This window comes from Pituophis catenifer, unplaced genomic scaffold (assembly GCF_029215685.1).
Source record: "Pituophis catenifer annectens isolate HBS135680 unplaced genomic scaffold, rPitCat1.0.hap2 SCAF_2, whole genome shotgun sequence".
NCBI classification, from domain to species: Eukaryota; Metazoa; Chordata; class Lepidosauria; order Squamata; family Colubridae; genus Pituophis; species Pituophis catenifer.
The window spans coordinates 81,202,936-81,491,293 of NW_027256882.1; the positions used below are offsets into that span (position 1 = coordinate 81,202,936).

Consider the following 288,358-nt stretch of genomic DNA (forward strand, 5'->3'; position numbering starts at 1 on the left):
GATACATTCAGACATGGGGTCCGTTCTATCAAAGAATGGGCTTAACCCATCTCCACCAGTCAAGCAATACTATAACCTCCTCCATTTTGATGATTCAGGAGACAACATTAACAGTGATAGGACCACCAATTCCTAGGACAGTCCTATTTGTCCTTCCTAATGCTGGGAGGGGTGATCATGCTTTCACTGATGAAAAATTCAGTTTGTTCAGCTTTCATTTTGCATCAAAGTATGCCTTGACATGTATCATAACCCAGATGTTCATGCCATCAGCATTTGTGAGTCTAGGGAGCAGGGCAGAGAAATGCCATCACAATGAGCATAGAAACACAGGGGGCTGTCACAACTATACTTTGTTTCTTTTATCTTTAAAGATAGTGTTGGAAGAAATATCCATCTGGTTCAGTTCCCCAGCTGGAAGAAAGACACTGGAAACATGAAGGATGATTGGAAAGATTGTTTAATGATGAACAGAACCACCAAGCACATAGTTCTGGTGCAGCTGACCACATAGAGTTGATGGGGAGGGTTATACCTTCTCTTGGGCTTTGCATTTGAGCTTCCTGTTGCTGTGCAAGAACATGTATTCTATTGGCTGCTGTCAGACTCCCGTGGGGCCATGTAGAGGTTATGTAGGGGTCATAGCTGGCTCTATAGGCAAAGTACAAATCCTAGGAGTTTGTCTGAGCTCCCAGGTTTGGTTGAAGTTTGGACTGCTCTGAGATGTTGCAATGTAGTGAGCTTTGTGTCTTCTGCTAAATGGTAGTAAGTTAATCCAATTATGTCCTGAAGGATCATGTCCTCTTCTTCTTAATCCCATCATCCTGGAGCTGAAGGTCTTTTGTTTTATAGATAGGCTGGCCCAGTCTTTCTTAATGGGCACAAAATATCTGCTGGGGGGCGGCTGTTAAGAGTGAGTCTGCTTTCTGCCTCTAAAAAAAGATATTTCTCCATTTCCCATGTAGGGAAATATAATATTCTTTAATATTCCTCAAAATATTTCCTTCTTTGGCAGGGGTGGTGGCTTCCCACAATAGGTAAGGGGCATTTGTTTAAGCACACACACTAGGTGAAGAGAAGGTAAGGCTGGCTGGCAGCAGATGTTTGGTTAAGTGACAGAGTCCTGCATGTAAACCTCATAGCTTCCTGATTTCTGCAAAAGCTGAAGCAACCTAGAGTAATATTGCCTTTAAACTTGAAAGATTTGTATACATATTGCTTCCAAGTGCCCCCAAGTATGAACATCTCTTCTGCTGCTTCAGTTTCTTCAGCTTTCTCCATCCAAATTCGCAATCACTATCTGTTGTTTATTATGACTCATGAACACAAAGGAGACTCTTCTTGTGAAACAGAGCAATCATGCTTAACAATCTAACACTACAATTAATCACTTACTGGATCTTAGCTAATCTTGTTAATCCTGATTGACAAAGCAGAAAACAACTGGTCTTTCAACTGCATCTTGACAGAAGTCCTTAAGACTTATTCAATGTGTCCTGAAGGAAAGGTTGACAACAGTGTGAGGCAAAATATCAAAGTGGGCAAGTGCAGAATACAAAACATCATTGTTCATCAAACAAGACTCAACTCCACTTTATTCTCTCACTGAAAAAAAACCCTTAAGAATCTGGAAATTTGGGGAAAAAAGGAAAGAAAGAAAATCCTGCTGTTGTGATTGCTATTTGTCACAATTATTTTCTCAGTTTCCTGAAGGATAGCTGTGTTATTTGCAGCAATGTCAACAGTGTCAGGATCAAAATTCACAGATTTATGTATTATAACATAAGCTTTTAATAACACTTCAGTGCCCCTGTGCATTAGATTAAGTGGACTTTGATGCAGACAAGATTATATAATAACGTGTGAGTCTTTGATGTATCATAAGATATAGGCAATGCTTTTTTAATTTTCTCTAAAAGGCATATTCTGATAGCATTCCGAGGCTCCCTAGGACTGTTCAATTAGGGCTGAAATCTTTAATCTAAGATGTGGTTACAGTAAAAGGAGATTGATCTCTCATTTATTTCTTTAATAAATTTATTTTCATGTCTATTTCTTTAATGTATTTATTTTCATGTGTATTTATTTAATGTATTTATTTTCCTTGAACTTGGCAACTGAATGTCCTTCTCTGACTTGGTATGAAAGAGATGTAAAAGATCTACCCTGAACAAACCATTACGGTAAAATCTGGTCAGATAGTCTGTAGTTCAGTGGGATGCATGAACCCAGTCAGGGTAGATTTATGGATTGTTCAAAGTGAGGAAACTGGAGTAATTCAGAAACTGTCATTCAATTGTCAGGTTAATGCACTGTAGGAATTCAACATGTTGAAAGAAAGACAAAATTGACATTGAAAATGAAGAATGCAGTCCACAAACATAGAGAGCATTCAGTTCTTTTAAAGTATTTGTCAATAGTGCCTTTTCAGAGCAGTTAGGACCTTTTTTGAACTTGGTATAGGAAATAAGCCTATAAATAAATAACTTAAGCTTCTAGTTTAAGTGCACTTCCAGAATCCCTGCACATTATAAGACCTGCAAATTCTAGGATGGAGAATAAATGTGCACGGAGGAACATATTTAGGATTTTATAAAAATGAAAGGGTTGCGGCAAGCAATATTTGCAGATTACCTATACAGTAGTTATGTAATGAACAATAAGTTGTATCTCTATTCTGGTCTTTCTGTAAAAAGGGAAAACCAAGAAGGAGAAAAGTATTTTTCTCATGTCACTAATAAGAAAAGCCAGCTTGTGTTCATGATTATGACCTGTCAGATCAAGGGCTAATATATATTTATAATATTCTTTTTATCACTCATTATCTTTTCATTGTCTGGAAAATGTCATTGCTGTAACAGTTTTGTGATGAAAAATGGATAGACAATTAAACGTGAAAAAAAATCTATTCAGAAATTCTCTTTGCATGGAAAATAAATGCAGCTATAGATGTCAGAGATGAAAGGCAAGTTATTATTTCCAGTTGAGAACAGTATTACTTTCTCAGCCAAGACATCGAAACTGAGTAGGCTAACACTGACTATTAGTTCAATACCTTTCACCACAGGTGAGTACAGCAGGGTCAGAACAGTTGGGTGGCATGTAGAGCTCTCTCCTGATCAGGGGAGGTAGTTAAAGTAATACAAGTTCCATTTGGGAACTGCCACTGCTATCCTGTAGGTCAATGTTTGTCAACCTTGGCAACTTTATGATATGTGGACTCCAGCTCCCAGAATTCCCCAGCCAGCATGTGATAGCATCTGCTATTGAAACTGGTTGTATTGTTCTGCTTAATTGTTGAGTTACTATCATACTATCAATTTATCATACTATCAATGACTATTTCAGCTTCAACCGCAATAATACACAAGTACACAATAGATAAAAACTTAAGGTAAACTGCTCCAAACTCGATTGCAGAAAATACGACTTCAGCAACAGAGTGGTCAATGCCTGGAATTCACTACCTGACTCTGTGGTTACTTCCCCAAACCTCCATAACTTTAACCTTAGAGTGTCTACTGTTGACCTCACCCCATTCCTAAGAGGTCTGTCCTACCATCCTAGTCATACTGTCCCCATTTATTCTTATCCATTTCCTGTATTCATAATCATTTTATATTTGTATCTGTTAACTTATATATGTTTGACAAATAAAATGAATGAATGAATGAATGAATACTCTCAAATGCCTTCATCTGGAGTAATGTGCATCTAACAGAATTCCATATGATATACTCATTGTAAGTTACCTTTCAGCTATGCACATGATATGAATTGTGAGGGAGGAAAAAATATGTGAGAGTAGGAGTTGAGGATTTATGCTTTGATGAATACATCTGGACTTTTCACACTTGATTTGGATAACTGCAGGCATTTTATGATAATTAATTGGAAGAGCATTGCCTTCTTTGCTAACAATGGATAATAAAGTGTAATTGAAAAGTTAAATACAGTATTACATGTTTTATTTGTTTTGCTTTTTAATAATTTATACTGTACCTTCTTCCTTGTATATTTTTTTGGTTTTATTGTATAATAATTTATATCTGCTTCAATCAATCAGGTGGTTGATAGTTGTAGTAATTAAAAAGTACAACAAGGCATTCAGAAATTAAAACATTAATGATAAGACTAAGAAAAATAAAACTACAAATCCATAACCAAAAATAAAATCAAACAATCACAGTCATCCTGTCATTCAACAAAGCCTTCTGGCATAAGTCATTTTGAAAAGTTTCTAGAAAGCGAAAACTTTGAGGGCTAGCCTAATTTTGAAGGAGAAGCTATTCAATAGTGTAGAATTCCAACACCTATGAAGATCTACCCTACGTATTTCATGGAAACAGTTGCTCCTAGGGTAACACAAGTTTGATTGATTCAGGTTTGAGGAAGCAATTCTACAAGTATTTTTTTTAAAATTTGATTTATATGCCGCCCTTCTCCGGAGACTCAGGGCGGCTTACAATGCGTTAAGCAATAGCTTTCATACTTTTGTATTCTTATACAAAGTCAGCTTATTGCCCCCACAAACCTACCTTAGAAAGAAAGGATGGAAGGCTGAGTCAACCTTGATGCCAAGCCACTCAGAAGCTAATAGGAAGCCAGTGCAAGGTCTAGGGGACAGGTGTGATGTACTTACAGTGAGAAACACCACCAGTAACTGGACTGCTATACTATGGACTAAACTGAAACTTTCAAAATGCCTTAAAAAAGAATTGAGCAGTTGGTTTACACACTGTTTTTCTGCTGAATTTAAATACTCAAGATAATAAATCATTTACCACATCTGAGTCCTTTTTGTATAATTTTTAAAAAGATTTTTACAAAAGAAGATTAAAAACTAATATGAACTATATAAAGTGAAAGAAAGGAAGAAGAAAGAAAGAAATTAAAAGAATTAAACAAAAACTGAAAAGAGGAAAAGAAAAACAGAGAAAAGATACAGAGAAGTAGCTTCCAAACTTCTTCACAGAAGTTAAAACCATAAATTTACATTTTACTTTATGGTTACAACATAACTCCCTTCTTTCTATAATCTATCTAATCATCAAAAGCATAAATCACAAATTAATTTTTCTTGGTTTCTTATTTTCCAAGAAAGTCAATGATACATATATTTGTATCCCTTTTATATACATAACTTAAATACATCCAGTTTTGATCGCCATAATGTAAAAAGGATGTTGAGACTCTAGAAAGAATGCAGAGAAAAGCAACAAAGACGATTATTGGACTGGAGGCTAAAACACATAAAGAATGGTTGCTGGAATTGGGTATGTCTAGTTTAATGAAAAGAAGGACTAGGGAAGACATGATAGCAGTGTTGCAATATCTCAGGGGCTGCCAGAAAGAAGAGGGAATCAAGCTATTCTCCAAAGCACCTGAGGGCAGGACAAGAAACAATGGCTGGAAACTAATCAAGGAGAGAAGCAACTAAGAACTAAGGAGAAATTTCCTAACAGTTAGAACAATTAATCAGTGGAACAACTTGCGTGAATGCTTCAACACTGGACATTTTTAAGAAGAGATTTTTTAGCCATTTGTCTGAAATGGTATAGGGTTTCTTGTCTAAGCAGGGGGTTGGATTAGAAGACCTCCAAGATCCCTTCCAACTCTGTTATTCTATTCTATTCTATTCTATTCTATTCTATTCTATTCTATTCTATTCTATTCTATTCTATTCTATTCTATTCTATTCTATTCTATTTATAGCTTATAGTAAGAGAAGGCTTATATGATTATACACTCTTTGTTTTTATTGTTTATTATTACGGTATACTGAGTACATTATCCTTCTGAGGTTTGCTCAGAAGTATGCCTATTTGAGTTCAATGGAATTTACTCTCAGAAAAACTTGTAGAAGATGCACCAGTCACGCTGGCTCTCTCAGAGTGGATGACTGATGAAAACAGCAGGTCTTAACTGACATGCAACATCTTCATTTTTTAGCACAGTAGATTCTTAGAGATTAACATCAGCAAACAACAGTTTGCTTTCTGGATTTGACATATCATTAGGCATTCTAGAAGATAAAATTTCCTTTCATGGTACCTATAAGGAAATACAATGCAAAGGTGGACAGCTCAGTTATGAAAAATTAATTTTAACTGGCCATTTGATATTATGAAGCTAGTCTCAGTTTAAGGTGTATGTTTGTTCACAAATTGATTCCTTGATGTCTTGTGTTTAAAAAATAATGCTTTAGAAGTAGTACTATGAGAATCATACTGCAATATTCTGTGGCTTAAATCTGAGAAATGTTAATATACCTGAAAATAAAGATATGAACCATCAAACGAAAATGATAGATACAGCTATTGGACATGAAACGATGCATTTAAGCTAAAGAATCAAGGGCCTCCCAAAATTGACACTGTGGAGAGAACACAGTGAGAGAGAGCCTTGGTAGTACAGTGGTCTAAAGCACCCTGTTATTAAGACCAGCTGCCTGCAATTACTGCAGGTTCAAATCTTGCCAGGCTCAAGGTTGACTCAGCCTTCCATCCTTTCTAAGGTAGGTAAATTGAGGACCCAGTTTGTGGGGGCAATAAGCTGACTTTGTATAAATATACAAAAGGATGAAGACTATTGCTTAGCGCATTGTAAGCCACCCTGAGTCTCCGAAGAAGGGCGGCATATAAATCAAATAAAAAAAACCCAAAAAACAGAAGAACAAAAATAAAAACAAAAAGAAATAATAATTACAATGGAAGACAGCACACCTAAAAACAATGATACCACTTCCAAAATATTCTTGGTGAGTTAGATGAGAAAAGAAACATTGTGTAATAATTTCCCAGAGTCCAGTATAAAAGCATAAGGAAAAAATACATTATTTTGGTGAAAGTAGGCATCACAGCTGCTGAGACTTTAGTATTCACTTTAGAGACTTAAGCATCACATAAGGGGTTTCACAGTTCAAGTAATACAAAGATTGAAAGTAGACACATTCCTGCAAGGAAATTATGAATAATTTTATGAAACAGAGAAGGCTAATGCTAGGGTTTCCTCAAAGCTGTGGCTTTAACATAGGAATAAGATGGATATATTACACACGTCTACCAACATTATGTAAAACTTAAAAATTAAAGATCATCATATTATGAAAAATACAGTTTATTTACACTGTGGTTAGGAGTGTCCCTGGGGGAAGGAAGTTAATATCGGCAAGATGGTGGCCGTGGCATCACAACTGAAGCGCTATGCCTTTTGTACACATAGTAAAATCATTCACATGATCAAAGGGAGACATATTCAATCAATCATGATGTTTTGCCCACCATTTTGTAGATGTTTGTAGATGTAGATTGGCATCACTTACAGATGCCAATGAATAACAGCAAAGATGGTTAGATGGCAGTTATATTCAACACTGTCATCTGCATTGAATTTGGGGGACAATTGGTTCCAGCTTCAGACTTTAAAGTAAATATGATGTGATGTGGAGACACTGGATCTTTGGAAGTCAACTTCTTCATTGCCATTGCCCTGATTTACTAGGATTGTATAAACTGAGGTGCAAGCAGTGCACAGCCTCATCCTTCACATGCCTGTTCTAGATGGAATAATACCTGATAAGAATTTGATTTGGGGTTTTTCCTAGGCCTTATGTTGCTTTGGGGTCCAGGATTGTTTTGGACAGCTATGCTAATGGCTGGAGAAGATGAATCGGAACATGAAGATAGAGATCCTAATGAAGTTCTTAGTTTAGAACTGAACAGTTTTGTTTACAGCCACAAGCTCTGTAATGTGTAACACCATGTGGTGGTCCTAGAAGAGTGTTTAGAAATGGCAGCTGGTGCTAATTCCATAAACTTCATTGTTTACTGGCATATGTTTTAAGATCGTATTGCATCAACTGTATATTTATTGAGCTCTGATTTATTTCTAGGCCAATTTCAAGATATTGATATTACCTTTAAAGTCTAAATAGCTTCAGGCCGGATGGTTAATTTCATCCATACAACCTTACTGTCTTCTATGAAAGCCTGCTATATGTTCCATGACATGAAGCAGTTTAGTTGTTGGGAACAATAAAAGCATTTTTGTTTTACATCATTCAAGATAAATTGGTACCATTTCAGCTTAACTGCAGATGGATAGTAAAAGTATTTTTATTTTGCATGGCTATTACTATTTGTTTCTTAAGCCTGCATTCTGTCTTTCCTCTAGAAGCTGAAGATAAATATACCTTGCATTTCCTCTTTTACTTCAGCCCTCTGAGGAATATAGGCCGAGACTGTGACTCAGCCAGTGATTGCTGATGGCTGAAAGGGACTTGAAGCTGGCACAATGTTAGAACACTGAAGATTGGATCATTCTTAACTTGGAATGGACATTAGAAAAATTGCAGTGATATCTATGATTGCTTGTAGCATTTCCGTTTCATTACAGAGATAGAAAAGACTTGTTAAGGCGAGTTTCAGAGTGCTGTGCAGCTTGCAGAAGAAGAAAAATAAATGAAGAAATACCTGACCAAAAGAGTTCTCTTATGCTATCTTTGGGAAATCAGCACAAGCTTTGCAAGCAGACAGTTCAAAGATCAGGAAATAACATAGTGAAAATGCTTGGCCTGAAAATCTTTGGGGCAATGTAACTCTCCAACCCTGAGCTGAGCAAAATTTGAACTGATTTCTTCATAATGTAGCATCTATAATTTCAGATTGGCATCTTAAGATTCTAGGATGACCCTTAGACCAGAAAAAGGACTGTAAGTCATCCGAAACTGAATACTTCTCTAATTCTTATATATAGCAGATACTGAGCTTTGCTCCAAGAGTACAGGACTATCCCCAGGACAGCTATTGCACTTTGGAAAATTGCCACTGCCAGAATGACTTACAAACAAAAAGCCCTGCCTTTTCAACCTTTCCAAGGTAAACACAATAGTATCTTCTTTGTAGCATTCAAGATGGTGACCAAAGGTAAACCTCTTTTAATATTTTCCTGAAAATTTTCCAATCTTGCCTTTATACGTTCTCTGCCACCTGACTAGTAATAACATTTTCAAGTCTTTTGTGAGTATCGTAGATTGTGGTGTTAACCCAGTGGTGGGCTACAACCAGTTTAACAACTGGTTCTGCGAGCACGCACTTTGTGCGCGCGTGCGCTTAACCCACATGCGCACAGCGTTCAAAATATAGCAATTTGAAGCTCAGCTGTTTACCTTCTAAGGCAGCCCCAGTAAGTAGAACAGCGGAGGCGCAGAAATCAGCTGTGCCGTGGGAATCAGCTGAGGCAGAAAGAAGGAAATATAGGACAGGATAGGGCAGGGGCGGGTGAGCAGGGCCAGCTGGTCGTTGGAACTACCGGTTTGCCTGAACTGGTCCAAACTGGCAGCAGCCCACCACTGAGTTAACCTGATAATAATACAATCCAAACAGGCAGAACTGGGCAGCAAACTGAAATGCATTTGATAATGATGCTTATCTTTAACCAGCTCTGGTTATATTAATATGTTGTCAATCAGTCTGTTTGATGGTAGGAGAGTCAAGCAGGAGATGTAATCGTTCAGAGTAATTTCTTTCAGAGGAATTTCTCTTACATCTACCAAACATTTTCCCCCATACAGTAGATGAGAACAGATATGTAGATAAATAGATAAAAATAAGAGGCAGTTTGGTCTAGCGGTTAAGGCACCAGGCTGAAAACCAGGAGACTGTGAGTTCTAGTCCCATCTTAAATATGAAAGCTGGCTGCATAACTTTGAACCAGTCACTCACCTCACAGAGTTGCTGTTGTAGGAGGATGAGGAGGATGGTGTATTAGGTGTGTTTGCTGCCTTGAGTTATTTATAAAAATGATAAATGTGGGATAAAAAAAATCTAAACAAAATTAAGAACATTAAGGCTGCATTAAGGATTTTTCCAGGATTTATGCATTTTAAAATCAATTTTGCAAATCGATAATCTCATGGATTATATTTTTTTTCATTTAACTTAAATTAGATACTTGTGATAAAAATTCACAAATTTGTTCCCTCAGGCAAGTAACAATGAGATAAAGGCTACAATTTCATTTGGGAATGGACTCACATTTTTCAGAGCCTTGTTTTAGAACTATTCTTTAGGCAAGCTTTCTCCCTCTAGGTTGTTATTATGTTGTTGATATGGTATATCAAAAAGAATCGTATATCCTCTAGTTCTGAAGGAATACCCATTTCACAGTAGCCACCCAAATATATTCCAGGAAACTGTTGGATCTCTGCAGAATAGTTTTAAAAAATAAAATCTCGAGATGAGAAATAGATATTAAGAACTTAACCTTTATATGCACCAAGCAATATATTGTTCCCAGGCAGCCTTTTTCAGCATAACTATTTTGCTCATATTATTATTCAGATTGCATTTTGTTTCATAACTTCACGCTACATGACATAAAATAAAGCTGTGATCATGAGTGCTGCACCATTTTTATAAATACTATAGAAAGACTTCAACAAGTAAATTGGTGCTGCACCCTGCAGGAAAAAAAACCCGATCAAATAGAACAGTCAACATTTGCAAATGTTTATTGTATGATGCTTGACAGTACAATTAATAATAACAGGGTTTTGTTCACAAGAATATTTTAAATATGGCTGATCTTTCTCAGACAGGAAAGAATGTGTATAAGATAATTATTATCAATGGATAGACAATGATGAAAAATGCATTACTTGCTTGTGAAGAAGTGATATAAAACAGCTCCGATCACCAGTCATTGCCTATGACAAGGAAGGGAAGCAGCATGAGCTAAATTGATCAGGCCCTGTGGGCATCCTTGACATTCCTTGTCCAACTATTGTAAACCTTTTAATTATTTAACCAAAGTTGGTATTGCTCCACTTTCAGTAAAAGCAAGAATGCTGATGATTCATAAATTATGTGGCCTTTTCTACATTTGTCCCATCTAAATGCAGGGACTCTGAATTTCCAATATTATAGAAAAATATGTATTGAAACATCCTGCATTTCAGGATAAGGCAAAGACGTTTTCGACTTCTGAGGAAGAAATGGTAGACTGAAGACAGTTCTGTGAAAAGCAGAACTGACAATTGCAACAAAATGAAGAGCCAGAAAGTAGACCAACTTTTTGACAATTCCTCTCTGGAAAGAAAAGGATTTGAGATTGTCTCCAGGTGCTCCAGATGACTGCTCCTCATGAGAGATTTCAAGACAGCAATCTCCAGCAGGATTAGAACTCTAGGTCTAGGACAGTGACTAGAGTTCTAGGTCCTTTTCCAAACCAAGTGCCCAAAGCGTGTGCGTGCATGCGCAAATGTGAGCGCACCCAAATCCCCAAAATGCAATGCGTGAGCAGCCCTGTGCATGTGCCTCACCCCTGCACATGTGCATGTGGCCACCCACATGTGCCCCATCCCTGTGCATGCATGCACAGTTCCACTGTATGCGCCCTATGCTCTACGCATGTGCAGCAGAGGCCCGAAGACCAGCTGGCTGGCAGGAAGTGTGTGCACATATGTAGCAGAGCTGAACTGGGGCGACGGCTTGTGTGCCATCAGAGAGGGTACTGCGTGCCACCTCTGGCACGCATGCCATAGGTTTGCCATCACGGGTCTAGGAGATAAAGGAATAGCTGTCTTGCTCAAACAGCATTCAGCCCTTTTAGGAGGAGACTGGGTTTGCATACTTTTCTAATCACCTTTGGAAATTGCTTGTAACTGCATTTCAGCTATTATGAACCCTTGGTCAACATTTTTTTTCAGCACCAAGTGAGTTTCCTTCAATTCTTAGTGACAAAAGTTTTAAATACTAGTTTAAGGAATTGTTTTTTTTTTAAAAAAACAGCAAAATGGTGATTAAAACTTTAATTTTAGAAAGTTACAAACAGATTAAAGATCTACATGAATTTGAAATAAGATTTTGGAATTAATTATAAAGAATCCTTTCCATGGGGAAATCTTTTGTTTTGAATTCTTTTTAAAAAAATAATAAAATAAGATTTTAAAAATTAGACATTAGAGTGAACCAGAGGGAACTAAACATTATAATTAATGAGGAAGAATGATGAAAGTCAGTTTACAATTATAGAATGAAGCAAAATATTTTAACATTGGACGTTTTGAAGAGTATTTTTGAACAATGGATTCCAAAGTTAATTTTAATAGTGTCTGCCTCTATAGATAAACTAATCTGTGTTTAGAAGATGTTAATGGAAAAGCAACATGTTTTACCTAACAAGATTGAGACTGATTTGAAAGTGGAACGTAAAAGAATATAAAAGAATGATTTGGGGGGCAAAGTTATACCGGACCTGCAAAAGAAACTAGGTGATGTCTTAAAAATTAGAAAGGATATATACAAACAACAAACCAAGAATGACCTGAATAATTTTCTTATATTGTATTTACAAAAGATGCAAAAGATATCAAATTCTATGACATTATTTGAATGGATTAAAGATCAAGTTTGTTGGAAGTAAAAGGAAGGAATATAAAGTGTGCTTATTTGATCAAGGTTAATATAGATATGTTTTTATCTCTGGTAACCCTTAAAGGGTTGATATCAGATACTGTATATGATATCAGGACTTAAATATTGAGCCTTTATAGGTTTGTTTATAGCTACAAGATGGAATATGCAAAGAAGAGATCATTTGTTATAGTTTAAGAGGCAGTAAAAAGTTACTAAAATTATTTATACTTGCGATGAAGTATATTCTTATTTTTTCTTTCTTTTCTTTTCTGTTTCTGTCTTTTCTGCACCTTTATTCCTTTTTCTTTTATTTGTTTTATTAGCTTTTATTGCTGTAACTGTAATATTTAATAACATTGTTTTATATATGTGTATGTATATGTATATATACCACATAGTTCTATGCATGTGTAATGCTTTCTTCCTTAATAAAATTAATGAAAATCATAGTTTTATTGTGCAGTTTATTTTTAATTACAATAATTATATTATAAAGAAAGGAAAGTAGATCTCTACATGGGGCTCCCCCTGGGGTGCACCCGGAGGCTCCAGCTGGTCCAGAACGCGGCCGCGCGGGGGATTATGGGGGCGACGAGGCGCTCCCACGTAACACCTCTCCTGCGCGAGCTGCACTGGCTCCCGGTGGTCTTCCGGGTGCGCTTCAAGGTGTTGGTGACCACCTTTAAAGCGCTCCATGGCTTAGGGCCGGGGTACTTACGAGACCGCCTTCTGCCACCAATAGCCTCCCACCGGCCAGTACGCTCGCACAGAGTGGGCCTCCTCAGGGTGCCGTCCGCCAGACAATGTCGGCTGACGACCCCCAGGGGGAGAGCCTTCTCTGTGGCGGCACCCACCCTCTGGAACAACCTTCCCCCAGAGATACGTACAATAACAGACCTCCGGATTTTTCGTTGGGCCCTGAAAACCCATTTATTTCAACTAGCGGGGCTGGCCTGAGTTAATTTTAAATTGATTTTAAATTGGGTTATTTTAATTTACGGCCAATAATATTTAATTATTTTAAATTGTTTTTAAATTTTGTATGTATTGTTTTTTACTCTGGCTGTTCACCGCCCTGAGTCCTATTCTGGAGAAGGGCGGTATAGAAATTTAAATAAATAAATAAATAAATAAATAAATTTGTATTGCCCGCTACCTAGTAAAATTAAAGAATAAAGCAGATATTGTGTGTGTATCAGCACACATTCATATACTAATAAAAGACATGTTATTAAAATAGCTATGTATGTACCACTCTTTATTCTATTTAGACATGTATACTTTTTAAAAAAAGAATAGACATCAGCAACAACAGTTTGTTTAAAAGAACAGCGTACATCCTGAAGACTTGGGCCTGTCCCTATTGGCACCTAACCACATCACAAACTTGCCATGGCAAATTCTTTTCCTTCGGTGTCTGCATGGCTTACCTTTTCCTCACAGCCAGTCTGTGATTTAACTGTACCACTGTGAAATTGGTACTCTCTCCCTTAAACTTATAGTATCGAATGGCAGCTATAAGAAATATAAAATTTCTTATTCATCCCTTATATGGAAAGTGAAGGCAGGTAACAAGGAAATAGATGAGGACAGAGAGGCACTTCCTGGCCATTTCAGACTGAAGTGGACATATCCCATTGCCAGCATTTTGTTGTTTCCTCCATAAAGAGCTCTGTTGATCCATGCCAGCTGCCCTTCAAGACTGTATTAGACTTCTTGACTAGCAATAATCTATGTCTCTAACTAGTTTATTAGAAGACTAAAAGTCTGTAGAGATTCTCAGTCATCCAGGTCCTGGTTGTCCCAAAGGTGCTTTTTCAGGATGCAACTGGACTTTCTTGTTTTTCTTTGAAGACATTTCACTTCTCATCCAAGAAGCTTCTTCAGCTCTGACTGGATGGTGGGGAATGGAAATTACAGACTACAGGAACCAGGAGCACTACTCAGGTGACCCTGAGGACATAGATAAACCTTCAAGTGCTTCAAGGATTCTCTAAAAGGATGCAAATGACCAGCTGTCTGCAAGGAATATAAATCCTTCCATTCCTCACTATCCTATCAGAGCTGAAGGAGCTTCTTGGATGAGAAGCAAAACATCTTTAAAGAAAAACAAGAAAGTCCAGTTGCCTCCTGAAAAAGCACCTTTGGTACAAGGCTAAAATAGAAAAAAAAAGTGGAATATTGAAATCCCATTCCCTATTGTCTCCTAAACTAAGGTTGAAGGATTCTGGAGATTGGCATGCACTACCAATTTAAAGAAAGGAAAAGTCGAGGACAAGCTAAGATTCAGCTCACTTTGTGATTCAAAATGTTGCTGTAGATTCTCAGGTTTTGACAGCTGTAAAAGGAGAGTCATAGAAATGAACCTAGAGTGAATGTGCAGAATCCTGCAGTTAGACATATGCCCCATTCCTCCTATGCTGTGATTAGGGAGTGTTTTTCTACTCATTAGAACATTCAGAAAAAGAGCAAAACTTGAGGAATCAAGAAGCTATACCACAACCATATAAAATTAAGATCGTGGTGACAAATCAGAATGGAGATAATAGATGCAAGATAAAAACTGATAATGTCATTAGCAAATTTCACGTGAATATAATTTTTCACCAATGTAAGGATGGTTAGCTGACCCAGGAGTGGAGAATGGCCATACCTCAGTGGTGGAACACCAGTTCTACTTTATTTAAAAAAATCATACCCCAATCATCAAACATGTATTGATTCTGGCATAGAAGAAACATATATAAATTATGGTATAGGAATTTCCAATTTTTTTCATTCACTGGATATTATTCACTGGATGTCATTCAACAGATGTCATTCAAGAGCCGCAATCAAGCACCAAATATTATATTGCATTGTTAATATTGCATTGCAGGTAATTCCAGAAAGAATCCAAAGGGGAAGAATTTTGTTTAATCCTTCCATATTTTTTTTTAATTATTTATAAAATTTCTTTGCCGACCATCTAGCATCCAGCCTGGGTGTCTTACAACACAAAAACTCATATATCATGAGTTTCATCCATATCCCATCAAATTTAAGAGAGCCGTCTCCATTTCCTCCCAATTGAGCTGCAGGAAGACATCTAAGACGGTTTTCGGGAGTGACTGAAGATAATTTGCTACCACAAATGGTACCTCTATAGACACTTTCCTGACATACTAGGGTACATAGTACCCAAGGTCATCCATATCTTTTTTGTACCTTCCTGGTGGTAAAAACTCAATATCAACCAATTCTTGCTCTGCCATGGCCAACAGTTTGTCTAGGACTGGTAGATACCTGCAGTAGAGAAGCAGCAAGAATGGAAAGAATCAAGGTGCTCTTCTCCTCATTCTGGTTATCTTGAGAAATTCTGGTTGGAAATAAACTAGTTCTGCCTTAGATGCTTTTGGCCATATTCTAACTTTCCTAGGGCTAGCTTATTCCTTAGGGTCAGTCTTAAATAATAAAAAAGATGTTCTCAACTATTAAAGATGTTAAATGAGTTGGCATATACTGTCCCCTAGGGATCTCTGTGATTAGGTTTCTGCTGCTATTTAAAATTGCAACTTCTGCTGGAGAAATATTTGGTATTTAAGTACAGCAAGAATATGGAGTCTCACATAAAAAATGTAACACTAGCCAAAGGCTTTCTACAGCATGGTTAACCTGTATCATGGTGATGGCCTTAGCTACAGCCCACAACAAAGTATCTCCAAGAGTGTACAAATTGTTGCCCCCCCCCAAATATTAACCATTGACATCCTTAAACTTCAACAACTCTTTTCTTATTTTGCTTAAATGCAGAAGCTTCCAAAAACTACAGCTAGTCAAGATTTCCTGTTATCAGAAGTTCCTCCAAATATCTCTAGCAATATTGATATTATGCATTCAGTTATTTTTTTTTCTTAAAAAAATATGCTATTTGCACCAAAGTGCCTCAGGAAATTTTTATTATAATGGCTTATAGTGGAAGAAGCACGATACCAACTCTTATCAGGAAATGTTTCTGATAAGGGTTGATATCATGCTTCTTCGGCTGTAAGCTATTAGGCACACATAGACATATCGATCAGGTGGAATGGGAGAGTGTCTTAGATTTGCTGGGAATATGTTAATACAGGCAGATATGCTTTTCTACCTAATATTCCTTTTGGTGGAGACAGCATACAATTATTTTAAATTAAGTGTTGTTTTCTGCTGGGGTAAACACAATATATATTCTTTATTTAAGATACGGAATCTGGAAATATATTTATTTGGCTATTATTATAAAATAATAAAAAGTAGAAATGTTTTTTTCCCCATATTGAAATTGTGGCATATGATTGGGTTCTTTTCTCAAACTTTCTGTTAGTCTACCCAATAGAAAAAGAATGACTAATCCTTTCTCTGCTGCTAAAAGTTTATAGTGGACAGATTGGTGCGGAAGTAGGATTTTCAGAAGACAACAAGCAAATAAGCACATGACCAAATAGAAGAAGCTCCATGGACCAATCTGTCTTGTGAGTTATCGATTATTTTTAGGGAAAAAAATCTCTGCTGTGATGAAGTTAGAACTGATGTGAGTGGATAGATGCTAAATATTGTGTTCTGCATTATTTCGCAAGCAAGCAATGCAAAGGATTGTCTGTGTGCTTATACTGTGAATACTGTTGTACCATATATAAACATATACATGAAAAGACTACCAATACAATATTAGTTTGGTTGATTTATGAGCCACAGTGGCACAGTGGTTAGAGTGCAGTACTGTAGGCTATTTCTGCTGCCCGCTGGCTGCTGGCAATTTGGCAGTTCAAATCTCACCAGGCTCAAGGTTGACTCAGCCTTCCATCCTTCTGAGGTGGGTAAAATGAGGACCCAGATTGTTGGAGGCAATATGCTGACTCTGTAAATAGAGAGAGCTGTAAAGCACCGTGAAGCAGTATATAAGTCTAAATGCTATTGCTATTTATTGATCATTAGTGTGATTGTACTGTTGGTCATGCAGTTAAGAAGCACTGCAATCTTTTTTTTTTTTTTTGCATGCAGTAACCAATCCTATGTGCAAGCATAAACATAACTAAAAAACACAACCAGTTGTCTTCTAACTGGCAGACCAACAAAACTAAACAGAACAGAACAGTCCCCTCCAAAATCTTTACCTTGCTCTTGAAGAGATCGGGATTGATCAAGACACATTTCTGATTGTCTCCAGAAAAATTGACCAAAAGGATTAATTTCAAATCATTTTTAAGAACGTTAGAAACATCATGGGCATGCAAGAAAGAACAATTTCTATTTGCTTGCCTGACTTCTTTGGCTTCACTCTGGGAGAAATGTTAAATAGATCAGTTCTTTTAATCTACCAGTATGTCAACTCAGCTCCTCAGATTTGAAAAATCTGAAAAGACTTCCCCCTTGAAGTATGAAATGGGCCATACTTTCTTGATAACAGATTCAAAACTAACTTTTCCATGGGTGAAAACAGATCGGACATTTTCTAATGGAGATTTGTTTTCAGGTTGTCAAAGATGTTTTGAAAATAATTTAATTGATCGTATATTTTTCTTGCAAATTGCCTGCTGGTTGTGGAAGAATTCAGCTCTGGCTTTAAGAAGAAGGTAGAAGAGATAAAACAATTTGGGAAAACAGACAGTAACAGAAAGAGAATAGATCCATCTTAAACTTATGATCCTTAAAAAGGGATAGTAAATATTTTGGACAAGCTTTCAAGATTGTGTCAACATTTCCTACAATAAAAAAATAGCATTCCACAATCCATGTGATGTCAATTTCTTGACCTGCATTTTCAGTGCATGGCTACCTATGTTTTGCATGCTTCATACCAAAATGCCATCAGAAATGTAAAACATGGAACAAAACCAAATTGAAAGTACACATTCTTTAAAAAGTTTTTTAAAAACTAGCACATTTAAAATAAGTAAAACAAAATTTAAAATTCAACAAAGGAGAAGACAATCATCCCTAGTAGGCATGCAGCTAAAAGGTAATGACTGTTCTATATTCTTACTCTTGTTACAAGGATATGCTGAAGTTGCTGTAAAGCAAAAATTACCATCAGCAAATTGGTCATAGACTTTCACATATCTTGGTTACTATCATTTAATGTTTCTGAGAGAAGAAACAGCATCTTGAATTCTGGCCAGTAATATATTGTTGAGAGCCAGTTTAGTCCAGTGGCTAAGATACTGGATAAGGGCACCTGAGTTTTAATCCTATCTTAGACATGAAAGCCTGCTGGATGGCTTTGGGCCAATCATATTGTTTCAGCCTAAGGAAGAAGGCTGTGGCAAACCATTTCTAAAAATACTGTCTAGATAACTGTTTGGATTTGTTCATATGGTTATTTTTTATTGAAAAATAAATAAATAAAAGCCAGTGCATAAGATTGGTGAGATATGCTTATAAAGCAGATAGCTAAAATCAGTCTGATTGCCGTTTTCAAATATTATTTACTGGTGGTTTGTTGCAGGAATCTAAACTGGCATTAGCTTAAGCATGGAACATAGTTGCCAAACCAGCTTTCTTTAGCTTGGGACAGAAGATGGCACAGTAACTACCATAGGCAAATGTGTTCTTGTTGTGTTTTCAGAAGTAATAGTTTCTGGATCCAGAAACATCCCTAAACTATTCATATAATCCTTCAGAGGAAGACTATCTTATCCAGAGCTGATTATAAACCAATATTTGAATTTGTTTGCCTACTGACTGATTGAACCTTGTTCAGATTAACCTGTCCTTTCTTAACTAATATGCAATTATGGGAACTTTGCAGATGTCACTCACTTTGGCATGAGGTCAAGAGAAACTATTTCATCAGCACACTGATGACATCAGACCTCAATCTCTTTTACTGTTCATAAAAAAAACCATGCCAGCCCCAAGTGTCTTCATGATGGGTTGGGAAGACACATGTATGTGTGCACACTCACAAACACATGCAAGATCCAAACACTCTTTCCCTTTTAGTGTGCCCACTTCATTTCCCTGCCACCTTATTTATTTTTATTTATTTATTTTATTGAATTTCTATACCGCCCTACTCCTGAAGGACTCAGGGCGGTGAACAGCCATAAAATAAAACACATACATATGCAAAATTTAAAATCGAATAAAATGAATTAAATAAATTTGGCTGAATTAATACCCATAATTTAAAATACCCATATTTTAAAATACATTAAAATTTAAAATTTGCACTTAAAAGGGAGAAGATTTAGGCGAGGCCAGCTTGATGAAATAACAGAGTCTTCAGCTCGCGGCGGAAGGTGCGCAGATCCGGAATCCTCCGTATCTCTGGGGGGAGCTCGTTCCAGATCGTCGGTGCCCCCACAGAGAAGGCTCTCCCCCTAGGGGCCGACAGCCGACATTGTTTGGCCGATGGCACCTGGAGGAGCCCCTCTCTGTGGGAGCGTACTGGTCGGTGGGAGGCTATTGATGGTAGTAGGCGGTCCCGTAAGTAACCAGGTCCTAAGCCATGGAGCGCTTTAAAGGTGGTAACCAGAACCTTGAAGCACACCCGGAAGACCACCGGGAGCCAGTGCAGCTCGCGCAGGAGAGGTGTTACATGGGAGCTCCACGCCACTCCCATCACCACCCGCGCGGCCGCACTTATGATCTAAGTAGGGTTACAGCCATTGCTAATCTTCTGTAAGATACTGTAGAGAGAACAATCATAGATGTTTCTCAGTATAGCAGCCAGGCATGCAATTTTGTAAGTGATATAAAATAGAGAAGCTTTAATTTTTAAGTTATAAATCTACTATGTGGCTTTCTTCTTCCCTGTGAATATTAAGTATTTTGAGAGCAGGGATGTGGACTTTTTAGAAATTTCATTTCCATTTATTTAAGGGCAATGATACAAATCCCTAGATGGGAAATGGTGATAGATCTATGTGTGAAGTGCCTGCTTTAGCAGGTGTCTCTATTCAGCAAAGTCAGCTTCAAGTAATTGATCAGGTTTTTTGAATTTACAAAAGTCTGCTATGAAAATTAAGAGATCTAGCTGGCAACCAGCCATCCTGTCTTGAAAGCATAACATAACCACTCTCTCTATAAAAGCATGAGTCAGAACTCATTAGTATGGTAACATCGTATATCACTGGAGCCAGTTTTACGAACAGTGTAATGTGTAGGAGATGTATATAAATTGCTAGTTGTTTCACTTAACACTAGTTAACGTGTATGTATATTTCACTTATTAATGAGACACCATGCAGTATATTACCCACAATTGGTTCAGTTTGGTTACTGTTTAAATTGGATTCTCAAGAGCTTCTGGTGTACACACACTTACTGAGCATGTGTTGTGGTCTGCCAGCAGCCTGTGGAGCTGGCAGCAGAGTCGGACAGTGAGGAGGCTGGGGAGGAGCATGGCCCAGTCCTGGAGTCTGGGGAAGGCTTAGACCAGAGCTCAGAGTGTCAGAGTGTCAGAGGCAGAGATGGGGCCAGGGCCATCTGGGAGTTATGTGCGGACTCTGGAGCCTCCAAAGTCAGACATCAGAGAGGCAGAGGAACAGGGGGAGCCTAGTGCACGCATGCGCAGAGCTGCCAGAAGGCAAGAACAGTTAAAACAAAAAGGACAACTCGGGAGTAAGGCTTAGAGATGATTGGCCCCTTCCATAAGACATAAAGGAAGAGCAAAGGCATGTGGGCCTTTTCAGGAAGCAACGTTGTGGATGGTGTCGGTTTGTACTTTGAAGCTCCATTTTTGACTTTGTGTTTCCATGTGGTCTTGCCAAGATAATTGCCAATTAGGTCTTTGGCAGCGTGTCAAAGAAGATAAAGGTGGGTGTTTACCAACCTTATCCGAAGGACTGTGGCAGACTTCTGTTGGACTATTTATAAACTCTTGGTGATTCAGCATGTGCTGTGAATGAAAGGAATTCACAGCTGTTAAAATAAAAAAAGGGGGATTTTGGGACTAATTGTGTGCTGTTTACTATATCAGGAAGCCTAGGTCAGAAAAGCATGTGTTCTATTGAACCTGGTGAGAATCACCTGCAACTAAACATGGACATGATTCAATTGCACATCTCTAGACTAGCAGCATCTTCTGATTCATTGATATCAGAGGTGGGATCTACTTACCTTTACTACCAGTTCACAACGGGTCCATGTGCATGCTCTTCTATGCAATGCATGCACAGAAACATTTTCATGACATCAGGGTCAGTGGGTGGGGTCTCCTGCCGATTTTACTACTGGTTCTATAGGACCAGTGCGAACCGGAAGCAACCCACCACTGATTGATATCCTCAAAGCACAACTTTATAGAGTTAATGCTGTAGAAAAAAACCATCAGCTTCTTTGGGTGATCTCATCCCATGCCACTATCATCTGCCTTTTGAATCATGACAGGCTCCCAACAGGCTCCTGAAAGGAAGGCTTTGTCTCTCCTCAGCTACCAGATATTTTCTTTGATTAATTTAAGGATATCTAAGCATCTTTTTGGTTTTTGAAACTAATTACAGAAAGCCCATGGCATGCAGTCAGAAAAAAACTGTAGCGTCTACCATTCTTCCCATAAATTCTGTGGTATGGTTCGTTGCCTTGCAATAGTTCCAAACAGAAAATACAGTCATTTGAAATATATTAAACTACTTAATTATCCCCATGCCGGAACCCTTTATACATGTGCAACATTGCAATTCCCATGAAGCAGAATTCTAGTTAGTCCTGATTTTGTAATTATAACTTCTGTGGAAAGCATTATTTAACACTTATTATACAGAGCACCACCCCTTCCCCCTTTGTTGAGCAGCCATCTTCAAAATTCCTCTTGTAAGCCAATATGATACAGAAGACAGAACTGGCAAGAGTCAATTCTGCAGATTTCCACTCAGCCAGGAAACCCTCTAGAGGATTTAAGACAGCTGATGCCAGGGAAAGCTTCATAATGGAAGTTGTGAATAGGAGAGACCATGTCAGCATATAAAGGACCAAACTATGCAGATGTTCATTGGATAGCTAGCTGACAGCTTTGCTTATTTTCCTGCAATTAGAGAAGGAGAGCAATCTGTGTATTTGACCAAATGGGTGGGGCAGAGGCTTCCTTCACTCCTGCTCTACTCTACTACAGTCTACATATGACCAAGAGAGCTTCTTAGCAAGTAAACAACTCTCCTGTCCAGATGACTAGACTTTTCACACCTTGTTGCTGGAAAAGTATGTTGAGCAAAACTCTTGGAGGCCTGCCTTGCATATAGAACTATTCACTTTGATCATGCTGAGGAGAGAAGATCTAATTCACCCCACCATCTGTTGTACTTCCATTAAGATTGTGACCCATCTTGTCTGGCTCAAGCAACCAGAACTGCTTCATAAATTGGTCTAAGACAGGAGTGTCAAACTCGTGTCATCATGGCATCCTCACGTGACATATCGGGACTTTTCCCCCCTTTGCTAAACCAGTTGTGGGCATGGCCAGCATGTGAGGCATCCGGCAATTGGGCTGTGAGTTTGACAGCCCTGGTCTAATAGGTTTCTTTATAAGAAACCTATTTATAAGTTTATAAGAATCTTGCCAAACTTGCTGCCTTCCCTTGGGAAAAGTCAGCTATAGACCTAAGGGTTTGACTTCAAACATTTTCTCCCTTTAATAGACTTTTATGCTGGAATGCCTTTTAACCGCCACTACCATTACCACCCCACCCCCATTGGAACTTCCTCCCCTTCAGCTGGTAGTTCCACCACAGTTCTACCATATAGGATATGGATGAAATATTTATAGCAGATTTTATCTGTATAGACTTTGAGAAACCAAAAATATCACAAACTCTGGTGGTGCCATATTTCAGAATACTCCCCCCCCCGATAGCTCTTAACCCCCCCCCCAAATGTATATACTAAATGTATATATTTCTCTTTAACCAGGTTCTTCCTACGTAAACCAAGATTTTTATGCAGCCCTAGTTCAGTGAAATCCCAATCCACTAGTTTCTAGGCTTTTTTTTCTTCTGGCAGCCAGCAAACACTCTGCTGCCCATTGGGAGACTTTTCTGGCTGGCTGCCAGAAAAAAAAAAGCCTAGAAACTGGATTATGATTTCACTGAACTAGGGCTGCATAAAAATCTTGGTTTACGTAGGAAGAACCTGGCTAAAGAGAAATATACATAAAGGCCTACAAAAAGGAAAGAAAATAAATGTATATATTATATAGATCAAACAAAAAAAATAAATGCTTTTTTTTCCTGCTTAGGAATTGGTGGGAGGCCTGTTTTCCATTGATCAGATTATCACAGTTGAAACAATGGAATGAGCCAATAGTCAAAATGACTGCAGAAAAACAAACCAACCAACAGCTGCACAATATGGAACGTTTGTATCAATGAGATTCAGGCTTTCAAAGCAGTTCCTGATGTTATCCTTGAAAATGGTGAGTATATCCTGAAGATCATATTGTGGAAATTGGTCAGCTCTCTTCTTCTTTAGCTTAACTTGGAACTGGCTTAGGAGTAATTATCTAGTCATGTCATTGAGGCTATAACTGACTTTCTCCACCTCTCAACAATATTGTCAATTTGATTTCTATGAAAAAGCTTTGTACTGGAAAATACTTGCTTCTACAAGGGAAATAAAATGGATGAATTTTGTTGCCCGAGATTGGCAAATTCTGAAAAGCTAATTGAAAAAAATCCTAATAAATCTAAATTATTCATAATATATTGCTAGAGATACAGCCCATGGTGGAGCTGCAAAAATAAATAGGAATTACCAATAGAATTGAATATGTAGCCCAGGATTGAACTGTGGAGTCCTTGGCGTTCTCTTGTTGTTTGCTTGCAGATGTTTAATTACCTATGTAACATCATCAGTGCGATCATGTGAAATTAGATAAATTAGCAGACTTAGGTCCTAAGATTCTTTTAAAAAAGGAAACTAAAAAAAGAAGAAACTAAATATAAAAACATGGGCCAGATTTTATTGAGCTCCTGTGACACTTAACATAAATCTACTTCTTATAGTTGTTGGAAGCTTAATCTATCAAATGTAAATTTGGTGCTGATTTAGTGAAAATATAAATGTAAAGCCATTACTGAATAAAATTCATTCATATAGTTACAGAATGACTAAATTAGACTTACGGAAGGCTGAATTTTATACATTAGTTTACTGCATTTGATGAGAATGTGGTTCTGTTACAGACTGGATCCCTTTTGGAGATATATTGAAAGATATGTTAACATATCTTTGTAAACCAAGTTGATTATAATTAACTGTAAAATTAAAAATGAATATGTTGTAGAATTTTTAAAGGTAGGAGCTTCCAGAAGGATATGTTTTGGTAACATTTTCTGTGATAAATGGCTTTCACTTGTTAAATTTTGACATATTTATTGTAAGGACAATGTGATTAATCTTTTTACTTTTTTCCTTTTTTTTAGGAATAATGCATTGATAAAAGTCCTGTTTAATTTCTGTCCTATATTAATCAGTGGTTAGAATGTAGTATTGCAGGCTAATTCTACTGACTGCCAGAAGTTTGATTCTTACTGGCTTAAGGTTGACTCAACCTTGCATCCTTCCAAGGTCGGTAAAATGGGGATTGTTTGGGGGTAATAGGCTGATTCTGTAAACTGCTTAGAGAGGGCTGTAAAGCACTGTGAAGCGGTATATAAATCTAAGTACTATTGCTACTGCTATTCACAAGAAGAGGCAGCAGGGATTGAAATGCACTAAATCTGTTCTTTTGTACAATAATTGCTGGCACCTATATACGTATGGATGGCAGCTGTGTGCGGGGTTTTGTTTTTTGTGTTTGTTTTTGCTATATATGTTCTCATGATTTCAGAATCTTGACATTTCTTGTGGAATTTAAGCATAGGATTGAGATTCTCTATGGTTGATGAAAGCATTAGCTTAATAGTCTGTTCAAAATTTGAGTTAATATATTCATTAAGATTTATGAAGTGCTGGATTTTTGCATCCTTGTTTTGTTGGGAATAAGTATGATTAAGAATACAATGAGAAAGAGCATAAACAAACATGTTTAAAAATAGGAGATTTGATAACTTGTGATGGCACTTAGTCCTGATTTCTGTTTAGAAAGCAGAGACAAAATCTTTTCAAGGTTCCCATGAAAAGGATTAATTCAGTAAGTCAAAGTTAGTGGTGAAAGGCATTTCTAAATGTTATTGGTCTCTGGGTAGATTTCTGCCCAGAATGTCAAAGAAGGTGTCGTTCTGTAGACTATATATTCAAAGGAAAAGGCAAAAATAGAGATTTATTATAGCCCAGGTGGTTAGTTAATTAACTTTAATATCTATATTATGATTCCTTTTTTCTCCCACCTTTTATCATCATTATGTACTAGGTGGGGATCTTTCAATGAGAACAGGGCAGATGTTGCCAGTAATGCCTGAGTCTTAACACTAACTCTGAATAGAGGTTCACCTTCTGTGCTCTTCAGGAGCAGAAAACTATAGCTCTTTCCAGGCCTTGCATTAAGGCTGATTTGGAGGATTGGGTTTATCAATAATGCATTGATAAAAGTCCTGTTTAATTTCTGTCCTATATTAATCAGTGGTTAGAATGTAGTATTGCAGGCTAATTCTACTGACTGCCAGAAGTTTCATTCTCACTGGCTTAAGGTTGACTCAACCTTCTATCCTTCCAAGGTCAGTAAAATGGGGACCTAGATTGTTGGGGGCAATAGGTTGATTCTGATGGGGGGGGGGATTCTGTTTTGATCTCCAAGAGTAGGGGAGAGGGTTGGCTGTTGTTCCCTCCAGATGATAGTCTTGTTTGGAGGGTTCCTCCTTTCTTTCTTTCTTTCTTTTTTTTTTTTTTTACTGTTTTTATATGTTAAACTGTCTGGACTCAAAGGTACTTTTTCAAGAGGCAACTGGACTTTCTTGTATTTTCTTTGAAGATGTTTCACTTCACATCCAAGAGGTTGTTGAAGCACTTGGAGGATCATCTGTGTCCTCAGGGTCACCTGAGTAGTGCTCCTGGTTCCTATAGTCTGCAATTTTTTTCTCTAAAAATCCATTCCTACTCCCACACCTTTTAGCTAGTGTTGGGTTGCCCCCGGTTCACACTGGTTCTATAGAATCAGTAGTAAAACCGTTGGGAGGCTCCGCCCACCGACCCTAACATCATCAAACCTCTGTGATCCGGTAGTAAAGGTAAGTAGAACCCATCCCTGCTTTTAGCTATACAATTTGGGATGAACACTCTTTGAATAGTGTGAGAGTAGGAATGGACCCTGAGGACACAAATAAACCTCTAAGTGCTTCAACGACCCCCCTAAAAGGATGCAAATGACCAGCTGTCTGCAAGGAATATAAATCTTTCCATTCCCAATATCCTGTGAGAGCTGAAGAAACTTCTTGGATAAGAAGCGAAATGTCTTCAAAGAAAAACAAGAAACTCCAGCACCTTTGGGACAACCAGGACCTGGATGACTGAGAATCTCTACAGACTTTAAGCTGTCTAGAGTTATTGGAGTTGGGTGGCCTCAAATTTGGGAGAATCAATCAGTCAATATGGGTGACCAGTAGATGGCAGCAAAGAGATACAGAAACCTTTAGTTCTTCCTGCCAGATGGTGTTCATTTTTTTGCAGCCCATTTTAACCATTGGGATTGTAAACACATAAGGATTATGGGCTCCTGAGGGCTCTTTCAAATAGCCGAGTCTTATCCACCAGCCTTTGAGCCAGCAGGAAAGAATGCAAGCATAAATTATGGTGCTCCTATTGCCAACCTCTCTTCTGCTACAGTAGTACTGCTGTCTTTCATTATTTATTGTAGGCCAACTTAATGAAAGGGTTTGGGAAACTCCTCTGGCTTTATTTCTCCTTCCAACAAACAATGGTCTTTTTAACACAGGGATGGGTGCCTCTAGACAGATGTTTAGAATAGAGTGTTTAACCAACTATCAAATTATCCAACTAACAGGTGGCAATCAAGATGGAAACAGAGGGTGCTGTCCAGATCTCCTCCCAATCCATTTCCACACATCAGTTTAACACTTTTTAGAAAATGCACTATCATGTTAACATAGCCGGTTAACTTTTAGAAGGCACAAAGAACAAGTGAGCTCCATTCTTCAATATTAGTAGCAGCCCCAGATGAGTTATTGAGCAAAATGAGCAAATGCTTAGAGGACCAGAAGAAAAGGAGGTATTTTCCCTAGCTATCATGTCTTCAACTCTCACACATCTGGCTTTACTTATTCCCCCCCCCCCAATTGTCCTTATCTGTGATGTTAAACTTTAATCTGCATTGTTAGCAAAGCATTCTCTTCACTACGGTGACTGACTAAACTTTAAAAGTTTGGTTTCGAGGTGTTGTTAGATGTCACATTTGTTTTCGTCTCTGGCCTGACCGTTTAACTTCTGTCAAGGGCACAATTGTTGGCCTGTTTAGGGTACCTGTTGGCCTTAATCCAGCCCTGATTAGTAGCTAAAAGTAACCAAAAAATCCAGTTCTGACCCTCAGCCTGATAAAACCCAGAATAGTCATCAGTTGGCCATGGAGTCTTAAAATTGTGATTGCCCTATGCATAGTAATCATCATTGTACTCAGTACCAAATCCAGAATGGAATAAGCAAAATACCCATCCAGCCATAAGAATGGCATGTGTAACTATGGCACATAGCCTGAGCATCCACTGAAATGGTGACTGAATGTTGCTGGTCCTGGGAGCATTGACTGAAACCCTTATTGGAAGAAGTGCTGGGAAACTTCTAATGCATCCAACAGAGACAGAACTATCAACATACAATGGCAGAATTCATCTGTCTTTTCCAGGGTAAATTGACTTAAACAATTCCACCTAAGACTTGTTAAGCACTATGGAAGCTGCCAGTCAGTCATAACTCTGCCAGATGCCTCTGCGGATGCCAAGTGTCTAGTCTTTCCTGCAACCCAAGCCAAAATGGTCATGGAGGAGGTCCAGCACCTGGCAGATACGGTTGTTTTAGCAACAGCCTGAAGCAGCAGAATCCACCTCTGGCCACACCAGCAAACAAATGGACAGTGAAGTACATTAGATTAAATCCACCATGAAAATTGTGTTGGTAGTTTGCCCGTGGTTACACACTCCACTTCGAATACTGAATCAAATTCTAGTGTATAACTTTGAAGATTAGACAAACTAGAATGGGGTTAAGATGAATCGAAGGTAGTACAAGAAACAAGGATGTTTCAAGGTTTAAGAATGGTCTAAAAAACAAGGATGACCAGGAGTGTAGAAATTAAGTCCTGTGACTAGAGCTTGAAGCAATTAGACCAGGGGTCTCCAACCTTGGCAACTTTAAGACTTGTGGACTTCAACTCCCAGCAAAGCTGGCTGAGGAATTCTGGGAGTTGAAGTCCACAAGTCTTAAAGTTGCCAAGATTGGAGACCCCTGAATTAGGCAGTCTGGAAGAGAAGATGAAGAAGAATAAGAGCACATTCCTGAAAAAATGTCAGGCAGAAAAAGGTAAATATGTATCTGTACCGTAAATACTGCAAGACACTGAAGAATGATCTGAAGTTTCAGGAATGCATATTCTAATGGAATGTTCCTGGAAAGAACACTTCCTAATAAACAGCAGTTTGACACTGGCACCTGTTATCTGGACAAATTGTCTCCCTTCATTAGATGTGTTCACATAGAGGTTAGATGACGATCTGTTTGGGATGTTTTAATTCCTGCACTGAGAAGAATGTTGGATCCAAAGGTCACTTCCAGCTTTATGATTCTGTGATTCCATGTTGCAAATTAAAAAGCCCCTCCCCCCCAATGACCCCAAATGCAAGATGAGATGAAGCATGTGTTGATACATTTCCTGATTCCCCCTCGGCTATAGGGCTCTTCTGCAGTTGACTGACAAATGCAGGGCGATAAGGTGGCAGCAGGAGGGTGGGGAGGCAAGGCCAACCTATTTCTCCTCTATGTTCTGAATGAGAAAATATTCTGATACAGTAATGAATATTGAGTCTCAGCACTTTTTATTCTTATAGGCTGGATAAAAAAGTAGCTAAGTTTAATCTTCCATGTTTATAATATTAATATAAAATGTAGTATTGTATTCCAGCATAAACCAGTATTAGAGAGAACAGACATTAATTTTAGTAGGTCTCTTTCGCTTACTAGCTGACATATATGCACAATTTGATTGCGAAATATAAATGTGCTCTATAGGAGATAACACTGTAACTATGATCACCAATACTGATAGTATTTAAGTCTGTGTTGAGCTATATGAAATGTGTGGATTTAGGGTATTTAACCGAATGTTGAAGGAGAAGCAAATTATTAAAATCTTGCATTTAATATTTTCAGCATAGATGAACAATTGCACGCATATTTGTTTGTAATAGAATTTCTATAGCAAGTGTCTGTAGGACTGAGTCTCAATATAATCCACACCATTAAAATTAATGGCAGTTCACCATTGACATCTATATGAGTGTGGTTGATTATTCCAATCAGCCTCAAAAACTGCGGCGAAAGGGATTTTGTGAAAAACATATTTATCTCATTTAGCGTTTTTCCATTTGCAGACATTAGCACTCACTTGAGTAAACAGTGTCATTTTACATGCAACTCATGTAACATTTATTTCACTTCTCTTTAATAATTGTTTTTCATATAATCAAGTACAATAGAGCAGAGTGATGTCCTTTGTAAAAAAAAAAAAAAAAACACCACTGCATAGATGCACCAGTATTTGATAATTCTTGAAGCTTCTATCAAAATGTATTCCAGGTGAGTCTGTGCGCAAACCATTATAACCCATAATTCATTCTGGCAGGTGATTTGCCTGCAGCTGTACTCATGTCACAAAGGCGAAGCCTGAGACTTACACTCAGTTAATTAACTGGGAAGAGGACTGTAGGTCTGATCTTTCATGAAATGGAGTTAGCAGAACTCCTGTAAAATAATGCCTATTTCCCTGAAATGTTGTGATTGCATATAATTACTAAAAATAGCAGAGGGAGGAAAGCAGCAAAAGTTAGTTAATCATTATTTTATACTGTTTACTAATCCAAGGTTTTATCACTTCAGTTGTATTTGTATGATACAATGACATGTAAAGACTTCTCAGTATTTTAATTGTGCTAGAAAGGTATCTCAATGGTACCTAATAGGCTTAGTATGTTTGAATTACATTATTTAATGGGAGGAACCTGGCTCATATGTATAAAAATAATTTATTACAAAGTAGGCTGTGGAAAACAAGTCAGAGAAGCCATCTCCAACATTTGGCTATGCTGACTGGCAATGCCAGAGGTTACTTCTCTAACAAATTCAATTAGTAGGAAGGAATGTGTCACACCAACTCCTTTCTGCTTCACCCCACACCTATCCTCTGTACCCACCAATCCATCAGCTGGGCTAATTTTGGATACAGTTCTACCAATCTTCTGAAAGAGTGATAGACACAAGGCTTAGAAATTGTCAAATGACAGCCTACCAGTGTGAAGCAGTTTTGCACTGACAACCTGTCATCGGGGCAATTTAAGAAGTGATTAAGGCCTCCATGCCAGGCACCCACCCACATTTGTCCTGCTGGTTGTAACGAGAGTGATGATGTTGGAGGGGAGAGGAAATCAAGTCAGGGAAAATCCTCCTCTCATCAATCATTGGGGCAGATTAGAGCGTGGCCATGGAGGGAGTGCCAACTGGACTAGAAGGCTGTGCTCCAAGTTACTCATGCTGTTTGGATTGCTGCAATGCACTCTACATGGGGCTGTCCTTGAATGCCATCTGGAAGCTAACACTAATGCAGAATGCAGCAGCACAGACAGTTTTGGGTGCCTCGTGGTTCATCCAACTGCTGTGTGAGATCCATTACCAGTTGCTTTTTGGGGTAATGCTATGAGAGCTACACTACCAATTGCTTTCAAGGTGCTGATTATCACCTTTAAAACCAGGGGTGAAATCCAGCAGGTTCCGATAGGTTCTCGAGAACCGCTAGCGGAAATTTTGAGCAGTTCGGAGAACTGGCAAATACCACCTCTAGCTGGCCCTAGAGTGGGGTGGGAATGGAGATTTTGCAGTATCCTTCCCCTGCCACGCTCACCAAGCCACACCACACCCACCAAGCCACGCCCACAGAACCGGTAGTAAAAAAAATTGGATTTCACCACTGTTTAAAACCCATAGGACCAGGTTACTTGCAGGACCACCTCTTCCTGAGGGTAGCTACCCAATCTACTAGGTTTGATTGGGTGGGCACACTCCAAATTCCTTCCTTTATATGCTGCCATTTGATCGGACCTTGGAGCCTGCTGAGTCGCTGCCCCAATTTTTTGGAACAGCCTCCCATCTGAAATTTGAGGAAACCCTGTCCTTTTAGTTTTCCAGAGGGCTGCGAAAACGTCTTGCAGCTGGGAGGCTCTTGGGAGAGAGAGTGTTTTGTTTTTAATGGATTATTGTGAGCCTCCTAGAATCTTTATGAGATAGACAGCCATATAAGTCTTGTAAATAAATAAATAAATATTTATTAGATTTGCTTTTACCATTGCAGTGATTTGTTTAGCAACCATTGTAAAAAAAAAAGGTTTTAAAATTGGGCCCAACTCACAACTATTTTATTACTTAGCAACAGAAGTTCAGTCCTATTAGTGGTCTTAAACTGAGAACTATATTTGTGTGAATAGAATAGAATAGAATAGAATAGAATAGAATAGAATAGAATAGAATAGCATTCAATTCTTTATTGGCCAAGTGTGATTGGACACACAAGGAAATTGTCTTGGTGCATATGCTCACAGTGTACATAAAAGAAAAGATACGTTCATCAAGAATCATAAGGTACAACACTTAATGATAGTCAATAGGGTACAAATAAGCAATCAAATCGCATTAGGAAACAGTCATAATAAATTGTAAGGATACCAGCAACAAAGTTACAGTCATACAGTCATTAGTGGAAGGAGATGGGTGATAGGAACGATGAGAAGATTAATAGTAGTGCAGATTTAGTTTGACAGTGTTGTTTATTAATGTGTAAGTTTAAGGTGAATGCAATCTATACACATATTTGTGGGGGATGTCTGCATGGGTATTAGTGGTGGGTTGCTACCGGTTCGCCCTGGATTGGGCAAACTGGTAGCGGCAGCAGCAGGAGGCTCCGCCCACCCGCCCAGACATCTCTTTGCATGCACAAAAGCATCATGCACACCCACGAGGGAACCGGTAGCGATGGGATTTGTATCCCACTACTAATGAGTATGTATTACAAGTGAGATGCATTGCAAGTGGAGTCCTGGTGTTCCATCTGCTTGTTATAACATAGTAATATTGAAAGATATCTGCTCAGAACAACAAAAAATAATTGAAATATTCCTGTCTGGAAAAAAATGGAATAAATTAAGTACTATATTAAATGTAAAAGAATAAATGCACAGAAAGCTACCGTATTTTCCGGCGTATAAGACGACTGGGCGTATAAGACGACCCCTGACTTTTCCTGTTAAAATATAGGGTTTGGGCTATACTCGCCATATAAGACTGCCCCTCTTCCAACGCACACCAAATAAAAATTAAAAAACATCAACTGGCTCACCCACAATGTAAAAACAGCTGTGCTAGACCCAAAATGGCCCCTGAAACAAGCAGGAACCTCACACAGCCACAAAAAGCCCCCCAAAAAACTACTTTCACACTTTACACACACACAACACAACACAACACAACACAACACAACTGGCTCACCCACAATGTAAAAGCAGCTGTGCTAGACCCAAAATGGCCCCTGCAACAAGCAGGAACCTCACACAGCCACAAAAAGCCCAAAAAACCAACTTTCACACTTTACACACACAAAATTCCACATACAGCTTTGTGAGATTTTGTGTGTTTGTGTAGTTAGAGTGAAACACTACAGAAACACACTAAATCTCAGAAAGCTGCACAAATATTACTTTATTTTATTTTTATTTTTATATGAAAGCTAAATTTAAAACTTCCTAAGCTTTAAATGGCTAGGTCTAAAAAAGAAGAACTAAAAAAACCCCCAATTGACTATTTTTTTTAAAGCTCCCAAAGGGGAAAAAAACTTACCCAATAGAACAGGGATCTCCAACCTTGGCAACTTTAAGACTTGTAGACTTCAACTCCCAGAATTCCTCAGCCAGCTTTGTTTTGCTGGCTGAGGAATTCTGGGAGTTGAAGTCCACAACTCCTGCCTGCATGATTGCAGGCAGGGAGTGGCTTGCTGATGGAATGGATTCAGGCAAGCGAAGCAAGGCAAGCGTTGCGATTAGCAGCTAAGGTAAGCAAGCTGGAGGGGGAAAACTTTTCCTTTTACAGGGCTCTGGGCTCTGGCGATCCCAGCTGAGTTGCCTGATTAGCAGGCAACGCAGCTGGGATCGTCAGAGCTTGGATGGATGGCTCTGGCGATCCCAGCTGCGTTGCCTGATCGGCAGGCAACTCAGCTGGGATCGTCAGAGCTTGCAGAGCCACGTAAAAAGAAAAAAGTTTTTTCCTTTAACATGGCTCTGGCATCCCAGCTGAGTTGCCTGATTAGCAAGCAAAGCTGGGATCGTCAGAGCTTCGATCGCCAGAGCCATTTAAGGCTCGTCAGAGTCTTTTGGTTACAGGAGCCTGGTTACAGGAGAACGACACCCGGCGTATAAGACGACCCCCGACTTTTGAGAAGATTTTCATGTGTTAAAAAGTCGTCTTATACGCCGGAAAATACGGTAGGTATACTTAAAGAACATTAAAATGAATGACTTCTAAGAAAGACTCAGTACTTCGTGCCAAAAAAAATGGATCTAATTTTGTCGGTATGTGTGGATCCTATTTATTGGAAAGCCCTGCGAGCTGTGTCAGCATTATTGCTATAAAAAGCAAATGTGAGTGCCTGAACAGCAGAGTTTTGCAAATGACAACTGCTCATATTTCAAAAATTATTAAAATCTCTTTTGGGGAAGAAAAAGACCACTTTCACCAAATTAGGGGCAAATACCATATGAGGATGATAGGAACTGTAATCTAACACAAATGAAGGATAATAAATTGGTGAAAGCTGCCGTAAGGGATTTTTAGGTGTTATTATTTTGCTTGACGGCAGTCATATCCAAAAGATGGAACAGAATATGAATTATCAGATAGATTTGATTGAAATTTACCAAGGAAGGGGAAAAAAACCCCATAGACATGTCCAAATAGAAAGTTGTGATCCACACTCAGCATTAAAGTCCGGTTTGGGTCTCTGAGCTTCTTCACAGGGAACCTAACAGTCTAGATCAGTGTTTTTTTAATCTTGGCCATCTTAAAATGTATGGACTTCAACTCTTAGTATTCCCTAAGCAGCATGCTGTGAATTCTGGGAATTCAAGACTACTGTATATGTCTTAAAATGTCTAAGATTTTAAGAGAACTACGTGTACTTTGCACTGCAAGCTAAAGGATATTTAGGTCTAAATAGCTGCAAGGTTGGCAGATTTGAAACTTGGATAGAGAAGGCAGGACATCTTCTATCCTGTGGTTACTGAAAGACTAATGGCAGGAGAGCTCAGACTATGGTCTGGGAGTCCCCAGAGGATTACAAGTGATATAGAAGGGAGAGGATTCCTAAGAGAAAAAAACTTGATCAACTTTGCCTAGATAGGGTGAAAAGGCTTCCACATGTATTCTGGGATTTCCTTGCCATTTGCCTGCAGAAGTGCCAGAGGGAGCTATGACATTAAAAACTATTAAGGACTCACTCCAGTGATATATCAGTTAAAAATTGAGTTTTATGAGTAAGCAGTACTGCATATTTATTTCCTGCCCCAGGAACATCATTCCTTTTTTTCATGGAAGTCTCACAAATATATCTATCATTGTAGAGGATTGCAGTTTGGGAACCTCTGGCCTAATGACAGGGCTTGCTTTTCCTCCTGCAGGGTATTTCATAGACAAGCCTATGCCCTGCCTTACAGAGAGCACTACAAGGTATTTAGAGCAAATGCATTAATCTTTTTTTTTTTTTTATGTAGTGTGGGTTTTAACATTTGGGAGGGATTGAGTGTAAAGGAATCAATTGAGCAGTTGTGCATTGGTAGAATGTAGGCAAAAAAATGATGCCGTTCAATCTCTAAATTCAGTAGTACTAAAATTCAATAATAAAAAAATCAAACATTTAAGATATAAAGACTAATAATATGGGCGTGAGAAAAGAAGATCTACCGTGTTTCCCCGAAAATAAGACTGTCTTATATTTTTTTGAACCCCGAAATAAGCGCTTGGCCTTATTTTCAGGGAGGTCTTATTATTTTGGGGCATGTGGAGCAAGATAGGGCTCCTCTTGCCGTCCTACCTGATTTCCAGCTCTGCATTTAAATATTTTCGGGGAGGACTTATTTTTGGGGGGAGGCTTATTTTAGCACATATGCTCAAAAGCCTGATACTCCTTGATAAATACCACTGCATATTTACCCTATAGCTTGCTAGTTCTTTTAATCTCAAAATGGTGGATGGGAGTATTTTTATGGAGTAGTGATCCAAAGATAACAATTTGGAGCACAAAACTCCACCTCCTCCAGAGATTCTTTTTCCCGGAGCCATTGAGTAAAGGAAATGTGGCAGAAAGATGGCCTAACAACTCTTTACTAATGAAGAATCTTTATACAACATTAACTTACCATAAAATGCATATTTCTAATACTTCATTTTTGGCAGCAAATACCATATGCATCACAATCTAAGGAACTTGTTCAGCAAACTTTAAAAATGTGCCTCTCTGTGTGTGTATATATGTGTAACAGGGGTGGGTTCTACTTACCTTTACTACCAGTTCACAACGGGGCCGCGCACATGCGCAGAAGCATTTTCATGACGTCAGGGTCAGTGGGCGGAGCCTCCCGCTGGTTCTATAGAACCGGTGCGAACTGGGAGCAACCCACCACTGATGTGTAAACTTTTAGGCGTGAGTTTGTGCGTTGGTATATGAATGTTTGTGCACATATGTAAGTTTTCACAGATTTCTATGTATGAAAAGCAACCATTAGCTTCTGAATTAAGTTGTGAATTGTGAAAGCAACATAAACTAGGATTCTTGAAAGAAGATCATTACTTCTATTTTGAAAGAAGGTTTCTAAATTTAAAAGGCTGGTGGCTAAGATGGGAGAAAACCAAGTTGGTTGATCCTCCTGAATGAAAAGGTACAGAACAAAAATATTGCTCGCTTTTAATTGTACAGTCTAAGTAGGTCTATTTCAAACTAGAAGACTGAATGTATGGTAGGCTTTTTAAAATGTATTATGATATTCACCAGCTACTTGAAATATTATTTTCTGCAAGTTGCAGTGTACATGAATTATTATGAAGATTATGTTTTCTAATTTACCTGGCTCCCTTGTGGTGAATCAGACCGGTATGAGAACTTAAAACACATAATTAGGCAGCTCATTGTTTGCCGTCTGCCTTCCCAGCTGAGCAATGAAAGATATGCAGTTGTCCGATGCTTTAAGAGGGACTGCTTACCCCCTACATGGTAATGCTATCTTTCAAATGCTGTGGAAATCTTGTCTGAGCAATGGGTGGGGAAATACCTCTGTCCTACTGGGACAAGTTTGTGTTCAATATTGAATTATTTATCTGGTTATTCATACACACATTTATGGATTTTGTTCACTGTTGTCTAGGCATTTTCACACTAAGAGTCACTGGGAGTTGGTTGGCATATACATTTAATAAATTATTATAATCTGATCATAACAATGTGAAGTCGCAGCAGCCAGTTCTTTAGCTGGTGTTGGCCTTTATACACATTGAGTTCTTCCCAAGAATCTAGGATGTCATAATATATCAGTATAGTATATAAGCAGATCGAGGCAGTGTAGCCTTTTGTAACTGACATATGGAAATTTTATCAATGTGCAGATTTTCTAAATGCCATCCAAGATTTTTTGGTATGGTACCAAGTAGGCCAATCACCACTGGGACCACAATGGCTGGTTCATTTCTACTTTCAACTTTGATTTTCAGATCTTGATATTTTGTGATCTTCTCCAATTCCTTGTCTTCTGTTCAACTATCCCCTTATATTGCACCTCAGTTGTCCATCCTTTCTTTATACTCTCAACCAGAGTTGCATCTGGTGTGTTATGAGCCAAGATTTTATCAGTCTGTATTTAGAAATGCCACAATACTTTAACTGGTTCATTTTCAACTACTTTTTGAATTCTAAATTCCCACCAATTTTCATTACTGGTACATGATAATTTTTATAGATCTTCCAATGAATCATTTTGGTGACTCTGTTATGCTATTGTTTATAATCATCTTCTTGCAAACAAACTGAATATATAATCTACTGTTCTTTCTGCTTCTTCACACAATCTGCAAAAATCATGTGATGATTTTTCAATTGTGGCTTTGATTGCATTAGTTTGCATTAGGTTGAATAAATTATTGTAATTGTATGGCTAAAATATAATAAATTGTAATTGTAATAAATCATTATGATTTGTCATCCAGTCAAGACAGATGTTCATACTGGATTTAGCATTTTGATCCACCTATTGAGTCCTTCCCAAGAACCTAGAATAGGAAGATGTTAATGTTTGTTGGTGTTAAAGGCATTGTTGCTGGATGTAAGTTGTTCCAAATAAAGCTTCCTTTTACAATTGACTGATGGCGATTGTTGTCAATGCCAATGGTGCTCAAGTGGTGCTCTATTTATTTTGGGATAATAGGTTCTATTACTGTTGGTATTTTTGCTTCCTTTTGTCATGTCATTGAATAAATTATTAGTAGTAGCATTGGAGTAATTTTTCTGCTGTTGTTTTCATCAGTAATTGTTCTTGTTTTAGAAAGCAAAAGTTCTCATATTGAAAATATCTTTGTGGAAGGTAGAAAGAAATTCTCATGTTTTAATTCTTAATCAAAATGATTAATAGGATCAATTCCTAGTTTATAATGTAAACTTAAAGAAAGAAGAATAAGTAGTCTTATGTCAAAGTCATGACTTAGAGAACTAAAAAAAAATCAGAAGATCAGTAGTACTTAATATACAGTATGTCTATAATATTGTCTGACAATGTTGGACAGTAGGGAAAAAAAACTCTGCTTCACTTTCAGTTTGATTCGAAGTCCAAATTCAGCACAGAAACAGTTTATGTTTGTTGTACTGCTGAATATCTGAACCAAAAGTAGCATTTTAGAGTACCTTTTCTCAGTCTGATGGATCTCTAGCACTGTACAGTTATGATTCTCATCATACTGAGAATATTTATTATCATTGATTTTTTTATCATAGAGGTTAGAGTGGACTTCTGTTTCAAGAAACAAAATAAATAGATTCTTTCTGGGTACAGCATCATTTGCTATTCTGAATCGGGCAGCAAATCTACTCTGTTGTGGTTTTGTAATATCATCAAGCACCTATAGACTCTTCTGCATTAATTGTTGGTGCACCACATGACAGCAATTACTTTACTTCTTTACTGGACAATTACAGAAGATACTTCTGGCATAGTTCCATCTCTGTTATGGAACTCTGCAGAATGTTATCTTCTGATGACTCTTACTTCTTAATGTCTATCTGAAAGCAGTCAGTGACATCATCTGAAGATTTAGGATGAACTTCCATCATTTTGCTGATGACACTCAGTTCTATTCCTTCCTTTCAGGTAGGGCAATGGATTTGCTGAATTAATCCAATAATATTTTGGACAAGGGCCAAGAGGCTGAAAAGCTTCTTCCTGACAGGATAGATTCCCAACTCTATTTTTAGTTAGATTTAACAATACATGCATTTACAACTAGTGACATAATGTGGTTTTTAAATGGCAACTTCTACAACTGCAACAAAAATACACATAGATAGATACACCTGACCTAGTGAAATATGAGCTGGCAATTAAGTAAATTCGAGTTTGAAGAAGCTGGGTAGAAAGAATATTGACACTTACAAACTTATTGGAAGATCTCTGAGAATAGCAGAGAAAAAGAGAGAGAGAGAAAAGAGAAGATGAGGATGGCCAGCTGCCAGGTAGATGGATTCACTTTCAGTGGCAATATATGTACACCACTGGAAGACCTGAAAGATCAGTTACGGTTGGATCATCATTGAGAAAAATCTCTCTATCTCAACTCAAAATTAAGTTGGAGGAATGCAATCAATTAATCAATCAATCAGACAATTAATTGAGTAATCATAGGAGAGCTCATTCATTATCAATTACTATTGTGCTCTTCTGACCTTCTCAGAGGCCTCAAATTGGGGGCTTTGGGGAAAATGCAGTGGTGAAATCTGAACCAGTTTGTTACTGATTTGCTGGCTGCACAGGCATGCTACGCGCATGCATAATACACACCAAAAGGAAGCTTGGGAAGGTAAATAGAACAGTGGGGAGGGAGGAAATCAGCTGTGGTGCGCGATTGTCCAAGCCTTTTTTTTTTACTTTTTTAAAGCATTTTTTACTACTTATTTGCCCGAACCAGTAGTAAAAGAATGCTTTAAAAAAAAAAAAGTTCCGATGATCAGCTGAGCGACGCACGATCGTCAGAATTTTTTTTTTACTTTTTAAAGCATTTTTAACTACCAGTTAAACAGATAGTAAAAAAATGCTTTAAAAGTAAAAAAAAAAGTTCCGACGATCGAGTGTCACTCAGCTGATCGTTACAATTTTTTTTTTTACTTTTTAAGCATTTTTTTACTACAGGTTCGGCGAAACAGTAGCATTTTTTACTACCGGTTCGAGCAAATCAGCCTGAACCAGTAGCATTTCACCCTTGGAAAAATGGCATTAGTTTAGATATAGCAACTTTGGCCTGACCCAGCGAAACGTTTCTGCAGATAGTTCTCTTTAAATAAAGAAAGTTTAAGTAAATGGTCTAAGTAATAGTTAATTATTTCAGTGAATATGTTCTTGCTTTTCTTCTGTCCTTAAAAGATAGGGAAAGCACTGTAATGTTCAAATATTGAAAGCTATTCTGAATCTGTTCAAAGTTTACTCCTGTATCATGCAAGCCACTTTATGGTTTGAGAGCAAACTAAAAACATGACAAATATATAAATTAAATGAAAGCTATACTTACTCTGGCCAAGAAGAACTTTTAAAATGGATAAAAGTGCTCTTGAATTTATATCTAAATGATTGCAGTATACAGCATGCGTTAATTAAGTCATCAAATATGTATATCAAAGGGCATATTTTCCCCAGACCTTTGCAAACTCATTGGGAGACTTAGAATCTTGGTGCCAAAATTAATGTAAATGCCATTGTTATTTGACTAATCATGAACGTGTGGCATATAATTAATAAGTAGCAACAATGTTCCACTGAGCCACGTAGCAGATCTTTACTGTATTACAATTTGTGTTGAACTGACTGATCTTGATCAGGTTGAATAATTCAATAGAGTGATAAATATAGTCTTTGTTGTTTTCTGTTGTTTAAAAATTGCTCCTGATCTCATACAACTGCTGAGATTCTTGCTAGAAAAGTTGTAGCAATTTTATATATTACAGGTTATTTTGTATAATCAGTAATACACACCACTGCTTTTTAAACATTTGTTTTTAAAAAAAACAATGGGCGGGGCACATGCATTTCCAAACCGGTTGGGAAGGTAAGTAGATTTCACCCCTGGTCCAGTTGCTTGCAGTTATACCCACTGAAGTTAGTTTACTGTGAATAATAAGTTCTGTGCATCATGAGAAAGGCAGGAAGAGGGAAGAATTATTCTTGGAACATCCAAGAACAATAGAGAAGATGAGATCTTTACCTCCATTTTTCATACAAGAAATGGATGGAAACTAATCAAGAGAGAACTGACCTAGCAATAAAGAGAAATTTTCTGACAGTGAGAACAATTAATCAGAGAACAATTAAAAAACTTGTGGGTATTCCATCAGTGTAGGTTTTTAGAGAAGAGACTGGACAACCATTTGTCTAGAATAGTACAGGGTCTCTTGCTTGAGTAGGAGGTTGGACTACAGGACCTCCAAGGTCCCTTCCAACTCTGTTATTCTGTGATGTCTTTGCATACAGAGAACAATTGGTCACTATCTATGAGAGGACCAGAAACAGCTCCATAACTGCTTCTTCTTCTAATTCTCATTTGCAGAGGCTAGGCCCTATACAAATGAGGAAGTGTTTCAGTGGTGGAATTCAAATTTTTCTACTACTGGTTCTGTGGGTGTGGCTTGGTGGGCGTGGCAAGGGAAGGATACTGCAAAATCTCCATTCCCACCCCACTCCGGGGCCAGCCAGAAGTGGTATTTGCTGGTTCTCCGAACTACTCAAAATTTCTGCTACCGGTTCTCCAGAACCTGTCAGAACCTGCTGAATAGCACCCCTGAAGTGTTTATTGTATAGCTTTTGATAAAATTTTAAAAGAAGCATTAATAATTATTCCTCTAGCATTCTGTTTTACACTTGAGGTTAATGTCAGTTCTTACCCCTTTGTAGGTGATGAAGGATATGATATGAACTTGGTTCGCCCAACACATTGAGGCAAAATATGGCTTATTTAATTTTGGCTTAATGAGTTGTGTGATTCCAGATAATATAATTTGTAAACCAAGTTGTATGGCTTCGCATATTCTAGGAAGCTGCCCAGTTGGTTAAAGAAGTAGATTGGTTAGAAAAGGGCTATACAAACTGTCTAATAATTTGTACACAGAACTAATAATAGCAGCAATAATTACAATACATTTACATTTTTTCTGCTAAATTTTAGCACCATGAAAATATAACTGTCACTCTGTGAATATACAAAATAATTTAAATGATTTATGTTGAAATAAACTGTTAATTCAAAGCCTTTTTTGCTTTGTTTGAAAAATACAAAAGAGCCAAGCAAGCCACATTAGAATCTGGGTTTTCCGCACAACCACAGCATGTTGACCAAAAAACAAGCCTCACACTGAATTAAATGTACTTTCACCCTAGTTAGAATATTTGTTACAACTGCTATGAAAAAAGGGGGAACCTTGTGTTGAAAAATGTAAGCAGTAACTTACAAAAAAAATCTTAAAATGCTTCATACAAAAATAGATACTACCTTGTTCTTTCCTCCTTCTGTGTCTTTTTCCCTGATAAAGGTGCCCCCTTGTGGTCAAAACTGTGTTTCACATACATGTTTTAAAGTTAACTTTTTAATGCCATTCGTCTCTCATGTGAGGAATATGCCAGATTTTTGTGTGTTTGTCTGTGTGACAGAACTCATTGGGTGCATATTTTTTTCCTTAGAAGAGTAATTACAGAAAGTTGCATTAGTGCAATATTTGTCTGTGGTGCCACTGTTAAATTACAAAAATCCATGTGATACTTTTAGCCTGATGCAAGTTATGACTGAGATTCTGATGTTTTAAACCAGGGGTGTCCAATCTTGGCAATTTTAAGACCTGTGGACTTCAACTCCAAGAATTTCCCAGATGGCTGGAGAATTGTAGGAGCTGAAGTCCACAAGTCTTAAAGTTGCCAAGATTGGACACCTCTGATTTAAACTGTTTGTAGCTCAGAATAACAGAATTGGAAGGGACCTTGGAAGTTTTGTAGTCCAACCCACTGCTCATGCAGGTAACCCTATACCATTTCAGACTCAATCCTTTATCAATCCTTTATATCAATGTTAGATGACAGACAAGGTAAGGAGCACATTATGTCCCCTTTTTCAACAAGTGAAAATAACCAATTACTAGGTATCCGCAAGATGGGAGTCTATGTGATTTTGCAGCATCTAAGGTGTTTTAATAGCAAGTCTTGAGGTGGGAAACTAATTTAGATTGCAGGTAGAAGCTTGGATGATGGAATGATCTTCCACTAAAATATAGAAATATGAAATGTCAAGGAAAAACAGTTCAGAATGATTTTCTTGGTAGTCTAGCCTTTTTATTTACTAATACCCCTCTCCCACGAAGAAGTATTTAATGCAGGGCTTTCCTACTTTAATTTGGTGGCATAACCAAGGCTTAATAACAATGAAAGGCCATGGAATGTTTATTAAATTAATTATGTGGCAAGTCACTTATTGTTATTGGTCAAACAAGATGATACATAGAAGATTTGTGGTTGGTTCCCTTGTTATAATGTGGTTTTGAGTAAGAAAATTATACTTTAGTTTGCAAGTATAGACAATGGGCTATAGCAAAAATTGTGTAGAATTTATAGAGGGTTATTATGTCATTTCATTTCCCTAGTCCTTCACAGCCTCTCAGGCTTCCTTTGTTTCCTGATCTGAAAAAGTCTTATTGTTTCTTCATGGTGGACTTACTTAAATTCTGGAACCCAACTCTTTAACTCTAAAGACATAATTGTGCAAAGGAAGACCAAAGCTTTCCTGCACTAATAAGCATAAAATCTCTTCACCCATCCAAAAGAATGTCACCCCAATAATCTTATCCTTTGAAAACCAAAATCAAAAGCATTTCCTATTAAATCAAAAGCAGAGGGTTGAAAAATAGAGATTAATTGTGTGCCACAGCACTATCTATTCTGACATTAACAATATCTCAGAATTCAATTGATACTCTGAGACATGTCTACCATCAATAGTAGGAAGATATTCATTGTGTGAAAAGGGCAGAATGTAACGAAGTGCTGTTACAATAATAGTCAGGTGTCCTCCATGGTGATTGATATATGTACTGAAATATCTTTTCAAAAACCCTTTGGACTTTCTATAATATATTTTAAAATGTTTTGGAAATATTAAAGAACCCTTTCTTCCTTGCTATATTCACTACTCTACCTTCACCTTTCACTCGTAGCTAGCGAAATACATAAATTCACAGGCAAAGTTAGGACATCCAGATGGGAGTGTAATTGTTATCAATTGCTGTTCATTACTATACAGAACATAGGACATGGCCTTATATAAAACCAAGATATTAACTAGCTCAGTGATTATGAGGCCAAAGGCTGTACAAAGCATTGAGTTGGGAAAGTCAATGCCCTAAACCCGTGATGGCGAACCGGTGGCATGCATGCCACAGGTGGCATACGGAGCCATATTGGTGGGCACGCGAGCTCAGCTCCGCCAGCTGATTTTTCGGCCTTCTGGGCCCACCAGAAGTTGGCAAACGGGCAGTTTCTGGCTTCCGGGGGTGTGGGAAAGGCCGTTTTCGCCCTCCCCAGGCTCCTAGAAAGGCCTGGGGAGAGCAAAAAATGGGCCTACCAGGCCCACCGTGCCATTACATGCCAAAAGCAGGGAGAACATGGGGGGGGGGGTCGTGCGCACATGCACGGGGGAGGGTGCGTAGAATTATGGGTGTGGGCATGCACATGCATGCAAGACACACACACCCCGGCATTTCCCGCACTTTTGACACGCGATGGCAAAAAGGTTAGCCATCACTGCCCTAAACCATCTAGTTGTAGCTGTTCAAGAAAGGAAAAATTAAATTGTACATATTATTATTTAGTAGACAAATAGGTTTGTTCTCTTATTGCCTTTGATACTGAAAACAATGTCACAGTGAGGACAGGTATACAATACTTCTGCCTAAAATCACCATATTCTTTGCAAATTGTGAGAACTGTATCTGATGCATTCACCAAATAGTGTGTTTCTCTGATTCTAATCAAATCACTGGAGTGTGTTATTACAGATGAGTATGTCATTGTAGAGTGTGATTAAATATCTTCTTTTGCATTATTTTGTAAAAAAAAGGAAATGCTTATTTTTTAATATCATTTTACAGTATCTTGTCAAAAAGGGTTCATCGGTTTTTGGTGTTGTTGCTTTTTTTTTTTTTTTTTTTTTTTTTACAAAAGTCTATTAGTACTGTGCCAATTTAGTTAAGCATTGTAATTTTATAAAAAGTATGTGGAAAGCAACGAATAAAATATTCAAATAGATTAAAAAGACGAACAGGATGTTAAGAAGACTTAATAAGTTTTGGCTTAAGGAAAGAACATTTGTTCTTTTAAAATAGTGTGTACTGTACTTCCCCACCCCAAATGTCCAAGTAATTTTATTTTAGATTTTCAACATATTCCTGGAACATATACAAGAGCCCCATACTAATTTTGCTCTTTCCTCTGATACATCAGTATCTTTTCAGCTTATCATTAAGTGCCAGAAAAAAATATAGACTTTCCTCCTTAAGTACTATGCTTCCGAGTATTATGTTTATACAATACTAGCAGAAGGCCTGTCATTCAGATAAACTGTTCTGAAAGTCGGGTTGATTAAAAGGCATTAAGGGGCAATTACTCTGCATGATCTGAAGTACACACTGTAAATCAATTCCACTTTCACCCTACTATTATCACGGTATCCCTAATAATCCCACTGCAATAATCTTTTCACTTTCTTTCAGTTATTCATGTCTAAGTCCAACAAATAAACATTTATAGGAGTTTTGGCTTGCCCAATTAGCCACTGGTTCATTGGCAGTTATCAAAATGTAAATGAAGCTATCTCAAACTGCCTTGTAAAGGAAGTGGAACCTGCTTGTTTCACAAACCTTTTCAGTCAAAAGCATCCAAGGTATTTGTGCCCACTTGTGGGTCATTTGGATCCAACCTAAAAGCAAAATGGCTCAGGAAAGTAAGTACAACAAACGGAGCATGGATAAGATGCAAAATGGCTCAGGAAAGTAAGTACAACAAACAGAGCATGGATAAGAGCATTTACAAGATGTTCCCGCAATTTCTTTCGCAATATGAGAACTGCGAAAGAAAATATATTTTGCTCTGATACCCGTGCACCTGAAAGTAAAATTATCAAATAAGGTTAAATAAAATGGCGTAGTATCTATCTATTTTTTAACTTTTTTTAAAAAAAGATACTCTGCCATTTTCCTTCTTCGTTAAACCCGAAATTCAAGCCAGAAATGTCACACCACTCTACCAGTAAATTTAAGGTATCTTCTCTCAAGAATTACACACCAATGAATTTAATTTATTTATTAAATTTATATGCTGCCCTTATCACTCTGCAAAGTGACTCTGGGCAGCTTACAACTAAAATCATAAATATAAAAATATTTTTTTAAAAAAACATTTATTTTGACCTGACTTCTTCTTTAGAAATGTTCAAAGTCTCCCCTTTCATTCCCAGAAGGTATTTTTGCTGGTTTTGTAGCTCGGTGAAATTAAATTTTAAACTTTTCTTTAAATAAGCAGATGAACTATTGTAGTGATAGGATGACATTCCCCACTGAAACATTAACAATTTCAAAAAGCAACAGCCTTCTATTTCTGTACAAATGGAGGAGAGAAGCGGCCAGGTCATTCAGAACTATCTGACGAGCACTTTGTAGTACATTACTGTGCAGAAAATAGAGTTCGTAATTTACATTTGATTTACAGATTTTATTTTGGTACTAGCAATGCCCCATTCTTTTCCTTCCAAGGCCACAGATTCTCTGCATTAGCCAATTATCTCCTATTTAATTGGTTCTTGCTGTATCATTATGCTTATTTACTTTTCTGAGAACGAAAGTGGGAGGAATATATACATTAGCATACCAGCTACTATATTTTCCATTGATTGTATTAACATTTAACCAAATGTTCCTGCCGTTTTGGAACAATGGGCACATTTGAAATGTTATGAGCATATTTCGGACACCCCCACAAAATAGCTACCATGATGGATGTGGTCAGGCACAAAGCATCAATTTCATCAGCAGTACACTTCCAAACAAGATAGTGGACTCTCTAGACCTCTATTATTTATCATTTGCTCAAAAAAAAAAAAAAAAAGGTAGTTTCTTGGTATATGCCTGATGATTTAAAAAATGTATTTGAAGTTGCTGCTTTGCTTAGCAATGTGCTAGTTTCTAACTTAATTATTTTTCATTAAAATAATCTTTGAGGAAAAAAAAAGACGAGTGAAGCAAAAACTTGTAAGCAGCAAGAAAAGCATTAGTGGATGCCACATCTTGCTGACCAGAGGCACAGCCTTGGAGTTATCCTGGATACTTTTTCTTAGGCATATTACGTTGATAGTCAGTCTGCTTCTCCATTTTATGACCATAGAAATATAAACTTTTCTGTTGATTTCCTTCCCTCCCCCCTCCCAAACCTCCCATTCTCTCCTTCCTCTTTTCTTCTGCTATTTCTCTTATGTCAAAGTTTAGATTGTAACTTCCTTGCTTCCATTCTGAAAGGCATAACGCATACCAATAAAGCAGTATTTTGTTTTAAAATGGGAACATGGGAAAAACGACTACAATGATCCCAAACCATTTTAAAGTTAATTCTCATTTTCATCTCAGCAAACTGATACTTAGTGTCTTTTATTGTAGTGACACCATGCACATATGAAAAAAGGGATTAGACCAGGGGTGGGCTGCTGGGGGTTTGCAGGGGTTCGGGAGAATCTCTAGCTAAGATTCTGTGCAGTTCAGAGAACCCCCAAATCCCACTCCTGGCTGGCCCCACCCACCCTGCCCCTCCCCTCCCAGGAGTCTCCATGTGGTCCGTTTTGGATTCAGGTAAGTGCAGGGCACGTGCAGAGGCTCGGGGAGGCCAAAAAATGGGCCTACCGGAAGTTCAGGAAGGCTGGAAATGGGGCCATTTCCGGCCTCCAGAGGGCCTCTGGAGCTTGGGGAGGCCGTTTTCGTCCTCCTGGAGGCTCGAGGAAAACCTCCAGAGCCCAGGGAGGGCAAAAATGCCCCCCCCCACCGTGGTGCAGGAGGCCACACCCACCATGGCCACGCCCACCCAGCAGCCAGGCAGAAAACCCCTTGCTAAAATTTTTGAAGCCCACCCCTGGATAAGACTTGCAGAACTATGTTTTAACATTCTGCATCAACACTTTAAAATGTTAAAGTCACGAAACATACATGCAATGTTGACATTTATCTTCTGTCAGAATACATTGGTTCATTTAGGCTTATTAAAGCCTTACATTCCTGTTTCCTTTTCACTGGGGAAAGAAAGGTTAGAATGGACTGCCAGTTCTTTACCATTTGGCCAGCAGTTTAATGGGGTTTAGTCCAAATTAACAGATACAGAATTATGGTCAAAAAGGTTATGGATCCTTGAGGACAGTTACAGAGATGAAAGAAATTAATTTGTTATTCAAGTGAAACTAGAATGCTGTGGATTTGCTACTGATTTTGTAGGTCAAAGCTGAGCACTTTGTGTATTATAATTATTCAAGTACTTAATTACATATTATATTTTAGAGTCTTCCTCACAGAGAATACTAATAGAATGTTTTGGTCCATTGAGAAAGTTTCCAACCTGATTTATATATAAGCTTTTCAAACGCAAGAAACTGGTATTAGCCAAGAACATGTAGTCATGCTGCCAGAGAGAGCTACAGGTTTCCCTCCTGATTTAGAGTTAGGCTACTGTGCCATATAAAACACATGCAGTATGCAAAAGCTCTAAGGCACCTGCCACTAACTGTGGGAATGAAAAGGTGAAATGCTTTTAGCAGCTCATGATGCAAATCTTGTTTTTTTGATACTTGCCTCCCAACCTCAGATGGAGATACACAAGTCATATGGTTTGTTCTGTGGTATCACAACAAACATTTTGTTCTACCAATAGAAGAGAATTTTTGACATTTTGTTCCTTGTCCCAACCCTGTTGGCAGCCTGAATAATTTTAATTTTGATCAGCATCAGCAACCAAACTGATATATGTATATCAACCTTTCTCCTCTTCTTTCTTATAGTTAAAAACTCTTACACTTAGATATGACAATAATGTCATACGTAAGTAAAACCATAAGTAAAGGACTTTTATGAGTTTTCTTAAATAACATTTTTCAGGATTCAAGCAATTCTTAGTATATTTTATTGGGAGGTATGGTATTGTTTTATGCTGATTGAGTAAATTTGTGTATTTTTAACTACATTGATTCTGGATAAACATGCGGTGAGAATACTCTGTTAGTGGCAACAGAGATGGGAATAATAATAATAATAATAATAATAATAATAATAATAATAATAATTAAAAATAAAAATAAAAATAAAAATAAAAATAAAAATAAAAATAAAAATAAAATAATAGTGAACAGGTTTGAAAGTCTATAAAGATTCTCACTAGTCATCCAAATCATAGTTGTCTCAAAGGTGGTGGTTGTTGTTTTAAAGGCAATTGGACTGATTTTTTGAGCAAGAAGAAGAAAAAGATGTTTCTCTTCCAATCCAGGAAGCTTCATCAGTTGTATTGGATGGTGGGGGAGATGGAAGGACAGGTACTGACAGTTGAGATTAGATGGGAGGAGGAAGGGAAGGATAGGTTCTGACAGGATGTTTTATCCTTGGGGTGGACAAGCTTCTACTTTAGTGTATTCTTGGGTTTAAAGTGTACATGTATCTTGTGTTGGTTGAAAATCCTCCTGAGCTTTTCAGATATTTCTGCAAGGAATATTAAAATATTAATATTAAAATATTAATCTGTCTGAAAGGCAGATTTTAAAGAATTCCAAACTATATTTGTGTGCATGTGAGTGCACACAGAGATTGTGGGGGACGAGGTGATTTAATCTTTTCCTTTTTCACTGTGGTCCAAAATTATATATTTTCAGTGCTAGTATTTGATTTGGCTGAAAACCCCATATAGATCCCAATGGAAATGTCTTCCCTAAAACAAATGCTAGCTTCAAAAAACAGGAACTTTCTTCAGGGAGGAAAAAGGACCGAATTCCCTTCCATGTGTGCACTCAGTTCATATTAATGATCACCCTCTCTCTCCAAACTGCTGTTATTTGCATTTTTAAAAAGCCAGCACAATATGTATGGTTTGGTCTTTAAATCTGTAGAAGACATTGACCTCAACCTCTTTATAGTCCTATTTGGTCTGAAATAGGAGACTCCTATTTGCTTTGTGCCTCTTGCCTAACGTACGTATAATCCAGTTCATTCTGTTTGTTTACAACTCATTTTAATCCCTACAACTGAGCTGGCACAAAACCAGATATTTTGGATTAAAAAGATTGTAGATCAAGTCTACCCATGAGAAGTCAAGTGGAGAAGAATTACATTGCTCAAATCATGTTTCATTTTTTCATTTTCCTTTTTTTAGCCATCAGATTTTGTTTTTCAGCAGCTCAAATCACAATTCTACTCCCACTGCCAATTATTTGCTGGATACCTGTAGTCGAGAAGCATTATTGAAAGAGAGACTTCATTTGACCTTTGCTGGATCCCCGTTGCTTTCTGCTCCCTCTTGCAGTCAACCTTTCAGAGTTGATGACTAAATCCAATTACTTAACTTTAGCCCATTTTTCTTAAATACACTTTAAATGGCACAAACAAACCTTCATTTTCCACTTCTAATTAAAAAGAGCCTTGCTATAGCGAAGTATTCAGATGCCAGTTAAATAACACCCCTCATAAATAAATGAGGCATGAAGTCAATATGCAGTATATGTTTACTTTCTCTTTTGTTCCCATGCTTTAGCCATTTCAAATACATTTATTTAAAAGGCACAAGATGGAGGCATCGGTGGAGAAAATCAACATAATTTAAAGGTTAGAAGTTTTTTTTGGTTTTTTTTTTTTTAAAAAAAAAACAAGCTCCGGCTTATGTTGTTTTGAAGCATTTTTTTCCCCTGTAGATGAAAAATTGTAGAAGATTGGGACATGTCCCCTTTTTGATGATCCTGTTCCCTTTTCCTCTGCCCTTGTCCAAGGTCCCCTTTATGCTTTGCTTGCTTTTTTCACCTTTATATATTTCAAAAGGTGGGATAATCCATTCAAGAGAAAAAAAGGAGGGGAGAGAAGATTAAATAGCAGTGATGGGCAACTTGGCATTTCAGGGCTGTGCATGGGCTGAATCTTCCTTGGCGATGATTATTCCACCATCTTGTGGCAGGAAATACATGAAAACAATGAAAATAGGTTCAAAGAGTAAAATTCTTCAAGCTCAGATAAACTCATGTAGTTTCAGATAACTTCATGTAGTTCTCTGGCCATAAAGTGGAAATGGTACACTTCTGGAACTTTAAAAATCACCAGTCTGGCTGATAGCCCTGAATTTCTCTGGATGTCTTCCATTTAGGTACTAGTCAGGTTTGGGTTGGATTAATAACATATATAATTTGCCACTCACATGCACAATTTGAGATGTACCAGTATATAATTCCAGAGGACTGATGGCAATAGCCTATTGCAGCAAAAAATGAGAAAATGATCTTTCAGATATATTAAAAACAAATGTTACTGTGGTGTAAACTTTTGTGAGCTGGAGGAGAACTGAAGACTGGCCATTGGCCTGCACATATCAGTTCTGGGTTCTTTACAACTGTTGAGTGTGGTGTTCAACCACAAAAAGATTGTTCTCCCCTATGCGATAAGGAATTTCTTTAAACTCTACATGACTGAGCTCAGAAATTGTTTTAGATTTGGCCTCCCATATTTCCCCCTCTAATTCAAGATAGAACAAATGAAATGAACCAATTCCCCTCCACCACTTTCCCAGATTTCTGTTTCTTTGAAATCAGGACTCTATGCCCTTCCATACTGAAAGGGCTGACATTTTAACTATTTATCTAAATTGGATGAATGAATGAATGAATAAATAAATAAATAATAAATAAATAAATCTGACAAATTATGGAGGTATTTGACTTCACATAACTCTTCCTCCTCTAATATAGCAGCACAGCTTGGCCCAATAAGCTGGAGTAAGTGATCCCGAATGGAATCCAGAATGATGCTTTGTTTAAGGGCTTTTTTGACTCCTGGCTTGTGTTTTGCAATGCAGAATACTAATGCTTATATTATTTATGCCTAGTATAGAAAAAGGGCAGTGACATAGGATAGTAATATAAGGGTGCTACAATTTGGACACTCTGGATGGCTTACAGTTAACCCCCCCCCCCCAAAAAAAAAATTAAGAGTGATCCAAGAACATGTGTAAACAAAAAGCACTCATCCAGCATGGATTCAAGCATCACTTTGCTCCAAAACCTGGGAGAACGCTCCAAAGGGGTATACATAAGAGCACCAGTGTGCCTACCCTCCCTGTCCTAATGTTCCCTTTAATTGTATTCATTTTATGTATTCAATTCATGCTTATACTTATATATATTATCTTATATGTACTCGACAAATAAATAAATAAATAAAATAGAATAGAATAGCTAGGTCCTTAGTTCCTGAATGTCATTGGAGCAGGAGCTATGGGGTCTCTGAGGATGTACGTTCTAGAGGGCAGGCCAGTCGTGGGTTCCTCCCGGTTCGGTCCGGTTCGGCCGAGCCGGTAGCGGTGACGATATGTCACCAAACCGGTTCTCCCCCCCGCCCTCCCCCCCCCACCCACGTTATTCTTACCTTTTATTTGGTCCCACCCGCAATCTATTGTGCTGCCTCCTGAGTCCCAGCTGAGTCCCAATCTATTGTGCTGCTGAGTCCCAGCTGATGACTAGAGGGAAAAAAACTGTTTAAATTCTTGCCGCGGGGCTTCAAAGGGCCGTCCTACAGCTGATCAGTGTTAAATGCAAACAAATGAGTCGGTCGTAAGTGCGAGGACTGGTCGTAAGTGTGAGGACCTTCCAGAAATGACTCTGTCCAGCTAGCACACCCACCTAGTCACATGACCTCCAAGCCACACCCACAAAATAAGCCATGCCCACAGAACTGGTAGTAAAAAAATTTAGAACCCACCCCAGGGGCAGGCCCATACCAGAAGGCTCACCTCCCAGATCTCACATGGCCTAGGGTTTTGGTGATGCTGTAAATTACTAGTTAGGGAAAAACTTGTCATTACTAGCCATGGTATTGTGCAAGGAACAATTTTTTTAAAAAGAACCAAACATCCCAATAATTTTAATGTTAATTTATTATTAAGTGAAATATGTTGATTAAGAAAGTCACTTGCATGTGAAGTAGTTTAGCTTTTATTGGAACTGCACTTGTATAGAGCATCTCAATGAGCCCTCATTTTTTATCAGAACTTTTTAACAGTCAGCTACTTTGGTAAAATTATGATGATCCCATGTTCATACACCATATAAAATAGCTGCCACTTCCATTTTCAACTTTCATGTATGCACACAAGTAGAATTTGCCATATGTGAAAAGGTCCATATTTTAGATAGAATCAAGTTGTATAAAACTCAGAGTATGCAAGTTAGTCAAAATAGCTCAAAGAACCCAGATCTCTAGCAACTTTTTTGTTTGCTAGCAACAAAAAAGAAGCGGATGGGTGGGTGGGCGGGAGAGATTAATTGGATGGATGCGTGGGTGGATGGATGGATGGATGGATGGACGAACGAATGAACGAATAAATGAATGAAAGAAAAGAAATGAAATGAAATTTTCATCACTGTGCCAAAACTTGGGCTAGGTTTAAAACATATATAACTTGACTGTCATATACCTGTGCACAATTTGAGATTTTTATATATTCCAAGGTTAGCAGTATTGTAGCATAAGCTTTTGTGGACTGGAGGAGAATTCTTATTTGCCAAAATTTATACTATAATAAAACATATTCTTCTTAAAGTATCATAAGACTGAGATGTTTTTACAATGTTTAGAGTATTCAGACTTCTTACTGACTCTCTCGTTCTTGTAACATTTTAATGGCACATATATACTGTTCAGTAATATAATCTTCCAGATTAATGATAATAACATGCTAATTTTCTATTTGGGCTTGAGAAATTTGGAGTTCAATATCCAACCCGATGAGAAGTATATTTTTGTTTCACACTGAAAGACAAGAGTCGATAATGAGCATTTATCCTAAATCTGACACCAAGAGCAGATTCTTTTCTGAAGAATATAGAGGTTTTTTTAATGCTGATTCAGAAGTTGCCCATATTAATATTAGTGAGACTGACTTAGTTTCTGTTAGGAAGGAGAAATTTTATGTTAATTTTAATATAATATTATGAATTAATATGAAAAATGGAAAACAATTATCTTTCTGGGTCCACCATTCCCTAATTAAAAATATGTGCACAAAAATATTTTGTTTATTTATGTATTCATACATGCTGCTTTTTAAGTAACATTTCTCCAAGCAATGTTAAGAAGAACGTCATATAAAAAGGCATATATTATAGAAAATAGAATATAAAAAGTTATATTTTTGGGGGAAATGCTTGAAAATGTGCAAAGTGACTTTGAAACATACAGAAATGTGCACAAAATGTATACATGATTTTGCAAATGGGTGTGAAACCAGGACAAAATTATAATGTGTTGACAAAGAGAGAGACAGAAAGAGAGAGACAGAGAGCATTATTGTTTTATCCATCCCTATTCCCTAATAAACAAGAATAAGAAAATGTTTTCCTGTCTTCCACCAATATGATTCTTAATAATGCTGTGATAGTCTTTGTTTATAACAATGGGGACTGTAGCAGGGGTGAGTTCTACTTACCTTTACTACCGGTTCGCAATGGGATGGCGCCTGCGCGCTCGCTTCGCTCGCCTACACACCTTGTGCATGCTGTGCATGTTCAGATCGTTGATGATGACATCCGGGATGGTGGGCGGGGCCTCCAGCTGGTTTTACTACCGGTTCTTGCGAATCGGTCCGAACCGGGGGCAACCCACCACTGGACTATAGCAATATTTCAGGGTTCTTCTATCAGCTACAATCCTAAGACCATTTAATGGAAATAAGACTTGCTGATTTATTTTATAGCAAACATACTATTTCACTTTAACAACATTTTACAGAATAGAAATTCCTAAAAAATGTAATGGTCCAAGTTTTCATTGTTCTCTATGGCAGAGGACAAATGTTCTCTGTGTAGAACATTTGAAAGTTCTCAGGTTTTCTGTCCAGTTGTTTTCCATAAGAGATCGGTATACAAAATAGGTCAATTAACTGGCTTTAACAGTATTGACATATTTAATATTAGAGTACGATTGGGTAATTGAAATGAAATTTGACTACTTGGTATTACTTGACAAGTCTGTTGTGGGGATGGGGGTAATATAACTGGGAATATGTCTAAACCATTGAAACCTTGTCTCTGTTCTGTGCAGGAATGCAGATGCAAGCATCCTCAATAACTGTTTGTCCAGCCTCTAACTGAACATATCCCTGGAAGAGAAGCTCACAACCTCCATATGAAATTATGGAGCGAGCAAGCTGTCATTACTTTTAAGAGGTTTTTACAAACATTCCTGGAATATGTGGTCCTATAAAATTTGTATCCTGAGAATACAATAGGGGGAAAAAATCTTTAAAAGTCTGACATATTTGAAGAGCATTATCATATTCCACAAGTGTTTTCTTTTTAAACCTAAATTTACTCAGTTACCTCAATCTGTCTCTTCATGGGCTTTAGTTTCCAGCGCCCATCTCTATCCCCATTCTTTGCACCAGTTTCAATCCTTTAAGTCTCATTTCCAGAACTGGACTCAGTTCTCTAGATGAGTTTGACTAATGCAGGGGTGTCAAACTCGATTTCATAGAGGGCTGCATCAGGGTTGTGTTTGACCTTGGGGGGGCAGGGTGGGTGTGGCCAGGTGGGCATGGCCAGTTCGGCATCAGTCATGTCAGGGGCGCCTGTGGAGGCCCGAGAGCTCTGTCAGCGAAAACGGGCTCCTGAGCTCTGTTTTCAACTGCAATGGCCTCCTGCAACCCTCTGCCAGTGAAAATGGAGTTGGAAGTTCTGCCCACAGCCCTCGCGAGCTCTGTTTTTGCTGGCAGAGGCACTGCAGGCCAGTCCTTCCATGTTTCCAGGATAACCCTGTGGGCCAGATCTAAGCACATCACGGGCCAGATCCAATCCCTGGGCCTTGAGTTTGACACCCCTGGACTAATGACATCTCAGCCACCCCTCCCCCCCATTTCAAACACATTGGTTACATATGCAAAGCCGGTTTGAAAGTTTAATTCTGTGACTTTTAGGAATGATCGAGTAATCTGAACTATTATCCATAAACAAACTATCAAAAACACGATTATTTGATTTAAAAAAACCTTCCTTATAAAAATAATCATGAATGTTCTGCTACTCCAAGAAAGGAACACAAAAATATAAAAAGGGAGTTTAAACAATTGCTTCCCAGACCCTTTCCTTCATTACCCCAAACCACTTATCAGAAAATCATTATTAAATATCCCTGATCTGTTTGAGTAACAGGTTAACTCAAAGAAAAAACCACCTTTACCCAATTTTGGATACTTTAGCAAGATTTGGGAAGCACTGATTTAAACTCTACAGAATACATATCTTTTCAACTGACAGTCAACATAGAGGGTACTACTATTTTTTTAACCACGGCCTGACCTTTTATAGAGGGATTTTGAGTAAGCACAACATTTCAGTCAAGTCACTTGTTTGCCTTGTATTGATTTTGGCTGAAGCTATAGCTCTTTTTGTGTGTGATAAGAAATGATGATTTCCTATTGCTATATTTAAAAATTAAAATTTAATCAGAGCTTCCTTCTCTACATTAAACTATACTGCAGTTTCTCAGACTTTCTGCAATTGTAAACTACTAAATAATATTTCAAAAAATTGCAAGGTCCACCTCATTAAACAAACAGCTTCTCCCTGCATTTTCTTTTATATAAGAAAAGTGATTTTTTTTGGTAAATAAGATTATAGCTGCATTTCTGTATGCTACCACTCCATTTTAAAAGACCTTGTTCAAGTTAATTTGGTACACAAATTAAACTAAAATTAAGTTTACCAAGAGCCTTGGTAGTACAGTGGTCTAAGGCACTTATTAAGCTGGTTATTAAGACCAGCTGCCTGCAATTACTGCCAAGGCTCAAGGTTGACTCAGCCTTCCATCCTTTCTAAGGTAGGTAAATTGAGGACCCAGTTGTGGGGGCAATAAGCTGACTTTGTATAAATATACAGAAGGATGAAGGCTATTGCTGAGCACATTGTAAGCCGCCCTGAGTCTCGGGAGAAGGGCAGCATATAAATCATTTTTTTTTAAAAAAAAGTTTTTACTATTTGAATTACTTGATTTGCCTCCTGCCATAATAGTAACTCTTATTTCTCAGTACTAAGATCAGTGGTGAAATTTAAAATTTGGTACTACCGGTTCTGTGGGCGTGGCTTGGTGTGTGTGGGGGTAATGTGACTGGGTAGGTGTGGTCAACTCTTTTTTTTTTAACTTTTAAAACCACTTTTTCTACAACCTCTTCGGTCAAAGTGGTTGTAAAAAAATGCTTTTAAAAGCCTCTGATGATCCCAGCTGAGTTGCCTGATTGGCAGAGGCTTTTTTTTCTTTTAAAAACATTTTTTCTACAACCTCTTCAGCCGAAGAGTTTGTAAAAAAATGCTTTTAAAAGCCTCTGATGATCAGGCAACTCAGCAGGGATCGTCAGAGGCTTTTAAAAACATTTTTTCTACAACCTCTTCGGCCAAAGAGGTTGTAGAAAAAATGCTTTTAAAAGCCTCTGACGATCCCAGCTGAGCCGCACGATCATCAGAGGCTTTTTTGTTTACTTTTAAAAGCGTTTTTTCCACCGAAGAGGTTGTAGAAAAAATGCTTTTAAAAATAATAAAAAAGCCTCTGATGATTGCGTGGCTCAGCTGGGCATGGGGCGGGGCCGGGATTTTTGCTACTGGTTCTCCGAATCACCCGCTGCCATTGCTACCGGATCGGGTGATCTGGTCCGAACCGGGAGCATTTCACCCCTGACTAAGATGCTATGGGCAAGCGGATCTCTAGCCAATGAAATTCCATTTTAAAGTATTTTCTATTCACGATTTTCCTTTTTGGGTTGTTTGTGCAAGATCACAGTTCTACTTAGCACAATATATATGGATTTCCATTGATAATGACATTTGAAACCTGTTCAACATAATTAGCTTTCCATAAAAATTTTTTTCACCTGATGTCCTATATAGAGTCAGGTCCAAATGCACTAAGTGGCACAGAAGGGATACATCTTGTTAAAGCTATAATAATCAGAGTCAGGTTATATCAATGCATCAATGGAATCTGCTTAAAAACTCTATGTATGTCATGTTGAGTTCCATGTTAGGAAATATATAAATGCAGATATAAAAATACCTGGAGTTCTATCTGCTGTCAAATACATGTGCACCAGATAACACCTTTTCTACACATACAAATTGTAAATGTCCTTTTAATATCTGAAGGTGTGCATGCAATTGTAATTAATTTCATTTTTAATTAACTATTAAACTATATGAAATCCAGTGACTTCTCAAAGCTACAAACTAAAATATAGAACAAAGACAACATGTGGTGCCCTCCAGATATTTTAATCAATTCTCAGCAATGCTAATACACCATTTGTGGTTTTGGGGAGATAAAATCCAGTTCATAAGAATGGCACCATATTGGGGAAAACTATTATATAGACTGCTATTGAAACTCACAAGCAGTTCTTATTAGCTCCCCATTTAATTTAGCTATACAATTAATATTTTAGCCAACTTTTATTTTTGTATTGTTTTGAGGGTTTTCAGAAGGAAAAGTATGTATTTAAAGCCAATTTAGCCTTACAAAGAATATTCAAAAGAAAATAAAGTACGGTACCTCTGTCAAATCTGCCATTCTATATGAATAAAAGAAAAAAAAAATCCTGCCTAACTTGGTAAAATTAAAAAAAGCACTGGGGAGGCGTTATTTTTAAAAATGAAAATGCTATATATACCTACTGCATTCAATGGCTCTTAAGCATATGTAGGACTTCTTTGCATGTATATCTGTAAATTATTTTCATGTAAGACAATAATTATTGTATTAAACATATACTGTATACACATCTGTTGTGAAACACATTGCCATTTTTAATCATTTTTCTTGCATTTTGTCTCATTGATTGATTGAAATAATGCATTAATTATTTGACTGCCCGTCTCAGTTGCCTGAATTTGGACAGCTGACAATATTTTTTTAAAAAAGAATAAAAACAATATAACAAAATTATGGGATCATTTCCATTTAGATCTATACAATTTTAGTTTCTCATTCATAATTGATTGTGGATTGATGTTTGTTCACATACCAGACTATTATTTATTAATCAATATCTTTATTTTATTTTGAGTTCAGTTTATTCTTTACTTCTATTAAATCCATTTTATAATGACCTTTGACTTTAAAAAGTTGCAGCCCTTTACACATTTATTTTAAATAATTTGCACCGGATGCAATAATCTTCTGAGTGTGATTAAAATGGTTCTATTCTTGGCCTTTCTCATGTCTGTTCCATTGTGTATCTGTTTATTAGTATTTGTAATAACATTTTACGCTACTTCCTTTATATATGCAATAATGAAGAAATATTTTAAACAGGAAGAATTTTGGTGTACCCTCACTCTTTTTGTTTTCATTTTAAAATAAAAGAGGGAGGGGGTAGAGGGAGATTATTATTTAGCTGTGTAAGGCAACCGGAGAGAGAGATTTTGAGTACCATTACAAATCTAACTTTGCAGTCATGGTGGCAGAAATAAACTCAGGAGCATCAAATCTGAGTCCAACTTATTGCGTTAACACAAGTGAAAATGACCCATATGTTTCTTGATTCATGTCCAGCTGCTGCTTTAGCCAGCCTTCAAAGTGGGAACAATCATGCTTAGGTGTCTGCTGAAGGATCAAAATAATATGTGCTACTGAAGACAATGATTATGCTGTGCCAGTTGCTCCTCCCTTGGAGCTGCTTATTCTGCAGCACAAGCACTGCCTGTACTCTACTGCTCTCACACTGTACGTGCAACGGCAATTTAACAGCCTTCCTGTATCTCCAGTGCACACACACAGTCACCATTTTGAACCACTCTACATAGCATAAGTAACAACATGCTTGCATGCATGACCCCAGCTGCAACTTTCGGGTCATCAAAAATCCTGCTCGGCATGTTTCCAGAGACAAAATCCAAATTCAGACGAGAGCGAGGATTTCTCTCCTTTTAACTGCAGCCAAACCTCTTGTTGCTGTTCAGCATGCTGGCCTAGGACTAAATAAGTAGGCTATTAAAGCAAGATTCTTGGAGCTTGATGCTATCTATACCACATTACACTGTGCATGGCTTTGTTATATAATGCTGCCGCTCAAAGCAATAAACCAGCAAGCTTGCAGAATGTGTAAGCATCTTGAGCTACAGAGGAAGGAAGAAAAGAAAGAAAGAAATGTCAGTGGAGAAGGCATCTTCGATAGCAGAGTGTTCAGACTGAAATTCTTTTTAGCTATTAACTAGAAATATAATTGTGATTCATCTGGCTGGCTTTCCTAATCTTGAATGTGATAGGAATTGCCTACTATTTTAGCATTGGTCTGGTCCAGTGCCGGGTCAGGAACAGGCACTCATTCATAGTTTCCACATCCTAAACTTATTCCTGAATTTGCTATGTAGCGGTAACTACTCCCAGTTTATGGTATAATCCAACCAGAGCTCCAGTTTCAGACCATGATAATTTTACTACAGCTTTCTGGATTGGAATTCTTAGAATACACATCCATTTTGTCTTACAGATATTGGCTAGGAATTCTGTGGCTTATAGATCAATGTATCCGGAAAGTTCTTTTTAATGAAAGGCCAAGAATTCCTGAGAGGAGAATATGTACAGTCCCAAAGCTTCTTAGGAACAACATTTGGGTGACATTAATTTAGTGGGTGGATATTTCTTCAGAAGGTTTGAGCAAAGCCATGGGGGATCTTATTGGGATCCACAATCCCAAAAATATTCCGACTGAAGAAAGCTGTTCATTTCACAGCTGAAGAGAACTCACTCTTTTTAAGATAGGTTTCAAATAAAATATTAAACTAGAATACACATTTTCCCCAGATGGCAATTGCATTATGGTTACTTGCTCACTTCTTTCAAAAAGCCAAAACTACTCCCCCAAACTAGCATATGTAAAATCTGATCAAAAGTAATTAGTGCATACTTTCTTTCCTGATGGAAGTAGGATGCATATTTGGCTGCAGAAAATATGGTTTTATGTTTGCGGGAAGGATGATGAGCCGTGAGATGGGCGGCAAACAAATTTAATAAATGAAATAAATAACTAAATAAAGGATCAAGGCAAATTATAGTTCACACAGGGAAATGCATAGTTTAGAACGTAGTATACAGACATCATGCTAGTTTCAATCAATAGATGATACTTTCTGATTCTCCATCCTCTTTTCCTGACCATGCAAGAGTGAATTGAGCTCTTGACCAAAAAGAATTGCTTGTCTCTCTGATGAATTATCTCACTGTTTTCGGTCCTTGTAGAAAAGGTGAGACGGAAATCTAACAAAACAAGCAAATAAGGAAACGCTGTAGATTTCCACGTTTACACTACTCATTTCCCCCTTGGTGTGTATCAAGTCCAGCCATGTGAAAAATCGATATCTAGAATTTTCTATGCACCAGTACTCTTACTTAGATTACTTTAAATTAACTGTTGATTGCAGGTTTTTTGCAGAATCGATTTGAAAGTGGAAGTGATTTTGTACATGGGAAAATTGGTAGAGGTGCAGATAGGAAGATATTATGGGCTGGGAGGAGAAAAAAAAGACTTACTTTGTAAAGGAAAGACTATCTGTTTGTCTGTCTGTCTGTCTGTCTGTCTGTCTGTCTGTCTCTTATCTATCTATCTATCTATCTATCTATCTATCTATCTATCTATCTATCTATCTATCTATGAGTTCTAGTCCTGCCTGTGGCATGAAAACTGGCTGGGTGACTTTGGGCAAGTCAATTTCTCTCAGCCCAACCACCTGACAGGGATATTGTTGTGGGGAAAATAGGAGAAGGAAGGAGTATTAGGTAAATTGTGCCACCTTTAGTTATTTATATAAATAACAAATATGGGATTAAAAATAAAAAATCTATGCTTGTCCATCTTAAGCAACTCTGGGCAGCTCAGAGCAGCAATTGTAAGAGAGTAAAAACAGTAAAACAATTGTTTCCTTGCAATTCCTCACAGTAGGGCAGTTGGTATTTTTCCATACTATCTACCTATACAATTCTATTCCAGCACCTTCACAAAAAAACCCAGGTCTTAATGGACTTCCAAAAGGCTAGAAAGGTGGGGGCCTGTTAAATCGATAGTAGAAGCGTATTCCACATAATAGGGGCAGCCATGAAAAAGGCATCTTTCCAAGGTCTCACTAATAGTAAGACTTCAAGAAGGAAGCCTGAAAAGTACCTACAGTATCTGATCTAGGCGAATGAATAGATTTTCCTAAGGAGAGGCAGTCCTGCAAATATCCCAGTCTCATGCCATATTGGGCTTCAAATGTGATAACCAGTATCTGAATTGCACCTGGAAGAAAACAGGAATCAGTGCATCTCACACAATAAAGGTATAACATGGGTGAACCTATAGGCACTGTATGCTCTGCTGCTTTCTGGACCAGTTGTAACTTCCATAACTACCATAGTTATAGTATCAAAAGTCATGGAAAAATCTAGGAGAGCCAAGACAGTTGCATTTGTCTCATTCCAGGCCATCAACAAGCTATGCTATCTCAGTGCTATCCCAGCCTGAACCTAGACTGCAAAGGATACAAATAACCCACTTCACCCAGAGCTCGCTGAAGCTGCATGCCAATATTCTCGCAACAACTTTCCCCAGGCCTCAGGTAGAAACCAGGAGATTGTGAAACCTGCCTTAGGCACAAAACCAGCTATGTAACCACTTTAAAAATAAACCTTGCCCAAAAAACTGCAGGGACTAATCCAGGAGTCAACACTGACTTGAAGGCACACACACACACACAATTGGAAATGACTTGTATTATTTTTGTCTATCTCAAGCTCTTACTTTGATCTATATACAACTGTTACCGATTCTTCAACTTCAGTCTTGTGTTGTTGCTTTTGATTAATTCTGGAGATTAGATATAGATAAATCTGCATCTGTATCTATAAAAAGTCATAAGATGTAGAAGTATATAGAGATAAAGACAGATATGTAGGGATAGATAGATAGATATAGATATATAGATATTTTGGGAAGAGGCACCATTATAGCAACTTCCTGTATTAAAAAAAAACCCACAGGAAAAACACACATTCTATACACAAGGAACAAAGAACCAGGGTGGAAAAGTCCTCAATCACTTTGAAGCATTCTTCTGTGTTTAAATTAGTTGGAAGACACACTTATCTGCTAACTTCAAATAAACCGATGATTAAAGCAACATCTAACAATAGTCTTTCAAAAAACGAAACAAGATCTCGACTTTTAATAAAACACTGTGAAGCAGTAGATGCAAATTGTATATTAAAAGCCTTTAACAAGAAGTCTTAAAATGGAACATATCGAATAAATACATTTAAATGATGCATTAGATTTCTCCCAGTCACATACTGAATAAAAGCATATAATGTATTATATACAATAGTGTATGTATAGCTAGATTTATATATTTTATACAATCTAACTTTCATAAAATAAATAACTAATTTGCTGATTTTTTTTTGTGGGAAATTATTAGCATTAAAGGATTCCTTGGCTGGCAGGCACTATTTGCATGGTTGCAGGAATAGTTGTAATATCTTGCATCTGGAGTGAATTCAGAATTCCAGAATTCAGAATTCCAGAAATCCAGAATTCTCTGGATTTTAATATTTATTTATATCTCATATATATCACCTTTTTCCCAGGAGGTCCTCCTGCAGTTATTTTATTTTACAATAAGCTTGTAAGGTAAATTGAACTAAGAGTAGCAAATTCCCTAAATCACCCAGTTTCCTTGACTGAGGATCAACCTGACCCTGCACTTCTTAGTTTCAGTCCAATTCCCTAGTCACTTCTTTGATGATCTAATTCTGTCTCTCCACTTCAGCATTGCAGGTAGTGGCGTACCTCATGGTTAAAGCAATCTCCAGAAACTAGCAAGATAGTTCTAGCTTAGCAAATACAGTATAGCACCTCATAATAGAATAAAATGGAGCATGGAACCATACTAAGTCAGTCTTGTTCTTAGCATCTGCGAAACGTGAGGATCTCATATAATGAAGCTATCTTTGATTGCACATGCTTCCCATTCTCTGCAAAAGAAGTCTTTATCAGTCAAACATTTCAGTCAAACATCTCCTAGACACCTGGCCCTTAGATGTTCTAGTTGTTGTTGTTTTTCCCATCAATCATGTCTGACTCGTGGAGATGTTATAGAAAAGTACTCTCCATGCTACCTTGTCAAGCAGATTCAGTTGTTAGATGCACATCTTTGTATCAGTTTTGATGTTATCAAACCAGCATGTTGTTCCACTAACCAAATGTTCTAATAGACTAGCAGTTAAAATGATCACAAAGTTAGAAATCTTACGGCATTATTCTACATTAGAACAGCCTTCTCCAATCAGATCAGCTGCAATTTTAATTTCCATAATTGCAGAAAGGATGGTCACATTGACTATTAATTGCGATCTCCTAACACATCTTGAGCATGCTAGATTGGGGGATACTGTATCAAGATGTTAATTTGCAGTTAAATTGTATTGGCTGAATTCTTGACATACATGACTTTCATGCATTCGTCAGTCCCAGCTGACTTCTGTGGTACAACTAAGAAGCCAAGGTAATGCCGCATCCCTGGTTATGATGATTCTTGGGCTCAGTGTGCTCTGTTGTGCCCAGCATGATACAAGTTGAGAAGATTATTCCTTGAGATGGTAATCCTTTTGGAGTGCTGAAGAAATCACATTGGCTTCTCCTGAAAGAGACTAGCTTCTTCTAATAAATTCATGAACATGTGGGATAACTGCAGACTGTAATGGATCCTACTTGTTCAGCATTCATAGGCTTTCAAGCAGTGATAATGATGTAGGAAGAGTCATAAGGTGAGATTCTCCTGGGTACTGGTGGTGCTAGGGAAATATGTTCTCCCATTTCTCAAGTGTTGCACAAATAATGGTGTGAAGATCTCAGAATAGTATATATACAGTCCACTCACAAAGCAATCATGCTGTAAGCTTATTTTTAAGAAACATTATTTATATTTGAAAATAACTCCTGAAAAAAACTTCCTTGAAGAATACTAGAAGTATCATGCTGCTTTGCAATCTAAAATATTGACTATGCGTGGAAAAACAAATAAAAAGCTCTATTAAAGATCATAGTTGCTATGGGTATTCTATTATCTTGTGTATGTAAGACCTGAGAGTTAAGAGAAACAAGACACTTAAAATAATTACCTCTGCTGATCAGATGTTGCAAAATAAGCTCTATACAGCTCTGAAAAAAAAAAAAGAGTATTTGGTGCACTTCCAGCATCTTTGTGTTCATTTTTATTGAAGAGGCTGAAACTGGTCATTAATGAAGAGAAAAGAGAATGAAGAATCCAACTGGGCATCTGCAGTATAACGGGAAAAAAGTCTGCCCTACATCATATTTTTATAAATAAAGTTTAATGGCAAAGTGATTCAATATTCAATTTTCCTACTATTTTGCAAAACAGTTGCTGTCCAAGTCCATCCACATTATATTAGAAAGGAATTTACATAGTAAATCAATAGTATTCCAGTTATATTCCTTCTTCAGAACTAACTTTTGCTAAAAAAAAAGTGCAGTTTTATTTTCCATCATGTATAGACAAGGCCGATAGAAAATCCATTTTTAAATAGTTGGAAAGAGAGTGATATAATTTCAAGGAAGATCCAAGGATCATATACTTTTGAGAAATATTGAAGCTTGTTTACCATTTTATTACACAGAATGATTATAATTTTTTTCATTTAATTATTTTTGTTTCTTTAAAATATTTAAAGAAAAAGTAATGAAAATAGAGCTATGTTTTTATAAGATGTATGTGATAACTCCCATTTTTCATTGGGGGGGTTGTGGCTTTATCTAGGAAGGGAGTGTTTGTTGAATTTTGCAGGTTATGATTGCTCTAAAGATCTTAGATATTCAAGATTTTAAAAATAACTAGTTTTAAGGCATTTTGCATGTGCTGAATTTAATTCCCATCAGTTTATGGAGGGTTAGGGTGGATGTTGTTGTCCCAAGGAAATTTACTTCCAAGATTACGTTAACAAATCCCACATTCCAGGATGCTTCATTTAGTACTTCTATTTAGAAAGCCTATGGAGGGACCACCCCCTAGTGGTCGGACTAGATATTTTATTTTCTCACTAAAGTTGCTCATCTTTCCTCCCCTGCTGTTAGCAGAAAATGTCACTGTCTACACCCTGCAGCCGACTTTGGGGTTTTATTTATGCTAAGGAAAAACCCGACTCGGAAGAACCAATAAACTGTCGGTCTTGTAAAACAGAAGTGTATTCGGTCCAAATTGCTATTAAGATGGATTACTATTTTAATACCAAATACGCCCAGCGTAACCACCCCCATTAAAGTATCTTTGGCAAACAATCGAAGATGCTACATAAACAGCACAATTTGAAACCAGCAGTAAAACTGATCAGAGCATTTCTGCATTCAACCTAGAAACATATTTGTCCACACAACCATCAGACGAACGAGACAGCCTGGCCTGTCGCCCCTCCCCTCTTCGCACAGTCGCCGAAAGAAAACTAGAAAGTCCCCTTGCTGCATCTGCCACCAGCAGCTGAATCGGCCCAGCATTTTCAATGGAAGCGGAGGAATTCCTGGCTGCTCGACCTGATCCCCGCCTGTCTGGAAAAGCGCAGCTGAACCGCATGGCGACAGTTTCCTTCGCCTGGATTTTATTTTTATTCGCCTCCGTTCTCCCCGGGCATTCTTCCCGTCCGGGAGATCTCGCAGTGTTTGGTCTCTATATTTCTTGGCGCATCCCTTCGCTGCCGTCCGAAATCGACCATCTCGAGTTCCGTATGACTTTTCCGCACGCTGACCGGTTATTTCCGTGTGCTGTCAACTGGTGTCTGCAACGCGCGGAATAGGCGGCGTGCAGCCTGCAAGAATGAGTTCAAGGTTTAAAATAATCCCGATACCTTAAAGACAGGTGTTAACGTGTAACGAAGCAAGCCCTCTTTCAAAAAGAATGGCGGGAGGGAGGAGGGGGGTAATTCGACAGTGAACGCCAGCTGCAGAGATCATGCCTACGCGAAAGTCCAGCCGTGTGGATGGGCGATGGCTGATTCAGGAAAAAAAATAAAAATAAGAGAGAATGCAGAAAGAGAGAGAGAGAGAGAGAGAGAGAGTCCTCGAAATAAGATCCCATTCTCCACCCCTTTCTCCAAATTGGGGTTCTTGCAAGGCTCCAGTTCGCTGGCAGTAAAATCGCTGTCCCTCTTTCGCCTCCTGTCGCCTTTAAGCTGCGTGAAACTCGCTCGCTTTTATTACTCTTCTCTGATTGCACAGGCGCGTGGTCATGAGGTTCTCGATGTTGCACAATCCTTTCCTTTTTCCCCCATCTCATTTTGTTTCATTTTAATTTCGGCGCGGGGAGGGGGGGGCGGCGGCGGCGGCATTATTCATCTGGGTTTTCCAATGCCTTCGCAGCCGCAGCCGCCCTACCGTCTCCTTTGCCGCCATCCCCTTCCAATGCGAGCACGCACTTGGGCCGCGTTTCCGTCCTACATCTTTCGGGGGGGCGGACGAGAAGGGGGGGGGCTGCAAATGGCTCCAGGATCCGGAGCGGATTGCTTGCGAAAGTGGAAGCGAGATCAGAGGGGGAGGGGGAAGGAAAAAAAAAAAAAAGCAAAACTGAGCCTAGCTTGACATCGGCTGAGCCAAGAAGGTGTCAGTGCTGGGCCAACAAAACTGGGGGTGGGGCACGGGGTGATGGTGGGGAGAAGACGGGAAGGAAGTCAAGAGTACTCCGAGCAACATTTAACTTGGCAATCGAGGGAGACGGCCAGACCGCGCACTATACAACGTTTTCGGCCGGGTATTGGTCGTTCTTAAAGCGGCTCCGTACCGGAGTCAGCCGGTTTCAGTAGAAATAAACAGCCTTAAGTTGTTGGTGGCTCTGCAACCATGGATGGAGAGCCGAGCTGACTGAGCGTCTGCCTTACTTCTCCCTCAAACCCTCCGGTTGCCTTCATTCCAGCACGCCGAGGGATTGGAGGGGGGGGGGCTTTTCTTTTTTTTTTTTAAAGCTGCTTTTCATTCTTCCTCCCTTCTCCGCTTCGGGGCCGCAACCTTCACAATTGCGCGCCGAATAACTTGAGGCAGGTGCGCGCCCCGCGGGAAATCCTCGGGGACAGGGTGGCGCTGCGACGGGCGGAGGCTCGCGCCGCCTCACGGCGCACAAAGTCAAGGAGAGGCTCAAGTTTTATTTTTTGGCTCCGGGCCCCGGGTGGGCGGGAAGGGTGTGGAGAGGAGCCCAGAAACCGAAGGGGCCCCGTCCCCGGCCGGCGCCACGGTTCCGCGTGTCCGAGCGCGAGGGAGTGTGCAGCGAGCGCCCAAAAAGCCAGAAGCGAGGGGAGGGGATCGGGGAGAGAGACGGCGGGCGCATGCGCTTGGGCCGACCGTGCCATATTGGAATGAGGCGGTGAGCGGAGCGCCGGCGAGCCTTGCCCGAGCCCCGGCAGCGGCGCAGGGCTGGAAAAACTCCCCCTAGGTAAGACGGGCGCGGGATGCCTGCCTTCGTTGGAAGGGCGGCGTCCGGTGTAGATGCTGGGTACGTTTTGCCGCCTGCCCGACCGCCCGGAAGGTTTTTTTTCGGCTCTTGAAGTTTGATGCGGGAGACGGCGAGGGAGGGCGGTAGCAGCAGCGGCGGCGGCGGCGGCAGAAGCAGCCGCCGCCGCCAGGCAAGCAGGCGGAGCGCAGCGCCAGGGGAGGGGGAGCGAGCGAGCGAGCGGCGAGCGCTTCCCTCCGATGCCCGGGTTGGAGCCGCCGTCGCCACCACCACCGCCGCCGCGCCGCTGCAGTAGGAGCGCCAACTCTGCGCGCGGGCGGCGCTGGTGCCGCTCTCCGCGCAAGTTCCCGCGGCCCGGGGGAGGTGCGCGTTGCGTCGGGGAAGGTCTGGGCCCGGAAGGGGGCGCCAGGTTGACTCTTTCCCTTCTCGCCTTTGCCGCCCTGATGCGGTCGCGAAAAGTTGCGAGACGGTGGGCGCGGAAGCTCCCTCTCTCTCTGCCCCTTCGCCGACTGCGGGGTTGCTCCGAGCAAGAAGGGAATCTCTGCCTGGCCTCCCCCGGTTCCCTCGGAGTCTGAATGGGTCGACGGCCGAGCACTTGGGCGACACTTTCTTCTTTTTTTCCCCCTCTCCCCCACATTCAAGTAAGTCTACGGGTCGGGAGAATCTCATTTCAAGGTAACTTCCCATGAACTTTTTTTGTGGCCATGTGTATTCTTGGAGGGCCGGCTGGTTGAGAAGCCGTCCTCTTCGTCGTCGTCTCCCCCCCCACTTTTTTTTATAAAAAAAAAACCTTAAGTATGGCTTCATTCGAAGAGAAGAGGCCTCATGAACTATATGGCTGTTTTTCTGTCTTCTCACTACACCGCCCCCCCTCCTCTCCCCCCCCCCCCCATGGCGGCGTATGTGATCTTTAAACTCTCATTCCGGGACTCTTGTCGGGACTGCTGCGTGCTCTAAAAAGCGCTACGTTGTTCGGTGAGATGTTAATCCGACTACAACTTCACATCTTAACCCGGTGGTGCACACCTTATGCGTACTTTGGGGACTAAATCTCAAGGATGGTCGGATCCGCAGCTGCTGCGCACGTTGTTTTCATTAAGTACAGTGCCACAAACTTACACTAAGCCCAGCCCCCGTTTCCATCTTACAAGTGTTGCTAATGTCTTCTCCTGCGGGATTCTGCTTTCAGTTGAAAAACAACTGCTCGATATGCTCTGCTGTTTTCTTTCTATTTCCTGCCTCACCTCTTGTCACTCTTGTACTTGAAAATAAAGAGAGGTTGCTGACTTGGATATAAATCTGCCCATGAAGCTCAGGATGCACCTGAAGCCAAGTCCTGAATTTGGGATATAAACTGTAGTTGGCTGTAGAGGGAACTAAAACTTTAGCACAACACATTTGATTCGTATTGCAAAAATAATCTTACAATGGAAGGGGGAGTTATATAGTTATATAAGAAAAACAGGCACCCTGTAATCAGGCAATCTGTGACTCAAGAATGAAGTAGAAAGAACCCTCCTTTGCATATACAATTTCAGAAGCACTGAACATGGACATATTTCTATATCTCAAGTCAAAGTACAAACTACTGCAAAGGAAGTTGACATTTCTTAATGAATAGAAGGAAAAGACCAGGGCAGTTAAAAAAAAAAACACATTTGTTTTGCAGGAGTAAATGCTAGACAGTTTTATCAGTCCTTAAAAAGCAATACTGTTACTAGGCCTCTCTTAATCCATATAATGAGCCAGACTGATGTCTATTTATTAGACCCAGGTGGATTTTAGTAGAATGATTATATCTGCTTCTGAGAAATTTGTTGGCATTGTAGCAGTCTGAGCAATGATAATTCTGCCTCTACTTTATCCACTTGGAAAATAGAATAGAGAAATTTTCACTGATATATACCACAATAATAAATGTGGTTCTTTAGTCTCTTTCTGCTGTTACTTGTTTCATAGGATTGGTTACTGTCGGTAGTTTGGTACATTACTATAGCAAATACTTCAGTAATATACTGAATTATTACTGAATTATTTAATATTTCAAGCATGTGATTGTAGGCCACTGATGTTACTCAGAGTTATAGCTTAGCATAAACAGCTAAACAGTATAGCATATAATATGAATTTAGGTCCATATTATATGTTGTAAACATAAATCGACTCCATTTCCTCTACAGTAATGGATACCTTTATTTTGCTACATAATGAAATAAATGATATACGTGTAGACCTTAAAAGGGACCCCAGTTTGGTGTAATGATTAAGAAAGCAGGCTAGAAGCCAAAAGATGATGAGTTTTAGTCCTGCCTTAGGGCCAAAACCAGCTGGGTCATCTTGGGCCAGTCACTCTCTTTCACCCCCTAGGAAGAAGGCAATGATAAATCACTTTCAAAAATCTTGTCAAGAAAACTTCAGGGATTTGTCCAGGTAGATGTCAAGACTTATTTGAAGGCATATATTCATGCACAAAGATCTTAAAATCTAAATCACTTAACTTCCAGGTTCAGGTACATACATTGGAGTAGACACCTGTAATCCTTAATTTGTTATATATGAAGGAAGTATTTTGAAGATAAATGATTCTTAGATACTATGCTTAGATTAGGCTATAATAAATAAATATAACAAGAAAAGTTTAATTTGGTTCTTAAAAGCCTTGGATAGTATTGAGTCTAATTGCAGTTTATATTTTCAAGACTTGACTGCGTAGGAGGCTGTAATCAGACTAGGATGACAGCAGGATTGTTTTAAATTATATGATTATAGTGAAATCCCATTCAAGTAAAATGCAGCTCTTTGCTGGCATTGCTTCAGGCTTCATTCTTGACATGCAAGTATTTATCTATGCAAGCATTTGTGTCAATTTCCACGTAATAGTTGAGCTACTTATTTAAATACCTTATTTGTAAGTTTATAAAAACTTGAACGTTTAAATTTGTATATACTATATATATATTGAATTGGGTATAAAATAAAATGTAGGGCTTCCCTTGCTTTTGGTGAAGGATTATGTTGTGTAGGAAAGGCTGCTGTTTCTGCATGTTTGGATATAAATAAATGCACATGTAGACCTGAAGAATTGAGACAACAGTGTCCTTAGGTAAATTTGTTTTATGTGAATTCACTACTATGCAATTGATTATTTTCATCAAAGAATATTCTTTTATAAGAAAAAAAAGATACTATTATGTAGTTTGTGCCAGCATAGTCAATTGCACCAAAGGCCTGGAAACAAGACAAGACTTCTTTCTGCCAAAACTACTTGAACATTTTCCCACTAACCCCTTTCTTTCCTCATGCACTTGCCATTATGTTGTATGATTGTTCCAGATGTGGATCCTGCTTCCTATTTTTGTACCTGTAGTAGCTACTACTATTACTGTGGGGTCACCACAATCATAAAAAAAAAGACTTTTCGTATAATAGAATCAGAGTTGGAAATATTGCAGTAAAACTGCTAAAAGATAATCAGCCCAAGGATGAGCATTCAACTTGGCCAAATCTACATAGCAAACAATGCTAATAGCAGTTGTAGTGCTATCAGGGTGGATAAAAATCAATGATTTTTTTAAAAAAATAAAAAAAAATCAGATTTTTTTATTTAAATCGGATTTTTTTGATTTAAATCGGATTTTTTTAATTTTTATTGAATTTATTTTAATAAAAAACTTTTGGGGTAAAAATCTATTGTAAGATAGTTTTCTATTTAAGATACATAAATAATTTATTCAGCATGAAATGGATCTTAGTTATGTAGCACAAGACTATATTCTGCAACACTGGGACTATCGGTGAGTCAACAGTGGGTCAAAGGAGTAGCAGAGATGACAGTTGCTCTTTAAAAATTATGATTTAAATCGAATTGATTTAAATCAAGTCTTTTTACTAGTGATTTAAATCATGATTTAAATCATAATTTAAATCGACTCGATTTAAATCAAATCCACCCTGAGTGCTATGATGCATACTACCTCTTTATCTGCCATGAAAAGTATGTGCAGTAGAAAGCAAACTAGAAAAGATGGAGAAAATGCTTTCCCTGCACCAGAATATGAGAAAAAGAAGAAAATATGTTTGAATAACATAGTACTCAAGATTAAGGCTCTAAAAATTTATGAGCACATTTGTTGACACTGCCCTACAACCCATTTTCCCACTCATTCAATATCTCATTTACTGCAAGGTTTTCAAGGATTATAAACTTAACATAAAATGAAAGAAGACTTTACTAAATATTTGGACCTGAGCTTTCTGACCTGCGGGAAAATTTATACCAAGTATAGGATGTGCAGATTTGAACACCTTATTCCAGTATAGATATGTTTACAGTTATTCAATTAAGATAATAGGAAACTAAAGAAATAATACAGTATTACATCAAAAGATGAGCACATGTTGTTTCTAAGATCATATTTCCACATCTATAAAAATGGTTCAGTTTCTCAACAATACATCATTGGCTATGTTTGTCCAATCTCCGTCAATGTTTATATTTTACCTTGTATCTTTTGTAAGTCAAGCCAAGTGGTGAGCTTGATAACCTTCCCAATATTTAGCAACAGAATTATGTTCAATGAGATTCAGTGAGGCTTATGCGGCATAGATGTGTAACTGAGATGGTAGCTCGTGTCAATTCTATATTTATTTTGGGGGTTTATTATTTTTCCCATATCACTGAGCATGACTCTGGATGGCATATAACTATTAATTAAAGTATACTAAAATCAAAAGTTGGAGAATATAGAATTCATTCTAATTGATTTTTCTTTGTATGTTGGATGATTTTATTTTTTATATGCCAGAATAACTCCAGGAATAGAAGAAGTTCTAAAAGTGATAATAGATCCTTGGGGAGGGGGATTAGAGTGATAAATTAAATGGGCAAGGGCACCTAATTTTGTAATTTCTTTTTAACTTAGTCAGTTCTTTCTATTTGTAATTCAGTGGTATCTTATTTATTATTTTTGTAGGAAGGGTAATCTCTTAGCAAACAATTTCTCAAATAGCTTTATATGAGAGAAATAAGAGGTGTTAAAAAGAAATATGTGCCAAAACTGTTGCCTGTGACATGTTGATATTCCTATCACATTTTCATAACTTTAAATTTAAAGTCTCATGTAGCAAACTTTAATAATTGTTCCTTGTTTCATAGATACAGGACTGTTGCCAAGAATTATGTATCACTTATTTGGCAAGTCTGGGCATAAAAACCAAATTTCTGATTATAAATTTGAAATTAACCTTTTTAAAGCACCAGGACTCTTTCCCTTTAAAGTGACAGATGCAGCTATGATTTTTATTTACAAATATTTTTTTGATTATGTAGCTTAGTTGGTTTATTTTGTAGGATTGTGAAAAGGCAGATAAAAAAAAATCCAAGAACTATTTTTGCTGAAAGCTTTTGTGCACTATGACCTTGTTAGAAATATATTTAATAGATCTCTAGTTTGTATAAGAAACTGTTATCCCAGTTCTTGAGTACTGTCAATCTCAATATACTAGTATTTTCTAAGAGTTAAAATTAAAACAAATTCATGTGTTTTTCTGTTGGAAGCAAAAATATTAATGATAGTATAGAAGTCTACAGGGTCTTTGAATTATGTTTGCTACAGCATGTATTTATTCCCTGAGGTCTTGAAGGTAAATTATATTAACTTAGAGTCCTCTCTCTGAACGTTTCTGGTTTTGCCCTCGTTCTTTTTCTTCCTTTGCTTGCCTTCAGAGGACTTTGTGCCTGGAGTGGGAAGTCTGTGGAAGGGCAAGTCCAGAGAGCTTCAGTGAAAGTGGTTGTAGACAATAATTTTCCATGTTGATTTGTTGAATGGCATGTAGGTAACATTCAGCAAGAATCTCTGGCTTAAAGGCTTCCTTTGCTGACCTAACAGAGAATTGAAGATTGCAACGTCCATAAATGCAGAACGTTGACATGAATGGACTCCATATTCACAGAACAGTTTGTTTAGACCAAGCCCTCCTATTTCTCACAGAAATATCTTTCTGCTGCAGGATTCTTTTACTTTTTGACAGAGATCAATAGCTTCAGCTTACAATAGCATCCAAATCATGTTCCATGTTTTTGATTTGCAATATGGAAATAGCTTCATCTTTCTTCATAGATGAAGAATTATGGGGAATTTTAATGTTGTCTTCTATGACATTAAATTATAGAAACAATTAAGAATAATCTTTTGTGCCAATACTAAAAGAAAGGGAGGTGCTCAAGTATGCAGATGAAAAATATATAATAATGTGTGCAGCTAATTACTGGATTTTATTTCTGGTTCTGATATGAGAATGACTGTGGGCCTTAGTTCTCATAAAAACAGTATGTTGAACAAGCCAGATATGTGATTTGGACAAGTCACATCTTTTGCTTTCAGTTCTTTCAATATTTTGTTGTACTGCTTTTATTTTGTTGTTGGTATATATTATTTATATCCTTGTGTTATGAGTTGCCCAGAGTTTTGTTTAAGATAGGTGGCTATATAAATGTTATAAATAAATACCAAAATGTGAAAGATTGAGGCTGCAATCTCATTAAAAGGGAAGGAACTAAATAGGTTTAGTAGTAGGTTGCGAGTTTGTCATGATAAGTGCACTTAGTTGGAGACAGGTTTAGTTAAATTCAAAGATCATGTTCTACTTAAAAAAGTAATGCTGTGTTTGACTTAATGAAGAAAAAATCCCATTCAACTAAATAATAGGAGAGGTGGGCATATAATGTGGAACTCTGAGATACCTTTTGTTCTATTAACAAAACTATTTAGGATTATAAACCACAATAAGAGCAAATAATCCTTTGGGGAGATGTGCAGTTTTTTCTGTTTGAAAACCTGTACCTGCTTGCATTTTAGTGGATGTGTAGATCTGTGTTACTGTGCAGGTGTTTAACACAGAGGTTTTGGGTTTGCTTGCTAATGTAGGAATGAATAAAAATTCAGTCAGTATCTGGAGAAAAGAGTCCTTTACCTTAATTATTAATCATTTGTTCCTAAGTACAAGCATAGTGTCAATTTATTACTTTGAAATGGGTTATTAGATTTTTATATTTTGGGCCACTCTTATCAATGTCATGTTGGTTATTGATAATAATTTATTAAACTTCTACACTGCCTGATTCTGAAAAGAAAAATACTTGTTCCTGTTGACTTAACCTGTTTATATCTGTTTGCTGTTTTATTCTTTAGAATATTCCATGATTTCCTTTATAATGCTATATAAATCATTTTGCATTAGCAAAACCAATCATGAGGAATTTCTATTACAGTAAATAGCAGAAACTGATGGTGCCAAAAATGCCTAATAAAAATGCTTTGATATTCTCTTTTTGTTTAGGGGATGAAAGACTGAGGAGATGGATTCTTGAAGTTTTAATGAAATATTCCGCTGTGCTGGGGAAGCTGTAACTAGAATATGAGACAAAGATACATAGGTTCTTGTAGGATGTATTTTTCAGGAGCAGCAAAAATGTATACTGTAGCTTTTTCTAAACAGTAGGCTTTAGTAGGTCTTCTGTATCATAAGATTGTGTGAACTGTGTTGCTGGACTTAGAGTCAAGCTAAACATTTTGGTATATCCTATTTCTTTTAAGATGCTTATCAATTGATACATTTTTGTGATGCAAAAAACAACATGAAGGTATTGGAGAAATGGTCCAGATCAGAAGTATGATATAGGGCCATAACAACTTTTGGCAAGAATTTGATACTTAGTGCAAAACAGCATAGGTAGACACTACAGTCCTGATCCACATTGTTCCTCTTTCTTGTGGCTTGTTTTTTTTAAAAATCAAGAAATGGTAATAACACTGTGACAGAAAACACAAATGCTCCTGAAAATCCCTTTATGTTCTTTTCATATGTGCTCTGGTCTCTTCATTTCATGTTATTTATTAGGTATCTGTATTGAAATCTTTATTAAACTCTGTTGGTCTTTGTACCCAAATATTATCTTGGCAGCATAGAAAGGACATCAGGATGCAGAGCTTTCAAAAGATAATCAGCAACAAAGAGAAACTTCTCATACACCTAATAATTAAAGGCTAGCTTCAGGCCTCTTCATAATATCAAGCCGTGTCTCTTGTTATGGCATAGTAGGACCAGTTATTTAAGTTCAAGTAATGGGTTTTAGGGACTTTGCCTTGAAAAACTGTTATCTGTGTTCCAGACTAAGCACTTAATGAAAATTTCAGTGCATTGAACATTTCAGTGAACTTATTCAGAGACTTCAATGGTAATAATTTAATGTGGAAGTGGAAGAAAATAATGCTTTTAGTATCTTGAACTGGAGTAATGTTGTTGAATTAAGGAATGTAAGCTCTGTGAGTATATGTTTGCTTTGGGAATATGGTGTTGTATACAAATGACTTCAGAGGTCAGCAGCACTGTCCTTATAGACTAATGAACAAAGCAGTGTTGAATTTAGAGTTTAATCATTATGGTGAAGAGAGATTATGAGCCTAAGATCAAAGTATTCCAATTTAACTGATTTGTGGAGATATTTAGAATAGAAATATTATATAATATTGATAGGAACTTTGTGAGAGTATCTTGGATGGAATTTTGTCTTTAGACACTTGGCTGGTAACTGAAGGAGTGACTCTTCAATTAATGATTATTAAAATAGCATATATTGTATACTATAGTTAATATATATCAAATACTATATTTTAATAGATATGTACACAGGTTGTTTTTACTACCCAATTGTGTACCATAAACAATAGAAGCTTAATATAATCTCGAAGTACATAAAAAATGAAAGATTATGAAAAGTGCTTACTACAGTTTACTTCACTCAGCATCAGCTATTATTTACAAGGCAGCATTTTATAGATCTCAGTAGAAAAACATCATAATACCATAGAACCATTTCCTTTAAAGTTTTGGTAATATTTCAAAAATATTACCAAAAAGAAGTTCTTTTAAAATTTCTATTTGCTATATATTTTTCTCTATATTGTACTAATTTTATATAATTTTAAATAATGAGTTATTTGAACAGTATCAAGAAGATTACACATGGCTTCTGATATCCGTAATAGACCAGTATAATGTGTGCACCTAAGCACTAAACATGGAAGTTAATCGTAATAATTTATACACTGTAATGACAAAATTTGTAGGCTCTTTTTAAAATTACACATTCTTGCATAGTTCCCTTACATATTCTTGGACTTTTAGTGTGGAGTGGGTGGTGAAGAAAAATAAGAACTATGTTTTTATTTAAAGTTGTATAAAAATAGCATATCTTTTATTGGTTATAAATCAGAATTTAGCAGCCATTGGAACATAGTCCACTGCTGATTGCATCTCAGCCCATGTGCTAGGCCACAACTGATAAAAATGTGAAGATACGGTTCCCATCAATACCCATCCAGTGATCTTCCTGGAATTCTTCAGAAGACTGTCCATTTGTGAGCCAACCCTGTATTTACTTCCATTACAGATCTAATCCAATGACTGCAGCAACTACAAAAAATATTTCCCAAAACAAAAATAGAGACGTGTTTGCAGTTTAAAGTTCATAAATATTGTTATAAAGAAGAAAAGACAAGCAAGCAAAATAAATAAACAAATAATCCTTGGGTTCTCAACCCAACTGGTAATGCTGGTAGCCTTTCTTTATAGCTCAAAAATTAGTAACTAACTTTCAAGTAATTAACACAGAACAGCAATTAAAATAAAAGGATGGGGAATAGTCTAGTCCAGTGATGGCGAACCTTTTTCTCGTGGCGTGCCAGAAGTGTGTATGTGCGTGTGCAACAGCTTGCGTGCGTGCCAGCACTCATAATGCAATATGAATCCTCCTGCATGCGCACATGCCCCCCATGTTCCCCCCGCGCATGCATCCCACATTGCGTATGCGCGCCCCGCACATGCACTTCGCCTCCCGTGCCCCGTTTTGGGCCTGGAAAGTTGTTATTCTGAGGTCCAGGGCTTCCCTGTCTCCCCACCGGAGCGGGCTTCTGGCATAGCCCCAGGCCTCCAGGGAGAGGGAGGGAGGGAAGCCCCAGCCTACTGCTTCTGCCACCACCACCCCCTTGCCCCCAGCAAGAGCAGTTCTCGTGCTGCCACTTCTCCGGCAAACAAGGTCAACCACTTCTGAAATCTTGCCAATAAAACGGCAGTTGCCAGAAGTAATACTGATTCAAAGTCCCCAAGATGCTTTTCCAGAAGGCAGCTGGACTTTCTTGATTTTTTCTTTGAAAATGTTTTGCTTCTCATCCAAGAAGCTTCTTCAGTTCTAACTGAAATTGAATTAGATGGATGATTGAGAATCTCCATAAAAACTGAGTCAAAGGCACAAAACAAATAAAAAATGTACAAACCTTAGTAAGTACTACAAGATATTTGGAATTGCGCAAGAGTGGCATGCATCTCAGTCTTTCCTTGTCAGAATATATGTTCTCCATTGTGGGTGGAGACAGCAGCCAGGATGGGTGTGGTCATCTGTTAGGCCGATAGACTGAGCCCATCAAATTTGCTAAGTCCCGCCCTTGTTACCGGGCAAACCCAGCTTTTGGCTCAGTCTGTCAGCCTAGACAGGCGTGTGGGACTGATCCTCTTGATCATTTCTTTCCTTCCTGGCTGTTTTCTTGCCTTTCTGACAGATTTTCGATTACGATTATTGGTTTGACTCGGATTGTGATTTGGACTTCTTTGGACTACGATTTCAACATTTCAGTAAGCTGAGGGGCAGGTCGTTTCTCCCATTCCCCGGTTGCTGGCTTTGCCGGTTGCTTGTGGGGGGGAGGAATTTTCCTTGCCTTTTTGTTTAAATTAGGGGAATCCCTGGGACCTCCGTGGAGTGTCCGCGCTCCCTTTACACCCACGCCTGGCCGTTTCGGGTCTCCAGAGCCTTTCTAGACGTTTGTGGAGCTTCGCGCCCCCTCCCGATTCTCCTGGCGGCCATTTTGAATTTCAAAGTGCCCCGTTTTTTTTTTCTCTTTGCTGTTTGGACTTGGTCGGCAGCCTCTGTTGCTTTCTGGCGGAGTTAAACGCTCCCTACGGCATCGAGGGAAGCGGCAAGACCCTTCCCTTTGACCACCGGCCGCCCTTATTACTGGAGCTTGCCTTGGGGCTTCATTTCGCTGTGCAAGACAGCTGGTGGGGCCCATCGGCTTTGGCGCCATTCCCTCCTGAGTCGCTGGTGCGGCGGAGGCCTTTTCTGGCACGAAAAACCTAAACAGCAGTTCAAAGAGGCTGCGCGCCCTTTCTTATTACACTGTGTGTTTATTCTTAATTAAATTTATTTCGCCTGGCCTTACTTTGTGAGTGACAGTCTGGTGGAGCTTCACGCCCCCCCCTCACCTCCTCATCCTTGCTGGCCAATTATTGCCTGACCTAAGGTACGTTCTGAAGTGGGGCTTCGCGCCCCCCCCTCTCGCCCTTTGTCGCCTTTTACGAGCTATTATTGAGGCTTCCTGCACGCCCCTATTACAATCAGGGCATTTTAGCTCATTGCAGGTGGAGTTTGCTACGCTCCCAAGAGTTATATTCTGGAGATAATCCACATTTATTATCTGCGGTTCTCCTAATTGAGACATAAGACCAGGCGTGGGTCAATTTTTCCTGTGCACAGTCCTTGGCATTATCTGGCTGTTTGTGACATTTATTTCTGTCATCATGCCTAAAGCTTCCCACAAATCCAAGCATGGTCGCAAAGCGTGGAGTTCCGATTCTCACCACCATCGTGGGGACTCCCCTACGGCCAGGGGCTCCACCTCTGGATCTTCTTCCAGGCGGGACCCTCCTGACCCTCCTCGCCCTCGCAGCAAGGCGGCTACTCCTCTTCGACCTTCCCGGGTGGAAGCTCGCAGGGACAAGGTCCTTCAAAGGATTTGCGCCAAGGCCAGCGGTGTTCAGTCGGCAGACAAGGAGGTTTCATCCGTTTCGCCTCGCACTTCTACTGGACATGATTCTGGTGCACAAGGGGACCATCTCTCCCTTCAGGATTGCCCCGCGGTCATTGAGACAACCGATCTGTGGGGAGCTTCTGCGACACCGACTGCAGCCCCTTCAACGGAATCACCCCCAGTTCCATCTTCTGGGGAAGCTGTGCCTGCTGGGATGCAACATCATTCCTTTCCGTCCCCAGAACAGATACAGCAAATGATCGCTGCAGCGGTTCAACAGTCGTTGGCATTGCATTTTCAGCCCTCTAGTAGGGCGGGCTTGGTGTGCTCAGTCATCTTCCCTGCTAGGGAGGATAGGGAGCAGGATGACGCGTTGTCTATCAACACTCCGGACTCCCCTGTTTCTTCTATGGCAAGCGGGTCTCCTTCCCAGGTGACTGATGAGCCCCACGACCTGGAGCTCTCAGAGGATGAGGACCTTCCTCCTGAGCAGCCCGCCTTTACGGGCCTTTTTCCCCAGGCCTTGTTTAAATTGCTGTTACATAAGGCTATTGTTACGGCCCAGCTTGGTTCCCCTTCACCGCTGCCTACTTCCACTACGAACCCCAAGGGTGCCTTGAGTCCTCTCTTCACAGAACCATCGAGGACTGTAGATACCATCCCTACGCCTCCTTTGTTTCTCGATGTTATTAAGAAACAGTGGGCTGCGCCGAGCTCTGCGCTGACGCCTACGCCAACTGACCGTCGGAACTTTAGTATCGCTCCAGACCTAGAATCGCTCCTCCAGATTCCGTCTGTGGATGCTCCCGTGGCTGCCCTCCTCCCTCACTCGGCGGTTCCCGGTGACCCTGAGGAAGGACTTCGTCCGGAGGAGCGCCGTGCTGAACATGTGTTACAACGAGCTCACCAAAGTGCTTCCTGGGCCATCCGAGCAGCTTCTACGGCCTCCTTTTTTAATCGGACAACTCTTTTATGGCTTCGTCAGTTACAAGAGTCATTGTCCACGGAGGACGTCCGGGTGCGGCAAGATCTAAGCAAGATTATTGCCGCCACGCAGTTTTCAGCGGATGCGACCTTGAATACTGCTCGCTTTGCGGCCAAGTCCCTAGCTTCTGCGGTTACTGCGCGCCGATTGGTCTGGCTACGCTACTGGCAGGCCGACGCCAGGCATAAATGGCGTCTGGCGTCTGTCCCTTTTGCGGGCTCTAAACTATTCGGGGACTTCCTCGATCCTTTCCTCTCGGAGACAAAGGACAAGAAGAAATTCCTTCCGGTTGTTTTTCGCAGGGGGGATTCCAGGTTTCGCCCATACCTGTCTCGCCCCCAATCTCGTCCCTATGAGGGGCCTTCCACTTCCTCTTCCTTTCCTAGGTCACAGGGGAACTTTCAACCTAGACAACAGGGCATTCAGGACAGACCTTCCAGAGGTAGGACCTTTGTGCCCAAACGGCCCTTTCGAGGGGGAGGAGGTCGTTTCTCCGGCCGCCGTCGCTAAGTGCATCCCGGATCTTCCCATAGGGGGCAGATTGGCCCTTTTCGTCCCCGTTTGGGAAGGTTCCACATCAGACAAGTGGGTTCTGGCCACCCTTCGATCCGGGTTGGCCATTGAATTTATCTCCCCCCCCTCCGAGGTCCTTTGTCTGCTGCCCGCTTTCTAACGATATCCAGAAACGATCCCTTATGGATTCGGCGGTTCAGCACCTTCTTTTGATCAGGGCTATTCAACCAGTTCCTGTGTTGGAGCGGGGCAAGGGATTCTACTCCCGTGTCTTCCTTGTTCCCAAGTCCTCGGGGGGGGGGGTGGAGACCCATTCTGGACCTCAAACGACTCAATCGGTACGTCCGGTACCGAAAGTTTAAGATGCACTCCCTTAGATCTATTTTGGACGGTGTCAGGAGGGGTGATCTCCTCTCTTCCATAGACCTCACAGAGGCCTATCTCCACATACCCATCCTTCCTGCCCATAGGAAGTTCCTTAGATTCTGTTACGGGGGACACCATTATCAGTATCGGGCCATGCCTTTTGGCCTTTCTTCTGCCCCTCGTACCTTTACCAAGGTACTGGCTGCCCTGGCAGCTTCCCTTAGGGCTAGGTCTATTCGTCTACAATGTTATCTTGACGACATACTGATTTTGTCTCCTACTCCTCAACAAGCTGTTGCTGATTTACAATTCACTCTCCACTCCCTTTCCGCCCACGGGTTTTCGGTTAATTTGGAAAAAAGTCAGTTGGCCCCCTCCACTAGTTTGATTCACTTGGGGGCTCTGATAGATTCTGTGACAGGGAAGGTCTTCCTTTCGAACGAAAGGCAGGAGAGTTTGAGATCCCTGGTCGCCACTGTGGAACAGTCTTCTTCTTCCTCTCCCCTAATCCTGTCCCGACTCCTGGGTAAGATGATTTCTGCCATTTCATTAGTTCCTTGGGCCCAACTGCACTCTAGGGAACTTCAATGGTTGCTGTTACCCCTGCAAAAGGCGGGTAGGGGTACTTCTCCCGTGAGGGTTTCTATCCCTAAGAAGGTCATTAGGTCTCTAAGGTGGTGGCGGTCTCCAGCACTTTCCCGAGGTTGTTTTTTCTTTGATCCACAGAGAGTGGTGGTTACAACAGATGCCAGTCTCCAGGGCTGGGGTGCTCATTGTCGGGGTCATCTGACCCAGGGCGTCTGGACATCCGCCGAGTCCCATCGTTCAATCAACTGGCTGGAACTGCGGGCAATCTTCCTGGCACTTCGGGCCTTTCATCGTCTCGTCTCCAACTCACACGTCTTGGTCCTCACGGACAACATCACAGCGAAGGCCCATGTCAATCGCCAGGGAGGCATGCGGTCTCTCTCTCTGATGTCGGAGGCGTTACGGTTGGGACTCTGGTCGGAGATCCATCTGGCTTCGTTACGGGCAGAACACATCTCCGGTGTCACCAATCTACAAGCCGACTGGCTCAGCCATCGCCATCTAGATCATGCGGAGTGGCGTCTCAACCCTTGTCTCTTCCGACAGATCACGACTCGTTTCGGGATGCCGGTGCTCGACCTCTTTGCCACGTTGGACAATGCTCAGCTGCCACGTTTCATCTCACGATTCCCGTCGCCTCAGGCAGAGGCCGTCGATGCTCTCCGCTCCCCGTGGCCACCCGGGCTCCTATATGCCTTTCCTCCGGTTTCCCTGATTCCCCGGGTTATTCGCAAGTTGTTGATGGAACAGGCGGAGATCGTTCTTGTGGCCCCACATTGGCCGCGCAGACCTTGGTTTGCGGACCTAGTGTCCTTGTCGATAACCCAACCGTGGCAGTTACCTCAGCCGCAAGATGCTCTAACCCAAGGAACCTTGACACATCCAGACTCACAGTGGCTCCGTCTGACCGCTTGGCGCTTGAGTGGTATACACTTGGGGAGGTCAACATCCCTCCTGACGTGATCTCCGTGATTCAGGCGTCGAGACGGCCGTCAACGGACCGGATTTATTCGGCCACTTGGAAGTCCTTTTGTGCTTGGTGTGATAAAGCGGGGATTCCTCCCCTACAGGCCTCAATAGTCAATATTTTAGTTTTCTTACGGGAAGGCCTTCGCAAAGGATTGTCTCCCAACACGTTGCGAAGACAGGTGGCGGCGATTTCATCGGTCCTTACCTTTGGTTCCTTGTCCTCTTTGACACAGCACCCTTTAATCCATCGATTTCTGCGAGGGGCTACAAATCTCTGCCCTCCTGTGTTGCACAGGTACCCCACTTGGCATCTCTCCGTCGTCCTTAATTCTCTTACGTCAGCCCCGTACGAGCCTTTGCGTACGACTAGCCTTCGCCTTTTGACCTGCAAGGTTTCATTTTTGGTTGCTATCATCTCGGCCCGACGCATTTCCGAACTGGCTGCCCTCTCAATCCGGAAGGACCTCTGTGTGTTCCATACCGACCGTGTGGTTCTCCGTCTGGACCCAACCTTTGTACCTAAAGTTAATACCATCTTTCATTGTATGAAGGAACTTATCCTGCCCAACTTTTGTCCTCGTCCAGCCCACAGGTTGGAACGACGGTGGCACCTTCTGGATGTTCGTCGGGCTCTGCGAATCTACATTAAACGGACGGCGGATTTCCGCAAGACGGAATCCCTCTTTGTCTCTTTTCTACCGGTATCCTTGGGCAGCAAGGTCTCTTCATCGACTATTGGGCGTTGGATTCGCCAGACGATAGCCAAGGCGTACGAATTACGTTCTCTACCGAGACCTCCTCGACTGACGGCGCATTCTACCCGAAGTGCCGCTACTTCGGCTGCCTGGGCAACTCAGGCCTCATTGCTTGAAATATGCAGAGCGGCCACGTGGACTTCGCCTTCCCCATTCATTCAACACTACAAACTTGACAAATTTGCCTCGGCAGATGCCGCCTTTGGTCGTAGAGTATTACAGAGAGTTGTTTCCGGGGAGGGTCCCACCCGATTGTAGGGACGTGAATCTTTGGTATGTCCCATCCTGGCTGCTGTCTCCACCCACAATGGAGAAGGGGCGTTGGTCCTACCTGAGACGCACCTTCTCGTTGGGTGGAGACAGCAGCCAGACCCTTCCTCTCTTTCGCCAGTCTGGCCTTTTTGGGTTTCTTACCTGTCTCTCCTCTTTAACCTGTTCTGGGTGTCCCACACGCCGAGCCTGTCTTGTCCTCGCCAAAAGCTGGGTTTGCCCGGTAACAAGGGCGGGACTTAGCAAATTTGATGGGCTCAGTCTATCGGCCTAACAGATGACCACACCCATCCTGGCTGCTGTCTCCACCCAACGAGAAGGTGCGTCTCAGGTAGGACCAACGCCCCTTATCTGTGGCATTTGAACACATGGCGATTGGCTCACCATTCCAAACTATTCAGATGCCCCTTATATACATGATTACAAGTAGAGATCTTTTGTAAGGGTACAGTATAAGAATATATCAGTAGAGGAGAATATTTGTAGCTCAGGATTAAAATGATTCATAATAATACATTTATGGATTATTCTTTCCCTAATCCAGTGTATAAATATTTCCAACATACAGATCGGAAGTAATTTGCATAAATGGTACAATTCATTAGTTCATACTCAATTGCACTTGCACGCAGGAGGAATTTGCTCAAATCAGCATTAAAGTTTAAACTTTACAACCTTGTTTTCATTATATATTTGTAAACTCGCATAAAGAAAATGGGTTTTATGCCTAACCCTTAGCATATAAAGTGCACACATTTATGTATCATTTATATGGAAACAATAAACAATTACTGCATAGTTCAGAATTAGGTGATGTGTGGTGTTCCAGATGTCGCTAAATTGCTACTTCTATCATTTACATCTCTTTGTCACGTTGGTGTGGATTCGTGGGAAGCTCAGCAGTAACTGGAGGATGATACATGTCTATTCTAACCTAAAGCTAAAAAAAGAGTAAAACCGAATGATGCTAGGTTTACCAAAAGTATAAAGGAAGAAAATATTAGAGAAGTATTGGAGCTGGATCACTAAGCAGGGAACAGGAGATAAAATAGGTAAGACATAGAGTCATTTACAGTGATTTTTTTCTAGAGAAAACGGGCCCCGAGATTCCATCTTTGAATAGGTGCTTAGAAGGAAATTAGAAGTAAGACAAAAAATGTAATTGTATGCCATATACAGGCCAAGTTTTAGAATAGTTCTTTCTCCATAAAGGTGGGACCAGCAGCCAAGAATGGGTTAACTCTGTCTGATATCTGATAGGACTGAGTCTGCAAGCTGTTAAGCTCCTCCTCCTCTTGCTTCCCAGCTTTTAGACTGAGTCTGACTTGGACAGACATGTTTTTCTGAGCTGATTGATTTTGACTGCTTGATTTCTACCAACAGGCTAAGTTACCAGCTCCCAGTTTGCTGGTTGAACCTGCCTCTTTCCAGCATGAAGGGTGATCCAGCCTGGCCCCCTGAAGGCTGCTGGGCAGCAGGAACCATCAAGGAAGGCTCCCAGCTGTGCTGATTGAGCCTCTCCCTTGCCAGCATGAAGGGCGATCCAGCTCAACCCCGCTGAAAGCTGCCGGGTGGCGTGAGTATCGCGAGGGACCCCATCCCTGCTGGTTGGTCCCTCAGCGCTCCCAGCATGAATGGCAATCCAGGTGGAGCCCGCTGAAAGCCGCTTCGCAGCGAAGCTTCTGCTGTTGGCAAAATGTCAAGGCGGTGCTCCCGGGCTTTGTCCTGACCGCTGAGCCCTTAGAGTTGGGATTGGAGACTTTCACCCCACTTGACCGCAGGAGACCGGGAGCAGTTGGTGGCCGTGCTCACAAACGAGTCTCCGTGGCGCTAGCCAGCCAGGTGCAGTGCGGCTTCCTTTTCACATCAGCTGTACAGGATCCCTTCGGAGGAAGAAAGGAGCTCAGTAAGAACGTGCCATTGTAGTAGCGTCCGCCAATGGTCCTGGCAGGGCCAGCAGCCATGTGGACAGCCCTGTTGGCCAAGATTACTCCCCTTCCCCGGCTTTGACATGGGGAGTCGTGTGGCAGGGTAGTCACCGCTATTGAGCCACAGCCCCAGGTGGCTCTCAGACTTTCTATTCAGGCCTTTGGCCTATATCATCAGGCCGCTGGCTCCTGCCACACGCGGCTATAGAGGCCTAGTCAACCAGGCTTCTGTCGCTTATTCAAAATGGCCGCTGCCCCTTCCAAGCAGCCTTTCAAACGGGCCTTACAAATCCCTACTGCAGCCAGCCACAGTTCCCAGGAAGAGGCAGGGCCCTTGGGATCAAGGCCCCTCAAACGAGGGAAGACAATCCACCCCTTCTCTGTTCAGCCTCTCAGACAGGCCTCAAAGGCCTCGGAGAAGTAGGCCAGGAAGAGGCACAGGGCTATTGAAAGGGCCATTGAGAAGGCCATCAAAGAGGCTGACAGGAAAAATCGAGGCCTACAATAGGTGGAGCAGGCAGCCCAGACTGTCTTGCCTCCAGCACAGGTGGATCCACCTGTCCCTTCAATGCAATTGGCCACAGCAACCTGGTCTCCTGATGGGGAGGGGCCCAAGCCCCTCAGCTACCTGGCAACAGCGATTTGCTATTTGGCCCTATCCCAGCTCCTGGGAAAGATGGTTTCCTGCATCGGCATTGGGTCCTGGGCACGCCTCCACTGCAGTGGTTTCTTCTCTCGTATCAGAGGACGCGCCAGAGTACTTCCTGGTCCAAGTTCCCCCAGAAGTCCTCCTCTCCTTCAAGTGGTGGATCTCCCACGCCGTTGCCAGGGGTTGAGAGTTCAGGGAACTGCACTGCCTCGTCCTGACAATGGGCACCAGCCTTTATGGTTGGGGAGCTCACCTCGAATTGCATATGGCCCAGGATGACCCACAACATCAATTGGTTGAAGGTCCGGGCAATTCACCTGGCCCTCAGAGCATTTCAGGATGTGGTTGAGGATTGAGACATAATTTTGACAGACAATGTGGCTGCCAAGGCCCACATCAACCGCCTTGGAGGGACCCACTCTCGGCACCTCATGCAGGAAGCCGAACAGTTGGGCTTCTGGGTGGAGATGCATCTGTAGTCCATAAGGGCCGCACATATCTCAGGGGTGGCAAATGTGCAGGTGGACTGGCTCAGCAGAGCTTCAGTCGACCACGCAGAGTGGCGCCTGCATCCGGTCCTGTTCCAAGAACTGATGGACCTCTTCGGCATCCCGACAGTCGACCTGTTTGCCACCCCGGACAACCGTCAAATATCGAGGTTCTTTGCCAGATTCCCGACGCCGGGCAGAGGGAGTGGATGCCTTGTGCAGCCTGTGGCCTCCGGGATTGCCAGGAGGCGTTGGTCCACACGGACCCTCAGTGGTTCCACCTGGCGCTTGAGCGGAGCCTGCTGAGGAGTGACAAGTGGTCCTCCAGGGTCATTTACACTATTCTGGCTTCGTGACAGTCTTCCACGGGAGGACGAAGGTTAGTGGCCCCTCTAAGGAACTGTCTAATCAGTGGGAGCTGTGAGAGGGAGCCCCTGGACCCACACGACAAAATGAAGGAAAGAGCTGCTATCTGTCTCCGAAGAGTGTTCTGGCGCCAATCCTTCCTCGAAGCCATCTTGTAGGAATTCCAAGACGTGTGTTGTTGGCATCTCCGTGGGGATCAAGTCCTTCTTGGAGCAGCAGCCGCTGAAAGCCCGCCAGGTAGCATTGTAGATGTGGTTGGTGGAAGCCCGTCGCAAGGCCAGAGTAGTGAATTAAAACTCAGTTTAACGTAATTAATGAGTTTTATATTTATTTAATTAAATATATTTAATTGTGTAACAGGGAAAAATACAATTTTATGAAAAATGTTGGGGAAGCTGTAGAAGTCTCTGAACAGTCCCAGAGCCTCAGATTCTGCTCCTTTAATTCTAGTATCCATTTTATATCCAAATAAGAATGGTTTCCATTACTACAACCTGTTGAACAACCATTTAGAAGCATATTGTTCAAAAAGAGAAATATGGTATTTAAAAAGAGGGTGGGTGGGGCTTGGGCAGCAGATGATAAGCCTAATAGTTAAGGCAACAGCCTAGAAACTAGGAAACTCTTGAGTTCTAGTACCGCCTTAGTTATGAAAGCCAACTGGGTGACATTGGGCCAATCATTCAGTCAGCCCAACTCACCTCACAGGGTTTTTATGGAGAAAATAGGAGAGGAGGAGTATTGTATATGTTTGCCACCTTGAATTATTTATAAAAATAAATACTTTTATTAAAATCTTAAAAAAAGAAATAATATAGACATAGGTCTGTATTACATAGGAAATAATATAGACATGAGGCACAAATGTGGTTAAAACTGAAAAGGGAAAGTAAAATTTGCATAAGTTTATAGCTAAATCTTATGTAGCAGTTCCTTAACTAATTATTAGTTTTGCTGATCTTATGGACAAAATATATGATATACCTTTTATGAGATGCTAAAAGGAATGCTGAAAGGCAACACAGACAGGGTACTAATCTTCATGCCATATACTGAAACTGCCCTTGAATTCTGAAGACATATACCAGAAGGTAACATGTTCTTTATACAAACAGATCTCATTGGTGCAGTGAGACAACACCTGGAGGAGGTGTTAAGGAGAAGAGCACTGCCTGCAGAAATGGGAGTGGATGATGAAAGGTAAAGATCATGGAAACATGAGAATGGACTTGCTGGATCAGCCCTGGACCCATTCTGCCTCACATAATGGCTCATTGGAGACAACTTAGAAATCCACAAATATGAGATCAACGCAGTGCTTCTCTGCCATTTTTCTTTGTGCATCTAATATGTAGAGCTGGACTGCTCCCATGTCTGGGGGTGGCATCTATCAAAGTTAATCACTATTAATATACTTGTTTTCTGGGAATGTACCTAGTCCCCTTCCAAAATCAATTACGTTTTGTCTTAACGTGTATTTTTTACACACTGCAATCATAATTCCTAATAAGCACATTTCCTTTAGTTTAAACAGCCTGGCATCATATGGGACAAGATTCCTGATCATCTTGGCTTTTTTTGGTACTTTCTCCATTCCATTGTCATCCCTATTGAGATGTTGTGACCAGAACATGGCTGTACCATGCATTTATTTAGCAGCATCAACTTATCTATGACCTAACGCCCTAACCCCCTTTTTTTTTTATTACAGATAATCCTCAATTTACAACTATTCATTTAGTAACCATTCAAAGTTATAACAGTACTGAAAAAAGTGACTTATGACCATTTTTCACACTTATGACCATTGCAGCATCCCCATGGTCATGATCAAAATTTGGGGCCTTGATAACTGGCATATATTTTTTGACAGTTGCATTATCCCTGGGTCATGTGATCACCATTTGTAACCTTCCCAGCTAGTTTCTAACAAGCAAAGTCAATTGAAGAAACCAGATTCGCGTTACCAGCAAATGATTCACTTAACAACTATGACAAAAAAATCATAAAATGGGATGCAACTCATTTAACTGTCCTGCTGAACAATGGACGTGTTTGGATCAGTTGTGGTTGTAAGTGGAGAACTACGATACCTGCATCCTTGCATGGAATTTGTTTATTTGTAATTGCTGCATGCTTTGTGATTGATTTCATTGAACTATCTGCAATAACCCAAGATCTCACAAGATAGTGCCAACTCTTCCAATAGTTAATTTCCTGTTTTACTATAGGTGAGACATGAATTCCTATCTCCAGTGCGCTTCATTTTATACTTGCTAACGTTGTATTTGCTATTTAGTGGCCCAGTTACCAAGTTTGGAGAAATTTCTTAGGAGTGCTTTGTGTTTTTACCACTTTGATTTTATTACCTCATTGGATTTTCCTGACTCGAAATCATTTATGAAGAAGTTGAATAGCCCTGAGGCCCAAACAGATTCTTGTGTGACCTTGCTTCTTTCATCCATTGTGAAAATTGCCCATTTATTGTTAGTCTTTGTTTTCTGTTCAGCCAGGCCCCCAGTCCATCAGGGAACCATGCTTGCAATCCCATGATTTAAGAATGTTGGATGAAGAATTTGTCAAAAGCTTTTTAAAGTCCAAGTACACATTCCATGTCAGTATTCCATCCAGATGTTTGTTGTCCCCCTTCAAACAATTTAAGCAACTTAATGAGATAGATCTACCCCTATAGAAGTCGTAATGGCTTTTGCTTATTCTTCCAAATTTTATCTTTGATGATGTTTTCTGCTAGTTTCCCCAGAGAGTATGTCAAGCTAATTATCCTGTAGTTTCCAGGATCCTCTCTGGATCACTTTTTATAAATTGCAATTGTTTTGGCCACTTTCCAGTATTACGGTTACAATTGTGAGACTTTAAGGACAATTTTTGCCAAAAGTTCCAAAGCCATCCCAGCCTAATGATAGTTCAGCATTTTTCAATTTTTTTTTCAAGCCATGGAGTCGGTAAAAAAATAAAAATAAAAATCCTGGAATTCCTAATCAATAGGCAAAATGATGAATCATCATCACACACAAATACTCCCTATGTGGTGGATCTTCTGAAAATAACCTAACTAGGCCTGTAAGTTAGAAAAATTACTATGGATGCCTTTCATGGCTGAATAGTGAGGTTTGATTTTGTTTGTTGCCTTATACTGTCATGGAAACCTCTCAAATTCTCTTGGAAGTCAAGGGCTTTATGGAATACAGTTTGAAAAAGTTCTGTTCTAGAGCTTACTTTCTTGTTACATTTGTTTGCTTCAACTGGCCAGACTTGTTTCCTGAAAATACTGGTTTAGTACCAGTAATTTGCCTTGTATCAGCCATGGTGATGGCTCGGTTTCTCTGCCATATCTAAATGCTTCTTGAACTTCCCTTTATCTATTCATAGTCTAGTAATTGAACAACTTTGCTGACCAATTTCATGCTTTTTTTTTTTTGCCAATGCTTTTTGCCTGTAGCCTCTTGGGCTTCCTTGTTAATTTTCCCTGTTTTCTGCAGCAAGGTATACATTCTATGTTGTTATTTTAAACAGCTTCCAGATACTTTGAAGCAGTTGGACATTTTTTATTATTTATTTTACTCAAGTTAGGCACTGTCCAACTCTAATCAACTCTGGGCAGTTCACAGATAAAAACAGAACAACAATATATAATAAAAATTATATAACAGTAAAAACCGCTCACATCTCTTAGCTTCCTTTTTATCAGTTTCTGCTAGAGTGGTGTTATCTTTCAGTGTTACTTTTCTTCTGACTAGTTCCAATTTTCTCTCACTACTGGAATTGCAGTTTATTCATAGATGATTATAGTTCCCCATTGTATGTCATTCCTTTGTTTGCATGCATCTCTGATATTCTTAGTTAACTTAAGATCCCTAGCAGTTTTTGGCTCTCATTATTAAGTTTGATTTTAAGTCTACTAAAGCTATCAATAACGATTCTGTGAAGGCAAACTGTTCTTCCGCATCTTCTGATGGTTGGATTGTATCCTTTCCTTCTGTGCTTATCCCTGTCCTTCCTGAACAGCTTGCACTCAGGAATCACAGGGTCCCCTAGTTTTCTAATGCCTGTTATGTCTGTATTCTTCATTCCTACCAAATATTACAGTCCCATTATGAGAAAATATAAAACTAATAAGCAAGCCAAATCTCCCAAATTCTTGTTTTGAGGTTTCCATATTCATTACTCTGTTACTAGTTTTCAGTGGTGTAGCTATGAAATATCTGTACAGTTTTTTCCCATGCCACATAGCCCATCTATATTTATTTATTTATTTATTTATTTATTTATTAGATTTTTATACCGCCCCCTCTCCCGAAGGACTCGGGGCGGTGAACAGCCAAAGTTAAAAACATACAATATAAACAATTAAAATACGTTTAAAACAGAATTAAATCTAAAATGGCTCCCCAATTTAAAATGCCTTACCCATACCCCTATAAAAAGATGAATTTAAAATTTAAAAATCTAAAATTTCCACATTTAAAAAGGGGGAAGATTTAGGCCAGGCCTGATTGATAAAATAGAAAAGTCTTAAGCGCGCGGCGGAAGGTGCGCAGATCCGGGATCCTACGTATCTCCGGGGGTAGCTCGTTCCAAATCGTAGGTGCCCCCACAGAGAAGGCTCTCCCCCTAGGGGCCGACAGCCGACATTGTTTGGCCGATGGCACCCGGAGGAGCCCCTCTCTATGGGAGCGTACTGGCCGGTGGGAGGCTATTGGTGGTAGCAGGCGGTCCTGTAAATAACCAGGTCCTAAGCCATGGAGCGCTTTAAAGGTGATAACCAGAACCTTGAAGCGCACTCGGAAGACCACCGGGAGCCAGTGCAGCTCGCGCAGGAGAGGTGTCACATGGGAACTCCATGTCGCTCCCATCACCACCCGCGCGGCCGCACTCTGCGCCAGTTGGAGCCTCCGAGCGCACCTCAAGGGGAGCCCCATGTAGAGAGCGTTGCAGTAATCCAGACGAGAAGTAACGAGGGCATGAGTGACTGTGTGTAGGGAGTCCCGATCTAGATAGGGACGCAACTGGCGGATCAGGCGAACCTGATGAAAAATCCTCCCGGACACGGCCGTCACATGCTCTTCTAACGACAGCCGTGAATCCAGGAGGACGCCCAAGTTGCGAGCCCTCTCCGTGGGGGCCAATGATTCGCCCCCAATAGTCAGTGATGGCGTCAACTGACTATATCGGGACGTCGGAAACCACAGCCACTCAGTCTTGGATGGGTTGAGCTTGAGCCTGTTCCTCCCCATCCAGATCCGTACGGCCTCCAGGCACCGGGACATATATGATATGTTGGCTCCATAACTCTACTCACTATTCACCCTTTCCCCATAATAAAGCATGACCCCCAGTTATCAAAATGTTATATACCCTAATATAGTAGGCAGGGTGGATTTGATTTAAATCAAGTTGATTGATTTAAATCATGATTTAAATCAGTAGTAAAAAGACTTGATTTAAATCAAGTCGATTTAAATCTTAATTTTTAAAGAGCAACTGTCATCTCTGTCCCGCAGCGGCTCCTCCTCTGACCCACTGTTAACTCAACGACAGTCCCATTCACTTTAATGGGACGGCTGGTGATGCGGCAGTGACACAACAAGGTGAGGGACGTGGCAGGCAGCAGGTGAGTGGATGCCCACTAACAGGTGCTGCCATGATGGATCTGAAATGAGAGGTGCTCTTTAAATGTAAGGACTCATTCTTGCTGGTAGTTAGAATCTTTAATATTATTATTTGCAAACAAAATGACGGTTTCCTATTTAGCTTGCAGAGCTTGGATACATTGAATGAGTTTACCAAAAATGTAAATGTAAATATTGCAGAATATACAGCCTCATGCTACATAACTAAACTCCATTTCATGCTGAATAAACTAAATTATTAATGTATCTTAAATAGAAAACTATCTTTAGATAGATTTTTACTCCAAAAGCATTTTATTAAAATAAATTTGAAAAAATAAAAATCTAATTTAAATAAAAAAATCAATTTAATTTTTTTAAAAATCATTAAAAAAAAAAAAACTCATCGACCACCTTGATAGTAAGCCAAGGTCCTAGACTGTAGAATCTGTGTAACGTAGAGGATAAAGTAAGAAACACAACTAATGCATTGACTTGAAAATTAAGTTTTCAAACAAAATCTACAAAGTGGAAACTAAATGAGAACAAAGAAATCAGAAGATGCATTCTGAAAGAAACATCATGGAAGATATTTAATATAAAAAAAGGTTAAAGTCACACAAGGGCTGTTGAACGCTTGCTTGATAGATACTACTATGAATTTCATGAATTTATGGGCCTTGCTTCCCAACCAGAGTTTGGATTGCCCACTTTAAAATTTTCCTAACTGTTTTACCTATACTTTGATGGCTTTGGTTATAGTAGTATTGGCAGAATATCTCAGAAATTCCCTTTAGTTGAAATTTCTGAAGAAGACACACACCCTTTCTTAATTCAGGCAGTGGAGAGACATGAAATAGGATAGTACCACTTTTGTTCTGCCACTTTTTCTTCAATAAAAAAAGAACTTTTAAAATCAAGATGTTTGACCTGAATAAATCTTCAAATTTGACAATACTCAATGTGAACAAGTATAAAGGATACTTTAAGTTCTTTATCAGACAAATTGCGGGTTGGAATATAAATTGTGTTTATCCTGAAGAAAATAATTGAACTATAGTTGCCATAAGACTGCATTACCCTGTATATTTAATCTGGTTTAATTCCAGACTGAAAATGAATGTTCTATATACCAAGAGTGGTTTCTTGGCAGATGAATTGCAATCCTAGATTTTCTACTTGGAGACTCATTAAACCCAAACATTATAAATAGGTAGTGCTCATATTATTAGAGCTGATACATGGAAGGTCTTAATATTATTTTAAAAGTTTGTGTTATAAACAGAGAATATCATGCATATTAGCATTCACAGTTTCACTATCCTAAATCCTGTGTCTTAATTCACAAAGCCTTGATTAACCAAAACTATGATAAGTGGTAAAAGTCAGTATCTGTTGTCCCAGCTGAGAATAATGGTAATGTGTAGTGGTTATGACTTGAAATGTAAGGAGAGATGGTAAGAATCATAAATAAATCAATGAAATTAAAAAGAAAAATGGGTATGTTGTGTCTGTGAAATTAAGAGAAAGAGGAATTATGCAATATAGGTAATCCTCTGTTAATGACCACTGTTCAGTAACTGTTTGAAGTTATGGTGCTGAATAAGGAGACTAATGTCTTGTTCTCAAAGTTGTAATTGTCGCATTGTTCCTGTGGTCATCTGATCACGATTTGGGCACTTGGTAACTGGCTATCAATTATAATGGTCACAATGTCCCACAATCACAATAACATTACAGTTGTATAATGTTGTTCTTTACAACTGTGTAGCTTAGTGACAAGAGGTTCTGGTCTAAATTATTGCCATTAATCGAGGACTACCTGTACTTTGGAAGTAGCCTGATCTTGTGGAGTTGAATTTAATTATAGATATAGTTGCTGTACATTGAAAGATCTAAAATGTATCTCAGAAGGCATGGATTGATGTCCCTACGCTGTAGAAATTCATATGTTAATGATAATTGCATGTTGTATACCAATAAATTGTGGCAATAAAAGTATCAGAGATAGGATATGGGGAAAATTATGCAGTAGATGTGATCTGGTTTAAAAATTACTCAGGTGACATGAAAGTATGGATGGGATGAATGACTGCAAAAAAAGTGATTGGCTTGTCTGGAGATCCGAAAATAAATGGGCATGGTGACTTAGAAAAAGAACTGTTTGTTTTGAATAAGTTAAATCATGTTTATAATTAATCATAATTTTATTCATATACATACATGGCAAAGGAATGAGTCATGAATAATTTGATTTTTTATGATGAAAGGTTAAGAGAATTAGTGAAGGATACAAGGGTGATGAAAGATTCTGAATGTGGAACAGGCCATTTTTTGGTAAGGTTAGGTTTCACCCTGAGAAAAAAATGACTTAGAAGGAAAGGAAAGAAGTGAAAAAAAAGAGTAAAAATGACAGGAAGAGAAAGCAATATATGACAAAATATTACGATATGATTAATATTCCAGACGATTAATAGAACGTGAAAGTAAGGAAAGTTGATGAGGAAAATGCTTTAAACAGTGAAAAGAATTGTATTACAGAGTGACACAAAAATGTATGGAGTAACAGTAATGGAAGGATGAAAAAAGATGCTTGGAGCAATAATGAAATGAAAGGCTATGGATAAGAAACAATGTGTAAAAAAGGATGATTGCTACAAAAATGAGGTTGAGAGAAAGATTATCTATAATGCGCATAAAGAAATTGGGATGTAAAGAACACAGTCGAAATAGCAAGGAACAATTAAAATTAAGAGACGGAGAAAATGAGGAATAATTTGATAGAAATAAAACACTGCTTTGAGGAAGAATGAAGAGGACTACATAGGAATCTTCCAACAGATTGAATGAAATTAAAAATAAAAACAGTAAAATGATTCAGGGGAAATCACATTTTGTTGGGAAGGATTAATTGAATAATATAAATGATAATGATATATCAGAGAGTGAAATTAAAATGAATACTATCAATATTAGTATCTTGAAAAGGAAATTATAGATGCTTTTGAAATTGTTGAAGAAGTATAAGGTTGCAAGTGTGGATGGTGTCACCCAAAAAAATGTTAAAACATAGATGTGGTTTGCTTTGGAGAGACTCTGCAACTTGCCTATGAAGTGTAGTTTTTATTTTATTTATTTATTTCCTTACTAAATTTATATGATGTCTAGTTTTTATTAGACATCGGGGGCACCGTTTTGTGATGGTTCTCTTCCTTCCTCTCCGACCGCTCGCAGTTTGTGTTGGCAGGGGGACAGAGGTCGACCTCGAGGCACCTTGCATGGGGAGTGCCGCAAGGGTCGGTCCTCTCGCCCCTTCTGTTCAACATTTATGTGAAGCTGCTGGGTGAGATCATCCGTGGTTTTGGGGTGAAGTGTCATCTGTACGCTGATGATACTCAGCTGTACATCTCCACCCCAGACCACCCCAACGATGCCCTTGATGTGATGTCTCGCTGCCTGGAGGCCGTGCGGGTCTGGATGGGGAGGAATAGGCTCAGACTCAACCCTTTCAAGACCGAGTGGCTGTGGCTTCCGGCGTCCCGATATAGTCAGCAGGTGCCATCGCTGATTATTGGGGGTGAATCTTTGCCCCCCACAGAGAGGGCTCGCAATCTGGTTGTCCTCCTGGATGCATGGCTGTCTTTAGAAGAGCATATGACGGCCGTGGCCAGGGGGGCCTTTTATCAGGTTCTCCTGATTCACCAGTTGCAGCCCTTTCTGGACCAGGACGCCTTGCACACGGTCACTCACGCCCTTGTCACCTCCCAGCTGGACTATTGTAATGCTGTCTACATGGGGCTCCCCTTGAAGAGCACTCGGAGGCTCTAACTGGTCCAGAATGTGGCTGCGCGGGTGGTTATGGGCGCAACTCGTGCCCACGTGACACCCCTCCTGCGCGAGCTGCACTGGCTCCCAGTGGTCTTCCGGGTGCGATTCAAGGTGTTGGTCACCACCTTTAAAGCGCTCCATGGCATAGGACCCAGGTACCTTTGAGACCGACTTCTGCCACCAATAGCCTTCCACCGGCCAGTTCGCTCCCACAGAGAGGGTCTCCTCAGGGTGCCATCGGCCAAGTTATGTCGGCTGGCGACACCCGGGGGGAGGGCCTTCTCTGAGGGAGCCCCAGCCCTATGGAATGAACTGCCCCCGGAAATACGTAAGAACTCCGACCTCCAGGTATTTCGCTGTGCACTGAAGACCCTGTTGTTCCGCCAGGCCGGGCTATCAACATAATAATTTTAAATTGGGGTATTTTAAATTTCTGGGGTTTTAAATTGAGCCAAATTTATTTAATAATTTTAAATTTTTAATTGATGTTTGTCCTGTGTTTTCAAATAGGCTGTACACCGCCCTGAGTCCTTCGGGAGAAGGGCGGTATAGAAATAAAATTATACTTAATTATACTTATTTTACTTATTTATTTACAAAATTTGTGTGCCACCCACCTCACTGTCAAGCAACTAGTGCCTGACAATTGTAAGAAAGTCTTGGTTATTTCTTACAAAAGGAGTGAAACACTATAGGGTATTAGTCTTAAATTTAATAATTGGAATTAGCTTTAATCATGCCTGGCAATGTGCTTGGGAGAATTCTGGTGAAGTGAGAATGAGCAAAATTTAAGATGTGCAGTTCATGCTGGACAGAAGATGTGCAGAACGTATTTTTGCACTCAAGCCATAAAAACAGATGAATCGGAGTTTATTATATGTTTGTTTTAGGGTAAGAAATTGGGTTAATGTGGGGAATGCTTTGCACAAAAATGATGAAGAAAGTTGGTTGAGAAGGGAAGGATATGATTGAAGCAAAGGATATGTGAGAATAAAGTTAAATGCTTCAAAATTATTGAACATTGAGCAGGGATTAAACAAGGATGAATTGTATCCTCTTTTATTTGTTAGTATTTATATAGTCAAGTGAAAAAGTACATATAAAACTTTTAAACATGTGCACATATCTATATTTTAACTTTATTCAAGCAATATGGTTATACAGCATAAAAGTGATGTAATTGAACGAAAGAAAAAAAAAAAACCCCAACCCTGAAAAATTGACTTCAATTATTGAACAAGAAAAATTAACAGGTAGCCATTCCTTTCTGTAAAAAAAAACCCCAATATACTCTTGACTTTAACTATTTGGCAGAAAGAACCGCAAACAGGTCTTTCTTGTAACTGTTTATCGGTCTTTCCCATCCACTTGAGGGGGGAGTTTTTTCCTACTCCTTCATGCAGAATTTTTTCAGCTGTGCAATGTTTGAGGCAGGCAAAACTTGTTTTAAATTGCACCACAGAATCTCAGACTATATACAGCTTAAACTCTTGTGTCTGTCTGATACTTTGAAACCTTTAATTGGGTGATATATAGGGCAAAATTTTATCAAAAAAGATACTTCGAATAAGTTTACAGAATACTGGGATCCTTAGTGTTGAGAAAATGAAATTTTGGTGGGTTTTTTTTGTTTTTTTTCCCATTTCTGTGCTGCTGCTGGTCTGCCACTATCCTGTGATCATTTTCAGCATTTTCTGCTAGATTTTCACAAGTCTTTGGGGAACCGGAAAGAAACTGATATAACTGCTGATGCTCCTACGCTCCTTTACATTAGTAAAGTCTTTACTTGTGGAAACTTGTAGAGAAAAAGTCAACAGAGAAAATGGCTAAATTCCTTTGCCAGTTGTTCTCTTTCTCAATCTGTCCCCCACCCGGCAACAGCCACTTACCTGCCTGTTGGGGCAGAAAGGGGAGCAGAGGAAAGAAGAGGGGAAGATTTCTGCCAGCTTCACGGAGTGAAATTCAGTGAGGGAGCTGACAGGAAGTCAGAAGTTTCTCCCGCTCCCACTGCTGTTGTTGATCATTGATCATTCTGTTTAGGTAACTCTGAAATGACTCAATGAGTTGTGGGTTGTCTAATAGGATTTAGATCCATGCTTTGACATAGTCATTCCAGAACACATCCCATGTAGGTCTAATTTATGCAGCTTCTTTGTAACGGTAGACTCATGCCCTTCAACATCAATAGTAACAAGAACTACCTATAGGTAATATGATGTCATTCTGAGGTTCTTAGAGATTTCTTTCAGCATCTTGCATTCTACTCTTGGGCTGAATTTGCTGGAATGGCCTGGCCCGGGTAAGATTGCAGTTCTTTGAAATCTTCTGCATTGGTAGATGATCTTCTGGACAGTGGAATGATTGATCTCCAGTTGTATGGCAATCTTATTAAATCCCTTTCCAGAATCATAGACATCTGCAACATTTCTGAAGGCCTCAGAGAACTATCCCAGGCATAGAGATAGCAGACATTTCAACAATAAAGAGCAAATCAAACAAAATGCCAAGGTTTAAATAAGACAATCTGTAGTTCCTCCTACATCCTCTCCAATGGTGTTTTAATCATTTGCATCTGATCTGGTGTACCTGATTCTAATTTTAGATATTTGAGGTTGTGTTCAGTATAGAGGTGTATTTTTTCCACAGGCAAAATTTGCATTTTTCTTTTTTTTAAATTACAGAATGAACTACCAAATGTAAATGGTGCATGATATTTGATATATGATATTCCGTTTGTCAATATTGTTCGAATGAATATGAAATATCTGAGTGTTGAAATATGTCAAAGAAGTTAAAAATTTCAATGAAATGTGCTTACTTTTTCCCATGATTGTAGATTAATATATTGGGAAAACTTGAGATGATGTTAGAATTGTGTTGGTTTAGGATGTGAAATGTAGGTGTTACTGGACGTTGGTCTTACCTCATACGTCCCCTCTCGACATGAGGAAAAACGTCAGTCAGGATGGGTATACGTCCCGTCTAGCCAATGACCGAGCACTTTCCAAAGCCAAAGCTCCGCCCCCTCGAGGCTGCTCCAGTTCTTCATTGAGGCGAAGCAACGAACTCGTGCTCCGTGTCCTCCTGAAACGAGAGAATTAATATCACCCCCCCAACCACCACCGGAACGAATCCAAGGGCAGGGCTGACTGACGTTTTTCCTCATGTCGAGAAGGGACGTATCAGGTAAGACCAATGTCCATTCTCCATCGAAGAGGAAAAACGTCAGTCAGGATGGGGACATACCAAAGCCAGATGTCACCAGGGAGGGAAGAAACTGGTCCGGTAGCCCTCAGGAGATATGAACCGACTGCAGTACCCTTCTGCCGAATGCAGCATCAGCGGAAGCAAAGGAATCCACTTTGTAATGTCTGACGAAGGGACTGATAGTAGTCCATGTGGCCGCTCGGCAAATTTCTTCGAGGGAAGCCTGAGTCGCCCAGGCGGCCGATGTTGAGACGCTCCTCGTTGAATGAGCCGTGATGGGATGCGGCAGAGGGGAATCCGACTGTCTGTAAGCTAAGGCAATTGCGGCTCTAATCCAATGACCCAAAGTCACACTCGATACGCGCACTCCTAGAGAGGAAGGGTGAAAGGCAACAAACAGAGCCTCTGTCTTTCGGTGCAAGGCCGTACGGGCGATATAAATCTTCAACGCCCGGTGGACGTCCAATGTGTGCCAAGCCCTTTCCAGCCGATGGGAAGGGCGAGGGCAAAAATCTGGGAGAACGAGCTCCTGTGCCCTGTGAAAGGCCGAATTTACTTTGGGCACGAAGGCTGGGTCTAGCCGGAGAACCACTCTATTGGTATGGAAAATACAAAGGTCCACCCTGACAGATAATGCTGCCAGTTCCGAAATCCTGCGGGAGGAAGTGATAGCCACCAAGAATGCCCCTTTCAACGAAAGGAAACGCAGTGAGACCGAGCGAAGAGGCTCAAAGGGAGGTGCCATGAGAGCTTTCAGGACTTTATTTAAGTTCCAAGTTGGAAACCGATGCACGGTAGGAGAGCGTAAATTAGTAGCTCCCCGCAGGAAGGTCGTGATGATTGGATGGCGAGAGATTGAATCCTTCGAACCGCAGGACAAGACGGAAGCAATGGCGGCCACCTGACGTCGTAACGTATTAGGACGAAGCCCTTTGCGAAGACCCAATTGAAGAAACCTCAACACGTGGATAATGGAAGCTGAAGTAGGCAAAACTGGAACCGATGAACACCACGAAACAAAGGACCGCCAAGTGGCTTCATAAATTCTGACGGTAGAAGGTCTGCGGGCAGCTTGGATTGTGGAAACAACGTCAGGCGGAATCCTGGCCCCCATCAGGAGGAGCCGCTCAACCGCCAGACGGTTAAGCGAAGCCACCCTGGGTTCGGATGAATGAGAGGCCCTTGTGATAAGATGACCTTGGAGGCAGGGATCTGCCAAGGAGGAACCACCGAAAGATTCATCAAGTCCGCAAAGCAGGGGCGCATTTGCCAGAACGGGGCCACCAGGAGGAGCTGAGCCTGTTCCTCGAGCAATTTCCGAATGACCCTGGGGATCAATGGAAGGGGAGGGAAGGCGAATAAAAGTCCCGAAGGCCAAGGGCTGCGAAGGGCGTCCGTGGCTTCCGCCTGAAGGTCCAGAAACCTGGAAAAATAACGGGGAAGACGATGGTTCATACGAGAGGTGAATAAATCCACCACTGGACAGCCAAATCTTGAGACGATATCCCGGAAGAGTTCGTGAGAGATAGACCACTCGCCCTGGTCCATCTGCGAACGACTGAGGGAATCAGCTTGGACGTTGTCGGCTCCTGAAATGTAATCTGCCCGGATGGAAGCTAGATGTTCCTCGGCCCATAAGCCCAACAAACGGGCCTCGTCCATCAGAGAATGAGACCTAGTGCCTCCCAATCTATTTACATGGGCCTTAGCAGTAGTATTATCGGTCAGGACTAAAACATGTCTACCGACCACTAAATCACGGAACTGTAACAACGCGAGCTGAATGGCTCTTAATTCCAACAAGTTAATACTGAGAAGAGATTCTTGAGAAGTCCACCGACCTTGAGCCATGTGATGTTGCAGATGCGCCCCCCAGCCAGAGAGACTAGCATCCGTAGTAAACTGGAGTCTCTGTGGTTCCCTGAAGGAAGAACCCCGGGATAAAGCAGGAGAAATCCACCAGAGAAGAGATTGGAGGACCGGCTGAGGAATATTGATACGACGGGAAGAGGCCTCCAGGTTCGCACGTTGAAAGGGCAGTAGAAGCCATTGAAGCTCTCTACTATGCAAACGTGACCATGGTGTAATGCCAAAAGTGGAAACCATCATTCCCAAATGTTGGGAAAGGACGAGAACAGTTGCCGAGCCAGCCGCAAGACATTGACGCGCCAAGGCACAAAGATTGGACTGGCGTTCCGGCGAAAGGCAAACAGTGGAGGAGATGATATCAATGGAGGCCCCTAAGTGAAGGATAGTGGTAGAAGGAGACAGATGGCTCTTGGACCAGTTTATGGAAAAACCATGAGACTGAAGGGAGGACAGAACCAAGGACAAGTCCTGCTGGGCTGTTTGAAGGGACGGGGACATAACTAATATGTCATCCAAATAAAACTGAAGACGAATTGGCTGTGATCTGATGAAGCCAATTAAAGAGGCCATGATCTTAGTAAATACCCTGGGGGCTGAGGAAAGCCCGAAGGGTAAGGCCTTATATTGGTAATGAGACCCCTTGAAGGCAAAGCGGAGAAACTGGCGATAAGAAGGCAAAATGGGGACATGCAGGTAAGCATCTGTTAGGTCGATAGAAGAAAGAAAATCGGAGGGACGAATGGACTCAAGAATAGATGAAAGAGAGAGCATTTTGAACCGGCGGTATTTAATGTGCCGGTTCAAAGCCTTCAAGTCCAAAACCACCAGAAGCTTTCTGGACAACAAAAAGGCAGGAATAAAACCCATGGCCCTGTTGGGAAGAAGGGACCTTCTCGATGGCGGAAATCCGTAATAGATGTTCAATAGCCGCCGAAACGATCCCTGCCCTGACTGGGTCACGAGAAACGGGGCAAGGAATAAAACGGGAGGGTGGAAGGGAGGAAAACTCTAATGCCAAACCAAAGGAAATTGTGTTAAGTACCCAGGGATCGTTGATGGAGGATGCTCACTGGTCACGAAATAAGGAAAGGCGACCTCCAATAGGAGACTGGAAAAACTGCTCACCTGCCCCTTCGAGACCAACGACCCCCCCTGCCGCCCCGGAAAGATTTCCGAGGGGGAAACCTGGACCCTTGTCTGACCTGGGGATCCTGTTGAGGTCTGGAAGGAAAGGAACGTTGTCCCCGGGGCTGAAAGGAAGAGGAACCAGAGGTCCGAAAGGGCTGATATCGTGAAGAGGAGAAACGGGAATCAGGGCGACGATTAGCCGGGGGAAGAATCTTCTGGCGATCCCTGGTCTCGACAAGCAAGGGTTCCAGAGCCGAACCAAAGAGGGAGCCACTGGTGTAAGGAGCCGAAGCCAGCTGCCATTTACTGCGTATGTCGGCTTGCCAATTTCTCAGCCACAAGAGACGGCGAGATGTCACATTAGAACCTAAGGCTCTGGCCGAAAAACGAGTGGAATTCAAAGTGGCATCAGCTGAATATTCCAAAGCCGCAGCGATCTTATTTAGGTCTTGATGAGACTGTGCGTCTGAAAGAGGAAGCCTGGCTTGCAGCTGTTTCAGCCATAGTAAAGCTGCTCGATTAAAGAAGGAGGCAGAAGTTGGTGCCCGGATAGACCCGGCTGTGGCTTGGTGTCCTTTCAGGAGGGTCTTCTCCGCCCTCTTGTCCTCAGGCCTGAGAGAATCCTCAGGGGGGCCCGCGGGGTGAGATGTATCAGTCAAGGCCACGATAGGAGGATCAACAGTCGGGGCTTGTAAGATATCCGCTAACGGCGAGGCAGAGTTGTAAAGCCGCTTGTCCAGTCCGTTAGGGCTAGGGCCAGCCCCTGGTAAGGCCCACTGGTGATGCAAAACATCTGTAAATAGCTTTGGAGCCGGAATGGTGTCAGGTTCGCTGGTTGGTTCCGCAAACATAGCCGCTGCTGGGTCCTAAGTTGACGACGATGGAACAGCAGATGGAGGGGAACCCAAACGGGTAACAGCAATGGCTTTAAACAGCAGGGAGCGGAAGAGCTGTGGTTTAAAAAGACCAATAAAGGCCGGCTGGTCGGGCCCCAGGCCTTCATCATCCGACCAGGCTTGATCCGGATACTCCTCACCGTCCGACACTGAAGCTTGGTCGAGAGGAACCTGGGGAACAGAATGTTCCTGGTCCAGTAAAGAACCCTCCGGTGCCTCAGGAGGGGTTTGCGGAGATGCCCCTAAGGTGGTAGCTGCCGGAGCTTGGTTAAGACAATCCGCAATCGACTGTCGGATAGCCCTGGATATGAAGGCCTCCAAGGAATCAGTCATTGGAGAAGACAAGGCAGGAGGTGGAGGAGGAGGAGGAAGCAAGGCCGAAGGCTGATTAGAATCCTGAATGGTCTGAAATAATCTCTGAGGCTCTGAAGGAGAAACCGTCTGAGGAACATCCCTAATGTCTGGAGAGAGGTCCCTGATCGAACGAGGCGAGCAAGACCGTGAAGGTGGCAGAGATGAAGAGCGGCTAGGATGCTGGGCCTGAATCTGCGCCTTTAAAAATGCTTTTTCCATGGCCTTATGTCGGCGCTGTTCCTCCCAGGAAGATCCAGACTTGGAGGCTTGGGCCCTTGAGGGCTGGGCCTTATCCCTGTTGGAACGGGATTTTTTGCTTGGGGGAGGCAGCGAAGTTGAAGGCCCCTCGAGGGGATCGCTGGGATGGCGCCTACGTGAGGAGGAAGTAGGCCCATCAGAGCTCCGCATGGCGGACGCCATTTTGAAGAGTCAGAGTCACTGAAATGGCGTCCACAGAAGAAAAGGGGCCTTGGCGCTCAGGGAGACAATTTAGCAGAAAGAGCGATCCGCACTTCGCAGCACTTGACCACACACGATCTATCAAGCAAGGGGAGAGAGCGCTCTAGCCCGATCCTCCCAATTGAGCCCCTGCGCCAATTAACTGAGGGAGAGAGGGCGCGCTTCACCGCCGCTAGCACTCAGGCTCCGTTTGGGCTTGAAAGGCGAGCGTCCGCTCCAGCCTTATCTTTCCAATCGCCCCGTGCGCCGATCAGCTGGGAAAGGGGCGCTCTTCAGTCGCTAGCCGTCCGGCTTTAAACGCGACTCAGGGAATGGGCACGCAGCCTCTAGCGCCAGTAATCTGCTGCTAGGCAACGGCCTTTTCAATGCAGCAAGCAATATATAAGGAGAGAAAAACAAAACTCGCCCTGCAGCAAGGCACGAAGCCTGCAGGAGCGAGAAAAGGCACTTGCCGGTTAGAATGGAGATCGTGACAGCGATAGGAGACAATTGAAGCTGAGGAAAAAAACTGTCAGAGGAGGACATGTCCTGTCTAGCGAAGACCGAGACGAAGAACTGGAGCAGCCTTGAGGGGGCGGAGCTTTGGCTTTGGAAAGTGCTCGGTCATTGGCTAGACGGGATGTATACCCATCCTGACTGACGTTTTTCCTCTTCGATGGAGAATTTGTATACCTATGATGCTATATTATTCACTGAGAACCCAAATGTTTTCAGGAACATGTTCAGTAGATTTTATGATGTTAGAGAGAGTATTGATCTGAAAATGAATGGATCAGAAAACAAGGTATTTGTGTTTGGCAGAAAAAATGGAGTAAGTGATTTCAAATTATATATAAACAATGAAAAATTAGCTTGGGTGAATGAATGCTAGAGATAGGAAAAGAAATTGTGAAATTTTAAAATATGCCAGTGTTGATAGAAGGTCAGTAGATAGCATGTGATTTGTTACAAAGAATGAATGTATGTCAAAAAATAGTTATATATAAGAGATGTTGGTGCTGCTGGGGTTATTTATTTCATTTCTGTCATTTATATACTGCTATAATCTGGATAGATTTGTAGTGGTTTATGGAGTATAAATACTAATACGAAAATGAGATTCAAGTATGATAGAAGAAAAGACATTTGTATGTTAAAGTAAAAAGAGATAGGGTGCTGAATAAGTGAGTGATTTAATATAATAGTGAGTCATGGTATAAAAAAATAAAACTTTTGAGTTGGTTCGGTCATACTGTACAGAGAAAATGATGAAGACCAAAGTATAGAACATATATAAAAGAAGAACGAATGGAGCAAAAGGAAGAAGGCTAATAACACTTTGGTTGGATTGCATTGATAAAAAAGAAAGAGGTGGTAGTTAAAGGCAATGCATAAATCATTGAATAGATCAGTGATGGCTAACCTTTTTACCATCGCGTGGCAGGAGCGGGGGGGAGGTGTTGCACGCACGCATGCCCACACCCATAATTCTATGTATCCTGCCCCGGCGCATGTGCGTGCGACCCGCTCCCCCGCTCCTGGCATGTGATGGCATGGTAGGCCAGTTCTTTGCTCTCCCCAGCCTCCAGAGCCTTTCTAGGACTCTGGGGAGGGTGAAAATAGTCTTCCCCATCCCCCGGAGGGTCTCATCGGAAGTTGGCAAACGGGCTGTTTTTGGCCTCTGAAGGACCTCTGCGTCCTCTCCAGACTCCGAGAAAGGCTCTGGAGGTTGGGGAGAGAGAAAAAAGGGCCTCCCCCCACTCCCGAGGTCCTCTGGAGGCAAGAGACAGCCTGTTTCCCTACTTGTGGTGGGCCTAGAAGGCCCGAAAATCAGTTGATTGGCACGCGCATGTGCGCTGCAGCTGAGCTTGCATGCCCACCAATATGGCTACGCTTGCCACCTGTAGGTTTGCCATCACGGGAATAGATGTTTTAGAAGCATGGATGATTTCTATGATATGAAGGCCTGGAGATGTATGATGAATCGACTTGATGTTAATTATTTTTAGCTATGTGTTTTGTTCTGTTTTATTTTTGTATATTGTATACTGTATATACCATATTTTTAATTTCTTTGGCTTGCTCTTTCCTACTCTGTTTCTGTGGTCTGCATAAGGTTATCTAGTCTGAAAGGGAATATGGAGTATAGATATGTATATGGAGTATAGATATAGTAGAAGTATAGAATGAAAGAAGCAATCTAAATCAGTAATTCAAAGTGACCAAGCTCAACATTTGAAAGAATAAAAGTTGTTGATTGGTGCCAAGTAAATTGCACTAGGCAGACATTATTGTGGCAGGAGTTATCCAAACAGGCACCAATCTCTGTGCAAATCATGAAGTTCAAGAAGAAAAGCCTCTGGAGTTGTTCTCACTGTATTGCACAGTGAAGTTGCCAAATGTAATGGCTTTAAAAGGTCAAGTATTAGCACTTCAAATTGTTCAAAATTGAGTACAAATCTTTAAATATCAAATGAGTTTCCGATAGTGTTCTTATTTTTAAACAAAACTTTTGTTTTATTTTATTTTAGTTTGGTTTAGTGGCTAAGGCTCGAAGCTAGAAAGCAGAAGACTCTTAAGTTCTAGTCTTGCCATGAAATCCAGCTTGGGGCACCATGATGGACCATTCATTCTCTCTCAGCCCAATTCGCTTCACAGAATTGTTGTGGAGGTTAATAGGTAGAAGGAGTCTTAGATTTGTTTGTCGCATTGAGTTGTTTAAAAAAAATAATGATGGCTGGATAATGTGTAGTGTAGTGTAGTATAGTATTACAGTACAATAAATAATATAATACAATACAATATATAACATAATATTATAATATAATATAATTATAATTAATATAATATAATTAATATAATATAATAATATCCAATCCAATCATTTTCTTCTGTTGAGGTAGATCATATGGCATTTGGTACACCAACAACAAGCAATAAAAAGCACACCTATCACCAAAGTTGCTTTGTTTTTTAAAAACTTAGTTGAATAAAGAACCATTTCCAATCTACAATCCTGATCCAAAAAGACCAGGGTGCAACCTAGTGCATAACAGGTTCTCCAGTGCACTGCTTGGAGAATCCAAGCGTGGGTTGACTTCCGTCTATCTGCCCAGAGACTGAGTTGCTACGGTTTCTTGGCCATGCTTCCTCTACTCAACTGAGCCCTAGTTTTTCTACTAAGTCTAGCCTAGAGAGGCATGTACACACTTAGCTAATGCAGATCTGAGCAAGAAATTATCTTCGCTTGGATTCTCCTTTTTGTTAGTTTTTTGGGAAGATCTTAAGAGGAGCAGGCACAGCACAGGGAGTTTCCTGTTGCTTTGAAGCCTTTGGCTGCCGATCTCGGCCCGCAAGCTCCCGATGTGTGTGCTGGTCTACCCTGGCCTGTCTGGCATGACCGCCACCACCCCAGGACAAGAGATTGGGGGCAGTGCATCCGCAGTTCAACTGGGGCTCCTCCGAGAGTTGCGGGCGCCTGTTTCCTCCAACAGAATGCCACTGGTGAGTCCGCTGGTCCGCTGGCAAGACCGCCACCATCTGAATATCTAAATTTGATTTGTGGTGGTTCTGGAGTCATTGGCCGATCCGTTGTACCAAACTCCGAGGATTACAGGCTTGCATTAAGGGCGCTGAGAGAGTTGGCTTTGCTGCTTTCGAGCCATTTTTGAAATTGGGTGCTTGAAGGGTTGGCTTGCTGTTTTTGCGCCATTTTTGGCTCCAGGCTGCAGCAACAAGGATTCCAGCGCGCAGGCATTGCAGCCTTTTGTACCTATCCTTTCCGGGCCACAGCGAGTGCGCTGGCCTTCCCCAGCTTCTCCTGTGTGGCCGCCACTGCTTCCCCTCCCGAGGAGACCAGGCCCAGCTTGATCTCAGGACACGTTCCCAAGATGGCGGAGTGATCCCTCTCTGCGAATAACGGTGAGGTGGATCGTCCTCCCCAGGCCCCAACGGACTGAACAGCCTAGCTACAGGGGCACCAAAGCAACTACCCGGGTGCTGCTAAACAGAGCAGATCTAAAGCCCCTCTGTCCAAAAAGGCTTTTTTAGCCTTGGACAAGGACACAGAAAGACACCAAAGGGCACTGTAGAGGCAATTCTCCAAAGCCTTAAAACAGGCAGAGGCTGACAAGGCCCCAATTGGCTCACCAGCTGGGACAGTTTTTACAACATTTGACGCGAGGTCAAAAGTGGAGACTGGCCTCTGCCCCCTATACAGGGGGCATGCTATTTGATGAGGCTCTAGAGCCAGACTAGTAGAGAACAAGGGGAGGAGGAAGATTTTACCTTCCATACCCAGAGGAGCGGACCGTTGTCCCTCGTCTTACTATCATAAAACCCCTTCTTGGTCCAATGACTTTGAATTTACTCAACATCAGAAGTATTACTCACAAAGACCTGACTACCAACCAGGCACATCCGGGTTTTGTGACAGATCCAGACATCAGATTCAGGCCAAGCGGCCCTTTCATGGGTCAGGAAGTTGCCCTTTTCATAGATCAAAATGACTGCCAGTCCAAGCCTCCCATTGGCAGTTGCTTTGCTCTGGGAGGCAACCACGACAGACACTTGGGTCCTCAACATGATGAGGCTAGGCCTCACACTAGAGTTTCTTTCCACACCCCCGAATCACTTCATTCGTGGCCCTGTCTCCAAGAACAACGTAAAAAGAGGCCTTAGGAATTTTATTCGATGCTATTCGTTGTTCCGAAGAATTCAGGTGGAGTGAGGGGGCGGGAGAGCAATTCTAGATCTCAAAAAAATTAACGTCCATTTGGTCTACAAAAGATTTAAAATGAACTCCTCCCAATCTATCCTGGAAGGCATCTGGGACTTCCTCACGTCCATCTATTTGATGGAGGCATACCTCCATGTATTGATACTACCGTCCCATTGTCAGTTTCTGCGATTTTATTATGCAGGACATCACTACCAGTACAGGGCGTTGCCGTTCGGGATGGCCTTGGCACCCAGATCCTTTACCAAAGTACTGGCAGTACACCTCAGGTCCATACCTGTGTGGCTTCAGTGCTACCTCGACGACATTCTCATACAGGCTCCCTCTCCCGTGTGGGCGAAACAGGACCTGCAGACTACAATCCAGGCCCTGCAAGACCACAGCTTCTCGGTGAACTTCGAGAAAAGCCACCTGGTTCCCACCACTCGTCTGTTACACCTCAGAGTGGTGATCGATACCAGGTTGGCGAGATGTACCTGTCCCAGGAATGTCGGGACAGCTTAGTGGCCCTTGTCAACTGGATCCAACAGGAGTTCACAGTGCCCATAGCTCTCCTATCACAGCTCCTGGGAAAAATGGTATCTTGCATCTCGATTGTTCCCTGGGCACAACTGCATGCCAGAACCCTGCAGTGGTTCCTTCTCCCATACCAATGGTCTGGCAGCAGCAGCTCCAATGCCAGGGTTCAAGTCTCCCTACCGGTACTACAATCTTTCCGATGGTAGACATCTGCAGCGCTGACCAAGGGCTGTGTCTTCAGGGAGCCCAGCCACCTCACAACTACTTTGGATGCCAGCCTCTTTGGCTGAGGCACCCACCTACAGGCTCAAATGGCTCAAGAGCTTTGGACCCAGGTGGATCTCAACAACAATATAAATTGGCTGGAGCTCAGGGCACCACACTTGGTCCTTCAACCTTTCCAAGACATCATTCATGGACAACATGTTCTGCTTCTGACAGACAATGTGGCCACCAAGGCCCACATTAATTGACAAGGGGGTACCCACTCCAGGTCCCTCATGCACGAAGCAGAATGACTAGGGCTCTGGGCGGAGAGGCATCTCATTTCCATCCAAGCAGAACACATCTCGGGGTCAACCAATGTGCAGGCGGCCTAACTCAACAAGGCCACGATAAACCATTCCGAGTGGCAGCTGCACCCAGACCTCTTCAGAGAGCTGTCTGAGAGGTTCGGTCATCCGGTGGTGGACCTGTTCGCCTCCCCGATGAACGCCCAGTTGCCAAAATTATTCTCTAGATTTGCGACACCGGGAGTGGAAGGGATCAATGCTCTCTGCAGCCCATGGCCCAGTGGGCTGCTGCAGGCCTTCCCCCCTCTTCCTCTCATTCCGGGGGTCATAAGGAAGGTATTGATAGCTCCCCACTGGCCCAGACGCTCGTGGTATGTGGATCTGGTCAGCCTCTCAGTATCCTGACCCTGGAGGATTCCTCAGGAGAGAATCTCCCTCAGCCTGGGGGTCTTGATCCATCCGGAGCCACAATGGCTCCAACTGACCGTCTGGCATTTGAGAGGAGTCTCCTGACGATTCAGGCCTCCAGAAGGCGGTTGACCAATAGAATTTATAACTCCACCTGGACAACATTTGCCAAGTGATGTTCCATTGACCCCACTTCGACTTTGGTGCCACAAGTCCTGGAATTTCTCCAGGAAGGACTGGATAGAGGACTCTCCCATAACACCATTCGCAGACACATGTCGGCTCTCTCCACGGTGTTGACATGTGGGGAGTGGGAGTCCCTCGTTCAACACCCGGTTATCCGAAGGTTTATCAGAGGTGCAGCCAACCTGAGCCCTCCGGTAGTATACAGGTATCCCACTTGGGATTTACCTAAGGTACTGCAAGCCCTCACCTTGGCACCCTTCGAGCCACTTAAAACAGTCAGTCTGCGCTTCCTGACCTTCAAGATCACATTCCTCGTAGCCATCACTTCGGCCAGGCGTATCTCAGTATCTTGGTGGCTCTCCGTCAGGGAGGACCTTTGCATCTTTTACACAAACAGGGTGGTCCTCAGACTGGACCCCTCCTTCATCCCTGGTTCCATAGGGCCCAGGAAATCCTATTGCCAGACTTCTGTCCAGGGCCAAACCATGCCCTAGAGAAGAAATGGCATACCTTGGATGTTAGGAGGGTCCTCTGGATTTACATCAAGAGGACATCCCCTACCATAAAAACAGAGTCACTATTTGTGTCTTTTCAACCATCTTCAATAGGCACGAGAATAACACTATCAACCGTAGCCGATGGTTAAGAGCATGTATAGCCAAGACCTACGAAACCCAGGCCCTGCCACTACCCGGACGGGTAATGGCTCATTCAACTAGGAGTGCAGCCATGACGACGGCGTGGGCAACTCAGGCCTCCATCGAAGATATTTGTAGGGTGGTGTTCTGTCCCCGTCTCACACACGCACACCAGCACTCGACCAAGAGTTAAAATAAACCAGCAGACAAGAATTTCCTTTGATAACAGAATTGGCAGCAACCCAGTGGCTGCTTGCCAAAAGTTTTTACTTACAAAGGGAGGTTTATCTCCTCCGACCGAAACATCAGAGTAAGTCCACAAAAGCCAAAGAATAGTCAAGTCCAGTCCAAAAATCAATCCAAGCACAGCATATAACAAAGTTCCAGAAAAGCAGAATGACTTGCTAGCTTTCAGTTTTGTCCGTCACAAAGCCTGAATGGCCACCACACCCCCTTTTATCCCCTGTGGGGTGTGGTCCAGTGACTCAGCTTAATCTCTGGCACGCATCCTCTGCTGCGCACGCTTGTCTTTCCGGCGCTGTTGGGGATCCAGCCAAGGCTTATCTCCGTCGCTGTCTTAACTGTGGCTGCTCGGAAGTGCCTGGCTCCTGGCCTATCTCTTGGCCTTCAGAAGACACCTGAGGCATTGCCAGAGAGGAGGGTCCTGGAGAGGGAGGCCTTGCCAACTCCTCTCCTTCACTTTCGGAGTCTTCTCCCTCCGATAAGACGGGCTCGGGGGTCGGAGTCACAACAGGTGGTGACATGGGTCTCATCATCGCCCTTTATTAGACACTACAAACTGAACGCTTTCACATCAGCGGAACCATTCTTCGGAAGGAGGGCCCTACAAAAGGTTCATACAGCCTTGAGGACTCCAGACCAAACGCCTACCCATCCATAGGACAGCCGGCTTTGGTATGTCCCATTTTTGGACTCTCCCACAATCACACTGGTGAAGGGGTGTTGGTCTTACCTAATACGATCCTTATCTGTGTATTACGGGAGAGTCCAAACCCAACCTGGCGACTGTATGGCCCTGAGTCCAGGGGCAATCATTTTACATTGGGGAAGCATTTTATTCACAGCTACGCCTTCATCGAAAACTGGGCCAGAGAGAGAAGCGACGGGGCATGGCTACAAGTCTGACGACTCGGTCTCTGGGGCAGAAAGAACAAGTCAACCCATTCTTGGACTCTTCCGCAATACACAGAGAAGGAGCATATCAGGTAAGACCAACGCCCCTTTGGAGAATATCCTGACCAGGTAAATTGCTTGGAAGCATGTCAGCCCTTTGAGGCAGATCATACCATAGAACAGGCAATGTAAGGGCTATTGAGCCTGTCCTTTATTGTTATAGGGTATAATAACACAATCTTGAAAGCCAACTCCACGAGTCTTTATCTCCTTTTATACCAAAGTAAGTCAAGAAAGGGATATTTGGGGTCTTCTTCTCACTTCCTCATTTACTTGTCATAATAGTTCTAGCATTTTTTCATACAATAACCACACCCCTCCTTAAGTAAAAAATGAGGCAAGACTTTGATCATGTAGTCATGGCTAACATCTCTTCACCTGCCTAGATGTCTCTGTTCTGAGGCATGCAATTCTGCTGGAGAAATTTAGGGAATGGGAAAATTCTAGGGGATTGTTATTAAGATTCCTGCTTAAGAATGGGATTTTTTTTTTCATTTTGGGTAAGTGGAATCTTTTTCTTGCAAAATAATAACAGCCAGCATACTTCGGTGATTTGGAAAATAAAGCACTATACATTTTAAATGTTTGTATATACAAGGAAAAGGAAAGTTAGGTTTTAGGGGTCATTAAACCTAATAGATAAAGATTGAGGGAGGGAGTATTTCCAATATTAAAAAAATGAATTGTTTGGATATTGCTGTTTGGTTATGGTTATTTTAGGCATTTTCCATTTGCTTCACAACTCTAGTATCCATTTATGGTGGCAGACTTTTACAACATGTAGGTACCAGTTTTGATTGAACTTCTAGGTTGCTTGTATAGTATTAGAAAAATTAAGTCAGCCAGCGATTAACTGTTAAAAGGTTTGCAATTCCTTTACTTCCACTTTGTGAGTCTGCAGATCTTATGTTTTCTGCTGATAATTTTTACAGCCTGTAAGCTGTTAATATCTTCTAATTGCTGTGAAAATGTTTGCCAACTAGGTTTTGAATTAACTGGAAACAAAAAATGAGTAAGATTCACTATAGTTCCTACCACTATAGTAGGAAAAAGATAGCAAATTTACATTGGCTGAATGTTGCCATTAAGGCCCATTAGCTTAATGAAGAAAGCTATAGTGTAAGAATAAATTCTCATTTCCAGTATGGGTTATATAAATTTGACCAGTGTTTCTCATACTTTTGCTTTCTTTTTTGTAAACTTATTGGATCTTGCATAAACTTATAACTCATTATGTTTGGGTTTATGCCAGACAGCTTTTCATTCTGTAGTTTCTCATTCCTAGGCAGCTTTTACACACATCACTTCTATTCCAAATACTATTTTTATGCTGTAAACCTGTTTCCTATTTTCTTAAATCACACATGGACAACTTGTGAAGAAATAATAGAGGAGGGGAAATCAATCTGTTTAGGAGCTCCTCCATCCCTCAGCCTTCTTACTTGGATCTGTATTACTAGAGAAGTGAAATTAAAGCTTCCTTTCTATCCTCTGACACTACTGTGTTGATTTTTTCAAACACTGTGTCAGCTTATCATATATCTTTGGCATGGTGGCTTTATCTACAGCAGTGGGTCTCAACCTTCCTAATGCCGCGACCCTTTAATACAGTTCCTCATGTTGTGGTGACCCCCAACCATAAAATTATTCCTAAAACCATTGAAGATATGTGTTTTCCGATGGTCTTAGGCGACCCCTGTGAAAGGGTTGTTCGACCCCCCCCCAAAGGGGTCCCGACCCACAGGTTGAGAACCACTGATCTACAAGTACTGTGGCACTTGTTTGTCCATCAGTAACCCAAATCCTGAAAATATCTGTGAAGGCTCTTTGAATTGTTTCCAATTCCTTGTTAAGTGGTGAAAATAATTCTTTAGATGTTCTTACTTGACCTCCTGATTTATCAGTGAGTGCCTTTAGGATACCGGAAAAATGTGATAACTTTGTGGTCACTTTCTCAGATAAATAGAATTCAGGTAAGAGTATTACATCGCATTCTTGAAAGTGCTTTCATAGGAGCACTTTGTGATAAAAGAATGATGTCAGTGAAAAAAAGGGAAACAATTCAAATAGTTAAACATTTTTGGATAGATAGATGATAGATAGATAGATAGTACAGGTAGTCCTTGACTTATAGCTGTTCATTTAGTGATCATTCAAAGTTATAACACCGCTGAAAATAGTTATTTATGACCATTTTCACACGGCCATTGTCACATGATCAAAATTCAGACACTTGGCAACTGGTTCATATTTATGATGGCTGCAGTGTCCCAGGGTCATATAATCACCTTCGGTGACCTTCTGCTAAGCAAAGTCAGTGGGGAAGCCAGATTCACTTAACAGTTGTATTACTAAGTTAAGAACTTATGTGATTCACTTAAAAATTGTGGCAAGAAAGGTCATAAAATGGGACAAAACTCACTTAACAAATGTCTTGCTTACCAATAGAATTTTTGGCTCAATTGTTTATTTATTTATTTATTTGAATTTTTATACCGCCCTTCTCCCGAAGGACTCAGGATGGTGTACAGCCAGAATTGTGGTTGTAAGTCAAGGACTACCTGTAATTCTAAATTCCTGAGTGCCAAAAAGTAGTTGCTTGTAAATAAGAACATGTTTTGTAATAAATATAGCCATATATGATTGAAATTCAATCACTGATTAAATTTGATAAATGAGTTTTGTCTATTATTTTTCCATCATTAGTAGAGATATTTCTAAAACATCCGACTTTATTTATTTGCAGTGCAATACAAATTACCCTTCTGATTAGCATTTTTCAGTTTGCATTATTTACTGAGCAGCAATATATTAGTCATTTTATCTGCCAAGTGAATGGCAGATAAAATGGGTATAACGGAAGATTAAATTGTGGTTGAAGCTTGTTTTGGTGTTGGGGTGAGGTTTTGTTCTCCATTGTGGGTGGAGACAGCAGCCAGGATGGGTTGTGCCCGTCTGCTAAGCTGATAGACTGAGCCCGTCCAAGTTGTTAAGTCCCGCCCTTGTTACTGGGAAGACCCAGCTTTTGGCTCAGTCTGTCAGCCTAGACAGGCGTGTGGGACTGTTCCTCTTGCTAAAATTTCTCTCTTTCTTGGTATCTATTACTATCGATAAGTATTTAGTGTGGATTTACTGGTTTTTCGACTTGGACTGTTACCTGGACTGATTTGGATTCCCCTTATTTCCATAGGTGGTGAGTTCCTCTACCCCAGTGACTGGCTTTGCTAGTTATCTGGGGTGGAACTTTCTTCCTTCATTCCTTTTTCAGCAGTGAGAGGGTTTTTTTCTTGGTATTTGTGGAGCATTACGCCCCCGTTTGTGTTAATTTAGCCGTTAGATTCACCAACGCCTAAATCGGCTTCTGCGGAGTTTTCGCGCTCCCACCCTTTACCTCCCGATCGCCATTTGTATTGCTGCCGGCCGTTGCTAACTTCTCCTTTCACGAGTCGATTTACTTTTACTATTTGCGGCTTTCACATAGAATTGGCTAGCGGAGCCTCGCCCCTCAGCAGGAGCCTGCAGAGCGGAGCCTCTGTTTTTTTATGCGGATTGCAGACCGCGGAGCTATTTGAGCACTGACGTTTGGAATTTTGGCGCGAAGAGGCCTCTTTGAATATCGTCGGCTTGCCGCTTTCCCCTGTCATCATATCAGCGGTTTAGCGCCAAAGGGGAGTAGAGAAGGATTTGGTGGGGCTTCGCGCGCCCCCCCCCCCATCGCTATCTGCGTCAGTGCCTCCGGGGGGAGAACGGTTTAATTTGAACAGTTTTGCGCTCCTTTGGTGGGCCTCTCTGGCAACTTTTTAGCGGAGTTTTTTCGCGCTCCCCCTTTATTGGCCCGGTCATTTGCCTCTGTGTGGCCTTACTGGAAGGTGGAGCTTCGCGCCCCCCCCCATTTCTAACTGGGAGGCAATCTGTGACATTTCTAATAGTGGAGCTTCGCGCCCCCCCCCCCCCAGCTCTGAACTGTCATTATAGCTACTGTCTAATCAAGTCAGTAAGTCTAAGTGGAGTTTTTACGCTCCCTGTTCCAGCTGCTAGGTTAGGGGCCTCCTGATTTCGACCTGTGCTTCTTAACGACAGTTCATTGTTTTGCGACTCTCCCTTCCATAGGGGTGTATTTTCTCATTGTCACAGCTATCAGCTTCCCTTATTTGAATCATGCCCAAAGCTTCGCACAAGTCAAAGCATGGGCGCAGGGCAGGGCGCTCAGACAGCCCTCAGCATGAAAGGGCTTCCCCTCCCAGGCGGGACAGCGTGCATGTCTCCTCTAAACAAGTGGAGGCTGATCCATCAAGGCCCCGTCATAAGCCTTCTTCTCATTCACTACCATCTCGCGCAGAAGCCCGCAGGGATAAAGTTCTTCAAAAGCTCTGCGATAAGGCTAGTAGGCAGCATCCATCAGCCAAGGGGTCTTCTACGACCTCGCTTCACGCGACTACAGCCCAGGATTCTGGGGCGCAGGCTGACCAACTGTCTCTTCAGGACTGCCCTGCTGTTATTCAGACTGCCGATCTCTGGGGCGCTTCCACGACCTCTGCCTTGGAGGCTCCATTGGTGCCTCCTCCGCCGACTCCTTCATCGGATGTGGCTAACTCAGCATCTGCAAACTCCTCAGCACCCGCCCCTGAGGCGGGGGCAGCGCTACCCGTTAATTTCTGGTCTCCTGAGCGAATCCAGCAACTCATAACAACTACGGTGCAACAGTCATTGGCGACTCAATTGCGACCAACTAGCGGGGCCGCTTCAGTTCAATCTGACGCGACGCTGTCTCGGATGGATGTCGATCAGGACGATGTCCTTTCCATAGCCGCCCCGGATTCTCCGGTTTCATTGCTGGCTGATGAGGAATCTCAGGAGTTGGAGCTCTCGGAGGACGAGGATCTTCCCCCCGATCAACCGGCTTTTACGGGCTTGTTTCCCCAGTCCTTGTTCAAATCTCTACTGCACAAGGCTATTATTACAGCACAGCTCAGCTCTCCCTCCCCGTTGCCAGATACATCAGGTACGGCTAAAGGGGCTCTCAACCCTCTTTTTGCAGAACCACCCAGGCCGGTAGACTCCATTCCTACCCCTCCATTGTTCCTCGATGTGATTCGGAAGCAGTGGTCCTCGCCTAGTTCGACACCGGCTCCTACAGCGTCGGACCGACGCAACTTCAACGTTGCTCCGGATCTTACCTCCCTTCTTCAGGTCCCATCCGTGGACGCTCCAGTGGCCGCTCTCTTACCTCACACTGCGGTCCCGGGTGATCCAGATGAAGGACTGCGCCCGGAGGAGCGCCGGGCGGAGCAGGTGTTGCAGCGGGCCCATCAGGGCGCGGCGTGGGCCATTCGAGCGGCTTCTACAGCATCTTTCTTTAATCGTACAACTCTCCTATGGCTCCGTCATCTGCATGAATCTTTGTCTACGGAAGATGTCCGTGTACGACAGGAACTGAACAAGATTATCGCCGCAACGCAGTTCTCAGCGGATGCCACCCTCACTGCAGCTCGCTTTGCGGCCAAGTCCCTTGCTTCTTCCATTACGGCCCGCCGCTTGGTCTGGCTCCGCCATTGGCAGGCCGACGCCAGGCATAAATGGCGTCTGGCTTCGGTCCCTTTTGCCGGTTCCAAACTGTTTGGGGATCCCCTTGAGGCTTTTTCGACCGAGACCAAGGACAAACGAAAGATTCTCCCACCTGTTTTCCGTAGGGGGGAACCGAGATTCCATCCATATCCGTCTCGGCCCTTTCCTCGTTCGTATGAGGGTGCTAATCATCCCTCTTCTTCCTCGAGGCCTCAAGGGACTTATCAATCTAGACAGCGGGGCTTTCAGGACAGGGCGTCCAGAGGTAGGAATTTTGTTTCGAAGCGGCCCTTTCGAGGGGGAGGAGGTCGTTTCTCCAGACGCCGTCGTTAACAGCATTCCGGATCCTCCAATAGGGGGCAGATTGGCCCTCTTTGCCCCTGTTTGGGAGGGTTCCACTTCCGATAAATGGGTCTTGGCCACCGTTCGATCTGGCTTGGCCATTGAGTTTCTCTCCCCTCCTCCGAGGTCCTTTGTGCGCTGTCCGCTTTCCAACAACATCGAGAAACGATCCCTTATGGACTTGGCGGTTCAGCATCTCCTTTCAATCAGGGCTATCCAACCGGTTCCTGAGGTTGAACAGGGTACGGGATTCTATTCCCGAGTTTTTCTAGTGCCAAAGTCATCGGGGGGGTGGAGACCCATTCTGGACCTCAAGCGCTTGAACCGGTTCATCGCTTATCGGAAGTTTAAGATGCAGTCCTTGAAGTCCATCCTCGACGGTGTTCGGAGGGGCGATCTCCTCTCTTCCATAGACCTCACCGAGGCCTACCTCCATATCCCCATCTTACCATCCCATCGCAGGTTCCTGCGGTTCTGCTACGGGGGACGCCATTTCCAGTATCGGGCCTTGCCCTTTGGCCTTTCCTCTGCCCCTCGTACCTTTACGAAGGTGCTGGCTGCCTTAGCAGCATCCCTTAGGGCAAAATCAATCCGTCTTCACTGCTATTTGGACGATATTTTAATTCTATCGCCCACCCAGCAGCAGGCTTCGTCTGACCTGCAACTGGTTCTCCAGACCTTGGCGGCCCATGGCTTTTCTATTAACTTAGAGAAGAGCCATTTTGTCCCGTCCACTCGTTTACTCCATCTGGGGACTATAATCGATTCGGTGGAGGGGAGGGTCTATCTTTCACAGGACCGCCAGGACAGTTTGCGGGTCCTTATCCGTAAGGTTGTCCGGGCCAGAGCAGTGTCTCCCCTCGTCTTGTCCCAGCTATTGGGCAAGATGATTTCCGCCATCTCAATAGTTCCCTGGGCCCAAATGCACTCGAGGGAGCTGCAGTGGTTCCTTTTGCCGTTACAGAAGGCGGGCAGAGGCACCTCTTCCATTTCGGTTCCCATTCCCAGTAAGGTACTCAGGTCTCTTGGGTGGTGGCAGTCTCCAGCATTATCTAGAGGTTCTCTTTTCTTTGATCCACAGAGGGTAGTGGTAACAACGGACGCCAGCCTTCAGGGCTGGGGGGCCCATTGTCTGGGCCAAGTTGCGCAAGGCACCTGGAACAGCACGGATGCCCGGCACTCCATCAACTGGCTGGAACTTCGGGCGGTCTACCTAGCGCTTCGAGCCTTTCATCGCCTCATCTCAAGATCTCACGTCCTGGTCCTCACGGACAACATCACGGCGAAAGCCCATATCAACCGCCAGGGGGGCACGCGGTCGCTCTCTCTGATGTCGGAGGCTCTGAGGTTGGGACTCTGGTCGGAAATTCACCTTGCCTCCCTACGGGCAGAGCACATTTCCGGCGTTGCCAATATACAAGCAGACTGGCTCAGCCGCCGGCGCCTGGATCATGCGGAATGGCGTCTTCACCCGCACATTTTTCGTCAAGTCGCCTCTCACTTCGGCGCTCCTGTGGTAGACCTCTTTGCCACATCGGACAATACTCAGCTCCCGCGCTTCATCTCGCGGTACCCGTCGCCTCAGGCGGAGGCGATCGACGCCCTCCGTTCCCCTTGGCCCCCGGGACTCCTATACGCGTTCCCTCCAGTCCCGCTCCTATCCCGGGTGATTCGCAAGTTGTTATTGGAACGGGCGGAGATCATTCTGGTGGCTCCGCATTGGCCTCGCAGACCTTGGTTTGCGGACCTAGTGTCATTGTCAATAGCCCCTCCCTGGCAGCTACCTCAGCCAGCGGATGCACTGACTCAAGGGGCTATACGGCACCCCGACTTGCAGTGGCTGCGTCTGACCGCCTGGCGGTTGAGCGGTGCGCACTAGGTGAGGCCAATATCCCAGTAGACGTGATAAACATCATTCAAGCTTCCCGGAGACCTTCTACGGAGCGCATTTACTCGGCCACCTGGAGGGCCTTTTGTTCGTGGTGTGAGAGGAATGGGGTTCCTCCCCTCCAGGCCTCGATTGTCAATGTACTGGTCTTTCTACGAGAGGGTTTTTCTAACGGACTTTCTCCCAACACGTTGCGAAGGCAGGTAGCGGCTATCTCCTCGATTCTGACATTTGGTTCGTTGTCCTCTCTGGCCCAACACCCTTTAATTCACCGTTTTTTGCGGGGCGCTACCAATTTGCGTCCTCCAGTTCTGCATAGATATCCAACTTGGGACCTCTCCATTGTCCTTAATTCTCTCACAGCTGCCCCATACGAGCCTCTGCGGACAACCAGCCTTCGGCTTCTAACGTGCAAAGTTGCCTTTCTGGTAGCGATTACCTCGGCTCGCCGCATATCAGAGATGGCCGCCCTCTCCATCCGCACTGACCTTTGCGTATTCCACACGGACCGTGTGGTACTTCGTCTGGACCCTACGTTTCTGCCTAAGGTCAATACCACTTTCCACCGCATGCAGGAACTGGTCCTGCCCAATTTTTGTCCTCGTCCAGCTCATAGGCTCGAGCAGCGGTGGCATACCCTAGATGTCCGACGGGCACTGCGTATCTACATCAAGCGAACGGCGGGCCTCCGTAAAACAGAATCTCTCTTTGTTTCCTTCCTGCCGGTTTCCTTGGGTAGTAAGGTGTCATCATCGACGATTGGACGATGGATCCGGCAAACGATCGCTAAGGCCTACGAGTTACGCTCCCTTCCAAGGCCTCCCCGTCTGACGGCTCACTCTACCCGCAGCGCTGCGACTTCGGCGGCCTGGGCCACTCAAGCCTCTTTACTCGAAATTTGCAGGGCGGCTACATGGACTTCGCCTTCTCCGTTTATCCAACACTATAAACTGGACAAATTCGCGTCGGCAGATGCCGCCTTTGGTCGCCGCGTGCTGCAGCAGGTTCTTCAAGGGGAGGATGTTTCGGACCAGCCTGGTCCCTCCCAATTGTAGGGACAATGAACTTTGGTATGTCCCATCCTGGCTGCTGTCTCCACCCACAATGGAGAAGGGGCGTTGGTCCTACCTGAGACGCACCTTCTCGTTGGGTGGAGACAGCAGCCAGACCCCCCCTTTTTTTGTTTGTCTTTACCAGTCTGGTCTCTATCTCTGGTCCTTTTCTTTCTCACTTATTGGTGTCCCACACGCCGAGCCTGTCTTCTAGTCTTCGCCAAAAGCTGGGTCTTCCCAGTAACAAGGGCGGGACTTAACAACTTGGACGGGCTCAGTCTATCAGCTTAGCAGACGGGCACAACCCATCCTGGCTGCTGTCTCCACCCAACGAGAAGGTGCGTCTCAGGTAGGACCAACGCCCCTTTTGTTTAGGTCTTATGCATTTGTTTTACATATTACGTTATTTAGCTTTAATTACTACAAATCATCACAGAATTTCTTAATTTGGTCATTTTAGTATCCATTAAACATTTTTGAGATAAGAGCACCATCACTGAATCTCTATTTAATAATAATAATAATAATAATAATAATAATAATAATAATAATAATAATAATAATAATAATAATTATTATTATTATTATTATTATTATTATTATTATTAATCAAATTTCTATACCGCCCTACTTCCGAAGGACTCAGGGCGGTGAACAGCCAAGATAAAATACAGATAATACAAATATTAAAAAAATCCCTTAAAATTATTAAATATTTCGGCCGAAACACAGATTAAAACACCCAATTTATAAAATCACGAATTAAAAAATTTAAAAATTTAAAAGATGGGAGTTAGGCCAGGCCAGCTTGCTGAAATAGAAAAGTTTTGAGAGCATGGCGAAACGTGCGCAGGTCCGGGATCCTCCGTATCTCTGGGGGGAGCTCGTTCCAGATGGTAGGTGCCCCCACAGAGAAGGCTCTCCCCCTGGGGGCCGCCAGTCGACACTGTTTGGCCGATGGCACCCTGAGGAGCCCCTCTCTATGGGAGCGTACTGGTCGGTGAGAGGCTATTGGTAGCAGAAGGCGGTCTCATAGATACCCCGGTCCGATGCCATGGAGTGCTCTAAAGGTGGTAACCAAAACCTTGAAGCGCACCCGGAAGACCACCGGGAGCCAGTGCAGCTCGCGCAGGAGGGGGGTCACATGGGAGCGCCACGTCGCTCCCATAACCACCCGCGCGGCCGCATTCTGGACCAGCTGGAGCCTCCGGGTGCTCAAGGGGAGCCCCATGTAGAAAGCATTGCAGTAGTCCAAGCGGGAAGTAACGAGAGCATGAGTGACCGTATTTAACGAGTCCCGATCCAGAAAGGGACGCAACTTGCGAATCAGGCGGACCTGATAAAAAGTCCCCCTGGCCACGGCCGTCATGTGCTCTTCTAAAGACAGCCGTGAGTCCAGGAGGACACCCAAGTTGCGAACCCTCTCCGTGGGTTCCGTAGTATATTAGGGGAAATATTTTTTAGAATGCTTTCAGAAAAGAGTGTAGTGACATATAGCTAAATATTGTAGATATTACAGTAGCTAACTAATGATTTTAACATATTTTCTATAACTTTGTAACTTGCCTTTACACTTTAACTATTAAATTAATTTAATAGTTCAACTTCATTAAATTTTATTTATCTTTCCTTCGTATCATTTTTATTTTTTTTTCTACATGCATTAGGAAATGAATGGAAATTTCAATCCACCTGTAATTCAGTTTTTGATGAAAACTCCTCTCCAAGGACCTGAGATATAACTGGTGGTTTACTTATTGGCTGCTTTTGATTTTAAATAATCTAGAATTGTGATGGTGAACCTATGGCACGTGTGCTAGAGGTGACACACAAAGCCCTCTCTGTGGGCACGTGTGCCGTCGCCAGCTGCTCTTGTGGTTTCTGGCATGCCAGCTGATCTTCGCGCATGTCGGAGCCCCAGAAACCCAAAGACCAGCTGGCCGGCACGTGCATGCACACCGGCCAGCTGGTGTTCGAGTTTCTGGGGCTGCGGTGCGCACGCATGTTCCGGTTTGGGCACTTGGTGCCAAAAAAGTTCACCATCACTGGTCTAGAATATTAATAGTTGTGATTTCATCATTTGAACTGTATTTTTATTTCTTATCTCTTGTATATCTAAACTATTCTAATGTAAAAAAACTGTAGCAGCCTATGTAATTTTCAGATTAGAAGGTATATATTTTGCGTACAACGTTAAAAAAATCCAGAGTATATTAGTGAAAACTATTTATTCAGTTCTTCATGCTCCAATTATATTTTCCAGGCATAAAGAGTATGCCATATGAAATTTTGTCTTCACTTGCAAAGAAAACAGCATTTTGTTATTTTAAAGTTTTGTGATATTGTTAACAAACGGAAGTTTCTGAACCAAACCCATAATACAAAAAAAAAAAAAAAAAAAAACCTACCAAGATTCATTTTTAAAATAGTAAAGAAGTATTTCTGATATTTATTTTTGTCAGATGAATTTCATGGAATATACTAGCAACTGTCAAGATATTTAAGCTTGCAAATAGGAACAGAGTTTCAAAGTGTAACATTTCAGCCTTCACCAGGTATATCAAAAAGCAAGTAGTCATTTGAAATAAAATACAGATTCTGCATATAAGATAGCAGAGAAACGTGTATGTGAGAGTTCCTTGAGGCTCTCTGAGCTTGCTTGATTTCTTGAAGTCGCTTCATGACCCTAACCAGCGGTGAAATCCACTTACCTTCACTATCGGTTCGGGAACGGGAGCGCACCTCTTCTGCGCATGCGCAGAAAGTAAAAAACCAGGACGTAATGACCTCTCAGCGGATGGGCGTCCCCCCACCAGCACTACCGGTTCGGTGAGCCAGATAGAACCGGGCGGATTTCACTGTTGACCCTAACTAGGTTCATCACCAGTGCTAGTAAGAAGTGCTGTTTGCTGTCAGTTGATATTCTGGTGTCTTGCCTGACTCTGTGGGTTGGAGCGGTCTTAGGGATCCTTTCTTTGGGCTGTTTACTAATGACTCTGGCAGTTTTTGTTTTTGTTTGGAGTATTGCTTACTTGATTGTTGATTTGAAGTTGACCTTGGAGTTAATCTATGCTGATCTGAGTGCTGATACTAGTGGAGAGGTGCTGGAATCTCTTTTTGGGGCTGATTATCTCCTTTGCATAGTCTATAGATGTTGTTGATGTCTATGTGTGTATTGATGGCTGATTTGTCAGAGTGCCAGGCTTTTAGAAATTCCCTGGCATTTTTGCATTTGGCCTGGTCTAGGATTGTCACATTTTCCCAATTGAAAGTATGGTTAAATCTGTCTATATGTTGTGAAATTAAACATGTATGTAGCCCCTAACTCTGAGAATAAAGAAAATATAGTGCCATTTCATATGATTTGAAATTCCAGACAGCTCTTCTTTAATATATGTAAGAAAATTAAATGAACATTAAGTGATTAATAATTTAGGGTACAACAAGTAAGTTGCACCTCTTTTACGATAACATTTCCCTTCTAGGGAAGCGATTGTAACAGCGGTCAGGACAGGGTTAACTGCTCTAATCCGGCAGGATTGAGTCAGGAAGTTAAGCTCCTCCTCCTGCTTCTCCCTCCAGCTTTCTGACTCGATCTGTGCCGGATCGGACGCACTTAGCCATTTCTCTGTGATCGATTGTCTGTTTTCTAACGATTTAATTGAATTTGAGGTGCAGACAGCGAGAAGGGCTTCGGTCTGAGACCGCTGTGACCGCTCGCGGTCTTTTGGGATTGAGGCTCCTCAACTGAGTCTCTCCCATTACCGGTGCGAACGGCTCACGCCCAAAACCGCCAAAAGGAACCTCCTCGTGGAGTTGCAGGTTCCTGGCTGCTTGGCGGCTGAATTTCGAACGGCCGCCTCTTCCATTCGCAGCCACGTTTGCTTGCTTGCAGCAATTGCCGCCCTTGGAGACCCGTCCGGGCTTGGCGCTGGGGTGACTGACAGCTCCAGATCGGATAGATTACAGGAGCGAAGATAGCGGTATTGTACCTGGGCTCAGTGGCTCTGCTTGGGGGCCTTAACGTTGGGGGTTTTGCTGACTTTGGACGCTTTATCTGGTGAGACTTTAATAGCGGCCGCCATTTTGATTGCCCTTCCAATAGACCATTGTAGTTAGCGGCCGCCATTTTATTGCTGCCTTGTGGCCGTTAGAGGCCTACTCTCCCAAGATGGCCTCTTGCCCATCTAAGGCATCTAAAACTCCAGGCCTCTGAGGATCCTGCTCCCGGTCCTTCTTCAGCTGGACCTTCAAAAAAGGCCAAAAAGACTCATTCCTCTAGGGAGGACAAGAAAGCGACAGCTAAGGCCAAAGAGGAACTTCGCTTACATCAGGCGATAGAACGTTCTATTCAAAAGGCCATTAGGGAAGCCTCAATCAGGGAGGCCCCAGCTCAGCCTGGGCCTGTTCCTCCTCAACCACCGCTGGCTCCCCACTCCTCTACGGCTCCTCCATCTGAGCCACCTTGCAGCCCTTGCAGCCCTTGTCTCCAGATGGGGACCACTTGCCATCTCCATTGCAAGAGGATGTTTGTGAGGCCCTTTTCGGTCCCCAATCTGAGCCCCCTCCCCCCCCCAGGGACAGGCAGCTGCCTCATCTACCCCTAGGGGTGCTCCAACCCCTGCTGGAGGGAATGTTCCTACAAGCCTACCCGTGGCCCCAGAATTCCTAACTTTCATTCAAACAGCTATACAAAAGGGAGTTCAGGCTGAATTGCAACGTAGAACCTCCTCCTGGGTGGCAGACTCAGACTGTTCCAATGTTGATCTAGAAGGTTCTCTTTTGGAGGAAGGTCATGCTTCAGCGGGGGTCGCTGTTCCTTCTGTGGCGCCTTCTGAGCACCTATCTTTCGCTGATGAGGATGCCCGGGACAGGGAGCTTTCCGAGGATGAGGACTTAGCTCCTGATCAACCGTCCTTTATTGGACTGTTTAAGCCCCAGCTTTTCAGGTCATTACTACACAAAGCCAAATTAACCACCTGTCTGGGTAATCCTCCGGTCCTTTCCACTTCAGGGGGGGACACGGGGGCTCCTTTACCCCTCTTTGAGGTCCCAGAAATTGAGACTGAAGAGATCCCAGGGCCCAGGCTTTTTAAGGATGTCCTAAAGAAGCAATGGTCAGCTCCATCATCAGGGCCTAACCCTAACCAGCTGGACCGGTGTTTCTACAATCTGGCCCCGGAATTGGCATCTCTCCTTCAGATCGCCATAGTCGACCCTCCGGTAGCTGCCCTTACGGCTCAAGCTAACGTAACTGGTCCTCCCGAGGACAACCTCCGCCCGGAGGATAAACGACTGGAGCAATCTTTGGTGAAGTCTCATCTAGCTTCGGCCTGGGCATCTAAATTTGCCATGGCTTCATCCTTTTTTATTAGGGCCTCTATCCTATGGATCCGACAATTGCAAGATAGACTCCCAGTGTCGGATACCAGGTCCCATCAGGATCTTAACAAGATCTTAGCCGCTCTGGAGTTCTCCGCTGACGCGATGCTTAATGCGTCCCGCTTTGCGGCAAAGGCAATTGGTTCCTCAGTTACTTCCCGAGGCCTTTTATGGCTCCGCAATTGGCAGGCGGACGCCAAATCAAAGTGGCGTCTTGCCTCTTCGCCCTTTGATGGTCCCTCCCTCTTGGGAACCCCTATTGATAGAAACAAAGGACAAGTAACGTATCCTTCCCAGTGTCTCCAGACGTTCAGAGCAGCGGCGTTCCTTTCGTCCCTTTGATTCTCCCTTCTCAGGAGGTTGGTCACCAAGGGCCTTTCCTCCTCGATCCAGGCCCCCTGATCGCCAGGGATTCCAGGCCCAGAGGGGATTCTCCAGGCACCCTTCCTGAGGCGGCCGCGGACATCCCTTCCGCAGGTCCTGTTAGCTGCACGTCCAATCCTCCCATTGGGGGCTGCCTGGCTCTCTCTGCCAGCCAATGGGAGGCTTCTTCTTCGGACACTTGGGTCCGGGAGACGGTTAGGTGGGGCTTCTCCCTGGAATTTCTCTCCACTCCTCCCGACAGGTTTCTCCGATGCCCCTTTTCCCGGGATCAGCAGAAACGGCTCCTGCTGGCCTCGGCCATCAAACACCTCCTTGATATCCGGGCCATTGAGCCGGTGCCACAGGAGCAGCATGGAAAAGGTTTTTTACTCACGCTTGTTCGTCGTTCAGAAATCCTCGGGGGGCTGGAGGGCCATTCTAGACCTCAAGTCTTTGAACCGCTGGGTTCCCTACTGGCGGTTCAAGATGCAGTCCCTCTCTTCCATTTTGGAAACTATCAGGGTTGGGGACTTCCTCTCATCAGTCGACCTGACGGAGGCTTACCTGCATGTCCCCATTCATCCAGCATATGTCAAATTTCTCCAGTTTTGCCATGCGGGCCGTCACTACCAGTACCGTGCCCTCCCATTTGGCCTTTCCTCGGCTCCCCGAGTTTTTACTAAATTAATGGCTGCACTTGCGGCGCACCTTCGAGTTCGGATCCAATGCTATTTAGACAATCTTCTCATTCTTTTGAGCTCGGAGGCTTGGGCACACCAGGACCTGAACGCCACCCTCCAGGTCCTAGAGGCTCACGGTTTCTCCATCAATCGTGCCAAGAGCCACCTGGTACCTATGACCCGCATTCAACACCTTGGGACTGTCATCAATACGGTCGAGAGCACGGTCTATCTTTCCGAGGAAAGACTGTCCAGTCTGCGGTCTCTGGTCGATTCCATCAGGGGAACCTGGTCTCCCTGGCGACCCTTTCTCAACTCCTCGGTAAGATGGTTTCATGCATTGGCATCGTGCCATGGGCCCGTCTCCACTGCAGGCCCCTGCAGTGGTTTCTTCTCCCGTACCAGAAGTCCCGGATTTCGGCTTCCAACCAAATTGTTCACCTTAACTCATCTGTCATTCAGTCCCTCCGTTGGTGGTCTTCCGAGGCCCTTTACAAGGGAAGGGAGTTCAGGGAGCCCAACCCAGTTATTCTAACAACAGATGCCAGCCTCCTCGGTTGGGGGCCCCACATTCATTCTCGCAAGGTCTTTGGACTTCGGAAGACAAAACCTACAACATAAACTGGCTGGAGCTCCGGGCCATCCACCTGGCCCTCCGGGTTTTCAAGAATGTGATCAGGGACCGGCACGTAATTGCCCAGACGGACAACGTGGCTGCCAAGGCCAATGTCAACCTCCTAGGGGGGACTCGGTCTTGATCCCTCATGGAGGAGGCAGATCGATTGGGGGCCTGGGCGGAGGCCAATCTGAGGTCTCTACGGGCGTCTCACATTTCCGGCCTGAGCAACACCCAGGCCGATTGGCTGAGCCACTCCACAGTAGACCACGGTGAATGGCAGCTCGACCCAGGCCTGTTCCTACGGATCACGCAACAGTTCGGGGATCCAGTGGTGGACTTATTCGCGATGAGGGACAACCGCCAGACAGACCGTTTCTTTTCCAGGTTTCCGGATCCGATGGCGGACTCCACAGACGCACTACTGAGCAGGTGGCCCAAGGGCCTCCTATATGCCTTTCCCCCCCTTCCTCTCCTATCCAGGGTGGTCTGGAAACTTCTGGAAGAGCGGGCGGACCTGATCCTCATCGCTCCCCATTGGCCCCGTCGGCCCTGGTTTGCCGATCTTCAGGCTCTGTCAGTTCATCCTCCTTGGCATCTACCTCCCGACGACGTCATCCTCCGGCAGGGCTCGCTTCACCATCCAGATGCTGCCTGGCTTCAACTAACTGCCTGGCGGTTGAGCGCCAGCTCCTGACGGAATTCCATCTGTCCGACAGTGTGTCCATCTGTGGACACCATTTTGGCGGCTTGTCCCCCAGCCACGTTGTGAATCTATGGGGCTACATGGCGTTCCTTCGCTGGATGGTGCGAATCAAAAGGGCTGGATCCGAGATTGGCCTCTACAGACCAGGTACTCATTTTTCTCCAGAGAGGGTTGGACGCAGGGCTTGCCCCCAATACCTTACGCAGGCAAGTAGCTGCCTTATTCTCTATACTTTGTTTGGGGTCCCGGAACTCCTTGGCCCATCGTCCCTTAATACGGTTGTTCCTCAAGGGGGCTTCGAATATCCGACCCCCTCCTGTACTTTGTTACCCCACCTGGGACCTTCCGAAGGTGTTAGACGCTCTTACATGAGTACCCTTCGAACCTCTCTGCACCGTGGGCTTGCGGTTTCTCTCCTATAAGGTGTCCTTTTTAGTTGCAATCACCTCCGCTAGGCAGATCTCGGAGTTGGCAGCCCTATCTACAAAGGCTGACCTTTGCGTATACCACCCTAACAGGGTGGTCCTCTGTTTAGACCCCACCTTTCTACCCAAGGTTAATTCCCCATTTCACCAATCCCAGGAACTGATCCTTCCGGATTTTTGCCCTCGCCCATCGCACCCAAGGGAACGGGTTTGGCATTCCCTGGATGTTCGCCGAGCCCTCCACATTTACATCCAGCGAACATCCTCTTTTCACAGGTCGGAGGCCCTTTTCGTCTCCTTCCAACCTTCCACACTGGGTCTAAAAGTGTCCTCACACACCGTGTGTCGTTGGCTTCGGGCCACTATTGCTTCCTCTTACGAGGCTCTGTCTATTCCGCCTCCTGGCCGCATCACTGCTCATTCCACACGCAGTGCGGCTACTTCAGCGGTGTGGGCCACCCAGGCCTCCCTGCTGGATATTTGCCGAGCTGCAACTTGGGCGTCTCCCACGCCTTTCATCCGCCATTATCGGATCGATACTTTTGCATCAGCCATCGGGTTCTTCAACAAGTCTGTGCGGATCAGGCCTCCACATCCCGGGCGGGTCCCACCCTGTAGGTCATGGGCTTTGGCATGTCCCTGTCCTGACCGCTGTCACAATTGCTTCCCTAGAAAGGGCGTTGTCTTATCTGAACGCCGGTTCTGGGGACCGATGTGACAGCGGTCAGCCCCGCCCTTCCTTTCCCCGGTCCGTCTCGGCCGGGGGCACTCCTGTTTTTTTGTTTCTTTCAGGGTGGCTGGTGCGTCGTCAGGACATCACATCACATTCCTTATCCGAAAGCTGGAGGGAGCAGCAGGAGGAGGATCTTAACTTCCTGACTTGATCCTGCCGGATTAGGGCAGTTAACCCTGTCCTGACCGCTGTCACATCGGTCCCCAGAACCGGCGTTCAGGTAAGACAACGCCCTTTCACACAAGATACAAAATTTGTTAAAGGATGTTCTGAGTTTAAAGACATTATATGCTGTTATTTATTATCCCATAAATAATGTCAGAAAATCCATTAATAAAAAACAGAAGGCAATTTATCTTGATCATGGTTATTTGATTGGACAGCCATTTGTCTGGGACAGTAGAAAGACACTTCTGCCTTGGGTAGGGATTTGTACAAGAAGACCTGCAAAGTCCCTTACAGCCTTATGATCTAAGATTCTAGGACTGTGATGGCGAGCCTATGGCACACATATCTGAAGTGGCACGCAGAGCCATGTCACCTGGCACGCCAGCCATTGCCCCAGCCTCGCTCCACCATGCATGTGCACGTGCCTCCCACCGGCCAGCTGGTATTCAGGTCTCAGGGAGATCCGCACACGCATGCGAGGGGGACATATGCATGGGCGCTCTCGCATTGTATTTTGGGGGTTTGTGTGTTAACCATCACTGTTCTAGGAGGTCTTCAGTAGAATATTTAAAAATCTGTTTCAAATACATATTCAATATTTTTTTCTTATAAGTACAAATTAATTTATCTCTAACTAGCTTTCATGTTTATTTGAATTTCATTTTCAGTTTTGATGTATCCACTATAGGTTATTTTCAACAGTCTTTCCTCCACTCTATTGAAAGAACATTCAAAATTCTCCTTCTGATACAGCAAAATGCCCCAAACACTGCTGTAGATACAAGGCTCATCATACAAATGAATAATGAATACTTTTAAAACTTGTGGACTATTACATTGAAAATGTTTCAAATTGAATGCAGCCTTTCTTATCCAGATAGCATAATTTTTGGTCAACCCATCTGTTGTCAGAAGACGTATAGTGGCTGGGTTTCTTGCTCTCTCAAGATGGATCATGCAAAAACAATTAATGCAAATTGTATAAGAGGCATATTGTAGCCTCTAGAACTTTCTTTGCCATTCTCTGATTTTTTTGGGGAATTATTTTCCTTAAAAGTTTTGCTTTTGTTATGAAAATGTTTTCTTTTAGAGTCCCTCTTTTTCACAGCTACAGACACATACATGCACAAATACACAAGTCCATATTCTTTAATGCATTGTTATTGACATTTTATTATTTTTAACTTACCTCTTAATTACAGGAAATCATTAAATGCCTGACAGACATAAAACATGTATTTTTAGAAACATCAGCAAGTGAAATTATCTGTTAACACATTAAGGTTTGAAGGCATGTAGAGATGGCTGTGGAAATGGGGAAGAAATAAAAAACATTAACTGATTTTGTTTGATATAAGATGGGACAGTGGATACAGAGAAGAAAATGTACCGGAATATTGCCATGATAAGGTTAGGAAAGCAATTTGGGAAAAGCTTGCATTATCTGAGAGATCCCACAAGTTGTTGCAATTTTTCCAGAAGATTACAAGAAACATTTGAGCGGACTCGAGATCAATTCCTGAGGGTTTTTTTTAGACATTTTAAGAAAGCCAAATCAAAAATTCAACTCTACCTGAAGACTAAAATTACTTTTAAGATGGGATATACTACAGAATCTGGTAATACTGATTTTTTTTCTAACTTTACAGGTGCCCCCTCTTATATTCATGTCAGTTAGGAAGGTGTTTGTTTGAGACATGGTTTGGGCTTAAAATATATTCTTTTTCTCACTTTTTGATGGAGATAGGATCTCTCCTATCTCCATCAAAATCATCATCTTTATTGACAGTGTGAATTGTTTATAGTGGACTGACCAGCAATATTTGCTACATAAGAAATCTTTTTTTTTTTTTTGGACTTTTGAAAAAAGGAGCAGTTGTCTTTCCTCTTGATTGGATTGTGTCATTAATTTAAAATCTGGAACCCAGATTCCAGCTAAAAAGATATAACATTTACTCAACGGTTAGCTACATTTCTGGAAAACAGTTTGAAGAAATGATTGATTTGCCCTTCTACATCTGTAGTATTCATATAATTTATAAATACAAAGATAATTATTTCAAAGTTGTGCATGATTATAGATTTCTAAATTTGGTAATCATTAGTGACCCTTTCTCAGTTACATATCAAATAAATACAGTGTCTTTCAGTCAACAATTATTATTAATAATAGTTATTGAATTTGACTTATTGACTAGTTATTGACTCAAGCAGCCTTGGGTGCTTTACAAAGCAAAAACACGGAAAAAAATTGACATGGAGCAGTATAACACATGAGCAAATAGATAACAATGGGAAATGCATACATTCTACTCAGAAACAGCTTCACCACCTAGCCAAAAGCTTAGATAAAAAACGAGGTCCCCTGAAAACACTATGTCAGACCTCCAAGATAGAGCAGATTGGGAAACCAAAAGCTAATAATACTTTTATTTTAAGACTAAAGTAACAGAATCTTACAAGTGTGAATGCACTTCCTCTGTCCCTTGAGGAGAGGTAGAAATCATCCCTTCATCTTCATGAGATGAAGGTCTTAAGGGACACGGTGGCTCAGTGGCTAAGACGCTGAGCTTGTTGACCGAATGGTTGGTAGTTCAGCGGTTAGAATCCCTAGTGCCGTGTAACGGGGTGAGCTCCTGTTACTTGTCCCAAACTGGGACAAACTAGCAGTTCGAAAGCACACAAAAAATGCAAGTAGAAAAAGAGGGACCACCTTTGGTGGGATGGCGTTCTGTTCGCCTTTGGCATTTAGTCAGGCCGGCCACATGACCACAGAGACGTCTTCGGACTCTTTGGCTTTGAAACGGAGATGAGCACCACCCTCTAGAGTTGGGAATGACTAGCACATATGTGTGAGGGGAACCTTTACCTTTTGTCTAAAACACTCAAGTTACAGGTCTGGGCCAGACTCAGACTTCTTTTATCTGACTGTTGAGTTGGTTGCCGTTCTTTTTTCTGTTTCTCAAAGTTATTTGTTCTGTCCATTACCCTCCAGTAGTTTGGCAGCCCCACAGATATCTGGGGGGATCTTATTTTCCTGAGCGCTGCTCCCACTATCCAGGAACGGGTTAATGCTTCAGCCTTTGGCAAACAACTGAGTGTTAAAAGTATTAAAAACAAAGGACTTCCCCTTTCCCCTCTGCCTAGCCACACCCCCACTCCCATGATACCCCGTCTTCGCTCAGTTGTTTGGCAAACGCTGAAGTGTTTCTCAGGAGCTCCTGGTTCTAAGGTATTTTGTTCTCCTGATTCCTTGGTTTTTTCTGTCTTTTCTTCCTTTTCCCTGCTCAGGGACGCCTAGGACTTTATTTTATTTTTGAATATTTCCCTTTCCCGGGGTTTTCTTTAAGTCTCTGCCTTTCTTTTTTTACCGCCGCTAGCAGCGGCAGCGCTGATCAGCTGGGCGTCGGATTCGGAAAGCCGAGCTGCCCACGCAGCGCTTTGTTTTTTCGTCCCCAGCAGCGGCGCCAATTTCAAACCTGCTCCAAGCCCCAGGAAGAAGCAGCAGCTGCAGCGTGGGGCGAAGAGGAGAGCGATCGGCCCGGAATTGCGCCGATCGCGCCGGGAAGCAGCGTGCAGCCGCGGTTCGCCCGGCTAGCCCTGCCAACAGCCGCTGCACTACAGAAAACGATCCCCCCAAGCAGCGACGAGGCACGGCAGCTGGCTGGACCCTCGGGCCTCCAGCATAAGACCGTAGCCAACAAAAGGCACCCGGCCCAGCACCACGTGGCGCCCACCATCTTGCCGACCACGTGGGCCGCCATCTTGGGCCAGAATTTGCTACCAGCTCCCAGACGCTCAGCGGAGCCATCTCTGGAGCGGTGCCTTTTGTGATAGGGGTTACCTGGTGAGACCTTCGGGCTCCCAGCGGCTCTTATCTCATCCTGCGGAGCGGATTGGGCAAATCTCCGCAGAAGCATTCAAGAGGAGAGGGGCGGCCTGACTCACACAACCACCATGTCTGACTCTCCCTTCTCATCAGACCCTGAACTAGAGTTGAGCCCACCTCGCAAGGGGGCTAAAGCGTCCAAAAAGAGTACCAGGAAGAGGTCTGATACATCTAGCCACAGGTCCAAACCGGGGACGGGGCTGATCTTTCAAGACAAGGACGCGCAAAGACGCCATCAGGCGCTAGAGAGGCAGTGCGCCAAGGCCCAAATGGCGCTGGCTATGTCACCCACCAGGGGGCTAAGGCCAGAAGGAGCTGCTCCGCCCACGCCTAGGGGGTCAGTCTCAGCAATGGCTAGCCCGACAGAGTTAACGCAGACCCCGGCGACTCCAGTCCTTTCAGAGAGGGGCCCTCAGAGGGACGGAACTCCCGCCCCGGCCCAGAGTGAGACGGCACCCCTCCCACCTGCGGGCTCATCACACAGCCCAGGCCCAGCCGCAGGAGCGCAGGGGGGCCCCCTACCATCATCACAATTGGATTTTCAAGCCATGTTCTCAACGGCTCTATCATCCTTCTTGCACGCCAGCTGGCAGCAGGCACTACCACCTCAGCCAGCACAGGTCCAGGGGTCTCACCAACAAGTCCGGAACAAGACAACGGCCCCCTTAGCACAAGAATCCTCCTCCGAGGAGTCAGACCAAGCAGAGGACGCCCCAGAAGACATTGAATTCTCAGAGGATGAAGGGCTAAACCCGGACACACCTGCCTTTACTGGACTTTTCCGACCAGCGCTCTTTAGGTCGCTCCTTCACAAGGCGCGACTCACGACTAACCTGGGTGTTCCGGGGGACGTAAACCCAGCCCCACCTTCCACAGCGGGGCCACACGATGCCCTCTTCAAATCGACTAAACAGGAAAAGGACAGCATCCCCTGTCCACAACTGTTCTCCGATGTCATTCAAAACGCCTGGGGGCAACCAGCATCACAAACCACACCGAGCAGCCTGGACAAGAAACTCTACTGTTCGGCTCAGGAACTGGAGGACCTGCTACTCCTCCCGACTGTGGACCAGCCGGTCGCAGCGCTCTCATCTCCATCGTTAGTCTCCACAGAGGCTCTGGATGGCCTCAAAGCCGAGGAGAAGAGAACGGAGCTGGCCTTTCGTAAAACACACCAAGCAGTAGCCTGGGCGATCAGGACATCCACAGCTACATCATTTTTCAATAGAGCGGCCCTCATTTGGCTACGCCAGATGCAAGAGAGACTCCCTCCAGAGGACACCAGGCTGCAACAAGATATCAACAAGATCATTGCAGCCACCGAGTACGCCTCTGATGCCTCCTTGAACTCGGCAAAGTTCGCGTCAAGGGCCCTAGCCTCCACGGTCACGACTAGGAGGCTGTTCTGGCTCCGTCCCTGGAAAGCGGACCTAAAGGCTAAATGGAAGCTGGCCGCAGCTCCCTACAAAGCACCGAATCTGTTCGGAGCAGCCCTGGACCCAGTCCTTGTGGAGGACAAGGATAAGAGGAAGGTGCTGCCATCGGCCTACCGCCGCCAAGAACGGAGGTATTCCCCATACCCAGCTCAACAGCCCTTTCGGCCGGGCCCAGGGCCCAGGGGGTCCTTCCCACACCGCTCCAATTACATGGGAGGCGACAGACCACACGACCGACATCAGTTTCGAGACCGGGGCAGAAACCAACAATCCAGAAGGCCCTTCCGGGGGGCAGGCGCCAAACACGCCAGAAGAGGGAAGTGACTCCAAGACCGAGGGGCCCATAGGGGGAAGACTGCGCCTCTTTCACCAGCAATGGGCCCGGTCGACATCGGACTCGTGGGTAAGGCGCACCATCTCATTTGGACTATCAATAGAATTTGCAGGGCAGCCACCTCAGCGCTTCGTGAGGTGCCCGGTCCCACAGTCCTCCGAACTACAGGCCCTAATGACCCAGGTACTGATCCACCTTCGAGAGATCAGAGCCATAGAGACAGTACCACCAGGCCAACAGGGCTCAGGGTTCTACTCAAGCCTGTTCCTAGTCCCCAAGAACTCGGGGGGCTGGAGGGCCATTCTGAACCTAAAGAAGCTGAACCTATCTGTGCGTTATCGCAGGTTCAAAATGCACTCGCTTCAATCGATTCTAGCGGGAGTGAGAAAGGGGGACTTTCTCCAGTCAGTTGACCTTCGGGAGGCTTACCTCCACGTCCCCATTCACCAGGACCACAGACAGTTCCTGAGGTTCGAATATGGGGGCCAGCATCTCCAGTACCGAGCCATGCCCTTCGGTCTGTCGTCAGCACCCCGCACCTTCACCAAACTGGTGGCGGTGGTGGCAGCCAAGCTTCGAGCCACTCCGGTTCGAATCCTCTGCTATTTAGACGACATCTTGATTCTCTCATCGACGCACGACCAAGCGGCCAGAGACGCTCACCTAGTCCTCGATGCCTTTCGAAACCACGGTTTTACAATCAACCTCGAGAAAAGTCACCTTCAACCGTCCACACGGATTCTCCACCTAGGCGCAGTGATAGACTCTGCCAGGGGTCAGGTCTTCCTATCCCCGGACAGGGTCCAGAGCCTCCAGCACCTGGCCCTCCAGATTCTGTCAGGAAGGAAGGCCTCCCTTCTGCAACTATCGTGCCTACTGGGGAAGATGGTCTCCTGCTTCGGCATCGTTCCATGGGCACGCAAACACTCGAGGCCCCTCCAATGGTTTCTCCTCCCCTTCCAACGCTCGGGGAGGTCCAACTCCAAAGGCAGGGTTCGCCTCTCCCCCAAGGTGCGCCTCTCCCTCAGATGGTGGACATCCACCGCACTCCTCAAGGGCTCAGAGTTCCTGGAACCGGACAGACTGGTCCTCACCACGGACGCAAGCCTTCGGGGGTGGGGAGCCCACCTGCTCAATGGGGTGGCACAAGGTCAGTGGTCCATGGGCGAGCAACACAGCAGCATCAACCTGCTGGAGCTACGGGCGATCAGATTAGCCCTGCGCCACTTCCAGACCACGGTTCAGGACCAGCACGTACTGGTCCTGACAGACAACATCTCAGCCAAGGCCCACATAAACAGAGAGGGAGGCACGAGATCTCGCAGCCTGATGCTAGAATCCGAGGCGCTTTTCCACTGGGCGGAAAGGCATCTACGCTCGATCAAGGCAGACCACATTTCAGGGTCAGCCAATGTGAGAGCAGATTGGCTAAGCCGAACAACGATAGACCAGGCGGAATGGCAGCTCCACCCCCGCCTCTTCAGGAAACTCACCTCCAGGTTCGGGAGACCAGTAGTGGACCTGTTTGCGTCTCCAATCAACGCCCAACTCCCTCGGTTCATGACGCGTTACCCGACACCACAAGCAGAGGATCACGATGCCCTCCACTGCAAGTGGCCGGCAGGCCTCCTGTATGCCTTCCCACCAGTCCCGTTGATCCCTCGCCTGGTTCGAAAGTTACTGGCGGAAAAGGCCGACCTGCTCCTGGTGGCTCCAAACTGGCCTCGAAGGCCGTGGTTCGCCGACCTGGTGGCCCTGTCGGTAGAACAACCATGGGTGATCCCACCACATCAGCTTGTACTACGCCAGGGCGAGGTCAACCACCCAGAGCCTCAGTGGCTCCAATTAGCCGTCTGGCACTTGAGCGGGTCATCTTAAAGAAGGACAATCTGCCGGATAGCGTCGTCAGCACGATCCAGGCGGCCAGACGCCCATCAACAACTCGTATCTACGAGGCTTCCTGGAGGGCCTTCTGCACTTGGAGTGCCGGGCACCATGTGGATCCCACCACGGCTACGATCCAAGACATCTTATTGTTCCTGCAGTCAGGGTTAGACAAGGGGCTGGCCCCAGCGACCCTAAGGCGTCAGACCGCAGCCCTATCGACGGTCGTTTCCTGCGCACCATACCGGACCCTATCACATCACCCGCGTATCAGAGAGTTCCTTCACGGGGCAACAAACTTACATCCACCAACAGTGCACCGCTACCCATCTTGGGATCTGCCGCTAGTCTTACAGGCCCTGACAGGCCCCCCTTTCGAACCACTAGACCTAGCCAGTCTCAAGCACCTGATTCTCAAGGTGACTTTCCTCCTAGCGATCACCTCAGCAAGGCGAGTTTCAGAATTAGCAGCTCTTTCCGTACGTAAAGACCTCTGCATCTTCAAAGCTTCCTCGGTGGTCCTCCGACTGGACCCGACCTTCATCCCAAAAGTGAACTCCTGGTTCCACCGAGCCCAGGAACTCATTCTGCCGGACTTCTGCCCGTCACCAAAGGACCACAGGGAAAAACGCTGGCACACCCTGGATGTCCGTCGGGCGATTCAGACGTACATACACAGAACAGCGTCCATCCGTCGCACAGAAGCCCTCCTGGTCTCTTTCAACCCGGCATCCATGGGCCTGAAGATCTCGGCTCCCACGGTCAGCAGATGGATCAGAGCCTGCATTGAGTTAGCTTATGACCTGAACTCCAGACCGCTACCGGGCAACATCCTCCCTCACTCCACTAGGAGCGCGGCCACGTCGGCAGCCTGGGCTACCCAGGCCTCTGTTGCCGATATCTGCAGAGCAGCGACCTGGTCCTCCGTGTCGCCCTTCATCCGGCACTACAAGATTGACACTTATGAGTCAGCCGAAGCGGCGTTCGGTCGCCGGGTGCTCCAGCAGGTCGCGACGGGAGTGGACCAAACGGGCAGTCAGCCCCCCGCCCAGGAGATTTAAGCTTGGGTATATCCCATTCCTGGATAGTGGGAGCAGCGCTCAGGAAAATGGACGTTGTCTTACCTGAACGTCCCTTTTCTGGGCGCTGCGTACACTATCCAGTCCCGCCCGTATTTGTTGGGCTTCCTGCCCGGTGGGAATTTTTACTGTTTCTCAGTTTGAATACGTTGAATCTTGTTATTAATAAAGTTATGGTTATTTTTTCATGATGATCTTGTCACGGATGGTTCCTTCTGCCACACCTTCGCTCAGACTGGGGTATCATGGGAGTGGGGGTGTGGCTAGGCAGAGGGGAAAGGGGAAGTCCTTTGTTTTTAATACTTTTAACACTCAGTTGTTTACCAAAGGCTGAAGCATTAACCCGTTCCTGGATAGTGTACGCAGCGCCCAGAAAAGGGACGTTCAGGTAAGACAACGTCCATTCCAGAGGCCACATGTAACGATTGAAGGTATGCTTCCAGCTGGTGGCATTTTTATGTTTGTTTTTTTTAATTTTGGTGTTTATTTGGTTTTAAGGGTTTTTTTTTCCACATTTTGAACTGCCCATCTTCCTCAGAAAGGGGGTTTATTGTGTTTTTATTATTCTCCTGTATTATGTTGTGTTATTTTGTTGTTTTAAAGTATGTGAGATACCCAGAGTCACAAGTACGGAATGCGTAGCTATACAGATGGAATAATTAAATAAAATAGTTTAATCAAAAGAACCTGGTGCTTTTAAAGTTAAGGTGCTTAACTTTATCAGATTGAAATAGGTAGTCCTACAAGTTGGACTTAGAAAAAGAGACTAGTTTTACCTCCTACAACCTCTTACAACTTCTATCCTCTATTTTATTTTAGTCCATATATCCCATCTCCTGTATAATAATTTGTGTTATCCTTCTGTATAGCATTTTCATGGAATGAAATGGAAACTTGTATATGAAACCTACTGTTAAATGTTACACTTGCAGGTTTTTTCTTTTCAACTAAGCTTGCTGCTGAAAGCAAAGCAGGGTTAAGTGAAACACAAATCAAACAGAATACTGTGAGTGAAATTTGTTTTAGATGTCAAAAAAGACTTCCACAAGGTAGAGTTCAGGAATAACTTCCCTTTAAAGCTATGAACTATTTTTTTTATTATTACTTATGATGTGTGGATTAAAGTTGTGATTGACTCTACAGGTCTTGGCTCTCCCCCCTCCCCCCCCATTACTTGATTACAGTCTGCTACTGTAATCTTGCTTACACAGATATTAATATCAAATAAGTTTTATTTTTTTTCCTCCAATGTTCTTCAACTTCTTATTGCCTTCTGCTGGGTCCAGAGATTAAATCAGAAAGACTGTAGATCAGTTATTTTTTGTTCCTGAGATTTCATATTTCTTCCGGTACTCTATCCCAGACTGGATATATGGATAACTTTTGATATTGTCAGGTATTTAAGCCTATTGCATGAATGACAGTTGAAAGGCTGTAACTTAGAAATAGTTATGTGAAAATTGTGCTTTTCCTAACATTTATCTGACAATTCCATGACAATATCTTTGAAAGTGTTACCATGAAACTCTTAGCATGTCTTGGAAATATCTGGATATATGGTACCAAAGTGAGAGTGTTAGATTAACATGCTTTTAGCAGCATTTGTAAAAAAATAATAATTTCAAATATCTAGAGCTTTTATCCCTGTTTTCAATGAATTTTGTACACACAAATGCTCAGGAAGTTTTACAAGTTGAGTCTTAATTGGATGGAAGTTGCATCCATAATTTGGGCTAATGTAGTAGTGAATGTCCCAAAGGTGTTTTTTCATGAGACAACTGGTTTTTCTGGTTTTTCTTTGAAAAACATCTCACTTCTCATCCAAGAAGCTTCTTCAGCTTTGACTGGATGGTGGGGAATGGAAAGATTTATACTTCTTGCGGACATCTGGTCATTTATATTCTTTTAGCAAGTCATTGAGGCCACCTGAAGGTTTATGTCATCAGGGTGCAAACGGGTGTGCAGCTTTCTTGGAACTGTTGAAAGGACTGTGTTGTAGACTGGAGATAAATAATGTTGTATCCCTCTCCCTCTGTTGAGAGGGGGCTGTTTAATTTTGACATAGATGGCCTCTTTGACCCTTCTTTCAAACCAGCAGTCCTCTCTGTCCAAAATGTGGACTTTGCTGTTAAATGCAGATGGAATGCTGAATCTTGTCCTGATAGGTTTGTTTTCCTATATGGTGCCATGTTTTTATGCCTCTTGAAAAAGCATCTTTGGGACAACCATGATCTGGATGACTGAGAATCTTCATAAACATGTTTTTGTGAATGTTGATATCTATTGATACAATTGAGAATTGTTTTCATATAAACTGCATCTTCTATCTCACTCATGGGAAATGGAAATAAAATTGTGTACTGTTTCTGCATTATTTAAATTGAGAAGTTTATCAGTCGTATTTCCTTAAATGATGATTATAAAATCAAAATGATTAATGGTCTGTTATTCTATAATCTGTATGTGTAAGTGGATACCATGAGGAAGTTGATCTGAGTAGGGAGGCTGATTATTTTTCTTTTCTTTTCTTTCTTTTTCAGTTAAAGCATAGGGTACCAATGTGTTAGCCTCAGCATATCTGTAGCAAGTAAGCAAAACAAACCTATCTCACAAGAATATTGACAGAATCAGTGTGAAGCGCTTTGTCATGCTTAAATTCTGTAAAATGTTAATATCCTTTCTTTAGGTGAGAGTGCTTTTCACTTCGGTGTAATATTGTATGTGGACAAAGAATTCACATTTCTTCCCAGAGCAAGACATGAATTCTACAAATACTTGAAATATTGCCATGCATTTTATATATTTCCATGAGTATCATGCTGGTGAATATGCATTGGCATAGAACATTTTTTCCCAATCTGAGACCTTTCTGATACGTTGGAATACAGAATAATATCCCAGATATTATTAGCAGACTGATTTTAGATTATGAGTTGTGTAGTCCTTTTCAGTACTGTTGCAAACACTTCCTTGCTGTTAACAAATTCTAGAATATACTAGTCAAGAAACTAAAGAAGATAACTCTTTGCACACCTCCATAGCAGCTTCTTCTCAAGCATCTTTACCTCAGTGGAACACAGCAATAGCCTTCTTCGCTCTTTTGAAGGAATTAAATGAAACAGGAGGAAAAAGAGGAAATATGTCACATGAAAAAAAGGTTAAAGTTGTAAAGAAAGGAAGGAACAGGACCACAGAAATGTTTGTGGATCACAGAAATGTCTAGAAAAAAGGTGGAGCTTTAAAAGTAGAGATAAATATTTTTCCCAGAAAGAGTAACAAGTGAAGAAAAGCAAAAAATTGAAAATTGTATAAGTCAGAGGTGTCAAACTGGATTTCTTCGAGGGCCGGATCAGCATTGTAGTTTTCCAGTGTGGTATCAATAGACTTCAGGCTGGGATGACTCTTGTTTTGTAGCTCTTTAGACTGAGTTCAAACTGAAGACATGCCTTCTTTGGCCCACGGTCCCCAGTATCGACTCAGTCTAAAGTTCAACTAGACGTATCAGGGAGAGCTCTGAGACTAATTGAGTTTAGGATATTTTTACCTAGGAGGGGTTTTTTTTTTTTTTGGATAGCAGCTACGAACATTCCAAATTCACAGCGTGAAGAGCCATCGGCTCGAGCCTGCTGTCGGCTGCGCAGATTGGAGCACAGGAAAGTAGCAGTCAGTAAAAAACACCCCACTGACTGCCAGTGCCATTTTGGGGGATAGCGTGAAAGGCCGTTGGCTCGAATCTGCTACCCCGAAATGACAGGAAGGCTTAAAAGGAGCTGCTGGCTGGTCTGCCGAAGATCGCAGCCTCACAGGAGAGAGGTTTGGCTTTCAGAGCGTATAAAAGGCTCCTTTCACAGCTGGCACCATTTTGAGGCGCTTATCGGCTTCGGTGGTTAGTTTTGGCATAAAATCAGCGGCGGTCAGAAAGAACGCTGAGAGTCGCCATATTACCTTTGAGTAAGGTGAAGGGCCGTGGGCTTGAGCCTGCTACTCAGGAGGAGTGCTCCAGGGGCAGAACTGTAGTATCGGGCCACGGAACTTAGGGCCGGCTGAAAGCGCACACAGGACAAAGGGCTCTCTAGGCTGCCTGCCCAGAAGGGAGTGCATACCCTGAGCAGCGGCTGGAACAAGGGGCATGGAGAGGCTTCTTAGGATGCCTGCCCTATTGGGAGGTAGACCAGGACCTCCGACTTTTATCACTATCTGTAGACCTGCTGGGAGCAATGATCGACTGGAGTGGTGAGATAACTGAGCCTGCTGTGGCCATTGATCTTTAGGGGCTGTTTTTGGCTGGAAGTCTTCAAGCCTTTGACTGTGAAAGAAAGAAGGAAGGAAGGAAGGAAAAGAAAGAAAAAAGAAAGAAAGACTTACTTGCAAGGACTGCTGTGGGGAGACAAACTGGTAGACCAAGTCATTCGATAGTGTCTACAACATCTATTAGTGCCCACAAAGAGATGGCTGAGAAAGTTCAGTCGCACAGGGCTACCAGTCGAGGGTCCAGATATGTATCCTCTAGATCTAAGAGTGGGATCAGGGCAGCTGTAGCCAAGATAAAGGCCAAGGCTGTTGCTAACAAGAAACCATCTAAGGCTCAGGAGAAGGCGGAACAAACGCTTCAGAGGGCCTTAGAGAAGCAGGGGGGGAAAGCAGCTGAGAAGATAACACAGCTAAGCCCCCTAGCGGACAAAGGCATTATTGCAGGTCCTTCTGCCGGCCAGATATCAGAGCCAGACAATGTCAGCGCAACAGGGGTATCAGATTTCCAGAAGGAGCCGGGCTCAGTGCTGATGGCAGATCTTGGCCCTTCAACGAGTGGCACGTGGCCTCCACAGTCCCTGTCACCTTTGCCACAAGATAGGCGGTTGCCAGTCATAGAGGGCATCCGCCAGAGGCCACTTTCACTCCTACTGCGGCAGGGCTTCGCCAGGTGGGGGAGAGTGACACAGGAATGCTACTAATAGTCCAGCAGTGGATTTCTGAGGCAGTTAGGCAAGGCTTTGAGGCTGGCAGGCAGCATTATCAGCAACCTGCATCAGTGGTGCCCGAGTTGCCGGTGCAGGGAAGATCATTTCAGGACCCAAGGGACATTGCTGATTATCAGGGTCCCTGTTCTCCGAACTCTTCCACAAGGAGTGATAATTCTATCTCCGAGGAAGAGGGCCTGATTGATCGAGAGTTATCAGAAAATGAAGGGATGGCGCCGGAACAACCTACTTTCAAAGGTTTGTTCTGGCCATATTTGTTTAAGACATAACTTTTTAAGGCAAAGAGTTCGACCCAGCTGCATACGGACTCGACAAAGCCTGAGATTTCTCAAGAGGCAGCAGATCCCACTGCCTATGGCAGAAACAGAAGCCATTCCAGCGCCTCAACTATTTATAGACGTAATTCAACCTTAGTGGGCTTCTCCTGGGGCTTCTCCCAATCCCACATCATTTGACAAGAAATTTTACAATGTCACCCCGGACCTCTCAGATGCTAAGGATGTCTTAAAATCAGTCGAGAGAAAGGTGGAACTAATTCTTCACAAGGCCCACCAAGCAGCTGCCATGGCTGCTTCCTTTTTTACCTGAGCATCACTGCTTTGGTTAAAGCAAATGCAGGAGAGAGTACCACCCAACAACCTCCGGACACACCAAGATTTCAATAAAGTGGTGGCTGCCGTGGAATTCACGGCAGATGCCACGCTGAATTCTGCAAAATTTGGAGCAAGAGCCATTGCCTCTTCTGTCATGGCAAGACACCTTCTTTGGCTCGAGCACCAGCAAGCAGACACTATGAGGAAGTGGAAGCTGGCATCTGTGCCATTTAAAGGGGCGAAGTTACTTGGAGTATTCTTAGAATTCCACCAATTTTGGTAGAATCTAGAGACAAGAGGAGAGTTTTGCCATTGCTCTCCAGGCGGTTTGACCACCTCCCCCCTTCTTTCTGTAAGTCTTATTTTCAACCATATGCAGGGTCAGGCTTTCAGCAACAGCAGAGGAGTTTTGCACCTAGGTGGTATAACCAACCAGGGCAGGGGTTCACAGATAAGAATAAGTCACAACCCCAAAACAAGCAGCCCTTTTGAAGGGGGGGTAACCACCCTTTTCGACGCTCATGATGACTCCAGAGCCATGGCTCCCATTGGTGGCCAGCTAGGTCTATTCTCCATTGAGAGTGGAGACAGCAGCCAGTGTGGGTACTACTCATCCAATCAGATTGAAGGACTGAGTCAGCCAACAACTTTAAGTCCCGCCTCTGTTGCCGGGCAGACCCAGCTTTGGCTCAGTCCTTCAGTTGGACTGGCGTGTGGGTCTGTAGCTCTGACTGTTTTTCTCCAAACTATCTCTCCTTTTTGGAATTATTGGTATTTTTGAACCTGGACTGTTTCTGACTTTTCTTCTGCCTCTCCCTATGGACTTGGTTGCCTTTGGACTTTGTAAGTTTTTTTGCCCTGTGTTTTCCCCCTTAAGAACTGTTAAGCCTCTGTTGTGAGGGCTTTTTGTTTTCTCCCTTTGGGGACCCCTGGGGGGGCTTCCTGGGGCTCCCTGCCAGGCTTAGCAGCTACCTCCTCAGGACCTGACTCTCCTTGCTGACCGCTTCCCCCAGGGCCTCCTAATTGTCTTATCGGCCGTTTTTTCGCGCCGTTTCTGTGGCGGCGGCCATTTTGAAACCCTCCGCTCCAAAACGCAGCTTCTGAACTTTAAAAGAACTTGCTGCCTGCTGCTTTGGACTTGAATCCACCTCCCTGGAAGCTAGATTGCCTGCCCTTCGTGATTCCTGGTGGCTTCTTCTTGGTGCTTGCCCACGCTGCTGCTAGCGCTTATTTAAAGCCGCTCCACCACCTGCTGAGTTAATTAGCGCAGCGCTGATAGCCGACCAACAGCTGAGCCGGGGCTGCAGGCTCCCTCTGAAGAAGCTGTGGCTTCCAACGGAGCTATTTAGTGGGGATTTTTTTAGCTGCTGCTGTGCCTCCCTAGTTGTCTTCCCTGCTGCAGCTCCTGGGGGGCTTCCTGCCTGTTTACCAATTAAGTTGGAGAGTGGGGTTTTCGCGCCCCCCCCCCCACCAACTTCCCAGCGACTGCCTCTGAGCTGTTTTTCTCCTTCTGGAAACTGTGGGCAGATTTAAAGGGCTACTGTCTGGACTGTTCTTGACTGGGCTGGCTGTGCGGGTGTTTGTGGAGCTTCGCGCCCCCTTCCTTTGGCTGTTGAACTTACTGTATCCCCGCTGCCCTTGCCAGCCTCTATTGCTGCTTTCTTCTTGCAGCGACCATTTTGTGGAGTGGCTGCGCTCCCCCTGCTGTTCGCCTGCTGCTTTCTTCTTGCAGCGGCCATTTTGTGGAGTGGCTGCGCTCCCCCTGCTGTTCGCCCTCTGGATCGTGTGCTCAGGGCTGGAAATTAGTGGAGTTGCCGCGCTCCCCACCGGGTCCTCACTTTGTGACTGCTGCCTTTGTCTTCGGATCTGTCATTATGCCAAAGTCATTGGCCAAATCCAAACATGGCCGTAAGCACAGCTCTGCTGCTCAGAGGCAGTCTGAGGATGAATCTGCCTCGTTTCAAGATCCAGCGCAGTCACTTGTTGCCCCTTCTTCTCACGCCCATCACAAGAGCAGAAAGCATGGCAGTGCGCTGGAAAGAGTGGAAAAACGGAGGGACAGAGTCCTCACCCAACTTTGCGCCAAGGCGAGCTCTGATCTTCAGTCTTCAACAACTTCTGCTCCGCTGCAGTATTCTCGGCCGGCAACTCCGGACCAGTTGTCTCTCAGGGACTGCCCGGTCTCCATCTCCACTTCAAATTTGTGGGGCTCTGTTCCTGCGGACTTTGTCACTGCACCGCCTGCGGATGAGGAGATTCCTGATATTCCACCTCCTCTTGACACCTCTGCGGTTCCTTTGGTTCCTGTCTTGCCTCAGGAGGCGGTGAGTTGTTCCCTGTCTTCCGACCAACTGCAAAAGATGATTGAGGCTGCAGTGCAAAAGACTTTGGCAGCGGGTCGTCGTCCCTCCAGTGTTGCTGGGTCTGTTCGGTCGGCCTCACCAGAGCAGCCTCGTTCTTCTGGTCATGCACCTCCCAGGCCATCTCGCTCTCCTTCTTGCTCCCATGCTGGTCAACTCTCCCCCCTGTTGGATGCGGACATCAGTGACAGCAGTGACTCTGGGTTGTCGGATGACGAGAACCTTCCACCTGATCAGCCGGTGTCTACGGCCCTTTTTCCACAGGCCTTGTTTAGGTCTCTTCTGTTCAAAGCCGTCAATACGGCTCGGCTTTCCTCCCCTGATTCCCATCCTTCTGTTTCTGGGCCGTCTGGGACTTTGGACCCGATGTTCGCTGAGCCACCCAAACCGATTACAACCATTCCTACACCTCCACTTTTCCTGGACGTCGTGAAACGGCAGTGGACTTCCCCAGCGTCAGGTCCTATCCCTTCTTCATCTGACCGTACTAATTTCCAGGTCGCATCTGACCTGGACACTCTTCTGCAGCTCCCGTCAATAGATGCTCCCGTTGCTGCTCTTCTCTCTTCTGCCGCTGTGCCGGGCGATCCTGCTGAGAACTTACGACCTGATGAACGCCGTGCTGATATGGTTCTCCAAAGGGCCCATCTGGGGGCAGCATGGGCCATTAAGGCGGCCTCTACAGCGTCTTTCTTTAACCGCTCCACGTTGTTGTGGCTCCGCCAGTTACAAGAGACATTGTCACCGGAGGATGCTCGTATTAAGCATGACCTCAATAAGATTGTAGCTGCGGTTCAGTTTTCAGCGGACTCCACTCTCAGCGCTGCTCGTTTTGCGGCCAAATCGCTGGCATCTGCTGTGACAGCTCGCCGTTTGACCTGGCTCCGACATTGGCAGGCGGACGCCAGGCATAAATGGAAGCTCGCCTCGGTCCCATTTGGGGGGTCCCGTTTGTTTGGGGACGCCTTAGATCCCTTTTTGACCGAAACCAGAGACAAACGGAAGGTTTTGGCGGCGGTTTTCCGCAGGGGGGATTCCCGCTTCTCTCCATATCCCCCTCGACCCCACCTTCGAGGTAACTCTGTTGGTGGGCCTTCTTCCTCCTCCTTCCCCTCGCCCCGGCCGTACTCAAATTTTGGCAGACAGCGGGGCTCGCAAGATAGGGGATTCCGGGGTAGGTCGTCAGGGTCTAAGCGGCCCTTTCGAGGGGGAGGAGGTCGTTTCATCCGTCGCCGGCGCTAATTACATTTCTAATCCTCCCATTGGCGGCAGATTGGCCATTTTCGTAGCCGCCTGGGAACGGTCCACCTCTGATCAGTGGGTCTTAGCCACTCTTCGTTCGGGTCTAGCTATCGAATTTGTCTCCACCCCCCCTGACTCCTTTGTCTGTTGTCCGATTTCTCGTAATTTGGAGAGAAGGTCCCTTATGGACACAGCAATTCACCATCTCCTGACCATTAGAGCTATTCAACCCGTCCCTGTGGGCCAGGAGCATCAGGGTTTCTATTCCAGGGTTTTCCTGGTTCCCAAATCTTCAGGGGGGTGGCGCCCTATTTTGGACCTGAAACGCTTAAATAGGTACGTGGTGTACCGTAAATTCAAAATGCAATCCTTACAAACTATTCTAGCCGGTGTTCGGAGGGGCGATCTCCTCTCTTCCATAGACCTTACAGAGGCTTATTTGCACATCCCTATCCTCCCCTCCCATAGACGTTTTTTGAGATTTTGTTACGGGGGGGTCCATTATCAATATAGGGCGTTACCTTTTGGTCTCTCCTCTGCCCCCCGTACCTTTACGAAGGTGCTGGCTGCTTTAGCGGCATTTCTTCGTGTCCGTTCTGTTAGACTTTTATGCTACCTCGATGATATTCTCTTGCTGTCCCCTTCTGTTGCTCAGGCAGTGTCGGACGTTCGTCTCACGGTAGAGACGTTGGCGGCCCATGGTTTTTCGGTTAATTTAGATAAGAGTCACCTCTCTCCTTCCACCAGTTTGGTCCATTTGGGAGCCCTGATCGACACGGTTCAGGGTAGGGTGTTTTTGTCCCCTGATAGACAGGCGGGTATCCGTCAGTTAGTTTCCAAGGTGGAAGCCTGCAGGGCCGTTTCCCCTCTTGTCCTCTCCCAACTGTTAGGGAAAATGATTTCTGCCATCTCCATAGTTCCCTGGGCGCAACTGCACGCTCGGGAACTTCAATGGTTTCTCTTGCCGTTGCAGAAGGCGGGCAGAGGCACTTCATTCAGGCCGGTTCCGGTCCCTCCGGCGGTTCGTCGGTCCCTGCGGTGGTGGCGTTCCCCGGCCCTAGCTGCGGGGTCGTTTTTCCTGGAGCCTCAGAGGGTGATAGTAACCACAGATGCCAGCCTCCTCGGTTGGGGGGCCCATTGCCAAGGTCAGTTGGCTCAGGGCACTTGGAGCCCGGCAGAGTCCCGTCGCCCGATCAACTGGCTGGAACTACAGGCGATCTTCCTGGCTCTCAGAGCATTCCGAAGCCTGGTCTCCCACTCACACGTCCTCGTTCTGACGGACAATGTTGCAGCAAAAGCGCACCTGAACAAGCTGGGGGGGACCAGGTCGAGGTCACTTCTTCTGCTGGCCCTGCGACTGGGATTCTGGGCAGAGCGGCACCTTTGCTCCCTTCGGGCAGAGCATATTTCCGGAGCGGACAACTCCCAAGCGGACTGGCTGAGTCGTCGTCAAGTGGACAACGCGGAGTGGCGCCTCCATCCCCGAATCTTCCAGGAGCTGTCTCGGAGGTTCGGCATGCCGCTTATCGACCTCTTTGCAACGCACACGAATGCTCAGCTGCCTCAGTTCTTCGCCAGGTTCCCAGATCCTCAGGCAGCAGGCGTCGACGCTCTTCGAATTCCATGGCCGGCGGGTCTTCTCTACGCCTTTCCCCCGACCTCACTCCTGCCCAGAGTGGTTCGCAAGATCTTGTACGAGCGGGCGGAGGTGGTTCTTGTAGCACCTCATTGGCCCCGGAGACCCTGGTATGCGGACCTTGTGTCCCTCTCGGTGGCCCCATCGTGGCGCATCCCCCTCGAGGACGACATTCTGTCCCAGGGCGCTCTATTACACCCGGACCCCGCCTGGCTCAACCTGACCGTTTGGCGGTTGAGCGGAGCACTTTGACAGCGGTGCATATCCCGCCGGACGTTATTCAGACATTGCAAGCCTCGCGCCGCGCTTCTACGGATCGCATTTACTCTGCCACCTGGCGTGCCTTCTGTTCCTGGTGTTCCAAGTCCGGTGTTTCCGCTCTTCAGCCATCCATTGTGGACATTTTATGTTTTCTGCAGCAGGGCCTGGCACAAGGCCTCTCTTCCAACACGTTACGCAGGCATGTGGCCGCGTTGTCCTCGGTCCTGGTCTGCGGGTCTTTGCCATCCTTATCGCATCATCGCCTAATCCGGCGTTTTCTGCGGGGAGCTACGAATTTGTGTCCTCCTGTAGTGCACAGATACCCTACATGGGATCTCCCCTTAGTTTTGGAGTCGCTTATGGGTCCCCCGTACGAACCTTTGCGAACTACTAGTCTCCGTCTACTCTCCTGCAAGGTCTCCTTCCTTGTGGCGATAACGTCAGCCCGTCGTATTTCGGAGATAGCGGCATTATCCATCCGTTCTGACCTTTGTGTCTTTCATTCGGACCGGGTAGTTCTCCGTTTGGACCCCACCTTCGTCCCGAAAATCAATTCGGTTTTCCACCGCTCGCAGGAAATCATTCTGCCTAATTTCTGCCCGCGCCCTGTTCATCCAAGGGAGCGAAGATGGCACTCGCTCGACGTACGACGGGCTTTGCGGATCTACATTAAGAGGACATCTGTTTTCCGTCGTTCGGAGTCGCTGTTTGTTTCTTTTTTGCCCGTTTCCCAAGGGTGCAAGGTCTCCTCAGCTGTAGTCGGTCGTTGGATTCGACTTACCATCGCTTCGGCATACGACCTTCGATCCCTTCCGCGTCCAGCTCGAGTGACCGCCCATTCCACCCGTAGCGCGGCTACGACTGCTGCATGGGCGACCCAGGCGCCCTTGTTGGAGATCTGCAGAGCGGCTACGTGGACTTCACCGGTGCCCTTCATACGCCATTATCGATTGGATCAGTTTGCATCGGCGGAGGCGGCTTTCGGACGACGGGTGCTTCAGCGTGTCGTTGCCGGGGAGACTGTTGTTGCCGACCAGCCGGTTCCCACCCTGAACTCGGGACAGTGAACTGGGGTATGTCCCACACTGGCTGCTGTCTCCACTCTCAATGGAGAAGGGGCGTTGGTCCTACCTGATACGCTCCTTCTCGTTGAGTGGAGACAGCAGCCAGACCCCCCCCTTTTTCTCCGGCTGTATTTTCTCTGTCTGTTTTACTCTTCTCTTTACTTACCTGGTGGCAGATACTGCCTTCTGTGCCCACACGCCGAGTCAGTCTTACGAGTCTTCGCCAAAGCTGGGTCTGCCCGGCAACAGAGGCGGGACTTAAAGTTGTTGGCTGACTCAGTCCTTCAATCTGATTGGATGAGTAGTACCCACACTGGCTGCTGTCTCCACTCAACGAGAAGGAGCGTATCAGGTAGGACCAACGCCCCTTCTCACACCAATGGGAAGAAACAACTACGGACGTTTGGGTCAGGGAGACCATAAAATCAGGTCTCTCTCTAGAATTTTTCTCCATTCCCCCGAGGTTTTTTTATCCACTGTCCTGTATTCAAGGATGTGACCAAAAGAAAGCTCATGGAAGCCGCCATCTAACATTTACTGGATATACAGGCGGTGGAGGTGGTCCCAGTAGAACAAGAGGGACATGGTTATTATTCCATGCTATTTGTGATTCAGAAAGCTCGGGGGGGGCGGGCGGTGTTGAGACCAATTCTCAATCTCAAAGGACTCAACAAATATTTACGGTACCGGAGGTTCAAGATGCATTCTCTACAATTGATCTTGGAGAATGTCAGAGAGGGAGACTTCTTGACCTCCATCGACCTCACAGAGGCATATCTACACATACCGATTCTACCACTTCACAGGCAGTACCTGTGGTTCTGTTACAACAGCAGACATCTGCAGTACAGGGCCCTACTGTTTGGACTGCCATCGGCACCCAGTATGTTCATCAAGTTCTTGGCAGCACTGGGGGCCTCTCTCAGGACAATACCAGTCTGGATACAATGTTATCTGGATGACATACTACTACAATCCTCACACAGCCGGGTAGAGGAGGACCTACGGATCACTGCACAACTTCTGCAAAACCATGGCTTCTCCATAAATGCGGAGAAGAGCCACCTCAGCCCAACAACCCACCTATTACATCTGGGGGCGACAATAGACAATAGACAGGTTTTTCTTTCACCAGACCGACTGGAGAGCATCAAGGCACTCTGCATTGCCCTTAGCCTCAGGGGTTTCTTTATGCATTCCCACCCTGGCCTTGATCCCGCAGGTGCTCAGGAGGATGTTAGTCGAGAGGACGGAGGTGATACTAATAGTGCCACACTGGCCCAGACGTCTGTGGTTCGTGGATTTGGTCAGCCTGTTGATTACCAGACCAGGAAGGATTCCTCTGGACAGAGTCTCCCTCAGCCTGGGTCCCATCTGCCACCCGGACCCTCAATGGTTCCACTTGACCGCATGGCGCTTGAGCGGAGACTTCTGATGGAGCGAAAGTTCTCCGATGTTATACATACTATCCAGGCTGCCAGACGACCGTCCACCACCCAGTTTTACAATGCTACCTGGAACATATTTTGTGGTGCACCAATCGTAACATGGATCCCACCACAGTGTCAGTTACTCAATTACTAGACTTCCTCCAAGAAGGCCTAGATAGGGGTTAGCTCCAAATACTCTTCGGAAACAGGTAGCGGCCTTGGCCTTGATTCTGTCCTGTGGGGCTCTACAGTATAGCACTGCACCTGGAGGTGCAGCGATTCCTTAAGACCACCGGTGGTTCATCGATACCCCACCTGGGATCTCTCTAAGGTGCTGCAGGCTCTCATCAAGGCACTCTCGAAACCCCTATGGACTGTCCACCTCAGTTTCCTAACTTACAAGGTGGTCTTTTTAGTGGCTATAACATCAACTAGAGGGATATCGGAACTGGCTGCCCTTTCTGTAAGGGAAGACCATTGCATCTTCCACTCAGACAGAGTAGTGTTGAGACTGGACCCAGTTTTTATTCCCAAGGTCAACTCTTTGTTTCATCGAGCGCAGGAGATGATTTTGTCAGATTTCTGTCCCAATCCCTCTTATTCCCGAGAAAGGGAATGGGACACTCTTGATGTGCGGAGGGCCTTGCACATATATATAAAACGGACAGCGGCCTTCAGGAAGACTGAGGCACTTTTTGTATCATTCCAACCAGCTACGATGGGGCAGAAGGTTACCACCTCGACAGTAAGCTGGTGGCTTTGTGCGACCATTGCCAAGGCATATGACTTGCAGGCCTTTCCGGGACCAAGGGCGCTCATGGCACATTCTACCAGGAGTGCCGCTACTATGGCAGCCTGGGCGACACAGGCTTCAGTGGAGGAAATTTGTCAAATGGCGACCTGGTCTTCGCCTTCACCTTCACCTTTCATCAGGCACTAACGGCTGGACTCTTTCGCCTTGGCCAAGGCCCCCTTTGGCAGGCGAGTCCTTCAGCGAGTGCTGGGAACAACCGGTGAGCAGGATCAGACAGGTACCCTCCCGTGAGGACAGCCAGCTTTGATATTTCCAACGCCTGGAATCTATCGACACCACACTGGAAAAGGGGCGTTGGTTCTACCTGATATGCTCCTTTTCATGGTGTGGTGATAGATTCCAGCCCCACCCTAAGGAAGGTCTGGTCTGAGGTATCCTTGGGGTGTTGTTGCAGGTTCTAAGTTCTGAGACATCGCTGTAACATCGTCGAAACTGGGGACTAGGCAGAAGGCGTGTCTTCAATTTGAACTCAGTCTAAAGAGCTACAAGACAAGAGTCATCCCATGCCTGGAGTATATCGCCACACCCTGAAAAGGAGCGTATCAGGTAGGACCAACACCCTTCTCTGCGGGCCAGCAGTGTGGGGGCGGAACAGATGCCTCCTGCAGCAACCGACCAAAACGGGGCATTGGGGATCTGCACATGGACCCCCTGCGCCTCATTTTCACCCTCCGTGGCTTCCTGCAGCACTCTGCTGCCCATTTTCTGGCAGTTCTTTTGGGCCATTTTCGCGCTGTTTTTGGCTGGCAGAGTGTTGCAGGAGGCCATGGAGGGTGAAAACGAGGTGCGGGGGGGGCTGCACACAGCCCGTTTTAGTCGCCAGAGGCACTGCGGGCCAGTCCTTTAATATTTCCAGACCGGCCCCATGGGCCAGGTTTAAGCACTCTGTGGGCCAGATGCAGCCCATGGGCCTTGAGTTTGACACCCCTGGTATAAGTCATCTTGAAAACAGTTTGGGCATTTTTCTTTGTATTTGAAGGATTTAGAATCAAGGCTTAAACACTGCAGAAATGTTCCTAATACAGGTAGTCCTCACTTAGCAACCACAGTTGGGTCTTCAGTTAGGACCCACAGTCCTCACTTAGCAACCACAATTGGGACTGGCTACTTGGTCACTAAGCACTGTAGTCATTAAGTGGAAAATCACATGACTGTGATGGGTTTACGACCTTACTTTCCCTTTGGTCATTAAGTGAAGCTGTGCTATCACCGAGTGAAAAATCATACAACCATGATTTAGGATTTTATTTTAATTTTTCTATGAACTCTATTTAATGCAAGTTGTGAAAGATGCAAGTGGCAATCATGTGACCGAGGAGCACTGCAATAATCATAAATGCAAGAATTGGTTGCAGTTATTTTTTTAGCTTCATTGTAACTTTGAACAGACACTGCACAAATCTTTGGGTAAGTGACATCTACCTGTATAGCTTCATGCATTGACAGCATCAAGTCCTAATTGCTGTTTATGGGGCTGTCTTTATGGATGGCCCAGAAATCTGAAATTAGTGTAAAATGCCTGGTTAGACACTGATTTGGTGCACCTACACATTACTATATAATGTTCAAGAGTGTCCTGCTTGCTTATATGCTGCAGGGTCAGGTGTAAAGCTTCAGTAAATCCCTGCTTGCAGTGGATATTGTGCATATTTATTTGCTGTTAACTTGGAATAAGCTATTAACTGCCATCTCTAGACTATAAATACTCTTGGATATGTCTGCAAAAGCTGACTTTCTTAAAATATATTAGAGACGGTAAACTCAGCACTCCATTCTGAGTATTGTTAGAGAAAATGGCATAGCTCCCTGATTATGTGTGTTGAATATTTAGTGTTCAAATTTCAATTCCCATATTTCTAGATAAAATTGAAATTATTCCCTTCTTAAGCCCTAGAAAGCTGCTGTCAGTGTAGCAATATTAAGGTAGAGCAATGCTGTGCTTTGGAATAAAGCAGCTTCCTATGCTTTAAAGTTGGCATTTGTTTGAAAAGCTACTGGTTCCTCTAGCGATTTTAAGCAGGCATCCTGACTGAAATTCTCCTCTAACTAGCTCCTTTAAGTGCCAGATTGGAACTCTTATTTACAGTTTTGCTTTCAATTAGGAATCATGACAGCCTAATACTGAAATATCTAATATATAATGTAAAAGTATATTATAAATATTCAAAAGGGAAAAAAGAAGAATGGGGAAATTAAAGAGGAACATGATTAAAAGCTACTCAAAAGCTACAAAAATGAGAAGTGTGGACATGTTGGTCTAATCTTGCCAAGAGAAGCTAGATTATAAAGTACATCACATTCTTAAATTCAGAAGTGCTGCACCAGGAGGTATTTCTGATGTAGCAATTGGCCTCTGAATTGCTCCTAATTTGGAAAGTTGACTGCATATCATCTGAGGCACATTTAGCCTTTAACATTGCATTTGCGCAATGGGAAAGATAGCTATGAGGAGGTTCATAGTTGATAAGAGTACTGAGTAATGTCAATTTGCTATTGGTTCTGACCTGTGTCAGAATGTCACCTGGTTTCATCCTTAACTGTGTTCTAGGAAAATAGGGAGCAAATAACTGGTGACATAATTGTAGTAGAACATCCTTTATTCTGATCTAATATAATTATTAGATTGTTAACCTTAAGCTCTTTAAGGAAAGGCGACATCTTGACAAATAAATAAATAGATACTAGCATAATTGATTAAAAAAATTATCTTCAGGAATAGATAATTCACCTTCTCTGACCAAAGAATGAAATTGCTAGTGCTTTAAAATTAAAATGCAGCTACAGAATAAGGGGTAGAGAGGGTGTGCTCATTGCCTTATTTGAATACTATTTCAATCTTTAGCTTTTGATGTTGCTGTCTTGTATGTGTTTAAAGTAATGCTCATTTGCAGATTTTTTGTTATTTTGCAAATGCCGAATCTATAAATAAAGGGAACATTGTAAGACAAATGACAGAAGAGATTTTGGTAAGGAAAATTCTCTGTGAGTAATAACTGGAGATTTTGAGAATGGCTTCAACAATAATTTTGGAAAGTTGCCTTCCTTTTTAGTGTTCTTCAGTAAATGCCAAACATTTGAGACCTGGTGCTATATTTTATTCTTGTGAGTTCTGTGTGATTAATAATTCTATCTTTAATATAAATTACAGGTAATCCTCAACGTACAACTATTTGTTTAATGAGTGTTCAAATTTATGACAGTGCTGAAAAAAAGTGACTTAGACATTGCAGTATTCTCTTGGTTATGTGATCAAAGTTTAGACATTTGGCAACCAGCATGTGTTTATGATGGTTGCAGTGTCCCAGGATCATATGATCACCATTTGCGACCTTCCCAGCCTATTTCCAACAAGTTACCAGAGAATGTGGAAAGTTGGAAGCTAGAGATGAACAGTTAGACTGTGGAAAGAGCACTAGTGAAAGATGGTGAAAGATAGCTCGATACTGCCAACATTGCCAACAGTGTGAGGCATTGTATCAGGCCTCTCAGCGATGTTTTGGTTTTGCAAATCATGCAGGTATCATGGCCAGGTATATCTACCCAAGCAGCAACCATTTAATTGCCAGTGGTCATTTTCAGAAGAGGTAACACAGCTCTGTGGTAGTAGTCACCATAGAGAGAAAAATATGTGGATGAAAGTTCTTTCAGGAGTAATTTGTATAACGAGGAAATAGGCCTGTAAGGGGTGACAGTCACCACAGAAGATAGAAGTTGAGGGAGGGGAAGGGAGAGAAATAGTGAAATGGGAGGGAAGGAGACAATAGGATTTAGATAGCAGGAAAGAAAGGAAATGTTGATGGCAGGACAAAAAATGTTCCCAGGGTGACACTGCAAGTTCAGGAGACTGACTAGATCCAGATGAACGTCTAGAAAAAGAGGCAATGGTAAGAAGTTCCCTGAGTGAAAAATTACTCAAAAGTGTGGTTTAAGTATAAGAAGAAGATGGCTGTAGAGTGAAAATACCCCTGAACGAGGTAGATGGAGATTGTAAGAGGCTGGAGGATTGGAACGGAGCTGTCTGAGTAGGGTCATGGGTTAAGAACTTAATATGTCAGAGTGGATGAAGGATCAGGATAGTAAGGGGAAATTTGTTGGAAGGTAGAGAAAACAGAATTGGGTATTGCAGACTAATTCTCACATCTTGGTCCCTGCTTACAAACCAAGAAAGGTTGACGCCATCTGAATTTTGTGTCCAGCATCAGCATTTACTCAGTGGCAGTGGAGTTGGATTGGAAGTTGTTATTTGGAATACTGATGCATTTAGATGCATTATTTCTCAAATACCTAGATGTGAATGTATATTTATGAAGTTGGACTCAAAGAACATGTTAGGTTGATTTACATTGACTGCTGGGGCTGTCGAGCATCATCACCAAGTCTGTCCAGATAATCCAGAGTTCAGCTCGTGCTAGAAAAGCTACATTCTACAGTATATCTGTAGCATTGTTTTTTGTCTGTTTTTTTGAAAGAGTTATCTGAGTATAGGGGATGTTACCATATAACTCCATGGAGGCAAACCTATGGCACGCATGCCAGAGGTGGCACACAGAGCCCTCTCTATGGGCATGTGTGCTGTTGCCCCAGTCGAGCTCTATCGCATTTCTCTGTCGTGTTTCTCTCCGTCATTTGCAGGGAAACAAAAGTTTGTGGGACTAAAAAAAAATGCACTCAATTCCAACTTCTTGCAAAGGAAAAAGATCTCGCGAAGTTGGAATTGATTGAGTGCACTTTTTCACTCGCACACTTCACAATGGGGAACACGGAGTCCCCTCCTCCTGAAGCCCGTTACAACGTGGAGCTACAATGCAACCCTGCGTTGACTCAGCTTGCTCTGGCCTCCCGGATGCCAGTTGCTTTTCCTGCAGAGCTGCCTGTGTTGGGATGCCCCGCCTCCCCGCCAGCCAGCTGAGCTTCAGTGCGCTGCTCCTGGGCTCATCGGCCTATGGATGTCAGATTCCCACCACCTAACACCAGTTTAGAGATTCCTTCCCCCCACCAGGGGGGAGGGAGAGAGAGAAAGTGGGAGAGAAAGGAAGGGAAAGAGAGAGAGGGAGGGAAAGAGAGAAACAGAGAGGCAGGGAAAGAGAAACAGGCAGAGAGAGGGGGGAAAGAGACAGAAAAAAGAGAGGCAGGGAGGGAAAGAAAGGGGAGAAAGAGAGAGAGAAAGGGGAGAAAGAGAGACGGGGAGGGAGGGAAAGAGATGGAGGCAAAGAGAAATGATATTACAAAAATTTTTCTTTTTTATTGTTGCTAAACAATACTTCAAAAGCAGAAAAAAATGAAGGGGCATATAAGTGCATTTATCACGTTTTTCTTAGAACAATTAGCTGAACTCTGCCATTATTTTAAGTAGTAAAACCTCAGCATTCAGGTTAAGTTGCCGTATTGGCACTTCGCGATAAATAAGTGGGTTTTGGGTTGCAGTTTGGGCACTCGGTCTCTAAAAGGCTTGCCATCACTGATTGTAGTTATATCAATCCCTACTTACTATTGAGTTGACTAGTTCCCCCAACTTCTGCATGGCAGGTGTTTAGTTGCACAGTCTGCCTAGACATCTAAAAGAAGCACTTGGCTGCAAGAGGGAATATGGGCAATTCTGGGTGAGGCTTTAGTTGCCTGCTGAAATAGGGAGGTGACAGTTGCCTTGACAGGATTATGCTTGAATGGTCTCTCAATTTGCCAATCCTGGAGTGCTGCATGATTTACTGAGATGCTATAGGAAAATAAATGAATCATGAAAAGCATTATGATTGAAGATGAAGATTGCGGGGAAGAGCTCATGATCAGGCTTACCATGTGACAATAAGATCAAACATCAGTCTTTCTCCTCTGTTATTACATTAACAGAATGCTGGCCAGTGGTAATTTTTAAAGTGACCCAAATCTATTAGGGAAAAATGGACCAGAAAACAATTTGTTGGCTGAAGTTAGGAATTCTGTAAGTATCTTGTGAATGAAATCATTGAAATCCACTTGGCTTTGAACAATAGCTGGATAAGTTAAAGAGGTGAGTGAGTTCATGTCTTGCCAGATTGCCAGAGATAAAGTTTGATGTGCTAAGCCTTAAGGAAGTAACTGAACCCTATGCAGCATTGGCTCCGTATTTTCAACAACCCTTTGAGGTCAGCCAGGACAGAAAAAAGAACAAGGTTTTCATAAACTTTTTTTTTTTTTTTTACTGTTGTATGGAATAATAGAATCTTGAAAGGCTGTCAAAGTATCCATCTACCCCATGTTAGGCAAATAGGTGGAGCTATTTTGAAAGAGGATCATGCCTTCCTCTTTCCTAGAACTGAGCTGTTGTTTAGTTTCTCTTAAATGTTTTTTCATCAGTAGGAATTATGTATTCCTCTATCCCTGTAGTCTGAATTGCTACATTTCCTTGTTAGTGAAAGCCTTCAGTGAGGTAGCTGGCGGTTGGGTCAGAATGGTAGAAATTCATGAGTTCAACCAGTTTCCACCATCTCTTTTCTTGGAAAGATTATTAAGTAAGTGGTAGAGTTAAAATATGCAAAGGGTTCTGAAGGAACATATTGTCTGTGCACATTTCATTTGGCACCAAAGCTGCATTAGTGGATTATTTCTGTTGAGATGAAATAAAGGGAGCATGACTCTCTTGGTATTTCTTCGTTTCTCAGCAACTTTCAGTACCATTGATGATGGTATATTTGAATTGTCTCTGAGGGTTAAGAGAGGAGAGTGGGTGTTTTGTAGTGATTCTCCTTTGTTAAAAGACCATCATAGATTTGCAATATCAAGAAAACAAGAACTATACACACTTCAGTAAGTTATCTTTATTGCTAGTGTTGAGTAAATACTGAATCTTGAAAACTTCAAATGGAATTTCTGACCCCCTCATTTATACTGAGTTGATTTAGACAATCTCTGATTTGAAATACTTCTTTGATTTCATGTCACATAGACTGGGTTAGTTTGATGGTTTGACAAGCTTTGACTTCCTTCCTGTCTTTATTTATGTCTTCCAATACTTTCCCAGCCTGTCCAGTCTCTCACAACGTGTTTCCAGTTGGTGGTGGTAGGTAGGATAGATTGAATCTGAGTTTTGATATGTGTTCTACTGCAGGTCCAGTGCATGTCCTCGCTACTATCTAACACCTACAAGATCATTCAATGACACAAATGATAAATCAACTTTAAATCCTGAACCTGAATGAAATAGATGATCTTGACAGGGCTATTAGAAATTAAACTTAATCCCAGCAAGAAACTTCTTCTCAGTAGTTTATGTTTTAAGAAAGCTTTTGCTTAATAACTTTTGCTTAATAAATTAAACCTCAATCCAGTGGTGAGTTTCAAAACTGTTTGCTACTGGTTTGGTGGGTGTGGCTATGTGGGGGGCATGTGATTGAGTGGGTGTGGCCAACTTGATATCACTCACGCCCATGCCCACTCAGTCACATGACCCTCCCATCTAGCCACGCCCACAGGAAAAGGTTGGAAATTTTTTGGAATTTCCACCTATCTACCCCTGCCCTCCCTTCACCAGTCACCCCCGTTTCCCATCCTTTAGTGGCCCCCGTCCTAACCCCGCTTCTTCTCCCACCACCGCTTCTTTGTTCGGGCTGCTTATCTTCCGTGGTGGCTGGTTCAGAGTCTGGAAGGCAAGCTGACCAGAGTTTTCAGCAGCCCCCAGCCAGTCACTGCTGCTGGAAAGCGGCTGGCAAAGAAGCCTCCGGAAGGCTGCCGAAAAGTACTGGAGGTCACGGAAAAAGCTGCTACCGTCACTGCCATGTTCTTCATGCATGCGCATCCCATTGGACTTGCAAGGCAATGGGATGCGTGTGCACAAAGAATATGGCAGCGACGAATGTGGGCAGATTGGGCGACCAGGGGACCAGTTCATGGGCGTGGACAGCCGGCCATCGCTATCAGTTCGGCAACCTTGGCCAAATTTCCACCAATGGTTCATGCGAACCGGTGGAACCAGCTGAATACCATCTCTACCTCAATCTCAGCAAGAGAGAATAGCTTTTGCTTCAAAAGCCATCTTGATTTTCTCTGAAAAGAGTTGTACTTGCTTGTAGAGAAGTAGCTAGTAACTTGGGAGTCCTTATTCCAGTTTTAATGAACAGATAGTAACACTAGTGAGGAGGGTCTTTTCACAGCTCTATCTTATACCAATTATGACATTTTCTGGAATAAAAGGCTCTCTTCAGTCACATTCTTTAGTCACCTCTTTCCTGGACATGTCCTAAAGTTCATGAACCCTTTTGAATTTTGAATTTTAAATATTTCTGCATAAATATGAAAATGTGACTTGTTCTCCACAGAAGTCCTAAAACCAGATAAAGAGAACTCAATTAAACAAGTCAAAATATTATACAGTAAAACCTCTGAAAGTTGAACACCAAAGAGACTGAACAAAAGTGGTCAACACATGGAAGTGGTCAGAACAGATGTAGTGATATGTACACATGCCTCATTTTATTGTACAGCTTTTATTAGAGAATGTCATACAGAAGCACCCATAGTGAAAACACAGGAAAATCATTCATACAATAGTATCTCATACAAATTCAATACATTTACCAATCACCAAAGGTTTTAGCTTCTCTTTGGTTAAGCTAGCGCACAGCAGAACTGTGAAACATTCTGTAACCTTCCGTAACGAGGGTCCTGTCAGGCATCGCCTTGAAAAAAAGCCCATTAAAAACATCATCTTTACTGTGAATCAAATTCAAAATATTGTTTTCTTTGATATTCTTCTTGAAATTTATTGTTACCAAGTCTGCATTTCACTTTTCTTGCATTTGGTGCAGACTGGACTTAACTGGTCAAGTTATACAGTAAATTAATACCATGTGTCAAGATACAGTTGGTCAAGATACAACTTTCAGAGATGGTCAATATAGAGAGGTTGGCTTTCTATTGTGTACATATAAGTGTATGTCCGGTCTATGAAAATTAGGTCAGCTTAGGGAGGTGGTCAATGTAAGGAGGTGGTCAACTATGGAGGCTTTTCTGTACTTGTTCATTTATTTACTGTCAACCGCAAATAAACAGGACCCTGCCTAGCCAGGTCTTTGGACTGTACTCGATGGATAGATAAAAATGCGAAATCCAATCTAAACAACTGGCTGTGTGACAAACCATAACAACAACAATAACAATTTGCTTCTGGGTATATTTCAATGTTACATTTCCAACTTTCAACCTTCATGTTTTAGGTTTAAATCTACAGGATTACCTATTCTTAATAGTATCTGGTAAAGGGAGATAGTAGTCTAAAGGGCTTACAAAAGCAAGTCTTCTCCATTGCTGCCCCACTTCTGTGGTGCGTACTTCCCCAGGAATTCAACTTTTGGTTTTCAGAAAGACATTAAAAACTGGGTTTTTAAAATTGTACTGGGTCTGGTTTGTCATTACTTATCTTTGGATAATAGCTCCCTGAACTCCCTGGAGTTTGAATTTGTTTATTTCAAATAGGCAGGCCAATTTTTCAGAACTCAGTTGTCATCAGACAATTTTGTTAACTGGCTTAAGTGCTAATTGCCTTGGTCTCACATGTTTGCAATATTTTCTATGATCTCATTGAAATTGTTCTAGGATTTCATATGAGTCCTTCGGGAGAAGGGCGTTATAGAAATAAAATTAATAAATAAATATTAATAAGTAAAAAATTAATTAATAATATGGAAATCTTGTGGAATCTCACAAGATCTAGGGCATAGCTGGGTAGCTATGTCATTGTACATTGACATAGCCCTTGATTTGACAGAAATATGTACTGATGTCAATTGGGTTACTCTGATGACCAAGCTCTAACCTGCCACAGTAACATGGCTGGCAGATGCCAAAGTCTTTACAGATTTAATGGGGATAAATTATGGAAAGTGATTGGTGTTTTGTTTTCCCACCTGCCAAATGTTATCACCTGCTGGGAAAAATGTCCACCAGCTACTTGCTTAAGGTGGGAAGAGGCTGAGGCTAGAACTGTAGTGGAGGTGAACTTTAGACTGACAAATTTATCCATCTGTCAAAACTTGGTCTGGTTTTGCAAATGTATATACAGATACATACATAGATATGTCCAAAGGGAGTAGATAAAGATTTAATGCAATTCTGGAGGATGAGAAGGGAAAATGGAAGGGATTTCAAAGCTCATGCTGAATCAGCTCATTCATTGGGGGGAGACTATCTTTTTAACTCTAGGGTAAAAAAAATCTTAGTGGGTATCTGAAATAATTAATGAAAATAATTGGCGTAGGGATAAATGATGAATATTTTTTTTAAATTTGATTTATATGCCGCCCTTCTCCGGAGACTCAGGGCAGCTTACAATGCGTCAAGCAATAGCCTTCATACTTTTGTATATTTATACAAAGTCAGCTTATTGCCCCCACAAACTGGGTCCTCAATTTACCTACCTTAGAAAGGATGGAAGGCTGAGTCAACCTTGAGCCTGGTGAGATTTGAATTTACAGTAATTGCAGACAGCTGGTATTAATCACAATGCTATCAGTCTGCTGAGCCACCAGATAAAGCACTTTTAAGAGACCATACAATTTCCAGAAGCACCACCTGTATCCCACTGGAAGGTTCTTCTCTCCCCCACATTTATTATCACATCTGCAGAATTGCATAGTCACTCAAGAGTCCCCTTTTGTCAATTGGCAAAATCATTTTAAGGGTGGCTTCAGCAATATTCCAGCTGGAAAAGCTGTTCAGTGCCCAGGAGTTGGCTGGCAGCTTGTCTTGGGACTAAATCCCTTTGAATACAACATGGAGGAACTAAATTCTGACTGCTCTTGCCAAAAATACTTGTTTTATGTTTCTTCATTTGCTAATCTAGTGATCTCTGACAAATGGAAATGTTCTATAGCTCAGAAAGGAATGGAATCTGAAACAAATGAATTTGTGTGTATGACTGTGTCTTAAGGGATATGTGTAGTTTAAGAAAGAAAGACTGTCTTTGGAAATACTAACTAGCAAAAATGAAAACTGAAACAAATGGGAAAAGAAAAAATAGAGAGGTGAGATGAAAAGAAAGTAAATTGCTCTGTAAGTCACTTTCTTTAAGTAAACAAAATCTTTCAAATCATTGAGAGGGAAAGAAATCTTTCTGGAAGGGTGATTGCCAAGATGACAAAATGAGAATTAGAAAAGATAAGCTGAAAGGGGGAAATGCTGCATTGTGGCTTGAGGGAGTGAAGAGAACTAGATACTGTTTACTCTTTACCAAAATATCCATTGGATTCCTAGATTCCAGCAATTTTGAGACCAAGACAGTATGCGTGCAGAGTTTCTCATTTACAAGAGGTTCTGTATGCTCTCCCAAGGTCTTTGTATATCACAATTAAAACCAAGTGCTTAAAAGAAAAGAGGCAAAGGCAGTGACAGTCCAGAAAAGAAAACTCTTGCATTTATTAGAAGCCAAGAAAACCAGAACCCACCCAACTCTTAGTTGCCAGGGATTTAAAGGAGCTGGAAACTCCCTCCCACTTCACCCCATGCCCTTCCTGCTTTCCTGTGACAAGTTGGTCTATTTGGGTGCTTGAGTCTAGTGTACTCAAACTGCCTCCCCAGGAAATCTGAATGACCTGATCCTCCTGGTCCTCTAAAAGGCTGTAAAAATCTGGGTTTTCCGAAAGGATTAGATCTAAATTGTTAGGAGCGGCTGATAGTGTAGAATTTGTGACTAAAGATTAGGTATGAAGTGCCGTCGTTTAGGTATTCTTACTTAGTATTTATTATATTCATTTGTATTTCTGTTCATGTGGGTTTCATTATTTTGTATTGTGAGCCTCCCAGAGTTATTTGCTTAAGGTAGGCAGCCATATACATAAATTGCATGTCCCAAAAAGGCAAGTTGTAAAAAGGAAGAGCTGATTCACATGAAGCATGATAGCACTCCCAGTGCACCAGAAGAGCTCTATCCTGCTCATTCTGTGCCTCTTCTTCTTGCCTATGACCTGTCCATCAGTCTGTTTGACCCATTGAAGAAATGTGGGATGAAGCTTCCTGTAAGCAATAAGTTTTTTGGAGAATTTTATCAAAGGGAGAGAGAGCTGTCATTAGTAAGAAATATACATGCAATAGTGCTGTGTCAAGAAAATGCTGATCCCATTTTTAAGCACTTTTTCCTAAGCATTGTTTCAAAAAAAAAAAAAGATATATCTGTTAATAAAGAGCCTAAATAACACCCCACAAGGTATTATGTGAGCAGACTCCTCTGTGGAAGCCAGCTGTCCAATTTCTTGGCAACCCACCACAGACTGTCTATGATGATATAGTTCCAGGTGACCAGAGGCTGGAAGGCATGCCTTCAGCAACCTAAAGTGGTCATTGGAAGCTGGATAAATCCCAACCTCTGTGTCATCGCTAAAAGTATCATAGATCACAGCACGATTTGTGTTGGTAGAAGAGGAAAGACGCTTCTTTTAAACTGGAACAGCTAAAACATCATTTAAGGTGAACTGGGGATGAGATGATTCTAAAAAATAATGCCCTCATCATCAGTTAGCAGGGCATCTTCATGTTGCAGTTGGAACTATGAGAGGACGTGACCCCGGATGGAAAATACCAAACTCTTCTGAGAAAACAACACCAAATTTGCGGATACCAAGATGCCCACTACCTCTCTAGATGGGGCTTGCAAACAGGTTACTTTTTAAAATTGTTATTTTTCCAAATTTAAAGAGTTTTTTTTTATGTTTATGTTTCTACATACATATACAAATATATGTATATATATGTGAAATTTATTGGCTGCCCATCTTACCTCAGGGTAACTGGGTAGCTTACAATAATAAAAAATAAAAACTGTACGAAGATAAAAACATAAATAAAATGCTACACAGAGCCAAATATTGCAGCCCAATAAAAGAAGAGGGCGGGAACAGGATGAGAGGGAGGTTGGATCTGATGTTAATCTATTAACCACCTCCACTGTGATACTTCCCCATTGGAGCCCCAAGCCAACTGGCAGAACCAGGTCTTTAGGCTCTTATGAAAAGTCGGGAGGATTGGAACCAACCTCATTCCGGGGGAGGGGAGATGTCCCAAAGGACAGGTGCAAAAGCAGAGAAGCCCGTCTCCTGTACCCTACCAACCGGAATACTCAGCCCGACAGGGCTCATAGCATGCCTCTTATACAAAGTTGTTGGTTGAACAGGAAAAATTAAAACTTCTATTGATATCAAATCTGTTTTTTAATCATATTTAATATAATCTTGTCTTAATCAACTTACATGTATAATTATTTTAGCTTAGTTGTTACCTATGAATGGTCCTGCACATGTGTTTTCACCTTTCATAAATGATCAAGTAAAAATCAGATCTTGATTAAATTTAAGCCTGGATTAAATTTCTGTGTCAGTGCACATCAGGAAAAGTATGTGTCTGTTATTCGGAGACAGTTGCATAACTGTTTCATTTATACATCTGCAAATGTTCGTTCTGGCTAGGGCATTCAAACAGCAAAGCACAGAACAGGAAGTCGGGTCAACCAATCAGCATGCAGGACACGCAACTTTGCACAATGCACAGTTGGCATTTGGGAGGCGTGTGCATCGGCTTGGATGCGGCCTGCAGCCATCTGCAATCTACGCTTATCTGTCATCCCCTTTGCAGCATAAGTATGCGGTGATGCCTACATGCAGTTGTGGGCAACTCTAAAACAAGCTTTAGTAATCACAGTACTACTAGCTACAAATGTTAGGTACGGTATTTTGTTTGCAAAGGTTCTTTTCATCTTCCATCATTACAGACATTACTTTATTCTCTTCTGGGTGAAATCAGTGCATCATGGAAGCCAAGAACGTAATATTTGGTTTTGGTGATTCTGTGGAGATGATACAGCTAAATAACATCAAATCAAGCTCAAGTTTTCTGGAATTGAAACATTATTTTCATTCAACAGGCTGAATTCCTGTCAACTGTTTGGCCCTTTTCCCTAGCATCTTTCAGCTTTTGCTTTTCAGATAAATAAACAGGTTTTTAAAAATATTTTTTTTCAGTTTTTGCAAAGCTTTCATATGATCACTGCTCAGTCACAGTTTATAGCCTGTTATCATCTGCTTGTAATGAAACAGACTGCTGTCTTTGTGTTTTTGCAATTTTGATTTCTCACTGAAAGTTTTTTCTTATATATAATCTCTGAAATGATAATAAAGGCAGCAGGCATTATTTGTTTAGAGCTGCCATTCCCATTAAATGCTCAAAGGGCATTTACTTTAAGCACTTGTATTGAAAGAGTTTTGTTTAGCATTTGTTCTTCCTTGTTCTTATTCTGCAATAATTTAATGGAATGGCTTGTTAATGAGTTCTCCTTGATTTTGTTTCTGTATAATTTTTTTCCATGTTTCAGTATTTCAAAGCAGCAAGATTACATGAGTTCTACTATATGTTATTTGGAATAAACATGTATAGAGATGAACCTATCATTTGGAGAACATTTTCTGTTCAGAAATATCTATTTGAAATACTGAAATGTGGAAATGAGCCATAAATGTTCTTAATCTTGTTCCTCCTCAGTGTTTAAAAAGTAAGTGTAGACTATTAACATTTAAGGTCTGTAGGTAAAGATCTAAACTAATGCTTAACATTTCACAGTACAAGTAATCCTTGACTTACAATAACAATTGAGCCCAAAATTTCTGTTCTTAAGTGAGACAGTTTTGCCACATTTTACAACCTTTTGTGACATAGTTGTTAAGTGAATCACTGTAATAGATAAATTATAACACGATGGTTAAGTGAATTTGGCTTCTCTGTTGACTTTGCTTGTGAAAAGATTGTCAAAGGTGATCACATGACTTTGGGGTGGAGCAATAGTCATAAATGTGAACCAGTTGTCCAGCATGTGAATTTTGATCACATGATCATGGGGATGCTACAAAGGTCGTAAGTGTAAAAAATGGTCATGTCACTTTTTTCAGTGATGTAACTTTGAATGGCCACTAAATGAACTGTTGTAAGTTAAGGACTACGTGTTGAATGCTAAACAAAATCAATGTAAATTACTTGAAATTGTCAATCCTTTGAAAATCTAGTCTTTCGTTTCAGTTATCAACATGGTCAGATATTTCAGTCTTTCGTTGGATTTAAGTATGAATAATGGTGATTGTGGAAACAGGCAAATGTACCCCTAAAGAAGGGGTGTGAAACTTGCGGCATCACAGCAGCATCATGTGAGATATTGTTACGTTTTCCCCCTTCGCTAAACCATGCGAGGGCCACGAGTTTGACAGTCCTGCCCTAAAGAGTGCATTTAAAGCAAAACCAATAGTAAAAATTTTTCTTCCATACAATGATATTGATTTGTCACAGATATCTATGTTTAGTTCCATGAATAAAATGTACTGTATTTTTCGGAGTATAAGACGCACTCCCCCCTCCCCACCCCCTTAAAAGAGGGTAGAAATATTGGTGCATCTTATACACCGAATACAGCCTCCCGAAGCCCCACCCCACTCATCCCATTTTTGCAAAAAATGGGCCTGTTTTTCACAAAAACTGTGTTTTTGCCTTCCCCAGCCCCCAGGAGCACTCTGCAGGCCTCCCAAACACTCTCCGCGCCCCCGTTTTTTGCAAAAATGGGCTTGTTTTTTGACAAAAAATATGGTATTTGTGTTTTCTGCATGTGTACATGTTTTTTTTTTTTTTAAATAAGGATGCACTTGTACTAAATTTCTACTAAATGCATGCAGATTTTCATAAAGTTTTACTTTATGGAAGTGGTTTGTCATTGCTGCTTTCTAATTGTTTGTTTTGAACCTTTCCTAGGTAACCAATATTTTAATTTTGAAATAAATACTTAAGTGTACCATTTCTTCAATAATATATAGCAGTTTTCTGCTAGGAAGGAGGCATCTTGTATATATTTAACTACTGTATACATGAATGCATAAGTATACAATTAGTAACTTAGGGCTGCATGGAAAGCTCTCAGTCCATATGGAATTTTTATTCCCTTACATAATAAAATCACTATCATAAATACAATAAAATCAATATTTTGTATTAATTGTTGATTTTCATATTTGACCTTTTGATCAATTTTAATTTATGTTTATGCTTGAATTTTTGTATGAATACCATAGTTTCAACCAATCTCTAGAGCTGAATATTTAATAGCATCATATGCATGTAATATTAGCAGGCCAGTTGAAGATGTTTGTAGATTTGTCTGGATTGTGCAATATTTTTGGCATGTATGATACTATATTATGATTAGTACCCTAATATGGAGAGAAAGAAAAACAAAGCAGAATTTGGGAGGTTGTATGTGGGAACTTCTATAGTAGTAAAATGCTAGGCTAGAGATTATGTAAGAAATGAAAAAAACTTACATTTCATACTAAAAGGAACAGAAAAAACATCATTAATTTTTGGTCAAAAGTGTCTGGAAATTCATTGTGGATGCAGAATATTCTCTGATGATTCCCAGTATTTGGGAAATATACAAAAGAGATTAATTACTTTGAGTAACGTGAAAAACTGGAGAAAAAATCATTATCAGGGACTATGGAACCTATGAGAATGAGTGTCCTGTGAGTGGAAAGAGGAAATACAAATTGAAATAATGTCTTAGTAAATCTGCAACATGTGGCAACTTCATCCATTTTTTAGCCAGATATTTTATTCCACAATACCTAAGCTTACAAAGAAAAGGCAGTGTTATACATATGAAAAAATGATTTCAAGAAATGAAGATATGGCCACTTTAGGTACTAAGTAAATTGGAGGCTCTTTGTTTGCCACTGATTTATACTGATAGGAGGCTTGATAAAAGAGTTTAGGCTTAAATATAAACATCAAAGCAAGAAAGCTGCATTTATTTATTTATTTATAATCTGCCCACTTGCTCTTTGGACCCCAAGGCTAATGGTCAGGTGCCCCTCCCCCATTGCTGCCCCCTGTCAACTGTCACTGAATGTTCTACTTTTTCTTTAGGGAATTCTGATTGTAAGTCAATGTGCTCCTGAGTCTATTTGACCCTGCTTTCTAGGATAAAGATGGTTGTGAGGAGTCATTTAGGCGTGTTAGGCTTCTTAAAACTTCAAAAAGAAAAACAGGACCTGCTTCTTATCGCTTTCATATTATCCCTTACTTTACATTACCATCTCTTAAAAAAAAAAAATCAGTGTTTTTGTATTTTTTCCCTTATTGTTTCTGTCCTCTACTGCTAATTTTGATAAATCTGAGTGCTGTGATGTGTGAGGATGGGGGGAAGATGTCTAGCATATACAGATTTGATAAAATATCGGTGAAGGGTTTCTCACCTATTTCTTTCTATTATAATTACTTTTAACAAGGTGGTCATAAAGATAGGGATTTGCTCATCTCTCAGGGTGTTAGGATTCTGCTTGATATCTAGTCTTATTCACTACATTTGAGGTAACGGGAAGAACTTGTGCCACAATTCAAAGCAGATATCTTCCATTTGTTCTAATGTTATTGCTCTTCTTTGACCTTGGCTCTTCAATCTCTATGGTCACAGTATTTGGCTGTGATCAAGGAGCAGATGTGGGTTAGCTGCTGAAAATTGAATCCAGACTGAAGTCATTTAGTTGGCAAGTAAACAGAACTTTAATCTAAAGTGTCCTGTGTACTTCTTGCTGCTGTTCTGTCTCTGGATGCCATTGTCTCACTGTGGCAAAAGGAATATATATATATATAGGCAATATCATACTAATTTGCCTTATTTTATCTGTCTGCTGTACTTTTTTGTCTTTTAACCAATAGTTGTGGGACTGGAGAGCAGTGTTTGGGGAAAGTAAATCTTCTGTATCATCCAGGCCTTGGTGTCAGTCAGAATCCAGAGCGAACATCCATTACTTATAAGTTAGGAGAGCTGCCATGAACCAATGTTAGCTTTTGCCTAGTTATAAATAGCAAGCTCTGCAGAATCCTGATTGTTCATTTTCTCTTTCTCCATTTATTTAAGACAGTGAATCAAAAAAGAGACCTGAAATGATAGTCTAACATTAAAAATATCACAATGTTAACAAATTTGTTTTATTTTTCTGTGTTAACAATAGCTGTATTCAGGCATTTTATACAAGATATATTTAGTCTAAATTTTGTTTACATTGCTCATTAATTTCTCTTTCCTAAATAGGGCCCATAGGACTCTTACATTAACTATTAGTTTATAAACATATGAAATTATCAAAACATTTAACCATTTTATTAAAAGTAAACTAATGTAAACTCTAATTGTCATAGTCTATATACTACTCTATAAACTAAAAATATAATTTTTTTTGTGACAGATTATCCTGTTATCCACTAATTTATGTTAGGGAGAAATATTAAGTAAAATATAGGTATTTTAGACATAGGTATTGCATACAAAATTATACATAGTAATGTTTTACCTGTAAATGACCTTTTCTGTTTTAATCGCAATAATGCACGCGCGAACAACCACTTTAAACTCAATTTAAATCATTCTAAACTTGACTGTAAAAATATGATTTCCATAGTAGAATTATCAAAGTCTAGAATGCCCTATCTGATTCAGTTGTCTCAGCTACAAAGTTTCAGTCACAAATTGACTTCCATGGACTTTACTTCATATTTAAGTGGTCAGTAGAGGGGATGTGCAAAAGTGCACTAATGTGCCTATCGTCCCTGTCATTGTATTTTTATTCTCTTATTCTTGTTCTCGTTTTTGTTTGACAAATTCCAATAAATAAATAAATAAATAAATAAATAAATAAATAAATATGGAATATTGTGATAGGAATTGGCCTCTTCTATATTCTCTTCATTCCCTACGTTTCTATATAAAACATAATTTTTTCTTTTAATTCAGCTATAGGAAATACATGCTGATGAAAGATGTAAAGCTACAGAGCTGTTGAAATTAACCATAAAAAATGTTAGTTTTTTTTAATATGCTAAAAGAAAAATCCATTTTTATATTTTAAATCCTTAGTTATTTTGGATTTTAGAACATTAGCATATTGCCAAGTAGTGAACTGCAGTAGACTATAAATTCACCCACTTTGCAGTTTTATCTTTGTTGTAGTTCATAGTAATTGGTAATTATATTTTTACTCTACAAGAGCGAGCATGCTAAATGAATTCCAAATATTTCCTTATTTTTTCCTACCTAGATTAGGATATATAATATTTTATTGGGTTAATTATTCAGTCACCTCTAGTCATACTTTATCATGAATAAACTTTTAATTTCATGAAATTGTTGTGTTCACAGATGCATATCAAACTGACATTAGAACCTTAAAACATATATTTAGCTACGCTTTACTTCCTCTTTCTTCTTTTAAATCCAATGTGCTGTCTAATAGGGAGAAGTTATTTTCTATGTGCTACTGCAATTATTTTCCATATTTGCCTTCTGATTAGCCCAGTCCCGAAATCTCTAGGAAAGGTTGCCTGCATATAAATTCAAGGATTAGAACTTTAAAAACATATTTAGTTAAGCCTTACCACATTTTGTACTTTAAAAAATCCAGGGTGTCATTCAAGACAGATAAGTTTAAATTCAATTAAGATTAGTATATCAACAATTAAAGTGTTAAATTCAAACAGAAAAAGTCAAAGTAAATTGATATTCCTCACCTTCAGTTAGCTACAGCTGCAGTGATGCAAACAATCTGTCCAGGACTGAAAACATCTTTTGAATTTTTGACATCAGCATTATAAGTTAAAAGGTGCTGATAGTTCTACAACTGAGGGAAGGTATTTTCAATTGCTGATAAGCTTCAACCAATTTCTTTTTTTAACTTAACTATTTATTGAATGCTGGAGTTTGAGGAGCCTGGATGAACACACAGCTGGGTTTGAATCAACATTACTTTATCTGTGTATTCACTACACCTATTCCTTTGCTGAATATGGGATGCACAGTACCTGAAGCTTTTCCCATATATGCTCATTGCAGATAAACCAGGCTGCAGTGATGATGCTATAGGCTCTTCATCCTGCCTTAATGTATTGGCTTGGTGATATTCCTCTATTAGCCAAAGTTCTGTTTGGCATTACTTTAGCCTATAAGAAAATTGCATTGCGATATCTCCATTTTGAATTGATTTGAACATAGATTCTAATGTGAAATTAAGCTCTCTGCTGAAGGTCTGAAAGAGATGAGGCCTGAGGATATGTAGTTTCTCCATTGTAGTGGAGACAGCATCCAGGAATTAGATTCCTTCTGCATCCAGAAATGTACAGAGCCTGGGGTTTTTTTTAGGGTGCAGGAGGGGGGGAGGGCAATTTACGGGAGACACTTGTCAACAAAATTATTGTCATAAATCTTGCAGGGGCTTGAAAGTCTCCCTTTCAGTGGTTTCTGTGCTCTTTTGGAGCACAGCTTCTAAAATTACCCATTGACTTAAAAGAGGCATCCTCTTGTATTCATATCATAGTTTCTGTCTTCTCCCCGTGTAGTATATGAATATAAAGCCAAATTAACAGAGAGAGAAAAAACATATAGTAGCAAGGAAAATCCAAGAGTAGCAATACTACAGTATCAACCAAAAAAAAAAAGAGATAGCTTTTTAAATACCATTTTGCAAGGAGAGGGAATGGGATGGGTTAATTGATTTTTCTCTGATAAGTATGTCTAGTATTACATAATACGATTCCTAGAGCGTTTTGCCAACTATCATAATAACAGTTGTTGATATAACCTCTCTGGCAGTCTCTTGGGTTCTGAAGTCAAAACAGTAGATGTTTCCATACAATATACAGAAGACCTAGTTAACAAGCATGTATTAATATTGTGCCCACCAATATGTGTGGCTCTTTAATGAGAATGTTAAGCCCCTTCAACAAAGGTTCAATCAAAAGATTACTTATTTAATAGTGCAATCTATTTCTAGTTACCCAGCCAATTTATCTATTGCTGAAATGAGGGAATTCCTACTTGATGGTTTAACAATTTTAATACATTTAGAATTAATTTGCAAACTTTGCAGATATTTTAACTGTGACAGAAGTTTCTCATGTAAAGAATATCCGCTTTATGTAACTTATTTGGAATTAGTTGAGATATACAAAATTAGGGACTCTTTATTTTTGATGGGCTTAAGTATGAAAGTGAGACAAAATGAATTTATACCTTAGAAGTGAACCTGTATCATTATTTTACTCTTCTGTTTATAATAGTCTGTAACAAAATCACCTCTGTATTAGAAAAAAGTAGATTTTGGGGTAGAATAAAGTAGAAGTGCTGACTTAGCTTGTTCTAATTCTACAGAAATGAAAGAAACAAAATGTAGCTCTAGATTTAAGGATAAAAATATGCCTGTAAATTTTTTTCACAGTTTTTGCTTCAACACAAAGCTTGAAGAAGCAGACACTGGGATGCTGATGAGATCAAGACAGTGACCCAGTGAGTTTTTCTACTTCCTGTTCCCAAGCGGTATTACAAGATTGCTGTGGAAATGAATGGAGAACAGCAGCATGAGACAGGTATTATAGTTCTGGAGATGGAATCATGCCAACTCAGCGTATTTAGAATCATTTGATCCCAGAATAAGTCATTGCTACAATTTCTTTATACAAGTCTGGGCTATATAAAAATAGAATTTAGTATTTTTCTTTAACAGAAGTTATTTTATAATACAGACCTTCCCAATACATAATTAAATGCACATATGGTATGTTATAGTTATATTTTGTAATTTATTTGCTTTGAGAATTTAAAAACTATATAATTAACATTTGGAATTAATATTTATTATGATTTCATTTTTGATACCTTAACATGCTATCATTTTGAGTTCCCAGTTTGAGCACGTATAATATTTTCCTTTTAAGAAATAAATTTAAAGTATTGACAAAAATGAACAATGTAATAGTACATTTGAAATCTTTGATGCAATCTTTCACACATGAAGAACTAAAATATTGACAACTTAAATTAATCTTGGATTTTGATCATGCTCCCCACTTCACTTCCTAAGAAACAGAACACATTGAGAAATAATGCTACTTTCTTTTGTTTTGAAACATTAGATAATTCAGGTATTTATTGCTGAAGCACTAATGATAATATGAAGTTTAATTTCTTATTGAGACATGGTTTTGAATTATAGACATAACACTGGTTTTCTTATCTGTTTATACAAACACACACACACACACACACACACACACACACACACACAGTATATATTCCCTTTCCATTCAGTTTTCTTTGAATATAATGGTCAATAATTCAGCAGCAACATTAAATGTAAAATTGCAGTTCTGGAACAGTACAAAAGTGCTGGTTATATACTAATAGAGCAGTCCTCACTCATGCTTAAATTGTTTTATAATTAGAATCGTGTTGCTATCAGAATGGTCATTATATACATTGTATACTGATCCTGGAAAGGGGAAAAATTACGAAAAATAAAAATGACTCAAAAATGCCTGAAGTGTCTGCAAAGGATTGGAAAAACTGCAGTTGGAAATTGTTGTAATGACAATAATCACATGCCTACTAATGTTGATGGATCTAGGGAAATTATAAGTATAATCCTAGCACATTTTTTGTCACTATATTCACAAAACACAAGGTGACATCACAGGGGCCTTCATCAGGTTCAATATAACATAACAGCAAGAACCCATAAGTAATATTTCCCATCCCTACAAGGACGACTTTGAATTCCCTTATACTATATTTATAAATTCTTTCATGAGCTCAGCACATTAAAAGAAGAAAGGAAAAGCTGCACAATACTATATCCTCAAGCATTCCTGTCCCATCAAGAATAGAAATATTTTTGCCTAGCAACCAAAAGAACTATTGAGGAAACATGACAAATGGAAACGTAGACTCACATTCTTTTAAAAGAAAGCTGCAGAGATCTATTATTAAGATTAAGGAATCAGGAAGTAGTGGCGGGCATTCAAGTGGGCAGGCATGTGCCCACTCATTTTTGTATGCCTTAAAACAAAATAATTAAACAATAAGCTTCACTGAGAATTTCCTAACTTGGGAGCATCATGGGTTCGTTGACCTTGCTTGTCAATCTCCTCACGTGAACTACCTCAAGAACCCTTCAAGAATACCAGGAACTGAACACCTTCAGGAGAAATCGGAATACTGGCAAAACTACTCAAGTTCATATATTAATATAGGAGAACCTAATTCAAATCAAAAATAAGAAAATCAGAAAAGGATAGAGAAGATACACAGTTACACTGAACCAATGTAGGACCAATACCTTAGCCCCTACCTGAACCAGCCAATCCTCTGGGCCAACTGATTGTTCACTTTATATCCTGTTTTTTCTTCAAGAATTCATATATAGTACATATGGGCTGCCATGTATTGGCATAAAAATCTGGACAACCCAGATGGAAGAAAATTCTTTTTTGCTATCCTCTACTGACTGTCTACATATTTACAGAACAGCTGTTGCATCCCATAGTATAGTACGGGGGTGTCAAACTCAAGGCCCAGGGTCTGGATCCGGTCCTCTGGGTTGCTTAGATCTGGCCCGCAGGGCTACCCTGGAAACAGCAAAGGACCATCCCGCGGTACCTCCGCACGCAGCCCTTCCAAGCTCCTTTTTTCCTGGCAGAGGGTTGCAGGAGGCCATCCCAGCTGAAAACAAAGCTCAGGAACCCATTTTCACTGACAGAGTGCTTGTGCCATCACAGGCGTTCCCCAACATGAGTGATGCCCCCCCCCCCGGCCACGCTCCCCCCCGAGGTCAAGCACAACCCTAATAGGGCCCTTAATGAAATCAAGTTTGACACCTGTGGTATAGTACTTTAATATTCTATTTTATCCTTGCGAGGACCCAGTAAGGCTCAAAGTTACTTGATGTGTCTTCATGACTTAAGATGGACTTGAACTTACATTTCTACTACCTTTGTTTAGTTCCTAAATCACAACTTTGCATAGGCTATATTCCATTTGTACCCTAAGAAACTTCCTGGTCATGTTTTTTGTATCAGAGGATGATAGGAAAGAATGAGTATGCAAGAGAAATGCAGCTGCCCTGAATTTGTATATTAACAATGCATAGAGGAATAGTCAGGTGTGTCCTGTCCACTGTTGCTAGTCATAGTTAGGACTTTCTCCTAGAATGCACAAAATGGACTACAGATAAATCTGGCATCTGTAGCCTTTAGAGAGTAGACACAGAACAATGAGGTTTATATATTTCTCAAATTTATTTATGTTATATCTTTTGCTTTGCTTTGCTTTGCATAGCATGTATTATATTCATGAACAAATGAAATACATTTTTCCCATCTCTTCCACTGAAGATAATAGGTCAGAATATCTTTGAACCAGATGTAGGTTGTAACAATATGCTATAAAAGGGATAAAACTGCAGTTTTAAAAAATATAGGCTATGCCATAAGTAAGCTCCTCCTTCCTCCTCCCATGAGTCCCATCTGTTTCGGCTGTTGTATCTTTGTTAGCAGATTAACTGCTGGCAGTCCTCAGCTCCAATATTTTTAAAGATTATGGCATACCTTGTGCCGGTCCTTTGTTAAATCCTTCAGTGTATCTTTTGTACATGATTACACTGTAGGTTGCAAGAATACAGAAATGCTTTGAAATAAATATCTCACATTTTGCTTTTGAATATTGCCAACATCTAGTCTTGTACTATTTCCTGGAGAATTCTGTATTCCTGTATCTTATTCTTCTGTCTTTGAACCCTTACATTTTAAAGCCTGCCTTACAATATGTAAGCTAAAAAATGCTTTAGGAAATATCAGATTCTTAATAAAAACTTAACACACATTTATTCTTTTGCAAAAAAAACCAAACCAAAACATAATAATCAGACCTGAACATTTTTTTTACACCTGATCTTTATAGTTCTTTTTGTGCCAATGCCCAAAGCTACTTTACTTAAACTTTGCCAATTTTTGCTGTAATATCTTTTTGACTAAATAGGCATATGGGGGTTGCGCAACTTTTAAGCAAATTATTTCAATGTGCCTTACAAATATTGACCAGTGTTTATAATTTTAGGTTTTTCTATCTGCAGGTAAACCTATTAAGCTGTCTAGATTTTGCTAAATGTCAGCTCTGGTAGCCTCAGGCAACATGACTAGTGACAACTACTGGGAATTATAGCTCATCAATATCTGGAAGGCCACAGGCTCCTCATACTCAGGAATGACACATTATGTATGTCCCTATACAAATAGTCCTTGAGTTACCACAGCAGTTAAGACTGGAAATTCCATCGCTAAGCAGTGTGATCATAAAGTGCAATTTCACATGATCATGATGGCAATCCCAGCAGTTCTTGCTGCCATTATTAACTGAATTCCATCAGTCACTAGCCAGGGACCCATTCTTGTGGCTTGGCCCCTCCCAGCCCTGGCCGTTGGTTCTTCCAAGGTAAGGAACCGCCTTCCTTTCAACTCCCCCTTCTTTGCCCTTTTGGCCCCTTGCACTTCAAGGTTTTTGCTGCCCTGTGCTCCACCACTCACCATTTTCTTGATGCTGCTGTCATAAAAATACAGATGAGCTGCCAAGCATCCTAATTTTGATTATATGACCATATGGGCGCCACAAACTGCTGTAACCTAACCTAACCTTCCAGCAGTAATTGAGAACTTAGATCAGACTTTGATAAGGCGAAACCTTGTACAATTACTAGATACTAGAAGAAGAGCAAGATGTGAGATTTTTATGGACCTTTTGCTTCATTCATAGTTTTTTGCACCTGTGGTTTTTTTCTCTTAATAAAACTGCCCAAGTATTTATCCATAGAAGTATACCTTCCAAATAAAAAGTACATACCATTCAGGAAAAAGGACATCATTGACTCCTAAAATATGTTTTTGTTTAAGGATAGATCCAATACATAAAATCAAAAGTGCTATTTATGGGCATAGGTCACAAATCCAAGGTGCTTATGAAAAAAGTAGCTGCCCTTTTATATCTGCAAATTGCTTAGTGCCTACTTCATAAATCTGTTACTCTTTTCCAATCAATTTAAAATTGAAAAGATTTTTCATATAATTTCCATCCTTTTCAAGGATATTTTCAATTACCCTTGAAATAAGGTACATTCTATCTTAAAAAACAACTCTTCACTACAGCTTAGGTGTTAGGCCACTATATCAGCATAAGGGCTTTAGTAATTCATATAGTTACCTTTTGATATCTGACAGACAAGTGACTAGTGACAGACTAGTGCATATTATCTATGTTATTTGGCAGTTATGTACATTTTAATACACAATTTCAATAGAATATTTCCTTTGTCTTCAAAGCAGTAGGAAAAACATCTACAGTAAAGAAATTTATAATACCATAACAATTACATCTTACCATTTAAGATTTGTTCATTGTTTCTGGATCATTGTAGATGCAGGATCTGTTGTGGAAGAAGCAGAGTTCAGTTGGGATGACTATTTGGAAGATACAGGAGCAACAGCAGCACCTCACAGCTCGTTTAGACATGTAAGTAAACATCTGGTCAATGTTGTCTTCTGTATGTGTTCTTTAAACTCTGATCCCTTGGTAGCCATAATGGGCAGAAGCTCTTCATTTCAGATCCTTGAGAATTCTAAGTGCAGTCCCTTAAGCTCTTTGCTGTAACTTTTGGGCTTTCGTAATGTTCTCACAGGTCCCATTTAAAGGGGAATAACAGTAATAGCATTTATTTTTGTCCTTTGCTTTGCAAGGGGGACTCTTGTGCTTCAGTTAGTGCTAGAGACAGATCCAAAGAATTGCTGACTTAAATATTTTTTAAAGCGAGAGTGGCTGTTCTATGGTGCAAAGTGAAATCTTTTGCAGTTACAACACATGAAGATAATTAGTCTGCAAAGAGCTTGCTGACTCATCATCTTAAGGCTTTCTTCCATGCCTTGTTGACAACACCTTACTCACTCAGTCATCCCTTTCTCCCTTTTATTTTGTTTCCTTTTAGTAGAAGTGAATGATAAAATATGAAAATTAACCTGCTACTTTTTAAAATGTAATGCTTCAGATAAAAGTATGTTTCTGCTTTTTTTTTTTAACTAACAAACAAAATAATTGGACAGGGACTGCAACTTTCACAAAAGGTTTACAGCATGATATGGATGCTGTGAAACTTTCCAGGATTTTTTGTGCTAGAAAAAAATACTTTGGGTAATTGTGTTTGACAAAATCTTGAAATGTCGGGGTTTTTTTTATTTTCAAATAATGAAAGCATATAACTTTCAACAAGGAGTATACTGATTCTAATTAGGAATCTTTAGGGGCATTTTAGAGTATAATACATCTATGGGCTGTCTGTTACACCATTAAAAACACAACTCTGTAGAAAGGGTTTGATTATAATTGTTCACTTTTTCAATAACCAAGTTACTGTTTTAGGAATTTAAATAGTATGAAAAAAATAACTTCCTAGGGAGGCATTTGGCAGAATTTTGATTGATATGGCCCAAGATGAGACAATGATCAAAATTTGGGAAGTCCAATTTTACACTAGACAGGAGGTGTATAGATCAGATTTTTCTGTTCAGCAAGGAATTGAGAAACATAGGGATGTGAGAATTATACAAGTGTTATACAAACGTTTATTATATACTTGTTGATAGGCTTAAATTATGAAATGTTTTATACAAATATAGAATGTAAGACCCATTATTAAATGCAACAAATAAATAAGATGCATAAGTAAAGAATTTGCAAGAAGAAATGAAATGTCTATTGAATGATTCACTGCTGAGCAGGGGTAAAACAAAATGTGTAATATCCCCTGGGTTGTTTTGCAGATCTATGGATAAATGGATAAGAATGCTTGTAGTTATATTAGAGATGTTTTGGGGGAGAAGTTACAGGGAAAATAGAATGAATTAATACAATGCCATGTATTAATGGCAAAACTAGAACAAGTAAATGAATTTGTATAGCTTGGAATTTTTACTAAAAATAAAGGACAAATATTTTAAGATAATGTAAATATTAGTAAAAATATGCTAGATAGTATGTGATTTGATCAAGGAAAATTGTGTTTATTAGAAAGAAGCTAACTGGCTGTATGTTACATCATATTTTAGCCTACTTAGTATGAAAGTGAGAATTGAATATGGCCAGAGAAGTGCAGATTGACTGCAGTGGGAATGGGGTTTTTAACAAGTGTGTGTACTAAGAAAAGAGATAACGTGAAGAATGAATGGGTACTGAATGAGTGTAGGTTGTACACAAAAATGAGTAACAAGTATGAATGGAAGATCTTTGGTCATACAGAAGAATGAATGAGGACATCATAAAATGATGGAATACTTATTTCTTTTTATAGTCTGTTTTTATTGTGTGCTGCCGAGTCATGTTTTTTGAGATTGGCAGCTATATAAATGTGATGAATGAATGAAACTATATTAAAAGAGAAGTGAATGAGTTCAGAGAAAGAGAAAAACAGAGAAAGTTGTGGTTGTCTGGTGTTTATGGTAACCGCAAAAAAGAGAAAGGAGAGAAATTCAAAGAACAAAAAGCAATGAATGTAGTATCAGGATTTCTCCCCCCCCCCCCCGGAAAGGCCTGGAGATATAGTTAATTACGTTAGTATATAAACTAGTTTTAGCTACGTTTCCCCCCACACTTTTTTTAATCTAATACATGGGTTACTATTTCTTACTCCTTTTCTGTATAATGTGGTTTATTCCAGAAGAAAGCAGCATGTATAGGCATGTACCATGCATGTGCAATTATATACCGTATTTTTCAGAGTATAAAACGCTCCGGACTATAAGACGCACCTATCTTTTTTGGTGAGGAAAACAAGTTTCATTTTCAGTTTCAACACAGCCTGATTAGCACAAGAAAAATTTGCCAGCAATTTGCCTCCTTGCAGCAAACAGCCTGTTTCAGTTTCAGTTTCATTTTCAGCACAGTCTGATTAGCACAAGAAAAAAAAATCTGCCTCTGCCTCCCAGCAATTTGCCTCCTTGCAGCAAACAGCAGAGGCCGAAAATGGGGTACGCGGAGGCAGCAATAGGCAATGGCAATCCCTGCAGCCTGAAACAGCTGATGGTCAGGAGGCCGATCCAACTGATAATCAGCTGCTTGTGCTAATCAGGCTGCACTGAAACTGAAACTGAAATGGGCTGTTTGCTGCAAAGAAGCAAATTACTGGGAGGCAGAGACCAAAGGGTGGGGGCCAGCGGGTGGGCAAGGCTACATTCGATTTATAAGATGCACCCAAATTTTCACCCTCTTTTGGGGGGCGGGAGTGCGTCTTATACTCCGAAAAACACGGTAAATACAAAATATTGTACATGAAAATGAGAAAAATATTGGGGCAACTGGAACACAAGGATAAAGAACTTGTGATTTTACGACAAATATCTAGAAGAGTCAGAGATTTGAGGAGAGAATATCAATTCTTAGCAAGATTTTTAATATCCAAAGGAGTGAGTTTTAGATGGTTAATACCTGAAGGGATTATGGTGACATGGAGAGAACAAAGACACAGACTTGATTCAATTGAGAAAGCAAAGTTATTTTATCAACAACTTTGTGGATCAATGGAAGAAGATCTGGGAGCTGTAGACATTGCAAAAGAGAAAGATGAAGAAAAGGATAAAAAGCAAAAAATGAAAGAAGAGAGGGCTCGGAGAGAAGGGGCAAGAGCCAAAGACCCAATCGAACAAAGAGAGACGAGGGCAATGAAATTAAAACCTAGTAATAAGTAAACATGGGAGAAGAAATAAAAGCCTGGGAAAAAAGTTTCAGAAAGATGTTTGAAATAAAAAAATTAAGAAATTGATGGAACTGAAGAAGCATGAAATAATCTTAAATGAACAAGAATCATTAGCAAACCAATTGAGAGCATCAAAACAGAATTTTTTTGAAAACGCAAACAAACCAGGAAGATGGCTAGCGTATAAATAAAGAGAAAGAGAAAAAAGTTATAAAATATCTACAAGATGAAGAAAGGAAATTACAATATAGAACTGAAGAAAAAAAGAAAGTAATCCAAGAATATTATGAGAAACTATTCACAGGAAAAAATCCCCGAGGAGGAGATACAAAAGTATCTGGAAAAATCCGATTTAATTAAAATATCAGACCAATTTAAAGGAATGTTAGATGAAAGAATAATAATGATGGAATTAACAGAAGCAATAAAAAGACAAAAGAATGGAAAAGTGCCTGGACCAGATGGTTTACCAGCCGAGTTGTATAAAACATTGGAAGAAGTGATTAGTAATGTAATGTTGGACTTATTTAATGAATTTTTATTAGAAGCTAAAATGCCAGATTTATGGAAAGAGGCATATGTGACACTCATACCTAAAGAAAATACAGATTTACAATTGATTAAAAATTATAAACCGATCTCACTATTAAATGTAGATTATAAGATTTTTGCTTCAATAATGGCAAACAGGTTGAAAAAGCTCCTAAATGAATATATCCACAGTGATCAAAATGGATTCTTACCAAAAAGGCAAATTAGAGATAACATGAGGATGATTTTGAATACCTTGGAATATTATGAGACTTACCCAGAAAAACAAATGGCGTTGATGTTTCTAGACGCACAAAAAGCTTTTGATAATATGAACTGGCAGTTTATGATAAAGCAATTACAGAGAATGGATTTTGGGGAGAGATTCATAAACACTATAAAAACAATATATGACAGACAATTTGCCAAGTTAATGATGAACGGAGAAATGACAGGAAAGATTAATATAATGAAGGGCACCAGGCAAGGATACCCTTTATTACCATTATTGTTTATTTTGACTCTAGAAATTTTAAACAGGAACATTAGACGGAGTGATGAGATAAAAGGAACGAAAGTCAAAAAAGAAGAATATAAATTACAAGCGTTTGCCGATGACTTAGTTTTTATTATAGAGGAAGTGCAAATAACAGGCTCTAAATTACTATTACAGATAGAAGATTATGGAAAAGTATCTGGTTTGAAAATAAACAAAGACAAAACAAAAATTTTGGTGAAGAATACAACAGAAAAACAAAATAGAGAGATAAAAGAAAATCTAGACATACAAGTGGTGAAAAAAGTGAAATACTTGGGAGTATACTTAACTTCAAAATGTCCAACAATAAAAGAAGAAAACTACTACAAGTTAAAGCAACAAATTGAAAAAGACTTGGAAAAATGGAAGAATCTTCAACTATCACATGGGTCGGATTGCACTGATAAAGATGAACATATTACTAAGACTATTATTTTTATTCCAAACTGTGCCAATAAAAATTGAAAAGACTTACTTTCAATATCTTAATAAGATCATGAGGAAATTTATATGGCAAAGGAAAAAAGTAAGAATAAGTTTAAGAATGTTGCAAGACATGAGATTACGAGGGGGATTTGGTTTAAAATGGGAATTATATTATCAAGCAGCAGTATTGACATGGTTGAAATAATGGATTGAATTAAGAAATACAAGGTTGTTAACACTGGAAGGGCATGGTTTACAACTGGGATGGCATGCCTTTTTATGGCATGGTAGAAAATAAGATACACACATACTTTCATAGACATTATATAAGAAATGCATCGTTATTGGTATGGGAGAAGGTTAGAGATAAATTTTATGTGAAAATACCAACATGGTTATCAATAACGGAAGCTTTGATACACCCAAATGTCTTTAATTCTGGAAATATTGTTAGATATAATGAGTTATTAACAGATAAGGGGGAACTGAAAGAGAAACGAGAATTGGAACAACAGGGAATTGAGATAGATTGGTACATGTATATACAGATAAGATCAAGATATGAAAAAGATGCTAAACTATATGGTTTTTATATGGAAAAGACTGAACTGGATAGGATACTCATGGGAACAGAGGAAAATTTAATATTTTTTTTTATAATTTTTTGTTGTATATTGAATTGGAAGAGGAGCAAGTAAAAGAAACGATGATAGCCTGAGGTAGAAATTTTGGTTATCCAATTGAGTTTGAAAAATGGCAACAACTATGGGAAAGGAACTATAAATTAACAATGTCTACAGCATATAAGAAAAATCAATATAAAATGTTTTATAGATGGCATATGCTACCGGAGAAGTTAGCAAAAATGTTTAAAGATAAATCAGCTAAGTGCTGGAAATGTCATCAAACACCAGGATCTTACTACCATATGTGATGGACTTGTCCCGAAGCAAAAAATTACTGGTATAAAATTAAAATCTGGCTGGAAGAAATGATATAACAATGTATTGCGTTTAAACCAGAGTTGTTCCTACTGGGTATCTTTCCAGAAAAAATTAGTAAGGAAAATGTATATTTAATTATACATGTAATAACAGCTGCAAGAATTGTGTATGCTCAAAATTGGAAATCAAGGAAAATACCGTTGGAAGAAGAAGTAATAAAAAAATTTTTAGACTGTGCAGAAATGAATAGATTAACTTTGATGATTAAAGATAAGGAGGAATCAGAATATTTTAAAACATGGAATTATTTTTATAGTTGGTTGGAAAAGAGATATAAATGACTGATACTATAATTGTGTACAAATGATGATTATAATACTGATTTAGAAATTAAATGTTAGAATGGTTTGGATGAATATGAAGATAGAAGAAACTTATGGAATATGGAAAAGAAGCCTAGAAGATAACACCGAGGTGTCGCAGAGAAGGGTGGATTGATGTATTAAATGTTTGTTTGTTTGTTTGTTTGTTTGTTTGTTTGTTTGTTTAAAAAAAAATTGCCCCCCAAAAAGAATATTTCTGGTTTTAAATCAATATGCTGCTTTATCATTTTTTTCCAGCCACGTATGTATTTTTGACCAATATTTTTTTTGCTTTTGAGCATGTCTACCACATATGATAATATGACCTAGGTATCTGTTGGCACTTCCAGCATTTAAACATCTTTGCAAACCTCGCTGGCGCAAAATGCCATCTATAAAACATCTTATATATTTTCTTTGTATACAGTTGACATTGTTAATTTATAGTTCCTATCCCACAGTTTCTGCCATTTATCTAACTATTGTATAGCCAGTTTTTTGCCCATACTATCATTGTCTCCTTCACTTGTTCTTCTTCCAATTTCATGCCTAATAAGGAGCTGTATGTTTTCTTTTTTAATTTTTCTTCTGTCCCTATTAATATCTTGTCTAATTCTGTTATTTCATTATAAAAGCCATATAGTTTAACATCTTTCTCATATCTAGAATGTATCTGCACTTGTGAATACCATGCCATATCAATCCCTTGATGATTCAATTTGTGTTTAGTTTTGAGTTCCCCCTTTTCATTCAAAATATCTTTGTACCTAACAATATTTTCTATGTTAATAACATTTGAGTGAATCAGTGCTTCCATTGGTGAAAGCCAAACTGGTATCCTCAAGTAATGTTGTTCTCTAATCTTCTCCCACACTAACAATAAATGCATTCCTAATATAATGTCTTTGAAAGTAACCATGTATTTTATTTTTCCCATGCCACAAGAAAGCATGCCAGCCCAATTGCAAATCATGCCCCTCCAAAGTCAATAGTCTTGTATGCCTCAATACAATCCATTCTTTCACCCATGTGAGTACCGCAGCCTGATAATACAATTCCCAATTTGGTAGACCAAAGCCTCTTCTATTTCTCGAATCCTGCAGCATTTTAAAGCTTATTCTTGCTTTTTTCCCTTGCCAGATATATCTTAATATTACTTTATTGAGTTCCTCAAAGTATTTTTTTTCCAATTTTATCAGAATTGTTTGAAATAGGTATAGTAGTCTTGGTAATACATTCATTTTTATTGTAGCTATTCTTCCTATCAATGATAATTGCAGATTTTTCCATTTCTCCAAATCTGCTTTAATTTGTTGTGTCAGTTTATAATAATTATCTTCCTTAATAGTTACACATCTTGCTGTCAGGTGAATCCCTAAGTATTTTACTTTCTTAGTAATCTGTATATCCATTCTCTTCATTAACTCTTTTTTCTGCATGTCTGTAAGATTTTTAACTAATATCTTAGTTTTCTCTTTATTTATTTTCAATCCTGCCAATTTGCCATATTCCTCTTTGTTTTATTATTATTAATTTAGGCCCTGATTGATCCAAGAATTTATTCTGTAGTGTCATAGATGCGATTGCATAAGAAATTGGATCACTAAGACTACTACTGTAGTCTTACTAGATTGCCATGAGAGGGTGCTATTGGAACAGGAAAGAGAATGTTTTGAATACATTGGTTCCTGTCCAGAGTAGTCATACTTTATTTGTATAGTAAGACATGTATCGAATTAAGACGTCTTATTCTTCTTATTCTTGCTTGCTTGCTATTGTTTATTTACTTTTCTTAGTTTATTAATTATTAGTTAGAATCCCTTCTCTCAAGTTTTGCCTTGATTTATCTGTTCATCTAGGACTGTGTATTTATGCAACCTTCCAATTATATCTGAGTGAGACAGTTGTCTAATTCTGCTTCATTTCCAATTTGAAATACATTTTTGTATGAGTAAAGCTTATTCGATAAAAATAATTATTCAATTTGAAAAATTATATGAGTAAAGTTTACTCATTAAAAATGATTTCAAAATTATTTTTCCTACTCACAAGCAACCTAATTAGAATGTACACTATTGTCATCTAAGTTGTCAAGGATCATTCTGTAGAGAGTTGTAATTAATATAGAAAGTAGAAAGGATTCTCAGTTGTTTTGAAGAGCAGTGATTTGGAATTCACTTTGTATAAAAAATACCTCCTAGAATTTTTGTTTATTTTTGGTGTCAGAATTATGTATTGCAGAATAGAATGGGAACGAAAAATTATACAATGGCTCTTAGTTCTTATTATAAGATATATATATGATTCTTATAACTGAATAAATACAATTCAGATATTTGGATTGCTCGTATGTGTGTAATTTGCTTTCATCATGATAGGCGATAGTATGATATAATTAAAAATAATTTATTGTTATATTATGACATCATACCTTGGATCAAGGCAGGGCTCTTTTTTTTACCTGAAGGTTTTATTGTTTAAGTTTATTGATAAGGTAATTTAGTTTTTTGTGTTTATAAATACAAAATAGATTTAATTATCAGTTGTATTGAATAGATTTTCGTAGCACAATCTGGGAGCATCAAGCAGGGGCTTTATACTCTAAAGTTTGTAATCTGGGCTTCTAGATTGTTGTGAATTAACTAATTCTAAATGCATTGCCCTGTTGATCATTTATTTTTTGGGGGGGACACCTGATCTGATGTAGGTTATTACCATTGTATCCTTAAAACTGTATCCTAATCTGATTGTAGTATTTTTCAATTATATATTATTTTAACTGACCAATCCAGAAATGTTAATCCATTACCTTCCTTATTCCCAGTTATCAACAGAAATCCCTAACTTTTACCAAACATTTTATAAATAATATTACAGTATCAAAATTGCTGACTTGATTTTTTTTCCCTTTTAGGTGGATACTAGCCCACAAAATGGCTTCACACCAGGCATGAAATTGGAGGTTGCTATCAAACCTGGCCCTGACACTTATTGGATTGCCACAATCATTACCACTTGTGGGCAGTTATTACTTTTGCGCTATGATGGTTATGGAGAAGACCGCAAGGCTGATTTCTGGTGTGATATAATGACAGCTGATTTGCATCCACTTGGCTGGTGTGAGCAGAACAAAAAGACCCTCAAAGTGCCTGAAGGTAACTATCTTCTATGGAACAAAATGCAGGTCCTGTAAACTCACAAAATAACTGCCTATAAAGGGATTAAAGGGATTAAGATTTTGTTGTTCAGGCTTCTTCTCTAAATTTTTATATTTGTTTTTCCATGGGCATCACTTTAAATAGGTTTGCATGAATTGCTTTTACATTTACTTTTACATATTTACTATGATATCTAAGAATCAGCTGCACGTCAATCCATTTGTCTTTTTAGTATCTTGTCAATATAAGTGTTGGACTTAATAATATCATAATTATTGACAGTCTTATTTTTGGCTTATCATGATTGAGATCCTATACCTGTTCCTACTCTAGATTTAATCATTCTTGAACTCAAGAACTCAGGTCATAAAACTCTGAAATGTACTCTTAAGTAATCCAAAAGTTGCAAACATGTTGAACCACAGGCGTGGATTTGCTTTTGACCTTCCCAGGATAACTGTAACTTTAATCAAGCTGCTTATAAGATAACAAGAGTGCATATTGATTGACTTAGTTTTTCCTTTTCCTTTTTTAGGCATTAAGGATAAAATTCCCAATCAGATAGAATTCCTTCAGCAAACTCTGAAAGGAGCATGCAGTCCTCCTGCCGGTCTTCTAGAAGGGGTAGGTGTCTACACAGTAAGAATTGTAGTTCAATAAAGCTTAATAATTAACAGTTTTTTTTTATTAGTGGCATGGTTTTTTTCTCTAATTTGTTTATAACTTCTGGAATATATTTAAGTAGTGGCAAACTAATAGAAGAGAGATTTTGCTGTATAGTTATAAAAGACACCATAATTTTCAGAATAAACTTAAAATCTGGAAGTGGGTGGAATTGCATTAGAGAACTCTTTGGGGAAAGAACTTCATCAGTGGCATGGCATATCTGTTGTACAGGTAGTCCTTATTTAACAACGGTAATTGGCATCAGGATTTTCATTACCAAGCAATGCAGTCATAAAGTGTGACATCACATAACCACATTGTTTAGTGATGACAAGCCTAGCAGTCCTCATTGCTGTTGTTAAGCAAGGTTTGTGGGTTATTAAGTGAAAGCCTCACGTGACTGGCACTTGTGACTTCCTGCTGGATTCTCATTAAGTCAGTGAAGAAGCTGCCAGTCGCAAGTCCCAGGCAAATCACAAGCATGCAGGCAGGTAGGTGGTGGGTAAATATTATGGAATGAGGCAGAGTTGGAGAAGGGGTGTGGTAGTATGAATGACTTGCAACATTCCCTAATGGCTTCCCCATTGATTTTGCTTATAAGAGGTTGGCAGGGGAGGTTTCAAATAATGTTCATGTGACAGCAGAATGCTGCAGTGGCAAGTACTGCACTCATTCAGTGCCATCACTAACTTCAAACAGATGCTGAGTGAATGATTGTGAAGCAAACAAAGAGAACAATTACATAGAGACTGTAATGTTTATCTTGTATTTATCTTGTATTATCTTTCAAGAATATTTTATAGAAGCTCATCTTGATTTTCTTTTTGTAACTTTCAAAAACAACCTTTCCATAATTGCAAATTATGGAAATTATAATTATAAATTATTTGTAAAATTACCTTCGCCTCTTTTTGTTCACCTTTGTATGTAATAAAAGTACTGTGATGACATAGATGTGGAAAGGGTTTCTAATACTGTTAGATTCAGTGAATCAAGAGTTTGCTTCATGAGCTCATTAATTAATCTAATTTATGGATTGGTTCAGTTCTCTGCTATTTGCTGCTTTTGGAAGCTAATGGCATCTTGTAAAAGAGTACATTAAAATTGAGAACTGGTCACCCATTAGTATTCTGGATGAGTGGGAAATAGACATACATATATATAAAAATAATATATTTCTATTAAGGAATATACATTTAAGCAGAAATCAATGCTATAATGTACTAGTTACTTAAAAGCAAACAGACTAAAAGCCTAGAAAGCAAAGACAATTAGAAATGGCAAATCCTTTCTTATTTCACAATAATTGTGAACCTCTTACAAGTATAACCATATTACAGATAATAATGTCATTACAAAAACATAGAATGTGTAAGACAATGAATGAAGCAAATACATAAATAATGCTACATTTTAGAATAGATGTTAGATAATTTAGAATAGATAAATAGGCAGATATCTTTAACATTTTTCTTTCCTTTTACTCTGCAGCTCCAACGAGGAAAAAATTCTTTGGATCTTATTGCACCAGGGTCACGACTTGAATGTCAGCACTTAAATAACTATCTAGGAGCTTGGATAGTCACTGTTCTGGAAAACATTGGTGGAAGACTCAGGCTGCGCTATGAAGGACTTGGAGATATAGAACAATATGACTTATGGATGTTCTATTTAGATCCCTTTCTCCATCCAATGGGTTGGGCAGCTCAACAAGGATACATCCTTGAACCTCCTTTAGGTACAAAATTTAATTTTCAGTCACAAACTAGCAAAGCCGACTGAAAGAAATTATCTTCTTGTCTGTAGTTTCCTGGATCTTCTTCCTTCCCTTGTTTGATGATACTTGTATACTTGTGTCAAGCTGCCTTCTTAAAATAATCCATTCTTAAAATAATCTTTATTTGTTTCAGTTGAAATGGAATTATTATTAGAGTTATTTCTTTTCAAACAAATATTTTGTGCTGATGACAACTTATTATTTATATAAGGATTTAAATCTCTTTCTTATAAAATCTAAGTTTAAGAAAAAATTGGTCAAAACTAAAATAATTTTGCATTATGGTAAAATGCCTAGCCAATCTAGAAGGGAATTAGCAATAGGAAGTAAATCATCCTTACTTGACCACTCAGATCATGTTTTTGAGGAAGGTTTTCTGGGTGGCATGCTGCATATGAGGTGTTATATTCTGCTAGGTGGCTGGCCTATCAAGATCAAAACTATATATGCAAAATATATATATACATATTCCTAGATATATTGTAAGAGTGCTCTACAAACTAAAATGCATGGAGAATGAGTACATTAGAAATACCGGTCTGTGTCCTTCCATATTGTTATTTATATAGGGACATTTGTGGAATTCTGATCCCTTTATATAAGAAATTTTGATAGCTCCCAATATCTACCTAGAGATACAATAGTTTAAATCATCTGGCAAGTAGTGAAATTTTGTCTTTCTGAAAATTGTAAAGAAGAATTTAAGATTTACTGAGATAATGATAATTAGATATATTGTATTATATTGCATATGGAAGTTAAATATTCACACTAACTTGTAATTGTAATTTAAAGGTTGATTAATGGATTAACTATGTTAATATTTAGTAATTTATCAAATCAGCTTGGTGTTGAGGAATTTAGTCACTTATACTATTTAGTAGTTTAATATTTTTATATTACAATATTTATAAAGATTAGTTTTATAGTTTAGATACTGCCAAGAGCGCATTTTTTTTAAAGATAGTGTTCAACATTCATAGGGAACACAGATAAGGGAGAAATATTTGTTAGTTCATTATTTGCCATGGTGGCACAGTGGTTAGAATGCCATATTGCAGGACTAACTCACTGCTCACTCCAGGAGTTTGATTCTGACCAGCTCAAGGTTGACTCAGCCTTCCATCCTTCTGAGGTCACTCAAATGAGGATCTAGATTGTTGGGGGCAATATGCTGATTCTGTAAGAGAGGGTTGTAAAGCACTATGAAGTAGTGTATATAGATCTGACTGCTATTGTTACATTACTATGAATGTAATACAATATATTCATTTTAAAAGTTTACTTTTAATGGGATAACAAACTTATCTTACTTTTATTGAAGCTATTAGGCATTTGAAGACTGAGACAGAATGGCAAGAAATTCTAGCAAAAGTAAAAGAAGAGGAAGAAGAATCGTTAGTGCCCACTGATCTGTTCAAGGTATGACATTTGGCATTTACTGTATTCTTACCAAATGCTATGATTAAATCTAATATGTACAAAAAAGTAATTTCTGAGAACTAGACAAGGTAATATTTTAATTAAGCTTTTTACTTATTAGATATCAGAAACTCTAGGTAATTTAAAAATTTTAAATATACTGTATAAGATTATAGATTATTTTAGAGATTAATGAAACAGATACACTTTTGACTTCCCATCCTGCAGGAAAACGCCAAACCCAGTTTTGAAAGTTTCAAAAATATTTTGTCATTTTTTTTTTAGAAATGAGTAATTCTATAATATTATGATATGTTGATTTATTTGGAAGAATGTTTCTTAGAAAAGTTTTGGTTAAAACTGTTGTGTGAAATGTTTGTACTATAAGAACAAATCATGCTGAATTATTTTTGAGAGAGCAACTGCTGGTAGCTTTAATTTGTTGGTTTCCTTATAAGTGAAAAATGTCCATATTACTTTCAGAGAAATATTAAACAAGTAGAATGTGTCTTTTATCAATGGATAATCTTTTGCAGGTTTCATTCTCTATTATAAATAATTTTCCTCCTTGGAGACTGCCTCACTGATCTTGGCAAAAATTAAAAAAAATTTAAAACTAAAATATCAGCAACTATAAAGCAGAAAAGAAAACTGACCCAAACAAAATAAGGGTGTTTTAAAAATAACTAATTGTGTGTGTATACATGTGTATGCACATACATACTTAGATATTAAGAAAATTTTGAGAGATGGAAACTAACGGTTTTTATTAATCATTTTTAGGACAAACCTGTGGTTGGAACTCATGCATTTTCTGTAAACATGAAGTTAGAAGCTATTAATCCAAAAGCTCCTTTTGCCATATCACCTGCTACAGTTACAAAGGTATCACAAGTATCTGGCTGCTAACCATAATTTCCTTCCTTGTTGCCAAGAAAACTATTCTCTATAATTTGCTCACACTCTAATTTAGGTCACTTTGAATGGAAGCTAATTTTGTAGGGCATTTGCAACAAGAACATGTCTCAGTATTTGTTCCTAAACACCTGATTTTAATTCTGAACTTCAGATCCAAGAAATATGAAATGAAAAGATATTATGGAAGAGGCAGAGCTCAGTTTCTATATAAATCAGCAACTATGAAAGCTCCTTTAATCTGGGATTGAATTGCAAGAAGCTAGACTCACAGGCAGTTTTAAGAACTTCATTGCTTAAACTTAAGCATTGACAGTTATCTTTACAAGAATTTTATGTGGTTCCAGAAGTATACAAATATGCATTTTTCTTTCATTGCGCTAACATTTATCAATTGCTGTTGTGAATCAGTATAAATACTGAAATAATTTGTTTTTTTTTTCCCTCCTATCCAGCTACTTGTTGGATTCTTAATTTTCAAAAACGAGTTAAACTATTTATGATACATTTCTTTGCGCCTAAAATCTTAGGCACAATGGGATGAAAAATATTATTAATAAAAAAAATAAGAGAAAATTTCTAATGTGATTTTCCTCAGTTGATACTGAAATAATAAGAGAACAATAATTTTAGCATCTGGGTTTTTTTTCCATTTTATGAATCAATTTGGCTTATGAGGTCTAGTAAGTGAATTGTATTTTTAAAAGGCTTGAGTTTTACTCCTAGTGATTGCATGCACATATCCGTGAAGTTTTCTTCTCAGTAGTCCAGAAAAAGTTTTTCACTGCCTTCTTTTAGAATGTCTTTTGATTTTCCAATGTACTCTACAGTAGCATTCCCTGATAGTTTCTCATCAAAATACTACATCGGTCTGACTTTATTTACATCCTGAGCCCTAAAGATGCATGTGGAAAAGCTAGCTATCAAACATTTTCAGAAGAATGCTGTCAATATAATTTACTTGGACTTCAGTAAGGCATTTGATAAAGTAGACCATAATCTACTACTAGATAAAGTAGAAAAATGTGTGTTAAACAGCATCACCACCAGATGGATTTGTAACTGGCTGACCAACCGCACTCAACGTGTAGTCCTCAATGGAACTGCATCTACATGGAGGGAAGTAAGCAGTGGAGTACCCCAAGGCTCTGTTTTAGGTCCAATACTGAAATGTAGTGGGTTCCAATGAGCCAGGCAACTCCAAGTGACTTCAACTCTTCTTTTATTCCATAATTAAAAGCAAGTAAAAAAGACTAGAACAAGCTTACATAGTGAGGAACAGACCAAGAATATATATTCTTTGGGCTTCCGCTGCAGGCTGGCCACTGGGTGGAGTAATTGGCCAACAAAGCTGATTGGACCTAAAGCCCCGGCCAGCCCATGATCCTAAGCCCCGGCCACCTGTTGATAGAATCAGGAAATCACCGGCTGGGGCCGTTGCAACCTGAAAGCACAGCCAAGCTGATCCCGAGACACAACAAATATTCTTCAGCATCTTCATCAATGACTTGGACGAGGAGATAGATAGGAAACTCATCAAATTTGCAGATGACAACACTCCAGAAGATATGCTTAAGATACAGAAGAATTTTGACAGACTTGAACATTGGGTGCTATCTAACAAAATGAAATTCAATGGAGAAAAAGTAAGGTTCTACATTTAGGGAAGAAAAACAAAATGCACAGGTACAGTATATGTGGTACCTCGCTCAATAGTAGTAACTGTGAGAGGGATCTTGGAGTCCTAGTGGACAACCATTTAAATATGAGCCAGCAGTGTGCAGCAGCTGTCAAAAAAGCCAGCACAGTTTTAGGCTGCATAAACAGAGGGATAGAATCAAGATCACGTGAAGTGTTAATACCACTTTATAATGCCTTGGTAAGGCCACACTTGGAATATTGCATTCAGCTTTGGTCATCACGATGTAAAAAAGATGCTGAAACTAGAGTGCAGAGAAGAGCAACAAAAATGATTAGGGGACTGGAGGCTAAAACATATGAAGAATGGTTGCAGGAACTGGTATGTCTAGTTTAATGAAAAGAAGGACTAGGGGAGACATGATAGCAGTGTTCCAATATCTCAGGGGCTGCCACAAAGAAGAGGGAGTCAAGCTATTCTCCAAAGCACCTGAGGGTAGGACAAAAAAGCAATGAGTGGAAACTAATCAAGGAAAGAAGCAACTTAGAACTAAGGAGAAATTTCCTGACCGTTAGAACAATTAATCAGTGGAACAACTTGCCTCCAGAAGTTGTGAATGCTCCAACCCTGGAAGTTTTTAAGAAGATGTTGGATAACCATTTGTCTGAAGTGGTGTAGGGTTTCCTGCCTAGGCAGGGGATTGGACTAGAAGACCTCCAAGGTCCCTTCAACTCTGTTATTCTATTCTGTTCTGTTCTGTTCTGTTCTGTTCTGTTCTGTTCTGTTCTATTCTATTCTATTCTATTCTATTCTATTCTATTCTATTCTATTCTATTCTATTCTATTCTATTCTATTCTATTCTATTCTATTCTATTCTTATTTTTATCCTCATTTCCTCAGGTGGATATTCTGGACCATTTAAAGATTGGAGGGCCCCGACATTGTCATTCTCTTATCATTTGAAGACTTGAATTAAACTTCTTGTCCTATTTTGTCATTTAATTTTTTTTTTTATTTGATTTATATGCCGCCCTTCTCCGGAGACTCACGGCGGCTTACAATGCGTTAAGCAATAGCCTTCATACTTTTGTATATTTATACAAAGTCAGCTTATTGTCCCCACAAACTGGGTCCTCAATTTACCTACCTTAGAAAGGATGGAAGGCTGAGTCAACCTTAAGCCTGGTGAGATTCAAATTTACAGTAATTGCAGACAGCTGGTGTTAATCACAATGCTATCAGTCTGCTGAGCCACCAGGCCCTTTCAGACATAACATTTTATATTCTTTCTGACTATTTCTTTTTTCCTTCAGTGCTTTCTTATAAACTGTAAGATGTTTTTTAGGCCTGAGATGTGCAATCTTTCTGGGGCCAACAACCGCACTTGTTTCCACAGGATATTAAACCCCATTATAGCAGGAGCAGGGAAAGCTATACTTGGTGTAGTTTAATTAAAATTTCAAATTAAGCTAACATTTCCTATGTTCTTCTGTCATATTCAGTGACAACATCTGAGGTTCAAGGGGTTATACCCAAGACTTCGTCAAATGTCACCTTTTATTTTAAGATAGCTAATATTTAATACAATTTATTAAAATCCTCCCAGCAAGGGACAGAACTATAAAAATACTTAAAATAGACAGGAAATATCTTAACAAATATAGTCTTGGAACTTGATTGTGAAACTACATATAATTTCTATTTTTATATTATCAAAGTAATTTCTCTATTTTTGCAGGTATTGGATGATAAATATTTCTTGGTAGAAATAGATGATTTGAGACCAGATTGTACCACAAGTCAGCCTTTTATTTGTCATGTCAGCAGTGCTGGACTTTTTCCTGTGCAGTGGAGTCTGAAAAATGGCTTACATCTTAACCCTCCACCTGGTGTGTATATATAATCTACCTCCATTCATATCAGTCTTCTAGATGCATTTAAATTTGTGGTATAATTTAATTTTGTTTATTGAGCTGTTTTGGAGATGGATAATTTTGGAGGGTAATTCAATTGTAGTCTAGACCTAGGGAAGAATTTTCTGAAATCTGGAATTATTTTTATTTTTTTAAAAAAAAAATTACGCTCATGTTTAAGGAAGTCAGTGTGATATACAGGTAGTCCTCAATTTACAACAGTTCATTTAGTGACCATTCAAAGTTACAGTAGCATTGAAAAAAGTGATTTATGAGTGTTTTTCACATTTACGATGGTTGCAGGCTCCTCGTAGTCATGAAACCAAAATTTGGATGCTTGGCAACTGATTCATATTTATGATAGTTGCAGTATCCCAGGGTCGAGGACTACCTGTATTAGAATATTAGATGAGGATTGTACAAACTCAGGGTCAAAGAACTATGAATATTAGTAGGTAATGCTGATCATCATCAACTTAATCTCATATATTTTACATTATTAAAGAGCCAGATGCGGAAGAAGTGGAAGATAACCCAACATTTTAAAGAAGGAATAAGATTAAAATGCTGTAAAGTTATTTTTTTTCCTTGTTCACAGGTTATCCAGGACAAGATTTTGACTGGGCAGATTATCTCAAGCAATGCGGAGCTGAGGCCGCTCCCCAAAGCTGTTTTCCTCTGGTAAGCATTTAAGAAAGTAATGTGAATGGTTTTATTTACTGATGCATATTTTATTCCTAAAGTCCATTAGCCACAGCACATACTAATAAAATCCTTGCTTTGTTCTTAGAATGTGACTGAAGTTTAAACTATGAAATCTAAACATATACTTGTAGCAAATAATATTCATTGTATTCTTCCAGAATTTATAGTGTAGCTTATATAACAGTGTCCTTTTGTGTCTTTGGCTACAAATGCTGCTGATACAGTAAGATGTTTCTTTGCATATGCAATTTAAGCTGCAAATTAGGATTTGTGATGATGGAATGCTCCTTTGTAAATTAAAAAAAATCTTCATCTAGAGAGTTAGCAAGGTTTAGCTAACAAAATTAGCTAACAATTTCCAATCGATATTGTCCAAATATCGTTGTACTAAAATATAATGTAGATTTTCTACAGCAACAACAACATAATAAAAAGGTTAAAAATACCAAAACAAGTCTAAATACCTGGCTGACTGTGCAACCAATCATCATAATAATGCTTTTTAAAAAGGTTGGTAGATTGCTTAACTGGAATTCTTCAGTTTAGCACCCAGCATTTTAGGTTTAGGGATTTCTTTTTATTTAGAGAACCCAACAAGCTAAGGTAGGAGTAAAAATGGGTGTATATTTGCAAGTGTGTATTTATGAAGGGAAAGCCTTCATAAATATACCTGAAAATTCTTAAGACTTGAAAATTGTAGAAAGGCATCCTACATTGAGGGACAGCATTATCTAAGGCAGGAGGGGAGGAGGAAAGTGTGATTATAAATGAGCATTACAGGCAATTGTTTGCATTTAGATTTTGGGCAGATCAATACTTCTGGGTTGAAGTGTAGAGTAGAACTTTTTCAGCTGTTTTGAGATAACCAAGTCTTCCTTCAGCCATAAAGCAAGTTTCCAACTACCGGTACATATATCTTTCTTGCCTTATTTAATTTTGTGTAATGCAAGGTCTGAGTTTGAAGCCAATGACCTTGTGCATTTTATTCAAGATGTAAGTAATTACTTGGGTTGTTCAGATGAAACTTCATGTGTTTCTAAAAGGTTTCACACTCGCAAAGTATGAACCATCTGTTCTGTTGGTGTCTTCCAAGTGTCCGCTTTACTGCTAAAATTATTTTGAACTATTTTTTCATTAGTATTTTAAGGTGAGGCTCTGAAAATACATAATAAACCGTGTATCTTGTGTTTTGCTTGTGTTAGTTAAATTCTGAGCATGGTTTTAAGGAGAACATGAAACTTGAGGCTGTGAATTCAGAAAACCCAGAAGAAATCTGTGTGGCAACTATTACAAAGGTGAAGGATTCCTATCTCTGGCTACAGCTGGAAAGTAAGTTTTCTTTCAGAGGAGAGAGAGAGATGTTTTAACTTGATTTGCCATTTCACAGGTCACATTTACAGAAGTAAATGAGTGTCAAAAACAATACACAGCAAACTATTTTCCTTCAGGAAATGTTTTGAAATAGCTGCATTTAATTTTTCTGTATTTCTTTTTACCACTCCTAATAATTAAAACGTTTTTAAAAAAGATACTTCTAGCCTGACAGAGCTAATTGATAAAATTAGAGACAGTTCACAAGTGCAGAAGAATGAAGAACGTACCAATTCATAAGAAGTATTACAGCTGGTTAGCCCTGTAAGATGGTGGTGATATAATGGTGGCAGTGATGATAATTGGGCTTACAAACATTATGATCATTATTATTATACAGGTTCTAAAATCCCAGTCCCTGAATTCATAGTGAGCGTGGAATCTATGAATATATTTCCAGTTGGTTGGTGTGAAACTAATGGATACCAGCTTAGACCTCCTCGCAGAGTAGTAGGTATGAATATTCTTTAGATTTTTTTATCCCGCCTTTATTATTTTATTACTTTATTACTCAACGTGGCAAGCATACATAATATTCCTTCCTCCTCCTGTTTTCAAGAATCCTGTGAAATGGGTTGGGCTGTGAGAAAGTGACTGACCCAAAATCACCCAGGTGGCTTTCATAGCTAAGGCAAGACTAGAACTAATGGTCTCCTGATTTCTAGGCCAGCACTTGAACCACTGCAGCAAACTGGTGCATACTGTTTTAGACAAGGGGATATATACTTTGAAGTATTTTTATGTGCTTTTGTTAAACATGATAAAAAGATACACACCTTGGGTTGCAACGTATAAACATGCTTGTAAAGATCATAAGAGGCGTAAAATTAGTGGTTTTATTTAATTCTAAGATGCCTGAGAATTAGTACCATGTTTCCCCGAAAATAAGACTTGGTCTTACATTTTGGTTGGCCCCAAAAGATGCATTAGAGCTTATTTTTGGGGCATCATGGGCAAGCCATGAGACGGTGGGACAGATTGATACCTGATTTAATGGAGGCAGGCAATTCCGAAGTGCGGAGAATCCCCCCGTGCTGCCACACGTTGGAATCACCTGCCTCCATTAAATCGGGTGTTAATCTGTCCCACTGTCTCTCAGCTTGCCCGTGGCAGTGATGGGGCAGAAGACCACATGGTGCATTGGGATCGCCTACCCTTCCCCTGTGCCTCTGCCTGCTGCCAGTGCTGCCACGTGTCTACAATCACTTGCTTCCCCTCGCCCCTTTGCTTGGAGGGCTGGGCCGGTGGCCGCAATCAGTGGGACTGACCGCTGCGCGGGCTGTGACTGCTGCAGTACACTGTCTGCCCAAATGCGCTCTCCGCCTCCTGTGCTGGCCATGTCCACCCATCCACCCCTGGCTGATGAAGATCTTCACTGGGGCTTATTTTGGGGGTAAAGGTTATATTAGGAGCACACTAAAAAATCAGGCTAAGACTTATTTTCTGGTTGGGTCTTATTTTCGTGGAAACACGGTAGCAAGGTAAAGATAAGTGTTTAGAGCTGAGGTCACTGTGGGTATTGCGACAGAATGTGTTGTTGCACTTGCAAAACTGATGCCATGAAGTTGTGAAATATGACTGTTTATCAAATTGAAAGTTAATTCCCCCCTTCCACCACTTGTCCTCTTAGCCATGCTATCGAATTTCTTGTGAGCTCCAAAGCCATCCCTAACAAATGATTTGATGTTCCAATTCATTGTTTTTTAAATTAAAAACTCCTGTTAAAACTTACTTGGGGCCTGAGGCCCTATACCTGCTTTAGAGGATATTTGCTAAAATAAGTGCATTATATGGAAGACTTCATTATTTTTAGGAACTGAATTAGAGAAGTGCCCATTTGTAAATCAAAAAGAATAAAATCATCATTTCCATATTGATGTTTTGTTACTAGGGTACAATTCATTGTGATTATGGGATTATTATGTAAAAAGCTGCAGTTGCTTTGGATCATCATAGGATATATTTTACAGTGTTTATATTAGATTAATAATCAGCATGTTTCATTTTGATTTACAGTGAATAAGGAAAAGAAAATTGCAGTTGTTCAACCAGAGAAACAGTAAGCATTAAACTTAATGTTTATAATGAACAATGATTTGATTTTCAGAATATTAAATACAAGGGCAGGTAACTAGAGCTGGGCATTTTGAAGCCCTTTTTCAACAGTGCCTCTTTCTGTCCTTTTGTATGTTTTTACATTATGGTACTTTTTATAATATATTTTAATTGATTTATCTACCACTGCATGTTTTTCTAACCATACTGATGCCAAAATATATATTGTAATGTCATGAGGCAAACTCTGCCCTTTTATATATATATATATCTATATATATATATATCTATATATATCTATATCTATATATATCTATATCTATATCTATCTATCTATCTATCTATCTATCTATCTATCTATATATATATATATATATATATATATAACAGGTGGAGTTTGCATCATGACACACCTATCACACATGCCTCCCTTCTCTCTCCCCTGTCTATCCCTAATGAATGGCTGGGTCTGAGAATTATGATTATTGGCTAGTCTAGAGCTATAATACAATTTAAACAGGAATACCTAAGCTTTATATGCAACTGTATAGTTAGTTTAAAGGAAAAATGTGTTGGTTGTAATTATTTTTAATTTTATTTTAATTTTGTTTGGTACCCAGTGTCACTTGCTGAATTGGGTGGTTATACAAATTGAATGAATGGATGGATGAATTTATTTTCTTCACATGGCAAGAAGAGAATGATGGCCTGTTTTTTTAAAACACGTAGATTGTTGGGGTTCCTTCTCATAATAGGCACCATAACTCTGGTTTCCTATTGCATCTGAATGAAATATTCAAAATTGAATATTTGAATATTATTTCCACTTGCCTCAGTCCCAGTAATTTTATTTTTCCCTTTCCCTTTCCTTCCCCTTTCCAGTACTTTCATCTCCAAATCTTTTCTTCTTCTTCTTCTTCTTTAAGTTTGAAATATGTATCTGAGTAGAAGTGATTCACACATGAAAATGAGATTTGCTGTATGTCAATGGGGTTTAATGTTATGAACAGCATACATTAATTTATCAGCAATTCATTTAATTGGTGGTTGAGAATGGAGATTGTCCTGAGCCTGCCCTGTTTTGTTGTACATCTTCTGGGAAGAATACATTTTATATTTGTTTATTTATGTGTATGTATTTATTTATTTATTTAGAACATTTATATGGCTTCCCAAGTCACTCATAATGACTCTGGGCAGTTTACAAAAATAAAAATTTAATTACAAAAACCAATAAACTCCCTCAACCCAGAAACTGAGCATACATGAATGCATATATGCCCACACCTGTTTAGCAAATTAATGATACATCTCCAGGATTAGTTTTACTAGAGTTCATAGTCTCTTGTCAATTTGGGGTGGGGTGGAGCTCTTTTAAATATAGGGGTTTCTTTAGGCAGAGATTTGTCCTCCGAGTTTGCTGGTTGACTCTCAGATGTTTCAATACCAAACTAGGTAACATCTTCAGCAGGGTTTTGGGTGAAGTGTTTTGTTTATTTATATAGGTACTGAGTGGTCATTTGGTCTTGTGATTGGTTGAATCACAAGACTGGTTGCTGTGAGGCATGAAATTTAATGTGTTTGTTGATGGATAAACTCATATGCCTGATGGGTTTTGGCATGGCCAATGACTTCAGCTTCGTCCCAGTCAAACCGCTGTTGTTTGTTAGCGGTTGATCAAGGACTTTGGGTCATGCTGTTTGATAGCCAACTGGTGTTCATGGATTCTGGTTTTTTAACTGTTGTCCTGTCTGCCAGGTAGAACTGATTACAATTGTTGCAACTGATTCTGTATATTATGTTGGTGCTGTCTTCCTTCCATGTTCTCTCTTAGATCTTTCTAAGTTCCTTTCTCAGTGTGAATGTGGGCTTGTGGGTTACTGCTATTCCTAGAGGTTGCAATAGCTTGGCAGCCACTTCTGATATGCCTTTGATGTATGGCAGGATTGTCTTCCTTTTAGATAGGATTGGCTTTCTTTTTAGTGATAAATACTTTAAGTAATGTTTCTTCTCCATATCTTGGGGGTAATGGCTCATTGGTTTCCATCTTTGTCCCTCCCCCTCCTTTTCAGGACTGTAATACTTCAGAAAGGGTAAGAGAATTGCTCAGTGTCCACTTATTCATAATACATAATTATTCTTGAGGCATATCTGTATTTCTGGTCATCTTATTTTCTGCTTACATTAAAAAATAATGAAATGTGTCCTTATTCTCAATATGCCTGAGTCTTACATCATATTTGCTTTAAAAAACAACATGGTACAAAGCTTTGCAAAATTCAAATTTTAATCTTCCATTCCTGTTCCCCCCACCCCCCTACTTTTTTTTCAGGATATTATCTTCAAGAACTGTCAGTGAAGGATTAAAGACCCAGGAACTGAACTCAACTGACACTAGTAAGAAAGCAATGTTTACATATTAGATAATAAGACTGCAACTTACCATATCTAGCTATGATATCTGTATGCTTTATTTATATTTATGGAAAGTGATAGCTCTGAAGTAATTATAAAGATCTGTCATTGACTTAGATTTCTTGAACTATTCAGTGGGCATGAGGCTTTTCTGAACAAACATTTCTTGCATGCATTTTAAAACATTTTAGTTTTACCATGAGGGACTGTAACTCCTTTACAGATAACTCTGGCAACTCTATAAACCAAAGTCCACTTGAGAGAGTAAAATTCCATATGTACCAGATGGTGAAATTTAATCATTTGCTAAATTGTTTAATAAATGAATGTTGAATAATTACATCCATTTCTGAAATATATAAACCAATCTGTTGACACTCTCTGAAACCTTATTTGCACGGTTTGCAATGCCTTGCAAAAGGTATAGTTTGAGGCACTATCTTTACACAAGTAGAAGCTGTGTTCATTCTGGAATTTAATTGTATTTTTTTAACGCAGAGGGGTTACATCTAGGTGCGCTTCAAGGTGTTGGTAACCACCTTTAAAGCGCTCCATGGCTTAGAGCCGGGGTATCTGCGAGACCGCCTTCTGCCACCAATAGCCTCCCACCGACTGGTTCGCTCGCACAGAGAGGGCCTCCTCAGGGTGCCGTCGGCCAGACAGTGTCGGCTGGCGACCCCCAGGGGGAGAGCCTTCTCTGTTGCAGCACCCGCCCTCTGGAATGACCTACCCCCTGAGATACGCACGATATCAGACCTCCGGACTTTTCGTCGGGCCCTGAAAACACACCTATTCCATCTAGCCGGGCTGGCTTGATCCCATCCTCTCAGTTTTAATTGAATTCGGTTTTAATTGGGTGGTTTTTAATATCTTGGGCCAAAATTATTTAATTGTTTTTAAATTGTTTTTAAATTTTATATGCAATGTTTTAACTTGGCTGTACACCGCCCTGAGTCCCGCAGGAGAAGGGCGGTATAGAAATAAAATAAAATAAATAAATAAATAAAATACATCAATATAATCTCATTTTTATCTATGCCATTTATAAACCACGTGACATGGCTTTAAGGGAAGTAATTATTATCCCAAGGATAGCTATAATGTAAGATTAGTTAACTTCAACGATCTCACATCACCGAAGTGCTTGCTGATTTATTTTGCTGTATTGAGCAATAAAGTAATTATAAGTACAGTATTATTTAATCCTTAATCAGTATAATATTGGAAAATCCTGTTTTTGAGACAACTATCCGTTACAGGATTATTAAGCAATGTTTTTTATTAGACAGATATTTCTTGCATCTATTAGCTTTTGTTTGGTTTTGAAGTGCAGTCATGGAGTCATTCCAGCCTCAGCATGTCTAATTAATATGAAAACTACAGTTACTGTTCCCTTTATTCTAAGTGGACAGTAATGTATTATAAGGTTCCATATAGCAGTCATGTTTGCACTCTACTTAAAACTGATTTTACGAATACCAAGGCTTGTGCTGTCCTATTGCAAAAGTTCAAGGTTAATAGTAAATGAAAGTAAGGATGAAGACAGTAATAGATCAGTCTGAAAATAACAAACACCAATACTTTTCATTCTAGAGAACTGTAGTAAGTCCCAAATGTAACCCAAATGTACTTACAGAATGTGTTGGAATTGAGTTTTTATCATTTCTGAGAAAAGGCTTCTGCAGCACCCACAAGGTGTGAAGCCTCACCTAACATTTCAGGAACTTTCTTATAAACAAGTTTTAGTTGTTCAGACTTTGGTCCAAATATGTCTTTCAGCAGTTCAGATAAGGCAACGTTGTTTATTTTGGGCATTTCCTCATCCTAGGATTAATTAGGTTAGTATACCATTGATTAAGAGCCGTGGTGGTTAGAATGCAGTATTACAGGCTAATTATGCCGACTGCCAACAGTTCAATTTTCCCCGGTAGAGTCAGCCTTCTATCCTTCCGAGGTGGGTAAAATGAGCACCCAGATTGTTGGGGGCAATATGCTGACTTTGTAAACCAGTTAGAGAGGGCTATAAAGCAGTGTGAAGCGGTATATAAGTCTAAGTGCTATTGCTGGTGCTATTGTTATTATTGGATAATTTAACATTCCCAGTGGTTGAAATAACCAAGTGTATTTCAAAGAGGACCAGTATTTAGAAATTGATGAGCAAAATTGAAACCACCACCACCCGTCAGTGGAAAAATTGTCTTTCATGAAACCAGTCTCTGGTGCCAAAAAAGTTCAGGACCGCCGCTGTACATTATATATAGGAAACTGCATGTTACTTTATTTTCTGTTGATTCATTGATCTTTTGGATGTTTTAAGTAGGTGTTTGTATTCAGAAATTGTTTTATTTTTACAGTTGTAACAAATGGTAAATATTGTTGCCCAAAGATCTACTTTAACCACCGATGCTTCTCAGGACCTTATCTTAACAAAGGGAGAATTGCAGAACTCCCACAATCTGTAGGACCTGGGAATTGCGTCCTTGTTCTTAAAGAGGTAAGGGCATCTGCAATGCATAGCTATGTTTCTGCAGCACCATTTACTCATTTGGGTATTATTTGGGGAAGAATGTTGGGATTTTGTTAGGAGAAGATAGTGCTAAGTGCTATTGCTGTTGTTATTGTATAATACTTTATGATGAACTGCCATGGTATAGTTTTAGATCAGGAGTGCAATATAATATCTACATTATCAGACATTTTAAAGCTTCTCCTCCATCCTAATCTTCTTGGAGACTAATACATGAACATAGTGCTTGCCCAATGGCTCCTATTCCATGCTCCTACTTATTTTGATTCTTTACACTTTGCTCCCATTCCTACTGCACCTTCCTTTCTTCTTTTTCCACCTACGCTATTCCCTTTTTTTTGGTTGGAGCTTGACAGACTCAAAGCTGCTTCCACTTCTCTGACTGGCACCCAGAGTGGAAGAAAAAGCATTCCTTTCACTAACTAGCATCTAATCACGGGAAATAATACATCACTGCACTTCTAGACTGATAAGTTGTGGTTAGAACTGGCATAAAAAACAATTTCAAGGTGCTAGTGTATGTGAGTATTTTTGTTTGTCCCTGTGAAATAGTTTTTATCATATTTTTAAAATGAGGTTTTTTTTAAAGCTATAATATAAGCACATTGAAATATTTTGTTTTGAAAAAGGTAAATAAAGTACAAATTTGCTACAACTAAATAAAAAACTAAAGGAAAAAAATAGATTTTTATAAGGTTTATAATTAATTTTCTGTTTCCTAGAAATGCCTAAGGGATGTATGGGTTATGTATCAGGGACTGAATTTTGTAGCAGCAGAAACTGCCCAAGGCAAAATACCAAATTTGATGAGTCGGTAATTGGATCTGTTATGACAAATCTATAATCATTTGAGAACATCCCAGATTATTATAGCCGCCTTCGGGAATTTCAGTTACACATTAGATGTTATTGGTAAATGCTGCTTATTGGCAGCATTGTCGGCTACTCTCTAATACTCAAGATTCAGCATTGCTAACATAATTTTTATGATATTCAGGCAGTCATGTTCAATCTTCAAGGTCTATATGTCTGGTCCTTTCAGAATTTTTCTTGGTGGGGAGGTGTATATTTCTTTATTTAAATCCATTCTGACCAACCCTAGCAATGCTTTTTCCTTTTTTTCATTCTGTAATAAATGGCCTCTGCTATTTCACTACCTCTTGTGAAACTTCTTCAAATTCCCTTTCATTAACTCATTCACAGCTTGGCTACTTATCTCCTCTGCCAGTTCCCATAATCCTCCTGCTCAGTGAAATTCTCTTCACAACCTGTTTCCATCTTGTCACCTGCACCATACTTCACTGTCACCATCATTCCCTTATTGATATATTGAGACTATTAGTCCCATTATTATCAGGCAGCATTGTCAATCTTAGAATTGTAGTCTTAGATATTTGAGGACGTTTGCTTGGAAGAAGTTTGTCTCCTCCAGACTCTATACTTTTCTTATTTATCATTAAGAATATATATTCATATTTTAGTATATTTTATATATACTGTAATGTACGCGGTGGCTCAGTGGCTAAGACGCTGAGCTTGTCGATTGAAAGGTCGGCAGTTCAGCAGTTTGAATCCTGAGTGCCACGTATCGGGGTGAGCTCCCGTTACTTGTCCAAGCTTCTGCCAACCTAGCAGTTCAAAAGCACGTAAAAATTGCAAGTAGAAAAATAGGGACCACCTTTGGTGGGAAGGTAACGCCAGCATTCTGGCGTTTAGTCATGCTGGCCACATGACCATTGAGATGCCTTCGGACAGCCCTGGCTCTTCAGCTTTGAAACAGAGATGAGCACCACCCCCTAGAATTGGGAACGACTAGCAAATATTTGCGAGGGGAACCTTTACCTTATATACTGTGTATTATATTTTAGTATAAGGCCAAACTATTATTTCCTTGGCAATCAAAAGAAATGAAATGTGCATAGAAATAAAGCATTCTAGAATAAAATTGATGAAAATTAATAAAAACGTTGTATTACACTGAAGGTGGAATGCTACTAGATTTTGGAATCTCTGTTTCAAATTATATACTATTAAGTGCTTGGCTGAGAGCCAGTTTGGTGCAGTAGTTAAGTACCAGGCTAGAAAGTGGGAGGTTGCGAATTTGCATTCCACCTTAGACAAATAAAATCACCTTGAAGACCTTGGCCTAGTCACTCTTTCTCAGCCCTAGGAAGGAGGTAAGAGCAATCCACTTCTAAAATCTTTCCAAGAAAATTGCAGGAATTAATAATAAGGTTTGTTTTGCCTTTATACTTACAAACTTGTTATGCTGGTCATATAAATAGAGTCAAACAGCTAAGTCACAATAATATATTAAAATAAATCTTATTGATCACATTAATATTACATCTATTTTTCTCTCTTTCTGAATTTAGGTTCTCTCTTTGTTGATCAATGCTGCTTATAAACCTAGCCGTGTTCTTAGAGAAATACAACTAGATGAAGAAGCTTCATGGCATGGATATGGGGAGACTTTGAAAGCAAAGTAAAATACTCCATATAATTTATATTTTGTATTAGGGCTAATTAGTTATATTGACCACAGTTTTGGCATGGCACTTTCAGGACTTAATTGGCAGAAGCTTGAACTTTCCGAGTATACTAGAACTTTCCTGCATGAATGGACTTTTATCCATATGCTATTTGCCCTCCCACCAAATCCTTAAAAATCAAAAGCTGCCAGGATAATGTATTTTATAGCTGCAGTAGAAATCCTAATTGTAGATAAAAATTGTCCTCATATTAGAAGTCATTTGAAGGGTTAACAAGCCACATGAGATATCAGCACTGTTTGGATTCAGGACTGTCTTTCTGCCGGGGAATAAAACCTGTGACAAACCAACTAGCCCCTTTCAGTCTCTCCACTCTGTAATTTAATTTAGGCTGGAGGAACAGGTTTTGGTTGGCTGCATGGGAGATGGTGGGAAAGGGAAAGCTGCTAGTCTCATCTTAGTATTTCCTAATTAAACCCTCTGCTCCACTGAAGCTGTTTTTACATGGAAATAACAAGCACACCAATTTAATAACCATCTTTGGGCTGCCTTAAGCAACTGATTTATTTATTCAGTCAAAGGTTAAGAGGCTTACTCAAGCAGAAAGGGAATGAAAGACTGGGTTATTACAATTTCTTTTATTTGCATTTGCTTTGAAAGTCACTTGATAAAATAATATTAAGGCTATTCCAGAGCACTTCTCATAATAATACCTGAAATAGAAAAGACCTCAGTAGTTCAGAAACTACTGCTGTTTCAGCTCTGGCTGATAATGGGTTAGTCTCTTTTCCCTGTTGTCTGGAATAATTGTTAGTAAACCAGTACTGCCTTCAGATCCTTTGATGTTCCTTTCTTAGAGAAAAGCTGGAGGCTATAATATTTGTAATAAACCAAAAAGGCAAGCATTTTTAACACAGGTATTGCTTTAATGTGCAAAAAAGGAAAATAATAAAAAAAGAACAAAAACAAACGGTAGCATATACAGGTAGTCCTCAGTTCACAATGGTAATCGGGAATCAGAATTTCCGTCGCTAAGCAATGTGGTTATAAAGCATGATGCCATGTGATCACATCACAGAGATGCCAATCCTTTTTATTGTTAAGTGAGAATTATGCATCAGTAAGTGAGAACTTCACATGACTGGGACTTGTGTCTTTCTGCCAGCTTCCAACAAGCAAAGTCAGTGGGAAAGTTTGCAAGGAGTTGCAAGTCATAGATATGACAAGCCTTTCTTTAGGCAGCTATCGAGGAGGATGCTCCCATACCCTCATATAATGTTTATTTCCTTTCATTGTTAGATACTGTACTTGTGTTTATTTCTGTGCTGTCCAAACTCAGCAAGGAATTGGACATCTTTGTATATCTAAATGAATGAATAAATAGTTAGTTAGTTAGTTAGTTAGTTAGTTAGTTAGTTAGTTAGTTAGTTAGAACCAAGAAATTTAACATACGGTGCTATCCCATTTACTCAAATTTCTTCCTCTCTTTATGTTTAGGACTGGCCTGACTCACATTTTAATCCATTGTTTAATAATTATTTATTTAATAAGCTACAGTTCATTGGACTTGCACAGATATAGGCCATGATTTACAAATCAAAATAGCATAAACCATGGGTTTATAAATAGCATAAGCCATATGGTAGACTTTGGTTTGGTTACTGTACTGTATGAAGCCACCTCGTGTTTATTCCTGTTTTTCTCTGTTTACTTTTGTCTTTCCTTATTAATGAAACCTTCCTTTGCTACAGATATAAAGGAAAGAGCTATCGAGCTACGGTGGAGGTGGTAAGAACAGCTGATCGAGTTGCAGACTTCTGCAGGCAGACCTGCATCAAACTGGAATGTTGTCCAAATCTTTTTGGCCCCCAAATGGTGCTAGACAAATGTTCTGAGAACTGCTCTGTTCTAACAAAAACCAAATACAGTAAGTAATTGTATTATTGGCTTTTATTTGCTCCAAAACATGTAGGCAGTTAGAAAGAGCATTTTTCAATAAATATACAGTATCCCAACAGCTTTATGATGGCTGCAAGTTGGCACTTCCTAGGGCTTTCAGTAAACAGAAACAAAGCCTATAGTGGTGTAACTGGATTACAGCCAGTTGTTTGGATCACATACTGGCCCGTGAATTAATGCTACTTAATCAATAATAAAACATGGATACCGTTTATGATTAATGGTCTTTTACTTCACCATGAAGTGCCCACATTTTGAGCTTCAGACATTATAGTATCTCAAATCAAATTATGACGGCATTAAATTGAAAAAAATATATACATTTGAAAATAATCTTGCAGTTCTTCTTCATAAAAATTAAATAATTTCTTACTGAATGGAGAAATCCAGTATGATGCTGGGTTCACACAAGTTTAGCCAAAATTTAGCAAAGCATGTTATGGCTAAGTGCATATATGAATCTAACCATTGTCACACTAATTGCTGAAAGCTTTTTTTTTTTTTTTTTTTTTTTGCTTGTTTCAGATTTTAGTAAAAAATAAAGTGCTACATTCACTTTCCTTAGCACCTTACATATTACCTTTTCTGTTTGATACCCCCTCCAGATAACCCTTCTTTGTATTATTTGTTCCTTTGGGAAAAATGGCTCTTCTCTTTGATTACATCTCAGGGTAGCGTAACTGTTGTGTTAAGAAACCTGAATCCTAATTCTTGTAGACCAGTTATACTTGTAAGTAGGCAGACAACCTGTCCTGCTTTTTGTAAATACTTTGCTATTTTTCCTAAGGCATATCCCATCATTGCTACTACAGTAATGTAAAGGTTGCACACAACCAAAATAAGCTCTCTATATAATAAGAGTACTTCTAAGGTCTTATCTTTTTAAGGACTAACAAATGATGAATTGTGTTTCATGACAATAACTCTTTTTTCTTTTAACCTCCTGCAGCCCATTATTATGGAAAGCGGAGAAACAAAAGGATTGGCCGACCACCTAGTATCCACAGCAACATTGAGGCAAGCATGAAAAAAGCAAACAGGAAAAGAAAAAAACGGAAAAACTTCTTTGTTCATAAGAAGAAGCGATCTTCTACCTCTGTAGATAACACACCAGTGGGATCACCCCAAGTAGGCAACTAGGGGGAATGGATTTAATATGCAAGTCTATATATAGAGATTGTGGGATAAAGAGGTTGCTAATCCGTGCTATTCTGAGTTGTTCTGTATTGTTTCTCAGGAAAGTGGAGGTGAAGATGAGGATGATCAGGATGAGATAGATGAGGAGTCCCTTACTGAAGACAGTACCTCTGAGCATCAGGAAGAACTGTCTGAAGTATCAGAGAAGAAATCACAGTCATCTTCCCCAACACAGAGTGAGCAGTCTCATTTTGGGGCTCCAGACCGGGACAAACGGAAAAGAAAACTACGGACTTTTTCTTTCTCAGATGATGAAAATAGGCCACCTTCGCCAAAGGTATATTTTGATTTTAAAACATGTAACAATCATCAAGCTTTTCAGCAAGTCTCTTTCAGCAAGTCTCTCACTCTCTCTCTCTCTCTCCCTCTCTCTCCCTCCCCCTCCCTCTCTCCCTGATGTTTGCTAGATCTATCTACTATGTAATTTAGCAAGCTTAGAAGTATATTTCACTGCCTGTAAAATTTGTACAATTTCCCTTAAATGTCTCTCTAGTGGCTTGAGGGACGGGGGTGATTTCAGCTCACTTGGTCAAGCTGACCTTTAAAAAAAAATCTGAGAAACCAATTTTCTTACTTTTTCATTCTCCAGGAATTACAGTCAGGTCCAGAAATATTGGGACATCGACACAATTCTAACATCTTTGGCTCTATACACCACCACAATGGAGTTGGAATGAAACAAACACAATGTGCGTTAACTGCAGACTGTCAGCTTTAATTTGAGGGTATGTACATCCAACTCAGGTGAACGGTGTAGGACTTACAGCAGTTTGCATATGTGCCTCCCACTTGTTAAGGGACCAAAAGTAATGGGACAGAATAATAATCATAAATCAAACTTTCCCTTCTTAATACTTGGTTGCAAATCCTTTGCAGTCAATCACAGCCTGAAGTCTGGAACGCATAGACATCACCAGACGCTGGGTTTCATCCCTGGTGATGCTCTGCCAGGCCTCTACTGCAACTGTCTTCAGTTCTTGCTTGTTCTTGGGGCATTTTCCCTTCAGTTTTGTCTTCAGCAAGTGAAATGCATGCTCAATGGGATTCAGGTCAGGTGATTGACTTGGCCATTGCATAACACTCCACTTCTGTCCCTTCAAAAACTCTTTGGTTGCTTTTGCAGTATGCTTTGGGTCATTGTCCATCTGCACTGTGAAGTGCCGTCCAATGAGTTCTGCAGCATTCGGCTGAATGTGAGCAGATAATATTGCCCAAAACACTTCAGAATTCATCCTGCTGCTTTTGTCAGCAGTCACATCATCAATAAGTACAAGAGAACCAGTTCGATTGGCAGCCATACATGCCCATGCCATGACACTACCACCACCATGCTTCACTGATGAGGTGGTATGCTTAGGATCATGAGCAATTCCTTTCCTTCTCCATACTTTTCTCTTCCCATCACTCTGGTACAAGTTGATCTTGGTCTCATCTGTCCATAGGATCTTGTTCCAGAACTGTGAAGGCTTTGTTAGATGTTGTTTGGCAAACTCTAATCTGGCCTTCCTGTTTTTGAAGCTCACCAATGGTTTACATCTTATGGTGAACCCTCTGTATTCACTCTGGTGAAGTCTTCTCTTGATTGTTGACTTTGACACACATACACCTACCTCCTGGAGAGTGTTCTTGATCTGGCCAACTGTTGTGAAGGGTGTTTTCTTCACCAGGGAAAGAATTCTTCAGTCATCCACCACACTTGTTTTCCATGGTCTCCCAGGTCTTTTGGTGTTGCTGAGCTCACCGGTGCATTCCTTCTTTTTGAGAATGTTTCAAACAGTTGTTTTGGCCATGCCTAATGTTCTTGCTATCTCTCTGATGGGTTTGTTTTGTTTCTTCAGCCTAATGATGGCTTGCTTCACTGATAGTGACAGCTCTTTGGATCTCTTCTTGAGAGTTGACAGCAACAGATTCCAAATGCAAATAGCACACTTGAAATGAACTCTGGGCCTTTTATCTGCACATTGTAATTGGGGTAATGAGGGAATATCACACCCCTGGCCATGGAACAGCTGAGAAGCCAATTGTCCCATTACTTTTGGTCCCTTAACAAGTGGGAGGCACATATACAAACTGCTGTAAGTCCTACACCGTTCACCTGAGTTGGATGTACATACCCTCAAATTAAAGCTGACAGTCTGCAGTTAACGCACATTGTGCTTGTTTCATTCCAACTCCATTGTGGTGGTGTATAGAGCCAAAGATGTTAGAATTATGTCGATGTCCCAATATTTCTGGACCTGACTGTAAATCTACATTTAAAGACGGATGTTTGACCTTTATTTCTTAACTAATTGTTTGCGATTTAAAGCACATAAAATGGACCTTTCTGGCCTATGTGCTAGTCCTTGTTATATCTGAATGTAATAACCTTTAACAACAATTTTGTACCTCTTAATTACCATGTGCATTCAAGTAATTTATGTGTGTATGTGTGCGTCTGTGAATTTGACATTTTCTTCCAATTGTGGGAATAAAGCAAAACTTCTTCAGTAGGTCTTTACCATGATCTCAGAACACAGAAAAGTAGTTAAGGAAATAATAGAAAATACAATGCTGCTTTAGTAAAAAATAATCAGAAATGTAAGTATCTTTACGGCAGAAGATGCTATATTAAGTCTGTAGAATTCTGTTCATTATGAAACATTTTTACCCTCATCTCTGAGAATTTGAGGTCACTTATTTCTGATCACAAATTGAGGGTACATATTTGTAGGATTTGTGAAATTATAATTAACTAATTATAATGTATAATTATAATGTATAATAATTGTAATTATAATATACCATTATAGTATATAATTAATTAATTATCATGATCTGCTTTAGGATATCACACAGGAGCAACTAAAATGTAGAAAAAGATGTATGCTATTGATCTGGATGAAATAAAATTCAGGTTCAGACCATACAACAATAGATTAGAATCACAATCAGTCTTGATTATCCCTTTAAATAACATAAATCAGATATTGCCTACACTCAGATTACCTACATTTATGACTGTTTAATAGTTATATGCCTAATTCTCAAAGGTACATGAAAAATGAATGTCATCAAATTAAATCCAAAATATTACAAAATGCCCAGTCTCTGTTGTATATATCTCAGGGCCACTCATATATTATTTATAATTTAGAGAAGTCTGATTATTTATATGGCAATTTCAAGCGTCTCTTTGCCATCCTTTTTTCTTTTACTAATCCTTTTGGCAGGGTTTTTTGTACAGAATTCTGTCTTTTTTTATTTTAAGAAATTGTACAACTGGGGTAACTTACTTAACTTACTGCAGGTAGACCTCGACTTACAACAGTTCATTTAGTGCCTGTTCAAAGTTACAACGGCACTGAATAAAGTGACTTATGACCGTTTTTCCCACTTACAACAGTTGCAGCATCCCCATGGTAACTTGATCAAAATTTAGACACTTAGCAATTATCACATACCATATTTTTCGGAATATAGGACGCTCCGGACTATAAGATGCACCTACCTTTTTTGGTGAAGAAAACAAGAAAAAGAAATCTGCCCTTGCCTCCCAGCAATTTTGCCTCGTTGCAGCAAACAGTAAATAGCCTGCTTTACTTTCATTTTCGTTTTTAGCATACCTTGATTAGCACAAGAAAAAAAAAATCTGCTCCCAACAATTTACCTCCTTGCAGCAAGCAGCAGAGGCCTGCGCAAAACAGCTGAAAGTCGGGAGGCTGATCCAACAGACAATCGACTTGTGCTAATTAGGCTGTGCTGAAGCTGAAATGGGCTGTTTCTTCTTGCTGCTTGCTGCAAGGAGGTAAATTACTGGGAGGCAGAGGCTAAAGGGTGGGGGCCGGTGGGTGGGGCTACATTCGGTGTATAAGACGCATCTAAATTTTCACCCCCTTTTAGGGTGGAAAAAAGTATGTCTTATAGTCCGAAAAATATGGTATTTATGATGGTTGCAGTGTCCTGGGGTCACATGATCACCTTTTGACATTGCAAAGTGAATGGGGAAGCCAGATTCACTTTTATTACTAATTTAACAACTGCAGTGATTCACTTAATACCTTTAGCAAGAAAAGTCGTAAAATTGGGCAAAATTCACTTAAGAACTGTCTCGCTTAGCATCAGAAATTTTGAGTTCAATTCAGAGGTGGGTTTCAGCAGGTTCTGACCAGTTCTGGAGAACCGGTAGCGGAAATTTTGAGCAGTTCCAAGAATCTGTAAATACCATCTCTGACTGGCCCCGTCCCCATCTATTTGCCTCCTGAGTCCCAGCTGATCAGGAGGAAATGGGGATTTTGCAGTAACCTTCTCCTGGAGTGGGGAGGGAATGGAGGTTTTACAATATCCTTCCCCTGCCACGCCTGCCATGCCACGCCCTCCAAGCCACGCCCACAGAACCGGTAGTAACAATTTTTTGAATCCCACTACTGGTTCAATTGTGGTCGTAAGTCGAGGGCTACCTGTACTATATGTTCTGTATTCAAGTTCACTGTCATGTTTTCAGGACAGTGAATGTTACGCCTCAACAATAGGACTTCTTTTTACCCTCAGAATACTGGGTCAGTGGATCTTCTAATTCATATAGAACATTTTTACGTTCTGAAAATGATATCTCTAAGGAAGAAAAAGTGATATTTTTGTCTTTATGTCTTGTGGCATAGGAAATAAAGATAGAAGTTGATGAAAAATTACAGCTGGATAGCAATCCTCTGGAATGGAGTGTAGCAGATGTTGTGCGGTTCCTTAAATCTACAGATTGTGCGCCATTAGCTAGAATATTTCTGGATCAGGTATGTTTTATTATTGGCTATAGATAATTGACTCCATGAAACCATTATGTCAAATAAAATAACATTTTGATCATTTTTACCTCTGTTTATACATGCATATGTGTAATTTATACATATGCGTATATATATATATATAAATTATTGGGAACGTTTTAATGTAAAAACTAACATTCCTCAGATTTTCTTTGGACTAAGTGAGGCCATTTACCATACTTTCAACTTTATCATTAGGCCTTTTTCCTTAATGTCAGTATGTATAAGTTTATTTAATTTAAATTAATGTATTTATATCACTGTCTATCTCACAGGATTCTTAAAACACAGTGGGTAGAATACACATAATATAGAAACATAAAAACTTTTAAAAAAACAGAATTTCTCTGAGATGAGCTCTTTTCTAAATGTTGCTCTCTTTGGACTCAGTGAGACAGCAAATGTCTGACCCCTGCAAAATATGTTTTGGGGTCAATTTATAATGAGCAGGGGCAGTATTTTTCAATTTGAAAGCTACTGGCACATTTGATTGCTAATAGGTAAAGTTTTTAACCCAGAATCACATGAAAAATCTTGCTGTGCTGCCTCATTGTGGCAATTAGGGGTGTATATATAAGGCATGAAGATCATCGTAGCTACCAGTTCAAGCAAGCAAGAACCTCTATTGGACAGCAATGCTATGGGATGATATTAGGAGTCAAATAATAATTTTAATGATAACACCAAAGACATCATTTTATACTGTGCAGGAAAAGGCAATGGTAAACCGCTGCTGTATTTCATCAAGAAAAGTACATGGATAGACAAAAACAATTAATACAGTGCCAGATGACAGGCTCCTCAGATCAGTGGCATGCAACATATTATTGAGGAAAAGTTGATAATCTTTCTGAGTGCAAATGGTATTTATGAAATGACTAGACCAGTGTTTCTCAACCTTGGCATCTTTAAGATACGTGGATTTCAATTCCCAGAATTCCCTATCCAGCATGTTAGCTAGAGAATTCTGAAAGTTGTCCACACATCTTATTTTATATTGCTGTCATATCCATCTTTCTTTCTTGTTCTTTTTATTCCTCTCCTTACATCCAGTTTATTTTAGTTACTATAATGTGTGTAGTTTCTTACCAAAGCATTATTTCTTTATACAGGTAATCCCTGAGTAACAAAACTTTGAAGTTATGTGATAAGCGCCCCCTAGCGTTTATGAATGACCTGAAATTATTAATGTTGCAGTACCACGGCAGTTGTTTGCCTTTACGAACAACTGCAGAGGCTCTGCAACATTCGTCCTGCCTATTCAGATACCTGCCAGGTCTTCACAGGCATTCCACCTATGAAGGCTCACATATCTTGAGAAGATCTCCTCTCTCTCACGGTTTCTTTGCTTGCTTCATTGCTTCAGGCTTTTGGTGCATTTGCAGATAACAGAGCCCTAACATACCACGAGTTAATGCAAGATCACTAACGCGAGATCTCGTGCTACTAATCTCACATGATCTCACACTTTAGGCCTCTATTCTCTGCGAATTGAGGCTTGGACAATTGTAAATGGAAGGAAAGCTTCAGGCCTTCCCTCCCCTTGCCTTTTCCTTGCTGAAGCTTGCAGGGAGATTGTGTCCTGTAGGCTTTGGCAGTCCTTTGCAAAAAGCCTTTGTTGGCACCAGCGGAGCTTTGGAGGGCGGACACGTCCTTCTGAAGCTCTCTTCCTACCGGCAAAGATTTTTTGCAAAGGACTGCCGAAGTCTAGAGGGACGCAATCCTCAAGTGATTTGGTGGGGAGAAAGACCCAGAAGGGTGCATGAGGCCCTCCATGCCTCTTTTTTTGTTGCCAAAGGCTCCATCAAGCGCTTTTGCAGCGAGAAAGAAGGCCCAGAAGGGCACGCGCAGCCCTCCGCGCCTCATTTTCTTCACCAAAGGCTTCATCAAGTGCTTCGGCAGTGAGAAAGGGCCCCCAGAAGGGTGCAGGTGGTCCTCCACTCAATTTTGGTCGACAAAGCTTTCATCAAGCGCTTTGCTGATGACAAAGGAGGGAGCAGGCAAAGAATCAGAGAGGCTGAAGAGGAGACAGATCTTCATAAGGTAAATGACCCGGCGTGGCAGGATGCGGGGAGAGCAATTGTGGGGACTCCAGGGGAGGAAGAATGAGGTATTTCAGTGGGTTGGAGGCGGCCTTGGGTGATGGCCTGTTCCATCACTAGGCCGCCCATGGTCTTCTCCACCCCGCAATACCTCAAGCTGCACATTCAATTAGTGAATGCGTGGCTGAAGTGAAGGAGTGATTATGTTCAAATTATGCAATTCACTCTTACAAATGCTCGGGTTAGGAATGGAATGGGCACACTCCATTACATTCATAACTCGAGGACTATCTGTAATGCATTATTGAAATGTTTAAATGATTTGGAAAAAAACCCACATTTCTTAATGTTAACTGCTATTTCTTCCTTTTCCTTTGATAGGAAATAGATGGGCAGGCACTTCTCTTGCTCACTCTTCCCACGGTTCAGGAGTGTATGGACTTGAAACTTGGCCCAGCCATTAAACTTTGCCATCACATTGAAAGGGTTAAATTTGCCTTCTACCAGCAGTTTGCCAACTAAAACAGGAGGAAGAAGATAAGCTGAACCTGAAATTTTGAAGCACAAGTGCAGTAACCTGCTTTTCCTTCGGCAGGAAGAACCAAGAAGGGTTAGATGGAAACTGCTTATGAACTGGCTTTACAGTTTTGCACTTTGAGTGGGGAAAATACTTGGAGCAAATATTAATGCAATCCTAACTATCTTTGCAGCTGTCTTTTGGCTTAAAAAAGTAGTACTTACTCATTCTGTACATCAGGGCTTTTTTATGAATAAAAGATGATTTAAATATCTTTTGCGAGGAGAAAAAAAATCCTCCAGTTGTGGTATGGACAGAAAGAATTTACAGCATGTGGAAAGGAATGCAGAAGATGAGCACCTCTTTGCTGCTTGCTGAATGACCGTCCTCTTTTTTTTTTTCTTCAATCTTGAAGATAATTTAAATGAGTAGATTAGCTGTTTGCCAAGATACGTGGTGTGGCCAAAAGCTTAAAAGTGAAATTGCAGCTTCTTTCTGATGTTTATTTTAGAGCCTGCTCTCTACCTCTAAAACCAAAAAAGGCTACAAAGCAAGTAAAAGAATGGTACAGCTACTGACTTTTCTGTAGTTAAATTATGGATGCCCCTCTTTTTCTACTGTCCTGACAGAATCATAGTCTTTAGCAGCTACCGGATAGTCACAGACTGAAGAAGTAGTATTCTTTATTATGGAGAAATACTGATAAATGAAGATTGTGCCTGTCATGTTGCAGATAAAAGTAGAGGGGAAAACTTAGAAATTGTGGATATTAATATGTGCTATGGGTAAGCTAAAGTTGCACAAAAATATTGCCACATCCCAGAAATATTTTTTAGGAAATATGTAGCTGTTTAGGGGAAATTACATGGTCTTCCCTTATTCTTATTTGCTTAAAAAACTGAATTTGCATCCTTAGCAGAAGAATGAATTGAAACGCAGAGCTCCTTCTAGTTCTCAAATAACTAAATTTGTCAATTGTTAGTTTTGTAAATTCACCCATAGAACTTGATTTTCTTAAAGTATATACAGAAGAAAAATTGTGGCATAGTTTGCATGCCATACATACACATTAGGAGATGGAGTTTGGTTTGCTAAATGTATTGAGAACTCAACTGAGTTCATCAGCTTAATATGCTGATCTAATACAAAGAGCTACTACCCACAACTGCAGGAACAAGCTGATGCTTTAACATGTTTTGAATGGAAAACTAGGTTTTATGGAAGCTAGAAGGACCAGAGTAGTTTCTGCATTTCTACTATTACATAGGTACATATATTGTGGCTTCAGCCATTGAGTATTTATTATTCACAAGTTAGATCAAAGCATTGGTGACTTGTTGGAGAGTCATGTTGGAGGGCATATTAAATACTTTTAGGAAGAGAGAGAATGTGGTATCTTGAAAGAAATTTCTTCATAACTTATTTAGCTATATGGAATCCTAAAGTAGAGACAGAATGATTTCATGCTTCAGGTTTCAGTCAAAGTAGGTTTAATACATGAAATGTTATGTAACTGAACATATGGGCCAGGTTTGCAATTAGATTTGTATACTGAAATTAGTGCTATTCAGATGCTCCATTATTTATAAGAACATGCATGTGTGTGAAAGTATAAATGCCTGTTTGGCATCAGAAAGAATATTGGGGTTTTTTGTAAAAAAAAATAAATATCAGGCTCAATGTAATTCTTGCTTTATTTAATTAGCTCCAATTGGAATACGTTCATGTCTTCAAACTTGTATGTCTAAGATTTTCAGGGTTTTTAAGTAAAGCTTTCATATGCCATATATTGCTGTGAGTAATATTTTCAATGCCAGTAAAATAGATGCTGGCTTATTTAGGTTATATTTATAGGTTGACATTCCAGTCTTGTTCTATCGTTTTGGTCTTAGTATAACCATTAAGGGTTTTCCAAAAAAAGATGCTTTCCATTACTTGTTACTTTGAATGAGTCATTTCTATGCAACACGTGAGAAACGGATATATTTCATTTCTTGAGACCAATTCAAGCATGTCTTGTGGATTGAAGTTTAAAAGGTTTATAACACAATCTGTAAAATATTCTATATATAGTTCTGAAATTTATCTAAGTTTCGTAAAATGTAATTCAATCTATAAATCATTCATCTCTTTCCTGTTATTGCCCTGAGGAGTCAGCCAGTCTTACCTGCTTTGCTACTGATATGACATTCAAAGCTTGTTGGAATATTAACATTGATTAAGGAAAGTCTGCAAAGTTAGATAACATTGTATATTTTTACAAGGCCAGTGACATTCTAGCTAGGAAATATTATGCTGGTTTCAAGGCCTACATTAATATTTACCTAAAGCAGAGAGAGAGAGAGAGTGGAAAGGTAAACATAGTTTTCAGAACTCTGGTGCTAATTGCTATAGAAAAAGCATATTAAAAATTATTAGAAAGTGGCAGCAAACTAGATTTTCTCATGATTGTGTCTTGAGGAAACACTTTAAAATTTGGGAAGATAGAAAAAAAATCATTTAGCCTACTCTGAAAACACAAACTACTTTTTTGAAGTTAACAAATGTACAAAATATTATTTCTGTAATTTTACTCTGTAGTTGCCATTTTTATTATTCTAAAGATTTGGGAGAAAGAAGCAATCCAATATTTCATATAGTTACTGAATTGAGCACACAATTTCTGAAGGTCAGAGGGGTTTTTTTTTTTTTTTTGTATTACTAGCCAAACTTTTATCAGTTAAGAAGCGTTGAATAAAAGGTTTTTGCAAAAGATGTTTGCCAAAATGTAAAGTCTAAAGCCAGGATATCAGCCATTTTGTTTCTTTCTGTAAATACTATAACACTGTATGAGTTCACTCAAGATGTACTGCCAAATGTTTTAGCAGATATAAAATTCAACATTTTAAATGAAGGTCTTTAAAAGCCATTTTTGGCTTTGTCTAAGTTAGTTGTCTGCTGTGAAAATTTTTAGAATACCCAATAGTTGCTAAGCACAAAGAAACTGACATTGCCTGGAAACCTCACTGGTGTAAATTTCACTATATTCCAGGTACTTATGTTGGTATTAAAGTTTCCCCAAAATATCTATAAATGACCTTTATATTTGAAGGCAGCCTTAAGGGTAAGAGGTCAGAATGGATTTTGAAAGGATAAAACTAGTTTAAAAACTATGTTGTATCTATAACTCAGTAGTATTTGTTGCATGTGCAGCAATCTAATCCTCCTTCCCTTGACTTGGTTTTATAACAAATGGATTGTATACTGAAGGCCATGAATGTGAATTTTTTTTTATATCATGTTTCAAAATTATCAACACTGGAGAAGCACCAGCACACAGTGTTTACTCCTCATAAGTACTTGCTTGCTAGAAATAGGTTGTATTATTTATATTCTTTTAAGCAATTCTTTTTTAAAAAACTGTAAAAACCAAATTCCATGCAGGAGAGAATTTGCTTTCCTTCAGTTAATAAATTCAAAGTTCCACTATTTGTCCTGTACAAGGCTAGAATCTGGAATCCCTAGACATTTCGAACTTCGGGATTCGAAGGATTGATTTAAAATAGATTTGGGGGGGATGAAAAATATATCTTTTTGTTTGCCCTATGGAGCCTTATATACCTTATAATTACTGAAGGTTTGTATTCATCAGCTTCTCCAACTGCAATCTTGTTTCATTTTCACCCATTGTGCACACCTCTTCTGTTCTGATTGTTCCCTTAATGTTCATAGACAATCAAAACCTCTTGAAAGAGCCTCTAAGGCAGGTACTGCCAGCATATTTCTTAGTTGTAATAGCTCATTGGACATGCACTTTCTTGCTTTGCTCTAAAAAAAGATTAAAGATGTATATTGTGTTGTCTTTTCTGCTTGCTGTATTTTTACTTTAATTAATATATATGTGTGTGCGTGTGTGTGAACTGAAGGTAAAATTTTGAAAGTAGAAGATATGCACATAAAATGTCTACTGAAGCACCTTCTTTGTTGCCTAGGTGCATCAGGTAAAGGGTTTTAAAATATTTTAGATTATTTGACTTGTTCTGTAAATGAATGTATATAATTTTGTGGTACTTCATGACCGTTTTAAGTGGTTGTAAGAAAATAAAAAATACTTAAATTGGTGCCAGTTTCCTTTGATATTGTTGTCTGCTTGGAGTCTTTCATTACTAAAGAAAAAGTAGACTTGAAAATTCATAGCAGTATATGTGAATTTCTAAATATTTTACATAGGTTTTTTTAAAAAAACAACCTGCATTTTCAAATCCTGGAGCTAATTGGCTATTGTCACCTTAACAATTTTCTAAGAAACATTTCTATTTTGGATACTTCAACTATATTTTTATTTTATACATCTCTAGCTGAAAAATACTCACACATTAAAAAAAAAACCTAATATTGATGTTTTCCAGTATCCAAAAATAATACAAAATTAAAACCTTCAAATTCTAGGCATCCTTCTCTTTTTTCCTCTCTCACTTGCTTTTTAATCTGGTTATATTTTATAGCACCACACTGTTACAAACAAGTAAGATAAGTCTTTTATCACATTAAAGTTTAAGCACTTAGAAATAATTAGATGCAGTATCATTTCTCCCATCAGCTAACACAAATGAGAAATGCTGTTGCATTAAAACACTGGAAATTCAAACTGTCATCTGATATTACAGTAATTACACTAACAGATTTTCTTTGTTTTATCCCAGAAGAAACTGAAGCTTAAAAATATTTGGGGGCAACTCGGGTTTGAGATTTAAGGGATTATGTTGTCCAATGCTGCTTTTGAAAGCATTTAAAATGAAAAAAGTCTTGCATTGTAACTAAACACATTGATTTTCCACAAAGGCATACATATCAATTAACCACTATAATAACACAGCAGCTCTATAGGATAGTCCCACACATCAGTGCTAAATTATTTATTTAAGCTAATCGAAGAATTGCATTTACTGAAGATAACGCTGTGAGTGAAAGCAAGTGAAATAGCCGATAATCTGCCTGCCCCCTCCCACCCAACAAAATAGCTATCTTTATTAATCAAGATACCCGAAATGAAGATGGGGTTGTAGTTTCTTTGGAACAATTATATGTTAGCTTGTGTTTGGAGGCAACATTGTGCTCAATTGTATGTCTGTTTTACTAATCACTCTTGATTGTTCACTAGAGTCTAGTGAACAAATATCTCACAATCCAAAAAAACAGGCTCCTGGTGTCAAGGTGCATTACACCTTTTAAAACACACCTTGTCATCTATATAAATCTATCCAAGGCCTTAAAACACATCCTATAGTTACCTATATAAATCTACTCAAAGCCCCCAAAGTTCAGTTGTGCTTTTTTTTCCTGGAGAAAACAAACACATTGAAAGCAAGTAAAGCATAAACTTACAGACATGCTATTTGTGGAGGCTAACACCTTTTTTTAATACTATAGTAATAAGCAGTGGTGGGATTCAGCCAGTTCGCACCACTTTGGTTGTTAACTTTCTGAGCAGTTTGGCAAACTGGTTGTTGGAAAAAATAATTAGGGCAGAGAACCGGTTGTTAAATTACTTGAATCCCACCACTGGTAATAAGTTCTAGTTTTCCAAAATTTTTCCCCTGTGCTAATAGTGTAGTGATGCTATATTCTTTCCTGAAAAACAGTGGAAGTAAACTTGGATTAATGTTACATCATATAGAAATTAAGAGCAATGATATAGTCACAAAAGTGGAAAGGATATTTTCTATTGCATTCAAAACTATTAACACTGGGCAGAGGCTCTATGTATTCCATATTAGCACTTGCTCACTAGAAGTTGGTTCTAATCCTAATATTCTTTTGAGCAACTTGTAATGTAGGACAATATGTTGCTTTTATCCAGTTAAACATAAAAGTGCAACAAGTCACTGTTTTGACGTGTGCAAACCTATAAAAGGAATCATTAGACATTTGAAACTTCAGATAAATGGGACTGATTTAAAACTGAGGCATTGGTTGTATATAAAAACATTTTCTTTTACTTGCAACCCCAATATAGATTTGAAATATATCAGGACTTCATCCACACAAGCAAACTTCAGTTTGTACAACGGACCATCTGTTTTTGCATCAACTTTTGCCTATTTAGTTTGACCACCACCACATTTCAGAAGAGAAATAAAACCAATATTGTTGCTTTCAGTATAAATATCACATTTCAACAAAGTTTGATAGAACAATCCTCCCCATTTAGATTTCTGGGTTTAGAAATCTGAAATTTGAAAGCTTTTGGAAAGCTAATCCTGGCTTCAAAACTGCATAATTTCATTGAGGTGTAGATTCAGGTATCTGTTCAGCAAAGCCCAACTGGCCCAAGGATATGTCAGAATTTGACAATGGAATCCAATACTGAATCTGGTGCTCAAGATGAGTGACAAAAATAGAATAGGATATCTTGTTTCAAAGCAACATTTGGTAGTAGTTTACATTTAGGCAATCTTCTGGGATACTATTACCAGCTATTAAAGAGCTATCATTTCTGATCTAAGTTTGTTGAAAAACTCCAAGGGACTGATAGAAAAACCAAAGGACAGCAGAGAGTTCTAACTATCTAAAGCTAGATCTTGTCTCTATTTTTGCAGCTTATTTATTTTATAACTACATTACTGAATGCCTCCTGTAGTAGTACTTCCAAAATTATCCTCTTATTATGGGGAGGGAAGGGTGGCCATTGTTCAGTGTCAATTACAACTTGTCCAGAACTATCACATGCATTCTTGTCTTCTACAGGAGGAATTTTATTTCTATAATAATACAGATCATTCATTATTTACCATAATGCTTCTGTGGAATGTTTTTTGACTTCTCCATCTGAACCCTAGAATTGCCTGAAATATTCATCCAAGTATTAACAAGGCTAGATTATCTTTCAAATTGTGCTGTCCCTGCCATGACTAATCCATTTTTAATGTGTTAGTCTTGTAATCCATGGCTCATCAATATTTGCAACCATGCAGCATGTTCTCACATTAGCTAAAAACTGAATACTAGACCACTATAAACTGCCTAAATGTATCAGATACTTTTTTTCTGAAAATCTGTATTGCATGATTCCTTGTAATATTAACATATACATTAGCCAAAGATGCTGAAATAGTCTCCACTGCCACTTTCATGCATCTTGAGGACCAAAGTCATCTATAGATAAAAAGTGATCTTGGACTCTACTGAATTTCCTTACTCCATTCTTCACACACTTCTGCTCCTCTTTCTGCAAAGATAACCAGTTGCAGGCACCTTGCTACATTTAACAATGCTTCTCCATAGCTTGCCTGAGGTTCTGAAAGGGAAATCTCTGAAGCGATGCCCACATTAATTAAGGAGAGAGAGCTTTCCACAGATCCTAGCCCCTGAAGCCTCAAGCCTACCAAGAAATACTTTGACTACACAAATTGCCTTGAAAATACCAGAGTGAGGAAAAGAAATACAATAGTGGAATATTTAAGCAGAGTTGAAAAGGTTGAGATATTTCTCCTTCCCTTTTTTAGAGCAGGAGAGCTTGGAGGTTGTTCTGTTAGAAATCCATATTAGAAATTCTCTTGCCCTAAAAAAGGGAAGGAGAAATATCTCAACCTTTTCAACTCTGTTTAAGTATTCCACTATTATATATATTACAATGTGTGTGTGTGTGTGTGTGTGTATGCACAAATATACTTTGGAATATGCTAATATTTGCTTGAGAGCCACTTTGGTGTAATGGTTAAGGCACCAGGTAGAAAAAAGATGGCAATGAGTTCTAGCCCCACCTTGGCACAAAGCCAGATGGGTGACCTTGTGCCAGTCATTTTCTCTCAGCTCTAGAAAGGAGACAACGGCAAACCACTTCTTGCCAAACCTTGCCAAGAAAACTGCAAGGACTTGTCCAGGTAGTTTTCGAAAATCTGACACGACTGAACTTAAGAAAAAAAAAACCATATTAGCTCCTTAACACAAAAGCCCATCCTTGATATCCGAGTTATTGCATTGGTCATTAGCAGCTCGTCTTGGTACCTAGAACTTACGAAAGCAAACGCATTACCTTAGATTTGACTGCAAAATATGCAGAATACATTGGGTCTTCAGAAAAGACACGTATAGGTTTCCACGGTTAACCATACAAAATATATACGTGTCAATACAGGCACAGCCGGTCGTAATATATACCTGAAATCGTTGCCCTAAAAAAAACTAATATCCGAAATAAAAATCCGAGCTTCCAATCCTTATCCGTAGGTGAAATTGCATTCATAGCATTAAACACCCATAGCAATAATTAAATTCCGTTTCCCACTCTTGAGCTCCGCCGCGGTCCGCCTTCTCCCGACCGGTTTTTGAACCCGTGTCCTCAAAAGAAGGAAGAAGAAGAGCTGCACTGGCGTGCCGGGACTCAGCGGCTTAACGGTGTCCCGTCTTTTCGCCGGTCACGAACGCCCTAAGCCAAAGGAAGGTTTGCTCGGAGGAAAACCCGTTAGGAACCGAAGGCACGCAAGCGCAGAAGCACGGCCACCGCCGAAGGCCGGCTCTTCTCCTGCACCAAGCACGGGCACCCCTTAAACTCCGCATTCAACGAAGCGCGAAGCCCCGCAGACGCTTTAACCTCCGCGGCTCTGCCCGCCCTCCTCAGCGAGCCAGGAGAAAAGACGCCCTCGCGGGCAGGTTTCTCCCCTTTAGCCACGCCCCAAAGCCTCCCAAGGAGCCAATCCTGATAGGGATACGTCATGTGGCGGCGGTGCCGTGACGCGCGGGGAACTCCTCCTCCCCTCCCCTCCACCACCACCACCACCCCCCTCTCCCCCGCCGCCTGCCCAGGAAGTGCCGCGGAGCATATGAGCGCGCCTGGCTTTTTACGTCTCGCTTCCCAGCCGCCGCGCGCGCACCTGCCGCGCGCCGCGCCGAGTGAGCCATGGGGGGCTCCCTTGCCCCCAACGGCTCCGTGGCTGTCACGCCCAAGCTGGACCCTCGGCGGAACGGCGGCGCTTCCTCCTCAGCCTCCACGGTGAGGTCCGGGCCGGACTACCGCGGCTGCAAGAACGGGGCGCTGATGGACAGCTTCGGCATCTTCCTGCAGGGGCTCCTGGGGGTTGTGGCCTTCAGCCTCCTCCTGCGTGAGTGCTCCGTCCGGCCCCGTCTCTCTCTCTCTCTCTGTCTGTCTCTCTCTCCCTGTTGCCGGAGTCGCTGTTCTGGCCTCTGGCGGGCCGCCGCCTCCCTGCTCCGCTTCAGTTGCCGCTCCAACCTTCGTCTCCCTGGGGCCTCTTCCCCGCTTTCTGGCTCACCTCTGCCCTGCTCCCTTAGTGAGGTCGTGACCCGGCTAAGCCCGCTGCCCTTTTCTTGGCGCCCCTGCCCCCCGGTTTCGTTCCTCGTTCTGGAGCGCCCGGCCCTAAGAGGATAGGCCGGCTTTCCGGTGGTTTTTTTTCCCTGTGCCGAGCGGGGGCCTGCGGGGCTTTGTTCGGCTCTGCGTGTCCCCTTCCTCTTCTCTGTTCCGGAAAAGGCTCGGTCATGCTTTCCATGCCAATAAACTGGCAGCTCGCCCTACTGTATGTGAAGAACTAGGTGTGCTTTGGAAGGAGGCTCTTCCTCTAATTCCTGGGACACCGACTTGCACTGTTGGGCTTGAGATGTGGGACTGCAGGTGTAGATATAGGTATTTTCAGGTGTGGTGGTGGGGTCCTTGGTGCTCTCTGAGCTTGTTTTCTTGCAGAGGTTTCATTATCCTAACTAGAAAACATCATCAGTGCTAGTAAGGAGTGCTGTTTGCTGTCATTTTAATTTAATTTAATTTAATTTAATTTAATAATTTAATTTATTAATTTAATTTATTAATTTAATTTATTAATTTAATTTAATTTAATTTAATTTAATTTAATTTATTAATTTAATTTAATTTAATTTAATTTATCGCATTTCTATGCCACCCAACTCCCAAGGGACTCTTTTATCTTCTGGTGTCTTGCCTGCCTGTGTGGGAGGAGGTGGTCTTAGGGATTCTTTGTTTGGGCTGTTTACTAATGTCTCTTTGGCAGTTTCTTGATTGGGGTATTGCTTGCTTACTTGATTGTTGGTCTGAAGTTGACCTTGGAGTTAATTATCTATTCTATGCTGATCCCAGTGCCGATTACTAGTGGAGTCTTTTTCTTTTTTGGGCAGGTTAATTATCACTTTTGCCTAGTCTATAGATGTTGTTAATGACTATGTGTCTATTGATGGCTGATTTGTCAGAGTGCCAGGCTTCTAGAAATTCCCTGGCATTTTTGGATTTGGTCTGGTCTAGAATTGTCACATTTTCCTTTGTACCTATAAATATCCTTGTCCCCGTTGTCTGGGGATGGGGGAACTGCAGAAAGGAATTGTAATCGAAAATCTTTTGAAAGCACTGCATTGGCAAGACCAGACTGGTTCACTGGATTTAAGTATTTGCCAAAAACAAACCACTGTTGCTCTTTTCCACTCAGCTAATATATTTGGAAATACTGGCTGGTAGCACTTACAGTATTTATTTGCTGTATTTACATTCCGGTATGAATAATTGTGAATATGTTTGACATAGTTTATAAGAAAGACATGCTGGATATGGAGCTTTGGTTGGCAATACTGTTTCATTTTCAGTTTAAGATTATCATGCTTGACTTTTGGAAGTGTGTCACTCAGTACATAGGCTGTTTAAAATCTGCTGGAATATGGAATGTGGAATATGGCAATATTTTAACATTCTGCCACATTAGTTTCTGATATGTCGAGCTTATTTGGGAAAAGCTCATAAAAGCTAAGGTTTGAATTCATGTCTTCTTCTTTGTTAGAAACATTTTCAGGTTTTTTGTTTCAGAGATTTTCAGTTTAGCAGAATGATTCATGTTTACAAATTTGAAAATTCTTTAAGTCTTTTTAAGGTTTATTCTAGTCCTAGAGCAGCAGCTTTTAGCTTTCTGTTTGAGTCGTGAGTTATGAATAGTCAGTATAAAGTGGAAAATCATTTACAGGTAGTCCTCAACTTAAAACAGTTCATTTAGTGACCATTCAAAGTTACAGCATCACTGAAAAAAGTAATTTATGACCATTTTTCACACTTACAACCATTGCAGGATCCCCATGGTCACATGATCCTGGGATCATGTGATCACATTTTGCGACCATCCGACAAAGTCAATGGAGAAGCCAGATTCACTTAACAAACATGTAACTAACTTAACAACTGCTGTGATTCACTTAACAATTGTGGAGTTTTATAAGACTTATAAGAAAAAGTATATAAAATATTTTGAAGAATATTTGTTGTCTCTTGCCTCTGCTTTTTATTTGCATAATATGATTTACAAGCAACAAAACTGTAGCTGATCACATATGAGCATATATAATTACTTAAGCTTTTGGTTGCTACATATGGATGGATTTTGCATCATGACTGTGCATGTTTTGTCATGTTTCTTACAGATACCTATGGTGTCATTAATAAAATTTAACAGGCCATGTAAAGAATTCTATTTTTAATTATGCAACATTCCTAAATTTAGAACTAACTTGAAAATTAATGAGATTTGTAGAAAAATGTTACAGTATAAAATGTTTCTGTTCAATGTTCCAGTCATCCACCTCTTCTTTCAATATTCTTTCTCCCTCTCAAGAATTACATGAGAATGCTTAGTCATGAACATAGTTTTTTTTTAATCTCAGTTTCTTTTGGTATTAGCCATTTCTTCATTTTCCGTGCATAGTACTACCAGTACCTAAGGTATGGGATTGTTGTTACTCAGTGTGAACATACATAGCTTTCTTGATTTATTCTAGATATTCTTTTTTAGGATTTTTTTCCCCAAAACCTATTTGTAGTTCTGCAGTAGTTCCTTCAAAAAGGCAATGCCTCTAGAATATTGTTTTTAAAAAGGTCATTTACGGACATATTTATAAAACAGAACAATAGGCTTAGTGTATTTATAATGATGGATAAAGATAGGTTGCAAGTGGAATTATTGATATAGACTTTGAAAAGGCAATAAGAGAAATGATATAGTTTCTGTTAATTTTCTGAAAGAGAAAACCGTTCATGCTGATTGAACTTTCAGGGGTTATTTTTAAGTTTTTTTTAAAGAAATGTATAAGGACCATGGACAGCTCCTCCAATGTAAACCAGTATTGATTTTATTTGGGGTGTGTCAAATAAAAATAATTACTTTTTTCACAAGAAGTGTCTGGTTTGGGGATAGAGAATCAATGGCTAATGAGTATTCATTTTCAAAAATCTATATTCAGAAATATAACTCTTTACTAGTAAGTCCATCTTTTCATTAGTTTTACAATTTGTTAAACAAACCAGATGAGGCATAGAACAACATTTTAATGCACAATATATATACTGTATACAGTATAATCACTGCATCAGGTATCAATAAGCTTGGGAATCATTGTTCTCTACAAAAAATAAGCATGGAAAAATACTAGCTGTTAATTAGGTCTGTGTTGGTGGAATTCTATGAAATAGCCAGTAGTAGGATTTAGCCTACATACATAATCAGAATATGATGGGGAAAACTTTGAGGAAATTCCAGGGCTAATGGCGAGACTGGAAAGTTTGAAAAACATTCTGGAAGAAGGCATTAGCAACCCACCTCTTATGACCAAGAAAATAGAAATATGTCTATAAAGTCAAGAGGAGTTGAGCTTGTCTTGAATGAAACTTTACCTTTTCAGAAGAATGTCTTAGTTAAGGGAATTCCCTGTCCCATTGTTTAATAAGTAAGATATACTTTGTAAAATGATGCATTGAAAATATGTTTATATAGCAATTATTTGTGAAAACTAGAATAGATGTGTCTGCTGTTCCCACCTGGGCTTCTTTCCTTCTAGAAATTGAAACTAGTTGTTTTGGTTTCCATTCCTGCATATCAATGCATTTTTTCTCTCTGTCAAGTATTTTTAGACTGTAAGCCCAAGGATAGAAGTGTTCTTGTTTTTATTGATCTGTAACCAATTACAAATGTCCTTCTCCATAAAGTATGAGATCTACATGCTTTAAATTAATTAATTAAATTTACTTAATATAAGTGGATCTAAAACAGGCTATTCTATGTTTTTGTAACTGAAACAGGAACTTTAATCCTGGAATGAAAAAGATGGGAAAGGAAAGGAAAAGAAGTACTTTGTTAAATTATATAGCCTTCAATTTGGTATCTGAGCTCTTGAGCAGGTGTGGATAAACATCCTTATATAGTGTGAGAGGAAGGAGGGTTCTTTAAACTTCAAGTACGTATAATCTCACAACCTAATACCACCCTCCAAAAGCTCACTCTGTTAGAATTGAGAATGGAACTTTTTCTTGTCCCTAGCCATTGCTTTCTTTTTTCAATTTTCTAAAAAGGGGAATCAACACACTAATACTAACTTAATTCTTTAGTTCACCCAGTCTAGCTCCCAATAATCTGTAGATCTTATTTCATTATTTCTGTTTCACCCATGAAAACCCTGAACCAAATTTGTGAGCAGTCAGCAGCAGCATTTTAAAATTGGCTGCTGAAAAGATTTATATGGGAACATTCCATAGTTGAGTTTCTACCAAAAGAATTATTTCACTTCCTTAACTATAGATATAGATGTTTCTTTTCAAATTATGAAAAAATACCTTGCAATTTTTTTCTCCTGTATTTTCTTCTAACCTTAAATAGAAAGAAACAATTAACTCAGAAAAACTTCTTCCCATATATTTAAAAAAGGGAACATACTTTAAAAAAAATTAAACAAACTGGGGCTCTGGAAATTTGCAACTCCCATTCTTTGAACTACATCCAGTATTGGATATAGTACACTGCCCAGAATCCCTCTTTGAGGAAGATGGGCAGTTCAGAAATATATATACACAGACAGGCAGGGATATCTGTATGGGAAGGTTGTTGCTTCCCTTTTTTTTGCATATAAGACTTACTCTGTAAATTCCAACATGATCATCAGATACCGGCATAGACGGTTAGACACTAGAAATGATCAGGGATGGGGATTCATTCAATTGAGAGACCATATTTCAGGGACATAATGGATGAAGCCTTTATTCTGGATTACTTGGGTGCTTTCAAAAGCACTTCACATGTTTTCAAATAGCTGCAGAATTCTTATTGGCACAATTTTTTTTACAAAAACTGATCTTTTTATCTTATACATCCAGATGTTACCATTTCACACTTGGCCATATAAACACTTTGTTCACATTTGTTTAAAAAATTATCCTCCAGGTGGCTATTAGTATGCAGATTTTAGGCACCTTATCTCAGAAGTTGTCCCTTTAAATCAAAATGTAAATATGTATAATTTCCTCATGAACTCTAAGCATATTTCCCCCTTTAGTAATAAAATAGAACAACTTTATTTGCCATGCTATTACTATTTGCTTTGTACGCTTCATACACATACCTATTCTTATGCACCATTACTTACTGTGTTTCCCCGAAAATAAGACCCTGTCTTATATTTTTTTAAACCCCGAAATAAGTGCTTGGCCTTATTCCCAAGCGCTCAAAAGCCCGATTGGGCTTATTATCAGGGGATGTCCTATTTTGGGGGAAACTGGGTAGGCTTTGTCTATTCAGCTGTATTGCTCCTTAGTATAGGAGCTTACTGCAACTCTACACAGGTCATTTAGAAATGAATCTCACCAATTTTAATGAGACCTGCTTCTCCTAGCTAATAGGATTACACATTAGCATCTCATTCATCTGAAAGGAAAACGCTGATGCTCTAAGATTAAAGACATGGGAGGAAGAGGTCAAAACACAATGCACCACTTAGCAATGGCAATCCTTAGGCAGTCCTGGTTGACATTATAACAAGACACATGGGCAATTAAATGGGAAGAGATAGGAGTCTTGGACAGACTTAATCATAGCTTCAACTGAGAAATGTGACCATCCTAGATCAAGCCAAGTTCAAAAACACTACAGAATTCCTGGATGCCTGGCATGCTGACAAATCAGTCATCAACAGCAGTGCTGTGGAGTCGGAGTTGGAGTCGGAGTCGAGGAGTCGGAGTCGGAGGAAATTTTGGGTACCTGGAGTCGGAGTCGGAGTCGGCAAACAATGCACCGACTCCGACTCCGACTCCTACTAAATTTAGATTGGAATTTTAAAAAAAGCAAGTTTAAATGTCCCAATTCACAAAAAGTTATAATTAATGACTTCTCTACTGTAAGAATAAAGACCAATGCATGCAGTGCCTCACGTAACCGCAAAATGAACACGTTAAGTGACCGTGAAGAAGCATGCTTTTCATGTGCTTCACTATAAGGCACGCAACGCACAATTAGGAGTGGCAATACTTATACTTTCCATAGTGTTGTGTTCTGCTGTTACAGGGAATGCAGCGCCCATGGGTAACCTAGCCTCTCACTGATAAGGGATTAAGTAAATATGTTTTTTGCAGGACTAGAGACACTTGCATAAGTGAAGGGAATGGAGGGTCAATAGTTCAAGACTGAAGCTGTAAACCATTGGAAAAACTGCTGTCATTCAGCTAAGGCTATAAAAACTTGTAACTCTGATTGTTAGCTTAAACTTTAAACATGACTAAACACTGTTTAAATTTATGAACCGGCCAAATACTCTGTTCAAAGAAAATACATTGTATGTTTGTATGTGTGTTTCTAATTATTGTTATTTATTCATATTTGTTCTCTTTTATTCTTTAAAGTTTAACAATTCATTCTTTATCTTAATATCTTTATATTTGTTTGGGGTTGGCTTTCTTCCCTTTCATCTTTTTTATTGTACAGCAATCTTTCTCCTCAAACCTACCACCTCTCTCTTTTCTTTCCTTCTTACTTTCTCTTCCTCACCCTCTTCTTCTCCTCCCTACTTCCTCTTCCTTTCTCCTTCTCCTCCTCTCTTCCTCCCTCTCTTACCCTCACTCCTACTCTAATTTCCCTTCCCTTCCTTCATCCCTCTCTATTGCTGTATCCTTTTATGTATATGGACTACTCAGAGGGCTGAAAAAGTTATTTCTGACTGGTCCTCTCCCTTTTGACCAGTCCTCGAACTTACGACTGTCCTCACATTTTACGTTTTTGCCCTATCTTGTCACCATGGTGAAGAGAAGCAGTTGTGAAATGAGTGACATGGTTGTTAAAAATGCTGCACGGGCATAAATGTGAGGATGGTCATAAGTGTGAGGACCAGTCAAAAGTGCGAGGACCTGTCAGAAATGACTTTTTTCAGCCCTCTATACACATAGCCATGGCCACCCGGTCACATGACCAGCTAGCCACACCCACCCAGTCACATAACCTCCAAGCCATGCCCACAAAATAAGCCACGCCCACAGAACCGGTAGTAAAAAAATTTAGAACCCACCCCTGGTTGGGGGTCACCACAACATGAGGAACTGTATTAAAGGGTCGCGGCATTAGGAAGGTTGAGAACCACTGGCTTAGAAGAACTTGGTGGAACAGCTTCTTGGATTCAACTGTAAGTGTTTATATTGTATAGGACAAATCATGTCTAGGTTTAGTGCTGGGATATATAGCTTATTTGTTTGTATAAAGCCATGTACGTACAACTTACAAGACTGTGTATGTTGATATTAAAAATCTAATTATATGCCAGTTAGTATAACATATTTTATATTTTAGGGAAAGAGGCATCCTAAACAATGGCAAAAAGACTGCTAACAACAAACACAACAAAGTCTACTGTTTATGAGCACTTTGCATTATCAAGTGATGGAAAACATTACGTGTGCCAATGTATTAGAAAAGATGATGATGGTGAAAAACAATGTGATGCAAAAATTAGCAGTTTCAGTGGGCCTGATAAAAATGCACCTACAAGAGCATCAAATTTGAAAAGACACTTACAGCGTTTTCATCCCAAAGTGTTAGAAGCCGTGAATGAGAAAGATAGCAATGAAAACATTGCATCTACTTCTGTGACAAAAAACGTTCAGAAATCTACTGGAGAACAATCACAAATAAGAAAATTCTTTATATCTGACAAAGTTACCATAAGGATGACACCAGAAAAATTCAAACACCACATTATTGAAATGGTAGTAAAGAATAGTGTACCACTATCCTTCTTTTCACAGACAGCCTTTTTAGGCCTAAATGGAGAAATGGCAAAAAAACTTGGTGTTTCTCTGGAAAGAGAAAGTATAAGGAAACTTATAATTGAGGAGGCCAAATGTAAAAAGGAAGAACTACAGAAAGTTATGAAAGGACGTTTTGTCTTCCTTAAAATGGATGCATGCACACGTCACAGAGTCAATTATTTCGCTATTAATGTTAGATTTGTGGATGAAAATAACAAAACAATAACACGGACCCTCGGAGTAAAGGACACTCAGGCACATCACACCAGTGATTACCTTCAGAAGTTAGTGGAGGGTGTTCTAGAAGATTTTGAAATTAAAAAGGAACAGATTTTATGTGTTGTGACAGATAACGCTTCTAACATGTTGAGCACAATTGAGAAGATGAAGGCAGATGAAGAAGGTATCAAACAGATATTAGACTTAGAGGAAGACAGCTCTGCAAGTATTAGAGAAAGTTTAGAAACTGAAGAGAATGCTGACATTTTTTTAGACAACTTTGTTGAAGAAGCATTGAAGCTTGCTACTATTCATCATATGCGATGTGCTGTTCATACACTGCAACTTGCCATAAGAGATGGATTAAAAGATCGCCATGCAGCTACATTAATTGGCAAATTACGGCAAGTAACTGTTGCAGCCAGGGCCCCAAAAACAGATGCAATTTTGAAAAGACGTGCAGGAAAAGGAGCCATTTTGGATCAAACAACTCGCTGGGGAAGCACTTATTTAATGGTGAAGCGTTTGCTTGAACTTAAAGACTTCATAGAAGAAATGGACAATGAAAATCTTGCATTAACTGCAAGCCAGTGGACACAAACAAAAGAGCTGGAGAACCTTCTTTCTCACCCCTTCACTGTCACCAAGAGGTTGCAATGTGATGATCTAACCCCGGGTAAATTCCTCTTGGAATGGAAGAGCCTGTTATATCGCCTGAACAAAAATGGAGGGTTAATAGCTGAGGGCATTGCATCTTCAATGATGAAAAGAGAGAGTCTTTTGCTGGAAAATGAAATCTTGTTAGCGGCTATTTATGTCGACCCAATGAGCCGACTTTTATTGAACAGTAAACAGATTGCTACTGGGAAAAAGGCCCTCTATGATGTAGCAGTTCGCATGAAGGGATTACGACCTGAAATACCTCCACAGGAGGATGGAGTTCTTTTAAGCAATAGTGGTAACTCAGAATCATCTTCTTCAAACGAAGAATTAGACTTTGATTTCTTCTTAGACAAAATGGAAGTTGCTAAAGGAAAGCGACGTCGCATAAGCGTTACAGAACCAGTAAATGTCCAAATAAAAAAATTCCAACAGGAGTTTTATAAAGCACTAAAAGAAGTTGAAAAGTATGATCGCTCATCAAAACTTACTGTTGAAGAAGCCATCCTTGTTTATCCAGAGATCGTTAGTGATGTGGCCAGAATAGTTACTGCAATGCCACCCACCCAAGTCAGTGTCGAAAGATTATTTTCAGCCCTAAAAATAATAAAGTCTGACTTAAGAGCCTCTATGAAAGAGGATCTGGCAGAGGCAATTCTCTTCCTTAGAACTCTACATTGAATTGATTTGCATTTGCTAAGCCTATAACTACATTTCAAGATTAATATAAACCATTTCTAGGTTTTACAGATTTTGTTTTTGGTTCATATAGATAAGCTTTGTTTTTGTTCTAAAACAACCAAATAATGTGGTTTGTATTTTTGAACTGGTAAAGTTCCTGTTCCTGATGTTTATGCCTGCTGTTTATCAAGTTGTTTATCCAGCAACTTGATTAATTAAATTAATAAAAAAAAATTAATAAAACTTTGTTGTTTTCATTGTGTTTGTCTTTTGCTTAAACTGTTCAATACAGTAGACTGTTGGCTTCCCAGCCAGTAGTCCTGTGGTAATGACATGTATGTTGCCTTTCTTTCCTTCAAGGAATGTATAAAATACATTCGCATATTAATACAGAGGAGTCGGAGTCGGGGAGTCGGAGTCGGAGTCGGAAGTACAAAAAACTGAGGAGTCGGAGTCGGAGTCGGAGTCGGAACATTTATCTCCCGACTCCACAGCTCTGATCAACAGGCATACAAACAACATCTATATACAGTTCAAAAGAGATAATAAGCTAAAAAGGCCAGAACACATCTTCACCAGACATCAACACCCAAACGAGCAGAGATTAACACCAATATTAGTCCAACAATCAAGAAGCAGTTCCCAATGAAGGAACTGCCAAACAAGCTAACAATAAAAAGCTCAACCAAAAACCTCCAAGACCACTCCCACTGACACTGACAGGGCAAGCCATTAGAATATAAATTGAGAACACATCCTATTCCTCACTAGCACTGATGTTACCTAGTTTGGGTAATGAAACATCTGCAAGAAAAAAGCAAGCTTAGAATGCCAAGGTCCCCTCATTTCAACCCTGAGCTACAAGTATTCTCTCTTACTCAAACAAATTTGGGTAGATTGATCCGTGCACTCGTAAAATGGGATGAAGAATAGAACAGAACAGAACAGAACAGAACAGAACAGAACAGAATTGGAAGGGACCTTCTAGTTCAAGCGCCTTGCTCAAGCAGGAGAACCTGTACCATTTCAGACAAGTGACTGTCCAAAAACCTCCAGTGATGAAACACCCACAACTTCTGGTGGCAAGCTGTTCCACTGGTTAATTTCCCTCACTGTTAGGAAGTCTCCTTAATTCCAAGTTGCTTCTCTCCTTGATTAGTTTCCATTGTTTCTTGTCCTGCTTTTCGGTGCTTTGGAAAATAAGTTGACCCCCTCCTCTTCTTTGTGGCAACCTCTCAAGTACTGGAATACTGCTATCATGTCCCCCCTAGTCCTTTTTTCTAGATTAGCCAAACCCAAATCCTTCATATGTTTTAGCCTCCAGGCCTTCAATCATCTTACTTGCTGTTCTTTGCATTTTTTTCCAAAGCCTCAACATCTTTTTTGTAATATAGTAACCAAAACTAGGTGCACTATTCCTGCTGTGGCCTTACTAAGGCTTTATAAAACAGTACTTATACTTCCCGTTATTTTGTTTCTATAGCTCTGTTTATACAACCAAGGATTGTATTAGAATTTTGGGCTGCTACTGCACACTGATGGCTCATATTTAAGTGATTGTCCACTAGGTCTCCAAGGTCCCTCTCATAGTTACTGTTTTTGAGCTAGGTTTCATCTAATCTGTACTTGTACCTTTGGTTTTTCCTGCCTAAATGTAAAACCTTGTAGACTGTTTAGTGAATCTCAGTTGATTCTCAGCTAGTGTTTCTTGTTCCCTGTTTAAGGAGAACAAAAAAGGACAAAAAACTCCCCTTTGAATTTTGTTTGAAATGACCGTAAATTCTGCTTGCATCTTCAAAATAAATATAACTCAGTCATATTCAGTTAGCTCCTTTAACCTATTTTTTTTTCAACTGTCTATAGGTTTTAGGGGGAAAATGAAAATTGAGCCTGGAAAAATAAAAATTGAAGCCTTCCCATTCATGATTTAGAGCTTCTTAGGTAAATAATTAGCTTTTTGCTTCTTGCCTTGTGTGCTGAATCCTTCTAAATCACCTCTTTTCTTCCTATTAACTGGCTTTTCTCAGTTCAGAAGGCAGCAGTGAGAAACAAATCAAATTCTGTGTGTAGAAATGGAGAATTTCTGAATACTAGCTAGTTATCTCTGATCAATAAATAAACTCAACTAGTATGCCATAATTGACCTAATGGCTGAAGAGTCCTGATACCTGTTACAGGAAACATAATGCGCCAAGTAAAGGAATTAACCAAGAAATAAGCTTTTAGATGTTGCCGATTACTTTTTAAAATCCTGGAGACTTTTACTTTCTTAACTAACATTAGGTTTTGCTAGAAGTGTTGCAGACTGATATCCCTCAAACAGATTTTTTTTCAGTTTGCTGTTATTCATGAAGCAGTATCATAAATGAAATATTGTCATTCTTCCCTTTCAGAAAGAAATGGGACTTCTTTCCATTCTCCTATGATACTTTTCTAGTTTTGCAGGTTGAACTTCGCCTACTAGCAAATATAGATTTCATTGTACTACCTTAAAAATTTCTGGTACTGCATGCATTTGGCACTGGGGGCAAAGTGTGTAATATAAGTTTGTTCCAGGGCAGTGTGTCTTTATGCTAAGCAAAAGAATGGAGATAAGAGCTTTGTCCTATCACAGGAAATAGAAACATCTGAATCTGAGAAAGGAAGTTTATTGTGCATTTATTGTTTTATATTAAGTTATAGTAAATAGACTTGAAGTGTGAAATGTTTTGCATAAATGTGGACTTAAATGTTGCTGAATGCATTAAAAATGGTGCATGGTAGAAGTAAAGCATGTAATTAAATGCTCAGCACTGAGGAGGGAATAAGACAAGAATCTGAGGTGTTCCTTAGCTGTTTAATGTATTTGATGGGTAAATATGTCAAGAGTAATTGTGATGGCATTAGAGTTGTGTAGGTTGAATGCATACATTTTGTAAATTAATATATCAATAACCAAAGTAATTGTGTTATAAATGATGTGCATGATTGCAAGTAATACATGAACTGTGAAAAACTAATGCAAGTACATATTTTCCTTAATGAAAGATTCTCTAAATCCCGAAACAGATGGAGAAACTTTATGACATGGAAATTTTGATAGTATGTGGTCTATTGCAAGCAATGAAAGTTTGTCAGAAACAAAAATGGCTGTGTATAAAAGCGTGTTTCTGCCCAATTTATTTTGTGAAAGCAAGGGTGGGGTAAATCAAGAAAAACAAAAAAGTCAGTGGAATGAATGCATCAGAAATGTGATAGTGCACATGAGGTAGAGGTCAAGGACAAACCTCTATCCAAACCTCTATCCATATTCATCCTCCGCTGGATGAATATGGATAGAGTAGAAAGGAGGTTAATCACTATGAAAGAGAGAGCTGAAGTGATTTGGTCATATAGAACAGCAGCCCCCAATCTTTTGGGCACCAGGGGCCAGTTCTGTGGAGACAGTTGTTTTCCACGGATGAGAGGGGGCATGGTTTCATGTGCTGCCTGCATCCTGCAGATGGGACTTCACTCGTTTCCCTGGCCCAGTTTCTGGCACCACATGGACTGGGGGGAGGGGGGCTGGGGGGGTTGGGGATCCTGATATAGAAGAGATATATGAGGATTAAAGTGCAAAACAAATAGATGAAGACTGAAAACAGGAGGAAGGATAATTGGAGAGTTGTGACTGGATGGTATAGATGAAATCCTCAAGAAGAGAAAAGCAGAAATTTAAAGAATAAAAGGCAGTATATGAAATGCTTTATGGGCATGGTGGAATCAAAGATAGTGCTACTTTATAGATAATTTCACTGATAACAATTTTTTTGTAAATTTCTGCTTTCTGCTCTCTCACGCATCCTTTTCTAAAGTGCTTTCTTCAAAACAAAATCTTCCAGATCCATTTTATATATCCCAGTCAGAGAACTACCCAGGAGACAAAACAATCAAGTTCAGAGAAAACCAAGGACTCCACAGATCCTTCTTTCCTTTTTTTGGAAGTTCACAAAAGCTGATCAGATGACCCCAGGACACTGCAATTGTCATAAATATGAATCAGTTGCCAAGCGTCTGAATTTTGATCACATGACCATGGGGATGCTGCAATAGTCATAGTGTGAAAACTGGTCATAAGTCACTTTTTTGGTGCCATTGTAACTTGAATTGGTCACTAAACAAATCATTGTAAGTTGAGGACTACCTGTATGGAAAAACATGGTTACTATGTTCCTAAAGTTGATTTTCTGGAAAGTCTACATATTACATTAAACTTTTCACCTGTTGGCATGATCCGACTTCCAGTCCTTCCTGATCCTGTATTATGTGGTTATTTTATCTTAACCCTTCAAATTCTGTGATATTGAGTTGAAGGATATTTGATCATAGGAAAATAGTTTACTAAAAGGAAAATTCTAAAATTCTTGCTTATTTATATAGAACATAAGATTAGATGCTCTAAATAAATTGTGGGCTTTTAAGACCATGCTGTGTTTTGAGTTAGAAGTTATTTCATGCTTGTGAAAAGTTATGTCCCGAAATTAAGTTCATATAACTAAATAAAATTCAAATCTCAACTGTGTGTTTCCTTAATTTCACTCCTGCTTATAGCTAATTTCTTTCCTTTTTTTTCCTTCTTCTTTTCCTCCTTCTCTTCCCCCTTTTTCAGATGATCATTTTTGTGCTAAGATGGCCCATGCCCTATATTTGCTGTTTATTTATTTGCTTTGGATTTTTGGGGAGACTTCCTCTGTATGAGTGGTGGTTATGCTTGACATCAAAGTTTTTTTAAAAAAAAAATCCAGGAAAAAGTTGTCTAATCAGATGATCAGTGAGTTGTTCATGCCTGTTGAGCACCTGTGTTGCTTTAGCTTGCTTTATTTGTGAGAAAGATAATGAAAGGCATTGATTAGGATTGGTGTGAAGCAACATTGTGAAAAAAAATATATTAATGGTTGCAGATGTCATTTTTAAGCCTGCCAGGCAGAATTCATTCAGGTATTGTAATTATCTACGTTGAAATTTTGGAGGACACATCGCTGAAAAATATAAATTTGAGAATTCTTAAAGGGATATAAATTGAAATTCTAGAAAGATTGTCTCATCAGATGTGAAGAGGCTGTTAAAATAGATTTGGATTGAGCAAGGACTGCTTTAGAGAAAGGAAAGCAGATGATTTAACACTGTTTCCACATCAGGATTATTCCTTTCTTTTTCCTAATATCAGTGGTAAAACAACAACAGTCTATCTGAACTCTGATGCAGCCATTAATAGGGCTCTGAGAGTATGTGCTGGGGAGGAGAAGAAAACACATTCCCTTGCTAGAAATCAGCTGCAGGGAGATGGAAGCCCACCCTCCATCTATGTAAGTGCACAGACTCACACACATTGATGCTTTTTCCAAGTAGAAGTTATTGGAGATCTTGAATTGACTGAGAGAAATTTGTCTGGAGTGGCCAATAGCCAGCCATAAGTTTTATAGTGCTGAATCCAGAGTCTGACCAAAACTTTTATATAGTCTCCATGGAGACAAAGAGGCAGATGTTTTAGTTTATACACTTGTAATGTATTTAAATCAGGATGCATTTGGATGAACATAGATGGAAACTGTGCTTTTCAACTATGAAAAACTATGAAAAATAAACCACAGAAAAAATGGATTTTTGTTCATTCAGGTTCATCTAACTTGTTACTACAGGCAAAGTGTAATGGTAACAAAAATATTGGCAAAAGACCAATACATTATGATGTTCATTTTCTAAGCTTGAAAGTTTGGTTTATTGCTGTCATTAAAACCTTTTCAAACTTAAACTGGTTATGAAGCTCCTTAGATTTAGGGGGAAAGTATTTCAGAATTTGCTGAGGGATATTAGTTCTAAGTAATTCATTTTTTTTCTTTCAAATATGTGGAATATAATGTGGAAATAATAAGGCAAGAGGCTGGACATAATACTTACATATATAAACTTTTTTTCCCCTGATAATAAGAATCATGAGTATTCCAGTCATAATAAGGTGACAGTCAATCCTCTATTTGATCTTGGTGGCAAATAGATGACAGAAGAATCAAGACTGCAAGAATTTGGATGATGTAAGGGGCAATCTGAAGAATACAGAATAAAATGGCTTTATTTTGGACTATCATTATAAATATTATCAGAGATGAATGACTGGGAGATATTAGATAAATCTTCTACTTTCTTCCAAAGCATGATACAGTATATAAGAAAGGAGACCTTCTGTAGTTTTATTTAATTTTTTTCTTTTCTTCATACCCCTATGATTATCTTTGTTTATAAGTTATCTTGCATTTTGTCAAGCAATTCAGCCAAAGCTTTGCATTTTCAGAACGCAGTGTTGATATTCTTGAAAATGCTGTTTGAACTGCATCTCTCCGAGAGCTAGTTTGGTTTCAGTAGGGGTGGGGAACTATGGCCCCTTTATGACCTGTGGACTTCAACTCCCAGAATTCCTGAGCCAGCCAGCTCAGGAATTCTGGGAATTGAAGTCCACAGGTCATAAAGGGGCCATAGTTTCCCACCCCTGGTGTACAATAATGATTAAGGCATCCAGCTAGGAACTGGTAGACTAGTCCCACCTTAGGCACAAAGCCAGCTGGTGGTCTTGGAGTAGTCACTTTCTGTCAGCCCTAGGAAAGAGAAATGCCAAACCACATCTGAAAAAACCCTGCAAAGAAAACTGCAGGAACCTGTCTTGGAGAACTGAACATGATTGAATATGGGAAATTGTGTGTGTGTGTGTATGTGTGTATCTTATAGGTATCATCTCTTCGTGTATGTTTTTTCTATTTATAACCAACCTACTGAATCTATTATTTGCATTTGTGATTTAACTACGTGACTTTGTCTCTATAATTCTGCCCTAAAAAACTTGCTAACTGGAAACAACTTATCTTCCTGGTTAATATTGACAAAATGTATGAACAGCTCAATCACTGAATCTTTGTTTTTGGTAGTTAAATAAATGGTCTCTTTAGTATTATTTCTGAGCTATTAAAAAAAATACATTAGAACCCACTTCTGTTTCTCTAGAATCATGCAGGTGGAAAGTAGGTTGAGTGCTTTTTTTTTTTTTACTAGTTCAGGCATTGGCTTTAAAGATAAAATGCTCACAATGGTCACGTTAGTTGAAACAATAAGCACACTACTAATTGTTTGCTTACGTTTTTCTTATGACCTTCAATTTATTTATTGCCAATTTGCTTTAAATAGTTTTCTTCAGTTGTTTTCAGTTGCATGAAATTCCTAATTTCTTTTAATGGAATGATTAATATCTTATCCTACCCTAGATGAGCCATGGGACTGGTTTTAAAGTGGTTCTATTTATTGAATTGCAGATTGTAAGAGACAAGATTGAAAGAAAGTGTGCATTAATAATAACACACCTGGGTTTAATTACTAACAGAGAATCTTGGTGTTGAGTACCATATCATTTTACGAATATACCACCATTGCATATAGATTCCATCTGGGTGGATGACTAGTTGATAGCCTACTAATAGTTGCTAATTTTCTTTCAGTGAAACGCTTCAGAGAACCAAAGCATGAAAGACGTCCTTGGAGAATTTGGTAAATGTCTACTGTTTTTGCAGGCTGGGAGTAATTAATTATAAAAGATGTAATATGACAATGTTTTATATAAATATTAACTCTTCACTCTATCTTTTATAAAGGAGCAAATCTTGCTAAAATGTAGGAGTAGCCAGTTATACTCTGTAAGTAATAGAAATTTAAGATTATGTTATTGGCAATATAGATTCCAGTTTTTGTTCAGTCGTCTATTTCCAACAATATTTTTTTAATTGTCTTGCTTCTAAAAGGCAATTGAAAGTGTCATTACTTTCCATATTACAGTAATGTTCTTTATTGCTAAACCTAAAGCATATACATTTAATACATAAATAAAATTTCATACTTTTTCCTGGTGGCAATTCTACAACAAGCTTATGAAGCATAAAATCCAAGAGAATTTCCATACAGGGAGTCCTCATTTAACTAGCAGTCATTCAGTGACCATTCAAAATCAGGAGGGCATTAAATGAAGGGATTTGCAACGTATGCCTGAAATTATATGATATATTGAACTGCCCTCAGAGTCACCTGATTGTAATCTGAGCACAATTCTTTTGCATGTATGACTGGTTGCCAAGGGTCCCACTATCATGTGATGCCCATTTGCAGCCTGACTTGCCAGCTTTCCCAAAAAATCAACGAGAAACCAGGAGGGAAGGTCACAAGTTGCTACCACTGAAAGAACTCCCTCTGGTTTCTGGGGGCTGACTGTAAAAGATCCATCCTGAAATCCAAGCAGGATCTTGGCACAGAATGTTTGCAGCATGGGGCATTTGCAGCCAGCTCCCAGAAACCATAGGGGCTTCTCTTTCTGTGGGGGCTGGCTGCAAATGCTCTATGCCAGGGCTGTCAAACTTCCGGGCCACGGGCCAGATGCATCACATGCTGGCCATGCCTACACCTAGTTTAGTGAAGGAGAAAAAAGTCCCAATACGTCACGTGACACTGCCGTGATGACGTGAGTTTGACACCCCTGCTCAATCCCAAAATCCTGCTTAGATTTCAGAACAAAAATTTTTTATCCAGCTTCTTTGAGAGCAAAGGAGCTGCCTCCTAAAAGATTATGGTCCTGTGTAGAGCTGAATCCCTTCAGCACACAGCACTTTTATTCCATTCACTTAATGACCTAGGAGATTGGTTTGAACAAAGCAGTCATGTGACAGACATCTCACTTAATGTCTGCTTCACTCAGTAACTGAAGATTCTGGTCTCAATTTTGGATGTAAATTGAGAACTACCTGTATGGTACACTTATTATTTGTCCCATGTTCAGTACATTTGTTAAAAATAGGTTTTAGTCTCTAACCCATTTAAATTGGCCCATGTTCTAGAATAATGAGATGTATATTTTATTCAAATGTTTGATTACTGTCAATTGCTATTGTGCATGCTAGTCCTTTCACACAAGAAATTTTCAAGATTTCAGAAGTGAATACTATTTAAAGAGAAATTTGTCTTGATTCCAAAAAGCCATTAAATGCTTCGCAGTCTTTAAAATATCAGTATTTTGCTCTCTCATAGCTAAATGTGAAACTCCATAACTCTTCTTGCCCCTTATTCTAGAATAAAACTATAATATCAGCCATGTTTGTGGATGAGGGGGAGGTTCAAGATATATAAATTATAACTATAAATTAAAACATGCAGTCAATTATTCAATTTGATGTCTAAAAACTTAATTTTTGTAGGTTTTTGGATACTTCCAAACAAGCCATAGGGATGATGTTCATCCATTTTGCCAATGTATATTTATCAGACCTTACTGAAGAGGATCCCTGTTCACTGTAAGTGGAGAAAAATCTTACTGAAGTTCACCTAACAAGAATGCCAAGATATGCACCAAGTTTATTTTTCAAAATTAGCATATTGTTACCATAGAAGTACTGGCTAGACCTGATATGGAACCAAAAATATCTCCTCTTGAGTGCTGAAGACAATAATCAGTGATACTATATCACTTGAATTCTTTAATCTGCCTTCTCTTCTTTTTTCTTCCTAATATTTTACTTTTGTAGTCATGGTGGAAAATTGATTAGTGCCCTCTGGAAAGACTTTTAGGACTTTTTTCCCTGTTCGCCGGCTGTTATACATTTTTCTTTGTTATTCCAGAGCCAACTTTTCCTTTATCTCTCTAGATGATGTTTTGGGCTGTGAGAGCACTGCCTTATTGAATTTAAGAGTCTCCAGGCTCTGCAATATAGCAAATAGCTGATACTTGTCATGATAGTCGGCATTTTTTAGCTAATTTATTAAAACTAAAGCTGAACAAGGTTATACTGATTGGTTCTTTGATGACGACCCATAAAAACACCCAAGACTTGTAGATTAGATTGGAATTTTTTTTAAAAAAAAAAAAACCAATCTAAAATCTGTTTCCTTATTTTTGCTAAGATAAAATCACCCAGAGTGCTTTTACCATTTATATTTAGCCTGACCTTCACATCAAGTTGATAAATATGCACAGAATATCTACAGAAAACCATTTTCTGCTATTGCTTTGATGCTGTAATTGATGAATACATTAAAATTAAAACAGTATACTACATTCCATTGTCAAGTGGCATAAACAGTACCACAAAAACTGACTAACATGCAGTCAACTGTGAAACAATTGTCCACTTTTGTATTAGCTAAAGCAACAGTGACCTCTGCTGGTCTTTATATGTAATAATTGCTCAAATTATTCTAGCTACTCAGTCTGGTTTATAGACTTTCATATCCTAATAACGGGTTTTTTAAAAAAGAAAAATAAAACATTGTATTTTTCTTTTGTGCTATATTTTATGTACTCAAGCATTTGCAAATTAATTAGACAGCAATTTTGGTTGTTGCATTTTTAAACTGCTGTTTCTTGAAAGAGCTCAGTGTGGTGCAGAATTTCCTCTCCAATTTTTACTCATGCAGTTGCTGCACGTGGTAGGTTATCTAATCAGCTTTGTGGCTGAGCAGGGTTTTGAATCTAGGTTGTCCTGACCCTACTGCAACATGCTAATGAGTATGTCATACTTTCCTCTCTGTGTGTCCATGCTATGCTAAAAACTGTGTTTAAAAATAGTATTGCTTCTGATTTAAATGAGGCAGAGAATAATATCTGTTTGTGTATTAGAAGTTACAGTTTTTATATTTAAAAAAATGCTTAGATTGACTTCCTTTTTCAATTAGGCCATTTCTATCTCCCTTTTTGCTTTCTCACTTTTATAATTTTATGAAGTATATATTAAAAATCCTTAGTAGTTGATCCTGCTATCAGAGGTGTATGAATGACCTAAAAGAATAATATGCTGTAGGTTATCTTCGAATTCTATACTAAAATTGAGGTTCTTTGCCTGTACACATAGAAGTGCCATTATTATTATTGACATGTTTTTATTGCTCAGACTGGAAAATGGGAGTGTATTTTCAGAAGCTAAAAATAAATGTTGATAGATGAAGATTTCAATCATCAAAGCTACACAATTTTAAAAAAATCAATCTTTAAATTTGTGTGTGTTTTTCTCATCCCTTCAGATATCTTATCAATTTTTTGCTAGATGCCACTTTAGGAATGCTGGTAATTTATGCTGGTGTCCGAGCAGTAAGCAGTATTGTTGAACGACAGCAATGGGAATCTCTTCGTTTTGGTGAATATGGTAAAAAAAATTATTGCTTTTTGAAATAATTATTTAGGTGGCATTTAGGTTTCAAATATAGGGATTGGCAAATTTATCTGTAATTTGTATTTTGTGCTAAAGGTGTTTGAGCACTATAAATAGCCAAATCTTAAAATATATGAAATTTCAGACATTCTGTTTAATAATTCTTTATGCTTTGTTCAAGTCTGATGAGCCAGACTTGCAAATATATTTGTTTTAATTTCTAGTTTTTAAATTTGAAGACTTTATTAGATACTTCTTTCTTTTTCTTCTCCATTCTCTGATAACTACTGATAGCAAGGATAATAATATCATCACTATATGTGGTATAAGAAAGAGCAAGTTTCAAGGTGATATGGACCTCCATTTTTACAGCATAAAATATTTTAATGTCTAACCATAAAACTAAATTGAATTCTTTATTAACCATCTCCAAAATACCCTTGCAAGTCACTAAGGGCTAATGTAATATGCGTGTTTCCCAGCCAAGCTCCTAATCTTGAGTTTATGCAAGAGTTTATATTTGTGCTCTACTTATTGTGTAAAGGTAAGCACTTATTTGTTATAAAACCAAATCAGAATAAATGAGATGGACTCTTTAGCATGCAGGTAATCTTTGTTTGGGACTGGAAACTCCATCACTAAGCGAAGTGGTCACTAAGTAAAAAACCATATAACCATGATTATACTTTATGGATTGAAACACAGAATACTAATCAGTTCACACTAATGGCTTTTGTTTGCCTCCTAACTACTCCCCTGCCCTTTGTAATGCCCATCCTGGCATTGGAATTATTAGCAAGAAGGGAATTAAAGTTTGTGCTTACATTCATTGAAGAGGAAGGGATTATAATAGAGCAAGTAGGCACACAATGGGGCATACATATCAAAAGCAATGTGTTGGCAATTGCAAGTATGGTATGCTAATAGCCCAGTATATTACCCATTGTTTGCCTGCTTACTCCCTTTAATCCCTTTCTCTCCGATCTCTCTGCTCTGCAAGGAGAGGAAAAGAAAAATAATAGTTCAGACACAAGACATTGTGTACTGACTAGGGGAACTGCAACTGTCATGAATGTGGACATTGGTTGTATTTTTTCAGCACTGTCATAACTTCAAACAGATGTGAATGAGACAGTTGGTAAGCAACCTGTCTAGGTCTGCTATTTATATCTATGGGAAAGGAATACATATAAAAAGTATGACTAATTTAATAGTCTCCAGTGAGAGAATTAGTGAAAAATAGAAAGATATGAGATTCTTTATGTGGGATTGATTTTTATATGATAGTGCCAATTTTAGGGGGAAATGGGCACGAAAGAAAAAGGAAAGAAGTGAAAGAAGCTAAAGTGAAACAGTTGCAGGAAGAGAAATTACAAGTCCTATATGAACAGTACTAACCAGATAAGCTCTCAAGAGAACAAATAGAAAGTAGGTTTAAGGAAGGAAAATGTGGAAGTTGCTTTGAATATAGTGAAAATTATTATGTTACAGAGTGGCACATTTTCCTTCCTTATACCTATTTTCTATTTGTTCTCTTAAGATCTTATCTGGTTAGTACTGTTCATATAGGACTTGTAATTTCTTTTCCTGCAACTGTTTCACTTTAGCTTCTTTCCCTTTTCTTCCATGCTCATTTCCCCCTAAAATTGGCACTATCATATAAAAATCTAACCCACATAATGGGATAATATGAAAAAGGATGCTTTTGGAAAGATGAAATGGAAGAAGCTGTGGATAGGGAAGGAACATTCAAGAAAATGGTGCTGCAGAGTAAAATATTGCATAATATAGAGAAAAAGGTATTTACAAAGAATGCAACTAAAGTGCATTAAAGTGATTAAAAGAGGCAAAGAAATTCCAGTGACTTTTATGGAAATTATTTTGGAAATGGATGAAAAAAGTTAAACATGGAAGTTTACCAGAATGAATGGAATCAAAAATAAAAGTGATTAAATTATTCAAGATAATGCTGAAAGGAATGATTGCAGAAAGAAGTATTTTATAGATTTGTAAGGGACTAATAGTAATATATCAAGAATGGAATTGAAACAAATAGTATAAATTATAGGATCCAAGAAGAAGAAATAAATCAGTAACAATGTTAAAAAAACTTAACAGTGCAAATGTAGATGGCACCACTGCAGAAATGTTAAACGCGGGATGTGGTTTGAATATGGAACAGCTTTGCAGCTTGTTTAATATGTGTATGAAGTTTGCATCTATCTATACCAGAATGTGTCTAACAATAATAATTGCAAAAACTATTGGGAATTCATTTGTGTCAGTGGGAAACTATCTGATCAACATCAGATCTGATCAAACATACAAAAGGTTGCAGCAAAATAAGAGAAATGCAATGTATCTATTCTGGACAAAGGGTATAGAGACTAAGTTTTTGTTTAATTATTGAGAAATGTATGTATGGAGAAAAGAAAATTGGTTGTATGGTGATTGATCCAGAGAAAGTAAGTTGTTTTGAAGTATGTATGACAATAAATGAATATTGAGCAATGGACAAACAGTGAGAAGGCAGTAAGACATGGATACACGAAGTTCCCTTGCTTTTTCACATTTATGAATAGCAACAGCACTAGCACTTAGACTTATATACCGCTTCACAGTTCTTTACAGCCCTTTCTAAGTTGTTTACAGCATCAACATATTGCCTTCAACAATCTGGATCCTCATTTTACCAACCTCGGAAGGATGGAAGGCTGAGTCAACCTTAAGCTGGTCAGGATCAAACTGCTAGAAGTTGGCAGAATTAGTCTGCAATACTGCATTCTAATCACTGCACCACCACAGCTCAGAATAGATGTATAAGGAATGCCTATGTTGGTGTTAGAGGTTTGTTGATGGGTGATGTGAGTGTGTGCATACTATTGTGTATTAAGGATGTGTTATTGGCTGAAAATCCAAATAACTTGCAGTAAATGTTGACAAATTGTATGATTAAAAAGCATGAATCTGAACATTTATGTATTAAATACATAAATTTGCAGGTGGTAGTGTTTGACAGGAAAAATGGAATGAATGATTGTCATTTATATATAAATGATAAACTAGAATAAGTATATGACTTTGTATAATATATGACTGTGTATCTTGGCAGCATATTAATTAAAATGGAAAAGTGGAAAAAAATTAAGATGTGCAAATTTTGGTAAAAAAAAAAGTAATGAATAGCATGTGGTTGTTGCAAAGAATAAATAAAAATAAGCAAAGTTTTATTAGATGGAAGTGAGAATGGATTATGTTATTTAAGATAAAAATTAGAAAAAAATCAGTGAAGTGAGTGAAAGTGGAATAGATTATTTAAAAAGGGCTGAGGAGGCGGAAGACAGGGTCAGTAATAAATGGATACTGAAGTGATGCATTCAATACAAAAGTAAAGAACCAGCACAGAAGAAATTTGTAACGGTTTGGTTAGAAAAGAAAAAGAGGATCAAATTGCAAAACTATTAGCCCTTCAGGGTAGACAAATCAAGAAATAGGCACTGCAGGAACAATTCCAGGAACACTCTTTATTGTAGCCAGATGGAATAACAGAATCTCAAAAGTTTTCCCCAGGCCCAATTTATACTTAAAAAAATCAGGATGGGCGTATGTCTTCCCTATTTCTCAAGACTTGCAATCTTTTCTGCAGGTCCTCCTTTAATAACCCACTCCTTTCTTCCCCTATCTTCAAGTCCTTTCAAAAATAGAGATATGAAGTAAGAATGACTGTGTTGAACCATGGGGAAAACTCTAGCTGGATGGAAATGAATGAGATCCACAAAGAAAGGGAGGTGAGAAATTTAAAGAATAAAGAGCAACATATGAAGTGATGTTTGATGTATGTGGTGGCAGCATGGATGGTTTGCAAGAATAAGAAGATAATGAAGTGCTTTGAACTGAGTGGATATACAGTTGATCTAGCTCTGTTTCCTTTTCTTGTCTCGGATCTTTATGGCTTACCATTTTGTTTCTGTGCTTTGCACAACATAACAAACATAACATTGCAAAAAGCAATAACATAATGCGTGTGCACACACACACACAAACACACAAACATTTTGTCAGAGCTTTAAAGTATCACACAGATTTTGGAGAGAGTTGAGAATTCTAATTTAAAATTATAGCTAGCATTCAGTGGTGCAGGGTTGTCTGAGATGTGACAATTGATTTTAAGTATGCTTAATGGAATGTCTGACTTCATTTTTTTTAAAAATCCATGAAATGTAACAGCCTTCTTTGGAAAGCATCCTCACTTTTTAAAATGGTTTGCCAGAAACCAACAGTAAAATTGTCCAGAACAGGCATTTTCATTTTTCAATTCTATTACTAAAAAACATTTTCAAATAATTATGACATATTTAGAAGACTTCTGTTCAGGAGAATATTCCAATTAGTTATACATGACAATTAGTCATGATAACTATATATTACCTCTAGTGTCATAGAGAATATGTCTTTCATTTGCTGAGGAATGTAAGAAAGGGAAACTTAATGTGCTACTAGTCTTACCATGGCATCTGCCTGATGAATGTGAAAATAGGATGCCAGAATGATTCTTAAGTTCCTGTAATGTTAATTGTAATTTTCTGTTTTCTTGAACATATTCCAGCTATAATATAGAAATATAGCTATTGAATATATTCATTGTTTGGATTTTCCATACAGATATAAAACATTGAAGAGTAGGGAAGATCATTAGGAGTTCTATGAGGATTTGGCTTTAAATGACCTAAATGTTGTATCTACTTCTGTGTGTTCAGAACAATCCTATTCTGAAAATTCGAGTGTAGGGAATCTAATTAAATTCAACAAAACAGTCATGACTCCAGAAAACAGTATGGTTTCCTGTGCAGGAAAAGGGATACTGCCAGTAACTGAACCCCATTTATTTTAAAGTAGAAGGGAACTTCATGTTTTTTTAAAAAAATTGACCAATCCCTAAGATTTTTTTAAAAAAGCAAACTAAAAATAATTTTATGCAGTCTATCAAGATAGCTTTTTTCTCAAAATGACAAGCTTTAAACAATAATGATATTCAGGCAACTTCATTTTACTTTTGCCAAGAGGGGAATCTTATTAGTCTTCTACAGCCAAAAAAATGATGAAAAAAGTATAGTGCAGCATTTTAGAAATTAACAAATTTATTTTTCCAAGAATAATAGAGCACATTTAGCAGTAGTGAAGTTAAAAGGTCAAAATGTAGTTGAAATTCTACTTAAAACCAAAACACTTCGTTTTCTTGCTTTTTTGTTCAGCCTTCCAGTCTAACGTTTAATGTTACTAGTTGTCCTAAGTGATGCTTGTATATTAGAAAAGCAATATATAAAATGTTATATCAAGTAACACCCTTATTTTATTTACATATATTAAACACTGGAATGCAGTAGCCTTATAATTTGATAACATTTGTTTTTACAAACACAGAATACATTTTATTTTAAGAGGCAATGTTCAATTTGATAATTCAAAAATAGTAGCACAAGTAGCACCTGCTTTCTAGTATTGTTTTGTATTATATTCTCCAATGCGCTGATTGGAGAATCCAAAGTGAGGGTTATTCAACAGTCTAGCAGTCGGCACTGAGTGTATGTGTCTTTAAATTTTCTTCAGACACGCCCCCTTGCACATCATAGGCTTAGTTTTTATTCACTCAGTCAGCTATTCAGACTTGTTTTCACCCATCTCTGGTGTTAGACTATTGAATATAAACCTTCACTTTGGATTCTTTTGGTATTTTGACTGTTGGACTGGATTTTGATTATGCTTTTGGATTTGGATTGAACTTGGTACAAACGGTGACAATTTAAGCATTTTTCGTGATCAAAGTAAGTCCTTCTGGTTTGCCAGTCTGGCTGACCAGTTAAGTCTGGGGTAATTTACAAAGATATACCTGCTAGTGAGCAATTTCTAGCTGGGGATTTAATTGACAAGCTCAGGGGCGGCTACTGAGTCTCTGCCCTGCTCTCAGAGGTACATTCGCATTTAGAAAGCTATTAGTCATGCTGTTATGGAGTCCCTGCCCTGCTCTCAGTGGTATACTCCCCCTATGCAGGTACTAAAAGCACATTTGGGCTACTTCTGAGTAGCCACGCGTTTCTCTATATTTCTGTGGGTGGCTGGATCGGCGCTAGGCTGTTTGTGTGTTTTGCGCCGTTGTTTTAAGGCTAGAGGGGCCGCCATTACCGCGTGGTTAGTTTCACTTTTGTGGCCATGCTTCTTTCACCCGGCAGCAGCTCTGCACATGCGCAGTGGCCAGCAGCGTTTTCTGACTGACTGGGGAACTTGCGCGTGCTCAGTCCCCTCCATTGCGCATTTCTGCCCAGTAACAAGACTGCAACTGCGCAGAATGGCAAAAAAATTACCCCTTGCCGGCTACAGCGCTGCGTGAGTGTGCTGAGGCAAATTTAAAGTTACAGCTTGCCAGCACAGGGACTGCCCGTGCAGGACCGGCATTGTTAAAGACAGAGGGTCTGAAGCAGCGACTATAGTAAAAAGAGTCGCTCTAGAGCCCTCAGGTGTCCATAGGAATTACTACAATGTAAAAAAAAAAAAAGAAGAAAACATTAACTGTTGCTTGGCCATATAACTGAAGCCTGTTACAGGACCCACCTATCTGAAGTTTCCTGGCTCCACGCAGGGCATATCTTGACCTGTGTTTGGAAAGAAAAAAAAAGGGGGGGTAAGCTATTTACCCCTGTAAACCAACCTTTTGAGGGACACAATAAATAAATAAAATAAATAAAATAAAATAAAATAAAATAAAATAAAATAAAATAAAATAAAATAATAAAATAAAATAAAATAAAATAAAATAAAATAAAATAAAATAAAATAAAATATAAATAAATAAATTTACCAATGAATTCTACAGCGTAGATGTATTTTCATACAACAACAACAACAAAAAATGATAAAAATAAATAAGAAAGAAACCAGAAATTAATTGAAATTGGTGATGTTTACTTACCTTATCTCCTCGTATCCTCAGCATTGAGATGGCAGACTGCGGTCTCTCATCTGATTCGGAACACAGCTCTGAGCCTTCTGTGGCTCCAGCCTCCCCGGGGCCTGCGAAGAAAAAAAACAAAAACGAGCGAAGCACGCAGTAGCGACCGTTGCGGCTACCTCAACGGGGGGTCATAAATCCTCCTCAGCTGCCTCCAAAGACGCCGAAAGACGACATAAAGCGCTGGAACGTCAATTTGAATTAGCTCAACGACAAGCACTGTTATCTGCTTCGCAGGCGGTTGATTCAGACGCCAGCCCGGAGGAGCTGCCTGCTTCACAGTCAGGAAGCATGGTTCCTGGTGACCAGGGTATCGTCCCTACCATCAGTTACCCTACGCCACCTGAAGTGGCAATTCATTCCGCTGCCTTTTCACACAGCATGGCAATTCTGGTGGATCTATCGTGTAGACGGCTTCCTGCACGTACGCCTCCGGAGGCTACCTTCACCCCCACGGCTGCGGGGCTCCGCCCTGGGGGACCTTCACATGTCATGTTTCCTTGTGACATTGAGAGTCTCATTTCTCAGACTGTTTCTAAGACATTGCCAGCGAGTGCTAACCAATCTAGGGTGTACAGAGCTGCGCAACTGAAGGCTAATCCCCCGCCACTTCCGCCTCCACCCCCTCCTCCATCTTCCCAGGTCTTTCATTACGATGACCAGGCGGAACAACTGTCCTCCCAGTTGGATTTGGCGCAAGCAGACACCTCATCTCTGGAGGACGAGGAGGCCCCAAGGGAAATGGAATTTTCCGATGATGAAGGCCTTCTTCCGGACAGACCAGCCTTTACTGGACTCTTTCGACCATCTCTGTTTTGGTCTTTGTTGCACAAGGCGAAGGCGGCCACTCATCTGGCTACCTCGGAAGGTCTCTCGGATTCCTCGACGACTCCTCAGCCTCATGAATCCTTGTTTAATGTGCCTAAAGCTGAGCTTAACTACATTCCGTGTCCTCAACTATTCACGGAAGTAGTGCAATGGTCTTGGTCCTTGCCATCCTCATTACCTGCACCCACCGGTCTTGATCGCAAGCTATACTGTTCAGCCCCGTCTCTCCAAGACGTTTTGGCGTTACCTGCTGTCGATGCCCCAGTGGCGGGCTTGACTTCATCTTCTTTGATCCTGTCTCGTGACATTGCCGATTGCCTCCGGACGGAGGACCGGAAAGCGGAACTAACCGCCCACAAGACGCATAATACTGCGGCCTGGGCAGTCAAAGCTGCCACTTCAGCGTCATTCTTCAATAAGGCAACCCTCATTTGGTTGCGCCAACTCCAGGAATGCTTGCCCCCGGAGGACTCGAGGGTCCACCAGGATATCAACAAAATTGTGGCGGCCACGGAATATTCCGCTGACGCCTCTCTTAATGCTGCCAAGTTCACGTCCCGTGCCTTGGTCTCGTCAGTGACATCCCGGCGCTTGCTTTGGCTGAGACACTGGAGAGCGGACATGAAGTCGAAATGGCGACTTGCATCGGCTCCGTATAAAGGGACCCATCTGTTTGGGGAGGCGTTGAAGACAAGGACAAACGTAAGGTCATGCCCTCGTCATACAGGCGGACCGAACGCAGAGCTGTCCCATACAGCCAGAGGCAGTCCTTTCGGGCCGATCAGGGGACCAGTGGATCCTTCTCCACAGGACATTACTCTCATGGTTTCGATCGCTCCTACGACAGATCCTCGTTCCGGGACCGTGGCAGACGATCGGCACCAACCAAGCGCCCCTTCAGAGGCACGGGGACCCGTGCCTTTTGGAGAGGGAAGTGACTACCTACTTCACATTCCCATTGGGGGCCGCCTCCAACACTTTGCGATTCAATGGGAATCAACGACATCGGATGCCTGGGTCATCCAGACCATTCAATTGGGCTTAACGTTGGAGCTTCGCTCGTACCCACACAACAGATTCATCCAATGTCCCGTGTCATCCAGCCCGACCAAACGGCGACTGATAGAGAGGGAGATACAACACCTCATAGACATCCGCGCCATAGAACCGGTTCCCGCAGAACACCGTGGGACTGGTTTCTATTCCATCTTTTTCCTTGTTCCAAAACACTCCGGCGGCTGCCGGGGTATCCTAGATCTCAAGGAATTGAACAAGTACATTCTCTACCATCAATTCAAAATGCAGTCCCTGAAATCCATCCTGGGGTGCATTCGGGAAGGGGATTGGATGACATCGATAGATCTTACGGAGGCCTACTTGCATGTCCCAATTCGACAGTCACAACGTCGCTTCCTCCGTTTCGCATACAACAACCGTCATTTCCAATACAGGGCTATGCCCTTTGGCCTTTCGTCCACCCCCAGGACATTCACAAAACTCTTATCAGCAGTAGCAGCTCGCCTTAGACAGACACCTATCGGTACTGTGTTATCTGGACGATGTACTCATTCTCTCAGCTTCAGAGACTGTGGCCAGACGGGATTTGGCTACTGCGTGTCACTACCTTCAACAACATGGTTTTTCCCTGAATCTGAAGAAAAGCCATTTGAGCCCCACTACCAACATTCTCCATCTGGGGGCGATCATAGATTCCGTTCAAGGGCAGGTTTTCCTGTCTCCGGACCGTTGCACCAGCATCCGGTCACTGGCTCTTCAAATACTTTCACTCCCGGCCATTCCTCTACTACTATTGTCCTCACTGCTCGGGAAGATGATATCCTGCATCTCGATCGTTCCGTGGGCTCACTTTCACAGTCACAAACTCCAGTGGTTCATGCTCCCATACCAACGCTCCCGCCGCAGCAATTCAAATGCTCGCGTGCAGCTTCCAGCAAAGGTCCGCAAGTCACTCCACTGGTGGACTTCGCCAGCCCTGTCGAAAGGCTGTGCCTTCCTGGAACCGCCTCACCTTACAGTGACAACAGATGCCAGCCTGTCGGGCTGGGGTGCCCACATGGATTCCGGGGTTGCCCAAGGCAGCTGGTCACAGACGGAAAGTCAGAACGAGATCAACTGGCTGGAACTACACGCGGTTCGCCTTGCTCTCCTTCACTTCCAGACAACTGTGGAGGGTCAACATGTACTTGTCTGGACGGACAATGTCACCATGATGGCACATGTAAACCGCGAAGGGGGCACGCGCTCGATACCACTGATGAACAAGGCGTCCCTGTTGATGACTTGGGCGGAGTCCCACCTTCTCTCCCTTTGGGCCCAGCACATCTCCGGGACGACGAATGTGGCTACGGATTGGCTGAGCAGGACGCTGATAGATGAGTCGGAGTGGCGTCTTCACCTGAACATCTTCCACGACCTGTCTCGTCGCTTCGGAACTCCCGTTCTCGACCTGTTCGCCCGACGGGACAACACTCAGCTTCCTCGATTCTTCGCACGCTACCCGTGTCCACAGGCAGAAGGAATCGACGCTCTCGCCATTCCCTGGCCTCCGGGACTGCTATACGCCTTTCCCCCGATGCCGCTCATACCGCGACTTGTCCGCAAGATCCTGCGCGAGAAAGCGGAGGTAGTACTCGTCACTCCTCACTGGCCAAGGAGGGCTTGGTACGCGGACCTCCTGAACCTCTCGGTCGCTCCTCCATGGCGCATCCCGGACGACAGGATATCGCTCAGCCAAGGGGTCATTCTGCACCCAGAGCCTCAATGGCTGCAGTTGACCACCTGGCGCTTGAGCGGATCCTTCTGAGGTGAGACAACATCTCAGAGAGAGCCATACCTACCATCCAGGCTTCCAGACGGCCGTCCACGTGCCATATATACAACGCCACGTGGTCCTCCTTCTGTGTCTGGTGCTCCAGGAACCACGTGGATCCTACTTCAGCGTCTGTCTCCGAGGTTGTGGACTTTCTTCAGGATGGCCTGGACAAAGGTTTGGCCCCAAACACACTTCGCCGACAGGTTGCAGCGTTAACTACAGTTCTGTTGATCAAGGACGGCGCTCCACTTTCCCATGATGCCAAGATTAAGGGATTCCTACGAGGCGCGGCGAACTTGAGACCTCCGGTGGTCCACCGCTATCCAACATGGGACCTGTCTCTAGTCCTACAGACTCTTACACAACATCCATTCTGAGCTGTTGGGTTCCGTCAGTCTGCAGCTCCTCACCTTGAAGACGGTGTTCTTGGTTGCGATCACCTCGGCGCGTCGCATTTCAGAGCTGGCCGCCCTCTCAGTTCAGGAAGATCTCTGTGTGTTCTTCCCCAACAGGGTGGTGCTTCAACTGGATCCATCGTTCTTGACAAAAGTTAACTCTCCTTACCACCGTGGACAAGAGTTGGTTCTTCCGGACTTCTGTCCGAACCCAAGGCGCCCACAGGAGACCCAGTGGCACACTCTAGATGTCCGCAGATCCTTACGCCGGTACATCCGTAGAACCAAACACTTCCGTAAGTCGGAGGCGCTGTTCGTCTCTTTTTTGCCAGCTACAATGGGACGGAAGGTCTCCTCATCCACCATCGGGAGATGGCTGAAGGCCTGTATCTCCAAGGCTTAAATGATTCAGAAGAAACCTGTTCCAGGCAAGATTCTTCCTCACTCTACACGGAGTGCGGCCACGTCGGCGGCCTGGGCGACCCAGGCCTCTGTCGAGGAGGTCTGCAAAGCGGCTACATGGTCGTCGTTGAACACCTTCATATGCCATTACAAGGTTGACTCGTATGCTTCGGCAGATGCTGCCTTCGGACGGCGAGTTCTACAATCAGTATACACCGCTTCAGACACGCAGACGCAGCCTGCCACCCCCCCCCCCCCCCGGACTAGAACTTGCTTGGGCATATCCCTCACTTTGGATTCTCCAATCAGCGCATTGGAGAATGAACGCTGCTTACCTGAACGTTCCTTCTCGACGCGCTGATGGAGAATCCAACCCGCCCGGTCAGGCTGCCTGGACTTGGACCTATGCGTATTCTTCTACTGCCTCTTCGTGAACAAAAACTAAGCCTATGACGTGCAAGGGGGCGTGTCTGAAGAAAATTTAAAGACACATACACTCAGTGCTGACTGCTAGACTGTTGAATAACCCTCACTTTGGATTCTCCATCAGCGCGTCGAGAAGGAACGTTCAGTTAAGCAACGTTCATTTCCTTGGCTTGAATTGGGTGTGGGGTGTGGGGTGTTATCTGTGAGCCTCACTCCTGACACCCAATGCTATTCTGGCTGCCTTCAGGGTGTGGCAGTTGTGGAGGACACATAGGACAATAGCAATGTGCTGTCCCTCTCCTTATTTTTTCTTTTCTGTAACCTTGTTAGGTTATAAAATGGAAGGTTAGGTTGAGAGAGCACAGAGAGGGATTGGTATCTGACTGAATGCTTCTTTGCAAGACAAAAATACAGAAACAATCTGAGCATATCAAATATAAATAAGTCTGGGTCTGAAATATTGGTTTTCCTAAATGCCAGTTACATGATTATCTGATACAGTGATGGAAAATGATAGCATTGTGTAGGTCAAGAGGAGAGCCTGAAATAAGTTAGTGGTCAGTGAATAGAATATTTTATTTTGTATGTATGAATAATAAAACCAGCATTTGCTTGTCTCAACATTAACATAATGAAACATCTTTAACCTTCCTTGACTTTTCAGATTGTTTGTCATCCGTGAGCTCATCTGTTTTCCTGGACATAGTACTTGTTCCCTAGTGATTCAGTGTTTGTTGTTATTTCTGGACAATAACTCATTTCTCAGACTGAAAGCCCATTTGCATATAAGTTTCATTTGCCAGTCTCTCAAGAAGAGAGTTGACAACATAACATATGCAAGATATTATAGCCTATTAAGTTGCACTTGAACAGGCTGTGTCAGGTGTTTGGGCTTCTGGAGAAATGCTGCTCTTTTAATTGTGTAGAAGATTATTCCAAATCAGAGCAACACTACCTGAGTTGAAAATGCATACTAGTGACATATAACCAATTCTATTTTGGCTCACTGTAAATGCAATTCTATAGAGGTTAGGCAGCTCAAGAACAAGTTAAAGCTTTTACATTTTCTAACCCTACCCAGATTTTACCTTCTCTTTAACAGCTTAACCATACAGTAACATAGCATTTCATTTTATTGCAGTTAACTGTTAGTTAATTTGAATTTGAAATAGATCCACCAACATTGGTTAGGATCAGTAATGGTTTCACAACTCTGGAAGATGGCTGCACACACTCCTCTAAGTCTCTCCCAAACTGACAATGATGCTTAAAAGAGTGGGAGAGTGTCATTTCTGTTCTCAATAACCACATGTATCTTTAAAGTAATCTGTTTTGTAATCTGGTTTCTTAAGGTGTTAGTAGCCAATTTAGTTGCCCTGTGCAGAAAGTGTATCTTATAAACAGTCAACCGACTATAAAACTGGGCAGATTGAACATCAATTCCTGTGCATTAGTTGAAATGTCTCATTTTGTATTTTATTTGGTTTTCGATCTTAGAAAATGATTTGCAAGCCTTTCCTTCTATCCCTAATTTCAAAATATACCATATTTTCCGGCATATAAGACGACTGGGTGTATAAGACGACACCCGACTTTTCCTGTTAAAATATAGGGTTTGGGCTATACTTGCCGTATAAGACTACCCCTCTTCCAACGCACACCAAATAAAAATTAAAAAACATCAACTGGCTCACCCACAATGTAAAAGCAGCTGTGCTAGACCCAAAATGGCCCCTGCAACAAGCAGAAACCTCACACAGCCACAAAAAGCCCAAAAAAACAACTTTCACACTTTACACACACACAACACAACACAACTGGCTCACCCACAATGTAAAAGCAGCTGGGCTAGACCCAAAATGGCCCCTGCAACAAGCAGGAACCTCACACAGCCACAAAAAGCCCAAAAAACTTTCACACTTTACACACACAAAATTCCACATACAGCTTTGTGAGATTTTGTGTGTTTGTGTAGTTAGAGTGAAACACTACAGAAACACACTAAATCTCAGCAAGCTGCACAAATATTATTTTATTTTATTTTTATTTTTATATGAAAACTAAATTTAAAACTTCCTAAACTTTAAATGGCTAGGTCTAAAAAAGAACAACTAAAAAAACTCCCAATTAACTATTTTTTTAAAGCTCCCAAAGGCGAAAAAAACTTACCCAATAGAACAGGGGTCTCCAACCTTGGCAACTTTAAGACTTGTAGACTTCAACTCCCAGAATTCCTCAGCCAGCTTTGTTTTGCTGGCTGAGGAATTCTGGGAGTTGAAGTCCACAACTCCCTGCCTGCTTGATTGCAGGCAGGGAGTGGCTTGCTGATGGAATGGATTCAGGCAAGCGAAGCAAGGCAAGTGTTGCGACTAGCAGCTAAGGTTAGCAAGCTGGAGGGGGAAAACTTTTTTTCTTTTACATGGCTCTGGCGATCCCAGCTGCGTTGCCTGTTTAGCAGGCAACGCAGCTGGGATCGTCAGAGCTTGGATCGCCAGAGCCATTTAAGGCTCGTCAGAGCTTTTCAGGCTGGTCTGCCAGGTTACAGAACAACACCCGGCGTATAAGACGACCCCCAACTTTTGAGAAGATTTTCATGTGTTAAAAAGTCGTCTTATACGCCGGAAAATATGGTACTTTACGTTGATTGCTATATCTCTCTCTAATGTTCCATCCAGTTTTGCATATTTTTGCAATAGGAAGGATAGGAAGGCATAAGAGTGTTTCTGTTATGATAGAGTTCAGTTTGATGAATTTAATTTTTGCTTTGGCTTTCCAGCCTATTTAATACAACATTAGTCTAGTAGGGAAATCCCAGCAGCAAGAGAAACAGATATTGCAGAAAGAGAAAAGGACTTTTAGTATTAACCATTCTTACAGTTTTAAAAAGTAAAATTGGTATGCAAATATTGAAATAATTTATTTTAGCTTTTTCATACTTCTCTAAGCACTATAATAAACTCCAGTGTGCTTTACAAATAAGATAGTGATGTGCCAGGAGGCATAAATTAACAAAATGGTAACAGCTTCAATTACCAAGATTTAGTTTTTCTAGACTCATCTTTAAGCTTGACTTTTCCTAAAGAAAAGAAAATTGTTTCTTCTGTTCTACTTAAAGCTGAAATTCTTTTAACTTGCCAAATGTGCTTTTGGGCATGTGAAATTAAGGCAAACTGAAGATAAAAAGGATCACAGGGAGATGTGAAACTTTTTTGTCTGTTTTATTATACAGGCAATTTCCGTGTAGGAGTTCTATAACACAGAGGTCTCCAACCTTGGCAACTTTAAGACTTGTGGACTTCAACTCTCAGAATTCTGGCAGTCCACAAGTCTAAAAGTTGCCAAAGTTGGAGACCTCTGCTATAATGTGTGAATTATGTTTAATTTTCTAAAACTGGGGCCTAGTTGTTTTGCTGTGTTTTCAGTGATAGGATATGCTCCAGAAGTTGATGTACATTCTAATCCAGTCCATACTTTTTTGGAAATTGGTCCCATTGAGTTCAGTGAAATTACAATCAGGAAATTCCTGGAAGTATTTAACAACCCATCATTTAATTTAATTTAACAACCCATCATTTCTACAAAAATGATACAACCCATCATTTCTACAAACAGGTACCTCCAAATATGTGTCACTGCCCACACCTTCAGAGGGTGAAAAGCAAAGGGCAGCACCTGCTATAAAGGCAATAGTGTCTTTCTTTGTACAAGAGCTGCCTGGCTACTGTTTGGACTGTATTGTCCAAATTCTTTGGAAATAATTTTGTAACCTTTCCAGTCTAGTGAGCATTCTGGTAAGCATCAACAAGCATCAACAATTATGTTTTGGAAATCTTCAAAAATCTCCTTTGTTCAAACTAGACACACTTCTATATACATGTGTTGTAAAAATTAGGCAGTGAATGCCAAGAACCCTGCTCTTCAAATAAAGTTGAACCACTCATTGTCATCCATTGATTCTAGAGACATATGGCTCTAATACCCCCTTCAAATGAACTGATAACCCTAAAGATTCAGATTCTTTGGCCACCCATAGATATGTAGCTTTAGATCATTATCAATCAAGTATAATGCTTTTGGCTTTTTTGTTTAACTGTGTTCTCTTTAGCTTTAGGGCTTATGTGAAAAACAGGTCACATTTTAGGTCCTATTTATGCAGAAATATTGAAAATATTCACAACCTTTTAACTACCATTATATACCACTTTATAATTAACCATCTAATAGTCTAAATGGGTTTAGAAATGAAAATGCAGGTTTATTTACTAACTTTTATCAGAAATTGTTGAAACGCTTAGGTATTATGTAGCACGGATATAAATATTATAAACATCAAGACTACCTAGTAAACTATCTGGAGTATGTCTTTCAAAGCCTCTCCAGAAAAGGAAATGGCTGAGATCCATTTTGCATTACAGCTGTTTAAAAGTATTTGGTTTTCCATTCCTTAGATCTCAAGTTGAGCTGTGTGTCTGCATTTGAAGTGTCTTAGGAAAAAGAAAAGGTTTTATCAACAGTAGCTGATGTGTAGATCTGATGCCATTGTAATTAATTTATAGCATAGTAAATTGCATTTGCGAACTTTTAAATTTTCTCTTGTTGCTGATACCTTGTTTCTTCTTTTGATTCGTCTCCATGTTACCTGAGTCCTCAGCCAGATATTTTTTTACAGATTTTATTTGTAGTTTAGACAACACAATTTTTATAGGGTTTTTTAATTGTTCAGTGATTAAAATCACCAAATGTTCTACAATGTTTTCAATTAATTTTTAAAATAGTTACAATCCAGAAATCTTTTATATAGAATGTCAAATACATTTGAAGAGATACATACACAAAAAAATCTTAAATGGGATTACAAAACATTTTCTAAAAACTTCAAGAATATTCAAGATTGAATATTTGTCTAATTCAAATATTAAGGCAAGTTTTAAATAGTTCCAGAGAAATTCTCATCTTATTCTAAGCCATTTTTTATGCTGAAGTATTTTGTGTAAACTAAGTTAACTACAGGTTATTTGATAAACCTATATTTTTTTATATAATAGGTAAAATAAGAGTACCCTCATCCACATAGTTTATATTTCTTAAATTATATTTACTTTGCTTATATGCTAACAATTTCAACATAAACCCTCAAACATATAAGAATAAAATCCAAAATAAACTATAAAATCCTAAGAAATAGAAATATCTTGTACCTGTGAATTCTATTTTTAGTCATAATATTGTCCAATATGGAATATGGCAATCTTCAACATTTTCCTAGAGTCCAGGAGAAACAAAGCTGACTCAAGTTTCTTCCATAAAGAAATTCAAAACAGTGGGAGTGGTTACTAAAAAGATCCTCTTCCAAGGATCCCTCTCTCCAGGCAAGCATTGACCCATAACATTGTACAGTACAATGTATTCCTTCTAGCCTTAAGTTATAACTTGATTTGCAACCATAAAACCATGAACAAATTATTTTTGTTGTCCTGTTGTGATTCCATAACCATTTCCAAATACATGATTCTTCTAAAACAAAATGACTAAATGAAATAACATATAGTTAACAAATTAGAGTAGTCTTTTAATTTTATTAATTCACTTTTTTATTATTTCATTGTATTGAAGTCCAGTTAATTGGATCTCACATTACTATGGTAGTAAGTGGTGTATTTGAGAGCCACTTTGTGTTAGTTGGTTGAGAACAGTGTTGTTGTTGTTGTTGTTGTTGCACATTGTATTTATATTGTCCTTTAATTCCTGTTAACTACCCAGATTTGCATTGCTGAGACGGATGGCCATATAAATTCAAATAAGGCATTCTAGATGGAAAAATAGTATTTCTACTTTTGTGCTATTCAATTTCTGCTCTCGTGAAACAAATTTATACAACACTGTTCACATCCATGCACACAAACAAAGCAGATTAAGTAATATACCTTAAAACATGTATAAACAGAAAGTAAATCTGGATTTTCAAATATGCTGTTTAACAATGAAAGCAACAAAGTAATTCCTTACTCATCTGAAATGAGGAAAGCTTGTAGTTAATAGGGAAGGGGAATCTAACAAAGGACTTGGAATTCTAGGACTCAAATTCCAGGGCCCAGAATTCTGAAATACCATGTATGGGTCTTTTGCCCCAGACTATACTGATAACTCAAAGGATTCTTGGGAGCTATTCAAAACCACTTGGGTGAGAAGGGTGGCTATACAAATTAAATCAATATATAAAATTCTAGTGTAAAGATGATTACTCACATCTAAAGTTTATCTGCTTTATGAAGACCAACACAATGATTGTTGTGCAGAATTTTGTGATTATGTCAACACAGTTGTTATCTTGTTTAGCAGATACCTGTATTAACCATTTGTATTTTCTTTTGCAGGAGATCCATTGCAATGCCGTGCTTGGGTAGGCCAGTGTGCATTGTACATAATTATCATGATGTTTGAGAAAACAATCATAATTATAGTCCTCCTAATACCTCAGTGGAAAGAGGTTTGAAGCTTTTTGTTTCTTTTTTTAAACTATACTCAGTAATAAGTGAATTAGCAATGTATTTTTTCTGTATGTGCTGTATTCTCCAATTTGGTCCTCCAGCTCTCAATGCCATGATCTGGGAATGGAAGATGTAGACCAACACAGTTGAAAAACATAATGCTGGAGAAGATTGCATTAATAAAAGTAATAAAAATATTCATAACTAAGCCTTTGGTTATGCTTAACAATCAGGTTTTAATGTCCTGATTTTACTACATTACTAAAACATAACTGTGTTTCTGTTCATATTAGTAAAATGATATTAAGTTCAAGAAGGCAAATTCCACCTCAAAGTTAGGAAAACTTGCCGAGTGAAATCAGTTACTAAGGGGAACAATAATTTCCCATTGACATGAAATATCCAGGCAGAGGCTAGCTAGATGTTGCTCTGAATGGAACTGCATTTGTTGACAATTTGGGTAGATTTCATTCTATGTGAACTCTAAATTATAACAATATACTTACTGGATTATTTTTTTTATGTCCTCCACATTAGATGTTCTTCTATTTCTCACTTTTTTTCTCCAGAAACATTTTCTGAATAAAACATACACATATACAAATTATAACTGTATAATAGCAAGTTATATTTCTCATTTCTGGTAAACAACACAAATTATAAGACAAATGATAAAATTTGTGGTTTATTTGACAGAGTTTGGATGATGGTCTAAGTAAATAATCACTTAAAACATTAAACCTCTGCTCTAAAGGGCAGTTCACCATTCCTGTGCATCAATGTCAGCAACTTAAATCATTCCATCATGCCATAAGATAATACAAAAGGTATAGAGATGAGTTACTTCTCTTTCCTTTTCAGATTAATACTTACTGAGCAAAATTTGCATGAAGCTGATAGGAAAGTTGGTGCTATGATCTGGATGACCTTAACAGCTGAGGCTATATTGTTCAAGGAATTAAAAATCAATAATGTGATTTTAGAAAATGCTATTTAATCACTGTGATTAAAGCCTGTTAATGTTAATATTCACCTTTTTGTAGCAGCATTTAAATCGTGTAGATTCCTGTTTGAAAAGGAAGTAACCCCAATTTTAATGTACTAAAGACACCATTTTTAATTTAATCTAAAGCATTGTTTTCTGCCCAACTTATTCTTCCCAATTGTCTCCATTCTTCATATAGTGCCAGTATAAGCGCAGAACTCAGTTGTATATGTATGTAATTCCATTATATTAACATATTTTTCCTCTTTGCAGATAGCTTTGTTGAACCCTATAGAGAATCCTCAGTTGGAGTTGGCTATTGTGATGCTGATAGTCCCCTTCTTTGTAAATGTGGGTATAAATTACATCTTCTGAATATTTGATCTGTTTTGCAATATTTGGAATCCAAATATATAGTGGCAGCATCCAAGATACCTATATGCTAGCCACATAAATTGGACTTGTTTATTTTTTACAATACTAATTAATTCTGGTGTGTAGTTTGTGAACCTCATATTTAATGCATGCAGGGGTATTAGATTATTCCTACGTAAACAAACCTTTTAAAAATGGTGATTGTACTTTATGTTTGTGATTTTAAGAAAAATACAAAAGAAAATAATTGTAGGTTACCTCCTTCATTTTGCTTTCATGAATGGAAATAATTATTAGTTGATACTAAATTAACCCACAAAATAAATATACAAATGAATGCAGCATCATTAAAGAGAAATATAACTTCAAATTTTATAAACACAGCAGTAAAACAAAAGGACAGGACAAAAGAAAAAGGGCAATTAAATTAAAAGGGCTGAAGCAGCTAAAATCTCATCTATCATTAGCTGAATTATTTACATTTTAAACATCTGGAAATAGAACTTTAGGATGCTTTCAGGATATTTTTATCTGCATATTTAAAAAATAGGGAAATTAATCCTGCAAAGATGTTCAGTTGCTTTGTATGTTGTTTGATTGTGGTCAAATCCTACACATGGCCAAGAATGACAGCCAAAGTCAACCTATCAAAAGAAAGTTTCTTGCTTTGTGGTTTTGCGGGACTCGGGTTCCATGCTAGTTCAGGAGTATATAAACACATTCAAGAAACAATAGCTAAAATTCAAAAACATCTGCAATACATTTATTTTGCATTCTAGATATTTTTACTGTGTCAATTATTTTTTTAAATATTGGTAGTTGCTTTGGCATTTTGCCAGTAGTTTTAATAGTTAACTAGCAGGATTTTATATTTAAAGATTCTGTAACACAATTTATAAATTGTATTTTTAAATACATTTTGTTAGTCTTTGACTTCTTCAGTTCTTTCCAATATATACCACACTTTTATGGGCATAAAAGAATTTGTGCCACTTGCAAATTACAAGTATTGAATAGCTATTGAAATTCTTTTTTATATTTTTTGAGTTTATGAACTTGAGAAAAGATCTAGTGAACTTCAGTTTTAGGATTCCATCTTTCTTAATGAGCCATGTAATTGTGTATATTTAGATAGAGGTTTCTATACTGTATATCCCTTGAATCCCATAACTGTCCAACAATATGAAAGATAAGGGAACTTAACATGACTTCTCTTTTTTAATAGGCATTAATGTTTTGGGTTGTTGATAACTTCCTTATGAAGAAAGGAAAGACAAAAGCTAAACTTGAAGAAAAAGAATCAGGTCAAGATTCAAGAAATGGGAGCAAAATCCGATACAGGAGAGCAGCGTCGCATGAGGAATCAGAGTCAGAGGCAAGTTCTATTTTTTTAAAAAAATTACGTTCCCCTGTTTTCTGTTCATTTTGAGCATCAAGGCAGCCACGGGAAGTAAATAAAACATGGAAGTAAAAATTTAAAAGCAGACTTCAATTCACACTTAAAATCTGGCAAATGTCGTGCAACTTTGGTCTTCTCCTTAAGGTATAATGAGTAACTACAGAACTTACCAATTACTGAAAATTAGAAGTAAGTATGCCTCCAACAGCAAGGGCATCTTCAGAAAGGCCTCTCCTGCTAATATTAAAGACCCAACATGCCTCTAATAGGGGAGAATATCACTCAGATAGGCAGGACCGAAGGTAATTCAGGGTTGAAACATTAACACCAGAATGTAAAATGTGTCCAATAAGTAATTGTCAACCTGTGCAACTTGTTCATAAGTGGAATTATATGAACTTGGTTCCTTATACTGAATAGCAGCTTACTTATTGCAGGAGTAATTATGGCTAGTTCAGTAAACATTAACAATGCAGACTTGCTCCTTTCAAGATCTATCTAATAGCAACTGAGAACTAAAGCAGCATGCAACTCAGTCCTAGAGACTAACTCCCTAATAACAAATAGTAAATATGTTAATAGAGAATAGAGCAGACACTGCTTTTGATATATAACTGAACATAAATGGCATGGACATAGAAGTTAAAAGATACTTGATTTTAGTGATCTCTCATACAGAACATTTACTTTAATTGGTGTCAAAGGGATCTTCTGTCTCATAAGCAATCACTCAGCCTATTAGAATGGAGAAAAGTACTCAGACATTTTGTGTCATTGTGTGCAGCGCAGCAAATATGGAAAAGAGGGGAAAAAAGAGACTTGTCTGAGGAAGAAAGGAGTAAGGTAATATCCCAGCATGGTAAAAATTTCAACACCATCTCCAAAGAGCTTCATATTCCTGAGACCAAGATTGCTAATATAATCAAGACATTTAAGGTCCATGGGACCATGTTTGACTGCCCTCAATGTGTCTGCAAGAGGAAAATAGATTCCAGGTTCAACAGAATTATAGTTTAAATGGTGGAGATAAACTTCCAAACAGTGGTGGGATTCAGCCGGTTCGTACCGGTTTGGCCGAGCCTGTTGTTAATTCTTTGTGTAGTTCAGCAAACCGGTTCCCACCACTGGCTGTCCCTGCCCTGCCTACCGGGGTTGCCATTCAGGGCGGGGAGGCTGCAGGGGCATGACTGAGAGCTGCACTGATCAGCTGGGAGGCGGCAATGGACCAGCTGCACCGATCACTGGGAGGCTGATCAGTCAGTTTAGTGAGACCTTCCAACTTCCTGAGATCTTTTCCCCCCCAAGAAGTTATAAGTCTGACTGAACCTTTTTTAAATTGGTAGAGAAGACCAGGAATGGTCTTCTCTTGTTGCCCTACACACAGGAGAACGGGGCTGGGAGGCAGGGAGGGAATGGTGATTGTTCTGGAATGGGGTGGAAGTGAGGATTTTGCATTATCTTTGCTCTGCAATGGGGTGGAAGTGAGGATTATCATTGTTTTGGGATGGGGTGGAAGTGAGGATTTTGCATTATCTTTGCTCTGCGATGGGGTGGAAGTGAGGAGTTTGCATTATGATTGCTTATAAGTAAGTAAGAACCAGTAAAAGAGGAATGGAAAAATTCCTATCTGTAGATCAGCGTTTTTTAGTCTTGGCAAGTTTAAGATGGGCGAACTTCATGCTGGGAATTGAAGTCCATGCACCTTAAAGTTGCCAAAGTTGAGAAGCATGGGTCTACACTAGAGTTTAGGATTTTCCATTCCTGTTTTATTTAGAGTTTGGTGCAATTAAATAAATCAGTTGTGGTTTCCTTAACAAATAGTGATTAAAGCGATATGAACCATTACTGGACTTTTTGTGAGAAACTAAAATTAAAAGTTGATCTGGGCTTTGATGATTAGATATGGGATTATGGAAATAATGTAGACAACTGTTAATCTTAGAGTAAGAGTTTGATATATTTTTACTTATATCTGTACCAAAGAAAGTCGGAAGTCATTCTTTTTTGGGTTTTTCTTCTTACTCTTTCTTATGCTTTCACTCTTTTCTTTCCTGAGCCTTTCTGTTTTCCATGCTATTTTAATTTGTTTTATTAATTACAAGAGAGTGTAAATCCTAAAACAAAAGCAAAGTGTCTGTTCTGTGGACAATGGAATAAAGAACATTTGTATTAGTTTCAATTTATTTCACAACAGATTGGGATTCTGTGGGAAAAAGTTGAGGTGCACTAATATTTTGGCCATGTCTATAGGTGGGATACCAATTAATTTATTGAAGTTGAATGGTAAGGGTTAGTAGAATTGGGAGTCATAGTTTCCAACTTACTCCAAATGGCTTCCCCAATCAATTTCATGCAGATGTTAAACATGTAAAATAAGATAGAATCTGTTGGATACCACAGATTAAGAGTTTAGATCAGGTGTCCCAATCCCATGGCCCACAGGCTGCATGCAGCCCTGGACAGCTAGTAAGTAATACAACTCCACAAGATTGTAAACTTTTAACATCATTATGTGATTTATGTACATTAACTATATTGTATATTTTATATGAGACCCAAGACAATTCCTCTTCATTCAATGCGGGCCAGGCAGGCCAAAAGGTTGGACACCCATAGTTTAGGCAATAATTGCCTTCTAAGTCAATTTCCCACCATAGGGCAATAGGAAGCACAGGTACCGCTGCAAAACAGTCCAATCCTACTAGATGATCCACAGCAGAACAACTGATAATTCCGGGAAAGCAAGTAGGTCTTCATCCCTTCCCAGCCTCCGATGCAGTCAGAAGCATAATTAATCCATTAAAGCAACCAAAGCATGTCAGTACCAGAGACCAATTAGAAGCCAAATTGAAATGTTTCTAGATAATCAGTATTGTTCAGATGTGTCTGGAGTGGTGAGATACCACTTTCTTAATCAACTTTCCCAGAAATTAAATGTTTTAGGCTGGATTGCAGTTACCTAGAACTTTTGATCAACAAAGGGTGTTTTCAGTAGAAACCTATAACTTATCTCTCTGAATTAGGCAGAGATCACATCCTGCCCCAAAGAACTCCTAATAATTCCCTTAGCTTTATTTATCCTGACCGCTCAGTTCAGAGTCTTTGTGTCTCTCTGTCTTTCTGCACCATATTTATATTTCAATTTCTTAGTATATTCTAAGTGATTTCAGTAGAAACAAATATTCACATATACTTATAAATTAAATTCCTTCAGGTACAGCTGATATGTTCAGAGAAAATAACCAGTTAAAATTATACTTCGAGAAATCATGAAAGATAAAGCTACAAGTTAGTTTTAATGCCAAAATATTTGTTAAGCTATCTTTAAATGTGTGAAATTTGGTATAATTTTAATTGCATGTCTTTTTGTCTTTAGATTCTAATTTCAGCAGATGATGAAATGGAGGAATCTGACGTGGAAGAAGATCTTAGGAGACTGACTAATTTAAAGTCTGTTAAGAAAAAGAAGCATCGCTTTGGTCTGCCTGTATGACAGGCTCTGCAGTCTGGATACTTGCAGGTTAATGAGGGATCTGTCCACCTCAGTGAATTTTCACTTGGCCATAGGAAGCTTGTTGCCTCAAGACTGTGAATCAAAGGGAACACAGACCATTGGAAACACTTACCTGTTCAGTTGCACTATGGAAAATATGCAAGAATCTCTTCTCAACGTATGTTCACAATATCTTGTCACCACAGTGGTTTAGATGGAGGAGAGCCTTGAGAACACAGACATAGAATACCATCACTTCACTGTGGTTCCTCAGTGACACTCTGAAAATAACAGGAGGATTGACAAACTTTGAATCAGTATGTTTTATCACAAAAACCCCAGATTTTTGCAGCATACTGCTGAAGCAGAATAGTTTTACAGTTACAAATTAATGGTACCTATGGAACTAATGGACTGCAAAGGTTGCTTTTTTTTTCTTTTCAGATCTCTTCTAACCTGTTTAAACTTTTATATTTAAGTTATATTTTCATACTGGGATATTTAAGGAGTCTCTTTATCAAAGAAATTGTACTGTTACTTAGTGTGTGGTTAAAAAGGTCAGATGTGCAACAAAAATGGTTTTCCATTGTCTATATCACATAAAGAAGGATAGTGCAGGGACAAAGGGAAGTGGCATCTGATTGCTTTCTAGAATGAGATGGCCTTGCTCTGAAGAGAATCTGAAGCAAAGAACAATGAAGTGGCAGCAGTGATCACTTTTGAAACAGGGGTGTTGTTCTGTGTGTATGCTGAGCACTTTAGCAAGAAAGCAACAAATACAGGGTTTTCTTCTGTATATCAACTAGCCACCTAAAGCTATTTTGATAATAATGTTTTTTTCAGTATTTGCAAATCCTTTGATCTCAGAGCAAAACTATTCCAAAGCTTCAGCAAACATTCCTTGTCTTCAAAAGCTAATGTAGTACAGATAAGAGCATTTTGCTGCTTCTCAGTGCAGTTCAGCTGGCTGCTAGAGAATCCATGAATTACTATGGCTTATTCTCCCTTTTTCTTTTCTTTTTGTTAAGTCTCACTTCAGATGCTAAGTCAGAGTCAAAGCATAGTATAATGAACATATCTGGTGATTAATGTTAATGTCATTATGGCTGCCCTAGGGTTATTGGGAAGTGTCTCTGTTGATGAAATACTTGTAGGCCTGTTGTTAATTGGGATGTCTGATAGCCCAGTTTATTACTACTTGCAGTGATACTGATGGCTAGTGCTTGTTGGTTTGGTAGGCCAGAGAAAACAGTAGCCAATGGTAGGAAGAGACAGCTAATCCTGGTTTTGTCCTCATCCTCATCTCTTGTGCTGATGGTAAAAATATTCAACAGCGGACAGCAGTGCAATTCCTTAATATTGACCTGAAAATATTAATAATAATCTTTTATAAGACAATGGGACAGATATGTATCAGTGTACTTGGTTCTCTGATAATTTCTCCAATCTATTACCTTTTCCAACCATTCCATTGAATATCTATTCCAGGAAAAGCTTAGGGACAGAGTGGTGCTGTCTATATGCAGAGAGAAGGATGTCTTAAGAGTGGTCATCTTGACATGTTTCTTAGTTTTTAATTGGTTAAAAACTAACGGCTTTCCCGCTGCTGTGCTCTGCTCTGAAATGGGCAACGACATGTAGCAGATTGGCATATAGTTCTTTACCTCTCTTTTAAGTTACTATAAGCCTGTTACAGCAGAGGAGTATCTATGCTACATTTTAGAAGGTCATACTTAAACTATTTTTGGAAATTTGCTGTACCTCTGGGAATGAGAGAAATAACGTTAAGCACAATGAACACAAATTCTAGATCAGGGGTGTCAGACCTGATCGTATCCACGGCCATATTGTGATGTATTGGGATGTTTTTTGTCTTTGCGGAACCGTGGTGGGTGTGGCCTATGTGGGGCATATTCGGCTCACGGACTGCCAGTTTGACAGACCTGTTCTAGATCTAGGGACCTGAAATTTGTAACTCTTTTTAAGAATGGTCCCAGAGATTTCCTTCTAGGTTTTGTACTGACTACTTTCCACTAGGTCAGTTTTATCCTTCCACATATTTATTTTCTGTCCCAAATACACAAAAAGCCCAAACCAAGGGCTTTAAAAAGTTATCAAAATTTCTTTCCTTCCTTATTTACTGCATTTTTAAAAAAAATCAAACTAATGCTGTGCCAAAGCCTGCCTTACAATTTCTTAAATATTTTTTTTCTGTCATATTCTCAAGTTACTTCCCTTGATGATGTTTTTGTTGGAGGTGGGAAAAGCAACTGCTGCTTTTCTGTTTTTCTATCATTCATAAGCTTCCCTGGCTACTCACCTTCCCAATCTGAAAAGCAAATGTCAGGCTGAAAATTGAAAAGATTGTTATATAGTTCAAGACGAGATGTTAAATACAACCCTTGGCCACCACAGCAAAAAATAATGCAAGAACACTATGCCAGAATCTCTCTAAAATTGCTTTTTGGAATAATTTTTAATAATTAATTTTAATTTAATAATTTTTAAATTCTTCAGTTACCAATAGAAATAAAATTGCAGATCCCCCCCCCCCCCAAATGACTGACATAAACACTGGCTGTCAACCCTTTACATATCTAGTGTTCATATTGTAAGCATGCAAACTTTCACTGAAAAACTTAAGTACTTTATATCTTCTTCCTTAACCTTATTTGTTCAAAAGACAAATCAACGCTTTCTCCAATTGCAGCCCTGAGTTCCAGATGTATTTCCCCTCAATAACTGTTATAACAGGACTCTTCCAAGAAGAAAGAAACTTCCCCTGGTGTGCATAAACAAAACTCTACTGTGCACATTTCTATGGTTAGTCTGGATTAAATTACACATATCCTGCCCTGGCACTAGCATGCACTTCAAAACACTATTTGCAACCATTCTGGCGAACTGACTGGTTAATAGGTTCTATATCCTTCTGTCTTTTCTCCCTGCCTCTTTTCAAATTTATTGAATTTCTAGGCTGCCCAACTCTGGAATGAATTTGAGGCGTTTTCCCATTTCCCATGGGGGATGCTAAATCAAGGCCTGGGAAACAACTAAATGTTTAAGGACCTTCCTAAGGTATATTGAGGGGGGGGGCATACTCCTCCCTACTGCATTTTCTTGAAAAGAGAGGCTTCCTATGTTTTTACCCTCTTCTCTGGCCCTTATAAGTTGTTTCCTGAATTCTACAAATCCAATGCCAAGATACTTGCTGAGGAGCAAGATGGCTAATCCTTTGTAGATTGTGGGGTGGCAAGGCCCGACTGGGGGCAGATAACCAAGTTACAGAAGTGCCTCATGAGCCTTCAGGGGCCAGCCCCCATTGATTGTTTGGCTATTTTCCATGCTCATTTCAATCAAACAGCAAGAGATGTCAGGAGAAAAAAAAATCAAAGTAATAATACAGAGAAAGAGAGAGAGATAGATTATATTTTGAGCCTTAAGCATATTCATTGATATCTTTTCCAAGGCATTTTGTATAGTTTTGCTATGAATACTTTCTTTAGGAAAGGGCAAGCTCAAGAGGATCCTAGCTTTCAGAGAGATCATTGGCTTAGGATGCAAAAGTGGATTCTTGCTGTTTTGAGTGGGGTTTTCTCCCTTTTTTTTTTTTGGACTGGAGGTAATTCTACTACGGTGAAGAGTGCCACCTACTCTTAGGGGATGTTCTCAAGGTCCTGTCTTAGAGAAGGACAGACCAGAAAGTGTTGTCTTATTCTACAGTATATTTCCAGAACATTCCTTTTTTGTGTTTAGACGAAAAGAAAACCCAACTATTTATTTGAGTATAACACTAAAAGAAGCTCCTATAAAGCGATAGGACAGTGCCCCTGATTAATATTGCTTCCAATCATACTGTTTTTTAAGTTTTTACCATATAATTTTAATACTATGAATCACTGTTTATCAACCATGACATTTTAAAGCAGGTTTTGTTGTATCAATTCATTAATTAGATAGTAGCATGGTCCTCTTAATTGTATGGCAGAATGAAAACTCAGAAAATGGATTTTTTAAAAAGAGATAATGAAACAAACAATGCCAAACATCTGTTATTTTCTGTTTGCCTTATGAATTTTAACAGTGTGTGTCTAAATGCAAAAAGTTTCTTCATTTTATCCAGTGACGTCTATTGTGTACAGACTACTTTTAACAGTTGGGATAGGTGTGTCGCTGCTGAGGGAGGGGGGGTTCTAAAACACCAAACCCAAAGCCTTAAATGTGTTTAAATAATCCACCGTTAAACAGAGTTCAAATTTACTGTTTTGTGTTGAATGGCATTGCCTAGCAGCCTGATTTGAAGCTCAAAAGAAGGAATAATGTTCTAATGAGTCTGTCAGTGCTTTTTTTGTAAAATAATGCTGATCTTTTTCTAACGAGTCTGAGATTCAGGTCTTTCTACACTTAGAAATTTGTAATAGAATGGAATTTGCTGGAGCAAAATGGTAGCCTTCCCGTTTCCAAATGACTAAGAAACAAAAATAAGATGATCAAGATTAGCATCCTTCATGAAATCAAGACTTCTAATATCTAACAGAATTGTTTTAGAAATCCTGTGGCCATTAATGCAGCCTTCATTTTTTGACTGCAGTGTTTTAATGTCTCCCCAACTACTCTTAAGTAAAATGTAAAATGTTGTGTACAAATGTTGCTGGTGAAACGTGCGCTAAGTTTCTCTTCAGGGAAAAGACCTCAAACTCGTTGAATTGTGAACCAAACTAAAACAATGCAAAATGTCCCAGAACCATTCTTTCACAAGCAAGTACTTAGGTTTCCTATTAAGCCTTGCTAGAAAAGAAGGGGGCAGGGCCAGAATGTGCAGCCTTACATTTTCTTCTTCACAAGTTGGGTCTTTGTGCTTTTTGTGCATAGCAAATTGCAGATTTTAGCTTCCATATGACAAGGGCGATAATGGCGAGCATACAGTGCATCAAAACTGTTGATGTTCAGTAAATGATGGGGAAATTGTGGTCAGTAAATGATGGGGAAATTGTGGTTTTAGATATAGAAACTCTTGAATCATTTTTCTTTTCTTTTTTTAGATAATGGGTATTTAGTTAATGGGTACTCCTCCAAATTGATGTGTCCATAAATGGGAAAACTAGAGAGAATGAAACTTGGAAGCCAGGAGATGTTCCGCACTGGAAGAAGGGGTCAGAACAGTGATTTTACCAGTTCTATCCTTCTCCACAGCTGCCTCCATTGTTGTCCCATTAAACAACTTTTTAGAAAGCACAAAGCAGAAGGAGGGGAAATAAGAATTGGATCCGGCCATTGCTAGTTAATACACAATGTTTTTGGGGGGATTCAAAATGAAAATGAATGTCAGTCCAACAGCATTAAAAAGGAAACCATAAGGCCCATCAGATCATAATTTTACTGTTGGTATTTTATGAAAATGGAAAGCATATGTGTTGTACCTAAATAATGGTTTACAATAAAATCTGATTTCATACAAATCTGTCATTACTTGTCTTTTAACACATGACCTACATGTAATTTGGGATAGCTTTAACTGGTAGCAGGCATCAGAGTTATAGAAACCTGATGTTGGAGGGAACCATGCGAGCTCAAACCCCTCCTTAACACAGGATCAAAGTAGAGCATGCCAGACCAATCAAGCCACCACCCCAATGAAGGGGGACTCATTATCATGCTGGAGGTGGCTGATGGACCAATAACAGATCCCATCTCTCCCCTGTACATTCTGCTCTCTCCCTTCCCATCTTTGTTATGTCCTGTATTTTTATTGTGGTTTTATATATATGGTTTTATATAAAAATTATATAAAACCAATATATATATATATATATGTTTTTCCTCTAGCCAGGTTTTTCCTACGTAATCAAGGTTTTTCTGCAGCCCTAGCTCAGTGGAATCACATCCACTCGATTCTGGGCTTTTTTCTTTCTGACAGCCAGCAAGTTCTTGCTGCCAGGTGAGAGACTTATATAGATCTATTTCTGATCACTATTTTCTAGGCTTTATCAGACATTTAAGCAGCATTATGTTGTCTGCTGCAAGACTTAAGGGAAACTAACATAGATCTATTTCGGCCTTATAAGGCCTCATCAGTCAGTCAACCCTGGCTAGAACAGTAATGCACATATAGACTTACGAAAAAAGAACAAAATAAATATTTGACCGTTACAGGGAGGAGTCATAAAATGAGGGTGTGGCTGACTGATGAGGCCTTATAAGACCGAAATAGATCTATCTTAGTCTCCCTTAAGTCTTGCAGCAGACAACATAATGCTGCTTAAATGTTTGATAAAGCCTAGAAAATAGTGATTTGGGATGTCACTTAACTATGGCAATACAAACATCTTGATTTACGTAGGAAAAACCCTGGTTAGAACAGTAATGCACAAGATTTATTTCTGATATTCAGGTGGAATTGCTTTCCGGTCGGTTTAAATCTTTTGTTCTGTATCCTGCACCTTGTTATCATTTTAACAAGTCTTCACTTCTGTATGATTTAATTTCAGATGGTTGAAGAGTGTTATATTTCTTACCTCCAGTCTTGTCACAAACTAAATGTCCCCAGCTATTCCAGTCTCTTTTTATTCTTTACTTCTTAAACTGTTCTATCCAGAAATGGACATTCAAGGTGGAATCTGAAGAAAGTAGAATATAGTAGAATGATCACTTTCTTTCATTTGGAAAAAATATAGCTTTATCGATATAGGCTTAAACTGCATCTGCCTTTTTTTTTTGTAACCACATCACGTATGTTCCATTTGCAGTCAAGAAGTATGTTTTTTCTTCCATAAGAACTATTAACATTATGTATACTTATCCTATAACTCAGTTTTTACAACCCTTTAATCCCTTAATTTGGGTTATAGTTGGGAGACCGGATGGAACCGAGTGTTTACTGGCTGGATGCCTTTCTTGATGCCATGCAGAGTTAACAGCAGATATTTTTTCTTTGTGCCCTAGGAGAGAAACATCCATTACTTAGGAATTAACTCTCAACCTTCCAAGTGGGAGGTGAGTGTCTTCACCACTAGGGCACCATGCCATTCTAAGCTTATTCTATAACTATGTTTGTGATTTCTATTTCAAAATGGGGGGAAATGCTCTTGTATCTCTTAAATATAATTATGCTAATGTAAGCCTGTTTCTCTCAAAATCTTTTGGACTTTCTTTCTTCCAAAGTATTAAATAATCTCCAGATTCAATGAGCATTCCCTGTACTTCTTCATCCAAGACATCAAGGTATACCAACTAGAAGTACTGCAAGCCAATTTAACTTTTTAATGTATTCGTTAATTTGGCAGAATCACCCTGAGATTGTGGAGTTAAAGGACTCAGGATGATCCTGCCAAATGGACTAATATATTAAAAAGTTAAATAGGCTTGCAGTACTTCTAGTTGGTATATCTTGACCCTATTTGATTAGTCAAAAATGTGCTGACTGCTAGGCTGTGACTAAGTTGTATTTAAAATTATGAAAATAATTAGAACCAGATTATTTCAAAGAATATCTCCATCTATAATTTTAAAGAGAGGTTCTGCCAGCGATGTTTGGGCTTATAACTAGGTGTGTTAAATCATAATGTAAGAAATCAGTTTGTCCTTTAGTAATTTGCTGATTTTTCAGAATGTTTTTAAAATGCTCTATTAAAAAACAAAAAGTTAAAATATTAATATAGCTGGAATTCATAGAATATTTTAAATAAAAGGAATGTTGACTTTTCACTTGGTATCATGTCACGAACTGCTTTCCATAACAACTTGAGGTTCAACAGCAGGTTTGCTGATACCTGCCTATCGTGTACTGAATTAATTGTGTAGGTCTTTTGAATCTCAACTGAGATTAATAGCTCACAGAGATATAATTTTTAATATTTTTGTAGTTATTTTTTTGAAAGTTTCTTTCATCAAGCTTGTTTTTTAAAAAACTTACTTTCCTTGCTCATTCTTTCCCCTTTTGGGGGCATTGGAGGTAACTTGTCAAATATATTCCTGTATTATTATTTTTTTTCAGAATTAAAAAAAGTATGATGGAAGTTTTGTGATTTTTATTTTTTCAAACAAACTATCCCCCCCCCAAAAAAAAACCCCACAAAGATAATTGATCGACAATTTGAAAAAAGAGAATACTCAGAATTTGTTACACAAGCTTTCAAGATCTTCAAATCTAATCAGGCAAGATGGTACAGCCAAAAGGTGCAGAGAGGAAGGGGAAAGGGGCCAAAGAAACTACACGTAATCAGCCTTCAAATGAAATGTGTGAAGAGATTTGCAGCCATTCCTGTGACACTATCAAGTGCTATAGTAGTAAGAGATTTCAATGTTTCTGGCATTCCAATCCCTTTTGGATTTTAGCAGCCCTCAAGTTCTCTGTCAAGTTCAGTCAAGTTCTCTGCCAGTCTGTGCAAGAATTAAGGTGTGCATGAGGTTTCCAGCCTCAGTCTTCCTGATGAACTCTATCAGCCCCAAACCTCTCACTACCAACTCCCTGATCTTCCCAGTGCTTCTGCACTCCTTCCATTAGCCCACTAACTCTGCCAAATTTACCATTCTGTTTGAGCTTCATTTGAAAACCTAAGAAGTTCTTATCCTCATTTAAATTTCTTCGTACTCTTCCCCATACTTTGGGAACCCCTATGCTATATGATTAGTGATATCTGTTTCTTGGAAAGAATGCATGCACTGCTCAACAAGTCTATTCTATGAATAAGAGGAAGTTTAAATATGAGCTCACCAGTGGGCTGTACAGGATCCCTCCTGTACCATCTGCTATGCTCTCTTCCTTGTCTTGTTGTTCTTTTGCAGTTGGGTGACTAATAAATTTGAAGAACTAAATGAATAATTGAAAGGAAATGAGAAGCTGACATGTTACAAAGCAAGTGCCAATTGTTGCATCACTTTAATGTTCCTAGTGATATTAGAATTTTTTTAAAAAAAGTTGAGCTTTTATTTAGACGAGGGTCAAAAATAATCTGGAAGGCTACTTGTGATTGGTGGGAGAAGCAGAGGTATCACAAATTTGCTTTCTGAAAAACAGCCTGAAAGTGGTTATTACTTTCATGACAGCCAGCTATTAATAGAGAACTTTCCCCACCCTGTTCCTCATGTCTCTGGCCAGGGAGTCAAATGACAGTGCACCCCAATTTAAATACTTCTGTCAGACATTGAGTGTACTGACCTAGGCTTCATTAGAAAGCATGAAGCGAAGTCTTAGTCCCACAAAACCTCTTTTATTTATCCAATTGTAAATTACTTTCATTTACAGTCCACAAGGCTTGATAAACTCTCTTTCAGAGGAAAGTTATCAACACCCACCTATCTCACGTGGAACGCTGCCAGAGAGCTAATTTCCAGATGCAGGCCAAGGTCAAACTTGGCACAGAGTCACAAAATCTTGAATGAACTAATTGCTTCCTGCAAAAGCTCACATCCCGTTCGCTCTTCTTTTATGTCTTATGGGAGGAGCTAATCATCTCCAAGCCTTACTCCCAAGTCGTTCCTGTTTTCTTAATTGTTCTTGTCTTCTGGCAGCTCTGCACATACACTGGGAACAGGCTCCCGCTGTTCTGCCTCGCTGATGTCAAGACTCCGGAGGCTGCACATAAGTATCAGATGGACTTGGCCCCCATTCTGCCTCTGATGCAGAGCCCTCATCCAAGCTTTCCCCAGCCCCCAGGACTGGCCCAAGTTCCTCCCCAACCTCCTCACTGTCCGACTCTGCTGCCAGCTCTGCTGGCCGCCAGCAGTCCACAACATTGAGATGCAAGTGTCATGCACCACAGAAATCAGAAGATACAGGCAGTTCAAATGGGTATAAAGATATATTGCAAGTTTAATCTCTCTACAAAATTCTGAACTACTAATGGTCCAAGCAAATTTAGCAGCAGATGAGAGTTAAAGGAATTCAAAGTGGGTTAGATTTAGACCTCTGGTGGGCATGAAGGGACTCATTGATAACACATTTGATTGATAACACATTTGACCCTTCCCTCAGGCTCAGCCTGGTCATTTCCTACAGCAAGTATGTAGTCATGGCATTTTCATGTTGATCTTGTGTGCATGTCATCATTTTGATGTCATTGCTATATGATACAGATGTCATTTACTCCCCCATAAAATCCAGTTTGTTTAATATGCCAAGTTTGCCCACTGGCCTAAATCATGGGTCTCCAACTTGGCAACTTTTAAGACTTCAATTCCCAGAATTCCTCAGCCAGCCATGCTGGGAATTCTGGAAGTCAAAGTCCACAAGTCTCAAAATTGCCAAGTTTGGAGACCTGTGGCCTACATTAAAAAGCCCGCCTTTAAAGATTGTTTTCTCCATTCTTCCCATTCCCTTTAATACCAAAATAGGGGATACATAACTGGGAACTCATGGAGATTAATATTGCTATGGCGATACTTGGGATCAGCATTCCCTTGTGTATTTTATTTATAACCAGGGTTTAACACTTTCACTTGGACAGAAGTGGTGGCTGAATACAGAAATGTGAGTTTGTGTAGAAAAAGAATGTATGGAGGAGGGAGCTTACAAAACTTAGAAGAAAAAGAAGACCCTCGTCTCCCGCTGAACTATTTTTGTCCTAGTATTATTTACTCATTTATAATCCATCTTTGAAAAGAGGTGGGGGGTTGCACTGGGAGCAATTAAGCTTGACGATATAAGCAATAAAAAGAACAGCTTAAAATACATCAGCTTTAAAAATAATGAAGCAGAACCTAGATATCTGGGCACAGTAAATGAAACTTAATTAGAAAAAGTGTTGCATAATAAAAGTTTTGTGGAGGGAGGGATACCAGAAACAGAAAAAGGAAGGGCTTGGAAGATTTTGCCTTAAAAAAAGCAGTCCCCAAGTTCTTCATTTAGATCAGTCAAAAGAACAAATGAAAACAATCAGCTATGCTGGATTTCTTGAAACAGAGCAAGAGAAATTATGCAATGTTTGTTATGTGATCTAACATACGTTAATTTCAGGTTTTTCTGCAGGTACTGGACGCTCTTCTTTGGAATGTAATCTCTATAGAGGACTGGAGAAAACAAGGAAAAGCACTTGGAGAAACATTCCATAAAAGTAAAGGAATACTGAGAATTTGGATTTGCTATAGTCAAACTGAGGCGGGGACAACTGGCGGCTGAGGAGAGATCCAATCCACAGCTGCTACTTTTGGGGTGTTCTAAGACTGTTCTCTCTCCTCTTTAACAGCTACATGAGGCTGCTGGATGAGATGATCTGATGGTTTCAGTTGAGTTTGTTATTTTACAGACATGTAAAAAAAGTAAATTGGTACTCTTAGAATAGTGATAGATTATAAAAAGCCACTTGAACAAAGAATGGATTATCCATCACCCAAAATACAAGAAATATTTGCATCGAAATGATTTTCTATACTAGACCAGAAGAATGGATATTGTTCCTAAATAAATAAATAAACAAACATGCAGGTCATCCAAAGCTTGCTTTCCTTATACAGGTAGTCCTCCACTAACAACAGTTCATTTAGTGAACATTCAAAGTTACAGCAGCATTGAGAAAAGTGGCTTATGACCGTTTTTCATACTTACGGCCACTGCAGCATCTGCATGGTCATGGGATAATAATTCAGACACTTGGCAAGTGGCTCATTTATGACAGTTGCAGTCTCCCAGGGTCGTGTGATCACTTTTTGCAACCTCCTGGCAAGCAAACTGTCACTGCGTTTTTGTATTTACCAGATGAGCTCTTATTTTTGAACTTTCAGACTTACCGTAGCTTGCCAACTTCTTATCAGTAACTACTGCGCATGTCTACATTCTTTTCTTCTTCTCTAAAACTTTCTTTGTTCTCCGGCCAGGAGAGGTAGCCGGGAAAGCTTTGCCAAGATGTAACTAATTAGCTAGTGAGATGTTTTATTTTCTTTATAACAAATAAATGAGTTTTTCTTAGAAAATATATCTTCGGGTTTATTTTCTTAACATATACTTCAAGGAAAGGTCACCATCCATTCTCTAATCAAGGTGCAATTACCCAAAAGCAGAATGGGATTAATTGCCACCCTGACACAAACTCTATGGGGAAGTCAGATTCTCTTAACAAGTCATATTACTAATTTAACAACTGCAGTCATTCATTTAACAACTGTGCAAAAAAAGCCATAAAATGGAACAAACTTTTTTAAGTTTGTTACCTAACAAATGTCTCACTTAGCAACATAAAATTTTGGGCTCAGTTGTGGTCGTAAGTCGAGGACTACCTGTACTGTCTAGCAACTGACCATTTAAATTGATGCCACCCAGATTAACAATCATACCTGGTCCAGCCACTTTAAAATAATGAAAGAAAAAGTTATACTTGGTTTAAATCTAACCGAAATAGGTAGAAAAAAAATATTGAAGATTATATCTACAGTAACTTCATTGTGCTGCATTTTATATTGGGCAAAAATCTGGCGGTTGAATAGTCTGCTTGCAAAGTTAAAGCAGTTCATTCCAGTTGTTTGCAAAATGGCTGGTAGCTCTGTGAACTTCAAATGTTTATCTTGCTTTACCAGTTCCTATGCCATTTAGGGACTTAAAAGGATATAAGCACATTAGATTCAAGCTGCATACAAATCAATGCAAATGTCAGTTGACATTTAGCTCTTGTTTGTACCATAGAAATTATTTCTGAACGAGCTATAGTTTTTGGACTATTTAACAGAAGTTGAAATCCAACCTAAATAAAATCAGTGGCTGGCTAGGGTCTCACTAAGTCAAAATGTGATATGTTTCTGATTCACCTGTAGAAAGTGTTCATCCCAGGATTAATATCATGACAGATGTTTCCTGCTTCAGTTGACGATCAGCAAGTTTTTGTAGCTATTTTATTCTTGTACATTCATGGAGCATCTGCAACATAAAAGCATTGCCCTTTATAGCTATAAATAGATGGCCACAGGGCTTCCTTTGAAGACATACTTGTTCCTAAAGAAAGGACGAGGCTTCTGTATAGTTCTGCTAGCCCAGCTGTCTTTTCTTGTCACTTGTAATGTTCCTCTCACTCCACTCATACAGTTTATTAAATGCTATAAACTTCAGTCATTGCTAAGAATAAACCTCTCGACAGTAACATGTTGTCAACCTTAAACACTCCAGAAGCTAGTCTGGGAAGATGACCATGTAGAATGAC

At 40.3% G+C, this 288,358-nt stretch overlaps 3 protein-coding genes across 3 annotated transcripts in view; all 3 read left to right on the plus strand.

Moving 5' to 3' along the window:
- The first annotated feature begins 69,203 nt into the window (after positions 1-69,203).
- Positions 69,204-222,614, plus strand: SFMBT1 (Scm like with four mbt domains 1). Its single transcript, XM_070933693.1, has 21 exons — positions 69,204-69,286; positions 176,110-176,257; positions 181,132-181,226; positions 190,171-190,411; positions 190,950-191,038; positions 192,572-192,818; positions 194,182-194,279; positions 195,063-195,164; positions 198,573-198,723; positions 199,346-199,428; positions 200,655-200,781; positions 201,164-201,277; positions 202,840-202,882; positions 205,211-205,275; positions 207,648-207,787; positions 210,196-210,305; positions 212,064-212,239; positions 213,221-213,399; positions 213,509-213,745; positions 218,109-218,237; positions 220,694-222,614. The coding sequence occupies exons 2-21, from the start codon at positions 176,230-176,232 to the stop codon at positions 220,832-220,834; spliced, it is 2,595 nt and encodes an 864-aa protein (XP_070789794.1). The 5' UTR covers positions 69,204-69,286; positions 176,110-176,229; the 3' UTR covers positions 220,835-222,614.
- A 7,093-nt stretch (positions 222,615-229,707) lies between these two features.
- On the plus strand, positions 229,708-275,525 carry STIMATE (STIM activating enhancer). The gene is made up of 8 exons (XM_070937029.1): positions 229,708-229,909; positions 246,921-246,969; positions 248,661-248,756; positions 250,480-250,601; positions 268,869-268,981; positions 270,241-270,318; positions 271,568-271,717; positions 275,118-275,525. Exons 1-8 carry the CDS (start codon positions 229,708-229,710, stop codon positions 275,232-275,234), a joined length of 927 nt encoding a protein of 308 aa, XP_070793130.1. The 3' UTR covers positions 275,235-275,525.
- A 12,774-nt stretch (positions 275,526-288,299) lies between these two features.
- The window catches only part of MUSTN1 (musculoskeletal, embryonic nuclear protein 1), an 11,939-nt gene continuing 11,880 nt past the window's right edge, over positions 288,300-288,358 (plus strand). The window contains exon 1 of the mRNA XM_070937030.1: positions 288,300-288,358. This exon is cut by the window's right edge and continues 111 nt beyond it. The gene's annotated coding sequence lies outside the window, so the exon portion shown is untranslated.

What these genes read in the sequence shown, in the direction of transcription:
- SFMBT1 (XM_070933693.1), top strand. Translation starts at nt 176,230, where the DNA reads ATGAATGGAGAACAGCAGCATGAGACAG. An exon ending in TGCCCACTGATCTGTTCAAG is followed by an intron (nt 194,280 to 195,062) that starts GTATGACATTTG and finishes AATCATTTTTAG; the next exon opens with GACAAACCTGTGGTTGGAAC. An exon ending in GCGTCCTTGTTCTTAAAGAG is followed by an intron (nt 207,788 to 210,195) that starts GTAAGGGCATCT and finishes TTCTGAATTTAG; the next exon opens with GTTCTCTCTTTGTTGATCAA.
- STIMATE (XM_070937029.1), top strand. Translation starts at nt 229,708, where the DNA reads ATGGGGGGCTCCCTTGCCCCCAACGGCTCCGTGGCTGTCACGCCCAAG. An exon ending in AGACGTCCTTGGAGAATTTG is followed by an intron (nt 246,970 to 248,660) that starts GTAAATGTCTAC and finishes TAATTTTTGTAG; the next exon opens with GTTTTTGGATACTTCCAAAC. An exon ending in TCTTCGTTTTGGTGAATATG is followed by an intron (nt 250,602 to 268,868) that starts GTAAAAAAAATT and finishes TTTCTTTTGCAG; the next exon opens with GAGATCCATTGCAATGCCGT.